The sequence below is a fragment of the Ciconia boyciana genome, chromosome 1, assembly GCF_034638445.1.
Source record: "Ciconia boyciana chromosome 1, ASM3463844v1, whole genome shotgun sequence".
Lineage (NCBI taxonomy): Eukaryota > Metazoa > Chordata > Aves > Ciconiiformes > Ciconiidae > Ciconia > Ciconia boyciana.
The window spans coordinates 45,100,754-45,389,111 of NC_132934.1; the positions used below are offsets into that span (position 1 = coordinate 45,100,754).

Genomic DNA, 288,358 nt, shown 5'->3' on the forward strand with positions numbered 1-288,358 from the left:
GCATATTAGGGTTTTGAGAATGACTGAATTAATGTATTTAAAAAATAGTGGGTTCAACTGAAACATTTTTGATCTTGCTGAAAAGTCTATCTTTTGTCCATTAAGCTGTTGTCAATGAATGGACTCCGATTACTCTGTAAATCACTGAGAAACACAATTACTGTGGTCTGTAAGTACCTGTAGTAAATCTCCAGAGCATATAGTAGAATCATAATAATGTCTTTCAACTTTTGACATTTATTTAATTTTGATATATATTATAAATATGAAGCATGACTAGGCAAAGGCTGAAGAGTTCAGGCTTTTGTGCCTTTATTAAAAATATCTAAAAGCTATTTCTCATATGAAGGATTATATTTTATATCAATTTTTCAGTTTTCACAAATAAGAAATTGGCTGTCTACTAGCTGTAGAATAAGATTCTATGTACATATATATTTATTAAAAAACTAGGATACTGCACATTTTAACTATTCATAAAGGGTTTCTTCCTTTCTTTTCCAGTTTGAAGATTTGTGTTCAGTATATTTTTATAAAATACGTAAATTTTTTTTTTAAATATTGAGATTTGGACTATTGACTGAATTTAGGATTCATAATTTTTGAGTCCAGGAAAAAAAATCCAGGTAAAATATACGTTTTGAAGGGCTTAGGTGAGCTACTGATGTTCAATCAGGCTGTGAATGTCCATGATTCACCACCTTAAGCTGAATATGCACCACCTTTTATTAAACATACTACAAAATCTTATCATCTTAAAAACTAAGGATACAATTTATGTTTGTTTTTAAAAGACTACTTTGCTTTATAAACTCACTGAATGAAAATGGTTTAAATGACGACAGTGGGAGTTTTGCCATTGACCTCAGTGTGGCCAGTAATTTCCTTATCATGGAAATTGTTTTGGAATTAAAATTCTTGTCTAAAAGTCTGAAAATTTTTTGACAAACAGTTTTTATTTCAAGCTGTCACCATTTAGTTACAAAAAGGTTGGATTATTACATTGGTTTATACAATGAAAAATAGGCAATATAAAATTTAAAAACCCTTAAAATCCAAGGCTATTTTGCTACTTTTGTGACAAATCTTTAAACTTTTGCTGTATTCAGTTTGATGGCTTATAAAGAAAAATAGCATATGCAGTGAAATCTGTCTTTACTAGCAAGACTGTAATCTACTCATCCATCTCCTTAAAAATAGTGACTTGGTTTAAAAATTAAAGAACAATCCATTTTATTATCAGTAAAATATTTAACCATTATAAAGAAATAGTGATCACCTAGCAATCAAAATAAAGTACTGTTTTGAGACTGTATCTGCTTCATTTGCACATTTTTATGATTTGTATGGCAGATATTTAAAGTTGTTACATACTAGGGCCTGGAACCAAACTATTCTCTGATATTGCTGTTGGAATTTGTGTACAGAAACTTTTAATGCGGGCCAGAAATGGAAATTAAATCATAATCATAGCCGTAAAGTTTGTGTACTCATACAGTAAATTAAAAGGACAATTTTTAAAAGAAAAATACATCCTTAGGGCCTTTTGATTTATTAACACAGAGATAGGAATCCTATATTTGCACCAAGAGAGTTTGGCCGAAAACTTCTTAATGTATTTAGCATTTGATAAATTACTTAAGGAAGCTCCTACAAGATAGCAGTTTTCCATATAATGACTGAACACTTGATGTGTTTTGATTGAACAGCTGTGCTTTTTATAAGCAATGTGCTTTTGTAAGATTTAGAACTGTATTTGTAATTAAAGAGAAATTAATAAACATTGTTTTGCAGAATGCTAATAAATCAGTGTTGATGCAATTAATTTACCCTGTGCCACTAAAGATGAACAATAATGCAAAATCTTAGACAAACCTGGAAATTAAAAGCAGTTATGGTTAAAATTAACTCCATGTTAACCTGTAATAGGAAAAATGCTATTAAAAGATCTTTTTCCCACTTACCCAATTTGGTTTTTTAAGTGCAACACTCAATAGGAACTGTGTCAGGATCCTCCCTGAAGCCTACAGCAAAATCTTACATCTTCAGTGGAGCTGGAAATGGTCTAAGATTGCCTTTCATTTGACAACTAAACTTCAAATTCAGACTGCTTTGGCCTGGTCAGAAAGTGAACATCTATTAAAACTTGTGAACCATTTTCTGGACAGCCATCCCACCCCCATTACCTCCATGAAGGTGACATTGGCATAATGTGGTATGTCTTATATAACGGGGACCAGCCCTCCTAAGCCTTGCAATGATAGAAGGTTTGAATGAGCCTGCAGTGTGGCAGGACTCTTCTGCTCCAAATATTTCCTCAGTCTGTAACTTAAATAAAAATGTAGATGCAGTTCATGGTTCTGTCTCGGTTCCTTCGTCTCTCTTCAGCTCTGCATTCCTGCCTCAGCCCCCAGCCTCGAATTGTGTGTAACCCTGTTTGTGCAGGCATCTCGTGAGCTGTTTTGGAAAGCTGATCCAACTCAAACCTAACCTAGTTAAATACCAAAATTAATTAGTTTGTTTATTATTGACTTTAAAAGCTTTAATACCCAGAGTGCCCTCCTTTCTACCCCCTCTGCAACTAAGACTCAAATAATTTTTACTCCCCTAAAAGAAAGGCTGGCAATGCATTCCTCTCTCAAACTCCCACGCTGCCACCAGAAAATGCAAGAAAACTGGAAAGATGTGTGCACGACCAAGTTTTGTGCATATGCCCTGCGCTGCAGTCCTGCCGTGCCCTGTCATTTCCCCCATTCGTAGCTGGTTGCACCTGCCCTTCATTCCTACATTTCCACTGCTCTGTTCTCCTACGTGTGCTTGAAAAGGAATTCCACAATATAAAGGCTTACCCATAAAACTATGCAGGTTTTTTTAGGGATTAATGTAAATATATTGCTATACTTAGATTGTACCTGAATATGCCTCTATTAAATACTAAGGCTTTGGCCATATGATTTATAATATTTGACTTTTGTAATTCCATTGCCTTATTACCATATAATTTGTTAAGACAAATTCTTGCCCCAATATGCAATTAGAATTTGAAGCACAGCTTTTAATATTGGGTTTACACTACTTACTGTGTGTTTTCATTAATAAAATCCAAGACCTAGAGTATAACTATACAGGCAGCTAATATTCCCATTTTTAGCTAGCCAAATCTGTATACTAAAAATTGAAAGTAAAACTTAATATATTTGCATGAGTTATGACATTTCCACATTGCAGGCAGACATCTTCCCAAATACATGCACCTGTGTACTGGTGAAAAAGCTATGTGCACTGAGGTCTTTGTTACTAGTTTCTTCTGAGAGCAGGATCAGGCCTGAAGTATGGTGTTTGAACACAGTTACAAGCCACAAAATATAGTAAAAGGTAGAGGCGTTTACAAGAACACACTCCAGGGTGACAAATCATCACTGTGCTGTTCACAGTGCTTAAGCAGTCACAAAATCCTGGTTCAGATGTGGCTTCTTTCCCCTTTCTTTTGAACTCCATTTATCCTGACACAAATTCAATTTTTTTCTCTTGACCTTCTGCACTGCTGATAAACTCAGCTAACAGAGCCTGGATAACTTTTTTTTTATTATGTTTTGGTTCTGTATAGCTCTTTCCATCTCTTTTTCTTCCATCTTTCCTTTTATAAGTATTTAAAGGACAAATACTACAGAGGTTCACCTTTGTGTAAAAACTTACTGCCAAATAAATGTGTAGGTACCGATCAGGAATACTGTGGCAGTGGGAAACATTGACTTGAACTAAATTTTTCAAGTTCTGTCCCATCAAATCCTTTTCCAGAAGTTACCTTGACGTTATGCTGCTGGTGTAATCATGTATACAGTCATAGACTGATTTAGGTTGGAGAAGACCTTTAAGATCATCGACTCCAAAAGGTGTACGTCCTATGGAAAAATCCCACAGATGTGTGCTCTAGTACAGGGGACAAAACATAAATGAGTTGTAACACATAACCATAGCAATATAGTGATCGTAGAGGGGCAGCACGAAGGCCAGAACACCAACAGAAAGTTTTTACAGTTACAGTGGGATGTTGGTACTGTATTCTTTATATTAGGTTGGACTTCACACTCCCAACCATTCTGGGGAATATATTTTCAAAAAACATTCATGATGTGAACGTAAATATCTTTTGAGGGATAGACTTCAGCACTTAACATTAATGCAAAAGAAAAAAAGGCTTTTACTGAGGGAAGGTAATGATGTAGAGAGTCTCGATGTAACATTGTGTACTAAATTTTCTGTTTCTCTAACCACTCTTTAAATACCAAGTGGAATGTGCAAGCTGCCTATAGAACAAGGAAACTTGAAAAATTATCTATCCATTATCATTAACAAGTCGCCACAGTTTAGGGGAGAAGGGCAGATTCAGAGCTGAAGAACAATGAACTCTAGCAACTGCAAATACGAGTCATTGACTAGTTCTTGGCAGCCACATACTGGCCATTTTAGAACTGCCTTTTTTGCCTATTTTGAAAAATAATTCCACATATAGACCAATGAGGCAGTCATATGCCTATAGAAATCATTGGTAAAAGATCCCCTAAGATCAAAGATTTGAGAACCTCAGTTGAAAGAGACAGTCTGAAAAAAATGTCTTATACATGTAGTTTCTACTTTCACAAGTAGTTTTTGTTTGAAGAATGGGTGGAACTTTAAAGAGCTTCTTCTGTACTGGTGTTGCATTCTGGAGAAGCCCAATAGTTAATGATGTTAAAACTTAATCACTAGAAATGCTGAATAAAAGGAAAGTGGTTATGTTTTGGGGAGTGTTCTTTCGATTAAGGTGGAATGTGCCACACATACTTAATTTAATGAGGTTAAAAAAGAGAGGGCTCCTGCTGTTGTCTTGAAAATCGCCCCATTAATAAAACCTCCCTTTGTGCTCGGTGATTACAAGTGCTCTGGGAAAAAAAAAAAAAAAAAATAGTATGTCCGTGTTGTAAAACAGCTGAATAGGCAGCAGCTAACTTGTGGCATTTATAGCTAAAATAGCATTCAGGTGATACACCCATGTACGCTCTGTGTGTGTGTTTCTCAGAGAGAGAGAGACTGACTCAGCGTTTTGCGATCAGGGGCTTCATTGCAGCAGCTTTTGATTTACTACATCTGTCTTTGAGCCTGGGTAACATAAAAGCTACAAAATTATCCTTTTCTGGTAAGATTAAGCCTGCCTTGCTTACTAGAGGTTCTAAATAAAGCTCCACTTAAAAATTGTATTCCTTATTTCACGATTCAAAGTTCAGTTGCATACAGGTTTGCAGAAAAATAAGGAACAACCCATCAAAGAACAATATACTATCTCAAGACAGACATAATATATTATGTGATTATAGCACCTAAGAAAATGCACAGCAAATAATATGTGTTGCTCATTTTTATGGTACATACATACAGTGGCACCAATTTTTATTTATTCTATAATTTGTCTGGAAATAATTGGTAAACAATTTTTATCAGCTTATTAAACTGATTTAATTTCAAAGAGCACAGCAGAGAATTAATTTTCTATTAGAATCATAGAATCATACAAACACAGAATGCTTTGGACTGGAAGGGACCTTTACAGGTCATCCCGTCCAACCCCCCTGCTAAAGCAGCAACACCTTCAACCAGATCAGGTTGCTCAGAGCCCCGTCCAGCCTGACCTGGAATGTTGCCAGGGATGGGGCCTCCACTGCCTCTCTGGGCAACCTGTTCCAGTGCCTCACCACCCTCATTGTGAAAAATTTCTTCCTTATATCTCGTCTGAATCTACCCTCTTTCAGTTTCACACCATGATCCCTTGTCCTATCGCAGCAGGCCCTGCTATAAAGTCTGCCCTTATCTTTCTTATAAGTCCCCTTTAAGTATTGAAAGACCTCAATAAGGTCTCCCCAGAGCCTCCTCTTCTCCAGGCTGAACAACCCCAACTCTCTCAGCCTTTCCTCATAGGAGAGGTGCTCCAGCCCTTGGATCATTTCTGTGGCCCTCCTCTGGACCCGCTCCAACAGCTCCATGTCCTCCTTGTGCTGAGGGCTCCAGAGCTGGATGCAGTACTGCAGGTGAGGTCTCACCAGAGCAGAGCAGAGGGGCAGAATCACCTCCCTCGACCTGCTGGTCACGCTGCTTTTGATGCAGCCCAGGATATGGTTGGCCTTCTGGGCTGCGAGCGCACATTGTTGGCTCATGTCCAGCTTTTCATCCACTAGTACCCCCAAGTCCTTCTCCGCAGGGCTGCTCTCAATGCCGTCATTCCCCTGTACTGATACCGGGGGTTGCCCTGAGCCATGTGCAGGACCCCATACTTGGCCTTGTTGAACCTCAGGAGGTTCACATGGCCCCACTTCTCCAGCTTGCCCAGGTCCCTCTGGATGGCATCCCGATCCCATCCCTCCGGTGTGTCAACCACACCACCCAGCTTGGTGTTGTCTGCAAACTTGCTGAGGGTGCACTCGATCCCACTGTCTGTGTCATTGATGAAGATATTAAAAAGTACTGGTCCCAGTACAGACCCCTGAGAGACACCACTCGTCACTGATCTCCATCTGGACATTGAGCTGTTGACCACTGCCCTCTGGATACGACCATCCGACCAATTCCTCATCCACTGAACAGTCCACCCATCAAATCCATATCTCTCCAATTTAGAGAGGAAGATGTTGTGGGGGACCGTGTCAAAGGCTTTAACTGAAGTCCAGACATGACATCCATTGCTTTTCCGTTGCCCACTGATGTGGTAACTCCATCATAGAAAGCCACTAGGTTGGTCAGGCAGGACTTGCCCTTGGTAAAGCCATGTTGGCTGTCTCGAATCACCTCCCTGTCCTCCACGTGCTCTAGCACAGCTTCTAGGAGGATCTGTTCCATGATCTTCCCAGGCACAGAGGTGAGGCTGACAGGTCGGTAGTTCCCAGGGTCCTCCTTTCTACCCTTTTTAAAAATGGGTGCAATGTTTCCCTTTTTCCAGTCACCAGGGACTTCATCTGATTGCCATGACTTTTCAAATATCATGATGGAGAGTGGCTTGGCGACTACATCAGCCAATTCCCTCAAGACTCTGGGATGCATCTCATCAGGTCCCATAGATTTAAGTATGTACAGGTTCCTGAAGTGGTCACGAACCTGATCTTACAGTGGGAGGAACTTTGCTCCCCCAGTCCACATCTTGTGGTCCATCCACTCGAGAGGTGTGGGAAGAGAGGCTGCCAGTGAAGACTGAGGCAAAAAAGTTGTTGAGTACCTCAGCCTTCTCCTCATTCGTTGTTACCAGTTTGCCAGTCTTGCTCATTGGGGGCGTACACTTTCTTTGACCTTCCTTTTCTGGCTGACATACCTGTATAAGCCCTTATTATTCTTTGCATCCCTTGCCAAGTTCAGCTCCAGCTGCACCTTGGCCTTCCTGACCCCATCCCTACACAACCGGGCAGCGTCCCTATACACTTCACAGGTTACCTGTCCCTGCTTCCACTACCTGTGCATTTCCTTCTTGCCCTTTAGTTTGACCAGCAGGTCTTGACTCATCCATGCTGGTCTCTTGCCTTCCTTTCCTGATTTCTTACACCTGGGTATTGAGAGCTCTTGCGCTCTATGGAAAGCATTCTTAAAGATCTGCCAGCTCTGTTCTGCTCCCTTGTCCCTGAGGGCAGTTTCCCAGGGGGCCCTATTGACTAACTCCTTGAAGAGCTGGAAGTTTGCTTTCCTAAAATTCAGGGTCCTGACTTTATTCTTCATCTGACCCATATACCTCAGGACTGTGAACTCCAGCAGTGCATGATCACTGCAGCCCAGGCTGCCTCCAATCTTGACGTGATTAGCTCACTTGCACTGGTGACCAACAGGTCCAGTATCGCATACCCTCTGGTAGGGCTGTCTATTACCTGGCTTAAGATGTTATCCTCAATGCATTCCAGGAGTTTTCTGGATTGCCTATAGCTTGCCATGCTACTTTTCCAGCAGATGTCGGGGTGGTTGAAGTCCCCCAGCAGAATGAGAGCCTACGAGTGCAATGCCTCCGGTAGCTAAAGTAAGAAGGCTTCGTCAATAGGCTCCCCTTGGTCGGGCAGCCTGTACTAGACACCAACCACAAGCTTCCCTTTGTTGCCTGGGTCTCTAATTCTTGCCCATAAGCTTTCAACCTGTTCGTGGCTACTCTTCAGAGACAGCTCTTCACACTTCATCCATTTCTTGATGTAGAGGGCAACCCCTCCGCCTCTCCTTCCTCGCCACTCCCTTCTGAACAGCCTGTAGCCATTGACAGCCACACTCCAGTCACAGGATTTGTCCCATCGAGTTTCAGTAACGGCAACTAGGTTGTAGCGTTCTAGCAGCACGGTGGCTTCCAACTCCTCCTGTTTGTTGCCCATGCTGCATGCATTGGTGTAGAGGCACTTCAGTTGGGTGGTCAGCCGTGTCACCTTCTTAGAGGAACACCCTTTAATTCCTTTGAGGTATTTCACTGTTTTTTCCCTGTTAGCTCCTATTATCTCAGGAGGCCCTGGCTCATGTCCCTAAGACTTCAAGTGTGCTGCAGTGTAGCCAGCACATCTCAGAGCAACAGGCGGAGGGCCATCGCTAGCACCCCGTCCCTCTAACCTTGGCGTGTCATCCCACAGCTTGTCACAGGCAAGCCTGATATTATCCCCCTCCCCCTTCAAGTCTAGTTTTAAAAAGGTTAATTTGGGGAAGGTTAGGGCACTGGCAATTATACTGAGATAAGTTTACCTCTGAATGCACTGCATGAAATCTGGCCAAAGGTGGATGTCACCCAAAGTTTTTGTCTGAGCTGAGTTCTTTTTCAGTAGCCTTTGGGAAATAAATCAGTGGCCCTACTGTTTTTATAGATGCTTGCGCTGGTAACTTTGTGTGGGACCTCTGTACAGAGGCCAACAACTTGATAAGGAGAATCAGAAATTCTGCCCCAAAGAGGTAAATGAGGATCTTTACAGTGACTCCAGCAGCAGGAAACTGGTGTAACACCAGGGAGCAGTTGTATGCATTCTGAAACCAACTTTATTTCTGAGACCAGCTTTATTCCTAAGCGGTCTGATTTAACCCTTTTCACGTAAAATCCTGAATGCAAAAATGTCTGTTAAGAGTCTAGATAGTTAAAACGATACAACGCAGTACTTTGTGCTAGTTGCTTTGATTGTATTTGTTACTAATACTTCCCACAGACGTACTCTGAACCTCTATAATGCTCAACTGGAAAGCATTTTCTCAAAGCAAATTAAAGCCAGTACTCCTGGGAGCAACTTTCATATTTTGCACACATTTATTTATAAAGCCCCAAAGACACAGCTATTACATGTAAAAAGAGTTGAAGAACATCTGCTTGTAGTGAACTTAAGATGGGTCCATAATCCAGTACAGTTGGGTAACAAAACACTGAAATCGGGTGTCGGAGCTGGTCAGATGGGGTTGCTGCATTACAAAGTGGAACAGCTCTTCACACAAACACTCTGCCTACCCCACCCCGCCCCTTAACACTCCATTTGCCTTCTAGTGTTTCAGCCTGGTAATTCTGCAGGAATAGTTCGTCTGTGACTTCCTATATACATATACATCTACCTTAGCATTCCCGCAGTTTTTAATTTTAACGAAGTCTTTGCGGTGCCGAGCTCCCGGCCGCTCCGCGGAGCGGCCTCACCGCGGGCGGCGGGAAGGCGCCAGGCCGCGCTGCGTCGCCGCCGCTTCCCCTCACGCCAGCCCGCCCCTCTGCCGGCGAAGACGTCCGCCTCGGGGCTGGCCTGGCGAGCCCCGGGGAGCGGAGCTGGTCCTCCTCAGGGAGCGGGAAATAAATGAGGAGCTTCGGGTTTGAACTCCCGCGACGGGCGTGAGGGGACCCGAGGGCCGGCAGCCGGGGCCCCGCCGCACGGCGCCGGCCGCAACCCAGCGGAACCCGCTCCTCGACCCTCCCGCCGCCGCCCGGCACCAGGGGAAAGGGCAGGAAAGGCCAGAACAAATGGGGGTGCAGCGTGGGGGCAGCGAAAGCGAGGAGGGGGAGAGGAAAGCGGCCGGAGCGAAGGGCCTGCCCGGCCGCAGCTCGGTGCCTGTGCAGCGGCAGCCGCCTCCCCCCGCCTCTGCTGCGGGGAAGGGCAGCGTCGTCTCCCCTCACGGGGAGGGCCCGTGGGGCGGCAGCAAGCGGCGGCAGCCGCTCCACTGCTGCCTGCTCGGCTCTGGGCTCCGCAGCCGAGCGCTGCCCCCAGCGCTCCCCCAGCGCCGCCCGGCGGGGGGGGCCATCGTCAGGGGGGGGTGCTGCCCCTGTCTGCCCGGCCGTCCTGCCGTGGGTCTGCCGCGGTGCGGAACTGGCTGGAGAAAGCGGCGGCCGTTCTTCGTTCTGCCGCTAACGCCCGGGTCTTCCTGGTGCTGTAAAGATTTCTCCCGGGACTTGCGTGCTGTAGTTACTAACTAGAAATTTAAGAAGTGCTCTAATAAATAGATGGTGTGCGCGTTAGGAGACGTATAGGCTCGGCTTTTATATTGAGAAGTAGGATTTTGTATTTTCCGTAAGGAATTTTAGACTTGCTCTTGAAGTTCCTGGTGCTATACTGGTGTGCACTTGTCTTTTGATGAGCAAATTTAACAGAAATTATCATAAGCTTACACTGTTTATATTTATTCCTCTTGGACACCCTAGCAAGACATATCAATGGGTTCTGCAGGTGCGCTTAGTAGTCCCGCAGAAAACTGTTTTAAGGCTTATTTTGAACACTAAGGGGCAACTTGCTAGAAATGTGTACTGTGGAAAATAACTGGAGTCTCTTGAAGAAAGTGCAAGGGCTTTCACTTATTTCAATGAATTTAAATACAGTAATCACTTGTAAAACTTAAAAAAACCCTTATGTTTTTTACACTGAGGGTTTTATTGTGGACTAATGAACAACAGGCACATCCATAGTTCAGTGAAGTTAAAGGATGGCCTTCCGCTGCTGTCGGGAAGCTTTATATGAGGCTTGGGAAGAGGCAGGGCCAGGGCGAAGACACAGATCTTGGGTACACCATTGGTTGCTGCTGTGCCTGTGTGAAGTATAAATACGTGTATTAGTTTTTCTCTTCTTATGTCTTAGAAATTTTAACACAATTTTGTTTTGAAGCTGTTGTGATTCAAACATAATAGACACTGGGACTAAACATTTCTTTCTCTATGGATCAAGCAATTCTTCTCCTGCTTTTATTAAAATATTTATTTAAGGTAAGAAAAATATTCCCTTTTTTGAGCGTGGATAGATAAGCTACTTAGCTTGTTGAAATGTTGAAAACTGATGGTTTGTGATTTGAACTGCTTTTTTGTCATTCTAGCAGTCACAGGGAGCTCTCAGTTATTGTTACTGAGCGTTCCCAATTTTCCTTCTGTTTAAATTGTTGGAAGCTCTCTTGAGATCCTTAATCTGCTTTATTGCCTGCTGCTTCTGGTTTAATGTTGTTCCCCAGAAGAAGAGATCCCGGCGTCTTTAATTCGTAAGCTAGCTCATATTGCCGTGTAAATTGTCACCTTTTGGACACTGCGGAGACATGCGCTGTGATGATGGAAATTCGATTGTTCTGGTACCCAGGGGTATACTCTGGCTATGCCTTTAGGAAGTGTACTTCTGCAAGAGGTATTTTGCTTTCTGATCCAAACCTGCCATTTGTGGATTAACCCTTTGGGTTTAATTTGAGTGTTATTAAAAGAACCACGTATGTAGGAACCATGTCTCTTTCTGCTTAATTTTATAATATGCTTTGCAATAGTGTAATCTATATTTATCTATATTTAGAGTTTGTATGTGTAGTCTTTATTTTACATTTAGCTTAACAAGCATTGCAGCAAAGGTGATTTCAAAGCTCTGGTACAAATACCAATTACTGGTACAAATACCACTCCCTTCTTTTGGAGAAGAGAGCTGTGTGTTTGGGGTGGTGAAATGTTGCTGCAGTACCCAACCTCCCAGTGTATTCCTTGAGAGTATCCAGATAGTGTCTGGTTGTGCTGGCCAATTTTGAGCTTGAGAACAAGTGGTTTTTGTGGAAGCCATAGTGCAGCAGTCTGTGATCTGCCTTAGTCAGGGAAGTCTCCTGACAGTTGCAGAGTACTTGAGAGTACCTGATTCTTAAGGAAGGTGGTATGGGGTGAAATAAAAACTTCAGCAAGTTCAGTATCATATCTCCAGCAGTGGCAAAAAGCAGATCCTTGGGGAGGACTGTAAGAACAGCCTAATATGTGAATTACCTATACTATGTTTGTTTCCCGCCATTTGCAGCTTAAGGATTTCTTGAGACAGATGTAGTTGCAGTGCGTTTTGTGAGCTTCAGTGTCGTTCTCTTCTGTGAACTTGTCCAGCTTCCTCTGAAGCCTATAGAAACTTTTAGTACTCATTTTAAGCTTTGTCAGATAAACCATTTATTTTGTGAAAAACTGCCTCTTTTCCTTTGCTTTGAATCTGGAGCATACCAGCTATGTTTCATCCTTCACAGTTCTTGTACTTGATCTCACTTACACTGAACTTATACACTGAACTTATAAAAAATCAATCTCTGCTCACTTCTTCTGGCTACTTAAGATTTTATTAACCTCTGTTATATTTCCCCTCAAGTGCCTCTTTTTCAGACTGAGAAGCTTACTTGAGTCGTATGTTGAGAAGTAGTTGATAGCAGAAGTCAATACGTGTTTGTTGTTTAGGTCTCCTAGCTGGTATGTAGCTAGCCTGAAGATAGATTTGAACCTTAGCTCTTTGGTCAATTTAATTGTTGTGGGTTTGGTTTTTTTTTAATTTCCTCAGTCTTTGGGTGAGGGCCTGAAAAGTACTGGCGAGGTGCTGGCAACAAAAAGGGACATTTTAAATCCCTCTCATCAGATGTAAGTATGGTAAAATTGCTGTGTACACTTGCAAATTTAGTTCTTGTTTTTAGGTCTAGGGGTATGTATTCATGTGCAGTAAAATGGCATACAATATTGCTGACAGTATAAAACTACTAAATTTTAAAATTCAATTATTGGCACATATACATGTTTTATTATCTTTAAAAGCAGGTTTTCCTACCCTTTGGAGTGTTTCAACTAGGTTGTTTTCAGGGAATGCAAGTCAGCTATACACCCATCAGTTAAAAGCCTGCTACTTTTCCTGGAAATGTCTAATATCCTTAAACACTTTCGTGTGTGTCATCAATTTTAGTTTAGTATGTCAGTTCAGGGGCTTCCAAGAGGTGGTATGTACCCTCTTATAAAGGGTTTATAGAGATTAAAGGGTTTATAAACTTTATAAAGTTTATACTTTAGAAAGTGTGATCTAAACTCTGAACATTAAGATCTTGACAGATTTATAGTTATGTTAGTTTGTCATTAGTTAAAGGAAGTTACCTTAAACTGAACTGAGTCCAAGAGTATGTTGTGTTAACAAATAGGAAAGAGCTGAGTGTTTTGTATTTTTATGTTTGTTTTTTTTATTTGGGTGGGTGTGTGTAGTAGATTGCTTTACAGGACAACACAATGCAATATAATAATAAAAATGCTAACTTTTATTTTAGTGTATTAGGGTACCTATTCATGCCCTGATTTTTGTTTTGTTTTTTTGAACTACATTTTGAGTTCATTGCTAAATGATGGCATTTATTTGTCATCCCAATTCATAAAGAAAATAAAAAAGGAATTTAAAACACAGAACTGCAATCTTTTAATAAATGTTATGTCATAAGGATTGGCATCACATGCCCCAGTTTCTCTGAATTTTAGAGGTGTGATTCAGGTTTATATCTTGTTAGATAGAAGCAACCTGTAAGTTTCTGGTTCCAAATGAAATCCAAACATAGAAGGAACCTGCTTCTCTAAACAGCTAAGCCAAAGTCCCTCAAAGACAGGTACAGTTATTAAAAAGGTAGTGTCAAAAATAGAGAAGACTTGTGTCTAGCAAGAGTTGACCTCTGTAAGAAGGTGGAACACTGAATGAAGTTTGTACTGCCATGTCTAAATTGGATTGGCAGGGAGATGTTTAGTACGTAGTTTAGTTTAGTAGTGCTGTTTCATATTCTGAGATACTTGGAAGTTGTGAAAGTGGTGCCACTAAAGTCTTCACCATGTAATGTGAGAATAGAACTGAGACCTCCAACTCCTGACTGACTGCTAACTGTGATTGCAGTATGGCATTGCAAGTGAAATCTCTGACCTCGTTTCTAAAATGATGGCAGATTTCTCTTTTCCTAGTAGGGCGTGTTTGGGTCAGCTGACATGGTTTGGCCACCTCTGGAGAGAGAAAGAAAAATAGAATCTGTACCTGCAGAACTTGTAAAAAGTTATGAAGCCTCTGTGTGTCACACAGTAGGGCTGGTAATACTGGTCCATATAAAAACTGTTGCTAGCTGACAAGTTCTAGGTAAAAGTAGTTAAAATTGACAGAATTTAGTTAATTAGTTAGGAGTAAATTTTCTGCATTTTCTACTGAGTTGCATTCATGTATGTTTCTGTTACAGGGTTCAGAGAGTCTAGACTGTGACCAAGTGAAAAAGCCTGCTGGAGTAGTTTTGATGGAGTGGACTGACTTGCCCAAAGGAGAGGATCCAGACTATTATATTGTAACATACCAGCACACAGATGCTTTCAGTCAAAAAGTAAATCGCATCAATCTAAGCGATAAGTACTTCCAAATGTATTTAAGCTGTAGATATCAGTAGTTAATAGCATTGTGTGTTTGTTTAAAAAAAAGTTAATCATGTAAAATAGCAAATAAAGAGAAAGTTTGGAAAAATTGTACTGAATTCTGTAATTCATGTAATTTATGTGCACTCTTACAGAGTCCTATTGAAGCCAGTGGGACTTAAAAGGCCCGTGGGTATCCTGGTTGAATAAGGATAGATAGGCATGTGTTCAAAGTTAAGAATATGCAAGTTCTTCAAGGTACTGTGGTTTGAAGAAGGAGTCTAACTTTTCCAGGAGAGGCACAGACACTACCCCCAGATCTCTGTGGGAGGGTGTTGTTCTTATTTTGAGCACAGGATGTTTCTGGAACTTAAAAGAAAATACAGGGATTTTAATATGTAGGTGTTTGTTAATAGTTTGATTTCTAAAACATTTTGTTTTAAATGCATTGGGTATTTTGCAGGTTAACTGCAGCCTTAAGTTTGATGTGCTGAAATATAAGCTACCCTTTTAAAAAATTCATAGATCATTTATGAATTGTATTTTTATTACTTTCACTATATCCAGGAATTCTTTTAACTTGCAGAATGTAAGAAACATTTCTAAAGTTGAACAGAAACCTGTCAGTACTACAATTCTGCTTGAGGAAAATAAGAAGTATGATATTACAATAGAATCCCTAAAAAATGGCCGAATCATAAGTGTAAAATCATTTAAGACACGTAAGTAGTGTAGCACAAAAATATTTTGTTATCATTATAGTTAGTCTAACACTGAAGATTAGAGAAATAGGGATTGAAATCTTGAGCTTACTCATGTATTTAGAAATTTTGCATCAATGTATGTTTTCAACCATGAAGAGTGGAAGGAATAATTTTATATAACTCGTTTGGTTAGTGTAACAATTCTGCAATATGGGACTGATGTAAAAGTTTGGGATATTTTTAAATGTTACAGACTTTGCTATACTACAGTAATTCTAGGAGAAGAGATTTATAGAAGAGAACCATTGAGAAAGTTACTTAAAGCCTGGCAATTTCATATCAACGTAGGGTTGCGATTGTTTGTCTTATATAAATTAAATATATTGGTTAAATATTAAATATTTTTGTTTCTGATTTATGACAGTCCCTCTTTAAAAAGGGTTAATGAGTCGCTTGAAGATCTTAGTTTTGTGACTAAATGGGGCAGACTTTTAGTATAAGAATTTGTGAGTCTAGCCACTGAACTTATAAAAACATCATTTATAGCTGTAAATCTGTTCAGGACCACAAGTCTCACCTACTACTAGAATGAAAGGGCTTTCTAATCTTAATTTTGTTAATTTAAAATAGTTTATAGCATTACCTTTGTACACATTACAAGCTCATAATAGCTTTGGGGTGCAGTCTAGGATCTGAATACAACCAACATCATTGGGAAAAAATCATAGTAAGTTGTAAACATTGCAGCAGCCATTGATTGCTGAAAGTTAGTATGTTTAGCAAGCTACAGGAAATAATTCATGGTTATGCTACTAATGTGTTACTGTATTTGACATCTATTACTTAACTGATATTCTAGCAAAGTATGTACTTTTACAGTTAAATACTCCTTAAACTATGCACATGACTTTTATTTCTGGTTGCTTCAGACATAGGTTTACATACCTTGATGATAAAAAAGAGCATGACTTTCTTAACTGCTCAGTAAGACATTTTATGTTTTCACACAAGCTTTCTTTCCCTACTGTGTGTATCCCTCACCGCTTCTTAAAAAAAAAAAAAAAAATGCAATAAAACTGTGAGCTAATTATTCTGCTGTGATAAAGACAGTATTTATTTTTTCTTGGTCTGCTAGGTGGGATTTCAGAAAATGACATCAAAACATTTGTGACAGCTACTACAGTGTCTTTTAATTGGAGCACAATGACTAAAGAATTTTCAGTTTCCGTTTCACTGAATGATACTTCTCAGATTGTTAAAAGCCCCAGTGGTGGATTCTTTGTATGGAGTAATTTGACACCTGCCACCTTATATACATTTAAGTTTATATTTGAACAATTACATCTGGAATTTATAAATGTGTCTCAATCACTGGATGTTCAAGCTGAAACAGGTATATATTAGAGTTTGTTGTAGTCACAGTGAATGCAAGGAAGCACTGCATATTTTCTAGAAGAGTTAAGAGTAAATTGTAAAAAGTCTGTATTCCATTTTACAATTTTTAATAGATGTGGACTGTTTCATTTCTAGAAAGCTGAAAGAAATTGAATGTTAAGTCTAATTAGTATTTCTTAGTATTTTTAGGGGCAAGAGTTCAAATTTGTATGTGCAAATATTTTAAGCTAACTACATTTTTTGCAGTCTAAAATAGAGTCAAGTGAATGTTGAGGTTTGGCGTTGTAATTATTTGAGTGTATGGATTGAATTTGCTATATAGTTTCAATGAAAAGGCAGGGAGAATCCTGAGTTTGGTAAGGATTTGAAACACTTTTTGCCAGCATTCATAGTGATGGGTTTGTACTGCTGAGTGGCTAACCTAGCTACGCTCTTTTGTTAGAAGTGCTTTGAAGGAGGCAGGATTCTGAGCATGTTATGGCTTGATTGTGTGACTTCATTCCTTTAAATGTGCTAGTCTGATGATGCAACTTAAAATCTTTAAAATTAGGAACACAAAAGAAGGGATGATATAGGCTCAAATTCAACAAAATAATTATTTTCCTAAACTCAGGAAACTATTAAAAACAAGCAATCTGTTAACTTCAATTTTAAAATTTAAAATTGAACCATCAGAAACTAAGCTTAAAGAATGAATTTTTTCCTAGAGTAGGATAAAAATTAATGGATCTTTTTTTTTTTGCTTCAGTGGGTTGTAGTTGGTACTCTTTTAATTCAGTCAATCAGATTTTTTAAGGTACTCAGGATTTTGAAGGAGGGTTGATTAATAATTACTGAATTTTGAGGGGTTTGCAGTCGTGAATTAATTAAATGCTATAATCATCAAAATGTCTGTGTAATCATAAAGAATCTAAAACTGTACCACTGCCATAAATGGTACAGAACATCTTTAAAATCCTGTCCTTGTTCACCTATAGGCACCTGTTCCCAAGGGTGGGTGGCATTCCAAAGCAGCTGCTATCGAATGGGTAAGGAGAGCAAGCCATGGAAGCTGGCACAAGAAGTCTGTGAAACGTCTTCACGAGGGGCGCATCTTCTTGACATAGGGAGTGAAGAAGAACATGGTTTTATTTTGTCTTATCTCCAGACAATTAGTCAAATAATCATGTTATGGACGGGTCTTAATGACCTAAAGGTCAGTCTATTTTATCTTCTTTGCTATTACATATATGGAAGCAAGAGAATTTTGAAATATAGAGCCCAATTCTTTGCAATAAAAAACGTTATGCAGTAAATTAGTTGTTTTTTTGTGTAGTTGTTAGTAGTTATAAGAGGAATCATTATTTCTTCCTACTTAGAAATACTGAAAATATTTAGCAGGCCATAGCTGGGAAAAAAAGACATAGTTTATACATAACCTGTTTATTTTTTCTTTTTTTGTGAGTACTTCATAGCGATATTATTGTGCCTGTAGGTGGTGCTGCATTACCAGATTTTAAATCTTATTCTATAGTATGTTACTTTGGATATCGAAGTCTGGGGTTGGCTTTCTCAGTTTTGATGCGGGTCTGAAATGTTGAGTGCTGAGCTTAGCAAGGTCTGTCCAGTATGGATGGATGCTGGATAGGCCAGTGGAAGAAGGGATTAGAGCAAGGTCTTTCTTGTAAAAAGTTTCCTCTTCCTCATATTTGGGATATGAGGGTTCTTAATGCCAGCTCTGCTGTTATTAAATGACTCACTGTGGTGTGGTGTGTGATTTGGGAACAGCTACAGAGATAAATAAAAGTTGGGAAAGCTCTCAGAAAGATGAAGGCACTCTGCCAGAAATGTGGGATCCCGTGTTCCAGTGATTAGCCTTAGTGAAAACTTCTTTCGTGGTAAGTATCAGAAAGTTGAGAGGAAGCCACTGTTTTTCGGTTTGGAAAGTCTACACTGAAATTTAATTTTAATATTGCTTTGGTCAAATTAATTTTAAAAAGAAATCCTGTGAAAAACAGTAAAAATGAAGTAAACTTGTTTGTAAGGGCAGGAAGGAAGTGATAAACATGTCATAGACAGAAAATTTCTTTTTTGCAGACTCTGTTAAATAACTTAATGGGGCTACAGAAACAAGTCAGAGTGGGATAACATGCAAACTGAGGAAACACAAACCTGTCTAGGTTTGTGGTTAGAGAAGCACTCTTAACCTTCCTGGTTAGTAAAGCACCAGTAATACATGCATTTTACATGTAATATTGTTTTATGCACGAGATTTTAGAATTCTATAATTTTTACACCATAGTGATATTAATCTTAACCAACATGGTGTTTTAGAAATAAAGTAGTATTTGTAAGAGGCTGCCAGAAATAGATGTCTCATGAAAGCATAATTTTTTTCAGATTGAAAGAATGCTAGAAAGGTGGTTTTTTTTCTTTTTTAAACTCTGATTAAACAGAAAAGAATTAATTGCCAGTTTGGAATTTGACGGTTAGCCACCTGTTTAATCATTACATGCATTTTTATGTTTGTGGGAGTCTAGTCAGTTAAATGAACTAGATGAGTACCTTGTTTTAAGAGTAGCAAGGGATAATAATAAAATGCTTGTTTTTCAAGCACTTCTTTCCTAAATATTTGTATTTAATTAGCATGTTCAAGTACTGTATGAACATGTTACAGTCCTTCTAAGCGTCATTGTTGTCATTTGCTCTCATCTTATGAGAACTCCAAATTGTACTTACACGAAATTGTACTTACCCCAGGAGTTCAAAGATCATGTGATATATGCTAGGAAATGCAGGACTTGCTTAAAATCAGAGATAAAAAATACAGATTCAACTATTTTTGCTTTCTCTTTTGTATTTGAACCGTTAGGGAGTTAAATTTCTGTTTTCAAGTTTTTTTCTCCCAGTACACATGGGACTTGAAATATTCTATGAAATTAAATGAAAGTTGAGACTATAACCTACTCAGAAAGTTTCAGCAGCCTTGGGAAAACTGCCAAGCACTGTGACACTGATAAAAATTAGCGACACTGTGAGCAGGATTAGTTATGTAGCATTTGTATTCTCACAGTTTCTCCTTCTTTAACGCTATTTGGATCTGTATTTGCATTCACACCCTTCCTGATGAGGGTGAGCGTTCTTGTGAAAGACAACAGGGACCCTGGAGATTTAGGCCAGTGTGCTGGGTAAGAATGAATGGAGTGCTTTGGTGATACCCTCATGTCTGTCCTGCCACTCTGTGCAGTTCTTCAGAGTTAGGAAGTGGAAAAGGTAGCCAAAGACTGTTTACTGAGGCTTCTCTTACAAGCCCTTCTGCAGAGGTTTGTATCATGGTAGTATCTTGTGGCTTCCTGTGTTTGTAGTTAACTCTGGTGCCCAGGAAGACCAGTATAAGAAAAAGATACGCATTGCTCTACATAGTATTTTTGAGACAGCAGGCTAGACACACAAGTTCTCCTGAAAGTCAAGTTGAATTATTTCATACCATTGAAAACCTTCTTCACTCTGTTGGGAAAATGAAAGACATCACAGTATTTTATTTGATTTTTTTCAATTCAACGGATGAATTGAAAAAAACAGGCTTAGTCTCAACAAACATGATTTTTTGTTGTCTTCTCAGAGAAATGGAAAAAATCTTTTTTCTCCTTCTCCTCCCCCCCTTTTGAATATCTTTAACAAAATGGAAAAGCAATGGAAGTCTTAAAATTATGGTGGTAGCTCAACTTTTCTCCTTTATAGTCCTTAAAGCATTTATTTAGATTGTAGGACCACAGACTTGCTATGCCTGAAAGCACTTATGCTTCTATACCTCCTGAGTGTGCTCCGATGTCATGCATAAACGTGTGGGGTTTTTATTAATCCCCTGTAGATGTTAGTATAGTGCAGACTGAAACCTGCCTCCCACTACAGGGGTCTGTATTGCAATGCTGTGAGCATGTTCTACAAGCATCTTTCCTTCAAAATACCATGTTGCCCCAGTCTAGTATTTGTAGGGTTGTGCTGGAGAAACTGAAAGTGCCTCAAAGGTTAGAAACTTGGACTCGGGTGTGAGTGAGCGTCCTAACCGCTGAGCTACTGGCCAATGGGAGAAAGGGGAAAAGAGAGCACTTCCGCATCTGATTGTGAATCTAGCCCTGGATTTTTTTTCAGCTAAACTAGTTTTGCTTTCAGGATGAATTTATGAATATTTGTGACTGAATGAATTTTTTTTGAGTAACATTTTTAGAAAAATTATCCATCTATGATTATTAGGTTATTTGATTAATAGTGATTTTTAAAGGTTTGTTTGTAATGATCAAATACTCCACATTAGCCTTATGTGGCTTATATTATATTATATAAATTACTACCTTGTAATCTGTTGTAATAGAAGAGATATAATTTTACACTGAAATACTTACTTCATTCAAAACTTTCCTATATAATTATTCTGTATAAATGAAGTATGTAAATTTTGGATGTTTAGGAGATATGCTTGCAATGACAAAAGTCTTAATAATTCATCAACATAATGTAAAAATACGTTGAGTTTTTATTCCATTTTTTTCAATGTAGGAGGAAGGTCAGCTCTTGTGGACAGATGGATCTCCTTATCTTCTAAAGGCCGGCATCTCAACTTTGTCAGTGATACCAGAAAATGAAACTGACTGCTATGCCCTTCAGAGAGATCCCACTGGTCCAAACTATTTCTTCACAGGATTTTTCTGCTATATACAGCTACCATATATTTGTGAATATGAATGTAACTATATTTCTTCCAATCTTTTGCATTTATTTTTAAAAGCCTTCCCCCAATTATGTTTATCTTTGAAGACACAAATATAAAAAGAAGAAGGTTTTCATGATTTTCAATGATTTTTTTCATTTTTGGTGTTCTTTTTCAGTACCTCTGGTACCAGGAAACTTCATGTTTAGTGTCCGTGATGTCAAGACGACTGAAGCTGTATTTATGTGGAGTGATATGGACATATGGCTTAAGTCAGGCTTTGCACTTATAATTAAGTATTATTTTGATCAGTGGAAGCCATACATTCTGAGCTTGCCTGTGAATACAACTCAAACAAAAATTGTGCATTTGTCTCCTGGCCTTTGCTATAGTTTTTTATTAGCAGCAAGGAACCCAGAAGGGGCACAGACTATCTTAAGTCCAATTCTGAAGGTAGAAACAAGTAAGTTACAAAAATAAATAGCAGTAATAACCAGATAATCATATACTTATTGTATTTTTCCTTTAATTATGCTATTCCTTTTGTTGATATTTTGTCTGAAAATACAAATAACTCTGAACATGAATTCTGAATCCAGGATTGATGAGTTGGTATAGTGGATTCCAACGTCTTCATTTTGCTTTTGTGCTAAAATGCTGTATTGGGATTGATGAGAAAAAACTCAGGAGTTTTCAGTAGCCACAAGCAGAAAGCCATCTACAAATTCTGTTTCTGTGAAGTATATTTTAAAAGCTTATTCTTACCATAATTTTACTCTCAGAATTCCTGCTGATGTCCAAAGGGAAAGCTGGATGTCACAGTAGCAGTAAGGTATTTTTTGTCCATGCTAATGAAATGCAGAAACATACATTCCAATCTGAAGTAAAAGATTTTGTTGGAATAAACAGAGATATCCATATATATCTACAGTAAAGATTAAGACAAGCTTCATGGTTTAAAAATACATTGTGTTTTGACCCACTGCATGATGCAGTATGGCATAAGAAAAATTCATGAACCAATTAACTTGTGTTCTAGTAAAATCTAGCTGAATGAAGCCAAATGAAACCTGACAGTTGGTAGAGATGTAAAATACCTTTGCATCTAAAGGTGATCAAATGGACATGTCCTCAAGGAAAAAATACTTCATGGACACTATTTTAGGTGCAGATTTTCTTCAGGTTCCTGTTCCTGTGGTATTGGGAAAATATTCAGATTTACACAAGTTAAAGAAAACACTGCCCCATTCTAATGTTTTTACCAATTCTGGCAAGGCAGTCCAAATATGAGACAGAGGTCTCAGAACAAAATACAGGTTTTTCTTTAGGGGAAAGAACTGATCCTTTTCTCCAGCAAGTACAGTTTGTACAGTTCGCTGCTTCTTTCCCTGGGCTGCTTTAGTGCACTTGAAAGTCCTCCCATCTCCTGTTCCTACCAGCTTCTCTGCTCCCTAATCTGATGGTTTGTTTTCTGTATATAAGACCTTGTAATGCAAGTTACCTCTATAAAGGAGGAAAGATATTTCTGCTTTCTCCTGTGAGAAGCAAATACGTGTTTTACCTCAGAAATCAGCTTTTCAGCAGCAACATTGCTATCTACAGAAACATGATTGTCCAGGCAAAGAAAAATACGACAATTTACTAATTGTTAGACTGGTGACTGAGTTGTTGGAAGAGGTGTAGGAGACATAATGAAGAACTATTTTAAAATGATTGATAAAAATAGTGTGCATTGAACACTTACACTTTCTGAAATTCAGTAGATTTTGCCATTTAATTCATTAGGACCAGGTTTTAACCAGCATGGCTAATTCATACCATTTGTCTTAGATTATGTTTCTGATCTGACTGAAGTACAAGAGAGAGGACCTAAGTGAGGAGACTGAGCTCTACATAAAGAGCTGGGTGATTCAGAAATCCTCAATTAGTGAGAATATTCCCCTACATATCAATATTAGATATAGAGTCAAAGTTGCTTTGTTTGATTTGTTCTAATACTATTTAGCATTTATGTAAGTAAGTGTGGACTGTTAGCTTTTCAAGCTGTATTTGAAAAAAAAGTTAGTTATTGGTAAAAGATATCAGAAGCTATTATCCTTTTTCTATTCCTAATCTTACTCAATAGGACCATTGCACTCCCAGAAGTTAGAGGCTACATATGTTTCATCTGCAGAAATTCATTTAAAGTGGAAGCCTCCACAGCATTCATCCAGTGCTTCTTTTCATTACTACCTCGTCAACATTTTGGATACTGAAACCAACATTTGGGAACAGTTACCAGTTGAAAAAAGCAAGACTTCAATAGTAATAGAAAATGTAAAACCTTATCATCAGTATCAGGTATATTTACAGAATGTAGCAGAAAAAGGAACTCTAAGCTGCCATGAAAAGCCTATATTAATCACAACAGGTGATGTATCCATTTTCTGGAGGTTTTATTTCACTAGACAGAGTTTAAATTGAAAATACAAGGCACAAAAGTATTTTTAAGGCCACGTACAGATTGCTGTTTGTTGGAATGTATTGGGGGGAAGTCGGGGGAATTCTTTTCTATATTCTCTGTTTACTGATTCTAACCTTCAGAACCTTCCAAAAGAGTGAAGGTACCTATCCCTTTATTTATTTATTCACTTACTTACAGCACATTAATATGTGCTAAAGAAGTGACATCCTATTTGACAAATATTTATGATTTGTATATTTAATTTTAGCAAAGTAAAAACATTACCATGATGTCTCAAATTATGTAGGTGAAGACAGACTAATTTTTTTTCTAATCATAGATACTGTGACTCAGATTGTGTCATCTTTGTTACTCTGTATATATTCAATGAATGGAATATGCTTGTAAAATAAGTCCCTATTTGTTATGAATAAACAGAAAGCAGAATCTGCCTGTAACAGGTAGTTGTCTACAAACCATTTTAAGAAATAATTAAATGAATTTGTAGTTTTAAAATAATGAAATTTTTAGAAGCAAAAATAAACCAAAAAGCATCACAGGGAAGTGATTGTAAATTGATAGTAAGTTTGATCTGTGATTTTATACTGACACCTTTTTCTTTGATCAAGCTGTCAGTCCACCTACAGCTGTTTATATTCACCCAGAGGATGTACAAGAAGAGAGTGTAATCCTTCACTGGAAGCTGCCACAAGAGGGTCAGGAATCCTACATTCAAGTGAAACCTAATGCAGACATAGGGGAAACGAAGAAGTTTTTGCTAAAGAATACAGAAGAAGTTAAGGTTGATCTCCTAATTCCTGGAATGGCTTATGAAATAGCAGTGGCAAGTGTGAATAATGGAAATATGAGTGAACTGAAGACCATTCAATGCACTTTAAGTAAGACATCTTTTAACAGTGGAAACTACAGACTATAATACACACAACATCAGTCTCATTATTGTTACCATCATCTAACTGATTTGGTAGATCAAGTTGATATGCTTAATAGCCAAGGGTCAGAACTAGAATATGAAATATACTGATCCAATCCCAATTGTTAACAGCAAAGTAGATGCTGTTAACTTCCAAAGAGGGTGCAGCCTTGGGAACCACATTGGTAGTACTGATAATTGCGATGAAGACCATAGTTGGGAATCCTGTTCCCACTGACAGAAGAAATTGGGCAAATCATTGACTTGCATTGAAATAGGAAAATATTGGAATGGTTGAAACTGATTATTTATTTTTGGACATGCATTAGTTGTTCTGTCAACTGTGAGAGAGAAATTACCCTACTATTTATGAGAGGGTGCTGGGAAAGGACTTTAAGAGTTAGAAGTAGTAGTAGCTGAAAAGTAAAAGCTTTACATTGTTTATCAAAAGGTCTTTCCTGTTAGTCTTAGTTTACCAAGATGTTGAAATGCTTTTGGCACAGTATAAATTTTTTGCATAGGTGAAAGGAATGGGCAGGATTCACTTATACGTGTGGTATGTAAAGGCTGCAGCTGTCAGGTTACAGATACATGAAATGCTGCGTTGTCTTTTTTTTCTAAATGATTACAGTATTTTAGAGGGTAGCAGGCTTAGTCTTTTTCAGAATTTTTTATATAGGATTAGATTTAATAGCTCATTCAAGACATAGATGACAGAAAATTCTAGATGGGATTTTTCTCAGCTGTCAGAGCCAGCTGTAAGGGAAGAAAACTAAACACATCAATATTGCATCCATCAAACATATCTCATTCTCTGTGTTCATCTCCCTGTGCACAAGTACATTTCTGTGTATTTTTTCAGCTATCCTGACTTACCTTCTTGGTGTGGTGGTAGTTGAAAAGGTAATTCATTGATACCTTTGGAAGCCTAACGTGCTTTGATTCATAAATCATTTGTCAAATGCTTCAGGATTCCAGTAATATCACCTAAAAAGATCAGGTTGTTTATTGTTTCTGAACCATGGCATGCTTTATTATGGTAGCTGTTCGTTTGCACTGGGCAAGCGTATTTCTCAGGGCAGTTGCTTCAGATTTATTGTGTGGTTTTCATTGAATTTATTTTCAACTGATTTAACATGTGGCAATTTTTTTTCTTCTTTTAGAGCCCAAGCCTGTTCAAATTGTAGTTCCTTATGTGCTTTATAGCAATGCTGTGGTATTATTTGTTCGCATGCCTGATATTGGAATATTTGATGGCATATATGTTACAAGTAAAGGAGGACCTAATGCGACATTCATTTTAAAAAGTGATGGTAAAATAAAAATTGAAAACCTTACTGCAGGAACAGAATATGATTTCTGTGTGTCCACAAAAAGTGGAAAAATGTTGAGCTCCTTTTACCGTGTATCTGGTGTAAAAACATGTGAGTATTTTAAGTTTATTACTATAAAATTGCACCATATTAAATTTTGATTTGTAAACTCTTTTAACTTTTTTTTATTTCAGTGCAGTAGAAAAGACAGGCTATTTAAAAATCACCTTGATACATCTGTGTAAGCAGTTAATACTTATACTAACTCTAGCTGTTTTTTAAACAAAACTATAATGATCTCTTATTATTTCTAAACTTTCTAAATTGTGTTTTTTATATCAAGTCTATAAAATGTCTAGCAAGTATTTCAGGAATTTAGGCTGTATTAAATTGTTGTCCTTGTGGGAAACAAGACACATTTTGACCATTTATTTTAGCCAAGAAGATGAGTATCAATGGAGTTGCTTCTGTGTCTTTAAATTAGTAAGTTTGTTCCTCCCAGTGCATCTTTAAGCAAATAATAAAAGCATTGAGATTCCCATTTTTCAAGATAATAAATTCAATAACAAAGACATTTAAAAAAGTATGGGAAAGGGAATCCTTCTAGCAAGGCTTTTTAAAAAGGAATTTTAATAAGAACTTTAAAACTGTTTTAAAATACCTGCTGAAATTCTATGTTTTGACTTTCCTATTTTTTATTATAATTATACTTCCAGAAGTTTTTCTTTTCCTGTTTTACCATTTTCCTTTGAAATTCTTTTCTGCTCTGTTTCTTTCAGAGTAGAAATGGTATAAAAGAAAAAATTAAGCTAGGATAAAAAGAAGCAAGGAAGAAAGAAGAGGAGAATGAAGGAAAGACAGAAAAATTCTTCCCCAAATAGTGAAAACCTTGAAAGCTGATTTTTCTTAAAATATAGTTTTAATAAAAACTTGGGGTTTGATCAATCTTATGAAAGCATTTCCTAAATTTAGCATGAAACTGCCTTAGAAAACCTAGTTTTGGTCTGTCTCTTCTGGGGCCCCAAAAACTTGGAAGAAAAAAAAAAACCATGACCCCTCACATGTATACAGGCTTTCTTAGAAAAAGTGTAAGTTTTGGTACATTCCAGCCAGAAACAGCTGCGGTGGGGATGAAAGAGATGCAGAGAAGAGTGGAAGCTCCTCTGTAATGCAATCTGAATTGTATCCTACAAGGCTATACTAATTAGGGATAAAGTGTATTTGTCTTGCCTGGCCTACCCAGTTTTGCTGAGCTGTTTGACAAAATTTAGGTACATCCTGAGCACCATGGTGGTACTATTGGAGGGATTAACTTAATTCTGGAGGACTTTCCTGCCTAGGAGTGTCAGTTCTATCCTCAGGGAGAAAGGCATGTCCAGCCCCATGTAATTTTAAGATAAGCAAGCAAGCAATTTTCATTAAATAGTGGCAATATTATCTCTTTGTTCTTTCTCCATTTTTCTGTTTTGGCATGTCTGTGTGTTTGCATGCCTGAGATCAGATTTTGCCCTCTATTTGTTTGAATCTGTTACTGATTGTCTTCACTTTTATGTCTCCATAGGAGATATAAAAAGTGTTGGATTGAACAAAGCCTTGGATTGAACAGTAATGTGTTTTATGTCCTTCTGTAGGTCTGGCAGCTCCACTCAATGTACGAGAAGGTAACGTTACAGACACTTCAATACAGATTGCTTGGGACCGTGCTGATGGAGATTTTCAGCAATATGAAGTTACATGTACAAATTGTGCGAGTGCTTTCAGGGTATGTTTTTTAAAAGACTACTTGTGTATGGGCAATGAAGTTATTTTTCAAAGTCTTCTATTAAGTAATCGGAGGTTAAATTAAAAGCTATATCTCCCATTAAAATAGGTGGAGGTACCATTTACATAGGATAAGCAAATTTTGCAAGCAGTTCTGTGAAAGCTGTATTTGGTTTTCTAGGTCCAGAAGGTCAAGCAAGAAACAGCAACGTTTTCCAGCCTTACTCCTGGTAAGCTGTACAACTTTACAATTCGAACAGAAAAGGAAGGTTTCAGAGACAGTATTTTTGTGACAAAGGAAATAGAGACAGGTGAGACCACAATGTTGTCAAATTCAGCATTTGTTTTACTCCATCTATTTGTCTTGCTTTCTTCTTGAATTTTGTTTTTGTCTCAAATAGAGAAAAATAATTCAATCATCTTCATAATTTTCTCCTTATTCTCTTTCATTGTTATTCTCCTCATTCTTTGACTGCTTGTGTCCTTTAAGAATTTGAAAATGATTACAGTGTACAATGAACTGCCAGTGTTAACTTCATAATCACTCAAGCAGGTGTACAGTCCAGTAACCGACACTTGCACACTGTCTCACTACCAACATTACAAAAACAAAATCTTTTTTCTTAGACTTCTCTTTAGTGTTTGATTTCTCACTTCAGTGCTGAGTTTGAATACACTTAGGTGTTCAGAATTAAATTAGTTTTATGATGTTCTCTCATTGGCCTCCCCTTACATCAGGACTAAATTTGGAGTTTTCTACATTTAGTTCTACTTTGGGTTAGGACATTTGATTCTCAGCAGCATAGTTCTGTTCTGTTCTAGTTCTTCTCCTAGCTGCTAGTGTCTTCCTTCCATTATACATTTAAAAACCCTTCTTTCATTGTTGCTTTTTTCCTTTCTAAATTAAGATCCCTTGAAGTCAAATTTTTCTGCTGCTTTTCTCACTCCAGCAAGTATATTCATTCTGAAGGGTCCTTTCATTTTTGGAATGATGTTTCTCCTCTCTGTCCATATCAAGCTTTCACTCATAACACAATTATGTCTATTCTTTTTGATGTCACTGTGAATAAGTCTATTCGGGTATCACCAGAAAGTAAGTACTCTGGCCAGTAACCTTCACATACTGTCTTGAGATAATAATTTCAGAGTCGTATCAGTTCACTGTTGCTGCTTCTTTCAATAAGCATGATGTTCTTATTCCAGTGAAACTACATTAAAAGAGAGTTCAAAGTCTCTGAGCTGCTCTCTGTTTCCAGTAGTACAGTGCCATAGATACTGAGATATCCTGCTCCAATGGAAAACAGTACCTTCATCTGGGGTATAGGAATTCATGGTGTGGAGAGAAAAGAGTTTTGGTCGTTAGCTCTAGATAAAACCTGGACCAAACTAGCAGTATCGCTATTCTTGGCTAGCAGAGTAACTCAGCAGTGGCTCTGAGGCTCTCTTCACTCTAGGGGTACATCCACTATCACATTGCTTTTTGGTTGTAAAGTTATAGCTAATAATAAACTACTTAGTATCTTATAGTTTAGAGGTAGAACAAGGAAGGATCTTACTAGTATAGGAAAAGTATGCCTCAGAAACACCTGTGGATTCTTTCAAGGAGTCATCAAACATGTGGTAAGGGAGATGCAATTGATATATGCTTTGTGGATTTCCAAAAACCTGTCGGTGAGATTACCTTACCATAGCTCTTAAAAAAGCAGCCAGTCTTTTAAATTGACCTAACAAGAGGGAATAGAAGATAAGAATAGTTTTCACAGTGGAGGGAGGTTGTCAGACAACTTCTGGGACCTGTTCTGTCCAAAACATTCATAAATGATCTAGAAGAGTGAGTAAACACAGAGGTGACAGAGTTTGCTGATGTAAAGTTACTCAGGATAGTAAGGATGAGAACTAGCAAAGAGTAACTGGAAAAGACTATATATGCCTCAGTGGCTGGATGTTGAAGTGTCAGATGCAATTCAGTTTTAATAACTGTAAAGTGATACATGAGGCAAAAATAACCCAAACTTCACAAATATATGGTCAGCTCTGAGCTGACTGTTACATCTCTGGAGCAACATCTTGAAAATATGATGGGTAGTTCCATGAAAAAATCAGCATGTAGCTCAGCAGCAAAGTAAAAAGCAGCTGGGATGTTAGAAGAGATTATAGGACAAAACAGAAAACATTGCTGTATTGTCTATAGGAATCGAGGTCCTCTTGCATACAGCATGCAGTTGTGGTCCTGTTAGGTTGTGTGATAAAAGTTCACCTGCACACCCACAAAGATGCCCAGAGGCAATGGCAAGAAGGGGAGCCCAAATAATACCCTGCCAGGCTACTCCCAGGCCCATCACAGGAGCCATCAACCCGTCAAAGGCCCATTTCCACAAGTCCGGAGAAACACAGTGGCAGGCAGGAATGCAAATTACAGACTCCTGAGGAACAAACACCCTGTCCAGGTCCTTCCCAGGGCTACTTCAGAAGAGCCTCAGCCCCCATGTCCAGGTGTGAAGCCCATCAAACCAGGTCATCGGGAGGAGCTCTCTGGGTCACCTTTTGGAGTAAGGGGGTTTACTGCCTCGGGGTGTAGGACATGTTATGGGATGCCAGGGAAAAGCAGTTTGGGATTGCACAGGATTTATTATGGGATGCTTAAGGGAGGAATCAAAGGCAGGAAAAGGGAGGGGATTAGGTGATTTGGGGAAGAACAAGTGTGGGAAAATAGAGGGCTAAGGGTATAAAAATGACTCATCACATGTAAATGATTTGCTTGTCTGACTGTGCCCTGCACCTGATTAGCACAATCTGTCCTATCTTATTAAATCCCTTTCTAACTCCTTCCTATTCTGTGTGCATGTGTGTCTGTACAGGAGCATGAGTGTAGCAACTGGAGTCAGACCATGAGTCAAAGAGCCCTTGCATCTGTGGTGCAGCATCTAAAGCAAGTGTGTGTGTGTGTGCGTGTGTGACTGCTAGTGAGATCCAGCTGGATGAGCTGGTGGGTAGGTCAAGTGGCCTGGGAGCAAGGCAGGGGGTGGGCCAGCTCTGGGTGTGAGACCATCTGTGTATCTCTAAGGGCAAGAGCACAGGGGGGTCACCTGTTGGGACCTGGGAAGTCCTGGCCAGCTCTGCGTGTGTGCCAGCAACTGAGGAGACTGGGATACTGGGGCATCTCCTGGGTGGACTGAGTGTCTGAGCCCAACTGATGGGGGGATCCACCTTGTAAATATGTATATAAGTATTCTCACTAATGGACCTCCATTCTCAGCTGGAGAGGGGAGCAGGATGAGGCTGTTGGTGCTGTCTGTGTTCGTGTGAGTGCTCTGCCTGTCTGTCTGTGATCTGTGTGGCCGTCCACATAGATGTGTATATATGTGGTGTATATGTGTGCTCTGTTTGTGTGTGCCTGCTGGGAATACAGCTTCAGCCTTGCTGCTGGTTGGACGTGGGGACATGGTCTCTCAGGCCATTGGATCTGGCATGTTATATTTTCCTCTAACAGGTCCCTAGTGTGAAAAAGTAAAGTATAGTAGATGCGATTGAAAAGGTTCATAGGAGGGCAGCAAGTGTGATCAAAGATATGTAATGTTTTGCATTTAAGGAACCACTGAGCTAAAACTGATACAGGAACAACGATGTAATGTAAAATCATTTGTGAGAGGATAAGTCACGGAGAGGTAATTATAGAGCCACTAAGAAATGATAATTCACTGACATTTCCTTTATAGGAACTAAGGACTTGAAACTAGAAGAAGGCAAGTAGAAAACAAGCAAAAGGAAATGGTTGTTTATTACATTTATAGATACGTTACAGAACTTCTGGCCACTTGATATTTTGTGTGATGATTGTGGTCATAGGTTGGAGTGGAGACTGAAGACATTCATAAAAGAGAAATCTGCTGAGGTTTACTAAATTCACAGAAATCACCTTTGGCTCAGGAAATCCTTGGGCTGCAAACTGCAGTCTGGGAGATTACTGAAGGGGATTATCACTCTATCCAAGCCTTGCTTTTCTGTAGACTTACGCTTTTGGCCACTGTTGAATACAAGATACTGTGCTAGTGGAGACTTTGGTCTCAGCCCAGTATGTTACCTCTTATACTGACATTTCTTTTCTTGAGGAATTGTCTGTTTTTGAAGAACTCCACATCAGTGATGTCAGAACCGCACTAAGTAGCATTACAGAGCAGCAAGTAGTTTGTCTCTGGATCTCGTGAGTAATGGAAGTCCCTATACATGTTACTGCAGTGGTATTAGTCTGTGTATCCTTGAGATAAGCAAAGACATGACATAATTTTTCTGGAGTTTTCATTGCACTCTGATGACATGAGTCCTGTCATAAAGTAATGTATTTAAAATGCTTTTTTTTGTTGTTGTCACACAGTACCAAGCGCAGTTAAATATCTGAACTATAGCAGAGACTCTGAATCAGTAACTGTTACCTGGCCACCAGCCCAAAATATGTTTGATGGATATGTTATTTCAATAAACAGTAAGGTCTTCAATGAGGAGAAAATGTTACCTTCTGGTGTAAGGTATGAGGATTACATTTAAAAAATAACTGACATGAACTCAAAACAGATGTTTCACTGTATATTTAAAATAAGTAGCCTGCAGCGTTACTTATATGTGATATATATTTGATGTTTTAGTTGATATACATTACTATACCCATGTGAAAAAAGATTATTTTAAGAATTGCATTTTTTAACAAATTACAAATCTCATATGATGTGTTTGTGCAAAGAACAAACAAAATACTGCACTGCAGTGAGCATCAGTAGAACCTGTGTGTCATTCTGGATGTTTAGTTTAATCTTTTAAGACTTTCTAGTACTTGAACTTGCTGTGAACCATAGTGTGATGCATCCTATTTAAGATTTAAGATTTTATCGTACTAAAATAGTTTTTACTGACAGCATATACACATGTATACACATATCATGCATAAATAATATCCATAATACTATAAAGAATTAACATATGAAGATACATGCATTTTTAAAATCCTAAAGAACACAGTCTATTTTTTTAATCTTTGTAGAATATACAAATTTGAGAGTCTTCTACCAGGCACTGATTTCTTAATCAGTATTTCGACAACCAATGGATTAAAAAGAAGTCAACCCACCATCCTCAAGATTAACACCTGTAGGTTCAATTTTTCATTATTTCAGATAATTAGGGTTGTTACATTTTAAGGTATTGTCTAAGAAAAGCTATTCCTTATTAAATCAATGCAGCTTAACAATGGCTGGATTAATGTATGTATGTCTCTTTTTTCAATCTAAACATCCTTGAAAGTTACCAAGTAAATAAAAGCTTTTAAAACAGAAAAAAGTTTCCTCTGTAGTTAATGAGATTCTGCCAGTAACTGAATCAGCAGTTGATACTAGAATGATACAACTTATCCATAAAAATTTACAAACATTGATTTTACTTCTGATTCTATTGCTAATATGTGGAAGTGAATTTAACTTATTTTATATTCTTCTTAAGTAAAAAATGAAATCTGTTACTACACTGAACTATAAAATAATGAATTACAGCAGTGTCTTCTGTAGATGTTAATTTCCTTCAAATTGATATAGATTATTTTGATATTAAATTTTGCATCCACTCCTGTCTTTACCTCAGATCCTGATCCCCCATCAGATTTACAGGTGTTTGGGCAAGAAGAAAATACAGTCTATTTTTCTTGGAAACCACCAAGAGGAGGATTTGATATGTTTCAGGTGAGATAAGAATGGGAAGAAACCAATGCAATCCTTTACTTTTTTTTTTTTTTAATTTCTCAATGAAATTACCATCCTGTATGTACTGCAAACCCAACAATAAATATTTGTCTTTATAACCCACATAAGTATGGGAGGAAATACTGCTGTGGGAGAAGATCAGCTAAATACATATTTCATACTACATAACAATTTTTTAAAAGATTATAAAATTATGCTTTTAAAAGCTTTCAAAACCTGACTTTTCAGCTAGTGTGCAATAAAAAAGATTACAGGTCAAGGGTTGAATGCAACTGCAATGTAATCTTTTTTTCTTAGCTTTCCAAATTTGTAATACAAATTAATTTCATTAAACTGCAAAATAAAAAATTCATTCTATATAGAAGGATCTAAATGTTTTATTTAGAAAGTTCCAGAATAAAACTTTTTTTTAAAATGTAGCAATCTCCAAGACAAAACTGCAAACATTTGATACCTCCCATACCCTCCTGGTCTTGGGCACGGAGTAGTTTAGGGACTTCCTAAAGTGGACATACATAAGAAAAACAGTGAATGTTTTTTTCTGAATCTGTTTAATCCTTTATACTTCACAATTTCATTATGCCCTGTTTGAAAGACTACACTTTTTTTTTATTTTAAACCTGGTATTCTTTCGGTTCTTAGAAAGAGGTAGTACTTCCCTATTCACCATACCCATACCTTTCATGATTTTATAAGCTTTAACTTCTCAGTTGTCTTTTGTGTAGCATTCTTATGTGGAAGCTGTTCTACATCTCTTATTATTTTTTTCTTTAATTTTTCTAAGCTTTTGATATCATTCTTGAGATTGGGTGTTCACCTGGGATGTGGGTGCATAATGCAGTTATCAAAAGGTTAATAGTGTTTTCTGTTTTGCTTCCTATTCCTTTCCTAGGCAATAACATGCTGTCTACCTTTCTGACTACTGTCAGACTTTTTAAAAAAAGCTCTTCTGTGGATATTTCAATTTGAGACAGCTCAATTTGACTCAAAATTCATAGTTCATTAATAATGATTCTGGTGTGGAAACATCCTTGACCATTGAAACAAATAATTCAGTTACTATTTCTCATATGGGCTTGTCTATACTGAGTGCTCCCTTTGTACTTTGGTCGGCTAGTGGCCTCCCCAACACCCAGATAAGCTTATTGTGTGTTTTTGTTAAATTATTATTTGTTAAATTATTGTTTTCATTAGCTGTTATACCATTTTCAATTTGCTTTTCAGTCTCCTTTGGCCTGCTTACCTGTGTTTGTGCTCTGCCCTGCTTCCCTGTGCTTCTTAGAATCATAGAATGGTTTGGGTTGGAAGGGACCTTAAAGATCATCTAGTTCCAACCCCCATGCCATGGGCAGGGACACCTTCCAGTAGACCAGGTTGCTCAAAGCTCCATCCAACCTGGCCTTAACACTTCCAGGGATGGGGCATCCACAACTTCTCTGGGTAACCTGTTCCAGTGCCTCACCACCCTCATAGTGAAGAATTTCTTCCTTATATCTAATCTAAATCTACCCTCTTGCAGTTTAAAGCCCTTACCCCTTGTCCTATCCCTACATGCCCTTGTAAAAAGTCCCTCTCCAGCTTTCTTGTAGGCCCCCTTCAGGTACTGGAAGGCTGCTATAAAGTCTTTTTGGAGCCTTCTCTTCTCCAGGCTAAACAACCCCAACTCTCTCAGCCTGTCTTCACAGGAGAGGTGCTCCAGCCCTCTGATTATCTTGGTGGCCCTCCTCTGGACTGACTTCAACAGCTCAATGTCCTTCTTATGCTGGGGGCCCCAGAGCTGAACGCAGTACTCCACGTGGGGTCTCACGAGACTGGAGTAAAGGGGCAGAATCACCTCCCTCAACCTGCTGGTCATGTTTCTTTTGATGCAGCCCAGGATACGGCTGGCTTTCTGGGCTGCAAGTGCACATTGCTGGGTCATGTTGAGCTTCTCATCAACCAACACCCCCAAGTCATTCTCCTCAGGGCTACTCTCAATCCATTCTCCGTCCAGCCCCTTTTTGTAATTGGGATTGCCCCGACCCATGTGCAGGACCTTGCACTTGGCCTTGTTGAGCTTCATGAGGTTCACACAGGCCCACTTGTCGAGCTTGTCCAGGTCCCTCTGGCTAGCATCCCGTCCCTCCGGCGTGTCGAGTGCACCACACAGCTTGGTGTCGTTTGCAAACTTGCTGAGGGTACACTCAATCCCACTGTCCTTGTCGCCAACAAAGATGTTAAACAGCACTGGTCCCAATACCGGCCCTTGAATGCTACTCATCACTGGTCTCCACTTGGACAGCAAGCCGTTGACTGCAACTCTTTGAGTGCAACCATCCAGCCAATTCCTTATCCACCAAGTGGTCCATCCATCAAATCCAAGTCTCTCCAATTTAGAGACAAGGATGTCATGCAGGACAGTGTCAAATGCTTTGCACGAGTCCGGGTAGATGATGTCAGTTGCTCTTCCCTTATCCACCAACACTGTAACTGCGTCATAGAAGGCCACCAAATTTGTCAGGCATGATTTGCCCTTAGTGAAGCCATGTTGGCTGTCACCAGTCACCTCCATATTTTCCATGTGCCTTAGCATAGTTTTCAGGAGGATCTGCTCCATGATCTTGCTGGGCATAGAGGTGAGACTGACTGGCCTGTAGTCCCCCGGGTCTTCCTTTTTTGCCTTTTTAAAAATGGGCGTTATGTTTCCCCTTTTCCAGTCAGTGGGAACTTCACCGGACTGCCACGACTTCTCAAATATGATGGATAGTGGCTTATCAGCTTCATCCAGCAGTTCCCTCAGGACCCGCAGATGCATCTCATCAGGTCCCATGGACTTGTGCACCTTCAGTTTTCCTTAGATGGTCTAAAACCTGATCTTCTCCTACAGTGGGTGGTTCTTCATTCTCCCAGTCCCTGCCTTTGTATTCTGCCACTTGGGTGGTGTGGCTTGAGCACTTGCTGGTGAAGACTGAGGCAAAAACGTCATTGAGTACCTCAGCCTTCTCTGTATCCTGGGTAACCAAGTCTCCCATTTCCTTCAGGAGAGGGCCCACATTTTCCCTAGTCTTCCTTTTATCACTGACGTACCTATAGAAGCTTTTCTTGGTGCCCTTGATGCCCCTGGCCAGATTTAATTCTATCTTAAGTTAGCTTGCATGAATTAGACAAGTTTATAGTTTTTATTTTTCTTGTTTTGACATGATGTCCAGTTTTTAAGGATATCTTTTCTTAAAGTAGTCCTCTTTACTGTTCAAATGGTCTTGCTATTTCTACATTCCCGCTACAAACTTTTCAAGTGGTGTATTATATATTAAGGTTGCATTTCAATGTTTTTCATACCATGACACTTTTGGATGCACCTCATAATTTCCTTTTAATTTGCTTGATCATTTTTAAGTATTTATCCTTTTCTAATTAAATGTCACTATGCTGGACTTTTTATTTTTATTCTTACAAAGAAGCTGAGTTCTAATATTTCATGATTGGTATTACAGAGTGGCTCTCCAGCATTTGTATTTTGAACCATATCCTTTGCAATGCTTAGCACAAATTCTAGAGTTATTTCTGTTCTTTCAATTCTCTAGTCAGAAACAATCCACTAGGACATCTAAATACTTTGTCTGTGGATCATGTTTCACTAGGACATTCAACCAGTCTCTCTTTTGTATCCTTCTTTTGCACTCTGTCTTGTATTATCCTTTGCATTTTGCAGTCACTGTATGAACACGGTCATGCAGTCAATAAGACTTTGCAACAGTAAACTGTTCTTTAAACATATCATTTGAATCAATAAAGATTTCAAGGTATAGTCTTGTATGGTTAACTTGACTAGAATATTCTTTGGTATATAGCATTACCATGAGACAAAGTACTTTGCTTTAATGCTCTTACACAGTTTATACAACAATATTACAGTATCCAATTATTTTCCTCCCCCTTCCCCATGACTTCGATTATATCCTTACCTAAAACTTGAAATCTGAGTATTCTTAGTCTAGTTTCTTGACACTTCTTCTCTCTTCATTAGTGTAAAGCTGCATTGATCTGAATGAATAAGAGTAGCCAGTTAACCTACCACAGCACAATTTGCTGATGTAGCCTGGAGCATTTTTACAAATTTTAAAATTAAATTCAATTCTCTCGTTCATGTTTTGAACCAGTTCAGATATACTTTTGTATGTGGTCAGGTTATTTTTTAGCATCCTGTGGAAAGTAATTGTCATCTGTAATATTGATCTTTATGGCACAGTATTATTGTTCGGCATCTCATAGAGCAAGCAGCCACATTAGAAAGTGCTTTGTCTGAATAAATGAACGTATCTTTAAATCTTTAATGAGAAGGGCTTCAGTAGACTGGTTGCTTAGTAAGGTGCACCTGCATAAAAGGGATCATTTTACTAATCATTTAAAATTAATTATCCCAGCTCACTAACTTTCTATGCAATATATTGTAGTTTGTAGAGTGAAGAGTGCACAAAAGGTACCTTCCTAACTTGTTTATACTAGATGTAAATCTTTAATCTATAGCTTTGCTTCTAGCATTTTGCAGTGCTGTAATTCTAATAAGGTGATGACAGTCTCCAAAATTTAGTGTGTATTAATAGGTACTGTGCTGGTAAAACATACAGAGAGGAATTAGATGTTCCTCCCCAGATGAATGGCAGCTGAACCAAAGTCCTTTCAGGTCACTGCCATGTGTAGAATATCCCATATGTTGGAGGAAATAACGGGTGGCAGGACAGGACACACTGGTGTGGGCACTTGCAAACCTTCTTGATCTCTTAGTACTAACTGCCATGCCTGAGAAACCCATGTGTGCCTGCTGGAGATGCTTGTCTAGAGCCCTCCTCTGCAGGGCAGACACAGTGTGCATCTTGCCTTTCACTAGCGCAGATATGAAACAGTCTGCAGTAACAGTTTTCTATGTCCACAGAAAGAACTATCACAGGAATTTGTTTTCTCACCTTAGAGTTGTCCGGGAGGTCAGAAGGAATCCTCAGAGCCTCTAGGAGTTAAGTGCCCAAATTTCAATTACTTAGTATCTCCAGCACATTTATTCTCTGCAGTGGTTCTAAACAAGTGAGTTTTCAAGGTATACCAGGGAGCAGAGTTGAGTGGCTGATTCCTTGGGTCTCTTTTCAGAATCTCAGCTCTGAACAGTGCATGGGTGTTTTTTTGTTGGTTGGTTGGTTTTGTTTGATTTTGTTTGGTTTTTTTTTTCCCAGAAAGGTACAGAGGTTTTGGAAGTGTCTCCATTTTAGAATACAAAAAATTTTATCTCATCCTGTTGATTAATCCTTAGGCTGCTCTTCTACCCCTTGGCTATTCTCATTCTTTCTATCTTGTAGTTAATTGTACAGCTCATCAGTACAGCTGTGTGACTGAGCAGTCAGGGTACGCTTTATTATCCTTCCTTCAAGAGCAAAAACCTGTCATCTGTAAGCCATGACTTAATGTCGCTTCCTCTGTCTACTTTTAAAGATTAAAGTCACTGCTTTCACCACTGGGCTTTTAAGGAATCTTAGAGTAAGTAGTGGATCAACCTTGTGGAACATAATACAAAACTTAAGCCATATTCTTGATTTTTTTGTCTTTAAAATGTGGGGGATATTGTAAATATTTTTATATAAACAGGTAGTTTGAATCTCTGAACATTAATTTTATGAAGTGAAATAGTCTGGTATAAGAAATTACTTTTCTTCCATAGCTTTCATATTGTCTAATGAATAACGAGAAGCTGCTTACCAGAACAGTTTATGACACCAGAGCTGTAGTGAAAAATCTGGTCCCTGGGACAGAATACTTGTTTCAGTTAAGGACAGTTAAAGGCTTGGATTCCTCTGTGGCTGTGGAGAAAAAAGTCATCACAAGTAAGGAAATACCTTATAACTTGTCTTTTTTTTCTTTTTGAAAAACAATAAATGTTCAGAGACATTTAAATCATTGTATGTAAGTGACTGAAAAGGGTCACACAGTTCAAAATGAAAATTGAACTTGAGGGAGCAAGTTCTGCTTCCTCTTGTGATAGTTGTTTAAACAGGAGCCTTGTACGTAACTCTCTGGGTTGAAGCTGAGAAATCTAGACATAGTTGCAGGTACCTGTTTGAAAAAGACGTGGACTCACAAAATTCTTCCAGCTCTAGCAAAATAAGATCTTGCCAGAATAGTACCCTATACTTGAAGAATTACCTCACATTTATTTTACAATTATTTCTGTGTCTCTTAAATTCTTGCAAGACCGTGGTCTAAGATTGGAGGATTGCTCCTGTACAAGGCCACAGAACACTTACAAGAGTGAGAAGAATTTCCAGTGCTCCTGTGATACAGCATAAAAAAAGGAGAGTTTGTTTATGGCAGAGATTTGAAGGAATAGATTTATATTTGATTCTGGACTGCCAAAGCAGATAAAAAACAGTTAAGTGTAATAAAAAAATAAATCATCTCCCAGGTTTATACACATGCATGTCACAGACCTCCTCCCTTCTTTGATGGATTTTCTGTGGCTTGTTTGGACTACAACTCCTTAACCTAGTCAAGGAGGCTCTGCACTTAGTTATTCAAAGATGAGTGAATCTCTGAAAAAAAACAGATCTAGTCCTATAGATTCTTGTTAATGAAAAGTGCAGCAGAATAATCATAATCACGGTCCTGAAGGTGCTTTTTATCCTCAAGCAAATATTTTCAAGAGTATTGTGGATTAGTCCAGTATATAGCTACATTATGGAGAGATTACTCGATAATTTTAATGGCAAACCTTTAGGATTTTTTTCATGCTGAATAATCCATCCCTTAATGGGATTATGCTAATTAGTATTTTTCAGGAAGTTTTAAGCAAGATAAATCAATAATCTGGAAGATTCATTTTTTAGGAGGACTGGAAACATTTTTCTTTTCTAACCGCAGCTGTGCTGCACAGATTAATGGAGGTGCTATTTGTAAATAATTATCTGTGATTTTAGGAATCTTAATATAACCAAAAGGAATATTTTAAAAGGAATATTTAAAAAGGAAAAAAGGGATAATCACTGAGACTATGCAATTTACTGTATCCTTAAGTGAACAGACGAACAGTTTTCTAAAATTATATGGCCTATGATGTATTTTAGAAAGCTTTTAACTGAATAAAATCTCTACTTCTGTTTACAAAGTGTTCAACTCTCATTCTGTTTCACCAGTGAGCAATGTTACTGTTCTTACAGAAGATCTGATAAGTCTGGAATTCTCTTCCATAAATTACATAGTGCACACAGGAGGTACATGCCCAGGTTTTATCCTGTGCAGCATAATTGCAGTGTTTACTATATATCCATACAAACATACTTCTGAAATTTGTATGAATATTTCATGATGCTGTAAACCCTCAAATCATTTAAATAAAAAATGTTTATTTTTAAAAGATGGTACTTTTCTTACATTTTAGGGACTATACATTAAATTTTTTTTTAATCTGAATAATTTTTACTGTAGAACCAGCTGGAATATGTGGTCTGGCATTAAAAATGGTAAATACTTCCTCTGCAACTTTAATGTGGAATCCAACCAAGACTAACTTCACTTCTTATAAAGCATCTTTATCAAACAACACCTTTATAAACAAGTTCAGGATTCCAGGAGCACTGACTGACTTCAGTGTTACAGACCTGACTGCTGGGGGCATTTATAATTTCACACTGCAAAGACTAAGAGGAAATATTGAAGGAGCTTCTGCTTTCATTGAAATTGTAACAGGTCTGTATGGTTTCTTGCTTTCCCTCCTTGCCAATGAATGGTAGCTGTCAATAACAGTGCACGTTTAGCTTTGTACATCTCACTTTGTAGAATAACATTGGAATTTCAAGAGATCTTGCATGTAATAGTTTGCTGTGGTTGTGGACATACATTACCTATACCCTATTCTACCTTCATCTGGTGATATGCTACGAAACATAATTTCTTTAGCTGTGCTGCATTTCTTTTGACCATTTTTAGTATTTTCATTATTTTTCAGGTCTTATCCTGTGAAGAGTTATGCACAAGCTGAGTTTTACCTTATCTGATTTCAGTAGGTTTTTTGCAGTGCGTGAAGTTAAAGAGGTTTACAAACGTTTGTAGAGTTAAGGCTTTAGATTGTAAACTACTCCATTCAAGGACTGTTTCTTATTAAATTTGTGATTAAAACTTAGTGGGGTAAAATCTCAATCTTGACACATGTGTCTGCAGTTTACTCTAATGTAATAATGTAAAATACAGATGAAATTTAAAGAGCAGAAAGATGCACCAGAACTACCTCAACCAATTTCTTTTACTACTTTCTTATACTACTTTTTATAGGATTTTTGTGGCAATGACATGGTGGTATGAGAGAGACCTGAGAAGTGTTGGAAGTTGTCATTGATTGACTACTTTGACCAAATGTCATGACATTTGTATGTCTGCTTTTGGGATCAGTGCTTGACAAACCGTTGGTTCTTCTGCCTTAGTCAGGGGGACTGAAGCAAGAGGTCAAAGAGAGCCTTTAAAATAAAGTGATGTAAATCCTTACATTTGTTTTGAGGTAATGTCCTGAGGGTAAAATTAATAAGAAAAAGTCTTGTATGTCTTTTAAAGTTTAAACTAGGACTGCAATGCTATAATACTTTAATTGCAATTAATATTTTTTTTTAAAGTCAGTTTGGTTGACCTAATTGTGCTTCCTTTTACTTAAATGTATTGAGATTACATTGAATGCTGAGCCTGCTGGTTTATAATGGTTAATTTTTGGAAAAATTAACATGTTGTTGTATTTTGCACTCCATATTCACTGATGTATCGACTCAACCTCAACTGATTTCCAATCCACTCACTTAGAATATATATTGCAGACATTTAGTAGTATTTTTGTAGGTGAAATTGTGAAATTTACAGCAAATTGTTCTGGCTATGCTTTACACAAATATACTGCCTATATGCTTTATACAAATATGCTGACCACTGCTGGTAAGAGTGTGTTTGCATGTGCATGAAACAGAGGAGGACTGCAGAAGAGCAAGTGCAATGAGGCTTGAGTGAACCACACTCAGATACGCATTCCCTGATGATGTGGTTAAATCTGCAGAAAGGTAGAACTGAGGCTTTTTTTCAGCATCAGTGGGAAGGGTAATTCTCAGTCATAGGATAATAGTAGGAAGAGCATTAGCTTCATGGGACTAAATTTCTCTTTCCATGGGGACATTTTTATGCTCTCTTCTACTGCTGAGTCAGAAGTAATTCAACTGGGGTAAAGAGATGACTTTAAGCATTGTGATAACTGCACACTCAGAGATTAATCATGGGTCTGTATAAAAAGACCTCTATAAGCATAGAATCCAGCCTTAAAGGAAGTTGAGATCCATGGAAATAATAGTACTGATGATAGCAGTAGGACTTAAAATTTGTAAAAGTGTACTAAAAGGAAGAAATTATGCTCTCAGTTACACTTGCGCACCTCCACATATATTATTATTTTTTGTTGTTGTTCTGTTAGTATTAAAATAAAGTATGATTAAATGATAAAATATCATTCATGTAAGATAAACACAGACTGAATATAAAATCTAAAGGTAATATTTGGATACATTAATATTTCAGATAGATTATCTGATGGCAAAACTGGAGTTTGAAATGATTCTGCAACTTTGGATAGTCAGTGTAAAGAGTTCATGAAAGATATATAGTCTAAGCAGATTTACAGTAAATAAGAAAGGAGTGGAGTTCTTTCAGGATGGAAGTGATATGATATTCAGACTGCACAGTAGGATATTAGAGTATAAACAGTACTAAAAGATTTAGTCTGAATTCTGAAGAACCATGTTAGTAAGGCAGACAAAGGACTGAGTGCAAGGGTAGTGGCAAATCTGAAATGTGATGAATAGCATCACTGACTGGGCTTGCTCTGGGAGATAAGCATAGGGATACCTGTTAGCTGTGCGTGCTTTCCAAAGTAGAAAGGAGACAGATGCACACGGCTATGGATTTCACAGGTGGATAAATTATACAATATTATAGGTAGATAATGTTTTAATGACCCATTGAAGAAGCTAAAATCTGGTTCATTATTAGGCTTAGAGCGCATGATACAGATTTAAAGGTGCATTTAAAGGCAGAAGAAAGTGAGATGGTGTGACAGGGGTAGGTGGAAACTTGGCTTTCAGAAAAGGAGTAAAACGTCCAAATTTTGTGGACTTAACACACTAGACTTCATGGAATTACTAGGATTTCAAATACATGAAAAGTATAAAAGAGTTAACAACCCTGTGGCTAGCAACAGAACAAGCACCAGCTATATCTTGCATTTCAATAGTAGCACTAGTTATGACAGTAGCAGTGCTAACTTTAAGGTTGAGGACAGCAGAAACACCAGGACTGTGCAGAGATTCTTTGTTAACTGAACACTGGGCAGAGACACTTGAGCTTGCTCTCTGCGAATGGGGATGTCTGCAGAGCATAGTTGGGAGATTATCAACTGAGACTCAGAGGTAGTATAGCAACTATAGTATAATTCAGTGCTGTATCCAGGCTCATTAGCAATTATGCTTCATGTAGCAGGTAAACTGTTCTTGGATGCTTTTATATTCACGTGTAACTACTAATATATTTGTAAAGGGGGTTATTTAAGTTAATGTCTTTTATTCCACAATTTTATTTCAGAACCTGCAAAGCCAGAAGGACTTAAATTCTTCAATGTTTCATCATATTCTTTTTCACTGTATTGGAGACTACCGTATGGACATGTAGACAGATTTCACGTGGATCTTATTCCTGATCATGGTTCTGTTGTTATCCTAGATCTTGGAGTTAGGGAGTATCAAGTATGTGCTTTTATTACAGGACTTGCATGGCCAGCTTTTCCTTATGCACTGTGCTGATGAGGAATTCAAGCTTGCCTCCTTAGCTATTTAATGCAAATATGAATATGAAAGTATTAAAGAAAAATTGGTGAAAGCAAATTTCAGCATCCAGAGTTTGTTACCTAACAACAGGTAGTGAATTTACTTTTTTTAAGTCTGCTAGAAGGATACAGCCAGTCATCCAAGGGTTCATGAATAGTTTAACAAAGGAAGGGCAGAGCTATTGAGTAATACAGACTCATTAATTGTGTACTTGCCAGGAAGATCTGTGCTTAAATCATTAATGCAGGCAACATTTCACTGCTAAGCCATCAAAAAGAAATAGGAGCACTTTTTGATTCTGCTGTCTGGAAAATATAATAATATTAACAGAAATAATGGTTGTGCTGGTTGTTTTGCTTTTGTTTTTTATCGGAACTGCAAAGATACAGGTATTTTATATAAATGCTTGCTAAAAAGTTGTTAATTATGTTTATTTCAAAAGATGGGTAGCTTAAGGGTCAAAAACTTGTAAGTTTTTCAGGCTGCTTTTGTGTTTATTCTTTCAAAAAGGAATTTTATAATGCTTCATATTTACTTTGATAATGATGATACAGAAAAACCTCTATAGATACACTGATAGGTGATTCTGTGATAAAATTAATAGTTAATTTTGTTGTTCTTTCATATTGAATGTTATACAAATTTTATGGAGGTAGTTAAATAAGATGGCAAAATACTGTACTGTAGCTAGCAGATGTAAGCTACTATTTTTACTGTTGTAAATACCGTTGTATTTCTAAAAGCTTATTAACAGATCACTTTCAGTAATGCAATGCTTAAACTTTGGGGTTTTGTTGGTTTTTTTTTTTTTTCATTTTCATGATTCTTGGTAAAAGACTTAAAGAAATCTATGTCCTATTTCAGGCTGATTTTTCTAATACCGTTCCTGGAACAACATACAATGTTACAGTTTCTGCAGTTTCTTCCTCACTGTACAGTTCACCTGCGAGTAGAACAGTGACAACAAACGTGACAAGTGAGTTAATAATGACTGATGAAATTTTGTTGATTTTTTTTAACTATGCTTTTTTGTATTTATTATATGCACAGTATCTGAGAAATTATAATCAGTTTTGAACAGTCATTAGAATTTTTCATCTTCTTTAACCATAAAAAAATACACTGAATCTGAGGTGTTCTATGAGAGCATGAGAGTTTCTCTGTCAGATATTTTTAAGAAGCAGCCCCGGATGTGAGTTGTAGTTGCAGTCATCCATTAGCTTGGCTATTTAAAAAAAAAAAAAAAAAAGAGGGGGCAGAAAAAAGCATAAAGGAGAACAATTTATAAGCTTTTGAAAAATTTGCTATTGTGTCATGTAGTAGTATCCATACCCCAATTTATATGTATAGTGCTAGACTTTGGAGACATTTCAAAAAAATATAGCCATATCAGGTGTGTTTTGTAAGAGTGCAGTTTGGTTTTGAATGGTTTTAGGGAAAGGAACTGAAATTAAGCATGCTAGAATATCTCAAATACTAAATTGCCTTTAAACTCTGTTTTGTCCATGAAGGTCTTGAGCATTACATTTTTTACATTCTTATAGAAGAATGTTCCTGGTGTTCCAAAATTTGTTTAATCATTTTTGTAACAGGACTCTAGCCATAAAAAAAGCTTTTTATTTAACAATACATTAGTTTTCAGTAGTTTTACTGGTTTATGCTGGCAGATGATTTAATTTCTTTAGAGAAGCTGTGAAGGTGTCTCCATTATCTGGAAACTTAATTAAAACCTGGTTTTTGTGTGTGTGTGTATGTGTGTGTGTAATAAAACAATTTTCTTTTTTTTTTAGATCCGGGGCCCCCTGTGTTCCTTGCAGGTGAAAGAGTGGGCTCTGCTGGGATTCTGCTGTCATGGAATACACCACTGCATCCAAATGGGAGAATTCTCTCCTATATTGTTAAATATAAAGAGGTCTGTCCATGGATGCAAACAGCTTATACACAGGTCACAACAAAGCCAGATAGTTTGGAAGTTCTTCTTACCAGTCTTAACCCTGGAACAACTTATGAAATTACGGTAAAAGCTTTACAAATGTCTTTTAGTATTTTGAATTCTGATTTATTGTAAATTGTGTGAGTTTGTGGTAGGTCCATAAAGTGTTTTCTGAAGGACCTTGCTAATTACTGTTGCCATATAACAAAATATCTTAGCCAGGTATTTGTTTACAGTAGTGGTTTTTAAATCTACTTTAAATAATTTCCAACCAAAATTGTACTAAAAGGTAGTTTCTTCTATTGATATTCTTATTGATGTATGGCATTATGTGGTAAAAAGTAAAAAGCAAAGGGTAGAATTTTCAAAAACATCTAAATCCTTCTTCATCTTCATTGAGATTTAATCTTTCAAATCACTGGTGCACTTTGGATATTACATGTAGATTTCTAAATCAGCTCAGCCAGATCCAGAAAACCATGTAGCTACATACTTCTTTCTTTGATTTTAAACTTAATTACTTTAAGAAGGATTTTTCTTGCCTGAATATCTGTTTAGATGTAAGCTGTAAACACTTTAGCCTGGTTTCCCTAAGCCTGGGAGTTTTACCTAGTGTTATCTCCTGAAATAAAAAATGTCATACTTTTCCATTCCCTTTCCATAGATTTTATTACCTAGATATTCACAGTGAATATCTACCGCCAAAATCCGTACATGTATTTTCATAACTTCTATATGTGGAATTTGTGTACATTGAGATTAGGCACTCCTGATCCATCTCTGAACTCTTCAACAGTAAATGACTTCAGGTGGACAGAAATGAACTGTTATCCTCTTGGCAATATTTGGCAAGCAGTTCTTTGCCTGACTTTCATAAGAACCTTGGAGAGGTGCTTCTGTTCAATATAAAGAATGAAATGAAATGATGTGTTTGATTTGCTTCTTTCCATATCATCTAAGTTCTTACAGTGCAAAGCTATAAAAAAACATTGAAGTTGACAAGACCAGGAATAGGGCTGTGCAGTGATTCTTTGTAAAGGTGGTGTGTGTTTGTGTAAGAAAGTAAAGATGTAATTATGGCTGCCATTGTGGTAAAGTTGCTCACTGTGAATCTAGTTGTGATGACCATGCTGATAAAAGCCAGTATATCCACAGCTGGAGAAATGTTTATCCTTTGATCTTCTGCCTCCAGTCATCTGTTAAAAAAAAAAAAAAGACACACACAAAAAAAGTTCAGCTACTATTTGAGAAAAGTATTATCACTTCGACTCCAAGCAGATTAATCTCCTCAGACAAATGAAGTTATTAAGAGAATTCCATTTGCAATTCTGAGTACCTTGGTATCACTTGTGTGGGGTTCACTATTAAAGGTTTTGCAAATTCCATTCTTTGCTCCATATATGAATCTTCCATGGGAAAACTGTGGGACATTTTAAATAATTTGTTTTACTTAGCAATAATTTGCCCTTTGTTCATATATATGGGAGGCAATCCTTCCCATTGCTGGTGCCTGAAACATTGATCTTAGAGCACAATTTGACTCAGGAAAGTGACTTGTGACCCAACAACCTCTGTCTAGAAGGGACCACACAGCTTTTCTCATGAGTGAATAAAAGTCTGTTGGCAAGCTATGGGCTGTTACGTTACCTGCTGCTTTGGTGGGTGCCCTGACCGCCTGACCTACGAGCAACCTCACAGATTCAATAACAACTCAGGTGGAAAGACTTTTTCTACCTCACAGATGTGGCCAAAAAGAAACATTACATGTTTTCCTTCTCTTGAGCAATTTCTTGTGGTTCTTTGGGTAATTTTTGGAGGCTGTTGTGTCATTTAAAAGTAGTTCTTGATTTTTGCATAGGTGAAAACTCTTTATTGTTTTAGGGTACCTGGCTTGGTCCTGTTGTGAAATTCTTTCTGGTAAATACTGTGACATTACAGTTCAACAAAGCTTATAAGCTTTGAATATGGGTTTCCAATCTGTTTGTAACAGTCCAGTCTTAATTTCTTTACATCTATGAAAAAAAATTTTTTTAAAGAAATAGCAGTAACAAGTGATAATTTTTTAAATGTTGGAGAGCTATGGATAATTTTGAACATCTGATCATGGATAATTTTGTAAAAATATGCACTCAAGATTTTTTTCTAAACTTAAATAATTAGTGGCAACATACTTCAAAGCATAAAAATTAATACTCCTTCCAAATGTGAACTGCAGCTACTTGAACTTTGGGTAGTACTTTGTTATCTGCATGGTAAACTTCTCCTTTTTACATGTTTCCAAGCTTTTTTCTATAATGGCTCTTTGTGGTAGTGATCTCTAGAAGCTAACTACATTATGTAAGCATTTATTTTGATTTATCTTCAAAGGTAATCAGTGTGTGTAGCTGACACCTTTACCACGCAAATTTTTGCATACTTACGTCAGAACTTTGACTTCTCTTGAAACTACACATATGAAATGGGAGTTTCCATGTCTGTCTTAATGCTACTTTTCCTTTCTGGGCCCTTTCTACAATACCTACTTTGATAACAAAAAAATCAGTGTTCAGGTGAGGACATACCTTTAGATTTATATAATGTAATTTTAATACTGTCAGAATTTTCTGATTGCCTGTCAGCTCCCTGAAGATCTTCAGCTAATTTCCTCAGCTATTGCAATTACTGTAGAATTCATCAATGCTTAAGGATGTTTCAGGTCGTTCTCTCTGTGACACAGAAGTAGGTGGGGTTGGCTTGAGTCATGAGGTGTACATGCAGGAGGAGGAGGTGTTTGTATGGCTTAGGAAGGAGCTGGCCAGCGATACAGATTTTCCTTCACCAAGCAGAGCACGTACTGCATTGGGAAGTGGTCATAGGCATATGCATCCCGTTACATCCTAGATTAAGTCTTCCATGTTACTTCGTATTTCTTTGCTGTGGTTTGTCTGCCGTGGCTTAGTGCTTTTGTTTAAATAGCTTTACAGTCTTCTGAAAGATGCACAGTTTAGTCCTGAGAAGTGATTAGAACAGTTTTCCTTTCTGATCTGCTGGCTCCTTCCACTCTTTGCCTCTCATTATCCCCTGCATGCTGTCTGTCACTTCTACCATGGTCCACACATAGTTTTGCACATCTGCCCCTTCTCACCCCACTTTCCTCCGAGTCTGCACTGTCAGCTCCCTCAGCACCACTGCCATACCTTTGTTACCTGACACTGGTGGGAGGGAATGACTGCCAACTTTAACTTTGCTGGAGAGCTTTTTGCTTTGCTGCTTCTTTCACACACCTCTCACCATCACTGTTGGAATTTTGCTCATGTTTTACCTTTCGTTGTCTCTGTCACTTCTTTTCAAAATAAGGAGTCAGACTTCATTCCTCTTTCTTTGTAAGTATTGCATGCCATGGCCCATCACCGAGTTGAATTGTCAGTAAGTCCTATATTGCAGAGCAAATAGCATCATTGTTGTGTTTATCTCCATAAATTCTACCAAAGTCTCAATGTACTGCCCTTCCATGGGAAGAGTGCTATGGTCGTGAGCATTGAGACACATCCACCATAAAGTGCACCCAAATTTCCCTGACCTGTTGTCTTTCTGCCAAAAGAGATGCTTTCCTTGGGTTTCTGCTCTGAGGGAGGTTGACCTGCTTTTGCTGTCCTTCAGGAGTTCAAGAAATAAAAGACAATCTATTTTCCTTTTTACTCTTTTAAGTTATAGAACAAATAAAATAGGAATGGGGAAGCTGATTTAAGTGAATTATAAGGAAAAGGAGCATGACTGATGTTATTCTTGCTGTTGACTTTAGCATAAAATAGGGACTCAGCACTTTTGAAGTGTGGCTATTCACATGTGGTTTTCTCAATTTCTTACACTGTTGTTTCCATTTTATTTTTTCACATTTAAATGTTGAGTATAAATTAAACAATACAGCTATAAAAGGCATGTTCATTTGTATATTTATATTTTAAACGCTAGAAGGTGAGTCTCTGTGTATCAAGGTTTTCATAGTCTCTGAAACTATATAACCTATAGATTCTCTAATGTGGCTTTTTTTTTTTCTGTAGGTTGCTGCTGAGAACAGTGCTGGTGTTGGAGTATTTAGCGATCCTTTTCTTTTTCAGACTGCAGAAAGTGGTAATTTTAATAAAGCTGCTAATTATTTTAATTAAAGCTGCTCTAATTCGTTCAAATAAAGTATCCATGGCACATTTTATACTTGAACAAATTCTGATGCATTTAGAACAAAATCCTAATTCTTTTCTTATTCTCTTGCTCAGTGGAAAAGGTGCATTTTGTCCTATTTGCTAGTAACAGCATTTAGGGTGTGCACATATGGGGGTTTCTTATATGGAGAGTCTGTTTCTGTTGGAGTTCTCCTATGCCAGTTTCTAGGTAGGCTGCTTCCAGAAAGCAAGGTCACAGGAGAGCAGAGCTACCTATCAAGTGGACCCATCTGCTGTTGCCTGCAGCAGTACTAGGAGACAGACTTTGTTGTGGGATCAGCTCTCGCATTGCCTACTTATGTCAAGCCATATTTGTTTAGTGCTGGAGTCGAGTGCCTTCTCTACAAAGCCCAGCACAGAATGTATTTTACTAAGTTTTTACTTCTTAATTCTGAAGCAAAAAAAAATAATTATAATACGTGGCTGAAATAAAAATTTGACTTGATGGTTTTGAAGATTAAAAAATTATAATTATAGTCTGAATTTGCATAATCTTTATTAATTTAGTGTTTGTAGTCTTGCTCACACTCCAGGAGCAGTTGAGCCTTGGCTGAAGAGCTGGTACCAGGCCAGTTACATTGGGGTGAACAAGTCTTAGTGGAATATAGAATTTGTGCTGCCATGGTGGTGACCATCCCTCTGTGTTTAGGACTCCTGATTTGTTTCTGTAGCTATGCAAACTGCAGAGTGCCACATCTCAGTTAATGGCAGGAAATCATCACTCTGCATCAGATTCTGCGATAACGCAATGCGTTATTAAACAAAATATGAGAAGAGGTAGTAAACTTGCCATGTGGAGCTATGCAAAATCATTGTTTTAAACTATTCTTTGTATGTAATTGTTGGTAGAAAAACTTATTTCTGTGCGTTTATTTACTCATGTTTGACAGAGGCATCAGCGTTTCTCCATATGAGAACATTAGCTTTTTACTTTTTGATGCATTTCTGCTCACATTTTATTAAAGCTAAAATTCCTTATTATAAATGTAATTGGAAGGTTTCTTCAAATTCTAGATGAGAGTTCTGTGTCACTGATATGACATTTATACTTTTACCTTCTCAACTTTTGTTTTTTTAACTCATGCTTTGATGGTTAAAGAAACCCCAACATCTTGATCAACATAAAGAGGTACAGTTTAAAGTAGGAAAGTTAGACAGAAGGTATAATTATTCAAATATAAAGGCTGTAGTGTGGGAGGAGGGGGAAGGGAGTGAAAGATCTGCAAAAGACTCAGCAAGACCTAAGCAAGAGCTGAATATGAGGCTTGGAGGATCTGTCTCAATTCAGCTGTGAAATATGTGTAATTGTGGACACTTGTATGTGTGCATATTTTTAAGGCAGCATAACCCTTTTCTCCTTAGTACTAAGGCTAGCTATCGCAGGAACTTCTACTGCTCATGCCATGCAGACAGGACTAAGAGAGAGCTACAGTGCTCTAATTCTCAGGAAAGTTCATATAGCTTGTAAAATCTCGTTTAGATGCTGCATCCCATTCCTTTGTGCTGTGGTTAATACAGATGCTCTTACAAAGGACTTGGAAACTGTCACTGATACAAAGAACACCATTTCTGTCGTAATAGTGAATATTCAAATCAAATTGAGCTATTCAAAGCTACCAAAAATCTATATCCAGCTGGGAAGATGACACAGGTAAAGTGAAATAAAACACCCAGTGCTGTCATATTCTCTTAAACAAAAGTGGGCAAAAATTTGCTACTTCTGACACAGTAGATGAGTTGCTTCTAGGAAGAATATTTTTAAGTTGACCAAATTAATTACATTATTATTATGAGACTGAAATAATTATATTTCTCACTTAAACTAGATCGGAAAAGAGCTGGTTGCATATCAGCTACTTTACATGTATTTGTGAAAGGTTGTTATTTATTTGCTTCAGGGTTTGGAAGCTAGAAATGGCATTACAAAAAAAAATGGGAATTTTTTTTTTCCAGTGCTGAGAATAAAAGTATGTCTCACTGCTTTTGTTTGTTTTGTTTTCAAGCTCCAGGTAAAGTAGTGAATCTCACAGTTGAAGCCCTAAATTATTCAGCTGTAAATCTGATCTGGTTTCTCCCTCGGCAACCAAATGGAAAGATAACTAGTTTCAAGATTAGTGTGAAACATGCAAGAAGTGGAATTGTAGTGAAAGATGTCTTGGTTAAAGTAGAGGACCTTCTGTCTGGGAGGTTACCAGAATGTAATGTAAGTGCTATAAACCTTTTAAATTAGAAATAGAGTCAAGCCGCAGAATATAGTTTTACATTTGAATTTTGAGATGTAAAAAATTTGGAGGCTTGCTTTTCAGAACAATCCCAAATACTTTACAAACTTAGGCCCAAGGCAGGATAGAATGGTTGAAGAAAGACCTTTCTGTCCAAAATTGTTTAAATGGAATACTTTTCCTTGAAAAGCTCAGTTTAGTCAAAGTAAAAATACTAAGAAAGGGTCAATTTGGTGTCCTTTTAACAGAAAATGATGAAATAGATAATTTTGAATTTTTTTCAGCTTTCATTGTTTTTTATTTTTGTTTTTTACAGCATTCAATTAGAACAGGCAAGAATTCTTTTTTTTTTTGGTCAGTGCAGACATACTGTAATGTTAATATCTTATTTTTTATATATAGTATGATAATGCTTTTTATATTTTAAACATATGCTTTATTCTGTGTATCACATTTCAGCATTATTTAAATACTTTTTATATCAAAATAAAAAGGCCCACTCTTAGCAGTAATTTTTAAAAAAAATGTTTGTAGTCTGAGTTGTTCTTAAAATAAGCACTCATGAAAAAGTTTCTGAATTTTGACTATTCATTGGATTCAGACCTGTAACCAATGTATGCCTTTCAGAATTTCTTGAAGAAAATTCTCTTTTCCAGTATTTATTCTCCTTTTCCTCTTTATTCTGAGCATAGTGTTCTGATTACTTGGATGTCAAGTTTCCTAATTTTTTTTTCCTTTTTTTTTTTTCTTTTTGTTTTTTTTTTCCCCCCCAGGATGCTAGGCTTAGTACTTTAATGAAAAGTGCAGTTTTAAATTATAAAAACTATTAGGACTTTGGTTTCAGATTTTATTTGGAAGATCATCTTAGGCATTGCGAAGGTTCCCAACATCAGGCTGATTTAATTCAGCACTGAGAAGAGAGACTGCCACCTACTGAATCATAAGCATTGGTTATTGTAATGTCTAGCAGTTTTTCAGAGGTATCTCCTGACAGTATGGATTAGGAAATCCCTGTCTGGTCTTATCCATTATATATGGATATATGTATGCTATATATGTATATACACATACATACATATAACATAAATGTGATGTAGAAGGACCTCACTAGGTGACTTTTTTTTAAGAGAGAGACTGAATGCTGAAAATGGAATCTGGAAATAATTAAATGAATCCTAGAGAGTTGCTTCTCTTCAGTCAGATTTGAGAACTTTTGGGATAAGGCAGCAAATTATAATACTCTCACTAACAGGATGTACTAGCAATGTCAGCTAATGAAATTATAGCCTAAATTTGGAGATTGAAGTATAAAAAGGAGAACCAATTTTGGATGATTTTGTTTCAAAGGTGGTCTGCCTTTTTTAATCTACATATATTTACAATTATAGGTTATAGATGCAGCTTATCATATGTCATATTTTGTCTTTATAGGATAATAGTGAATCATTTTTGTGGAGTACTACCACTCCTTCAACTACTTTTGGCAAATCCACAATTCCTTCACGGACTACAGTTACACCAAGTACAGAGGCACCGAGTCAAATGAGCTCTGTTTGGAATGAACCAATTAGTTTTGTTATAACTAACCTCAGGCCATATACCACCTATCTTTTTGAAGTCTCTGCAGTTACCACTGAAGCAGGTTACATTGACAGTGCGATTGTCCGGACACCAGAATCAGGTATATACTGCTTTCAAATTGAGATAAAGTTCTCAGATTTATATGAAAACTTCAAAATATCAGTTTGAAGTTATGTTGTAAGGTACTTCAGTCCGAATCTGTCTTTATCTGTGTCACGCTCTTGTATTTACATGATTACTTAATTTTACCTGATGGACTCAACTGAAAGTGTATATAACTATTAATGTATCTAATAATGTACAGTGAGTGGGAGTTCAGTTATTACTAAAAGTCAAAAATACCGAAGTATGCTCAGGACAGATCAAATTTTATGAAAAACTGAGGATAATTTAAGAACTGCAATTAATGGCACAATGGAAGGAGAATTAAAAATAAAGATGAAGAGAAAAGGTGTCAGGCATGGTATTCAAAAGTATGGGTATTGTATACATAGCAATGCACTTAAAGCTTCTTTGCCTTTGTGGAAAAATAAGCAGTATAAAGAAAACTCCTGTCCCATGGTTCCTCAATCTGGACCTACTGCAGAAAGTTGTTCAATGCTGAATAAACCTTTAAACACTAGGAAAGTTGATTTTAGATTACCTCCAATGCACTGAGAAGTTAGAATTGGAAACGAAGGTTGTTCAGGAGCAGGAGTTCTATAAAGGCTTAGGTAGTGGGCAACATTATTAATAGAGCCATACCAAACAGGTGTTCTAGAGGAATGTTATTCTGGTGCTCTTTCTTTTGCCTGACACAGGTGTTACTGGGTGCCGCTTTCATACATCCAGAATTCATAGCACTGCTCAGATGAAAAGAAATTTAATTCTCTCCTAGCACTGTTCATTTGAATTGCTTTGCTAGAATTGAAATATCCTTAGTTTGCTGTCCTGTCTAGGGTTAATGAAATTTTGGGTAGTTTCTGTTCTAATGATCTCAGGGCTAATTTCCAGTTTATTTTTCACCCTGTTAACATCCTAGGAGAGGTGCACTGTTAATAAGGCAGCCCTGGAAAGTGATGAAAAGCTTATGCAGTGCGGTTAAGTTCTGCCAAATACATAGAAAGATGTCAGCTGTTGGAAAGATAAGATCTTCAGTCCTTGCTTACCGGCTGCCTGTAACAGCCAGGGTTCATCCATTAAAGCATGGTCTGGGAAAAGGGAGGTTGTCTTATTGGTTGGTGTGGGTGGACGTGTACTGTGCCCAGAGCCGCAGGCACACCCGCAGTCAGCTCTCATGACCAAAGCTTCAGTAAATCCTTCCTCTCAGCAGCACACTGGCACACCCAAGCTTCTGGATCCACTTCTATTAGATCTTCACCTTATGAGCATTCAGGTGCTTGTTAAAGTGCTCCCCTGCGAGTCCTGCAGGCCTGTGTGCCAAGGAACCTGTTTGGAGGCTGGCCATGGACTTGGTTGGTGATTTGTTAGGGAAGGCATTATGAGTTAATAGACATTTTGCCTCATTATTTTTATTTTCTTACCTTTCATTTGCTTCAGTGGGAAAGATGTTTTTACATGCTAAAGTTTGTATTTATCTATATAGCCTATACAGTAAAATCATGATTTAGGAGTGTTGCTTTGCAATTATTGTAACATGTCCCCCCTCCAGTATCAAGCACCATCATCCAGTCTGTCTGTAATTTCTGAAATCCACTTCCCTTTTCCAAATGTCTTGGTTCTTACAAGAATCTCTTTAGTGTCACGCTAGCCACCCCCTCCAAGTTACCAGTTTCTCATATGGCCAAATCCTCACATATCAGTCCTCCCCTGGAGTGTCTGAGATGAGGCTTGAGGGAGAGGAACTGATAGATTATAGTTTGCGATAGCAGGTGGGAGGATGGAGAGCACATTTATTTTGAATATCACTTTCCTGCTCACACAGGAGCATGACACGGAGTTGTTGTCATGTCCATTTCACCACACAGAGGAAGGTGATATATGTCTCTACTGTATAGCTCATCGCTGTTCCATTTTAAAATGTTGAAAATTATTTCTGCCACTCCAACCAGAATTTTCTGAGCCATGCTGAAGCTCTCCTGTGTTCTTGACAAAGATGATATTTTTCTTGCTTTGATTTTTGAAAAAGAGGCTACTTCTTTAAAGCATTTTAAAATGCTTCATTATAAATATTTTTTGAAAACCCAGCATGCAAATATTTCGTTTGCTGGGATGGCTGTCAAGGGGAGGATACTTCTACAAAGAGAAAAAGATTTAAACCTTGAAAAAGAAAAAAGTGGACTCTTTAAGATGATACTTCAGAATTATGTGCAATGGTAGCTGATGCAATTTGCGTAACTAAGAATGATTAAGTAGTCACTACTGACCAATCTATAGCATGTCTTTTAGGAATGACAGGATTTTTGATTTCTTTCATTTGTACATTAGTTTTTACAAAAGACAATAGTACTTTTTATGAGTAGTATATTAGTTAACTTGCTTATTTGTTTACAGGATCAGTCTATATTTCCATATTGGCTTAAATCTTACACATGACATACTAAGACCTGATTTTCTTAGAAATTTATATCAAGCAGTTTCCATAAGTTTACTTGGGTATGCAGCATTTTTGAAAATCAGGTTTGTTTTTACTCTATATGGATGTAAAAAATTCCACCTCCTTTAGTTGTCTTTGGATTCAGATTTGGATTCTGCCTCCTTTAGTTGTCTTTGGATTCAGATTTTCATCTCAATAGTAATCTCTTATTAACTTATCAATACAATATGATATACTTTAGAAAGGACAGGGATCGGACTCCATAATCACGTGAGTATGGGATTAATTTAATTTATCTGAATAGTTCCATGAAAACAGAAAATTACTCAAGTATGCAATGTTTTTGCAAGCTTAATTGTTTCTAGGTTTATCTTTTTGGATAGTAATGTATACCATTAGCGCTGTCAGAAATCTTCAGTATGAAGTATTGTCTATATGAAAAAAGAACCTGTTCAAGGAAGAAAAAACGTACCTGATGTGAGCTCTGTATTGCTGAGCATCACAATCATATTTGAGCATCTTCTGTATGTAATCTATATCATGGTGAAGTCCATGCTAAACTTGGTAGAATCCCTGCCACTTTTGTCTCTTAAGGATTGTTTGCATACTACCAGCTCTCTTGATACCTTTTGCGAGCATTACCTTAAAAAAGAAATGAAATTAAAATAAGTCATTTTAATGAGATGTGCTTTAAATGTAGCTTCCCTTCAGAATATTTAATGTTTATGTTTAAAATGAATTGTCTGTTATGTGGTTCTTGGAAATCCTAATATAAATTATTTTATGTTCAAAGACTTTTTCCAATATTGTTTAAGTTCCAGAAGATCCACCACAAAATTTTGCCAAGAGCAACATTACAGCAAAGTCTTTCTCAGTGATGTGGGACCCACCAACCATAGTAACAGGAAAGTTTAGTTACAGAGTTGAGCTGTATGGACCATCTGGTAAGTCTGAATTGATGTTTTTATGTCTTTTTTGTGATTATTTCCATGCACTTCCATACTTAGTGTCCCTGCCAATCAAGAATGAATATTATTAGACTTTTAAATAGATTTTAGATTACTTCTAAGGGAAAAGTCTGTCCATCATGAGGAAGAGTATGCAATGAAGTTCACATCGTATATTCTTAAGTGTGGAGGAAACTAACTTTCCTCACTCTTTTAGAGAGATGACATGCTAAGCTCGCAGCTGAACTAGGGTGCTTGTACATCCAAATCATTCTGTATCTTACCTTTACTCTTTTATCTTTCTGTTAAAGATCTCTGGAGGATTTTCATTCCCATGTAGTATACAATCAACTGTATGAGTCTGTTTTGATGTTTTTGTAAGTTTTTAAAGTCAGACATGTATATATAAAGAAATTATATAACTGCCTGTAGTTAAGTGAGAAGATAATGAGCTGTATAATAATGTTTTTATGGGACCACACAGGAAAAGCAATAGGAATTTATTTATAAAGAAAAAATCCCCACCTCTTAAAACCCATATCTTCTTGAGACGGTTCTGGGTGATTTTTTCAGGCATTCAGTATTATTTCCAATGAGGTTAATGCCAAACTAGCTTTTTCACAAATAAATTTGGCTTTTCATGTTCATCGTCCTGGAAAGTAGCTATATTTACTATAAGCAAATAATGGACTGTTTTTATTTTTGAGCTAGAATCTCTTCATTTTTCATTCCAGGTCGTATTTTGGATAACAGCACAAAAGATCATAAATTTGTATTTAGTAACCTTGTGCCGTTTACAACATACACTGCGTACGTCGGTGCCGAGACAAGTGCTGGGGTGGGGCCAAAGACTAACCTTACAGTTTTCACTCCTGCAGATGGTACGTAAGCACAAAGAAGTGAAGTAAATGGGCTGTACATGATACCTGGTTTCAGTTTTCCCTTCAAAGCCTTTTAAGTACTTTGCAAAGGAAAGAATGGGTGTGTTATAGGAGTCTCACAAGAGAAGGATAATAAGCTAATTAAAGAAATTAGCTGAAAATTTATTATGAAGATTTCTCTATTTTTTTCGAGTTCATACACTGTCACTAAATTTACTTGCTATCAGAAGCCTTCAAAGATTGTGAAAGAAACGTAGTTTATGCCTGAATGAAAGTAGTTAATTTTTATATACGGTAATTAAGTTGCAGGTCCCCCACTTACCCGTTAGATGGCAGCAAGTGGAAGAGAAAGAACAGCGCAGGATTCCCCCCCCACCCGCCCGGATGGTTTGTTCAGCCCCGAATGTTTCCTATTAAACATCTCGTTTGACTTAATTTTTACCAAATCCAAGGCCCCATGCCAGTTTCTGATGGAGCCACCTTTACCAGGGACCATAACTCCGAGGCAGACCCAATATCGAGATCTTGTTTTGGGGCAATCAAGTGGTTAGTTCTGCCCCTGAGCCATCTAGTCTGTCCTTTGGGAGTTTTGGCTCCCAGTAGTCCGCTCATCAGGTGAGAGTCCTTTGGTCTATAGAAATGCAGTTTTATCTTACATGTGTGTGAGATTGTGCAGCATCATTGGTCTGCACCTGAAGATGGAACCAGAAAAATTTGAGAATCAGTGTGTAATGGGCAGGCAGTTTCAAGATGGTTATTTTTGTGTTGTGTTTCTGCCACACAGCACAAATTTAGGAAAACTCTCAATCAGTGACTGCTGCAATGCTTGCTGTCAAGGTGTAACAGCAGGAGGAACACCTATCCTTATTTATCGTATTCTTTCCTGAAGTATCCAAAGTATCTGCTTTTGTCAGCTCTCAGGGACAATTTCCAGAGATGGCCTGCCTCACTACAGCCATGCTTATCTTCTGTCTAAACTCACCATCAGAAGCCAAAGGGGATTTTGGTGGTGGTTTTTTTTTTTTTTTAGAATGACATAGAATGTCCCATTTTAATGACAAATCTATAAACCTTCATTATGCAAGTAATTTCAAGTTTGTCTTTTTCTGTGGTATATTAGGAAAAAAATATTTTTCATATCAAAACTGAATATCATTCTATTGAATGTAAAAGTTTCTGATCTCTGGCAGTCCTATGCAAAGTACAGCATCGTTATTACTGCATAGTTAAAGGAGAAACTGAATTAAAACATGTTATAAAAGTGAAATGAACAAGATGTATCATGTTCATTTTTTTTGCAGCTTTTTGCTTCATTCTTGTATGGTTTTGATGAATTTAGAATTAAGCTTTCATTTTCAATATACTTGAGGTTCCATATAGTAAGCTTAGCAAAGGTCTTCTTGCTTCCAGTGCACTGACTTCAGCAGAGCTATCCTGATTTACACCATCTTAGGATTTAACCATATTCGTATGTATGTCATACATGTCCAAAAACTGTGTGCATATTTTTAAAACTGTAACTTGTTTGCTAAAAAATATGTGAAGTAACTCTCTACCTGCACAGGAGCAACTCAAAAGATAAGGATGTGAAATTTGATTAAACGCCTATTGTACTTTGCACACTGAAAAAGCTTGTAATAATCAGAGGTGTTTGATTAAATCAAGTTTCTTCTTGAATATTTAGTCCCAGGTGCTGTATCAGATTTACATCTAGCAGAAGTGGAAGCCACATATATAAAAATTGTTTGGAGGAAGCCACAACAACCAAATGGAATCATTACCCAGTATAGAGTTAAAGTACATGTGCAGGAAACAAAGGTGACTCTGGAAAACACTATTCTCACAGGAAAAAATAAGGTATTTAGTTTTTTTTTAATATGGATTTCTTTGCTAGATTAAATTTGCTTCTCTGCCTTATCCAATAGGTATAGAATGTGGAATTAGCCACCACAGATGAGTTTTAAATGCTTTTAAAAGCCACCTTCCTCACCCCACCCTCTTTCTCTGGTTGCATTTTAAAGATTCTAATAATGCTGTTTCCACAACATGAAAACAATAAATAGTTCTGGTGAAAAGATCCAGAATTTCTTAGCTACTGAAGGCAGTAAGCCATAGCCCACAGTCTTACTATCCCTTCTAGCCCTTGAGTTCTTTGCAGCATAGGGTGACCTCACAGTAAGAGTACAGATTTAGGTGCCTAGATCGATACATAGCCACTCAGGCAAACTCCTAGAAGATGTGGGTATGAATCCTATGGAGAAGTGAATTCAACATAAGTCTCCCAAAGCTTTTCAAGTGCTCTGCTTGCAAGGCAAACACCCCTAGACTTTCTGCCCCCATTTGTATCCTTGAATTTACATGTCTGATACTACATGCTGAACTCGATGCTATGCTTGTATATTAAGGATATCTGCACACATCTACCATATCAAATCTTTTAGGAGGTTTATGCTGTCAGTCAGTCTAGCTTCTGGATTTTGGGTGCTGATGTGCTCTACGTGCTTAGACGGGGCAGCTTGGAGCATGCAGCACAGAACTGTAGATGCCTAGCAAACATTCAGCTCAGGATTGAGCACTTTCTGAGGTAGGGCTTTTTGGTATTAATTTTGAACATAGGTGCCCAAAGTTTGATTCTTTTTTTTTTTTTTTTTTTAGACAATGATGTCTTTCTCTAGATATGACACAGAATCTAAGTTTTTGATGTAGAGCTCAGTGAAGGAGTTTGCTTTCAAGTTGAAAGGTATACATTAAATAGAGCCCTGGAGCCAAACATTAAATAAGGAGTAAGGGGGGGGAAAAATGAGGATAAGGATCCATTCATTAAACCAAGCAGGCATCCTTGGAAAATGAAAGTATATAACTCTATAATTAAAGATTGTATCATAGTACAGACACAGAAAAAATGAAAGTTGTCTGCACAGATATGTTTTAATGATGGGATTTCCTAATTTTGAGTTCTTAGTTTAGCATCATTGCTGCTTTATTATAGTTTATTGAATGTAATTTTCTAATTAAAAACCAAAACAAACCATAGCAAACATTACTTTATTTAGAACTCCATTGACCCAAGCTTAGAACATCTCCAGGATTTGAACTGTCAGATCTACAGTGCTAGCAGTACTCGAAAACTAGTAGCAGTAAAAGGCTGTTATCTTATAAGTGGAAAATCCCCAGAGGCAAAAAGTATTTCCACATGGGTTACTATTTTGCTATAAAATGTTGGTGAAGATGAGTCATATGTAGCTTTTACCTGTTGGTACTTAGGTGAGATTGATGCTGTATCTCTGCCTATGGTTAATCCCCCTCTAGTTACAGCAGTAAAAAAGCTGCTTTGCCCTCTCTCCACCCAGAGTCTGTAGGGAGAGAGCTAACGTGTATTAGTTACATCACTGTAAAAGCATCTCTTTCTGGCAGTGAAGGGGGCCATATGTGTGAGTGGGGAGTGTTCACAGATGACAGCAGAACAATTTAGAGACACTGGAGTCCTGGATTCAGTCCCAGATTCTGAAGGGGCATAATGATCTAGTGCTTACACACCATTTTGTACCTATGCCCTAGGCTGTCTCTCTTTTCTCTTCTGCTTTTGTTGTTCCTCTCTTTGTAGTTCTTGCTCCCCTTATATCTACTGCCATGCCTTTCCAACATTTGTCTTTTGCCCCTTCTGTCCTGTGGACCTCTATATCCCTTACCTCCCTTTCACTCTCCCTTTTCACACATATACTCCCTTATTTGCCCTCTCCCCTTTATTTCATTAGCTTCTGTTTTTCTCCCTCTCCCCTTATTCCCTCTCAGCAATCTAGTCAACCTTTTATTCCTTTTCTTCAGCAGGGGCTTCTGAAGCCCTCTTGTTTTCAGTGCCTGCAACCCTGTTTCAGAACATGCTTAGTACAAATGGAATCTCCCAAACTCATGTATGTGTCTATTCGATATAACTCCAAAGATATAGCATTAAAGTTAAAGGCCTTGCTCTAAAATTGCCACTTTACTTTAAACCCCATATTTTAAGAAATTATAAAAAAAGAATGTGGTGTTTGTTTAAATGATAAAAATGAATAAAAGGTTGTAGGCTACTGTTAGCTGAGCTTTTTCTTGAGAAATATTGTATTTTGCAAAATTCATTATTGTTGTAATGAAAGATAATGTTTGTATGCCAACATTTATGTACTGTATGTGTGTGTATATATGCACAAATATACAAACACTATTTCTATATTATATATAAATTTAATTAAATAATTTAGTGATGATGAGGTTTGTGATTTATTTTTGTATTTCTAATTTTTAGTATTTGATTGATTCTTTGGAACCATACATGATAAATGAAAATGTCAAACCTTCTCCCACTTGGAATTCAATGGAAGCAGCCAATGAATTATATGAAGGTTCAGCTGAAATGTTTCCCAGCATTCAGACAGCTTCCCCAGTAATATTTACAAGTGTATCTGGTGATAATTTGCCTACTATAAATGGAGCTGCAGAATTACATTCTGCTTTGGGTAAGATATTTTAGGCTATTTTTCTATCTGCTCCTTTGTTCTGAAGGACCCCCATCACTGTTCCAGATATTATCTTTAGCACATGGTTCAGGCAAATTATGAATGGGTCATTTGCTGGAGTCGGATTTTTTTACTACCAAATAACCTTCTGAAGCAAATGGGAATGCCACACAGGCAGGAACTAGCCCCTTGTCACCCAGCTGACCTTCTTCCTAGTGAAAGGAGCACCCAAAAGCCATCAGCCAAGCTGCACAGACAATCAGTTATTACAGTTGCCAAAGCAGGTGTGATTGTCAGGGATTAACATATCTCCAAGCCCTTCAGAGACCTTGATTTCTCTAAGCCTTTTGACTAATAGGTTTTCAAATGTCAGTGAAGGTAAATAGGTCAAAAAGTTACAACTTTTCTATATGGGTGACAAACAGGTGGAGATGACCCCATGACATGGTGATGTCATTAGTGTGTACACTTGTTCTGTATTATCAATGGACCAGTGTTTCTTTACCAAGTATGGATATTTACAAATCATTAAGCAGGCCTCAGTTGACAGGCAGTGACTTAAAATAGCACTCTAAATTTTTACAGTGACTTTTGAACAATAGAGAGAAAGTCAAGTTTTTGTTTTTTTATTTATTAAAGTCACTGAATTCCTCCATATACACCAGTATCTAAAACCAGAATTTAATCCATTAGTTCAAACTACAGTGGATCTTTTCTGTACTATATTAATCCTGAAGAATCTTCTTTGTCATACAGAGAAATGAACAGTGCTTTAAATGTGAATCTTCTTTTTGTGGCCTCATTCCGCTTGAGGTATTGAGTTGCTAAAAGATGTCTGTGTTGCTGAAAAATTGGTTTCAGACAATGTCTGTTGTAATCTAGCATACAAGTAGTTATTTAGTAGTTTTATAGTAGTTATTATAGTAGTTAAAGCTGTTGACAGCCAAATTTTCAACAGGGGCTGCTGATTTTTAGATGCCTTCATTTTAATGCTGGTCTTGCAAAACTCTGAGCCTGATACTCAGATATGTGAAGCACCCACACTTTTTCATGTTGCAGTGGCATAATGGCTGCTTTATAACAGATGACTTTGACTAGCACAATTGGGTTTGGCTGACTTTGAGCTTTATTGCAGATGCACTAAAAACTCTTTTTGGGCGTGTATGACTTCTTCATTCTGCTGACCACAATTCTTCTGCTAAAAATACCAGTGTGAAGGGATCTATGAGGGGAGCCATTTCAAGTATACTTATTATAACACCTTTGGGAGGGCAAGGAAAAGGGAATCTGTCTTTCTTAATTAAAAAAAATTAAAAACAAAACTAAAAGCTCCATCAACCTAGGAGCCATGGTTGTGAAGTCACTGGAGACACTAGGCCATCTACAAGTATGCCTTTTCCTAGTTCCTAGGAGATTTCTCTCTAATTTTTTTGTAGGTAGCTGTCAGTATAAACTTCATGGGTTTAGTTCTTGCCCATTCATTCTTTCATCTAGACCAATCTATCTATTGTACATATGAAAATGGACCTATAATAGCCTCCCCTTGATTGAGTTGAGGCAGAGTGTAAACTTTTTTTTAATATTTTTGTAATTGCCGTGAACATTAATTCTTTTGTAATAAAATAGTTCCAGGTCACTGTGTCAAAGTGAGTTTAGAATGCAAAAGGAAAAAAAGAGTTATGAGTAAGTACCTATTTCTCTCCATTTAATCACAGATAATCAGTATACCATTAACATTTTGGCTGAAGAACTGTCATATGTTGTAAAGGGCCTCATACCTTTCACAGACTACACAATCAGTGTGTCTGCTTTCACTGCTGTTGGAGAAGGACCACCATCAGTTCTTACGGTCAGGACACGTGAACAAGGTAAAATGTTGTAACTCTGATATTGTCAAAGTTAACATACATTACTTCTTTCACTGAACATTTAAACATTTTTTAAATCATTTATTTGCTTACTGTTCTATTTTTCTGTTTTTGTTTAAGTTCCAGGCTCAGTACAAAATATATCTTACAAGAATATTAGCTCCTCCTCTGTTTTGCTGTATTGGGATCCTCCAGCAAATCCCAATGGGAAAATCATTCATTATACTGTTTATGCGATGGAACTGGATACAAAAAGAGCATTCCACACAACAACATCAAACAACAGCTTACTTATGACAGGTACAGTGTCATTTGATTTAAAAAAAAAAACCAATAAATTGCAAATACATTATACAAAATTATTTTTTCCAACCTTATATAATGTAGCCAATTGCAAGATAGGTGGACCAAATGTCCTCCCTCCACACACATCCACACACACACACCCCACTGAGTGTAAAAGCAAGGTTGGGACACTACTGACAGACTTGTCTCTGTGGAGGCGTATGTAGGGAATGTGAGATGGGAGGAGAGGACTAGGTAAGACGAGCAGTAATTTGTGAAATGTGCCAAGTAGTAATTTGTGAACTCTACTGAGTAGTAATTTGTGAAATGGATTTCTCCTTGGAATTTTTTCCTCAACCTCTTCTTTCTACATAGGAAAATATTCCTAAATTGTCAATTATTTTTCAGACTTTAATTTTTTTCACAGTATTTGTCTGACATTAATAATTTTCTTCTTTTAAGATGATAATTTTGATAGTAATTGAAGAAAATGCATTCCTCATGGGGTTTCAGGCATTTATTTATCCTAATCAGAGTAATGCATATAGAATAGAAACACATATTTGGATGTACACATACACATCCTTTGTTTTGACAAATAAATTCTTAAAGATATTTACAGGGTTGAAGCTGGCTGACTTATTTCAAAATCTCTTGATTTGACTGAGTGCTTATTTGTCTCTTCCCAAATAAATGGTATTATACATATTCTGTCTTTTAGGTGACAACTGTGTATCAAAAACTCTTAGAACAGTAACCATTTTTACAGTTTTATAAGTAGCTATGAGGAAAAAAATATGTTTAAGAAGTCAACAGTCAAGATTTTTTTACTTAATCTTTTTAGGTTTAAAAAAGTACACAAATTATAAAATGAGAGTCGCAGCCTCTACCACAATTGGAGAAAGTGCTTTGTCTGAAGAGAATGATGTTTTCGTGAGAACCCCTGAAGATGGTAAATACATCGTTTGCAATGATGATTTGATTTCTGTATTGAAGTTTGCGCTTCTTTAGAAGACTGGGCTCATATGTAAGGAGGGGAAGAAAGTGTACAAATAAAATCAATGTTTGTGGAAATTATTAATCTTCTATCAGTTAGTGACTTAATTCAGCCCATTTTAAAGTAAGTGGTAGAAATAATAATGAAAGCTGCAGCATGACCAGCAATCAACTAATTTCAACTCTGATAGACAAATGGGAAGAAAGCTGCAGAGCTGAGGTTCCGACACTGAAAACAGTGTGTCCCTAGACCCCATCTAAACCATAATCAATTATCTTTGGGAATCCAGCTTCTCTCTCTTTTTTTTTAATGTTATCATATGGAAATTAGGTTGGTTTTGAAGCATCTGGAAATGGCAGCTTTCAACAATTCGGAGACCATATTGCTGTCTATAAGCAGAGCTGTTGAAAAAGTGAGGTATTTTATACTGAATGATGTTATATGCAGTTGTTTTTGTACAGGTTTGGGGCTTTATTCATTTTAAGAGAGATCAGTAGTTTTAATGTAGGGTATAATACTGCCTTATAAAGATTTCTGGGTCTTCCTTGCTTGCTTACAAGGCAGTCTCCACCCATGAAGGCACAGGGGCAGTAGCTGGAGTTGCTATTGGCCTCTGCAAAGAGAACACAGGAATTTGATTTACAGAGTCAATTATTATTAAACCTTAATCTTTTCTCATTTGTATCAAGATTATATTTTCACTGGCTTCAGCAAAGTTATTTCCAGTTTTTATCAAAGTAATAAAGAAGGTAATTGACCAGTTGTCATTTATCTCTCTCATTGCCAAATATGCTACAATACAGGAAAAATAGTTAAGTGGGAATAAAAGAGAGCAAAGGATTACAGGATTAAAAATTATGGGGATTTATGAAGCTTAGATGTCTTGAATAACCAGTCAACCAAAATATCAAATTAAGCAGTGAAACTTAAAGTACTTGTAAATTTTTTTAAAGGTTGCATGCTTCTATGCTGTTAGTTTTTTGCAGAGGAAAAGCATATCACAAGAACAGAAAATTACCTATCTAAATATATTTTTCCCTGAAAGTTTACAATTCCTTGCCTTTGAGCATTACAGAAATTTGTTCAGAGTGGAGTTTCAGGCCAACAGTTCATCCATTGGTAAGAGATGCATGCAAGCCTTGAGGAAACTATTGAGAAAACCACCAATAATTCCTACCTTTTTATAAGGCTATGTGTAATTATTTTTGTCTTCTTCTTCTTGTTCTTTAGTTTTCCTGAGGGAATTCAGGTTGAGATTCATGTCTCCTAACTTTAGCCAACCTGGGAGTGACAACATGTTTGACTCTTGAAAACAGAAATACATCCAAATAAAAGATTCACTACATCTGTCTTAGATAAATTATGTTAGGATGGAAGGTACTAGGCTTTGCATTTAAATATTTTACCATGCCAGATAAATTGCAAAATGCATTTCAATTGAAAATTAAGCTTCTTCACATGGGAAATATCCATGTGGGCAGTCTTGTCATCCAGAGAGTAGTGATCTGTTACAGTTAACACTTTTCATTCACGGGCTCAGAAATCAGGAATGAAAGTGGTTTGTGAGACCTCTAGGACAAAAAAATTCATAATAAATTCTGAAATATCTGGTATTTGTATATAAACTGAACCACATAATCCTGGGTTCTTAGTACATTTTTTAAAAATTTTATAGACAGGTTATTTCAGGGGTGAAGTGATGAAGCCTTCAGAGGAATCAAGGTTGACATTCAGAGCTGATTTTATTCATAAGTGCAGCCCACTCACTCCTTCAAAACTTGCATGCATTACTAGCTCACTGGAGTCACATGAACTTATACATTGCCAGTAGATTTATCCAACACAGTACCCCGGAGCTGGATTTGTTTTGTTCATGACCTTCACACCAGCACGTGCGAGACTTACACTGGGGTCTTCATGGTCATCAATTAGCAGCTGTATCAGTAAACTAAAGGGAATTTAGTTACAGTGTGTACAGTCCCTTTCTTGGTTCAATGGTTGGTTGAGTCAAATAAGGTGGGTGGTTATTCAAGAAGAAAGCAATAGGATGGCATTCAGCTAAATTTAAAGAACTTGAATTTGAGGAAGACAGTGAGAGGATTTGAAGGATCAGTCTGCATGAGAGCAGTAGACAGAAGAGATTTTTTTCTTAATAAATGCAGTTTTGGATAGATTTATGAGTGGATGAGAAAATAAATTCCAGAAAAGCTAAAGAGTCTAGGATGCAAAAAGATGCCTGGTTTTATGAGTGGAAAAGAAGACATACAGAAATTAACTGAGAGAAAATGTGGTAAGGCTTTGAGAAGGAGAGTGAGTGAGTGAGTGAGTGTAGCCCTTTTTGGTACCGTTAGCTAATCTAAATGTTAGGATCGAATAGGTTTATGAGGTCCTATATTCAATTACTTGAAATTCTCAGTGTTTTTTTTTCTCTTTGATTTCTGTATTGCAGAACCAGACTCCCCACCCCAAAATGTAGAGTTAATAAATGTAACTGCAACAGAAATAAATCTGAGATGGTTACCACCTGAGCAGCCTAATGGTCTCATAACTCACTATGAAGTTCTGTACAGTGATTCCAATGATTTATTTATTAAAAATACTTCATCTACAAGTCTATCACTAAGCAAAATGAAGCCATATACTCTCTACAACATCTCTGTAAGGGCATTCACCAGACTTGGCCACGGGAATCAGTCATCTTTCCCACTTCTGGTGAGAACTTCTGAAACTGGTGAGTATATTTTTTTAAAAAAATTTAAATTTTCCACAATCAACTGCTTTACAGTGACCTTTGATGCCCAGGAGATCAGGTTAATTTTACAAGTATGTGTTTGCTTTGCAAAGCAGTAAGTTTGAACCTTGTTTTCTCTTTTATATACAAAGCAAAAGTAAGAAAATAGTAAGGAAGAATAAGAAGTAAAGAAAACAGTGGGAAGTTTTCTGCCTGATGGACTTCATATGTTTTACTGTTTGTCCTTGAAGATTCCTTGTGTCTTGCAGGAAAATAATTTTTTGTAGGAAAAGAGTGGTTTGAAAAAGTGAGTGCAATTTGGAATTCAAGTTATGAACTGAAATTTTATAAGAATTCAATCCTAATGGTTAAAAAAATCAGAATTTGCAGGTATGTGCTCTTTTGTAGCAGGCAAAATTGTTTATGTTACTAGAAATATTTTGGAGAAGAGAAAGATAAAACAAAATAGCAGAAGATTAGAGTAGATGAAGTTTTTCCAAGAAAGGAAAGTAAATTTAGAGGTGTGTATTGGGAAGGACGAACATTAAAGAGGTGTAACAAGGCATAGGAAGAGACTTGAAATAAATAAGTAGCTGTAAGGTGGGACAAGGTAGGAAAAGGAATATAATATGGACAGAGGGTCATTAAATTTTCAGTGGAGCTAAACAGGAGAAGTATTGGAGAAAATACTGAGGATAATGGTTTACATGGAGGTTTGGGTTGAGCTGTAGACTCAGGAATGAAGAGTGGCTGGGGAGACAGACATGCAGGTTATTTTCCTTTAGGACTCAGCCATACCCAGGTAGCACTGGTATGACGATCATCCTTTTTTGGGGCCTTTTGCCATCCTCACCAGTTTGCTACCTCAGACAACTTCCTACTTTATACCTAGAGCTAGGCCTGGAAGGAAGCATGCTCTGTTTATCATATTTTTCTCAGTAAGGAAAGACATGCACATACTGATGTTTCTCAGAAGGGGCAGGGAGATGCTCTGGCTCCTTGATTGTTAAGGCACAGTGGAATCACTATGAGCTCCTTCTCCTCCTTGTTTCTGAAATGAACTTTGATTTTTCCTGTGTGAAGTAGTTGTGGTGTAGCCCTGCCTAACAAGTCAAGCTCTTAAGGAATGGGGACATAAACACCTAGTTTTTAGATTGCATGAAACAGTAGTCATAATAGAAGCATCAAGCTACCTCTGCCAAGACATTGTGCTACTTTTGAGGATTTTTTTTGGTCGGACACCATAGGTATGTAGGCACCTGCCGAACTGATACAATGTCCTTAGACATAACCTGTTTTATTGCTCTCTTTAACTTAGACATCCATCTTTTGTCTAAGTTGTATTTTAAGGCAGTTAGTTCTTTCTCAGTTCCTAACTCCCCTGAGGCTCAGAACAAAAATTTGAATTCCAGCTGCCTGTGATAGAGATGAGAAGCTGCAAAAACATCTTCTGAGATGAGAAGAATAAAAACAAGGGAGGATCTGGAGGATGGAGCATTTTGAGTGAAACACAACCTATTAATGGGCTGGTGTGTTTGAAGAGCTCTTGGGAGTTCTCTGTTACTATTCTACCATGAAATTAGGCAGAATTGTGGGCTGATTTCACTGCTTCTCATGGCATTTATTCCCTTTCTGGATATTGCTTAAGCAGAAATTATTTATATTTTTGAATGTGGAATTTCATCAAATGTCAGTACATTTATAAGAATGTTTAGGGCATCCTAAAGCATACCCATGCCTTACTTGACCTTTTGGGCAAATTGTACTGTCATTGTATGATTATGATTTTCTGGAATAAGATATATTATGCTATCAGACCAATTTTAGATAATGGAAAACATACTTGTGTATTTGTTTAGGGACAGACAGACACACGCACACAAAATCCAATTGTCATGACACATTGAGGGCCAGATGCTCCATAAGGCATTGGGAGCCAAGAGCCAAGGGGGTCCCTGGGCCAGTGGGGCAGGGACCTCACTAGCCAGGACTTGTCCCACCATCCCCCTGTGAAGGCAGCAGCGCAGGTCTGGGGGTGGCAGCCAGGGCCAGCTCGGAGTCCAGACTGACAAACACTCCATGGTGACGAGGCAGGTCTGAGGTCGAGCCAGGAAAGTAAGTTAGCACAGTGACACTAACCAAGTCAGACACAGCCCAGGGACAGCTGGGCAGGTCTGTAGTGATGGGGCCACGCTGAGGTCAGGCTGTGACATCTGGCTGCAAGTCGGGGACTAGATCAGCGGGTCCATGGCCAAGCACAGACATGGCAGCGATGCAGCAGGAGATGTAGCTCAGACAGGGAGAAAGCACAAGAGCCCAGCTGAAAGCAGCTCTCAGAGGCCAGTGGTCAACCCTGGCTGCAGCCTCACTGCAGCGTTGCCTGGGAGCATGTCACCAGTGAGGAGTGACCCTCGGCTACGCTATTGCTAAGCTGGCCCTGAGCGCCAGCAGCCAAACCTCCAGGAGGGGGGATGCTCTCAGGGCCCTTACAACAATATGTTAGGCTCCCTTTGTTTTTTTCCTTTCATACAATACAAAAGTATTCATACAGTTTGTATAGAACACCCAGGGAAAAGGAAGAAAATGCAGGTTGCTGATACAAAGTGTAAATTACAGCAGTACAACATGGAAAATCTCCTAACGATAGCTAACTTGGAAGATTGCAGTGATAGTTATGAGGTCTTAGAAGGAAAGTTTAGCATCATGCTCCAGACTTTTTCATCTGGCATGTTAAGGTGATTTCCATCCATTTTCTTTTTTTTTTTAAAGAATGACCCATACCTTGTTACAGTGTGTGTCTGTCATGTGTTTTTGATCTTCCTATTCAGCCTCTTTTAAAATCTATTTTGTACAAAAAAATAGGATAAAAATAAAAATAAAAATGTTTACAATGTGTTTCATTTAAACCAGTTTAAGAAAATGCTTAACAAATCAATAAACTGACTGGAATCTTCTATGAGTCTAAATTTTGTCTTCTAGTTCCTGATTCTGCACCAGAAAACATAACCTATAGGAACATCTCATCCATGGAAATTGAATTATCATTTTTTCCACCATCCATTCCCAATGGAATCATACAGACCTACACAATATATCTCAAGAGGACTAATGGAACCGAACAAAGAGTCATAAACACTACTCTTCTGACACTACGTATTACAGGCCAGTATATAATGCTCTGGAACTTACAGCAACTGTAAATTGTTCTGAGAAGGGATCAGCAGACTGATGCAGATCAATTAGTTCATTGGTTGGACATGATCCTTCTTGTCCTTACATAAAGTTATATGCTACTTCTCCTGAGAAGTAGCCTGTTGTGTCCTGCAGTAATGTGGTGGAATGGGCCACAATCCATATAGAATCTAACATATATCTCATTGTATTTTAGATGTTTAAAGTACAAGGACCTTCAATAGATTTCTTTGCATATCTATCATCATAACAAAGTAAACACTGAAGTCACCTACGTATCTTTCTGATCTTATTCTGGATAGAAATAAATACTTCCCTTTCCACTCACCTTTGCATCTTTTTCTATGTTCTGTCATTATTACTGAGGCATGACACAGCAGTTAATGCTGGGAGTTCAGTACCTTAACCAGTAAATTTTCAGAGTACAGGAAAGGACAAACTGTAAAGCATTCTAGGAATATGAAGTATAAACTGGTAATTAGGCCTTTGCCTCTTCTTTTGTTCATGAAGAATACTTTATGTTCAAGTTTTCCTAATGCTTATTTCAGTCTAAAGACAGATCAGTGTCAGTGATGGGCCTATTCAGCACTTCAAAACTACTTATGGTCCATTAAAAAACCTAATTTGGCCCACCAAATGGTTGGTTTACTGAATTCTTCTTCTTTATTTAGATTTAAAGAAATATACAGAATATACTGTAGAAGTGTCTGCTAGTACTACAGTGGGGGAGGGCCTTCGTAGTGCACCTCTGCATATACTGACTGATGAAGATGGTAAGTCAGAACAGAAGTTGCAATGTATCATTGTCTGCCTGTAGTCTTAAACTAATCTTATGCTTCATATTTTTATATGTTTTATATACTTTTTTGCAATTATAGCTCTGTATTGATATCTGTGTCTATCTACACACAAACATATGCATCTATCTATCTATCTGTTATTTAATATATTTATCAGTACAAGCTATGTGAAATGGCACAATTGCTGTGCATGAACATTTGGTCTTACCAATGTCTTATGAATTTGAAGAATCTTAATTTACTAATATTGTTTTAATGTAATACACCACATGGTAGAATTAAATATTGTGTTTGGTTCTGCAGACATGTGAGAGCTGGAGAAAGGGAAAACCACCAAAAGGCAGCTTGAATGGTCCAGGGACATTTCTGGTTCTTTTGTTTGGAGATTTTTTGATTCTTCTAAACAGATACATGTACAGATACATATATATAGATGTAAAATTATTAATATTATGAAAATGATCGAAGTCCATCATCTGTAGTACTGGACTTCCAAATTGAGCAGGGGAGTGTTCTGCACTGCAGGCTGATAGAACACAGTCATTGCATGCTCTGCTAATTAGTACGGTAGGTCACAAATCAGCAGAGGAACCTTAAAATTATATTTGTACCAGTTTAGTAGTAGGAAGTTATCACTGGTCCCCTCTATAGTTTCTGGAGAGGAAATCCTGAAAAAAATTCAAAGCAGAATCTTAACTTAGGTGCTGTGAATCACGTTTTGGAGGAACCTGTGTGTGTCCCTCTCCATAGCTTAGGGAGGAAGTCTCTGGGAACCTGGACTAAAGCAGCATTGACACAAACATCCCACCAGCCATTCCCAAATTAAGTCTCTTTTCATGTTTTAGGGAGCACTGACTTGCCAAAGATCCAGCTTTTGATGATAATAGGTCTTTGCAAATCTCCAAGATGTTGATGGGCTTACATTCACACTGTCAGTAATAAACCTTTGCTCAAGAGTAATGTTGCTGGAGCACACTGGGAACAGCTCATTTGGATAAATACATCTTTTGCATAGAGTATTTTTATTTAGAGCAATGTAGATTCTATTCTTTAACAAAAAATATCCTCTGAATAAGAACTATAGAATGAACTAGACATGCCAAAAAGACATGATATTCACAGTATGACAGATCTTTTATTATATAGCACTGAGGATAATATAACAAGTAAAACACTAAATACAGCTGTCACCATTTTTCTCTAGTAAACACAGACATTCACTGAATTCAGTGAAGCTTTGTTCATGAAAAATATTTTTTTTCTTAAATGTAGAGTTCTAAAACCTTTATGCCAACTTTTGAGATAGTGAAAGAGGGAACAACAACTGAAAAACAACAATATTTATAATACACCACATGTTCTTTATTCACAGGAACACAGTGTTCCAAGGTTCAGACCAAATGTTTCATAGATTTGCTAATAGCTATGCTCATATTCTCAATTTTCATGCATGACTACAGCTATGACCTGAATTTTTAGTGCATGATGCTCTTTGGTTTAATTTGAGAAAAACAAAAGTAATTCTAATATTACTTCATAGTGATACATATATCCATGAATCAAGATGAAGAAGAAGATTTACTTCTCAATAACATGCTAATACAAAGCAGTATCACTTATGCATACATGGGTATATTTTTCCTCAGCAATATTTATATGAACTTTAGAATGAAATCAAACATGGTCTAACATTTTCATTTATTGACTTTGTTTCCCTACACAGTTGTGATATGGTGTCATGTAGAGTTCATCTTAAAATGAATTTTAAGGGTCTCAGTCAATGCCTATCTTTATATTTGCCCTTGTGACATGTTAAATGTATGAATGTGGTCCTTATTTGATGGAGTGAATAGATTTTACCGCTGCCTAGTATCCCACATTTTTATCATCTCTCAATGCCATGCTTATCCATTTTTCCACCTTTTGATGCTTTGTGTAATTCTTTACAGCATCTCTTTTTTCTCAGGGGAACTATTTTGCTATATTTTACATGTGTTCATACCTATAAAGCTCTTGCTTTTATTAGAAGGGGGGAAAAAAAATTACAGCAATGTACTTGGACAGTAGGTGAATCACTGTGACCTACCCGTTGCTCTGTTTTCTCATGAAGTACTTTTTCCATTGAATCACAGAAACAGATGTTCTAACACCACCATGCAAAATGTTCTTTTATCATCTGTCAGAAAAAGGAAAAGAAGCTGTGCCTTAACATTAGTTGATGGATACTGTACTCGTGTAGTACAAAGCTGACTCTCCATCACAAATAATTAAAAACCTATTTAAGGATGCTGCATATCCCATCGATCTTAGCTGTTTAACAAGATGTTGCGTCCTGTTCTCTCATTTTATAGCTCCGAGTTCTCCTCCAGAATCCCTCTCTGTAAAACAGTTGTTGGGTGTCACTGTGAAGTTGTCATGGAAACCTCCACTGGAGCCAAATGGAATTATCCTCTATTACACAGTTTACGTCTGGTAAGATTTTCTGGAAGTAGTTCTAAGGATAAATATTAATCTGTAACCTATCAGGAATGTTAGGTTTTTCTTACACAATGTGTTGATTACACATTTTTGGAGAACGAATATTCATCCAGCCTTTAAAATACTAGCCTTTTGTGTATACAAATTCAGATATAATGTAGTAGCTGAAAACTGGGGTATTAAATATTTTGTAAGCATTTTCAACATTTTTCTAAAGGTTATGTTATGGTAAATGAATTCAAATTTAAATTAGAGCATGGTGACTATTTTCATTATATTCTGGTTAGGCCTATTGTAAGGCAGGGCACAAGCCTATGCTAAATTGTCAGAGAGATCTGAAATAGGCTTAAAATAGAGAAATATTGCTTCCTTTTGTAGAAAGTGTGTAAGAGCAATGTTAAGAGTCTTTGTATGTGCTATCAGTTATGTCTACTGTTATATTTTGTATTTATTATATTCATAGCAAACGAGTATTTTTTAACAGATATTTTTCATTTACTGTGTTATTTTCTTTTCTTTCTATCCTTTCGTTTTCCCTAATTTTTTTTTTCCTGTCGTCCCTCCTGGGATCTTTTTTCACCTTTAAAAAGGAATTTTGCCACTTTAAAACTTGCAGCTTCTGTCCTATTCTCTGCATAACATAGTTTGGTCTAGTGATGTGGCATCTCTTCAAAGATCTATGTATAACTTCTACTGGGAGTGAAAAGATTTTGTTATTGATCACTTTTAATATATTGCATGTATGCAGCACCATTTTATTGCCACTACTAAGGTGCAGGAAGCAAATCCTAATGTGCACCTTGTAGGATGTGAACCAGATGTGCAAATCAGCTGTTATAAACACACTAGTATTGAGCTTACATTTATTATTTCAATGTTACTTGACAGTTTTGGGGTAGGACTTGGCCTCAGTTCCTACTGAATTTTTTTTTTAATTATAGCTTCTAGTTAAGTCAGTAATAAAGTGAACAGGAGTGAGCTCTTCTTTCCAGAAAAGTTAAATTTGGCTTGTCTTGTTACTTCTACTATATTGGCAAGGTCTGGTGCTCTTTAACCACAAAACCATTAAATTAAAGACTATCCTATAGTTAGGAAAGAGTTACTTCATGATAAGGATTATGATTTTGATACAGGCTGTGTTCAAAGACTTGAGGTTATACAACTTTTCATCCTTATATTGCCTTAAAACTTACTGCTTTTGTTATGACAAATGAGTTAGTAAGAATTATTTTTTAAAAACTGTTATTTGATCCATCTTTCTAAATATTTGAATTAAGCAACCACATAACTTTTTGCATTAAGCCTTGTCCTTTTTCTTTCCATATTCTCCTTGCTCTGTCTTATCTGTCCTTACTGTGCCATATCTAAAATTAGAGAGGCATTAGGTATCATCTTGAGGCAAGGACATTGGAGAAAAACTCCCGTTGCTTTCAAAGGGGCCACAACTTCACTCCTTCCTTGGAGGTTTGGGGTTTTTTGGGGGGTTGGGGAGGAAGGAGAGGAATTTTAAGTATTTAACAGAATTGTCTATACAATTTCATAAGAAGCATTGCAGGGTGAGATTTGACAAGGCAAACTGCCGTGCCATAGTTACTGCTTTTGGGAGGCATTCAATATATTTTTTGGGAGATTGTTAAACCCAGAGCTTCTCAATAAAGCAGAAAGAGGAAGGTTAATACAAATGTTAAATAAATGTTCCTTCTCTTAAATATATTGCAACAGCCATAGAGAATTTGGTAACCTTTCTTTAATGGATTGGGAACAAGAATCCACATCTACTAGAATAGAAAGGGTAATATCTGTAATGTTTTCCTTGTTGTTATCTTCATGGAATTTGTCACAGGACAAGGTGGTTTTGGGTGCTAGCAGGTAGCAAAGCAACTTTCTGCATGCCTTGAGTCTACAAACTCATACTCCCTGAGTTTGCAATTCTAGAGTATTAAAGGCATATTAACAAAATTGCTGAACTTTTATATAGCTATTGTCTTTTGGCATTATCCTGTTCAGCAAATTTTTGTGAGATAATTACTGACTAGACCTACTTTGAGGTACAGATTTTTAAGAAAATATGGTACTTGTCTTTGTCAAGTGAAAGTATGCAATTTCTTAGAACCTCTTTTGTCTGGGTTTCTGAAAGATCTCATTTAAAACTTAATATTATTGTTCTTAATTAAAATTCCTTGGCTTAGCTTATTCTGCTAGGTACTTTCTTTCTCATTGTCTGTGAAGACTGCACTCACTTTGATCAGTGTTTTCTTATTATTTTGATTGCAATCTCAGTTGTTTCTAAACAGAAAACCAACTTTTCTTTAAGCATCCCAAGCTGTTGTTCTTCTTCCTAACTATGCCTGATTGTGGAAATGTTTTTTGGCAAATAAGATGTTGTAAGAATGCAATTACTTAGAGTAGAAGTGTTTGCAGCACTAAGCTGTGGATTTTCTTCTTAGTGAAATTATAACCAGCTATGTTTTTCCATACTAAGAATATATCAGGCAAAGATCCAAGAAAAGATGTCTTTTCTATGTATAGAATTTGATAACTGCAGCTGCAACCTTTTGTATCTCTTTACTGACTATTCAAAATGTCAGAAGTTTGGGAAAAATGTAAATGTTGTTAACTTTCTCTGTTACCAAGAGCATTTCCCATGTCAAGAGACATTTAACTCAAAATCTGAAAAGGATAGGGAGAATTTACTTTTTTCATTCTCATACATTTTCTCATTCCAATTGTTTGTTAATGTAACTTTATTTCAGGAGTATCAGATGGTGATCTTTGCTAACGGACGTTCATTCATTTATCAAAGGATGAAAATCAGCCCATCTAATAATTTTGAATCAGCCTTTCCCTTTTTTTTAGAATTAGAACTCGTTCTCTTGTTTGTGAAGAGCTCCACGTGACTCCTGCAGCAAGATATTTGGGTTTACTTGTCAAATTATCATCCCTGTATGAAATTGCATTAAAGACACAGGGCACCCACTCATACAGAAATCTTTGCAGGAATGGAATATTAGCTAGCTCTTTTTCCTGCTATTTTTTTCATAAAAGATTAAATTAATTTAATGAGGAATAGCAAACTTTTTGAGTTCAAGTTAGTTATTTCTGTATCTTATTTTACTTTCTGATAATCATTTCATACCTATGCTAATACCAGTGTTTTATTAATGTTACATCTTACAGTCTTTCTAGGCGGGTTTTGACCTGACTAGAGTTCCATTCTGATCCCCTGCTACATTCCACCAGAATTAACTCAGCACCAGCTAATTCCTGTTCCATATCATCTTCTATTATTCCATTTATAACTTCAGCCTTCTGACCAATTTCACAGAGTCACAGTAGGGCATGCTCCCTGCTATAATCTTTTTATATTTCGCTATTCCTGTCCAGGGAGACAGTTTAGTTATGCCCTACTGTGTCCTTCCCAAGGGTACCACATAACCATTTGATAGCAGTTACTAGATGGACATGCTCCTCCTTGATATTCCATATAATCATTGTCTTTGCTGATGTAATTTACAAATATATTTATGTGGAGGGTTTTTTTAAAGCAAAATTAAGAGCCCTATTGCGATGCCACAGTACAAAAGTGAGCTTTTCGGCATAAAAGACAAAAGTTATCCCAGTCTTTTTTTAAAGCCTAAAATATTTGTGTTTACCACAATTTTGCATTTTTCAATTTTATATTGTATGCAACAGTTGTATACATACAGAAATGGTGTGTATATATAATTAATAACATACTTTTTCTTTAGGAATAAAATGTCAAAAAGGAGTGTTAATGTAACAGAAACATCATTGCAGTTCACAGACCTGGAAAATAACTATGAGTATAGTGCTTACCTAACAGCAAGTACAAGATTTGGAGATGGCAACATAAAAAGTGATACTATAACATTCATAACTTCTGAAGGAGGTAAGCTTATGTATAGTATGAATCTTAAATTTCATTCAGCCTTAAATTTCTGTCAGCCTTATTTAAGTTAATAAAGCTACTGAAGTAGAAGTGGCATTTGACTGGTCAAGAAGAGACATTCTAACTGTTTGTGTATGTCTCTGTGTGTGTACACATATCTATGGCTTTATAAAATTATGGTGGGTATTTCTGTTAGTTTACGGATCAAAACTTTGCATTTCCCTTCAAGACAGGTAAGATTAAAATAATTTAATTTTAAATTTTGAAATAAATCAAATTAATTTTATAATATATTTTAATAGCTCTGCTTTGTCTTGCTGTGGTATGACTTCTGATAGGGAAAATACTCTTTAGAGTCTCTCTCACAAGTCTAAAATGGTTTTAATTTGAAAATTAAATCTGTAAATGTACACTGATTTGTTTGTTGTTCTATATTAATGATTTTATACTTCCAACATGGTCGATCACTTTTATAAATGATCATACTATATACTGTGCTTTGAAAGTCATTCCGTTTAGTTATTGTTTCTGGTTTTCCCATCAATTATATTGCTACAATCTGTTCCAAAAGGGATAGTATGCAGGCCTATTTCAGAATCATCCCGCATAGATGAACTGACTTCCCAGCACACAATCACTGGCAGGATTAGCGTCTATCCAAGCCATCCCTCAAAAGACTGTCTAAATCATCAGGTTGTAGGTATTCCCAGTCTTTGCTATTGAAGCTGTTATGGAAACATGAACTGACCTTTTAGGGCAGGATTTTTAGGAACTGATCCTGGAGTTCCCCTTCCAATTAATACTTTAGTATTTTATACAAACTAGAACAGCACAAAGCAAGAGAGATAACTTACAGTGTTCACTACTTTACTGCATGTTGTGCAGAGCACTTTCTTGGATGGCAAGAAATATGGATTTAAATTCTCTTAAGCTGACTTAAGGAACTGAATTTGAGTCTCCTACATCATTGTACTACTGAGAAGGACCACATGCTGCTATTCTTTACAGGATAGGAGGACAGGCTAATTGAAGAAGACTTACAGAGTCCTTCCTGCATGTTTAATAGACTGAGGAAAGAGGAAAAAACAGAAATTATCATACTGTCCAAGCCTAAGTATCTGGTTTACTTACATGAGTTGGTAGCCTAAATTCTGTTTATAATCAGCAAAGAGAGAACAAGGCTTTTAATTTAGGTTTTCTAAAACAAATCCTTTTTTTTCCTATTAACTATATATGGAGCATAGAGGCCTAACTCGGTCAACTTCCATGTCTGCAAATTAGACTTTCCATGTGTCCAAACCGGTAAGTACAGGACAAATTCTATGAGAGTATCTGTTTGTAAATGCAGCTAAATACAAATGTGCCTGAAAAAATAGGGGTTTAAAAATTTATTTATATCTACTATTTTATTTCATCATTTCCAGAAACAGTTTTGATACTGTAATCAGAAATACATTTAATTTGACATAGGATGTTGTGGATGTTTCTCGGGCACTAAAATGTATAAAACCTTGAGTTAGGTATGCTAAAACTTAACATTTTTTCCAGCACCAAGTGATCCACCGAAAGCTGTTGTGTACAGAAACCTTACTTCCACATCAATAATGCTATTCTGGTCTCCTCCTCAAAAGCCTAATGGAAATATACTGTATTACTCAGTTTATTTCAAAAATAATTCAGGAATATTCATACAGGTAAGCTTATTTTTATATTCTTCTTTTGTAGAATTCAATAAAGTGTTCTAATAATCCATTAAAGATTAAATCAATTTTATAGTTATCAATATATTGTTTTTTCATATTTCCTTTATCACAAGGCAGTTTTTAAATTTACAAAGACAGAAGCATATCTTGTAATCATATGTGTTGCATTGTGCATCTCATTGGACATTCGTGTCATTAAGCATTAAAGCAAATAGGTTTTGTGTAATATTCCATATTGCAAAGTTTATATGTACATGTATATACACACGCATACATGTAATACATATATATGCACAACATATGTATTTAGATAAACACAAGACCCATTACATTCATTGCACATCCTTTAGACTATTTCTTTTAGTCTAATCTATTAATTTGAATACATTTCTGTAACAGTTCTGTTTTTATTTTTTAATGCATGTTTGTACAGTACTGAAAATAAGAAGATAATGTCAAAGTAGTGAATACATTATTATTTCATATTTTTGTTACTCTCAAAAGGAAATTACTGTTTAGTATATTGAAACAAAGATATTGAGATTCCTAAGTTATTTGTCATAAAAGACAAATAAAATGTTATTTATAATTTTTTTGTGATCCACACATTTTCATGTAGGGTTTTTTTGTTGCTACTTTAATCCTTAATTATGCACCACATTAATTTTATATATATTTTTTCTGTTCTCCTTTCTAAGAATATATTATGATACAGAAATATAATAAGAAGAAATAAGCTTCCTTTACAGGTTTTTGGTTACAAGCTTTACACATGTGGAAGAAAACAAAGAAATATAAATTCATGAAGAAACTAATGCATGAAAAATTACCTCTATGCATAACTTTATGCTCAAGATATGTCTAGTGCGAGGTATGCATGTGTTTGAGGATAACTAGAAAAAAATATTCACAAATTTTACAAATACCTGTGACTGAATAATTGCTGACATACTTCAGTGTATACACTTCTCTGACTTCTGTGAAGCTGTGCGGTTGCCAGGCTCTGTCTGCATAGTTTCAGATGCAAGCAGGATTGTGCCATGAATTCACATTCTGATGAGATTAAAATCAGGGCGACAGTTCAGAGCTGCAGCCTCTGCTTGCACACACTGCTTATACCAACAGCATTTTTCTTAGCCTAATAAATCCCTGGAGAAACTTTTACACCAGTGCATTACCTGAACTAGCCCATCCTATGAAGAGTGTCTACATTTATCTAGTTCTTGGACAACTCAAGCGATTTTAGAGGAGGACTACGGACTTGGGCTATTCCTGCCTTTAGGAAGGTGGAACTCTGAGGTGAATGAGTAAGGTGAAACTGATACACTGAGAGCTATAATCCCTCTGGATGTGCCCAGGACTCTGGAAATGAAGGAGCAAGATAGGGAAGATGGAGCACAGTAGCATTGGCCCAGCAAGGTGAGGGTCCAGTTTCATTATTGTGTGATGTAGTTGGGCAAGGACAGGATGGTGGCATGGGTGGAAGTTACCGCTACTGTGGCGTATTATGTGGTGTATGGCAGAAAAGCACTGACAGGAGCTCCACTTCTAGGTGTGGAAACTGCCATTTTTGCCCTTTCAGCTTTGATTTTTAACCCATCCCTCTGCAGAAAGCTATGAGAAGATAGGTTTCAGCTGCTGTTGCATCTGTCTCCTACTGGACATGGGAGATCACCATTAATCTCTCAAATAATGATCCACTCCTAATCTGCCTGCTTCCCTTAACTCCCTCTGCCCTTCACATGTCTCTCTGTTCACTATTTGGCATGGCAACTACCGTATCTACATTGCACTCCTATTCTGTACCTTGGCATTCCTGTAAGTGAAAGAGAGATTTCAAACAGGAGACAAAACCAACTCTCCTCTGCTCCCTTCTGTCAGATATTTTATATTACTCTTTTTACAACAGAGAAATGCATGTGTGAAAGCCAGCCTGTTATGTATATATATTACATATATTATATATATATATGACATATACAGACAGTTGTAAGCTGTATGAGTGTATGCACACATACAGCTTACAACTGTCTGTAACTTAAAAGTATAACCATATAGCCGCAGGGTCTGTTGGTAAGTTTTGTATTGCACGTATTTGTAAAGAAATAATCCTTGGTTAGATGCTTCTGCATCTACATCACCATTCTGCTTACGTTTATCCGAACTGTATTTTCAGTTTGGGAAATGATATAGGAGAACTAAAAAAGTAGACGAACTTTTCGCATTTCTAGGAACCCCACCTGCTCAGACACTCTGCTGTAGGCAGCCATTCTCTGCCAGTCTTTCATCTGCTTCTTTGTCAGGACATAACAACAGAGGTTCAAGTCTTAAAGTTTATCTTCTATATGCCTGAAAAACCGTCACAGCTGAAGTATCTCAAGCAAATTAACATCTTTCAATGCTGTCATAATCTGAAATAGATATAAAAGTCATACTAAAACTACTACTATTCTGTTGTCTCAAGTTCTCGCTTCTCCTCACATGTTCTCCAACTCCTCAGGCACATTAGAGCCCAATGAGTATAAAGCTCTGATTACAAACAGCAGTGTTAAAAAGAGGAAATCAGTAGCTGCAGCATAAAGCATTTTGTTTAGAGGAAAAAAGCAAAAGACCTGAGATAAACAATGCAGTTTACTCCTTGACATGATGCAGAAACTTGCAGGAAAAATAGTTTTCCTTTAAAAAGAAAAAAAAAGCTACATACCTTCATAGGGCCAAAAAATAATGTATAGTTTCTTTGTTTTGCAGGTCTACATGAAAAATCACACTGCGGCTGTCCAGTCAGAAGGCCTGCAATGCTCAGACCTAGGATTCAGAACCAGAACAGCAGAAGGAAAAATTTAGTGATGAAGATTAGATTGGAGGATTTTGGTAGATGAGCGAGCTGTTTCTATGGGGATGCTGACAGGTTGTAAAAGAAAAAGTGTCAGAGAGGGAGGAATGACTGGTAGCCAAACAGAAGAAACCATCACTTGCACTAGGCTAGGTTCAAGTCCAGCTTTATCTTTCATCTTCTGATGCCATAGGTTTAGGGAAAATGCTACTTTTTGGTTTATGTTCACTACTCTGCCCCAGTACAGTAAAGGTAGGACATATTCTGACCAAGAGCACTTCTTCTTGTTCACATCGCTTATCTGTGATGCTGCTGGATTCCTACAGTTCAAGCTTTCACTATTTGCAATAGCAGCTTTGCAAATTTTGCTCTGTGGTTTCCTTACATGATGCTTGAAACCATCATACTGCCCATGTTCTCAGTCTTAGCGAGGAAAGAAGTCAAAGAATCTATGGAATTAATTGTCTCATTGCTAAATACTGATCTATGAGATATCATTGACTTGAATAAACTTTTATTCAATCTGTCTATACTTGTGTTTTGATTAGCAAGAAAGTGGGAAAGTGGGTGCTAATTACAAATATAAATTTATGCTTGGATAAAGTTCTCAAGTGTAGGAACTTCAGTACAGATGAAAACTGTCCTGCTCTGCCAAACCAGTCAGGGGAACCAGGAGCTAAGTAGAGAAAAAAAGCCCACCGCCCTTCTAGAGACTGAACATTAGACCCCAAAGCATCCAACCCCTGTACTTCAAGCCAACCTAAGTGAACATGACTGGTTACAGTTCAGAGGGAAATTTGGCTTGGTCTGCCCTCAGGATGCAGACAAGGAATGCAAGCAATGTGCTATATTAACTTAACAATCAAACTTTTATTTCACCAGTATGACCAAAATAGGGATAAAAGGGGAACTTCCCTAAAATACACTGCAAATTTTTTAAAAGATGGCCTCAGAATGGTACAGTACACAAAAAGGAAATATCTTCACGTAGGCTGGTAGTGGAACAGTGTGTGTTATACTCCTTGAGGGATGGCTTGGATTAGCCCTCAGTGTAACCACTGTCACCTGATTGCCAGAGTCAAGTATGTGATACTCTAACTCAAACAACAGTGCAATACAATGAACCTAAAGAAGGAAACAGAACGGGGGAAAAAGGTTAACAGTGAAGAACAGCAGCACTGTATTGTCTGTATACAACTAATTACAGCTTTATGCCACTGGAAATTTCTGCCGCTTCCTGGGGTAAAGAAGATACTACTTTCTGCTGACACTTTCACGGCCTATGTGTATTGCTTACACTTAGCTGCTTTTAATAATCTGATACTTTGCTATGTCAAAACTTCTTTCATGTATGGATGAAGAAGAGGACAGAAGGAATAATTTCTTCAGCTGTAGCCAAAGATCCTAAGCTGTTCGCTTTCATCTGCAGCCACAGTTAATTGTAAAGCTTCCTATAGTGTTCTATCCCCAGGGTACAATTAGTGCAAGTTTCATCTTTTCTCAGTTTGTACCCACGCAGTTCTTCCTGCTCACCCTTACTCTTAATTATGTGTTCATTCTTTTCTAGTATTTTGTCATATCAGAAGTTTGAGGTAGTCCCCAGTCCTTGGGCTCCTCATAGTAAGGAGACTACCTCTTAAAACAGTTTTTGTAGAACCACCAAAAAGCCTGTTGTTATAGTGTTCACATTGGTTCACTGAGTCCTTAACTGCCAGACAGCTGACTAAATTGCAAAGGTATGCTTTTTAAACTAAGAGTTGGATTTTCAGCTGTTCATACCAATAAACTCTCATTAAATCTAGAATCAAAACTTGATGTGGTACCTTTGACATTTTTACCTTGAAAACTCAGAGAATTATTTAAGGTTCTTTTTTTGATCTTATTATTAGATATTATTATTATCAATTAAAATTATTATTAATTGCAATACCTAATAATAATAACAACAAGAGGGTAGTAGAATGATGCTTCTGTGTCAGAAGGTATTTTCTGTCATACTGTGCTTGAGCATCAGAAAGTTTAATTAAATACCTTAGAATTCAATCCTCTGTTTCCTGTATTTTACCCTACCCAAGCGTAAAGCAAAACTCTTCCCAGCCTTTTTCAGTTAGTTATGTGAAGATAGTATGAGCTTCCATCTACATTTAGAAGACAGTCATATATTAAGGTGGAATTTCTTAGTATTTTGACTGATGTTGACTTAACCTAATCTTTCAGACAAACCTAACAGTGTGCTTTAAGTCTTTTAATAGGAGTGGATGTAGAAATTTATGCCGCCAATTTGTGCAGCTTCTGTTCTGCATTCAAAACAAAGGCTTACATTTTTATTGTCAAACAAAGTGTTTACTTATTTATGTTACATGAGCACTAGTGACTGTAGGCAAAACTAGGTCTTCAGATACTGGTATAAAAATCTCAGGGAAATGAATGAGTGTGTCACCTATTATTTTCTGCAGAAATAAAATAGTTTTGCCTGTACAAAAAAATTGGTGAAGTGTTACATTAGATATATAAGTATAATAGATAATATATAAATTGATAATATAATATATAAATTGATATGTATGGGTGACAGACATCAAGATTGCATACTGAACTATCAATTTGCACAATACTGACTCAACTGTTTAGTCGAGCGTATCATAGTGACTTCTTTGGTAGGAAATTTCCTCAAGAGAAATATAACCCATTTTTCAGTACGCAGTTTTAATATGCCTGTGTCTATATGTGGTATTTCTGAATTTAAATATGCAAACATTACAGTCACCTTCCTCCTGCTTTAGTAAGTCTGCTATCACAGCCTCTGTTTTTTAGGAACACATTTAATTGAAAGCCAGCTTTGATTTTAAGGAGCTGGAGGGCGCGAATAAGATATAACGCCGAAAACTGTGGGCAGGCCAAATAACTGGAATGTGTACTAGGCAATTCATCAGGGGGTTGGGCAAAATCCAGCTCACCATGAAAATGTTGCTGTGTAGAAAACTTAGGAGGACTTCTTTGGTCCTGAGAAGTGCTGCCCATGCCATCTGCTCAACAGGGCAACGCAGCTGCTGGAGAGGAATGATACTGACTCTTCGAATCAGGAGCAAAGCTTTGACTTCCTACCCAATGCTGGACCTGAATATGCTTACGGGGTACATGACCTCTCAACAGTTTTCAAATAATGAACCAAACTGCTTTGGATCATATAAGTCAGGTTCCTGTGAAGCAGTGGGTGATTTGACACATCATTATGTGGTATAACTGACCTTACATAAATAATCTGATTTATTTTTTTTCTTTTCAGTTTCCAAAATGGTTCATTCCAAACAGGAATTGCCTCCTCAGAGGGGCTGATCTAGAGCACTAACCTATTGCAACAGTCACAGTTTTAGTGGAATTTTTTATGTAGGTCAAAAGAAAGTGGACTTGGTTCTGGTGCAATCCTTTTGTTAGCAAGTAACTGCACAAGGAAAAGAAATTCTGTTGGTTCCTTCAGTTTAACGCAATCCACTGGGTATAGATGTTTGCATTAGAAATAATGGCATGTTTTTAATGGAAAGGACAACTAACAAAAGGAACAGTTTATCAAGTGTTGCGGTGAGATCTCTGCCACTGAGAGTTTTAAATTCAAAATCAGACAATTTTCTGTAAGATCTACTCTCATAAAAATGACATAAAGTGAGAGGAGTCCTTTGATTTGGATCAGGCAAGGCAATCACATGTGTGATCATGTAATCTATAAACAATTAGGAGATGATACTTTTTTGTCATTTTCTTGATGCAATATGGATAAACACATTCCAATATTACAGATTTAATGTGTTTTAAAAAAGGTAGATTGGCATTCAACAACTACAGACAACAGGAGGACTCAATTTGGTACTCTGTGGTACTTACAAGGAGTAACAATAGACATAAAACAATAAATTACTTGAGTATTTCAGTAAAAATCAGGACTCGTTAGGAGGCAAAGTGTAGGTTTATATCTCCTGAACACTATGCTGAATCATATCTGTTGGTAGTGGTGATGGCTAAATGAGAAACTAGAAAGAGAAATCAATGAATAAATAACATTTTCAATGACAACACCTTTTTTTTCCTTCAGAATTTCACAAGTTATGGTAACGACAGCGATGTCAGTATGTCCCAGTCTGCAGTTCTGGATGACTTAGCAAAATACAGCCATTATACTCTATGGTTAACTGCAAGCACAGCTTTTGGAGATGGAAACAAAACCAGTGAAATAATAGATGTGTATACAGATCAGGATAGTAAGTTAATACTTTTTTAATGCTCAGTGTATATCAGTGCTTCCGTTTATTAAATACTCTCTAGCTTTAAAATTATTTTATTGTTATGATGGCAAAGTTTAAAAAAATCCAGTAAGTACTGTTTTCAACACTGCACTATTTTTCTTTGCAAGGAAGACATTTTGGTCTGAGTCTTTGCTTTGTAACACTAAGAGCGTAGTTCACAAGCTGCTTCTTTGGATACGAGCGATAAAAATATTTTCTTAAACCATCATTAAGACTCTTTTGTTAAACAAATTTAACATAGACAATTATTCATATAGGCCTTCAAAATATTTTGCTTTTGATAGTGAAACATAAATGATTTTTAAAATTTGTACAAAATATTACAAATGAGATTTACAGACTAATCATACTTTCAGCATTTATTTCTGTTTTGGTTTTGGATGCTTTATTAGTGTAATCCATGCATTTATTTTTTGCTTATTATCTCTCATAGTCCCAGATGGTTCTGTTGAAAATCTGGTCTATCAAAACATTTCCTCAACTTCTGTAAATGTAAGCTGGCTTCCACCATCCCAGCCAAATGGCTTAGTCTTCTTTCATGTTTCTCTAAGTTTATTGCAACTGGCAACCAATGAGATATTGTCTTTCCTTACTTACAACACAAGCATCATTTTTGACAATCTGGAGAAATATACTGATTACATTCTGAAAATCACACCAGCCACTGATAAAGGATCTTCTGAACTGCATGCTCTAAGTCTGCCTATAAGAACTGATGAAGATGGTAAGATACGTGTATTTTATTCATTGCTAAGGAAATGTAGAAAAAAAGCCAAATAGCTTTCTAAAAGAAAAAAAAGATGATTGTGTTTATTTTTCTCATGTTACGTAAAGCTTTTTTGTTATACAACGACACAAACAACTGCTACACATTTCTGTGTTGAGACCATGAAATAGAATTTTCTACTCAGAGCACAACTTTAACTGATAGCTAAAAGACATTTTTCATTGTAACTCATAGTTTTCTGAGGTTATCATTGTTTTTGTCTTTCTTATTTCTTCATGTAGTCCCAGAATCAGCACCTATAATCAAAACATTTTCAAATCTCTCAACTACCTCAGTTATGCTTTCATGGGACCCTCCTGTTAAGCCAAGTGGTATTATAATAAGTTATGATTTAAATTTATTTGGGCCAGAAAGGAATAAGTCATTCTCTACCACCAATAATTTTATCATCTTGGAAGACCTTCTGCCATTCACATTATACAGTATTTATGCAGCTGCAAGAACAATAAAAGGACTCGGTCCATCTGCTGTGCTTCAGTTCTACACAGATGAGTCAGGTGAGCAAATTCAATTGTAACCAACTTGAAATTTTGGCCCTATGTTATTGCATCCGTCTTTGAGCTGAACATCAGACCTGGAGGCAGTTGAAATGAAGGATTCATTTTCCATTGGTCTGTGCATGAAGAGCTTTCAGAAGAAGGAAACACTACAAGAGAAGTCTTTTCTGAGTTCTTCTCCCACCGCAGTGTGCAAGAGGAGGTCACATTCTGCATAGGGTTACAAAAATAACTCCAAGTACAAATGTCTTTTGCCTTTGGAATGTGTCAAGTGTCAGGGATTTTAAAGTAAGCAACAGTACCTGTCTTTTCATCCCCTCATATAATTGAAAAATGATAAAACATGGAAATATTTCTGACACATTCTTACAGGTTTCCTTTACATGGCCCTCCTCTCACCTGCATGGTAAATGACATATCTTGTAAATATATATTGAGTTGTGCTCAATATAAGATGTAGGAAGCGAAGTATATCGCATTCCAACAATATATGTGATATGACTTTTGTTAAATGCCTTAGTTCTGACAATGGGGGTGTTGAAGTAATGAATAGATTTCTTAGATCTCTGTGAAGATCCCTTGCTGACTAAACATGTATTCCCAATTAACTGAATTTGTTTCATGCCAAAAAGAAAGAAAAATATGTAAATAGCAATGAAGTACAGTTTTGATGAGTTCAGACACAAATGATAACAAGCATACATATGTTCTCCTCCTTCTCCAAAGTGTTTGGTTTTGCTTGGATTATTTGTAATTTGGAACTCAAGAGTATTTCTCTTTTGCAGTGCCATTAGCTCCACCCCAGAACTTGACCATTACCAACTACACTGCAAATTCTGTGTGGCTAAAATGGGATCCAAGTCCCCAGCCAAATGGTGTTATTATGAGATATAATTTTAAGATTTATCAAAACAACACTGAAAAACTATTTTATCAGGTATGTTTATAATTAACAGTGTTTAATTTTTTAAAATACTTTTTTCATGCTTTAAGAACAAAATATGTGACAAATACTTTAAATGTCTGTTATGCTCCTAGAATTATGAAGTTCCTCTAAATTCCTGTTTAAGACAGCTTATTTTCCCTTCCAACATGCCTGGAATTCAGTTTTTAAAATCAGATAGACAAAAAAGGTTAGATCCTAATTTGGTTTCTAATATTCATTAATGATAAGTTTTATTAATCTTTAGTGCGTATTTCAGTGTAAGTTTGACGTTAGAAAATTACAGAAGTGACTTGTTTTGTGGCTACTTTTGTTTAGGTATTTAGTATCTGTGGACTTTCAAGTTTCAAAAAGAAAAAAAGAAAGAAGGTTTGCATTTTTTTTATTTTTACAGAATAACTGAATAAATTTTAACTTAAATAGGTGCTATAAAATTATATATAGAAATTGATCAAGGCATTTATATCTGCTTTAATCTGGTTGCTTGGATGGCATCAAGAAATGTTCCATGAACTGTAAGGGCAGCAAGCTGAAGCCAGGATTGCATCTCAGGCTTAGAAACTATATAGCGAGGTCTGTTCACCCAAGACACCGAGACACTTGTAAAAGCTGCAGGGAAAAGGCATTGCTCAGTGAGCTATGAGTTTAAGACATGCAGTGTAAGGTGTGGGGCTGTGAGGAGCTTAATTACTTCAACTCCCTCAGCAGTACAGTCCTTATTGCAGAGACTTAGCTTGCAAGGAAAGTGCTTCTGCTGTTGTTAAGCATATGCATTGTGGAATTCAGTCCCCGTGAGGTGCCTACTGTGCTACCCCTTATGCAGTCTGCTGTTACTCCCCATTGTGGAATGAAATGCTGGCATCACCCCAGTTTCTTCCATGATCCTTGGAAGAAGGGGAGCACAATGCACATACAGAAGAGGAGCAGTGTTTTCTACAGCCAGCTGCCCTTGAAAACACGTTATTTGGGTGCTCATGGAGGCCACCAAAGATTATTCCCCACTGTCCATCTGAGGCAGACTCAAACTCAATTAGACTACAGAAACTGGCCAGAGCACTTGAATGCGTCTGCTATGCCCTACGTTTCTTCATGTTTTGTAATGTTATATGGGCAAGAAATTAGATTTAGGTTGTGGCAGCAAGACAGGCAGAGCAATTTATATAGAAATATTGTAGTTAGGCACCTATGTAGTTAGGCATCATAATTCTCTGATAACTTGGATCCCACAAAATCTTCACCAGGTTTTCTTGCTGAAATTCAGCTCTTTCCCTGCTGCTATTATAGTCCTCAACATTTGCACGAAATATGCCTTGCATGCTCCGTGTAAAACAGCTACCAGGAACTGAACTGTGCTTTTTAGCTTTTTTCAAAGCTCTTCATCAGTCTGTGTGTCTGGCTCAGGTAAAGTAAAAGAAATGAGAAGCTATGACCCATGACCTCTTCCACTGCAGAGGTGTAGTAAGGAAGTAGAAGGTGAGAGGGGGCTGATGTGGCAGTGTGCTGGTGGCAAGAGTTTACAGTATTGGTAAAAAAAGGCATATGTGGAGTTAATCTGTTCTAACAATGCTGTGGTAATTATACCATCCTTTGGCATATCTTCCTCACAAGCCACAGTGAAAGAGCAAGAGGAGAAAGGAAAGGAAGAATTTCACCCTGCATTCTTTTTTGTTGAGCTCAGGGACTACTTTCACTGAAAGCTACTCAGAGTAGAAAAGGCAAGACTATGGCTCTAAATCTTCTGTTCATGTCAGTGGGTTCAAGGTGAGGCCCACAATGTTTACACAGATTAATTGCATACTAATAATTTTTCCTTCCTTAAGAACATTTCAGGTTCAAACCATGAGGCAAACCTTGTTGGATTAGAACCATTCAGCCCCTATTTTATCAGTGTCTCTGCATTTACCAAGCTTGGGAATGGCAATCAGTTCAGTAATGCTGTCCAGTTTACAACAATGGAATCAGGTTAGACGTGACTTTTTCTAAGCTGCAGTTCTGTTTATGTATATTTTCCTTGTATGGCTGAACAACAGCCTTCCTCTTTTCTCCAAAGAAAACGTAACATAACACTATCTCATTGTCTTCTGCCTGTGTAACGCCGATTCACATTCCTATTGTACCGGATAGACTGGGTTTGAAGTTTGATGTCGGAAGTGTAGAATTAGAAATGTCCTCATCTGAAATGAGAGGCTTATATGGCTACTATAAATCTTTTAATAGCATCACAGATAAAGGGAGGAAAATTAGATAGATATCAGTCTTTGCAGATCAAAGCGATAATTCAGATCCCTGTGAAAATAACTGAAACTTTAGCAGTATCAAAAGCAGCTGGACAAATGATTGGCAAATGAACTGGAAATTGTATTAAACAAATACAAATTTTTAACATTTTTTATAATTTATTTTAGGAAGGGAAGCTAGCCACTAATTAAATACCCTCATTTGTTAGATCTTATTCTTCCCAACAACTGGGGATGACTACGCAATATAGCTGGCTGAATTAATTAATTATGTACAGTTTCGTCTTGTGCCTTCTACATGACTTTTGACATTGCATGTTGTTTCAAAATGAAAAATTGTATCACATGAAAGTGAATATTCAACATTCACTAACAAGAGCCTAGGAGCTCTGTGGGTTTGTGAAACTGGCCTTTGTGCAAAACTGGAGCTCCTTTGCCAGGTCAGAGCAACCCCCAGGCTCATGTACCTTATAAGGCCTGTCAGTGCCAGGGAACTAGCATGGGTTAGCGGGCTGTGTCTGAACTCCCAGGTTCCTTTATACTGACAGCAAAGGGAGCAGACAAGGTATCGAAAGATCCCATATGGTGACTACAGTTTTTCAAGACCGCATTTCCAGTGAAACATTCTTTCCAGAGCTGATAAAACAGTGGTTCTGGGAAAAATTATGCTGTTTATTATACCCAGCAGTTACAACATGATGAGAAATCTGGACCATCACTGAATTGGTTCAGGTTGGCTGTTGGATCCCTGCAGCTGGAGGTTGTCCTGCCCAAGAGCCATGGTCATCCATCAGTTGTCCCATTTCATCACTGACATTCCATACTCATGGATCTTTCTTCAGAATTGCTGGAGACACATTGCCCACAGGACCGTGGTCTAGTCATTTTACAGCTTTTTCTCAGATTTTATGCTCAGCCAGTTGCAGCATTGTTTCCTTTCCCTCCAACCCAGATTTTGGGCAATTGCTGGATCAATTCCTCATTAAGTTCATCTAAGGATTCTGTCTCTAGCCTTTATTAAAAGTGCCAGTTAATCTTTCTTCTGCAAATGCTGCTTTTAAAAAAAAAGTTTTCTTTGAACTCTGAAAAGAAAATTAGTCATTTTAAAGAGATTAATTTACCTCTGTGCACTGATAATTAACATGTTTCCCTCTATTTCTGGTACCTCACTGACAGTATTTTCACTATTTTATGGATTCCTGGACATGTTTCAATAGAGGAAGTAGGATGGGGCACCTTCACTGTGTATTCATTTTCTCTTAGCTGGTACAGCCAGCACTTTAGCCCTTTCTGAGATACTTTAATTCATTGTGCTATTTAGTCAATTGTTCACAGATAATTGCTCTGTTTTCAGCATGAGTATAATATTTGCTACCTTTTATTACATTTTTATGAGCATTTAAAAAATTTCTCCTGCTGGAACCAGCAAGGAGGTGGGGAACAGTAGCGTAATAGCATTGATATGACAGCTCTGAAACCTGCCCAGGTTTCAGACTTCTGTGCAGGTCATGCCTCTGCTGAAAGGACAGAGATATATGATACAGTGCCTAAAAGAAACAAAGCTAACAGATAAATAAGGAACTTCTGCTGTTGATACTGTTGTGGAATATGTATATGAGATGCACACTATTGTGTATGTTTTACTACACTTTGATTGAAAAAACATAGGGAAAATACAAGCAGGTGTGAAAATAAAATTGGACCACACAAGTAGGAAAAAGCCAGATAGATGGCCTCTTCTGTTTCAAGTACTACCATCAGTCATGTTCATAGTAGTTGGAAATGAACCATCTAATGAGGACAAAGATGTATTTTGTTCTCTCAATGTGTTTCTTTTACAGTATCAATTTTTCTGCTACTGGAATGTTTGACCCTCACTATGAACACTGGGTCTACTTCTCTGACTATATTGTTCTGTGATTACCATTTTAATTGTGTGGGAATGTTAATCTTTGGTGCATGTGTATCTTTTAAGTACCAGATGCAGTCCAGAATGTTCATTGTATTGCAATGAATTGGCAATCGATCCTAGTGCAGTGGGACCCTCCTGCTTCATCCAACGGTGTAATTACTCATTACATCATAACAGTTGAAGGAAATACTACCAATTTTGCATCTTATGATACGTTGCATACTTTTAGAAATCTGCTTTCCAACATTACTTATCAATTTAAAATAAAAGCTGCAACATCTGCTGGTGATGGTGAAGAACAGATATGCAATGCCAGTACGCTTCCAGAAGAAGGTAACAAATTATTCAAGTTAATTATTTTGTTTATTTTAAATGATGACTGTGAAACAAGCAGGCCTGAAATACCTCCTTTAGTGCAAGCAGCTAAATCCTGCATTGTTGGGAGCAAAATTTTTGTTGTTTTGTTTCTACCAGGGGCCAGTGCTATGACTTCATTGATTGACAATAAAGCTGTTCAGAATTTGTGCAATTAAGAAGCATTTAACTTCTTCAAGCAGACTTTGTCATAACTCTTGATGAATAGGACTTTTTAACAAGAAAGAAAATTGTGAGCTAAATCCAAAGAAGAATGTAGGCAGGTTTTTTGGCATGGGAGTAAAAAATTATAACCCGAAGTCTGTCTTACTTTCTCTCTCCATGCACACTTCACACTTCACCTAATACTGGCTTTCCTCTGGCACCTGAAACTTCCTTATGCATTCAGAGATTAAATTCTGTGCAAAATACAGCATTGCTTCTGTGTAAGTAGCTATGTGCCTAGCTTCTAAACTGGAAGTGGAGAGGAGCCCAACTCCCAATCCAGGAAGCAAATGCCTGTTTCAGTTCTCTTCCCTAGATAGGGATGATTTCTACTCTTGGGCTTATTTCTCTTGTTTTTTTCTTCTGCAGTGATAGTTTAACATAAAAATAAAAAATAATGTTCAGCAAGCAGGATCCAGAACAAGACTCCACCTTCCTACTGAATTACAGGAGCAATTACTGCATGTAGTTCCTTCATTTGTTTCCTCTTCAGTGACATCAGTTCATTCAGTGGAGTTGAGGAGCTCTCTAATTCAGAACAGCTGGATCATTAGGAAACATGGGGGTGGGATGGCGGGGCATGACTGTATCCCCTGATGCTTAGAAACCAAGCCTACCTTTTGTAATACTTCAGTTGCTAAGTTATTGAATAACTTAAAAGATGAGTTGCAGCACTCATTGTCATATAAATTTCAACTGATGGAGTGAGTTTTGCTCAGTTCTGCCAAATAATAGATTCAAGAGTCTGTGTCAGCAACAGGGTTTAGGTTCTGGATGACAAGTGCAGACTTGAATCAGACACCTAAACTTGGAGGAGATCAGACTTACCCTTATGCTTAGACTTCCTGTTGGTAGCTTCCTGAGCAGCATGCACCTCTTTAGGTTCAGCCTTTGGATCTCTCATATTCACAAAGCCTCAATGCCCCACTCTGAGCTTTGATTTCCACACTTCTTAAAATTAGACTTGTGGATGTGCATGTCTGAATGAATCTATACCACATCCATATCGTCAGCTGAACTACTACTGCTTTGGTTCCAAATCAAATGGCTGAGCTTCAAATGAGGACAAGCAAAGCAGACCCTTGCTGGCGTAACGCAGCCAACATTGTGAAAAGAGCCAGGGTTGTACTTTGATGACTGTCCCTCATCATAATGCGGCCCATCCCACTAAAGCCTGGCCGCATCCCCTATTTGAACAATGAGATGGCACATTCATACCTGTTTCTGGTAAAAATGTCCTCTCTGAATTGGCTTCCTGATCAACAACAGCACCCCTACAAATTCTGCCATTTTCTGATCCCTGTTGGTCCCCTCTGGTCTGGCTCCTTGATGATTTAAGACTTCTGCCTGGGTCATCCACCCTCTTGTTTGCTCGGAAACTTCTGTCCATCGGCAGGGTTAAAAATCCACTTCTAAGGAAGCAGTGTTTAGATATTAAGGATGAGCATACTCGTATCTTACAGTGTTGGCTGGAAATACTGTAGTGAGCTTAAATGCTGTGCTGAAAATGAATGCATCCAAGCACGCACCTAAGTATACTTCTCAACTGCAGTTGTAACTCTCCATCCTTTCTTTTAAATCAGGACTGGTGAACAGCCAGCCCTGACTCAGAGCTCGAGTAAAACTGAAACTGGGGATGGGTGTGCAGACAGGTGGGCCGATGCACAATTAAAACTGGACTTGTCCAAAACCCAAAGGTTTTGGAGACAGTCTTATAGGAGGCATGTTACCCTCTGGTACAGAGGAGACCAGGAGGCTTCCTAGGTACCTCACTTCTTGGAGGACGGGGGGAAAGACTTCTAGAAGTGTTAAAGAAGCCTGGCACCTGGAGAAGTTAATTGTTGGCATTTCTGAGAAATTTGGGGTTGTCTATTAATTAGTGCTTGAGGAAAGCCTGGAGAAGCTCTGGATGTGGTATTAAGCCTGGGTTTGAGAGACAGACTGCTAGTCTGTTGTGGTCTATGTTACATAGAGTTGTACTAGCAGGACGAAAAAAACAGACTTTATTTTGTAACAACATGTGGCTTATGTGTATTATCACTGGGAGTTTTCCTAAGTGAAGGAATACCTGTATTTTTTGCCACATACACTGCGCAAACCCTTTCTTGCTGTTTTAGCATTGGCTTACATGTTGTTGCTTAGTCATATTTACAACAAACTAGTTATTATTAGGACATTTCCTTAACTATGTGTTTGCATGAATTGTTTTGTGGTGACTGGGTACTAGGAATTGGAGATTAATGGTTGGGAATGGAAACAGTTTTATAGCTGTTGTCAGCTTCTTATTTATGGTGGTCTAAGATTAGTCACAGAATATGTAGCCAGCACTGAGTCACTGACAATGCATTTATTTCTGACATAAAGTGAAATCGAATTTGGCTCAGTGTCTCACTGCATAGTGTTTGACCTTTACATTCTTAGCAAGATTATTTGCCTTTTTTTTGAGGTAAATGTGTTTGTATCTGGGTACAATTAAACATGAATCATGAAGATTCAATTTATGAGGAGATTAGTAGTGTTTTGTGTCTAATCTAGCTCCATTGTCATGGTAAACCACTTCTGCCGGGTTGCAGTACGTTATAAAAATTGTTGACTTTGTAGTGGTAATATTACTTTGTGTTTAAATATATTATACACAGTATGAAAGATAATATAGCAAGTACACATGCATAAATGAGTTTGGATTTTATGACTGAATAGCAATCCTTGGATTATTTTCAAGAAAATACACATATTAAAATGAAATTTCATTAAGGTTGAGTGAGCTTTTAGAAGGGAGAAAGAGCCATTAAATGGTAGGAGACTTCTCCAAAAGGCACACTAAAGATTCAGTTAACTCACAAGTCTGGGACAAGTGTAATAGTCATTCAATTAAGAATAAAAATAAAACAATAAAATTAAAAAGCCACTTGGGGGTTTCAAAGCATGAATAATCAAAAGAAAACTGCTGCTGCTTTCAATATTTTTAAGTTAGATTTTTCTTCATAGACTTTTTATTCTTCTCTGAAAATATTAATTATATTGGTAATAGTATTAAGACATGCAGAGTAATTTTTCTCTCCTTACTGCTAGTCCTACTTAGTATTATAACTGAACACAGAGTCTTGGAACAGGTTGAGGTCCCCATTGTACTGGGGTGACAGTCCTTACCATTTGTTTTCTACTAAACAGAGATTCATTCATAACTTACATTTAAAAGAAATATGGCTAGGAATTTGTCCAGGAAACATTTTTTAATTTAATCTGTGCTTAATTTTGCTGGCTAATACTAACTTGTAGCTATACACAGAAATATGCCTTGTGCATGAAGGAGAGTAGTGCCTAAAAGGATTGGTTAATGGGAAAGTTTCTTAGGTCTTTTGGTGTGGAGGTGGCATTATCATTACCTGTTGTTACTTGTGCACAAAATGTCTTTACTCTCTGCACAGGGGAACCTTTAAAGATTCTGGGTTTGTACCTCCACAATGGAGGTGCCCCTTGGAAAATGTGGGCCTTTTTTTCATCCAGGTATGTGAGGAGCACAAAATGTAGCATGGGCTTAAAGCTTTCTTCATACCTAAGGAAATGCTCTGTTTCCTTCACCGTAAATCCTTTTCTTAGGATGTGGCAGCTCATGGCAGCTCTATGAGTTGGAGTTACATAAATTTCCTCATTAACTTGTGAAGAGAACTACAGATGACTGTAATGCACTGGAAGAAATATTTAAGTCTGTACCCTAAAGCAGTCCTTATGGCCCCAAGCATGACGTGCAGTGTGCAGTGCAGTGTGTTGGCCTGGTTATCCAGAGGAATCAACCTACCGCAGAGCCACAGCATTGGAAATGGAAGAGCTTCGGTGTACTTGTCACTACTACAGATAAGAGCAGCACGTTTCACATCTTCAGTCAATGCTGCAAGTTCATGTTTTCCAAACTGTATTAAAGTAAAAGCATCCAAAAATTGTGGAGTGAATCATGACTAAGAATCTTTGAAACACTTATTTCCAAGATGACTGAAACTGATTTTTTTTACCAGATTTCTATTTTCTTAATGTAGTGTGGATTTGTTTTTTAGATTTTCTGATTAGTTGGTATGCCCAAATGTCAGTTAATGGCTTTGATGTTTATGGCAAATCTTCACTAGACAAATGCAATGATCACTTCGTTGCTGCCAATGAAATTGCATTGATGTTATTTTTATAAGCAGGTAGATAAAAATAGAAGAATCATATAGTGTAGGATGAAAGAAATTTTTTTTTAAGGACTAGGTCAACTCTAGATTAATGTAAAAGAAATGGTGGTCACGTATACATACAAAGCTGACATTGAAAGCATTTACAGGTCAAATAAATTGTTTGCTGAAAAGTAGACAGTGGTCCCATTTGTTGGAAAGCTGAGCATTCTTATTTAATTTCAGACTGGAATACTAACAGCTTTCCACTACTTTTCTAAGCTTAGCTTCAAGGTGTGCATTTCTCCTTAGATTTGTAGGATTTGATTTTTCAGTGCTTAGATCCCATAGTTAGAATTTTCTAATGTGCTAAGGACTAAGAGACACAGTCCAAGGAGGCTTTTTTAAGACATGTTTTCAACTGTGCAATTTTCTTTAAAGCATGTCTGATAGTATCAGTCCCAAGTCATGGGAAAAATAGTCTAGAGTATTTTACATTTTTATGTTAGTAAAATCATTTGGGACCTATTTGTGATGTCCTTGTTCATACTGAGCAGGACTTTATATCATGATGAGTCCCCCTGAAATTAGCAGTCTATACTAGAGTACTATTTAGTATGATCAGGGATATCAGCTTAACCCAGGGAACTCCTTTGGGTAACTAAGCTTTCAAAAATTAATAGAGATAATAGAGAATATTTATTTTCTTTTCAGGTACCTCCATTTTCTGAAGACTCTTGTTGTGTCCCCACTGCTATCTGTTCTACTTTGTTCTTCACTTTCCTCCTATTGATGCTCTTAATACCACCCAACAGACTTCTAGGCTGCCGCTGTTCTTTTAATCCAAACTCCAGCTACAAGCAGCTGTTCTGTAGGCAGACTTTTTTTTATTAACTTCGTTAGGAACTATGCCATATCACATTACCGTCTTCTGTTCCCGGCCCGCGCAGCTGTAGTCATTGCTTTCCACAGAAGTCTTTACAGAAAGCCGTAACTTCTCTCTTTTCTCAGTAGATTTTTTTTGTGTGTGTCCTTTGCTGCCCTTAGGTTATCTTTGCATTGTGAGTAAGATTTTTTCTACCGAGTATTTCTGTTCATTTAAACCAGTTCCACTGGCCCAGTTCAACTTTATCTGAGTCTGCACAGTGCTGGTGCTTTTTCTACCAGGAATTTCCTTTAATTTAGGTTCTCAAATAAAAACTTAATCTCAGAGCAGTCCACCAGCTTTGGAAGGGCTGATTAGCATTGCAGCCAGACGAGCGTAGGGAACCAGGGCCAAGATCCATCAAAGTAACTTCTATTTAGGTGCTTAGCTTCCTGTCAACTTCAGTGGGAGTTCAGGCACGTAAATAGGTTTTAGGAGCTTAAAATCCCATGTGGATCTGGCTTCAGGCACTTTTCGTTGGAGTTTGGCCATCATGTGAACAATGGTGGATGAACCTGAAAATACCTCATTCCTCCTCCAGTCCAGAAACTGAATTCACCAGCATTTCATGGCCAGTCTCTCTGCCAGATCCCTGGCTGGCCTTCAGAAGCTGAATTAAAAGCTATTAAATGGAAAACGATAGAGTACCTTGCACCAAAAATTTCAGACTTTGAAAAACTCCCTACTCCCAGAGCTAGCTGAATTATAGCAAATGCAATATAATTCAATAGGGAAAGCCTGTCAGATGTATGATGATGAGACTTAAGGGGTCCTACCCGTGATTCCTGGGAAATTTAAATATGGGATTAGCACTAGAATGCCAGCTAGCTAATCAGAGCACAGTCCTAGACAATTAGTGTCCTACACCACCACAAACACAGCTTTTTTCATGCCTTTTCTTTAAGTGCACCTTTCTGGAAAGCAGGAATAATAATAAAGTTCCTGCTAGGCACGTAATAAAGCAGCAGTGTATAAGAGCAGATACAAAAGTCGTTGTTACAGTTCCAATTCAATCTGAAAGAATAATTGACAAAGATGCAATTTTGGGCTTTAATTGTTTTTAGTGTGAACAGTGATCACTTCATCATAGTTGAGTCATGTTTAGAAAATTTAAACAAGCTGCGTGATTACTCCAGGAAGCATGGAATGGTTTGTTCAAATCAGTACCATCTGTGGACAGAAAAAGTTGGGGGAATTTTAGTCATTCTTGAGGAATGGAAATCTGATTCTCCATGCTAGAGTAATTGTAATCCTCTTTGTATCTGTAACCCAATAGCATAGTTGTCTTGAAATTGTCTCATTGAACACAATCATCAAGTGCAAGAGACACTGTGCCACTGGGTGTCACTGCTCCTCACTGCAGCCCTTGGAGCAAACCTCTGATTTGCTCTGGATTCAGAGCACGTCTTTTCATTTGTTCTAATGAGGGATTACATTTAGATTTGATTTGTCTATGTAAACAATGAGATAAAACGGACTAGATTTTAAACTGACTAATGTTTAAGGCTCTGATTCCGTTTTAAAGATCTGTCTAGGCACTGACGGAGAAACTTTTCCTACATCTTCTGCCGACTGACCCTTTCTTTTGTAGGTTAGAAATATTTTTCGTATGTGGGGTTTAGTAAACTGGAAAAATTATGACATAAAATAGAAATAAAAGCTTTTGTAGGAAAGAAGTACTTGTCTAATCTATCTGTTATCCTGATACCTGCAAGTTTGTCTTTCGAAATGGTGGTTTTGATGTAGTATTACTCACCAGGATGATCACAGAGACTATCTTCAGCCTTGTGAGTGTAATTTGCATGGCTTCCCCCTGTAGTCAGCAGGAAAAAGGACACTTCTATACGAGACAGATGGAAAGAGAAACATCACTTTCCTGCACCCTGTTCTTTCCCCCGCTCTCTGGGAGTTTGTCTCTTTCCACCAAATACAAGGAGAGCTCATGGAGGCTGACTTTATTAGACTTTTGTTGTTCTGTGTGAGAGCCCACAAATCAGAGCCACTGTTATTTTTCCCGATATCATTTCTAGTTCTGAGAAACTGCCAAGCATCTTTTACTGCAACATCTTTACTGCAACATTGCTAGCTCTCAATTCTTTTGATGGCATCATCCATGTTGAAACTTGGGGAACAGGATACTCTCCTTGAGAAGAAAAGCCCACCATGCTGGCTAGAACATGGGCACTGCTCTTTCTGCCTGTGTCTAATCTCTTTAACCTGCCTTGGTTTACGTGCAGAGACTGCAGTAGTACCAGCCACGGCTCTACCAGCTGCACATTTGAGCAAGTGAAGGTATGTACTTCCACCTTCCTCTTGGGACCCAGCAAGCAACCAGTTACTATCTACTTTATTCCAAGCCCCTGTTTCAGTATTTGATCTAGTCTTTCATTTAAATTGGAGTATAGTCCAATAATCAGTTTTCAGCAGATGGAAGTTAGTAATGGTAGACTAAGAGGCATTAGAGCCAGTTGTTTCCATCTCCATGTTACATACTTTCACACTTTTATTCCAAACTTGCCAATGCTGGCTGTTCCTATCGCAGCAAGAGTTCCTGAAGTAGTGTGCCTGGGAAGGTGAGGTCATATTATGAGGTGAGGTCTCTTATCTAAAAAAGAGTAATCCCCTCTGAGTGAGAAGGAGGAGAATTGAATTTTCTTAAATTCTTTTAATTTTTATCTGTTCTGATGTCTTTGGAATTGCTGACTCTTAATATTTTAATTCCTGGAATATATAGTATTGGGTCTTAAAAATACTTTAATTCAAGTTCAAAGTGAGACTGGTGGTAACTTTTCTTTCACTCAAATAGTTTTATCCATTCTATCCCACATTTTGTCATCATCATAATTGAGTGTGTAAGATTCATATTCTTTGCAGTATCTTAACAGATATTAATAACTTATATTACCATAGAGTGGAGGATTTTTTAAGGAAAAATACAATTTTTTTATAGTAACCATTGAACATTTCTCTGCCTTTATTTTCCATTAATTAATGGTCAAACTAAGCCCTTTCTTGTAATTTACATGAGTAGCAAATACAGTTTGTAGAGCTATTACGAAAATATTGCAGTGTTTATTTTTTTGAAAGTGGACAAACTGAGTATTACATCTCTAAAACTGTGATCAAGCAAGAAGGTTACTGCCTGTTTTGTTTTTATTTACTACTTCCTGTACTTCTCCTCATGCTAACAACTACAGAGGAAAACAACTTTAATTTTGATAGTATGGAGTATGATGATGAAAGTTGTCTTTAGCAAAGATTTTTTTCTTAGATGGTTTGCTCTTGTTCTGTGTCTGCTTAGCGTGTAGCAGGGTGGGAGCATATGGGGCTGTTGCATGCTGCCATGTTGTGTACGCGTGCATGAGAGCTGAGCGGAAGGACATGGTTCCTGTGGCTGACTCCTCTCCTGAAGGTTCCACCTGCTTTGGGGTCATTTGAAGGGATTTGAATTTCTCAACCTTTTCATTGTCACAGCTTGGTTTGACTCAGAATTTACATTTCTTGTTAAATATTCATATTTAGTGGATAGGTTTTTTATATTAGGATGATTTTTATAAACAAATTGTTGCAGATGAAAGCAGAGATCAGATATTCCCAAAAGGCTGAAAAAAAAGGGACGGTTTTCTCTTTCTTCCCCAGTAACGTTGGTCTGGGATCCTTTTATTCTTTATGTAAGCCTTGGGGCTTCTTCAGTTTCAGTTTGAGGATGTATCATGTGTTTTTCTTTTACCAGCGATACTTCTTCCCCCAAAGACTCTAAAGCACTCTTTAAAACTAAGTGCACAAAATTATTTCTGAGCTGATTTCTCTGCACAGTTTTTGCCACGGAGAGTATTAGTATTATCTTACAGAGTCTTAGAGATAATATTAGCTTACTGTATGACTATGTGATATAGCACAAAACCATATGTTGCATCCAGTCTGTGAGAGTTGGGAGTACACTGCTGGCTTAATATAGATATGGATAAATGTGTGTGCATGTGTGTATATGTGTATATGTCTATGTATGTACATCCATGCACTGCTTTTGTCTCCATGCATATGAATATAACCTGTGTATACCCATGTATATGTATGTATATAAATAGATGGAAGCAAAGTTATGGGAAGTTTCTTTTTTTGCTTTGTATTGCCATATTATTTAGCTTTTCCTGTTGGCATTCTTTTAATTTGTTGTTTACTGAACAGCTTGTAAAGTAATTATATAAAGATAGACAAACGTATTGCATGTATTGATACTTTCCATTCAGAAGCTGAAACAGAACACTTATGAAACCTTGAAGTGTTGCTTGAGGATTGCATATGTTATCGAGAGAGAGGGAGACAAATGAGTATTTCTAAGTGAGAGGTGAGGAATCCCAGTTAGCAACAGCAGTAAAAGATGCTACGGGTAGGCCAAAAATAACTTTGCTTGATATTCCCTCCCCCAGCTCAGACATAGCCCCAAATGTAGCAACAGCAATGTCACACCTCTCAAAGCTGCCCCTGCATGCCACACCTAAAAGTATTTTTCTTTATTTCAAACTCTATAGTAAATGTACGCCACCTATATATGTACAGTGTGATTTACACCAATGGAATTACTCCTTATTAACCATATGAAGTTGAATCTTGGTCTTTAGACATGCTTATTAAAATATTTTTTTAACACTGGATAAAAGGGTTGTAGTTGCAATCACTTTTCATTCAAAAGAAGATAGCTTACAAGTGTTTTAATTTGTAGTTCCTAGTGCTCCCAGGGATATTGTTTTTTCCAACGTGCAATCAACAAGCGTGACCTTGAATTGGAGATCACCGAAATCTATCCTTGGCTACTTTCAAAACTACAAGATTACCACACAGCTACAGTCCATCCACTGCAGTGACTGGGAAACTAAAGAATGTATTGAATATGAGATGCATCAATATTTATATGAAAATGTGGTGGATGACCGGATAGAAGAGACAGTGTATGGACTGAAAAAATACAGATGGTACAGATTTGCAGTTGCTGCCAGTACGAATGTTGGTTATGGCAGTTCTTCACCTTGGATTTCTACACAAACACTTCCTGGCTGTAAGTAAGGATGTTTGCCATGTGTCATAATGCTTTAACAATGTGATGTTCACCTAAATAAGCAAGAACAGTTGGTAGAAATTATTTCTTCATAGATGTACAATATTGGTGAAGTTAATAAGGATTTATTGCAACTCTTCACGTATTAAATATCATGATATAAATCATGTGGTAGGTATGCATACTTGACACTACTTCAGATTTTAATGCCTTTTGGATGCTCTACTATATTTACTGCTTAGCCAACAGCAATTTCATTCCTCAGCCCTACTCCACATCTAGAATTGGTAAGTCTGAATTTTGGCTACTTTGGGTTGATACGCCATTTTCAATCCATCTCACATGGTGTGTGTGTCAATGAAAAGTAGTCCTTTTTTGATTCTTTGACTAGAAGTCTGTTCTCTAATGTCATAACACTTTCCTGAAATTCTGCTGTACGTTCCTGGAAATAGAATTTAAGCAATAGTTTCAGAGGAATTCAGATTTCTTTCCAATACCATGTCCACCTAAAGAGATTACAAATCTGAGTAACCATGTAACACCTACAGTACTGCCATGACACATATTAGGACTGTCACACCTCAGCTGAGGATTTGGTTTCCAAGTAAGAGAAGAGTTAGTTGTCACAGATAAGTCATCACGAGATATTTGAGAGAAGAGGACGTGAAACATAAATTATTTAGGAAGTTGTCATGTTGACATATGACCTTCCCTCCCAGTCCACAGCCAGCCTAGGTCAGAGCACATTTGAGATCCGGCCTCGGGCCCGTGTAGAACAAGTGAGAACCACCATGAGTGGCCTGACTAAATCACAGCTCCTTCACTCCTTTCCCCTTCCAAAGTAATCATAATAGAGATACCAAGGACTTAAACAGCTGTGTACCAAGGACTATTCAATGGCCCACATACTTATTTTGTTCCGTTCATGTTTTTACAATCATTAGATGTGAATCCAAGAGGCTTTTATATAATGCTCCTCATAGTATCTGTGCACTCTCTGTACAGTAATACAGCCATCTATCCTTAAATACCTCACAATTTTCCTACTAGGTAGGGAAATAATTGTCATCTTCATTTACAGATGAGAAATTGCAATAAAGAAATTCTAAGCCCCAAAGGGCAAAGAGATTTGGACACCATGATAGTGAACATCACAACAGACCATTTTTCACCTAAAGCACAGAAGCAGTCCTTTGGACTGAGAAGTACTGGAATCAGCTGCGGAGTCATTCTCATGTGCACTTACTTTCTTTGTCCAGTAGTTATTATGGAGATGCTATGCCTCTAAATTAATGCAATATTTTAAATGAAAGTGAAAAAAAAAAATCAAAAAACATATAACCCCAGAGGGAGCAGAAAATAGCTAACAGAATTTGTGCAACTCTTGAGCCAACAGCTCTGGGGCGATTTCTTACTATTAGATGGATAGATCTCAGCTGCTGACATATGCAAACACTTATCTTAAAAAAATTGTTGCTGAGTTTAGGAAAGTTAGGGATTTCATTTGGACAGAGGCACAGATAAGCAAAACATGTAATCACATAAAGTTAGGATCCTTTTTATGATTTCCTCTCTGGACAGTGATAATTTAGTTTAAGAGAGAACTAGTTTCCTACCAGTCCCACTGAGGAGATCGTAGTAAAAAGTATACAAATCTCATTAGACTGCACAAGCCCTTTCCATGCCAATACAGTGTCATTCTCAGCAGTAGGTCCTCTGTGTGCTGTATTAGCTAGTTTAACAAACAGTGGTGGGGTAGAAGTTAAAAAAGTTCCACCAGTTCTTCCAGCCCAAGTGTCTGGGGCTGCTGGCTTGTGTCTGTGGTGAGGGAAGTGGGCAGCAACAAATTTCCTGTGAGCTAAATCAGTGACACATCAAGAGACAAGCTGCCTATAAAACACACCGCCGGGGAGTCAAGGAAGCATGGGCACTATTCCAGATACCATGGCTGGGTGCTGGTCTTTTTCCTGGGGTAATGGCAGTCAGCTGAGGAGGACAAAAAGAGGAACGCGACACGCCACAGCTGGGTAGCCAGCTGGCAGCTCCGGCGTGCTTCAGCAGCACTAAGAGCCTCCCTGAGCAGCGGCTGATCTTTGGCAAGGGCGGGTCTCTAGCTACCTGACCTTATACTTTCCAAAGACTAGTCTTTAGAAATATTGTTAAACAGACTAAAAAACCTTAGTTCCCCTCTTTCTTTTGCAAAGGGCACTGCCTATAGCAGGGAAGGGAAATTCAGGATGCACAAAAAACTGAGCCGGCACTCTGGGCCGCCTTGTGGAGTGTATCCAGAGAACAGGTGTTGATCCCCCTCTCCTTTCCTTGGTGGACTGGGCCAAGCATCCTCTGGATTAGCCTGCTGGTACACAGCCAATATACATGGTCTGTTAGGGCTTAAGGGTGCTTAGCTGCTATGTAAAATAGCCTGAGTACTTAGCCCATAAAATCAATGGGAGTTGTGTTTGCAGATTTGAGGGCAGAAGTTAGCCACTGTTCCTGATTTTCAAGAAATGCCTCTGTAAGACATTGGTTCTGCCAAAAGGAAGGCTACCTTCGTTGTGAAATAATAGTCAAATAATTTTTCTTCAGAAATAATTGGGTTCTCAGAAATTTTTGTTTCTCTCAAACCTAAAGAAAATACTGTAGTTATTATATTCAGAAGTTAACTGCATTTAAGCTGAAAGCTGTTAGACTCAGTTCCCAGAATATAAAGAGATGAAACTTCAACAGCAAAAATTAGATAACAGAAACCCTAAGTATTCTTTACAATTGCTGAGGATTTGACTGTTGTGCTAAAGCAGAAATACCTCATAGTTCTGAATATCCAGTGACTAAGGTGAGGACCTTGGCTATTTATTTCAGTTGTTCATTATGAAGGTAAATTTAAGGTTACAGGAATTCTTTTTAAGATTCTTTAACTCATTTACAAGTTTCAAACAAAAAATAATGGCTGTGTTCTGTACTGAAAGTGGTTATAGCTTTACTCCATGGAAAATGTAATAGATTGTTCAGTACAGTCCAGTTCCCACATCACACAGATAAACTATTCAGCCTTCTCTCTTGCAGATTATCCTCACAGGAATTGTCCTACTGTCTCATAAAGTAGTTTGATGGCACTGTTATTATGTAGCTGATGGATTGCCCAACAGCCAAATCTACTCTGCAAGATGAAATATTTTCAACGTAACCTAGATTTATATAGTTACCAGTACATAAGATGACAGTGTTGTGTCACAGTAAGGGAAAGGGCAAGAAATGTTTTCCATAGCTAGGGAAACTTTGTTCCCTCACACCTGCAGTTACCCCACGTTTCACTTTTACATTTATAAGGAGAATAAGATTGGCCAACCTTGTGCTTTCTAAGAGAAAAATCACTTTGGAGGGTCAGTGTTAGGTGGAAAATGAATGGCAGTGAGATCACTGACCTCATTTTGGATCTTGTACAGTTACACAATGCAATGCTTTTTGGTAAAGTGCCAAGTCTCCTAATGCCAGGATATACTGAGATACAAAGGAAAATCCCAGATGTTCGAATGTCCCATGAAAGCTAGGACATAGACGCATGGGGCAGAGGGTTATGCTTCTCTTTTCAGCACCTTCTTTCCCAATCCCTGCTGATACCCAGTTTCTTGGTATTCTTAAATGAATATTTCTGTATGGTGAAAAGCAATAATATTCCATCTGTTGTTGGATGCCCTTTCTTCTGGCAAGTTTTGCCTGAGAGAGCTTGTTTTTCTTTGTTCCTTTCATTCTCTCAGAACTAAATATTGGAAAGTAAATATGGCCTAATATAAGATATAAATGTTTAAATATAGGTAAAAATAACCTAGGTGACCATAAAATGAAATAACTGAACCTCACACTTAATTTTTGTTGGGAAAAAGAAAAAAGGGATGGTCTTAACCAAACTGGCAAGCATGATTTTCTGTTAGAAGACTGGTGTATTCAGTCTTATTTTTGAGGATTATGCTAAGGATGGGCTATCCAGACTTATCTTCAAGCTGAACACTTAACTGCTGCCTTAGCATCAGGACACAGATGGATGGGAAAGATGACCCTGACCTCCATAAGACCCACATTCCTGTGCAAGGATAGAAGCATGATAATCAGGAAATGATGGTTATTAGTTACAGAAAATGCATTATTGTGAAAACCAGGAGAAAAGTGCTTATGAGAGGAAGTGATTGGATTATGGGGGAATGAGAGAAAAAGACTAGGTCATTTCAACTGAGTAAATTGCTGTGATTTATAAGAGAAAGGGTATAGTGATATCATGGCCTTGTATTGACTAGATTCATTTCACAAACAAACCTAAATCAGAACATGGCAGTTACCCACTGAAGCAAACACAGTTTTTAAAAAGATGGGTTTTGTAAGACATGAGACATGTTAGACACATTTCATTTTCTAGTTTTCTTTCTAATTATACCGATTATTTCAGAAAATATTCCTAAATTTCAGTATCATTCAGTTAATGTCTGATACTGTACTTTTCATGATGAAAATAAACCACGTATTAACGCTTAGATTTGTTTTACGTATCTTAAATACAGCATACTCAATTAGAATTTTCCTGCAAAGATCTAAAAATGTATCAAATATAAACTGCATATGGAAATTATCCATATAAATAACTTCAGGTTGGATAATTTGTAGATTAGATTATGCTTTTAAATTATTTCATGCCATCATTGTCTAATGCGTAAACCTAAATTGGTTTCTGAAAAAAAATATTGAGAGATTAAATGCTCCATTAATGCTATAAAAAAGTAATGGAAAATTGTCTTTGGAAACTTGGTTGGTTTGGAAACTAAGGCTCGAGAAGCTATATATATAATTTTATACTGTTTTTCAGAAATTTCAGCTGGCAATAAAAGTAATACCACTGCCAGAGTTACTGAAAGCGTTGTTCACACTAAAAGACACTGAGCAACAAGTCTGACACACATTACCTGCAAAATAAGCTTCATCTGCGCTAATTCTAGTTTTTAGGGAACATGTTTGCCCTTGCATTTTGTTGTATTGGTTCTAGCACCCCACTCAACAGCCAACCTTCTCTGAGCAGTCTTCTCTTTCACCACCCCTCATGTGCTTTCATAGTTCATTCAGTTACACTCTTCATTCAGTTGTTCCATGCTATTCAGTGTTTTTGGGGACTGCTTCCAATGGCTGAATTTGATCCTGCCTACAAAGTCTAGTATATTCCTGCTAATCCCAGTACAGCAATCTACCTCCTATATCCAACACCCTAAACTTCATAACACCTTATCAGCTCCCAAATCTTCCTGTTTTATTCTGCAACCATGGTGCAAAATTTTCACCTTCACAGTGCAAAATTTTATGATTTCTCCTAATTAATCTTTCACACATAATTTCAATAGCTACATACCTCCTTCCATGCTATTTTTCCTTTTCCTAACCGGTTTTCTACCTAACAAAGTAGCCTTGTTTACACTCCACTTTTCCTCATTAAGCCCTCTTACCTAATGATTAATGGTGAAAAAACACATATTCATGCATTAATCATGTTTGAGAAAAGAGACTACATCTTCTGATTAGGATAGATATGATCACTTTTATAATTTTTTATAACAGACTGTTCACTGATATGTGTTAATCGTAGTTGTATATTTTTGTGGTAGATTTAAAAAAAAGGCACCATGAAGCCAAGTTCTGGAAATATGTACGAATCTATTGTTGCTTCCATAACAGGCTGTTCACTGATACATATCACAGTTGTCTTTTTTTGTAGTAGACCCCAAAAAAAAGGCACCATGGAGCCAAGTTCATGGAGCCAAATTTTATTTTCCTGAAATTTACCATGGTTGTTATGAAAAAGTAATACCACTTGCTGAGAACTGCTGTGTTGTTATTATGATTTCATTAATTTCTTATTCCTGAATAAGAAATAACTAAATTCACATATCACCTTGACAAAAGGAAATTTTAGGAAAATCCCATTTCTTAATGAGAACATACTTGCCTGCTTACAATTCCGATCACTTTTTCGGGTGTGTTTTTCAGAGTTTCTCAACATGTTAAGAATAAGTTGAAATGAAACCTAGAAAATATTTTTTTTCTGTATAAAGTTATTCGTACTAGTACTTTCCAACATTGCTGGAAATGTTTACTAGCATGCAGAAGACCTTGTATTTTCACAATTTCTTGTTCTTTGAATGAGTCGTTTTAACATAAACAAATATATTGTACTTGTCTATTTCTCTAAATAGTTGTATATATTTTGCTTGTGTCATGTAAAATACATATAAGTAACTTGTAATTAAAAACCCTATCATTTCAATTTAAGATGAAGTTGTAGGCAGTTCATACTCTAGAAAAGGTGTAGTAATTGCAATGGAAGTTGTGTTTCTAAATCACACTGTATGCTTTACATATGAGAAAGAAAAAATGTTCTAATTATTTAAGCAGTGTATAATGGTAAATATGTGAAAATTTTTATTTTCAAATTGAAAAATAATCTCTACTGGCCACTAAAATTACTGGGTTATTTGTTGTGAACTTCTTTGGCCATGATTCACACACATATTTCTTTCTACAGCTCCAGATGGTCCTCCAGAAAATGTGACTGTTTTAGCTACATCTCCTCACAGTATTAATATCAGCTGGAGTGAACCTGTCATCATTACTGGACCAACATGCTACCTCATAGACATTACCTCAGTAATGCAACTCTGTTTTATTATTGGTAGTAATACAGATGTTTGGTGATATAAATACCACAGCAGATGTTCTTATAGAAATTACAGGCCAGTCATAAACTGGATTGAAAAACAATATGACTGTGTTTATTTCCACATAAACTCCACATAAGAATTAATTGTACATTTATAAATTTCTTAATGGGAGATAAATTAATTACTTGGTATTAAAAATGTGTACTAATAAGAGGTCTTGGAGAAAAAAATGTGTAGCTATAAATGTATACAAGAAAACAGTAGCTGAGCTTTGGGGAGGCGTACCTCCTTCAAACAATAATGATGCTGTTTACTAGTAAAAATAATAATTACTTTTTTTTTTCTTCAAAGGAAGGAAAAGTTCATTGTCATGATTTTACAGATTAGAGTGGAGAGCCCAGCAAAAGGAAGTGACTTGTACAAAGTTACACTGCATCAGAGGGCAAACTTTAAAGTCAAACTAGATTTCCCACTTGCCACTTGGTGCTCTGTCCATCAGATTAGCTGTATCTTGGTAGCACAGAAATAACACTTCTTTCTCCTTGATCTTTGTAAGCAAAAAAAGGCTGACATAAGAGAAAACCTCTAGTGGCCTTTCTCTTTTCATCCTCTACTACCCTTATAGTACTCCTTAAAACAACCATTAATAAACCTCATTTCCTGCCCTGTGGCAAGCTATGAAACTTTCTAAGTTCGAGCACATGAGAAGTTTTAAGTAGGAGATAGGTTCCCTGTTCTTCCAGAAATTATACAGAAAGGGCTATCAGTGAAAATGGGAAGCAGTTTACCAGACTTTACCCAGGAAAGCTTCAAAAGTCCTGAATCAGTCTGTTAGACAATAGGAAAAAAAAATTAAAGACTACTTCAAGCTATTTAAAGACTTTAAATAGAAAGTTCTTTCAATTTCCTGAGAAGAGAGTAAGACTATACTATGTGTATATTTTCAATGTTTCTGAATTGGTCATGAGAATTACAGATATGCTAAAATATTAATGCTGAGATTTTTGTGCAATCAAAATTTCTAAGATCAGTAAAGAAATACCAAATATTTTTAAGCTCCTCAGTAAAGGTACAAGAGACAGTAATGTGTAGTCATGCTATTTTCTCTTCCTCTAATTTCATTGTACAATATGTAGAGTACAATCTGTTCAGTTCTGAACACAGTAGTATGACAGGATGGAGGATGTACAATAACAAGGAGAATACTAACAGGGAAGGAATGGTTCCTTGCCTGTTGGGCAGGTCGCTACAAACCACATAACAATTTTTATTTCTCCTTTACTGAAGTTAGAGAAGACTTTTTCCTCGTGAAAAGTTCCTGTCACTTTTGACTAAACAGCATTATAGTGCATCAACAGAAAAAGAATTCTTTTCATTCTTTTGATAAAACTTCCAAATGCAATTTTCAAAGCTTGATTTTTTTGTGTGTAATATTTAATCAATTTGTATTTAAACAATTTCTCCTCTTTCTGATAGTTCCTAAATTATAAACAGGGTGTCATCTGATTCTACACTATGAAAATGTTATAAATACCTTACCAATATAAGTTACAGTAAAATTCCTAAAGTAAGATGAACTATGGAATGTTTCATGTGAGCCTGCCAGCATTTGAAAGGAACTTAAAAACCTGTTTTAAATGTTCCGTTTGGAGGACTTTGGTTTTGTTTTTACAAAGTGGGTTTTTTTCAAATATATTTCAGACATCTAGCTTTAGGGATTCCTTGTAATCAGATGTTGTCTGTCTAATGATCAGTAACTACAGGGGTCAGTTCTGTAGATAATCATCTTAGTAGACAAATCTATTCCTTCTTAAAGGCCAATAAAGCTGTCACAATCTTTTTCAGTGAAAACGTATGTATTTTATTGTCCCAGTGGGAAAATTCTTATGAAGACTCCAAATTCCACAAACTTCCTATATATATAACTTTACTCATTTTAGTTCTCAACTGAGTATCTTTAAGGATTTATAAAAATAGGCTCAGAACAGAATAATTTCAGATTTCTACTCTGTGATGTCTTTATTCTTAAAAGATAGTAATTAGTATTTATTAGTGAATGTATTAGGGTTCTATTTAACTTGCTAGGATGCTCCTTGCAGTTTTATAGATCACAAAAACTAAAAAGTACTCCCTCATTATTATTCCTCCAAGTCATATTTTAGTTTGTCTTGCTGCCCACTATAATTAGAAGTAGTCCTGAATAAAATATTACTGAAAATGAGTAAGGAAGATGGAACTGAACCATTAACCTTCAGGAAGAATAGAAATAAATTTAATGATGTAGTACTGTGATTGTATTTTAGCTCTTGTATAAATATTTATATGCCAGATTTTTGACAGTCAAATAGGACAAAGTGCTTCAGCTCTTCATGGCCATCCCAGGAAATGAATGTCTGTTTAGTCCATCAGAAAGTTTAGTTCAGGTTAATTCTCAGTGGGGGTAGATGCGTATCTGTCAAATAAAAGGTATGCTTGAACTATTCCAATGTTTTAGCAGCTGCATTTAATACAGATTTCATCCAGTGGGAAAACTACTGTACAGCTACCTAATCCTCTTTTCAAATTACACACTGAAGAAACAATAATGAAAACATCATTAACTGAAGTAGTGGGAATAGAAATAAAAAGAATTTTGTAAATGATCCTTGATCAAACACTAGACAAGCTCCTATTTTTTCCTTTTTCTCCTTTTTTAAGCTAACATCAGAATTGATTAATTGGATATAAAGCCCAACACTGTAGATTTTTCTATAGAACTACAGACTATGTGAGATTTAGGGATGATAGGGATCCCAAGAAATAATCCAGTCCATATCCTGCTCTAACACAGAAAAAAGTGTACCTAAAGTCTTCCTCACAAATGGTTCATTATCCTGGTCTCAAAAATGTCCAGTGCTGAAAATTGCTCAGCAACCCTCAATAAATTGTTCTAGTTCTTAACTAAACTTATTGTCATAGTTTTACTTACACATTTAGGTATATCATTGCAGTTTTTGTAATATTTAATTCTAATCTTTTTTTGGTGCAAATAAAATTTCTATTTGTGTTTTCATGAACATTAGAAACAATGGATTATCTTCAATTTAGTAACATCCTTTTTTATATTTTGTAGTTATTACTATGTCTTCCACCATCCTCCCTTTTCTAGATTGAACCGCAATTATTTCTACTTTCCAGCTTTTCTAGTGAGAGAGTTAGTCCCTCCCCACTGTCTTATAAGTAGTGCTTCTATTAATATACTCCAAGAGGAACTGCACTTTCTGCAGTCATATCAACATTATATATTGCTCCCCAATTTTCTTTTGGTTTTGTATTCCAAACAATTTTCTGCTATATGGCTGCTCATCTTCTGGATCTCTGCCTAGTTTGATTCCCATTTCAGGTCACTGCAGCTCCCCTGGCCCAGTGTCTACCAATCGGTTCATGTTTGCTTGGTGGAACACAGCACCAAGCAAACAGCCCGTTTCCTTAATCCCATACTACGTGACATGCTAAAGAGGCAACATATGGGTGAGATGGGAGTGTACTCCCCTGTGCAGCTTTCTAGTCTTGGTAGCTAGAGGCTTCTTGTGAACCCTTCTATGTAAATGGTTAGAAAAGTGGAAACATAAAAGTTAAATAAGGTGTTCAAATAATAATGTCCTGCTTTTGGCTGTTTCAAGTCTTGTAATCAGGGGGTTTTTATTATTATTATTTTACAGGTAGATAATGACAATTATAAAGCTCAATTTCTGAAGACAAATGTTGAGAGTAAAGTCTTAGAAATTTCTGATTTAAAAGCATTTACAAGGTATTCTGTAGTAATCATTGCCTTTACGGGGGATGTTAATGCTGCATTCATTGAAGGCAAGGCTAGTTCTCCGGTAATTGTCTCCACTTTTGAAGCAGGTTTGTATTTTTCTCTACTTTATATGGATCAAACTTTGCAGTTTTTCCTTCATCTGACAAATGAGAGTTTTGAACACATGGTGCACTTTTAATGCAGATTTGTTCTCACAATATTTTTTCTTTAATATTTAAAAAGGTGGCAGTCAACAAAAAAAGTGATGGTGATAAATACTAAGATTTACCTTTAGTAATGCAGAGATCTTAACTTGCTTCATGTAAAATATGGATGTGTGGAACGCAGCCATCTAGATTACTTCTTTAGTCAATGAAGAGAGGTCCTATCTATATTAGCATGTATACGTAAGATACCTATCTTAGGAAGGGATAACTCTCCGCTGTGGCGGTGCCTGTTTCCCTTAAGAGACTATTGAAAACTCTGTACAACATCCTTGGTCTTGATGCAAAATTTAAACATACAAAAATTAAGCGAAGTGAATTCTAACGTTTATAAAGGGTACCTGTACTGACTTGAGGACACAATCTGTGTATTCTGAGTGGAAGGAGGTTGCTAGTGAAGGCCCACAGGGATCTGTGCTTGAGTCAGCTGTTCCACAGAGTCAAAACAATCTGGAGAATGAGGTAGACACTAAGGTGACAAAAGTTGCTGATGCTATTAAGTTACTCGGAGAAATAAAACTGAGGGATGAGAGTGAGGAACTGTGTGAGGACCTCATGATACTGAGAGGCTATGTTACAGAAAACTAGATAGCATTTGCTTAGGAAAATATAAACAGATGTACATGGGGAAGATACAGTCCTAGCTTTACATACATAGCTCCTGGTTATGCTCTGTCTACTATCTTTGCTGGTTTTGAATTGTTCACTAAGGATATTTAAACAAACAAAACAACAAAAAAATCTTTTCTGAAAAGACATTGAAGTCTTGTTTCATTCAAGCTATTAACTTTGTATAAACTACAATTGCCTTATCTCTAGTAAGGTTAACTGCAGGTCAGCTTTCTTAGCTATATACTCAGGTTAATTTCAGATTTAGACATACTACACAGTGATTGTATTTACCATTTATCTTTCCTTTGATGTATGAAAATCAAATGTGCCTAATGATATGATATGATATGATATGATATGAATGTGTATATGTATATCTTTCTAATGCCTTTAATACATTAAATTCTAAGGTTTTCATGACCTGTTTATATTCCTGGAGGCTGATATGGTCTTTTACTGTGGAAAAATGAATGAAGATTAAATTAGGTGGTAGCTGGGTCTGTCCTGTGAGCTATCTTTTTTGGTAGCTCTTTCTCTTATGTAAAAATGTGATACATTAGGAGGTGCAATAACCTTAGAGAAGAACAGTTATTTTTTCCATCTCTCTTGTCTCATCTGGTTTGTGCAGTCTAGCATATGGCTGAGTAAGGACCAATTTACATGGACTTACTCCAGAGAAGCCTGAGTAAGCATTTGTTGGCTGGTGTAAAAAAACTGGAAGATATGACAACTGCATCTAAATCTTTGGCTGAGGGAATGTGTTTACCTTCAGTTGCTTGATTTCACTATTTAGAGGTCACGCTACATACTTGTCTGCTCAGGTAGAGCAATAAATATTTAGCTGCCTGGAAAGAATGTTATAGCCTTTCCTTTCAGATAGGGACATTGGGAAAATGATTTATACCTTTGCTGTCTTGGGAATAAGGTACTGGAATAAGCATTTGACAAAAAACTGTCTTTGGGAAAAATGCATGTTGTGTTTGTGTCTGGGAAGTGGCTAGTGGAGAGTTTTTTCCTAAAGAGTTACCTCTTTAGGGATAAAGCTTATCCCTCTGGGATAAGCAGAGACTCTTAGGAGCATGGTGGCTTGTTTATATGTTGAGAGGGAGCTTGCTGTTGACAGAGGGCTTTCAGAAAGGGATACTCAAGACTAACACTTGCTTCTTGCTTGTCAGCCCATGCAAGGATTTGTTTACCCCAGATGTATTTCAAGGTATAATGGTGCTCTCGGGCTTTCTGAGTAGAAAATCAGAAGAAACTTTTCTGAGTAGAAACTACTGAGGGTTATCTAATAATTATTTTTAATATTTGTAGCATTAAATGCTATCTTTAATAATAGTATTTCACTAAATATTTAACTTTTTATTGTCTCTATAAATATTTACATATGCAATAAGTATTTGAGATGTTTTTAGTAAAAACAGAAAATACCAATGAAATAATACTGATGTGCAAAAATACACTTTGTAATTTTTCAGGTTTTACTCTAATAGTAATAGTAGTAAACTGATTTAAGTGGATCATTGAAATATTTATTTCAGTGCCTGAAGACCCACCCAACAACATAACATTTCAGAAGATACCAGACGAAGTAACAAAGTTCCAAGTAACATTTGTGCCGCCATCTGAACCAAATGGAAATATTCAGGTGTATCAAGCTATGGTTTACAATGAAGATGACCCCGCTGCCATCCGCATCCACAACCTTAGTGTCATTGATAAAACAGATCAGTCAGTCACTGCCGTGATAGAAGGACTAAAAGGAGGACATACCTATAATGTCAGCGTAAGAACTGATACTTTTTCTTTGGATTTTTTCTTTGACATAAGTGAGAGATTGTCTAAACAGGGAACATAAACCTAGGCTGAATATGAGATTATCATGCCGAGAATGTTAGAAGAGAGGCAAGTCTGAGGAACGAGGGCAGCAATGAAAGGGTAGAGTGAGTGGGAGCAGGACACATCACTAGTGGTTAGCTTTGTACCGGGACCACCAGTTCATGTGCCAGCAAAGCAGCCTGTGACATGTCGTCACAGGTACAAGACTAAATCTCTCTCTTAATTCCACCACTTGCATTGCTCATTTGGCTCAGATGAAAGGTCCAGTTCTGCAAGGGGAGCTTGCCAGAAGTATGCGCATGAAGTCCTTTCAAATAATCAGAGACTAGGACATGAGAGGAGGCAGTTTAACTGTTTAAGTGGACTTGTTTTTCTCCTTTTTGTAAGAGCTACATTACAAGCGATAAAGTGTTACTGTGCTTAGGATTGTAAAGAAATAGGAAGTTCTAGCAAAGTGTGAATAACATAACAGGAGTGTTTCAGCATTCATTGTTGCTTCAAATATATCTAGATATGGCCAATTTGAAGCTATTACAAATACTCATTAAAACAAGTGTTTGGTTTTTTAAGGTGTATGCAATTAATGGTGCTGGTGCAGGGCCAAAAATTCAACTGAAAATAACCATGGATATCAAAGGTATGTCTCATAAAGTGCCCTTTAGTTGAAATCTCTATAAATGCTGAAGAAATTGCTGTTCTACCTGTGAGTACATAGCTGTGTGCCTTTGTCTATTATTTAGAGGATGCATAATGTAGGAGCAGGAACACATACCTGATAGCCTTGAATTGCAGTGCTCAATTTTGCTGCGTATCACTGATCATTTGCTATTCATATTTGAATGATACCATGTGCAGACTCAGTGAAGTAATCACACTGACGTCAGTATTTTAGTTACCATCAGTGAATGGCTTAGAAGAATATCACAGAGGTATAGCTAAGTATACAGTATCACAGTTGTGTAAATAAATACAATCATTGATTGAAATTCATTGAAAACTAAGACTCAGTCTTTTTATTGTTTTCTCTTTTAATTGAAAACTGATATGCAGAGGCATTTATCAGAATACAGTTTTTAGGGCTTAAGGCATTAAGTAGAACATTAAGTTGTCCCTGAAAATATGCTGAAGATTTGTCTTGCATAACACAGCTATGTGCCTGAACAAAGTACTTGTAGTGAAAACGTTTTAAAACAAAACTGTGGTATATCTTTGTTTAAAACCAGAACCACCACGGCCTAAAAAGAAACCAGCACCAGTTTATGATACCAATGGGGCATTACTTGTCACAGCTACAACAATTACGATCAGAATGCCAATATGTTATTACAGTGATGATCATGGCCCTATCAAGAAGATACAAGTTCTTGTTGTGGAAGCTGGAGGTAGAATTGTATAAGTTCTCTCGAAAATTGTTTTCAGGTTTTTTTATTTCTTTATTTTCAAGCTGTTTTTCTTTTCTCTTTTATTTCTTTTCTTGGGTCTCAGTAATTTCGTGTTAGAAAACAGCTAACAAAGTCACTTTAGCTGTGGCAAGAGTACTAAGAGCAAAGCATCTTTCGCAATACTTGTGGGCTGGGTATTAGATTTTGGGAACATTTGCCAACAAAGAGTCATCCATGCTGTTTGAAGTCACTAATATTATTCTGGCCCTATTATTATTATTATATTTTCTTTGTTTCCTACTTCCTTGAAAAAAAATACATTTGGCATTTGTGAAAGGTAAATAAATCTGAAACTTTTTTTGCAAGGTTTTTCTTCTGTTGCTATTAGTGTTCCCTGTAAGAGAATGCAGTCATGTGCAGTCGATATTTCCATTTCATAACGGGGGCAGAGGGATTTATATAAATCCCTTCTGTAGACTGTGGGTTAGAATGTGTATTCCCTTCTACGGACTGATGAACATTTACTCATGTGAACAGTGCCATGATACTCTTTTGAGTAATTGCCTACCATTGTGGGTGGGAGTTTCATGATAGGACATCATATGGTCAGGCTTACTTTACCTAAGAAGGACAAATTCTGGGTATTTAATTCCCTTGTTTTCCTTGCTTTCAAAGTATAGAATTGAAGCATTCACATTAAGTGAATTCACATTAAGTCTCTCACCTTTTTCTGAATTTTGCATTTTAGCACTAATCCTACAGACATTTACTTCATAGCTATTGCGGTGAAGATTCTCTTGAACTGATAGATATGCAAATACCACGTTAAGCAACATTTTGAAGATTTTTCTCCTGAGTTGCTGGGTATTGTCCACTTACGGAAATTTAGTAATTTCCTTTATGAAACAGTCTTTACTGTCTTTAGAGTAAACGTTTTTTACTGTCTTTGCTAGCCATGCTCAGTTTCAAAGTCAAGTGGCTTGCACGAGTTCCTCTACAGGCAGAGCTCATGTGCAAGACTGCCCCTGAAATTTTCTAGTTGTGATTCAGTTGACTTACTCTGAGTTAGCAAAATACAGATAGCCTGGATAATAAGGAAATTTGGGTTCAAGTGCAAAATACAGTTATAGACTTAGTTGTGTAAATGGCACCGTGTCATGGTTTAACTCAATTAAGCACCACACAGCCACTCGCTCACTCCCCTCACAGTGGGATGGGGGAGAGAATTGGAAGGGTAAAAGGGAGAAAACTCATGGGCTGAGATAAAGACAGTTTAATAGGTAAAGCAAAAGCCGTGCACACAAGCAAAGCAAAATAAGGAATTCATTCACTCCTTCCTATCGGTCGGCAGGTGTTCGGCCATCTGCAGGAAAGCAGGGCTCCATCACACATAACGGTTACTTGGGAAGACAAACGCCATCACTCCGAATATCCCCCCTTCCTTCTTCTTCCCCCAGCTTTATATGCTGAGCATGACGCCATATGGTGTGGGATATCGCTTTGGTCAGTTGGGGTCAGCTGTCCCAGCCGTGTCCCCTCCCAAGTTCTTGTGTACCCCCAGCCTACTCGCTGGCAGGGTGGAGTGAGAAGTCCTTGCTGCTGTAAGCACTGCTCAGCAGTAACTAAACCATCCCTGTGTTATCACCACTGTTTCCAGCACAAATCCAAAACACAGCCCCATACTAGCTACTATGGAAACAATTAACTCTGTCCCAGCCAAAACCAGCACACACTGATAGCATGCTAAGCTCTTAAAAAAATTAATTTCCTATTTAACTTTTTAAATTACAGTCTGGTTAGAATGTAAATTGTTTGTGATTATTTCTTTTCTTTACAATAGCGCAGCATGATGGGAATGTTACCAAGTGGTACGACGCCTACTTCAACAGACCAAGGCCGTATTTTACAAATGAAGGCTTTCCAAACCCACCATGTATAGAAGAAAAAGAAGATCTGAGTGGAAAAGAAGAGATATATGTCATAGGTGCTGATACTACATGTATGATACCAGGCAGTCAAGACAAAATATGCAATGGCCCACTAAAACCAAGAAAGCAGTACCTGTAAGTACATTTGTCTCTATGTTTGTCCAAGAGAAAGATTTAAGTAAATTACACATTTATACAAACATACAAAACGTGTAGTTCAATTATGAAAAGGTGGAGATTGACATGATCTTCTTGCGCCTCTAATTTTAAATTTTTTGGCTGAGCATAAATATGGGAGACAAATTTTTTCAAAATGTTTTAGGTAACAAAAGATGCTTACTGAGTTCTTAAATTAAATAAGCCCAAATTCAAGATAAGTAAATCATATAGTTTGATTATACATTTAATATATTGACACTGAGTCCTTGATGTCTGTCATAACATCACTTTAGCAGGTGAATAATGATTCCAGCTTATATTATACTAAAACTGAAAATTTGTTTTTAGTTGCTAAGTGAAATAATATTGAAGAGAATGCACATAAACTTTTATTTCATTAGTTTTCTTGGTTTTATTTTACAGATTTAAGTTCAGAGCAACTAACGTTAAAGGACAGTTTACAGATTCTGACTATTCTGACCCTGTCAAAACGTTAGGTAAGGAGAGTGTCATTTACTAAAGTATTTTTCTGTTTCCAAAGAATCTAGATGATTCCATGTTTCTTTTTAGGAGAGTGGTTTCCCTGAAGTAAATAATCTCTATTTTTGTTGGACCTAGCTTAACCGGAATGGCTGAGAAAACATATCTATTCCCTTGTATGCCCTTTTAAGGTTGTCAAGAGGTCTTACCTCAGCCTGGACTGTTAAATGAAGAAGCAGTATTGGCAAAGTTCATTAGCAGAGATTCAGTTATACCAATAAAAATGCCATTTTGCCAGGACAGCTCATCTTGCTTGGTGAACTGCCAGAAGCTATACTGTTTGTGCAGTTTCCCTCTGTGTTGGATGTAGAGCTATTTCAGTGAGCCTAGTGTAGGAAACCTCTTGGCTGAAGATCATTCCTTCTAGTGGCAGCTCATCTAAGGACATGACCCTTTAGCCTTTCATCCTTTAGATACAGACAAAGCTCCATATTAATTAATAAATTAATATTGTCTCATAGAATCCATCTGGTTCTGATGTTGCTGGCCAATAGGCCAGCTGTTATGGGCTCTTAAATCCAGCATAAATTCCTCCATGGCAGTGTTGATCTACCCCCGAAATTGGGAATGAAGACTCTCGTAGCAGATCGCAATAAGATCTGTAACTTCTTTTAATATATTGGTAAGCCAAAACTTACTTAGCTAAGCATTAGCCCTGACTTTCTGAAAAGGGATCCCAAGACAACTGGATGAGTACCCAGAAGAATTTTAGTGGGCACATATTTTTCATTTGGCATTCATCTTCTGTGATATGAGCTCCCTTATTCATCTAATCCATGTTAGAAATTTGTTACATGATCTGATACTGAAGATCCTGAAATGCTATTTCACTACCTGAATATTCTGAAAGGATCTGGCACTATTTCTCTAGCCCTGAATGTTTTGGAAAGTGCAACACAAAAGTTGTCTTTATATGTTCTGAGTTTAGAAGTTCTAAGCCAATGAAGCAAATAGTTTGCCCAGTAAGGGAAAGACAGTGGTCCAATCAGGGAAAACAAGTCTACTGGAAATGAATCCAACTGTATCCAGTCCTCTGGGCAACTTTCTCTTTTCTAACAGAAAAGTGTGCAGTGCTTAAAGAAGTCATGCTTTAGTGGCAGGCAGACAGTGTAATTCATTCATTTCTGTATTGTTACTGAAAACTTGTGACACATTCTCCTTTGGTGTAGATCATAAAGAAGCAAGATCTGTTTGTATGCTGAATAAAATGTAATAGGAAAAAAAATAGACCTGATAAATTCCTCAGATGTCCATGGCTCCTCACACCCATCCAGTGCCTTCTGTGCTAAAGTTTAACATCAAGCACTGCTTTTAAAGTGGGCACTACAGCAAACTTGTCTGGCCTTAACATCTAAATTTCAGAGCCTATCCAACAAGCAACAAAAATTAAGTGGAACAGATAATGAAAAGTTCCTTCTATGCTTTCCTACAAGTGTTGTGAAATCAATATCAAATTGATATATTACAAGTGATGCAGGTACTGCATTTGAGTGGCTTTGAAGATACAGCACCGGCAATGCCATTACCAATGCCATCTTAAGTGAATAAAGGAAGATAGATTTTTTTCAGACACATTTTCTCTTGTGACACATAACCTGAGGAACCTTGCCCAAGTGTTTCCTTATAGAAGATGCTTTGGTTATATGAACTTCAGACTTCCTCTGGAAACATAACCCAGAAAGCATACCAGAAAGATCAGTAGCTGTTAGGTATCTTTGTGACTGATGACTTCTATTCCACTTGTAACAACAGTATCTTTTCAGATGAAATTTATGCTGCCTGAGATCAGAATTGCAATTTCATTTTAAATTGATGATCTTCTTTTGTAATAACCATTGAAATTTGTGTTTTTCCAACATGACACTTTTATTTTAGTAGATAAAAGACTAATTTGAATTTTGGCAGAGGTATTTATGACTAGATTATTTTGGTTTCTGAATCTACGTATACAATAGGTAGGTCTTTGATCTGGGAAACCAGAAAGCTAACCTTGTATCTGTGCAATTTAATACTGCATGTTAAATATATTTGAAGCAGAAAAAAATATGGAAAACCTATGAAAGAGTTCTCTGTGACAGTCAGATGCTCTTGTTAAACAATAGGAATTTTGCTAGGGAGGAACATTGAAGCAGAAATTATTGGAATACACAGCTGCAATAATGATTTTTTAATTATAGTAAAGGATACATTTTAATAGGGTGCTCCCACTCAACCATACTTGGAGTACCACAACTCTCCTCTTGAGCTGGAGAAGTGGAGTTTCTTCCTCATAACCCATGACTGACATTGCAAAAGTAATGTCCATACTACAATGAAAGGTCAGGATTTTTCCATGAGATAATTAAGATGTGTGACAAATAGTGCTTAAACTTCTAATACATCAAGGCAGCTTATAACCTTTTCATAAACTCTGATAGCTAGTTCAGCAAATCATTGTGGGGCAGCTGGTAGGCCTCTGTAAGTGTAGGCTTTTTCCATGTGAAATACAAAGTTGATGAGACAGGAAATAACCAAAATGGGGTTTCCTGCCACTGCCTTTTGCACAGAAACCTACCTTATGATATTCTATTATTGTAGTTTGTTATCATCATGTATTGAGTGGCAGCTCCTCAGAATTATACAACATTATATCAGGACTGCATACTAGTTTTATAATACCTATTTTGCCTACTATGCCAAATCTTCTGTTTTGTCTCTTTCCTCTTGCCCACCATCATCTTGACAGACATGGAGTCCTTCCCTGTTGCAAAGAAGTAGGAGAAAATGTATTTTTTTATTCTTGGTGGGTATTCTGCCAGCACTGTTTTGTTTAATAACATTGGCAATACTTGGACTGGTTAACTGTAGGGTTTAACATAGACTTCACTGTTTGGTGGAAAATAGATAGAACTGTTGTAGAGGTTCCTCTGGAAATTCTTCTTCTTCCACACTACTAAGATTTGTGCCTTATCACAGAAATCAGTGAGCGGAAGGGACTTTTTCATTCCTTTTCTCTTTGCAACAGTTTTCTATATACTTGCTTTTCTTCTCTATTGTTTTCCCCTGGCCTAAATTGTTCTTACCTTGTAGTGTCCAGTGTTGCACCTGAGACTTTACTAATACAGCGGAAGAATTATTTCAGGTGTTTTGGAAACTGTGCTTAATTCTGTGTATCACAAGATTATGTCTATCATTTCATATAGGCATGATTAATTTTCATGTTGTTTGTGGTCTACAACAATCTCACACTTTCTTCTGACAAATTGCTACCTAACCTACTGTTTAATAAGCTGTATTATTATAGCTGATTATTCCTGCCTACGTGTAGAACCATGCACTTGATCTTACAAAATTGCATCCTACAGTTTTAAGACCATTTTTTCAGCTCAATCAGGATCATTTTGAATTTTAATCATGTTCTCCAATGTACATGCAGTACAGATCATCTGCAATATACTTTCTAATCCAAAAATCAGGGCCTTTTGAGAGAAATGAAGCCAAGACTTCAGTGTTTCCTGGTGTGTCCTTGTGAGGACACAGAGTTTCATATGGCAGGAAGCAGTACATTTTCTGTCCTTCCTGGAGGCTGGACAGGAGCTAGGTTTTCTACAGTGGATCAGAAAGTGGAGTTGAATACAGGCATATGTGAAGAATCCCAGCAGTAGTAATCCCTTGCTTTTCTATTTTCACTGTGTGCCTAAGGAAAAAGGAGGCTGAGATTTTTGACATAGGGATAGGATTACCAGGAAGGGTGGGAAATTAAATGAATCTCAGAAATTAGCACCAAAAAGGTTTGAAAAGAGGTCTAGAAACTACTAATCTAAATGGTTTATCAGTCTCTGAATGAGCCTTCATTTCACCTGGAAGGACTGATTAGAATACCAGCACCTTTACCTTTTTATCATAAAGGCCTTTATGATTACTTTTGACCTGCTGCTGGTTATTCCTAACAATATCACCAATTCCCACATAAATAAAGAGCATGAGTTAATGGTCAGTGAGGCAGATTAATCCAGAAAGTTCAGATCCAATCACTAGGTAGGTTCCTTCAGCACCCTGAGGAGAGTATCTCCAAAAATCATCTTTTATTTTATGCCTGTGAGTGATGGCTGCAAGCCTCATAGCTTTAGAGTTGTGGCGCTTCTTTTTCTACTTCTAGAGTTTTATTATTCCTAGCTGATAGAACAGTGTGTCTGTGGCTGCTCAGAGGCTGAAGCAGGAGCTCAGCTCAGGCTAGTGTTCAGACTGGTGTTACTGCAGTGTAGACCTACCTTAACCTGTTTATCAGGTAAAACTGAAAAGCACCAGGGGATGGCTGCACATATAGCTGTAGATATATACTAGTAGCATCATGTATTACACAGATCAGCAGTGCTTAGGAACCTTTAAATAAATTGTTTCTGGTTTTGTTATATTTTTCTTTCTTTTCTTCGACTGACACAAAACAGATGCAGTTGTACAACAGAAAAATGTCTGTCTCTCATTGCTGATTTCTGATTTCATGATTTCTGAAATCATTTCTGATTTCACCCTTTCAGAAATGCAAAAATTGTAATGAATCTATAAAATATTAGATTTCCACTTTCTGTTGCAGGTGAAGGACTGTCAGGAAGATCTGTAGAAGTTATCCTTGCTGTTACTTTGTGTATACTTTCAGTTGTTCTTTTGGTGGCTGCAGTATATGCTTTTGCAAGGTGAGATTTACGTATCCTTCCCATACCATGGTTGCAAGCACTCAAAAATGTTTTGAAGAAGAGTTGAAACAGTCCTATAAATGGAACCATTCTGTCATTTCAAAATGTATTGCATTTTCTTTTTGTTGGTTTGTTTGTTTTGTCTTTTATGTAGAAACTTAGGGAGGGACTCACAAAGGCTAGCTTTAATTTAGTGAGGGTAACCTCCATAGATGAAGAAGAAAACACAACTTCTCCAGAGGGTAAATCAGAGCAGTAGCCTATCTTACCCTTTCAGAGCCACTTCTCTATTGACTTGAGGATATGGATCAGAGTGTCAGCTGGCTGAAGTTAGCATGATGGCTAACCCTGTTGACAGCTTGATATGAAGAAAATATTCTAAATTCTGTTTTCTTTCTTACTAATACATTTATCAGTTAAATACATTGAAGTCTCACATGTGAAAGAGAATTCAACCTCTGAATTCAAATTGTGAACAAAATGCCCATGTAAAGAAGCAGACTGGGTACTGCATCAGAAGTTCTGCTCATTCATCAGAAGTTCTGTTCTTCCTCAGCTCATCATTCAGGCATTGCCAAAGAATTTATGTAGGAAAACTAAAATAATATACAGGCTAGATTCTCTCCGTATGAATTTTTGACAACACAACTGCTGGATTTGACTAAATTTCACTGTTGGAAGGGAGAGCAGAATGAAGGCCAAGGAAGGATTTCTGGCAACCATTTTTCAGTTTCAGCCTGTCTAATCAAAGTATTGACATATGTGTCTTTAAATCTTTTGCACGTTTATTTTTCAGTATTATTTTCTGTTTAGGATTCGGCAAAAGCAAAAAGAGGGAGGCACATACTCCCCACGAGATGCTGAAATTATTGACACTAAGTTCAAACTGGATCAGTTGATCACAGTGGCAGACCTGGAGCTGAAGGATGAGAGATTTACACGGTAAGCGTACTCCTTAGGCAAAACAGTAGTCCAAAGGGGCTGTAGCCATGACCCCTTTCTGACCTTTGCTTGTTTGGAAGTGTTTGTGGTGTTCTTATTTACACAGGTCACTGAGATCCTCTTTCAAAGAATGACCTCTATCCTCAAGACACTTCTCACTAGCTTTTAAAAAATCACTTAATCTTCAGCTCTTTTTACAACAAGATAAAGATCTAAGTGCAAATCACTGTTTAATTGTGTTAGCAAAAAAAGGGCTACATATTTTTAAACATGCAGAATTTCTGAGTTTTTTTGATGGCCGAGTGTTTTGTGTAGACTGCAAACCTACATAAGCATTTTGAAAGAGTGAAACTCCCAGAAGTCCTGGTCAACTAATTCAAGAACAAATCTGTCACTGTTTAATTGACATTTAGAAAGCATTTTTTTCACAAAGGGATTTGCATAATGTCTGTGTTTCCGTGGAGCTCAGCACACTGGCTATCCTGACATCTACTCCTTTAAGGTGTATGCAGCAATTCCAGGCTATTCATATTTTCTGTCCAACAAAGAATCTTGTCACAGATATTTATCAGAAGGAAAACTGCTCTTTCTGACTGCCAGAAATGCGGATATTATTCACCGAATAAATATAATGAGATTCTCAATAATATATGACATCCAGCTGAGTTAGAAATGTTTGGTGAACATTCTTTACCTGTCTGTATTTTCTCTACTGCGTCACAGATGAAACACTGTCGTAGGCAGTCTCCTTAAAGATGAGAAGCCTAAAACAGTTCTGCCCTACCAGGCAGGCATCCTACTGTTGCAGACTAGGAATAGGTGGAAGATGAAAGATTGTAGCTGTTGATCTGTTTTGTTTGAGTGTGTATATGTCATGTGTGTGGTACAGAGTAAGTTGATTGCATGTACAAACCTGTTCAAAATAGTGCACGCAGGAATGGCTGCTTGTAACAGATGAGAAAACATACTCTGAATCATCTGGAAATCATTGACGTAATGGATGCGGTATGTTCTGTGTGGGGCACATGTCATTCAGATAGCGTTGTTTAGTACCTGCTAATAACAGCGGAAAACTTTCTCTGAAGGCAGAACCATTGCCAATGCACTGTGATAACTGTGACTTGTATAAATGATCTTTATGGATCTTCAAAATGGCCTTGTTTCCAAACTGTTAGCTGAATAAGAATAGTACTAATTTTGTTTATATACTAAAGTGTTAATGGATTTTACTTCCAGATACTCTTCATTTTTCTTTAGACGCAAGGAGATATTTGTCATCCAGTAAGTTTTTGTATTATTGAAGCAACATGGTGTGTTTTCCATTCTGTTCTCTTAACCTGTGTGCTACCATACTATATTGAATGATATAGTTAATCAGAATGAAATGTCAATCTTTGCAGCTATACTAATGACAAACAGTGGTATTTGTCACCATGAAATCATGTTTATTTTTAGTCCCTAATGTTAAGGTACAACAGTTCCACAACTATTTTGAAATAAATCAGGGCAATTTTTACATGGAAATTATAACACATTATGACAATATAGCACTGATATATACAACCTATCCTTGAAGCAAATGTAGTGCAAATGTGACATAAGAAACATACTGTTTCTTTCCTTTGGCAGTTAGAATGTACGTACTTAAGACAAGTTCTCTTTTTTTCTCAACTGCCTTTTATACTCACTTATGCTGCAGCTGTTTTGTACTATGCCACTACAATCTCAGCAACATATCTGTGCAGTCAAATCCTTTATCAGTTTGCAGAGTACTATTCTGCCACTTTTCTGTCTAAATTATGTGTAGATTGGATTTGTACAGTCTCAGACTCTACAGGGTAATTGCAAACTATAATATTTCATACTTATGTGCACTTCGTTATGTGATTTATGCACAGCAAGGCCTTTACTGAACAGCGCTTCAGCAGTTTTAGTTACATCACCCCTATTTTAATGAGTCAGTCTCACATTTTGGTTTGCAGCTTGTTGTGTCCTTCCATCTGTATTTTTCTGTTTCCTCCTTCCCCACTCCTTTAGTGGCCAAAAGCAAAGACTCTGTTCTTCTGCCATTCTTGTAAGGTACATGATGCAGCTGCTAAATTTTGGATTATTATTTTTCAAACAGTAGCTGCACTGAAGCTACAGCAGGCTCCTCGCCCAGGTCCTTTGCTGGACATTACAACAAATTGTTGAAGTTTGAAGTGCAGGCACTAACTGAGAGTTCCTCAGGACAGGATTCATGCCATCTTTTCCACTGGAAGTCAGTAAATATACTGTGGGACCCTACTAGGTAACATACATATAATAATGAGGGGCAGGATATCCTTTATCTGCTCAAAACTTTTTAGTTTATTAAGGCTTTTTTTTTAAGCTTTAAAGAAAGTCTCAATATGTGCAAGATTCTGTTCTTGTAATGTCAGTGACCAAAAGAGACATTTCAGGTGTTTGTAATGCTGTCTTTCATATAGATACATCCTTCCTGGTAATGATGAGTTATATCAAGAAGCTGGCAGAAGTATAGCAGCATGCACCAAGGCAGCTTACTGGAAAACCTAATGTCTAAAATATTTCTGCTGCCTGTTTTCAGACTTCCACAGTTACATCATGAAAGAACTTTTGTACCTGTTGCCTTTGGGGAATAGCTATGTAGAAGTCAATCACAGTCCCAGTTCTTATGTTGTCCTTATCATTCTCATGATTTGTGGTTAAAGCAGTGACATGTTAACATGTTAAATTATTGTATTACATGTCGAGGACTGCAGTGTAACCTTCACAAATTTACCATGCATTTGCAATGGGACTGTGCATCACCATATCTGCATAACCTACTGCCATACATTGGCTGCATTTAGCCAGCTCTCTCAGCTGTGTTTGCAAAGTTTGCTGTGTTGCAGAATGCTGGTTTCAGCTCATGGCGTCTTGTAATGGTATGAGGAAAACATAGATGGGCAGACTTCTTTTCCAGGCTGGCTTGTTTGTATTTCTTGGATAGCGGTAAATCAGCTGAAATCTGGTCGAGCTAAGTATACTTTCTACCCTGAAAGGGTGATGGGGAGTTTGTGTGAAAATCTTAGGTGATAAAAGAGCAGTATAGATTTTTTCTGTACCTACTAATCATCCCATTCAGTGCTCATTTGAAGGTGATGCTTTGGAAACCAAGTGTTTTGTCATTTCTCAGCCAGTATATTATTTATCATGTTAGCTTCTATAAATAAGTAAAGGCATGGACTTGCAGCTGACACAGTTCATCCACAGAACCAAGATACTCTAGCCTGCTCCATGAGATCCTTCTTGTCTCTCTCATACATTGTCTCTTCAGACATTCTGTCATATTTAGTGGATCATGGCCTATGATCTTGGCTCAGAAAATTTGTGCAGCTGGTATCATGTGAGAAACAAAAAGAAGTAGAAAAAGGTTTTTCTGTTCTGTAAGAATATGACAGGGAATATTTTTTATCATTCTTAGCAGATCAAAAATTCAAAAGCTTGAAAAGTTTAATGAACCAGAACTCAGCAAATGTTCAGTACAGGTTAATCAAAACATTTTATTATTTCACACATTTTAATAACTTTTTTAGTATGAATTATTTGCATTACAAAAGTCAGTTTAATTAGAAAAAACATAAAATTTAAAAGTTCCAAGTATCCCATTTTGCCAGTTTTGAAACTTTTGGGGGGGTCAACATTTTTTTTCAAATCAGGAAATTTATGGCAAATCCCAGTTCCCAGTAGTAATTTTTTAACATAATGGTCATCAGAAAAAAATTTTACTTGAAAAACTTCAGTGTCTGAAAATTACTAATATTAGCTAATACATATACAGCATCTCTCATCAAGTCTTTGTTAGGCAATTATCAATGGGATGTAGTTTCAGAGGGCATGCAGGGAATTATGTCCTACTGAATTCAGTGGAAAATGAGATCTGCTTTATGAAGCCAAAATGCTAACTTTGAATGTTTGGGACATACATTGATCTCCATGATGGTGGAGATGCTATGAGCCAGGCAATAACAGAAAAAAACAACCCTTGTTTAAAACATATGTAGTCCATCAGTCTAAACTGGATTAAACATTGGCTCATTAAGCACATTGAATACACATATACTGGGGCCTCTCATCACTTACTTTTTGTAACATGACCATAGGGTTTGCCAGGTTACTTTTCAAAGCAGGCATTCATCTGCTGTAAATAGACTCTGTCAATAAATTTTCAGGGCACACCGGGTTTGGTGAGAGAGAAGTAACTTTTCCCTGTTCCAGATGCACACCTGGGCAAGAACTTCTTTGGCACCCTACTTTTGCAGTGATTTCTGCAGCAAGGATAAAGCCATGTAGGTCCCCATTTCTTAAAATCTTTTCTTGAGAAGTTACACCTTGTGGTGGATGCTTTGAGGCTTTTGTTTCATTCCATGTGAGACAGCTTGTCACACAAATGGGGCACAGATTCAGAAGAAATATTTCTGAATTACAGACACTGTAACCCTTGCAAATACCAGGCAATTAGAACTCTTTATGGAAAAGTATTGTATATAAAATTCTTGTCTGGTCTCAGCTTTCCTATATATTGTGCATTCAGTATGTTCAAGGTAACACTTCTGCACACACTACTTTCTCTAGACCAGCCTGTTTCTTCTTTCTTTGAGTGGGGATAGGCATGGCTCCTGCCTTGCCTTTTTCTTCAACAAGTATCCCTTTAGTAATCAACTATCAAAAATAGGCTTCCTGAGCTTTGTATCCCAGGAGTACACAGTTTATGAATGTACGTGTCCTGGTACAATGGAAGAAATGACCATGTGTTCTCTTTCCTTAGGCCTTTAATATTTAGGAAGGGTTAAGCTCCATATTGCTTTCAATTAACTTGCTAAAAATTAGTTTCTCTGTTGTTCCTAGGAAGTGTCAGTGGTGCTTATGAGTTAAGCCTTTTGCCTACATACTCATTTCTGTTGTTTTCTATTTGGACGAAGTTTTAATTCCCTGTGGATTTCAGATGATTGACCCAGAGAGAAAGCCGAGTCTGTGTGACAATATGGTCTTCAGTTACCACTGCCAACACAAATAAATGGCTTCTTTCTAGCTCTATCATAAGTAATCTGAGTGGGATTCAGATTTTTGATAGACTTCAAAAAAATCCCACTCATGAAACAATACACTGTTTTAAAAGAAAATCAGATTTAAGGCAATAAAGCATTCTTTATCTTAGAGAATGTTTTTCTTTCCTAGTTTCAAAGTCAGACAAGTGGGAATCTGGAATTTTCCAGCTGAAATAGGGAAATCTGCAACTTCATGGTTTGATTCTAAATTGTGCTCATCAAGAGCTAGTGATGTCTATATTCTTATGTTTTATACAAAAGACTGTGAAATGTGGAGAGCAAGATTACAGGTAGATGAGTATTTGTTCATTGATGAAATACTGTAAGATTATTATTACATATTCCAAGTCAAGAGACTTGGAAAAAATACTTATTTTTGAAGCCTGAGGATGCTGAAACTGAGCATAGCTGTAAGTCTATAGTGAGCATACAATATTCATCCCTTCTGAAGATTCTTACGCAACAAAGCCAGGGTCTTTGCCACAGTCCTCAAGTTAGACATTAATTCACATATAAGCATTTAAATTAAATAATCCTATTTTCTGAGCTGCCCAGCCACTGCAATGTGCACTTGCTACCAACAGAAGTGTGAGAGTTCAGTAGTTCTAAAACTTGATTTTTAATTCAATCTGTGGGCATTTAATTCACTTAAATGCCCACAGATAGGTTAAAGTGTCAAACTGTAGGTGCCTTCTTTAAAAATGTTTACTGCTTCTGAAAGGTAATATATAATTATGCCTTTAAAAAAATCACCTGTTATTAATATTAAAATGAACTAGAAAGCAACATATGTAACACTAAGTGTTTAGTTCATTTCCTGTGCTATTTCAGTGCTTTACTTCCCTGCTTTGAGTGAAAGTAAAAAAAGGAAATATTGGTCAATAAGATTGTTAATGGTGCTGTTTGTCTCCTATGTTCTTTGCTGTTGGCTCCACATACCTTCAGCACTGAAGAACTAAATTACATACCTAGGTTGCTTCTGTGCAGCATAGATGTAAATTTTATTCCCTAAAGACCAAACTACGGTGCAGTAATCCCCTTATTGCTATCAGTTTGGGAGGAAGAAAGCCAACAGTATTCAAAAAATTACTGGGATATCAACTGGGAGACAACTTGTTTTCTGTTGTTCTATGGTGAAGATAGGTGGATTCAAAGGAAAAACAAGTGTAATTTCTTTGCAGAGTGCTTATACTTTTGTCCTGAAAAAAGGCCTAAAAAAAGTTTACTTTCTGCTCAAAGACAAATCTATTCGCATGCAGTACATTGGCACAGCTATTAAGAATATTTTTTCTTCAGGAAACTTTAGCTCTGTGATGTTGCCAATAGTACTAGAAGGTAGTTTCATCTGCCACGTAATGCAAATAACATGATACAATAAGCACTAGCTAGATGTTTAAACATTCTGAATAAATAGAGTTGCATGCTTTGTTGTCTTACTGCCTTCTTGTTTTCTTTTTCATTCTAAAGCTCTCCTTCAGTTGTCCTAGTAAGCATTTTGAGTTTGAGCCTTTTTCTGTGAATTCTTACACTTCTTTTTACTCCAGTGAGACTGACCCAAGTCTTTCATAGCCAGTTTGCTTTGTTTGAAGACAACTGTCATAACAAAGTATGTACCACAAAGGCATCTTTAGTAGCTTTGAAATGAACTTCTCTGATGCTTAATAATAAATGTTTCAACAATTGTATTAATCTCATTTTATTATCTAATTTAAAATTTAAATATTTAAGAATAACTTCATAAACCAAAGTATTTTAAAGCAAATTGTTTTCTTTTTTACGAAAATTATGGCAGCAGTGGACATTTGTATTTGTATAATAGAATAGTTTTTGTAATATCTGTATGTAAGAATGTATGATTTTTGGAGAGACAGACACATAAAAGATATATTTAGAGCTTTTTTGAAGGGGCAAATTATTTTTTAAATTATATTGCTTCAATCTTTTTGGCTTGGTCTTTTAGAAAAGCTTTGTGAGTCTGAGTGCCCAAAGTTTGGCTTCTAAATCCATAATGCTGAGACATTCTTAAAATAGGTTCAGAGGCAATGATGATGACCAAGTTTCAAGGCCATCTGAAAGTCCCCTGAGTATAGATGCTCATATAACATCTTCATGAAACCTGCTGTGGGATCAAGTTAAAGATTTAATATGTAGCACAGTTCTTAAAATCACCACGCACCAGAAACAGCAGTGAACATGTAAAAATGAGAATGAAAACAGGCACTAATTTTTTAAATCTTTAGAAAAACGGTCATAGCTGTTTGGTTTCTGTAGAGGCACACCAATAGCATGATTCATCTGTGAGTTATTTTAGATATCTGCTTAAAATGAGATTAAATCACACCTATTTCTCTTCATTGATTATAAAAGGAATCTAGAGTGACTAGCTCAGAAATAGGTGTCTGTATTTGGTCAGATGAATTGTATCCTTATGTTCTGAAATGGCCCTTAGAAGAATGATATTGAGTACATAGTGTAAAATGAAGTCTGTCAATGTATATGAAGTGGTGTGCTGGAAGCATGGATTTCCCAGGGCCATATGAGCCCAGAGTACTGTAAAATGATCTGAAGAGAATGACAGGAACTGTAACTACCATATCCATATCTGCCAATACCTGAGATAAAAACTAAGCAAGACAATCACCCAAGATATCTGACATATAATAGTATTTGAATCCATGAGAGAAATAAATCTGGTTCTTTAGTTACTTGAGTATTTAATCTAAAACCTATTAACATGCACAGTATTGGTTAACTCTCCGCTTGCTACATTTAACAAAAATCTCTGTTGCAGGTTACTTAGTTATAGAAAATCCATCAAGTAAGTTGATTAAAGATTTTTATATTGTGGTCATTGGTGACTCTCAATGTGTGGTTCCCTCCTCTATGTTTATTAGAAAAAAACTCCAAGCTGCGTATAAATCATAAAAGCATGACTAATTGCATGGTAACTGGAGAAATGCTTTCTCTCTCTCTGGGGTGAAGCCTGCATGTCTGTGTTTTAGCTTGGGAAGTAATACAGGGATATTTAAACTCCTCGGGGTTTAAAAACCATGTCATTATAAGAATGAGGTCATTGCAATATTTTATATGTCTAAAACCTTACAATGTATAAAATGTTTTCTGTGTGACAAAGAAGTATTATGTACTTTTGAATGCAATGATAACTTTACAAATTTCCATTAATGTCAAAACTTCGCCTTGGAATGCTGTTACCTGTAAAAACAATCCTACCCAACAGTACTGTTAACATTAGCAACATTAAAAATTTGGTGAGGGGGAACAACAGGAGGAGAAAATGGTTCTATTTTAAGTGACTGAAAACAAACCAAATAAGCATGCTGTAAGCAATTTTCTGTCTATAAGTATCAGTTTCTATTGGACTTAAAAACATTATTAATGAATTGCAGTTAAATAAGAATAAAAAGAATGGCAAGAAATTCCCTATAGGTTTCTAATTCTTCTGTCATTACTTTCAGGCCAATAAGCAAGAAATCCTTCCTACAACATGTTGAAGAGCTTTGCACAAACAACAACCTAAAGTTTCAGGAAGAATTTTCGGTATGTTGCTAGCAGTTGTCACAACATCGCAAGACCTTCAGTCGTTTCATGTGTCACATTTCATGTCCATTTTAAGCAGGCAAGGCCGTGAAGGACTCTGGCCTTGATAATCAATACCCAATTACCAGGTTGATTGTTTAGAAAGTAATATTACACTGATTTGGATTCTGCAGTCTACACTGCAACCTGATCAGGATTATTCACCTAAGTGTCAGCAAAAGATGATCTTCTTTAGACTTGGATCTTTGCGAGAACACCATAATATTTATGCTTTTACATAAGTAGCAATGCATATGTAGTTTACCTGAGAACAGTTTATTGAGAAAGAGTTTTCTAACACATACACAGGTATATTTAACTGCTTTAAATAAGTTCATTTTCCTGAGCAATGGTGACCCCGAAAACTTAGCCGACATTTATTCTGTGAAATGTTCAGGCCCCAGTCATACTGCCATGGAACTCAGCAATGTTTTTCTTTCATAGGTTTCAGTGCAGAAAGTAAAAAGTTTGTGCATGGTACTTTGTTTTTTGCTCCTTTGAAAAGAATAGGTCATACTTGTCATGCTCTTGAGAATAGCCTCCATGTGAATAGTCTCCATCTCCTTAAGTGAGTAGGTGAACTCAGCAAGCCTGTCTTTCTTTCTGAAAAGAGACCAGCTTTCAAAATATACGTTACATATAATATAATGCATATATACTTTCAAATTTAAATCTCAAAGTTTTCATTATTTTCATTAAGTAACATTGTTACGGCTATCATATTTTTTTTCTCAACAATATCTTCTCTTCTTGTTATTTCAGAATCTTTATCATCTTTTGTAACACATACAGTCATTTGCCCTCACAAAAATAATTTGTCAGTCTCCAGTGACTTTATTATTTTGGATTTATAGATTTACCATGAATTGCTTACCAGTTGGATTAACAAAAATGAAGACCCAACAATTGGCTTTTCTTCTGCTAGATTATAATATTTCAGTCTCTGAGGGAAAACCAACAAAAGTGTGAAAAGATTAATGGTATTTCCTACAGCTTTTTTGTTATGCTCCTTAGGTAAAATTGGCCTGGATTTAATAATAAAAAGCACCATAAAATTCTCTGAGAAATAAAGTAAGGAGAACTTTTTTTCAAGACTATAAGTGTTATTTCACTTGAACAAGAGTGATTATAGTTATATTATGCATGACTGAACAGATGAAAAGTTTTACTAGCAATAACATTTTCACATATTAACGTTCATCACTGGAAAGTTTCTAGTATTACTTTCTTCAGGTGTGACCCATGTTGGGTAAGCCTTACAGCATTGTAATGCCTTAAAACTTAAACAATAGTGTTTTATCAAATCAAAATCTTGGCAATCCATTTCAAATTTAGAGAAATACAAGTAGCAGAGGCCTCATTCAACTAAATTATATAGTCAACTTATAATCAACATTTTATATGTCGTTTGGGCTTCCATTTGTTTTTCTCTCTGAGCTTCAGCTTCCATGTTTCAGATTATAGTGATATCTTCCCAGATGACTTCTCCAAGGGCAGGCAGAATTGCAGGGTAGGTCCAGTCCCTGATTGAGAGTATATCTGTAGTATCTGTAGCACCTGTCTTATCAGATGAGTAGGATTGACAATGCACTTGAAATGACATCAGAAATGGCAATGCACAGAAACAGGCAATGCACACAACAATCAAGCAGACCTCATGACCTGCATTGTTTCCATCCACATTCATCATTTTAGTTTCACGTAAATGACTCAAGTCTCCTGCAATGTGTGTAGGAGAGATGAGCTCAGATATAAACCCATGGACCATTATATCTGAAGCACATAACTAAAAGCATGGTGCTGAGCTTGCTTGGGCTCTCTGGCCACCTCTGTATTAGTAGATTCAAGTATACCAGGAACTGGACATGAGAATATGATAATTTACACTAATAAACTGTTAGTGTATTCCCTGCCTTGAATTTGGACTGTTTTCAGCTAGCAGTCTTCCTGGACAATTCCAAGATATGTTTTCGTAGGTAGTCTAGGGATCATTTAACAATAGGCAGTTTGTAGACAACAAACCCATTGTGGAGTTTTCTACCATAAATGTGGCTTTTTGCATTTCACTTGGTCTTGGAATCCAGGGACATTCCTGGTCTCATCTGATTTGCTGGACTGACCAAGCTGCTGTGCCTGGAGATCTCCAGGGTTCAGTCTCGGTCCACATGTGAACATGGCCTGTGTGTAAAAGTGATGAGAAGACAATCTGGACCTCAGAGTGGATCTGAATCCATGTCTTGTCAGAAAAGACAACTTTAAAGAAACCATAGGGAGCCACAGTAACTGATGGTGGGCACCACCTAGCTGATATGCAAACTTCCAGCTTTCCAGATGATTCATGTATCTCTCAATACCTTTGGGAAATCAAGTTTTTCTAGTAACTGGCAAATTACTGAAACAGAAATACTTCTGTAAGTGTTTTATGATAAGTTCTGTTCATGAATAAAAAAGTGAAATACCTCCAAATGTCACCATAGTACCATAAAAGTACTACAGTAAACAAAGTGCAAATTATTAATTTCAAAGTTTTATGAGTCTCAAAGAAATATGGTTTCTGTGACAAATTGTTATTGAATCTGGGAATCCAAATAGTCTTTCCCCAGTTCTGAAAATAATCATTTAAACTGAAATCCATACTGATGCAGAGAATTGGTATGAGGCTTTTGAGCACTTGTTCAGGTATGGAAGCATCATTACAAAAATAACATAACCTGCTTCTCTATTTCCTCTCTACTACAAAGTACTGTACAACAGCGCTACTTCTATACTAGTTAACTGGCAAGCTAAGACTCAGAGGAGCGAGGGGAATGAGGCAAGTTAAAGTTCATATGACTTGTACGTGATATGGGATCCCATGGCCCATAACACCTGCAAAATGCCATAGGCATTTTGTCTATGTTCTTCCTTCATGCAAAATTCAATGACAGAAGTTTGGTGGGAGAGTTTCAGCTTTCTGAATGAGAGGAATTTTAACATTTTCACCCTTAAGTGTGTTTTACTGTTCTTATCAAATCCTGACACGAATGCACAGCACTCTACTCTGAGAACAGGGATCTTTCTCTAGGTTCAGTTATAGGATTGGGGCTTTATTTCTCTAAGGGGTTATTGAGACAAAAGGCAAAGGCAACTGAATAGTAAAAGAAACGTACCTTGAGTATGGCAGAGGTTGATTCAAAGACAAGATTTTAAAATAATGAGTGCTTTTAAAGATATTTTTCTACAGTATGTTACAGTCCTTCATTTAGTTTTGTATTTATTTCATGTCTGTTAACCACGTTTTTTAATTCTTTAACATACAGCTATAAATGTGAAGTCAGCCATTCTTTATAAGGTGATTTTAAGTCAGAAACTTTCTTTTTAGAAAAGGCATAATCACAGACTTTTCATCCCTAGGAAACATAGATATTTAGAGAGATTTCAAAGGGCATGGGATGGGATCTAGTCCCTTGTTAATTTTTAAAGGGAGATGAGCATCTAGTTGTTCTCTGCAATTCTTCCCCTAATTCTTTCCCCAAGGAAATATGTGTCAGAGCTAGGAAGAGAAGTCAGGTCCCTTGTCTGAAAGTCCTTTGCTTTCATCATGAAACCATTTTTTCCCTCCTGTTCAGAAGCACCTGCAGTTATATTATCGAGGATATAATTATAGAAGTGAAGTAGCCCTCATGCTTCAGGCCAGAGGATTTTTGTCAGATGGTGAAAGAAACAAATTTCGCATGGGATAATATTGCATATAATACAGTTCAAGGGTTTTGAGCTCTCTTTTATATGTCAGACATTATCCATTGTACAAAATAGGATATCAGAATAGATGAATTATTGACTTGGTTGATTACATCAGTTTTTAAATTATCCCATTTTGCTAATGCTCATGTCAAATTATTCTTAATATCTGAACCCATCAAATAAGGCTGACAAAATATTTGAATTAGCAATGAAAGAAAAACACTGGAATAAAAAGCACTCCTGCTTTTTCCATTTTTCATTACCTCTTTCATTTATGTATTTATTTATTTATTTATTTGCTAATAGTTGCCCATTAAATTTTATTTATAGAAGACAAACTGTCTCAAATACCTGGACAAAAGAGCACTTGAAAATAATTAATGTTGAATCTGATAGCAGAGCTATCTGCCCCACTTTTGGAATTAGCCCATGTAGAGCGTAACTGTTAATATTGAAAGACAAATTTGAAGGAACTACTCAGCACAAGCGGCAAAATTTTGTACTGTAATCATTCAAAGCAATAGGTAGATCTCTTCATTTGTATCTTAGCTAGATGTTGAAACAGATTTGCATATAACATTTGTCAAACAAAGGGAAAATCTACTACAGTTAATATAGTCATTAGCTTAGAAATTCTGGCTACATTCTGGCTTTTCTAAGAGTTTTCTAGTCTCTTATCACCACTACGAGATCATCACATTAATACGTTTTCTCCATTAACAAGTTATGAAGTTGTCTCCATTCTTTTACTCAGCTTTGGAAATTATACCTATTTATGTACACAAACATCCCCATCAAATAAGTTCCTCGATGTGAATGATTTAGCCACCTCTGCCCTTCAGTGATAGAACTAATGACCAGTTATGAAACTGCAGTACAGCCCAAAATAACTCTTGCCACCCCTTTCACAAACAGTCCTGTGAACAATAGCTAATTGCCAGTTGTCTCAACTTAATTAAATTCTCATCAGTTCTCATGCTGTGGCAAGAACTCTCCCAAGCTACAGGAGTCAGGAAAAGGCATTATTGAAGAATAAGGCTAGGTCAGTAGGGCATGGTAACCAAGCATGTGACTTCAAGAAGAGACAGAAAAGAACTACAAAAGGTGATAGGCTGACTTTATCCAGACTTGTAAAGGTGAAAGTTCATGTAAGCTTTAATTGTTCAACTTGACAGCATTGTCTGCAGCGCTGTACCTAATGTTGCTGGTATAACTGGGGTTGACAGTGAGGTGGAATGCTCTGTAATGCTTCCAGCTGTTCTTAGACATGCACTCTGTTGCAGAACTGTAGAATTCTTCCTCTTACTGGAGTAATTTTTTATATTCACTGAAGGTGAAATGCAAAGGTTTGCCAACAAACGTTTATTCCTCTACAGGAACTTCCCAAGTTTCTTGAAGACCTTGCTTCAACTGATGCTGATCTGCCTTGGAACAGGTCTAAGAATCGTTTCCCAAACATAAAGCCATGTATGTGTGTTTACCGATCAACTCCTCCATTTTGCTCTCTACCTTCGATAGTGCAGCATATATTTGGAATGCAACTGTATTTTTGTTTGATCTGTCTTTGAAATGGCAGAACAATCATGTCCACATTATGAAATAATTTTCTGTCAAGTAATCTGTCTTTTCATTGTGTTTTTTTAAAGACAGTTTTATTTGCAAGTAGCTTTCAACTTGGTCTCACAAGCTTTAATATGCAGGTGCAAGAAACTGTAGCCTCAATAGTTTCTTAGCTTTGTAATTCAAACCATGTAGCAAACTCTTTAACATTCTTCCTTGGTTTTTTTCCCTTTAATGAGAACTAATTTTTTTAAACATATAAAATCCACATGTTTGTGCATTCAGCTACCTCAGGAGCCTGGGTCTGCTTTCTTGTGGATATGTGTACATGTGCTGCAAAGGTTCCACAGAAGATCAGAGTGACTGTATGATAACTTATAAGCCAAGGCTAGATTTTATCACAGGAGACAGGAGTCTGTCTCTCTGTACTCAACACTGCTTCATTTTTCAGTTAATAAGACAAGAAATGTCATTATTATTTTAGGCATTAGCTGTGATGTGAGATGGGGAGCATGGCATTCCTTGGTTAATAATGCTACATTCTGTGCTATTAACTTTTCAGAGCAGCTGTTCCTGTTATCTACTGCCTTGTTCAAGACATACTCTAAGTTACAGTTGCTAAAAATTGATGTTCATGACACACAATGAAATAGAAACAGATGAGTTTCATAAATCTTTAACTTTGTATTCTAAATTTTTTTACTAAGTTGAGGACCAAACATCAACATTTGGAATGTTTGGTTTCAGCATTTGCTTATTCACATATGACATCTTTCCTGGTTTTTGTCATTTCTGCATACACACTATGGGCCCAAATTGGAAATCCTCAGTCATTTTTTCTTTTCTATAATAATGAGCTTACCTTATGTAAAAGAAGTAAAAGTATATAAAAGTGCCAGGATCTGACTCAAATCTGTGACCTGGACAGCAAGTATATAGGAAAGACTGTCAGACCCCTGACCCTGCTGTCTGATTCACATGGAGGTTGTCTGTGCTAGAACAGCATGGCTTAAATTAAACCGGCTACCTTTAGGCAGAGTATCATCCCATACATACATCAAATTGGAGGTTTTGGCACATTCACCATTTTAATCAAAAAGTATTATATTAAAACATGTCTGGAACATTAAAGGACAACCACACAGTAATGGAAATTGATTAACTTCCCTTTGGAATTAGTATTCTACTATGTCAAGTATTGTTAGATTGGCAACAATAACAGTATTTTTGATTTCTTAGCACTCCAGGAACACTTATTACATGTGCCTATGGTTTTTGCACAAGTCTTTTAGTTAACTAGACTTTATTTCCATGATAGATAATAACAACAGAGTAAAGCTGATGCCTGATGCTGGTATTCCTGGATCTGACTACATTAATGCCAGCTACGTCTCTGTAAGTAGGAAGTCTCTCACATTTTTATTATATTTGTTCTCTGGTAGAAGAGAAAGTCAAAAAATAACTTGCAAGAAGAACAAGATTCTAATTTTTCTTTCATTCACTACAGCTACTGTTGCCATGGCATTGTTCAAGTGACTCCTGTGGCATTGAACATGACTAGTTAAAAATATAAATTAACCCATTTTCATTGCTAAGCAATGATCTTCAGTAATAATCAAAACTGTGTCCAGCAAATTACTTTCTATAAATTGTCTCATACCATTATCATTAAAGACAATACTGAAACTCCCACTGGGGTCAATTGTTTAGACAGGCATTATTTGGTCTCCTGGTTCAGGAGTTGGAGCTATTGTATATGAACAGGACAATGTAAAGATAACTGAACTGAAAAGTTTCATAGAAATGGCTAATAATTTTGGTGAGCGGGATTGGGATGCCCTTTATTATTTTGTGAAAGTTATGGTGGAGGAAAATGCAAATAGGCTTCTTGAAGAAGAAACTGAATTATATTTCTCATCCTCAGCTTTCTTCCTAGACCTTCCATTTTCTAATTGTGTTCTCAGTAAATTCTTCATCTATATGTTTCTCTCATTTTTGTCCTGTTGAAGCTCAAAGTGTGACTTATAATTATGCATTTAATTTGTAGTAGCAGTGGCTGGTGGTCTCACATGAGGTCAAGACTTGACTTGCACTAAGCACTATTCAAACACATAGCAAGACACACAGACTGTAGTCTAAACAGATGACACAATAGCAAGTAGAAATAGTTATTTCCCGGTAACTAAGGGACATTCACAGAGAATAAGCAATAGAGCTGAGAGCATCTTCCTCTCTCATTAGCAAAAGCTATTTATTCCTGTTACATGGAATGTCCTAGTTCTGACAGTTAGCAGATAGGAAGAGCCATGCCACGTTGTTACTTGATGCTGGGACTATACACAAAACCACTGAGAAGGAGACCAGACAGCTTGGAGCATGGCCTAGTCTTTACCCTTCCTGTCACTAACTGACATGCCAAGGCATAGGCAGGGAACACTAACAGCAACTTCCAAAAAGCTGCAGCAAAAGCCAACTGCAGAGAGTGTTCCCTGCTGAGATTCTGCTTATCTTTACTGCATACAGGCATCTCACTTTATGTCACCGTTCATCAGTGAATAGACAAATGTTACCATTTCTCAGGGCTAAAGCTTTGCCCTTTATATGCTCTCTTTCCATATTTGTGGATGCGTAAATATATAAATGCATATAGCTGTAAATATACAATAAGTGTGTGTGTGTATTTATATACCTATTTATCTAGGTGTATATACATATACATACATATAAAGAGAGGGAAAGAGAGGTCTTGTATATAGTTTTAACAAATGGGAACTTGGCTGCTACTTTTATTTTCATTGGTTAAACAAGAAAAAGTCAGTAACTGAACTGTGAGCTTTGCATCCCTGAATTATAGTTTCTCACCTCACTTAAACTAGGGAGGATTAACATAGTTTCTCACTGCCACCTGTTCTGTATATTATAGATGGAGTAAGTAACAGGCAGCTGTGAATTATAGGGCTATAATTCCAACAAGGAGCTTCAGTGGTGCTATAAACCACTGTGTCAGTTGTTTTGAGCAATAAGCAGAACTCTGCGATATTATAGACTGCTAGCTCTACAACATAAATTTATTGCTATTATTGCTATTGTTATTTTAGACTTTCTGTAGTACATAAGAGTTCCTGTAGGGTACGCTTAATTTCTTTAAGGAAACAGATCCATGAGAACCCATGCACAGACAGCATTTACACAGATTTATTTCAACAAACTTCCTTCTCCCCAAGTTTTACAACAATTTATAAATGAACTAAACAGCAGAAGCCAACACTAAAATAAAAGTCAACCCCTACAGTAGGTTTCTTGAAGACCTTTTATCAGAGATCATTTGTTTGAGTAAGCTCCATCCCTAAGTTACAGGAGATCCCTGACGATCACTGGAAGGACAAGGTCATCAGTGTGGTGTGTAGCTTGCACTAGCTCTCAGACCACTCCTTAGTTATTTCCCTGGCTCCACTGCTCCTTAGCCCTATTTAATTTACTTTGTTGGCCAGCTCCTGACACAGTTCTTGGTGGCCTTTGGCTGGATCTGCAGTAAGGCTAATATGAAGGCTCAGATATTTTAAAATGGGAATTACTGACCTGATGTCCCTGTAATTTCTCTGCTAAATGCATTTCTATTAGGATGGCATTTCTCAAACTTTATTAGAGCATTGGTTCATAACTGATCTGTGTGGTGAAAAAAATGCCATTACTTCCTTAGGCTTCCAAGGCCATCTGCCAAGGCACTGATTAGCCAGGCCTATGCCAATTCGTTTCGTTTGTCTGACAAGATTCTAGCCTTAGGCATGATGGCTCCAGGCACACCTATGAGTCACATGCAAACTCTTTTTTTCCTTGCCAACCATTATGTATTAAATAGTTTCTTTTTCTTAGGGTTATTTATGCCCAAATGAGTTTATTGCAACTCAAGGACCACTACCAGGAACAGTGGGCGATTTCTGGAGAATGGTGTGGGAGACAAGAGCAAAAACACTTGTGATGCTTACACAATGTTTTGAAAAAGGACGGGTAAGTTACCAGTGTACCAGTTAACAGCATTTGATACAATTGGAAATTCTGTATGTAGTTTCTGTCAAGATTATAATATGATCATTGTTAATTAGTAGTATCTCCCTGCAGATAAGATGTCATCAGTACTGGCCAGAAGATAATAAACCAGTTACTGTGTTTGGGGATATAGTGATTACTAAATTGATGGAAGATATTCAAATAGACTGGACCATGAGGGATCTAAAAATTGAAAGGGTAAGCCAGAACTGGAAGCTTATTTAATAAAACCCATCCAACACCTCAAAGAACATCAGATGTGCTCCATCGCACCCAACTATCCCTCAGTATTATTCTTTTACTCTTTTAATGCATATGCATTGTACCGCCTGGGTTTCCTGCATTCTGTTTTCATTCCTGGTTTGATTTTTTTCCCTGAGAATTTTCTCCAGTTTCTGTCACAAAGAGCTCAGATATGTGGCTGACATGCTATGAAGGGCCTATCAAGGTTACTGAACCTCTGGTCTGGTGGGAGGTGAAGTTTCTATTTGGACACCTCAGTTGTCTCTTCTAGAAAGCAGTAATCCTAACCATTCTGGGATCAGACAAATCCCTTTGAATGTATCCCTCTCAGATTAAAGGGCAAGATTCTCTGGTGCAGCGCAGCTGTTTTTCATTGTACCACCAGTTGTATTGGCCTCCACCCCCAGGAGATTCACCCAATATAAATGAGAATCATCAGTATTACTCCCACTCTTTGTGCTGGGAAGGGGGGTGGGAGGTACAGCATAGATGTTCATCTTTGTCATGATCCACAACTATAGTTTCCGCTCTTTGGAAAAATTAGCACCCAGCATTAAGTCAGACCAGCAGGTGGGCTCAGAAAGCAATCTGGGCATAATGACCCAAGATTAAGTCAGCCTTCTCTTGCACTCCCAACATTGACCTGTGTTGTATGCAGTGCAGCCAGATCCTAGGACCTGAACTCGGCTATCCAAATACATGCATTACCATCCTGTGGCATGTGCATGGGACAAAAGGAACACAGCAGTTAGGGGATTGTCTCAGTGGTCATCCCATAAGGATATGTTGTGCACATAGTACAGGACAATTCAACATTTTAAAATGAGTGAGAGAAAATAAACTTTTTTCAGCTAAAATAAGACATAAACAAGACTGGGAAAGGGACTATTTAGAGTAAAAATGCATGCCAGCAAAATGCAAAGTCACCTGTGTTAACCAGGGTGAGGCTGAAAAGAAAGGAGAATAAAACACAACCTGAATTGACTAAGTGATCCATTTACTATAGCTGAACTACCCTGCACAAGAAGCTATGTCCTTTATAAGCATGTCATCAAATGTGCCATCTTGCTGGCTTTAAGACTGTACTTCATCTTCCATTCACAAATGGATGGATTCTTGATGATCTTCCAGTGCATATAAAAAGCATATGTGAGGAAAATCATTCACAATTATTGCCATATTGCATCCAAAGTCACTTCTATTTTGTTTTTATGTTGATCAATTTTAAAAATATAGACCCAAAGTAGTTGTTATGCCTAATTGTTCACAATTGTTCAGTGTTTCTTGCAATATGAAAAGAGCAAGTGGATGGTTCAAAATAAATTTTAAAAAAAGGAACTGGTTTTACACATTACACAACAGTTGATTAAACTGTGGTACTCCTTGCTGCAAGATATTGTGAATACTAAAAACTTACAGGGCTTCACAAAATCTGGAGAAATTAGTAGAAGAAAATTCTGACAAGTACTTTTAAATTTCAAGATACCATCTCTGACTGAGGCAGTTCATAAGTAACAAACTATTAAGAATGGAAAGGATATTCTGTGGAACTATAAATACATTGTTGTCATGTTTTATAATTTTCCCTAAGATTTTTCCTTGACTACTGTTGGAAACAGGATATTGGTCTAGACAGGCCTTTGGCATGATCCTGTGCTTTTATTCTTGTGTCCTTCATAGTTCATTTAGATATCAGATCATAACCAGCTCTTTTCTTTGAGTTACTATTGCTGCTGCTCTGATAGAGAGGGCATAAAACACTTAGAAAATATATTTGTGTTTACCAATATTAGTGTGTTTGCCTTAACTAGATCAGCCTTAGATCAGTCTTAGAATGGTTGCTTTTCCCTAAATAAATTTGTCAGCCTAGTTCACTAAAATCCTAAATGAGCTATAGAAATTTCAACCTGTAATCTACAAATTACATTGATGTAGTGACTGAAGTCAAATGGAGAGTCACCACTGAAGTCATTAATACTTCCTGAAAGATGGACTTGATGCTATCTCCTGCCCTAAGATCTGTGCACAACAAATTATCCCTTGGCACAAGTACATCTTATAATTATTATGCTATTCTGCCTTTCTTTTTTAAATTAAATTGCTGAGAAGTTTACATGTAGCTTACTGGATCTTCTGTCACATTTCTTGTGCAAAAAATGCCTTATTTTATATTTTTCAGCATGGAGACTGCATGATGGTGCGGCAGTGTAACTTTACTTCTTGGCCGGAACACGGAGTCCCTGAAACTACTGCACCAATTATCCATTTTGTAAAACTTATCCGTGCAAGTCGAGCACATGATAATACGCCGATGGTGGTTCACTGCAGGTAAGCATATTCACCAAATCATTTTGTAGTATCTTATGATTTCAAGTGCATATTAATGCTCAGGGAAGTTGCCAGAAGAAGAACAATGAAACCTGAGTGCACAGGTATGGTTCTAGTATGGACAGCAGTAAAGGTTTCTCTAGCAGTGCTCCTTAGTCCTTTCTAGGAGGTAAAATGCCGCAGTGTCTGTCCCTCCATTCTTGGAAATCCCATTGAGGTGATGTCAGTGAAATAGTTACTTCAACAATTACCATAAGGTACTGCTGGATTTATCTCAATTTTCCTCTTTATTGTAAGAAGAGGAATAGCAACTGACATGTCGGTTTTAATTACTTCTGTTATAATTATAGCTATTCTTAAGATATAAGTATTAAAAATTGTATTTAAAACATACATGTCGCATATCAGGAGAAAAAAACTATTTGGGAGCCACAGAGAATGACAAATAGGAATAAGGGTTTGCGTAAGCCAGATTTCAAGCTTGGATGCTTGTAAACAGCTAAAATCTATATTTAGGCTCTTAAATAAATGGTCTGGTGGTTAGAGGTGTTCAGCTGTCATAGTTCCCATTGAATTCATGCTCAACACTCTTAAACAGCTATTTCAAATAGTAAGTGTGTGGGGAAGGCTAAGTCTTCAGGAAGGTGGTGAGTGTGTCTGCATTTTATATGCAAGTCAGTGTTCCCTCTAAATGAGTGGGCACAGTCCAAAATAGCGATCTGAACTCAGAAGTCTGCGATTGATTCTTTGCCTCATTCTCACTCAGTGTGAGTCTGTAAAGACATGGAAGGAAAAGCGGGGTTTGGTGCCACAAATCTCTTCCCTAACTGTCCAGTTATCATAAATGTGAGGTCTTTTTATTTGTCCTCAGTGTCGTACAGGTGCCACCCACAATGGGTGGTAAATCCTCATTTTATTTTATATCGTTATCATTGACAGTTTGACATTTCCCTCTACCGCAGAGGCCAGAGAGACTATTACAGGAGAGAACCACGCGGTCTTCATGTTTCGAGGACACTTTCGTGTTCTGGGGCCTCTCTGCAATGAATCCTATCCCCTTTTCACAACACAGACACATAAAGGGGCCAGCATGGGCCAAATACTCCATCTCTGCTCAAATTCCCAGTGTTATAAAGCAGCAGTATGTGTTCTCATATCCACAAAGCTTATTCATTACTTTCTGTTCATTAGATCTTGCAGGTTCGAGAGAGTTTTGCTATACGTTTCCTGATTATCTGCAGTGATATACTCTGCATTTATTGCACTAATTGCAGAGAAGTCTGATAGTGACTTTGAGAAAATCCTATTTGTTTTCAAACCTTGAAATAAAACAGCACTAGCTACCAGTGTGTCTTGCACACACATCCTCCTTTTAAAAGTATTTTCTTTAAAATGTTTTGCTAGATCCCATGTTGTTTTGTCTCAAATACCAAAAGCATCACAGAATCCAGGTGTGACTTCACAAAATCTTATGATTTTTTTTTTCTTTGAATTAGTGAGCTCTAGAAAATTCACAGAAAGGCTATAGGACCATTTTTCCACTTATACAAGTTTGGTTCAGTTATATCTCATTTGTCCAATGCAACCCCTTGTAAAATCAAAATCAGAACATGGCTTGAATCCAGATTTCACTTGATCCCATTCAGCAAGGAGACACACACACACACACACACAAGTAAATACTGAAAAAGATTTATTTTTTTCCAAAGTTTTCTATTCACAATAAACTTAATTTAACCAGAATATTCTAAGAAGATATTTTATATGAAAAAAATTAACATAGAAACTTTATTTTATCTTGTGTATTATGTTTGCAGTGCTGGTGTTGGAAGAACAGGTGTTTATATTGCACTTGACCATTTAACCCAACATGTAAATGACCATGATTTTGTAGATATCTATGGACTTGTAGCTGAGTTGAGAAGTGAAAGAATGTGTATGGTACAGAATCTGGTAAGATTTATATATTTATCTATTCTGTTTTCCTGTTGTTAAAAAGTTAGTCATCTGATCATCTGATCTCCTACAAAACAAGACTAGAAAGCTCATAACAATCAGTCGCCTAATACGTTTTCTACCAAATCCTGCTTCTATTTGGATTTCAAGCATTGTGCAAATATATTCTTGTTATCTATTTAAGTATATTTGGCCAGCAAAGTCTTGACAAGTGCTGAAAAGAGTGCTGAGATATTTAGGTTTTAGAACCTAAATCATAATTTCTCAGACTTTGAGAAAGTTCGTTTCAAGTTTTGGGTGAAGAACAGTTTTTAAATAAAAAATTGATTTGCTCATGCACTACTTAATTTGACTTTATTTTCTACTTAACTCTATTTTTTTGTGTATGTATATGTACCATAGTCCTCCAAACTTTTAAATATTCATTTACCTTTGACCTCATTAATGATTCCTTGATTCTTTTTAAATTGCTTCAAATAAAATAACACATATAGATAGAATTAAGCACAGACTTCAGAGTTTGCAAAATCAAGGCAAAGGTGGGGTTTGGGTCTAAAAAAGTGCATTTCTCGCAAATTTATTGAGTATGGATATAAGTTAGTGATGACCTGCTAGTAAGGAAGACCTCTGCTGTACCTGGAGATCTGGGTATTTGTAAAGGAGTAATAGCAGAATTTAAAGCTGATCCTAAACACCCAGTGGAATGGAAATCCAGCTGTATTTGCATAAGCCTTCTGGCCATAAGTCTCCTGCAGGCCAGATCTAACCCAAGGCTTCTGCCTGAAGCCTTTGAGTCTACAGCATGACTTACCAGCTTCTTAGTATGGGTGAGCAATTTCAGGATGAACTTCCATGTGACTGATGGATTTAAGCTGATTTTAATGTAAGGAGACTTGTTCCATTAGGAATGCAATTCTGCTGTTCTCTATCATGTCAGAATATAGAAAAAGTGTGTCAATATACAAAGAGAGGTTAATCTCTGTTCAGCAACTGCACTTCAGAAGATTTTGTGAGACCTTCTGGTGATAATGTGTCATGCTGTTTCTTGTAAGGTGCTGTCTCATTACCAATTGCTTTCAATTTTTCCTTTTGAAGTCTTGATGCAGCTAAACAATTCCCAGGACTTCCCTGTGATGATGAATTCTAGGAACGCTTTTTTTGGTTGTTGTTTTACACTTTTGACTAGAAATAGAATCATCTGAAAATAAAGCAAAGGCTGGAAGACAATTTAATGGGAGGCCCCCCAAAATAAAATCTAAGACATTTGATAAGATCAGTGTACATTTTTAAAATGTGTATTATTTTTGCGTACCTCTTCATTTGCATATTTTGGCAGAGGCTAGAAAAATATGCGCCAAAATGCAATAGAAGACAATGGTCTCACAGTTCTGATTTCCAAACAGATCAAGTATTGATCTATATGCTAGCTGCAAAATCCTGAGGCAGGTTTTTCTCTGTCCAGGCCATTTCTAGCCCATGTTTGCAAGACTACAAAATGCAGATCAGCACGAAAACTTGCCCAAAGGGAACCAAATCTTGTAAAGCTTTATGGCGGATTCAGTAATCAAGCTAGTCGGACACTTCTGATATAAAACACTGTTTAGTAGTCTATGATTCAGATTTCAGATACATGATCTATGATTTCAGATACATGATCAGCACAGAAGATATGCAGAGAGGAGCAATTCCTTCCCAGAACTCAGTTCAGAGATCCCTCAGTCAAATTGTCTGTAAGATCTATGAGTAAAATAAACAAAACCTGGTTGCTCTCAGACCTGGTTTTTGCTTGGTTATAGCTTAAAAATAGTTTTCCTTTTGCCAACAGAGTCACTTTCTGTTACTGTAGCCAATGGGCACAGAATGGCTCACATCTGTGCAATTAAACACGTCTGCAGTTACCACTCTCTTCACAAAAGATAGCTGCATCCAAGCTCTCTATAGGGACTGACCCACAGTCTGTAGGAACTCCTGAAACACACCTGGAAATTATTTGAGATAGTGCTGGTTCACACGGATCAAAACTATGTGAGGGACTATCCAAACAATTTGAAGTAGTTTGGAGGATCAGTTGCACCAGCTGCTGACGTACCCAGAAACTAATTCCCTAATGTAGATATAATTTCAATACCCTGGTACTCTGCCTGGTGGCCTATATGTTACCAAGGCCTGCCCTTGGACTGCAGGTAAAGTCCATAACCTAATCTTTAGTGAACTTTTTTATTCTCTCTCCCACTTCCAGCCATAAAAAGGCTTCCAAATAATTAAGAATGCCATTAACTGTATCTGGGAAAATAATTTGTCACACATGCATTCCCCAGGTATCCTGCTTCACTCTCCACTGGCAAACCCAGCAAGATTTTCATTGCCTACATGCTCACAAGTAGCTGGATGAATGCAAGAGATTATGAAACTTTCAGAGTCTGCCTTCTGAATTGGAGCAACCAATCTAAACTCCACTGAAACTTAAGACCTTCATTCTAGAAATCCATATTTGTCCAGTAGATCTGTTAAAGTTTATCATCTTGCCATGACAAGTACAAAGGCTAGTTTGAAGTAATGCCATGCTATTGCTTCAGTAAGCAAGCTATTGAAAAGTGTAATGGTGCCATGTACTTCAGGGGCCTGTGAAAGTCTGTTTTAATTACCCATGGCGCTGGAGCTGTGACCCTAAAATATATCTGTGTAAACAAATTTCTCGAATAAATCTGAGACACTTGAATTGAAAACTGATGGCAGTTCTGAAACAAAATAGCAATTATTGAGCAGAAGAAGTACACTAATGTATTTACCCCTGCAAAAGTCAAGGAAGTTAAAAGTTATTTTGGTCACCTCCATCTGTGGAGATGTTCAAAACCCCTCTGGACAAGGTCCTGGGCAACATGCTTTTGCTGACCCAGCTTGAGCAGTGGGAGTTGTACTAGGTGATCTCAAGAGGTCCCTTCCAACCTAAACGAATCTGTGATCTGGCTCTTTTTCTACATCTACATACACAGTACTTCTCCTATGTGAAGAGATGCTTAATGCATTTATTTTCTTTCTATCTGTTTTCATTCTTTTATTTCATTCCTTACTTCATTCTTACATTGCCTTTTTTAATTTTTTTTCTTTTCAGCAATCATTATCCAGACTTACTTTATGTCCTTGAAAGTGTCAGATTAACTTTCGTTGCCCACTCTTTGCATTATAGTCTGTTAAAAATGATGCTACAGTTCTAAGAAGTATCACTAAAATAATGTGGTTTTTTGCTCTTAGTAACGGTGCATGCTCCTAGAACATCTAGTTTTACTTGAACTTTTGCATTTGAGTGCACCCTGCTGGTTTTCTCTATGCTAGAAAGAGAAAAAATTATCTAAGTATTACATTCATGTAGTTCAGTTTCTTCAGTCTGAATCTAGTGGCAAAAAGTAATCAAACAACTTTTCGTAGAAGAAACCTTTACAGAAAATTGTGGAACAGCCTATTAGTCTCAGTTATGATTAGTCTAATTTCATATATCTTACTGGGCATAAGGAGTAACATGTTTTGACAAATTTTAACTCATTATGCCTCACAATGAATGAAATCTGATCAGGCATATATGATATCATTGAAGTATTGAGATTGCTGAGTTAAACTGCAGTTACTTTGAGAACATCTAAATGTTATATAAAAAATTAAAAAGTTTTTGGTATTATAAGTACATTTTTCTTCTAATCAAACATCTTTAAACTCACATCTTACAGGCACAATATATATTTTTGCATCAATGTGTACTGGATCTGTTGACAAGCAAGGGAATTAGTCAGCCCATATGTTTTGTAAATTACTCAGCACTGCAAAAGATGGACTCTCTGGATGCCATGGAAGGTAAGGAGATAGAGATTGTCTTAAATATTATTTTTTCATGGCAGGTGCATTGACTTGTCCAAGCTAAGATGCAGAAACAAATATTTTGACATGCATTTTTTGGCTTCAGAAGTGTAATTTTCTAGCATTTTGCTGCCCTTTAGTCTCCTTCATGGTAATAGTAATTGCTCAAGCTTTCCACTTTTTTCCCTGCAAGATCTTTTAAATTCAGCCAAACCAATTATGTGCCATTAGTTACTCTTTTTTTTACAAGGCAGGTTAATGTAATGTATCTGTTTGTTTCTTTTGTAGGTGATGTGGAGCTTGAATGGGAAGAAACTACCATGTAAATACTAAGACTAAATATTAAAGATATTGAGATTTTGAAAGTCAAAGTCATATTTTTCTAAGTACAGGGGCCAAAGTGAATTCCCCTATTTTGATGATTAAAACAAACACAGATGATTGAAACAGCTTTTCTTCTATCGATGTGCCTTCATAAATATGTTAAAGTATTTTATTCAGATCACTGAGCAACAATGATTTGGAGTACTTTTGCACAGACTGCACTTCTGGTGTTACATGAATGCTGCATTCAGTATGTATTTAAATAGAAAGTGTGTTTGAACATACTTCTTTTTTCCAGTTGTCTTTGTAAAGGAAGAAAAATGAGCCAAATATGATGTAAAAATTTCATATTCCCATTGAACTTATTTTGGTGTGTATTTGCTGTGTTCTTTGTGTTTTGGTTTTAAGTAAAAGCTACAATTCCTTGAATCATTCTTGCTAGATTGGCTTCAATGTTGTCAGCTCTTACAGATTAATTCCAATACCATCACAGTGATCTTTACCTAAATGTATGTTCTTGGGTTTTGAATCTTTTTTTACGAGTGGTAGCATATCAGCTCATGATCCTGAACAGCTGAAGAGTCACCTTCTGACATGGGGAGGATTATTCAGCTTTTACACAGCACACAGTAGCTCTTCAGGGACACTTGGGGCTATTTAAGCTATTTTATAATCAGTGGGTTGTTTTTTTAAATATACAATGGTGACTGCATATGTTCAGTGCTGAAGAAAGTATTTTACATTCCTGCTACTTTTTCAAGCAGATAAAACAAAGTAAAACTATAAATTTATTATATATTACAATGCATGTTAGATTGACTTGATTAATAGGATGTTTATAATTCATTCACATTTCTTGAATATAACACTGTTCAGTATTTTGGAAGGTTACACAAAATTTAATAACAATATATTTTATAACACAGAGTTGTCAAGTAAAAAAGTTGTTGCTCCTTTCTCAGGTTTGGCAAATCACTGAAAAGTGTGAGAACTAATATTTGGAGATTTAATAAAAGAAAACATCTTCCACTCTCACTGATTATCATTATTGGAAATAGATCTGAAACAGGAGTGACAGAAGCAGGAAGCTCTAATCTGAAAAATAAAGCAAAAACTGGTAGAGTAGGAAGACTATAGAGAGATAATTAAACTGTGTGCCCTGGTTTTACATGGAAGTGACAGTATTCAATTGACATTATTGGGGGGGCAGGTCGATTGCTGAGTTTTTTCTCTGTGTAAGAAATGTATCATTCTGAATAATACTAAAGCTGTGACCTTAATCTGAGATGCAAAACGTAACAGTAAAGAGACTTTGGAGTTGCCATCTTAATTCTGTTCAGACGTAAGAAATCCATAGCCTTGTTGAGGCATCAAGCTCAGGAAAGTCAGACAAACCTCTTCAGAACCTTGAAAGATGTACGCGTGTTTGTGTGCACACACTCTGAGCAGAACAGTAAATGAACAAAACTTTCCATCTTTTCACTGTAGCTACCAGACAGAAAATACTATACAATACATAACCTCATATTTTTTCATAAGTAAATGACGGTAGATGTTTGATGTCTTTTTAGAAGCTGGCAAGGATGGTGCAGTGAGGACCCTTTGTAATTTAGCAGAAAGTGCCAAATATCTAAAATGAAAATCAAAAGACAACATTAAGGAGATGGAAAATGGTCTACAGAGATATTTTGGGCAATCTGTCTTTCAGGAAGACTGACGGTATTGTAAACATCACCTGTCAAGCTAAAAGGAAAACAATGCCTTTTAAAGCTGGATAGAGGGAGAGAGAGGTGATGTCCACAGCTGTTCAAGTCTCTGGCAAAGCATTCGGTACAGCTCTAGTTTCATTTGGTTCCTATGAAACATGTGTTCTTCATTTATTATACATGTACTTTAAAGTATTCTGACAAATTGCTTATAGGGACTTACAGATGTTTTTCATGATTTGTATTTGTACTTGGTAGCAGTACATGCAGGACTGTGATAAATTGACATTATAGAGTCATAATCTTGTATAATCTTATATCCACAATGGTGGAATAACTGTGTGTGTGTCATTCCTCTTTCGATTGGAGGAAAAAACTAAGGAGCCTTATGCAACTTATAGATAAACTCCAGAAGTTCCAAATGTGCTTAAGTGTTTTCTATTTTATAAAATACTTAACAATGAAGATTCCTACCTCTTCCTTTAGGAGACCAGCCTGTGGTCAAACACTACATTCAGTAGCATGCTTGTCTGACAACTTAGTAAGATACTAGAAAATGTGACTCTCTTTTCTGTTGAGGCAAAGTGAAAAACTGAAAAGTAATTCAAGTAGTTTATTGTACAAATTGATGTAAGCAATCCGATACACACTACCTTGACACATTTTGCATTGTCTTTAGGGTAAAAGCCAATATTCAGTGTAAACTGGCCACAACTCATAAGATACGTGGTCAGGGAAAGAAATATCTCCAAGCAATTCTCTCCAAGAACTAGTTTTCAGTATAAATACAGCAGTAGTTCACTGACCTTCTCATGTGCCTGCCAATGATTTACAGGGATAGGGGAGCATCTACATCTACATAGCAGGAGATCTCCCAGACATCTGTTCAGTTGTGAAGAAAAAATTTCCACATGCTCTCTTGTCTTCCAGCCCTCCTACCCTTATGCAATGACACCTATGGTGGTGCTACTGACAGAGCTGGAGAGCCGGAGGCAAGCAGAATTGGTCCAATTGCTATTTTAAGAATATTTATATATATATATATAAAGCAGCACACCATTTTATTTTTTAATTTTCCCACTCCATTTTCTACAGATTCTTGGTGTAGCAAGAGTATACTCTATCAAAATTAGAAACTTAATGCATAAAAACTGGAGAAGAATACACAAATCCTATAGGATGATTACAATTTTATTGAAATTAGGCCATACTGTATTAAATTATTTGGGCAATTTCTATAGAGACTGATATATCTCCATACACAGAAGAAACAGTCTTTATATATATATTTATAGCCAGTTCTGTTGGATATCATTAGAAGAGGCTACTGTCAGTGCCCTCAAAAACCGATCTGTTCTATTTACCAAAGTAATAGAAAGACAGCAGAACATCATATTAATGTTGAAGTTAAAGCGCTTTTTTATACTGATAAAGTAGTTGATAAAAATAATTGTGCATTCAAACTTGTGCTTTTACTATATACATGGAGCTATTCAGTAATTTAATTTTGTAACATTGTGTGAAAGATTAAGAATGTGTATTAATCTGGGTAACACCATCTGTGTACTGCTGCAATACAAAGTATGTTCATATGGAGTTACTAAGACAAAGCAGCAAAGAGCAATGAATCGATCATATTTCATACTAAGGTAATATGACAGTGAGCTTCCCTGTTTGCATACAGAAATAATAAAGCCTCCTAGATGTGGACATGAATTTGCAGAGATTCAGGACATGAGATCTGTGGGCAGAAGGTATTTTTTCTGAAAATATTTTGACAGCAAGTTAGAATAAAACTTGAAAAGTACCTGTTTCAGAGTATGTATTACATGTATATTAAACATTACACAAGATCATTGTCTATCCATGCAAATAAAGAAATGATAAAAATAGACAGATCCAAATTAATTTTTGTTTTAAGAACTATGAAAAGTATCCAGTTAGCTCTCCGTTTTAGGGGATATACATATGGTAATAATGAATTCAGGGTTGCTTTATAATGAAGCTACATGCCCATGCAGTGCTGCAAAACCTGCAATGCATTGAGTGCAGTAGACTGTAACTGGAAACCATTGACACATAGTGTTGGACATATCTTTGTTGGTTTTGATTTTAAGGAACTGAGTCAGAGAAAATGTACTGAAAGGTGATCCACTGTCCCACCACTTTTGCATGACTGTTGTGTCACCACTCTATGTATGGTGCTGAAAAGACAAGTCCTCCCAACATTGTTCTTCATGTTTTGTTCTGTTTTCTAATGCTGTCTACATATTGCTTGTCTATATATTGCTTGACTATATATGACTATATTAGAAGGAATTGTAAGTAATAATATGGATCATCTGAATTCAAATACTGCAGGCATGATCTACAGGCATACATCATTCACAGGTAAGGTGTGTAGTGGTCTTACTTTAAACCTTCTCCCTATCCCTTTCCCTGTGAGTTGATTTGCAGATGACATCACGGAATATCAGCTGCATTTTTGCACTGGCTCCTGCCCAGAATTCATTTTCTGCCCTGTCCTCTATGTGGCTGTGGTTACGAGGTATGAGACAAGTGCAAACCTACTTTTGTGCTGATCTCAGAGCTGAACTGTGGTATCAGTTGCATGTCTTTGCAGCATAGGCACTATATACAATTGTAAGGATAAACTGGCTTCCTATCCAGAAGTTCCCCCTACCACTATAATAAATTCTGGTATAAATTTTAGCACTGGTCATTGTTCAGTGTCAGTTGAAGACAGCAAGATGGATCCAATGTTTGATATTTTGCATGGTGATTCTCTTTCCCAATAACTTTTCCCAAACAATGCTGAACTAATTACTTATTTTAATTATTTATTCTCACAGCTCCCTTACCATGTAGGCCCTTTCTCAGATTCCACCATGTAAAGAAAACTGAAAATCAATGGCTTTTCAGCACTGAATAACAATGTCTATGATACATTTCACAGATCCCACATCATCAGGCAAAGTTTGTGATGAAGTTGTGCCTCTGTATTTCAGTCAAAAGACAACATTTGAAGGTTTCAGTTATATTTGGATCATCTTACTCTGCTTGTTGATTGGTGTTACCAGGGTGATCTTTTTGTAGGATGACAGCTGCACCCAGCTAGCCACTGTAATCATGAATAAACCATTCCAGTACTCTTTACAGTCAATAATGAGCTGAAGGAAGTTTTACAAGGATGTTCCTGAAATATTTTGCAGGAGATGGAGTTCTGAGTGATATAAAAAGAATACTTGGATACTGGAAACCTGATATGCAACTAAAGCTCTACCATTCCCAGTTGCATTCCATGAAGCCTGCTGAGCAGGAAGTGTGTCCTAGAACACACAGAGCATATTTGGGACAACATAACACAACCTTGGAGCTGAGTACTGCAAGATACAGGGCACTCTTGCAGGAAGGCACTTAAAGAAGCTTTACTGTAAAATGTCCCTAGCTCACTTGAAAAACACAAACACAGGAAACACCTATTATGACAGCTGGTAACATCCTTTGCGTTCAAGTTAGTGCTAGGAACCAAAGGACTCTATTTAGTCAATTCTTTCACTTAAATATATATACACTTTCATCTTAAATATATAAACAAATATTCTGACACCACAAGTGTAGCACATGGGCAGCCAGCGTATAGACAGAGAAGAGGATTTTCTTCCACTAATGGAGGCATAAGTAGAAAAGTAATTAAACCTGTATGTCCCTCTCTCTGCATGTGCCCATCAGTTGGGGATAACTGCAGATAAATAAAATTTAGCCACTTTAAATTTGATTAATATATTGGTAATCCCTTTCTCAGAATCCAACATACAACAGTCACAGAACTGTGCCTTTTCATATATCAGTCTTCTGTTGGGATTCACAGGAGCTCCATTTAACTATTTTTCTTACAGAATTCTACTAATTCTCTGTCAGTATTACAGAGACAATACACATACCATGAATCTGGGCTTGCATATTGTGCACAGAATTCTTAAATGAGCTGCAATAACACAATACTGCACACCAGGCATGGGCAAGGAATTGGCCTGAGGAGACTGGCTGCCTAGCATGTAATCTTACTCCCTTTTGAGAACAGGATAGTTATCTGACAAGGCACTGTCCTAGTCAGGCAGTCCAGAAAATGTTCCCAAAGCTAGTCAGCTGACATTTACATGTAGGATTTTAATCTGAACCTTTCTCTGCTAAGGATAAACAAGAAAATTCAGAGCTAGCATTTTCATCGTTGTCAGCAAATGATCTTTGCTGCTAAGGTCACTAAGAAGCAAAACCTTTCATTTAACTGGTATTAATAGTGCCTTAAACTTACAAAGACGTACTGTCTTCTTCATGGTTTGCATTTAAGGTTTTGACACATTTATCTCCTTTATATCTTTTTTTTTCCTCTTTCAGAATGGGAATTTGGGAATATTGACTTTTGAATAGTTACAGGTTGTCTTAGGAAAATACTGAGCTGTCCTGATAAAACAGCCGCAAGGAGGATGCTTTGATAAAAAATGTTCTATAACAATAGCCATATTATTGCAATTCCTCTAAAATATGCCTACTTCCTGTGGGGTGGCCATTATTGTAAGAACATATCTACTAAATATACTGTACACTAAGAATGTGAATACTCAAGAAGGCAGATACATTTATCACTTCTTGATTTTCCCATTCTTTTTGCCCTTCCAATTCTTCTTATCCTTTACCGGCACTCCTAAGCAGGTTTTGGGGACATATCAGGTTGCCGGTTAATGGAGATTAATTGTGTCAGCTATACTAACTCCGTACAAAATTTAATGAGACAAACATTCCTCTCCTGCATACTCTCTGAAACGGGAAGGGATCCCGACATCACTCGCAGAGCCAACTGGCAGTCAGAAAAAGATGGTCCTGTGCTAATGTGGGAGCAAATCTGTGCTTCGTTCCAAGTTTTCACAAACTTTGCATGTCTGAAACGAATCACTTAATTTCTGTGTATATCAACTCCCTAAGCCAAAAAAAAAAACCCCAAAGAAAAGAAAAAGAAATTTGTATTAAACCTTTTTTCCTAACATTTATGTGTCCTATCTATATTTGGAAGCTCTGTGGGGAAAACAGTTTCTCCCAAAATGTCTTTGCACACCTCCTATCACAACTAACAATACTGTCAAAGTAATAAACTCTTTCTCCTATCAACATCATCCCAAAACAAACAAATGGCCAGCAAATTGTCAAGAGCCACTACGGACAGCATCACTGCCACACAGTGCTCCTGCTTTGCTTTGCCTTCATCATCCCTTCAGTTCTCTCATCTTGACAATAAAGAACTAGTGGTAGGCAGTGGCTCTCAATATGGAGGGCATTAGCTAAGAGAGCATTTGCAGAGAGCTAACCTCGTCTTTCTGGAAAGGTTCCAAATGAGCACCCCAGGAGCACAGGAGGTACTTGTCACAAAAGGCATCTCCATTCTTATTCAGTCTTTGGGCAAAAATCTCTTGGCTCTGTGTCTGGAATAATAGAAAAATGACAAGAATTAACTTAACATGCTGACATTTTTTCTAACTTGTGATCCCTGTTATGATATACCCCATCCACACATCCTTTATCACACATGCATGCGCAAGCAGATACTCAAGCTCTTGAAAGTAAAGGCACATCTAAATCAGTCACATCAGGTGCTACTATCTTGCTTCAGGTTAGCAAAGGGAAGCATGACTTGGATTAATAGTTGTCATGACCATTAAGTCTTTCTCTACAGAAGTAATCGATTCTGATTTAAAAAAAAAAAAAGAACTTGCAAGGGGTCAGATTGAAGCTCTCCTATTTTGAATGTGCACTGGAACAAGTGGCAAGTTGCTCTAATGGAGCTGTGAAATACTTTGGGCTGTCATAGTCTCTGGTTCTCCAAAACCAGGAAAAATGTTCAGCAGGGTCTTGTAAGGAGACTTTGTGAAATATAAAATTGCTACAACAGCTGAAAGAAGGAGAATGCTTCCATTGAGAGAAAACTAATGAACAAGTGTCAAAATGGACAGTTGGTGTCAGTTCCAGAAGGACTTAAAACTTAGACATGAGCTTGAAGAAACCATGTTAATAGAGCCAATATTGTATGAAAAGAACCTTGTACTTAACAAAAATCCATTGTGAACAACATGTTTGACACAGCATGTATTAAAATGCTTAGGAGAAAAGAATAGTGTCTTAATTAAATATAGAAATACTATGTTCCACTGATATTCAACATCATATGATGTGTTTTCCTTTTTCCTGAGAAAGAAATTCCAAACATAAGTCAGAGTTCAGTATTTTGATGAACTTTGGTAAAAAGTTCAAAAGTTCCAAAGAAGCGAATCTGTGAGAAAGCCCTTACGGTTTTATTTCTAAGTGATTACAAATCAAATGAAACAAGATTTTCTATTACTATTTTAAAATAATTCTTTATGATCTATGTAGAATATTTTCAATCACATTCAGGAAATCAAGAGAGTATATACTGTAGAAGAACTATGTATAGTTCTTCTTAGAGAAGGACTGCAAAAATAATTTTAGGCTTTATATTTCAGCAGAGGCTAGCCTTGCGTTGCGCACAGCTTACACACAATTCAAATAAAGTTTCCATGCCGAAGAGATATCATGTGACTGGCAATGAGGCTCTGCTGGCCTTGCTGGGTAATCCAAACCCCTGCCTCTGGGAGGAAGTGAGCCAGTGGAAGTTGTTGAGGCCAACATCATCAAAATAGCCCAGACACTCAGCTCAGTCCTGTTTCACAATGGAGCAGGGAGATCACAGGGCAATCAATGCCATCTCCTGCACGCGAGCCTTTCCAAATATGCTCTTCTCCTGCTTGTCTGTATACTAGAAACACTTGTGGCTCTCGGGCACAGGAAGTTTTCAGTATACAGACCAGACAGATTACAATCCACTCCATATTCCATGGAGCTCTTTTGTGTGTGAAGTTCTCTTTTTTCTCTTTTTTTCTCTTCTTTTTTTTTTTGTCTGAAGGTCAAAGAGCAGGCTATTGAGAAAGGAGTAATGGCATAAAATGGGAGTTGGCTTGTGCTAGAGAATTTCAAGGACATTTAAGTGTTACAGTGCTTAACTCTTGGACATCCTGCTGTTCAGCAGCATCCTTATCTCACAAGTAAGTGCCCAAACTCAAAGCATGTAGAAAAACAGCCACTTACGAAAGGCACTCTCAGAAATTATGAATGGGACTTAGGAGACAACGAGGACTGACAATGCAGATAAAAAGTGGCAAAGTGTACATGCCCACACAGCTCAATGATTGTCTCACCCTCTTGTTAGGGAATCATCATCTAATTATGATTGACTTGTAGTCTAATTCAACTGGAATTGCCAATGCTGATTTCCCCTTCTAAAAAGAATCCAGGAGTAAATCTCTAGGCTTGTATTTTAAGCACTCAAATAATACGTAGGAGACACTGATTTACTTTCACCCTCTGCTTGATTCAGAACAGGGATCTCTTTATCCTTGTTTATCACTTCTCAGGCAAATATGCTGATCCCTGGACAAAGGCTTCCGGGGAATCTCCTGTGCACTATCTGTCTTGCCCCAGTAGTGCCACTTTCAAGAATATTCAAATATCCATTCAGAAAGGGATGTAGCCTGAGGGGGGCAGGCTCTCACATGAAATGCGGAAGGCAGCTGTTCAAACACCCAAGTACACTATTAAAAAAAATTACAGGAGCCTGGCTGGATCTTCTCCCTCCCTGCAAGAGCTGATACCTAGACTGCCTTTCTTTTTCCGTCCTTAATTCTCCTCAGTTATCCCAAACAAAGTAGAATGCTTTCTAATAGGGAACAATTACAGCATCGTTGACAGCAAAATAAGGCAAAAAAGGAATCTTAGGAAGGCCCATAGTCTGTCATATTTTGCTTGAAGGCTACATCACTCCTGGCAGAGTTTTTTATAGCTGCTGCTCTGCAGCTAAGCCAGACTGGTGTTTTTCCTTCCATCAAGAGACTTACCTAAATCTGCCTTATTATAACTAATTGCGTATATTTTTTTCTATCCACATAATCACCAGCATCAGTTTACTCTGTTCCTCTTTGCAGCAATTGCTTACTGTTTGCTTGATCACTGCCAGCACTTTCTCTTGACTTTTCTATTCTCCATTCTATACCACCACATTCATTCAACATTTACTGAGACCATGTTTCTAAGCCTCCCATCATTCTTGTGAGTGTTCTCTGTTCTCTCTAGCTGTACCAGCTGTATCTGTTTTGAGATGCAGTGCAGTGCCTGAAAATGGGCACAGAATTACAGCTGACATCTTACCAGCCTAGAACAGGACAGAAGGACTCCCTCATGTGCCTCCTTCCAGTTTGTATGTCCTGCTGGAATGTGTGGGGTTTTTTCCTCAACAGCATGACATACATTTGTCTTACCATCAGGTTCTTTCTTTTGTAGAATTACCACCTACCTAGTTACTCAGTCTATATGTCTTCAGTGATCTGGCTTGCCTAAGTGCTCATTTGTGCCCTTGTCCTCATCAAATTGAAACATATTAAAGACGATATTTCCGATTCATCACAACCAGTTTGAAATCTAAGCATGTCCTCCAACAAGCTGACAATTAATACTATCTCTGTGATATCTGCAAACTTGATGAGTGTATTCTCTATTCCATCATCTGAGTTATTAATTAAAACATGAGTTCCCAGAGCAGAACCCTGGGAAGTCCCTCATTTGAGAGTTCTTCTTTGATGAGTTTCCAAGGAGTTGAATACCCATAGGATTTTTCAGTTTCCTAGTCTTCATATGAGGATGTCATGTCAAACGGTGTAAAAAAACTTCATTAAAATCAAGTAAGTGACTTCCGCTTATCCCATAACCACAAGAATTGTTCTCTTGTTATGGCAGGACAATAAGCTGATTTGGCACAACTTAGTCTTGAAAATTTTTTAACAGCAACAAGACTAATCTATGTTGGTATTATTGCCCCCTTTGTATTCTTCCAGGTGCACAAAAATATTGTCTCATTTTCCAGTATTTCCACAGAAACTTAGGTTGAACTTCCCATCTACAAGTCCCTCTTTCCTTCTGTTTAAGAATATGCATTACATTTGCCCATCTATACCCTTCTGCAATCTCACTCATCCCCCACAAGTTCTCAAAGATATCAGGAAATGGCACTGAGATCAGTTCAGCCAGTTCTCTAAGTATGCTGAGGCCAAACCAGTTTTAACACGTAAATTAATCTAATTATTTTACCTCTTGGTTTTCCTGTCCCGTCCTGACTCCTTCTGCTGTTGTTACTAGTGCTAATAATTTTGTTAAACCAGCTAAATGCACTTCATCTTTTAATTGTAATTTGAATTGACAGAGCATTAAGCACAGCATCATCTGTTAATAGCTTCCTTTCTGTTCAGGCTCCCTTAGTTCTCTTGCTATTGTGATACTTAATGAAAGCTTCTTCTTACTTTTTATGTCTTTTGATAGTGATTTATTGCTTTGTCCTGTGCCTTTCTGATTTTGTCCTAACATGTCTATGCTATCCTTTCTTTCCCAGCCTTAGTTCTTTTTTTTTCCTATCTTGTTCATGACTGCTCTTCCTCAGCTTTAGAACAGAATATTAGAATAATTTAGGCTGGAAAGGAGCTGTGGAGGTCATCTATCCCAGGGCCAACTTCAAAGTTTGATCAGGTTACTCAGGGTCTTGTTTGGTCAAGATCGCCATTTATCTTGTGGTTTCACTAAGAGGTAGTTACAGTCTCATCAAGAAGGACATTCTGGTAAGTCCTGAACTGCAACATAAAATGCCCCTGCCTAAGCTGTGTTGAAGGTCCAATCTAGAAAGTGTGTTCTGAGTCCGTCTGTTCTAGGTCCTGTCAATATATCAGGCAGGAGCACATCAAAAATAATGCACCGAGCTGCTCTGCTGTGCCAACAGTGAGGGATATCTGCATACGTCCAGAAGATGATGTTTAGATACCTCTGGAAATTTACTGAAGAAAAACGTGGCACATATACTTTTCAGACATCTCTAAAGTTTTGTAGCAAGGCCTGAAAATCTACATTGTGAATTTAGGCACCCAAAGTGGGGCGCAGGCACATAAGTCCCATGTGGAATCAGGCCCTTGATGGCATTACTGCTAACTGACATGTGTTAACCTACACATTTCCTGATGTCTCTTGACAGCTCTGAGCCCCTTCTCATGGTTAGTCCAAGAAGAATTATCTATCTAGGTTTCCCTTCGCTGGCCTGTCCTTTGGGACCTGATCCAGCAAGCACAATTACTTACACTATCAGATGTAAGTAATTACAAAAAATACTTTGGGAGGTGAGAGACTATTGGGATGCTCAGAAAAGGATTAGACAAATTCATGGGCAACATGTCTGTAAACAGATACTAACAGAACTAGGCAGGGATGTGCCCTATAACGTCCCTGATTAGACAGTTCTTGATACTGAGGAAGTACAAAGGGAATGGATGACCAGAAGTGGCCAGGCTCATACGCACTTTCTAAATAGTCAGAATATTCTACTAGGTGGACTACTGGGCTGACCCAGCAGGGAATTTCTCACATATTATATATTTCTTATATGGGGCTTATTTATTTTCCATTGTACCAAAAGTAGGAAGGGTCACTTGCACTAAGCCATTAACTACTTCAGTAAGCTTACTGTGTCAAAGAACAAGTATGTGGATGATGGACGTAGACTATATATAAGACAGGTCTGATGACTCTGATAAATGTTGAAGGAAGCCATTTGGTTCAGCTAATAGTTTCTATCACATATGAATTCTTATGGCAAAAAGGAACGTAAGGATGGCTGAGATTAATCCAATCTGTTCCTGCCAGTACTGCATTGCCTCAGGTATGACAGAGTTAAGATCATAAAGATCTGAACTAAGATGCCATCTTGCTGAACTGATGCTATTAAACTGGACAAGGAGTGCTACGCAGGACAATGAGAACTTGACAAGTCTTATCATGCAATCTCTTTCAAGAATATCTGTAGTGCATTTCGGGTTGTCTTCACCATAGTTCGGCATGACTGCTTGTGCAATGACAGCTCAAATGAAAAAGCTGTTGGTGTAACCTGGACTCATCAGACACAAATAAATTCTGTTGTCTGATACTGCTAAGTTGCAAACAAATGATGAAGAATTCATCTTACTACCTCAGATATTTGTGATGAAAATAATCTTAAGGTATTTCAAACCAAAAGCTATCACAGTCAGAAAGCTAATTCCTTGCAAGGGCCTGGTACAGTTGGTAAGACCATTCTAGATCATGGCTTACTTGGAAATTTTGGGGCTCTTGAAAAGTCACATTAAGTAGTTTGACTAACTTTAGTCTTATTTACAACTCTCTATATTCTGGTGTCAGTTTGAATTACAGGCATGACTGTTGGTCTGTGCATGCATGCATGCAGTTCTTGGATGTGCTGTGTGTAACTAAGATGACTCAGTGACTTTTTTCAGAAATAAAAACACAGTTACAATTTATTTTTTATTAGGTAGCTCACATTGGTGAGGAAAATTTTTTTTTATCACTTCAGGCAGTTTCTCTATTGATCATCAAATTCTCGCTTGAATTTCAGTTCACGGACACTGTATCTTCTGTCAGAGAATGTCATACATCTCAAGAAACTGACATTGCTTTTTTCCAGTCCTGTATTTTCTCCTCTTACTTCAGATACATGACTTTATAAGCAGCTTAAAACTTCCCCAAAACACTAAGCAAGTTCACTGCTAACTGAACCCATCATGAGGACATAATCACAGTACTGAACAGTTGGAATTCTGGAAAATAGTTTATGTGAAGTGTTACAAAATACCTGGCATCATGGAAACGTCAAATTTGAGATGCTTGACTGAGAAAGCTCCCCAATAAGAGGTGATAATCTGAGCATCTACAGACTCTTTATTGTTCATAAACTGTTGCTGCTGCCTGTGTAAAATTAACTTCTGCAAAGACACAGCCTCTACCTGGAAAAACAGCTAAATATAAGCAGCCACGAAGCATTGATGCTGGTTGAGTGTGCTCACACACTACCTTTCAGCCAGCATAACGAATAATACAGTCTGTAAAGATAGTGCCGACTGTGTCATCATTTAATAACTCCTTGTTCCATGAAATACTCAGGCCTAGCATCAGCTGACTCAAAAGACAGATAGATAGATAGATAGATAGATAGCAATCCTTTCTGTAAATTGACATGACTTTTGGATCCAAATGGAGCAACACTGATGATCCAGAACCTTCAGAGGGCTCTCTTCTCCAAAAGCAATTTCAATTAATTAGTTATTAATTAGTTGGCAATCTTTCGTGGTAATTCTTCACTAATAACACTGATATCTTGGATGCTGACTTCTAATTCTCTTGTAATAAGGAAAAGTGATTTCCTTGGAAAGAACTGTAGAAAGTTCATTTAAGGCTTCTCATAGCATCAGTTTATTTAACATAATGTCCTTGAAGGTTAGTAGATTGTGCAGGATGGACTTCACAGCTTGAAAGATGATAAAGAAAAGACTGAATCTTCAGGGGCAATCAGCATCAGAGACAACTTCTCTCTTACCCATGTCACTACTAATGATCATTCTTGTAAACGTTTCAGAGCCTTTATATTCTGCACTGTGTATCTTCCAAATATGACAAAGTTTCTTTATCCTGTTGTTAAATACTTGTTTGATACTTGCAGATGAGAAACTTTGTTAGGTGATTCTGTTTCATACTGTTGAGTGGGCTCAGCTGACCTTGTAGGAACACCACTCACAATCTTTAAATTGATACAAAACCCACTGATGCTGTCCTCCACAGCCAAAGCAGAAATCTGCATGATTTTGTATTGTCCACTGAATGTCAATGTGATTGAGTTTTCAGTGTTTGCACCAATGACTTTATCAGTGCTAGGCATATTCCTGATTATGATGACCAGTTCAGTTTGATTACTTCTTTTCCTGTAGTAGTTTGCAGACCGGTAATCAGTTCTGAAATGTAAGGTCCGTCTTGCCTATCTTTTACTTAATTCAACAGACCCTGATTCCTCAAAGCAAGACATGGTTCACTGATGACAGCAACATGAATGCAAGAAGAAAGCAATCTGCGATTGGACTTGTACCCTGAAGACTGCATCCCTGCTGTAAGCACAACTGCTCTCATTAGCTCTGCTCGCTATTCAGTTTGCAACTTGCTAATTAGCATGGCTGCAAGGAACCAATTCTGAAGGAAAAGAAAGATAAGGTGCACTTACGTGAACTGGTAAATGCCATGCTCTGAACTCATCTGGTTTTAACTCCTCCCTTTTCATATACCATCCGGTTTCAGAAACCACCTGCAGACATTACTGAAAAGCTAGTGCTGTTCCACTACGGCTGTCCCAAGCTGAAGGCATTAGTTCCTACATAAAGTTTTACAATTAATTGTATTCTCATAAAATGACATTTATAATCTATAATTAATCATCTCATTTAAACACCGAGCTTTTTAGAAGTCCAAAGCACTCAGCAGCTCCCATTGAACAGAACATGACTAGGCTACTATGTATGGACCCATCAAAATAAAATTAATTTATTATTTGTCATTTGGAGTTTATTTAGGAACTGCTGGTGCACAATTACTTCTGTCTGTTCTATTTTTCAGTTATTACAGTAATTATAATACTTCAAAGTAATAATTGTAATGCTTAACACTTCCAGACAAACATTTCTATTGTGCTGTAATACACAAATGTTGTTTACAAATAATGACACTGCAGGTCAACAGATTCTGTTATAAGCCAGCTGTTTCACACTTCACAACAAAAATATTTTCTCACTATTTTCTCGAAGTCTAAACATAGCTATATGTTGTCCAGTTACCAGTTTCAGAACACAGATCTAAGATTGCTCTTCCAGGGATTCTTTATCTAATCAGAACAGATTGTGTTTCTTTCTTCTAAACTTTTCCTCAATGTTTGATTATCAAATCATTTCCCCAAAAAACATAATTAGTACACTTTCTCCAAGAATCGAAGCACTTACATCAATTCAGTTGAAGCCTTATTTTTGATGATTTTTGCAGGCAGAGAGGGCACCTGGCAATCTTTTAGTCTACACAGTTTCTCTGAAATGTTCTGCAGAGTGGTCTGGTGAAAAATGAAATACAGGTATTTTTTAAGCATGCTTTTGTGAAGTCTGGCTAGAATGAGAAGGGTAAGACCCATTTTGTCACGCAGAATTTCTGAATACTATCCCCTTTTCATTCCTGACTTGTGTCCTATGTGCCAGATGAATTGCATGGGGCAGGAAGAGTGTCAGCCCCGTCAAGGTTCTTTCCATACCTTGAGAAATTTCATGTTCTGTTTTAGGATGACCATAAGACTCCTTTGTACTTTTGGAGCATCACAAGGGTGTTTTAACACAGTACAGAACTAGTGGTCAGAGCCATTTACTTGTTTCAAAAATCTCAAACAACAAATTTGCAGATTTCTTTGTGCCACATACCCATGCCATGTTCAAGAGACCATGTTACAACATCTAGATCCCAGTGCACTTCAAAGAACACATTTTTGAGCCTTCAGGAATCTCAAAGCAAGTGAAATCTTAGTATATAAACATGCAGAAGTTATTAAGTGAAATTATGTAAAATGAACAGGAGAGAGGTGAAGGGGTACAACATAGACTGCTGTATTTCGTGCACTGACCGATCACAGGTAACCAACCTTGTTTACAAGCTTGTACCTTAAATGACACACAGCTGAATAACAGAATGACCTTGACAGCCTAAAACAGTTTTGCAGCTATGCAACAGGTTCAGATAACAACATGATACAATGTATGTTGGATTCAAGGTCATTATTGCTATTTAATACAGAGCAAATTTCTTTCCGGAAGACTTTATCTCAATGGCTTCTATTTTCTAAAAGCAGCAGCAATTTTCCTTTTGAAAGCCCATGTAGATAAGATACCTGGGGATTCTGTATTAACATTTTCTCTAGTCCCAGATGCATTATACAGAATTTATTTTTTAAGTTTGAAGGTGATACAGGCTGTCATGTTTGAGGGCTCACACCACTGTAACTGAAGGGATTAGGAAGAAATTTCTCTGTTGAAACCTCTTCAGAGCATCCTGTATCTTCCACTGAAGCGTCTGATATTGTCCTTTCTCAGAAAATACAGATGACACATTTGGTGGACAGCAGTGTGGCACCTTGAGCACTTTATCCCTATATTTGATGGGAGATAAAACTTTAAGGACTTTTGAGGTATTTTCCAGGTGGATAACTGACTAGGCTATCACCAGGAACGGACAGAAGTACATTTGTCTTTCAATGATTAGAAGAAGCCAGCAGATGCAGGAGACTGTAAGTGATGCAAAAGGGCCCCAAAATACACCAACTAGTGTACCAGCCCAAATCAAGTGGAGGTGGTAAGAAGGAGTTAGAATGAATAATGAAAAAGTTTGATGATCAGTGTATTCTTAACGGATAAAGAAAGGTGGATCTGTGAAAACATTTTTTTCTTGCTACAACACAGAAAGAGAGGGAGAAAATAGGAAATGTTGTTAAGAATAAATATACAAACCCTTTTTTTTTTTTTTTGCATTAAAGCCCAGTAAAGCCCAAGGATTATGGATACACAGCAATCAAAAGACTTGTGAACAGCTACACAGAGAAAGGTATCTGACTGATGCTTGGAAAGGGAATGGCCACATAGTAGACCACCCAAAGTACATGTTGTGAACATTACGTTCAAATCAGTCAGGAACATATTTATGGAAATTAAGATGGTGCATACATGCTTGTCAAAGCTGAGGCTGACTCAGCAAAGCTAATCGTTGTACCTAAGGAAGAACTTGGAGGAGAACACATAGGACATAGCAATTATCTCTGCTAAAGCAGAAAATGTGACAGGACAGCAAAACCAACATTCTGTATTTACCATATACTGTAAAAGATTGATGGCATGCCACCCAAACAATCTCAAGCAAGTCATAACAAAGTACATGACACAAGCTTTATTTGTTCAATTAAGAGCAACGTAGGATGTGGAAAGCAAGAGGTAACGATGACACATGGAGAACAAAACCTTGAAGTACAAATCATGTAAAATGTACAAAGTACAAATTATAGTGAAATCAACATTTCTTCAAAATTATGAGCTAAATTGATTGTCCACGAAGGCAGAATAATACTGAAAATAAAATGGACACATTTTGAAATTATAGACAACAGAGAAAATATATAAAATCTCATGACGAACAGGGAATTCTCTAGGGCTATGACATGATTGCATTACTTTCAATATTGTAGTTACATTTTGGCAACAGTAATATCTCATGAGATTCCCATTTCAGTTATTTCTGCATTTTAAATCCACATGTGCATGGAATAATGGAGGACTGAATTAATGCAGCACCAGGAAATAGTCAAGACCAAGTAATGCCTGCATTTGACTACAGCTTATTAACTTCATCTTAATCATCCAATGCCATGTATCTATAATCAAACAGCTCATTAAACTGGCACGCCCATATGTCAGAGAGCTAACACCAAGAAACCAAAAGATTATTTGGCAATGGATGATGAAACAGTTGCATACAATTTATGTATAAAAAGCGATCACTTGGCATAATCATTTCACGGTTTTGTGATGTGCTGTTTTAAACAGTCCCTATGTTATTGCTGAGGATGGAGCTGTCTACATCCATTACCTTCACTGTATCTTCACAGCTTCCACTTCCAAGCCATTATCATCCCAGTTTTCCATGAAGATCCATGGCTCCGCAAAAATCCCTTGTGAGCCCCAGAAAAGTAAGCTGTCATTTTTCCACTGTCTGAGCACTAAGCTCTCTTTCTGTCCATAGACAGCAGGGATGTGATTAGCCCGAGTGTTGGATGCAGAAACTAGCTCTCTGCACACCCTTTCCTTCCTTTCACTTGCAGAATTAAAATGAATATTTATTTTAATTAGTAGTAGCAACTATGGTTTAACTATTGCCCTTTCAACTGAGATTAGGTTTAGATGTCACAGCCATCATGTTCTGAAACTACATAGTGTGAAACTGCACTCTATGCTTCCAACAGTTTGTAGCGTAAACAGACAAATAAGTATATGACTGTAAAAATGGCCTTTCATGTAATTACAAAAAATGTGATGGCAAAAATATGATTGTATAGCACATGATGTGTCTTGTACTCGTGTCACATTTCACGTCCCCCATTTTTTGCCTAATCACAAGTAGAGGACATCAGTCATTATTACTACCTTTCTTCCTACAAGGAAAGCCTGCTTGTGGATAGAACCATGGAAAATGCTTGTCCCAGCCAGCAACAGCGCAACGGGCCTCCGGTTTCTGATTGGCACTCCCTCCTCCCCGGGAAAACGTCTTGTAGTAAAATAAATGTGTTTGTGCAGTGGTGACTATTTGTCACTGTAGACCCTGACACAGGCATTAAAGCATCTGCCATTTAGAACTGTGTCTCATAACTGCCCAACATGAGAGCTGTAATGAAATCCTACCTTACCATATTGAACTAGAGAAGTCTGTTTAGTTAGCAAGGTTGCACCTCTCAGATACTAACAGGACTGTAACTGATATGAACACTAAAGTCCATATCCAATCAAAGGAAAACAGCAATAATTTGGAACAGCTATACAGCCAAGGCCTCTGTGAATAAGAATTTTAAAATCTTCCCCTACAAAGACCGTAAAATAATACAAAGTTGTCTTTTCCAGGTTTCTACTTTTCTGGCTTCCCAGCTCCAGAGCATATACTATACCATTCACTACTCCACTTGCCAAACTTGCATTTGAGGGATGGTTGCTCCCACATGCTTTTAAATTCTCTGAAATGGCACATACTTATACACAAGCACTGGCATGCACAGTACACACACTTCCTCTAGTCAGTTCCTAAATCTCCAGTGAGAGTGCATGTGACGATGTGGATATGCAAATAGTATCATTTCCTTGAACAAGCAGAATTTGAAAGGGTCAAGTAAACTACAGAATCTAGGTAAGCAAAAGTTGGCTGATAGTCTAACAACATATATAAATGAAAATCAAGAATTAAAGCTGGTCCGTGTTACCCCTGCAGACCTCTGTGAAATTCAAACATTTTAAGGCAAGAAGAGATAATGAAGTTCATCTGAGAAGTGCTCCTACATACCACAAGCCATGAAGTTCCATATGCTCTGTTCCACTAGCAGGAACTATGCTTCCATGAATGTCAGTAAAGTTCTTTTGCTTAAATTTCCCATAGGTCATTGTCAGCATAAGAAATGCTGGTCTCCCATAGAGCCTCCACTGCCCAGACTTTCAAGAAAACTCACGGAAAATCTCTAATCTCTGTTCACCAAACATTTCTGTAATAAGTTGTAGATTCAGGGATGGATAGATGTTCTTTACTAGATTACCTATCTTCTGTGCACCAACTTCCCCCTTACAGTTTCCACATCTCTCAGCCATTTCAAACATCTTTAAAAAGTAAAGATATCTCAATCCTTCCCATCTGCTTAAAATTTCCTTCTGAAGGGAAAGGAGACATGAAGTGTCTCATCCTCCTTAGCTTTTGCAATCCTTGGCATAATATACTATTTCAGCAGCAAATCCCATAGTGCAGCAACATGCCAAGGTTTTCGCAAGCTCTTCCCAATGAACTCTGACTATGAATACATTAGCAGATAATATAGGTGCATCAAGAGCAGATCTGTAGAAACCAGCAGTGCTGAAGACCTAGCATCCACTTCACATTTCAGGGTGCCTTCCAGCTTAAGTTTATCCTGAACAGAACCCAGCTGACACACTCTGAGAGCACCCTGTAACGAGCATCAAAAGTGCAGTAAGTGAGGGATATTAAGAGATTTGCTCCACAAGGGAATTCCTGACAAATTAAAATGAGAAAGTAAACACATCCTGGGTGAGTATTTGAGTGCACCTCTTGACACACCAGGAGGAATGGCAGACAATTAACCCTCTAATAGCTTAGACTGGTGTCCTATGTAACATACAGGTTACAAGAGACAACAAAACACGGATGTTAACACATATCCCCAGACATGCCACCTACCCTTACCTGAATACACTACCAAACTCAGGTGAGAAGGTCTTCTGTGAATTGGAATTGACGGAGAATGGGACAGGAGTAAATGCCTAGACTTTTTCTGTAGCAAAGAGGTTCTCTAAGTGGTTGCCTTGAGACTATAATGAGGACAGTGTATCATTTTTTTCTGTTAAGAAATTAGATGAAAAATGCTAAAATTTTAAAAGGAGGTGTTACTGTTCCTGTGAAAAAAGGACATGTTAGAAATATCAGTAGAAGATATCAAGTCAAATGTTAGAGAGATTTCAGAAACTTGGTGAAACACAAGTTTTTAAGAATATAAACTGTTTGAAAAAGACAGAAATAAAGGCAGAAGAACAGCATTGTGTATTAACAATAAAATATGTTGAAAGGGAAAGTTTCTGCTAAGAAAGATGCTGTTGAACAGGAGTGTAAAACGAAAAAAAGGAGACTGGGAATGTGAACAGAAAAATTGCCATATCTGAAGTGCAAAGAAACTCTGAGAACCCCAGTATGCCCACAGCTGGGCCTACGCTGACAACCTGCACTTCAGAAATCTGCAAGAAGCAACTTAAGAATAATTACCTGGTAGCCAAGGTATCTAACCATCTCTCAAATCAAGGGGGGTATTGTACGAGTAGAACAGGGCTACAATAAAGACAGGCTGAAAATTTCACCTTTGCCTAGGTGCCCTTTCAGAATGCCACGTAGGAGTGGATATGCCTGATCCCCACTCATTACTGATGCCACTGCAAAGAAGTGTCAAAGAGATCAAAGATTAAAAATACACAATACCTGTGGCTGGAAGAATCTTGAGGAGAGTGAAAGAGGAAAAGGAGTTTTTTGGAGTGGTTTGTGGTGCTATGTGGGTCCTAGATGACAAAATATTTCTCTATAATTCTGGACTGAACTTCTGCTTAAAACAGAAGGTGTCAGGAGTGACCTGGGCAGTTCCAGGCTCATTATTCAACCACAATTATCCAGAAAAGTTTATGTGGAAAAGTGAATTTGGAGGGATCAAAGTTCTGGAGATCAGCTGTGACTTCAAATGCAGTGCATCTTTCTTGGATTTGGGTCATCCTGACCACTTACTGAATTTACCACTCACTGACTTACTGAGATACTTCTTTGGTAGGATAACAGACCTTGTAGACCAGTGAAATACTGTACATCTCATATTTTACTTGTGTAAATGTACTGAAAGTACATTTTTGGTAGAGTACCACGGTATTCTGGTGGAAGTAGTAACAACTGAATAAAGAACTGGCTTCACAGACTGAGAGTGAGTTTTTCTGTAAGGGGCTATCAAGCAGACTGAAGTTACAAGCGGAGTTCAGCAGTGATCCTCCTTCCAACTCTATGGACAGTTGTTCTTATTTACGTGCTTTTACTTCCTCTTATGTCTTTGTGCTTATATCGAACATGATCTGGAATGCAAGGCATGAAAAGAAAAAAGACCAGCACCAACTTTTGGATCCTCTTCTTGATCCACTTTTGTAACGGGGAGCATCACTGAGAACATTTTCAAATACGCTAGAGTTGTTGGCTAGCTGTGTTACATTCACCAAGGAGCTGGAATGGGAGATGGGGTGTGATGGCTACAGCAAAATTCAAGTTGCTTATGTGATGGGGAAATTGGTCAACTTCATTCAAATTAAAATTCAGTTACAGTTGATGCAGTTTCGCTCAATAAAGGGCTAACTATGCTGTGCCCACGTTACTGTGAAGAACCAAATCTGTTTACTCTAGCACTAAGTGCTGGAAAGAAAGAACTTCTTATTTTGTTTCCTGTTTTTAAAAAAAGAAAAATCTGTTGACAGCAGAAGGAGCATCTGGCTCCTAAAGTGCCAGTTTCCCAACTCCTGAAGTCCAGTTAAAACTCTTGAAAGGCCAACAATAATTTGGTAATGATATTTCTCCCTTAAACTAAGTTTTCATTTGTGCACCCTACCAGTAGATTGATCTCATCTCTCTGTCTTCTTCCAAACATTCCCAGAGCAGTAGTGAAGAAACTAAAGATTAAAAGAAAAAATGACTGTAGTAAATGTGAAAATGTTTTAAATAATCCACAGACTTACGATTTTTCTTTTTTTTTTCATTACTACCATCACTAATGGTATGGGACAAACATCCCTGTGGGACTCCAAAGCATGTAACACCAAGGGGTGGCTCCTCCCTGGATAGTCAGCAAATTAAATGAGAAACACAAGGGATGGGTAAAGGTCAACATTATATCCCTTTTTAAAGGTAGAAAATTAAATCACAGGGAAATTAAGTGACTGGTCAAAGGTCAAACAGAAAGCAAGTTGCAGGGCATGGAAACTGAGAAACTGTGTCTTGTGTTCAGCTCCTTAACTGCAAGACTACCCTTTCTTTAATCTGAAGAGGAAAAAAACCTCAGTGCTGGAATATTAATATCAAAATTAGTTTCGCTGAGAACAGTCTGAATTTCTCTGTCTCATCCAAAACTGGATATTGTTCTGCCTCATTAAAGCAGAAATGAGATCCATTCCAACAACACTGATTTGGTCAAAACAAAATCACAACTACCCTTTAAGATTTTTGTACTCTGAAAAATTGGTTTGCAATCAGTTTTGGAGAAACAGTCAAGACAATGATCCATTTCATTGTAGCTTTTGAGACATGAACAAAAATGCCACAGTTCCCTTCAGAAAGAATGAAGTTAAAAGCTATATTTGAGAGATATTGTGATATTCCCAGGGCTTCATCCACTCTTCATATATTATTGTGAGTTTCTACGAAAAAGCATACACATATATGTGTGTATACACATGTATACACATGTGTACACATTGTATACACATGTATACACATATATATACACACAGAAATACACTTATCCACATAAATATACATACATACATGTGTGTGTCTATAGATACGGACACATATATATGCATATACACATATATATATTTTTACATAAGGAGAGAGAAATTACATGGGATTTAAGGGATACAGGGCAGTCCAGGAAAAGAGGCAAACAGGCCATTTTCCCATACCTTCTCTTTCTTGATGTAAGAGAAGCCTAGACATGATGTGGCATTACAATATACGCTAACAGACAGTGATCACAAGCTCCATTTCTGTTTCAGGGGCTAGGAAGTTGTATATACTTTGCCAGGCCTAAGGGATTAAACCAGATGCCTGAGCTTTGCTTGCCCTAAACACCATCAAGGACAGGGGCTGTCCGGAGAGCCCCATCAGACTGTAACCCAGTCACCTGGAATCACTCCTGTCACCTCATAGGCAACATGGGAAAGTTCAGATTAAAAGACTAAGCTGAGGTGCAATAACCGTGGGTGCTTCAGTACCGCAACAAGGCTCTGCCTTGGCAACCTTCCCCCCTGTGTGTAGAGGAACAGTGAGCTTGGCTCCTAACCTTGGGCTGGCCCGGGTGGCTTGGGTCACAGGAATGGCATGCTTCAAGGGAGGAGGCGGAGGGGGGGAGGGAATAGCAGGGGCTTCTTCTGAAAATATTAACCCGCCTATTTGGAGAGCGATGGCTGCCTTTGAAATCTCTCCTTATAGATCTATACTTAGCACCGGAGCAAGGAGTGTGCGCTGGGGTGTGTGAGGGGTGGGCTGGGGGAGGGCTCCCTCTGAAGCCCCGTGCCTTTGTCCTCCAGCCGTGCCCCCGCGGGCTCGGCAGCCGGGACAGGGCCGTCCGCCACGCCTGGACACAGCTCCCGAGCCCCCACCTTGCGTCCCTTCACTGCACCCCAAGCTTGTAGAATTTTGGGGGGGGAGAGGGGAAGTTGGGTAGTAATGTTATTTTTTGCTTGTTCCCCCCCCCCCTTTTTTTTTTTAATTTGCCTCCCTCCCCTCGTGCCCCCCCTCCCCCTTCTAAATAGGAGATGTTCTCAGGACAGCGCCCAGGAGACTGGCTGGAATCAGTTTTGGAGGGTGATGCACCGCGACAGCTAAAAGTTGGATAGGGTTTCAGCAGCTCCTATATAAAGCAGGGGGGGACTTATGTCACTGCACTAATTAAATTCCATCTGGGTTGTTCCTCGGGGTGTTTTCGAGCCTGCCACCCAACTCAAGCAGGCAGAGAGGCCGAGGGACAGCATGATGATGGACCTTTTTGAAACTGGCTCCTATTTCTTCTACTTGGACGGGGAGAATGGAGCCCTGCAGCAGCTGGAGATGGCAGAGGGATCCCCACTGTACCCAGGCAGCGATGGCACCTTGTCCCCCTGTCAGGACCAAATGCCGCCAGAGGCCGGCAGTGACAGCAGCGGAGAGGAGCATGTGCTGGCACCCCCGGGACTGCAGCCCCCTCACTGCCCCGGCCAGTGTTTGATCTGGGCTTGTAAAACTTGCAAGAGAAAGTCGGCCCCCACGGACAGACGGAAAGCAGCCACCCTGCGGGAGAGGAGGAGACTGAAGAAGATCAACGAAGCCTTCGAGGCTCTGAAAAGGCGGACTGTGGCGAACCCCAACCAGAGGCTGCCCAAGGTGGAGATCCTGAGGAGCGCCATCAGCTACATCGAGAGGCTGCAGGACCTCTTGCACAGGCTGGATCAGCAGGAGAAAATGCAAGAGATCGGGGGGGACGCCTTCAGCTTCAGCCCCAAGCAGGGAAACGTAAGCACTGCCGCTCGATTCCTCCCGCCGCCCTGGCATCCAGCTGCGACACCGCCGCGCCCGTCCCGTCCCCTCCCCTCCTCCTCGGCACGGCCTCTGCGGCGGCCCGGGCGGCCGGGCAGGCTGACGGGCGCGGAGGGGGCCCCCCCGAGGAACGTGCGAGCTCCCCGGGCCTCTAGCGGGCGGCCGGCCGGCCCGCCCCGGGGAGCCGCGGTCCACCTTACTAATACCCGTCCTCCCGCGTGTGTTCCCCTCCCGCCCCCGTCTGTGTGCCGCAGATCCCCAGTTCAGACTTCCTGAGCACCTGCAGCTCCGACTGGCAAAGCGTTTCTGACCATTCCCGAGCCCTAGGAGTCAGCCCCAAGGAAGGTAACTCGCACCGCGGCCGCCGTCCTCCGTGTGCGCGGCGGAGCGGCCCCCGCCGCCGGGCCGTGCTCGCCCGCCGCCCCCGCTGCCGCGCGCCCCTCCCTTGCCCCAACGGTCGCAGTCCCTAACGGTCGCGAACCCAACGGTCGCGGCCCACGCGGTCTCTCGGCCCCCGGGCTCTCCGCCTGCTGCGAGCCCTGCGCCGCAGGCCCGGCCAGGAGGAACGGTTTGCTCTTTAATCCCCTCTCTCTCGTTGAGCAGGAGGCTCCATCGTCGAGTCGTCGGCCTCCAGCAGCCTTCGCTGTCTCTCTTCCATAGTGGACAGTATTTCTTCCGACGAGCCCAAACTGCCCAGCGTGGAGGAAGTAGTGGAGAAATAAGTCCTGTTGCTCTGTTGGTATATGTAACGGAGATGGAGCCCCCACCCCCCTCCCTCTAAACTAAGTAATGAAGCAAATTAACACAGTGGAAAGCCCAGGCAGGGGCCTTGTTAAGGTCGAGTCAAGGTACACCTACCCCAGAGAAAATGGCTCTCACTGACTCGAGCCAAACAGACTTTCCCCCTTTTTCTTTCCTCCTTTTTTTCCGCTGAGTTTTGTTTTCTTTCAATTGTGTTGCATAGACCACCTCCTCCTCTTTTTTTTTTTTTTTTTTTAATTTAAGATACTTACCTGTGTACCGGTGATCCGCTTTGTCCGAGACTCGCCGGAAAGTTCATTCCTGTCCGAGTGAAGCTGTTGGTTGCATTTCGTGTTAGTCGTATTTAAAGAGTTCCCGCCTCGTTTCGTTCCTGTAAATAATTTTAGTACTGTCTTTTCTTTTGTAAACATAACAAATATCTATTTAAATGAGGGAATGTGATATTGTATATAAGAACAGACGGATTTCTTGGATTGTAAAATAAAGCTCTTTGTGTTACAGTGTTTCCCCCCCCGTAATTAAATAATAACCCGATCCCGGCGTTAAAACCCGCCACTGCCTTCACCGAGATCCAGCCCTGAGGAGTCAGACATATGTAGCCGAGACACGACCCGTGTGACCGGAGGCAGCACTCAGGACGGACTCTTCCTTCGTTTTCTCCTCTAAGGAGCGTCTCTCCTTATCTGGGACCGCAGCCGCGGTGTGAATTACCTGCCTCCCCCGTTCGCTCCCAGGGGACGCCGGGCAGGCAGGGGTGGGTGCCCGGGCAGGGCCCCGCAGCCCGCCCGGCCGCCCGCCGCGCTCCGCGGCCCCTTTCCTCGCTGTGCTGGCGGAACGCGCGGCCGCCCCGGGACAGCGGTGCTGCTCCCCGAAAATGTCCGGCAGTGCCGCTCGCGAAGCTCGCCAGGCAGGGACGCGTCTTCGGCCTTGTCCGGCACATGGTGGGTGAGCTCAGAAAGGGGAAGCGCAAAGAGCCCCCCCGGTCCTTGAGAAGAGAGAGGCTCAGCGCCTCTCGCCTTTCCCTCTCGGCACCGGAGGATTTGAACCTTGTCTGCGGCAAAATCGGTGGGCCTGCTACCCTAAAGGGGCAGCAAAAGGCTGCGACAGGACCCCGCTCCCCTGGGGGCTGGGGAGCTGTGATTTCTTCCCAGGAAAGGTAACTCCCCTTGACTTCTTTGAGCCTGAGGGAGAAGAGAATGGGGTCCCTCAGGGAGGAAAGAGTTAAGCGGCCGAAAAGGGGCTGGGGGGGGGGAGTAACAACATACGAAGCCTTTCACTCAGTGATGTAAAAAAACACAGCCTCTCTGAGGATGGTGGAGCGGGGCTGCTCACAGTCAGCGCGTTACGGTTTGTAACGGATTGTTTATTCCCCGGGAAGGGGCGACCACCAGGAAACGGCACGCTGCCCTGCACGCACGGTGCTCGCCGGAGGGCTGGCAGCAGCAAAGGGACGCGACTTCGACTCTGCCCGCGGGCGCTCTCCTCGCCAGCTTTAACCCTTGATTTATTTTTTGTTTTTGTTTTTTGAAAGGTCACAGCCACGTTTCTGGAAGGTCTCCCCCTTCTCCGGCCGGCACTGGCACGGGTACGTCCGTCTGAAGGGGAAGCTCTTGAGAGAGACTGCCCTGAGGGCCGGCTCCCATCGCGGTGCCCTCCTTTCTCCCTTCTTGTGCCGCCGTGGCCAGCCTGGTTTTTAAAACGGCTAAGTACTCGCTCTAATTGCTCTCTGTTGTAAGGAGTAATTGCGGCGGCGCAGCGTGCTGGGCACGTAGCGATGCGACAGTTTCCCCCTTTTTCTCGTTTCAAATAAACCCCTTTGCCCCCGGGAGCTGCCGGGCGCTTCAGAAAGCGGCGCTTCGGGGACCGCGGGTTCTTGCACGCCATCCCTGCGTTTTAGCGAGAGCGCGAAGATGTTGCAGCGTGCTTCTGTAGCGAAGGGACTTGACGAGCAACAGAGCGTTTCAGACGGGGTTGGCAGCTCGTCGCCTTCCTTCACAATTTGTTCCGATCCCCGCCGGGTCAGAGAGAAGGGCTACACGCAGCTCGCTACGCCTGATGCAGCACCGGCCGCACCAAGCCCCGCAGGACCCGCCTCCCGCAGCGGGGCAGGAGCGGTGCTGAAGCACCCCCAGTGTCACGCCAACACCCCGCCAGCCTACTGTCGGGTTTGCCCGCGGCCCAGCATTAACCTCCGCGAACTGGCCCGTCCGCCCGGCAGGACCCCCACGGCAGGGTCTCCTCCAGCGGCAGGGTAACTTGAGCGATTGTTTGGAGTAAGTTTGCTTAAAGGAAGGGTTTTTTCATTAAATAAAGAAAATACCTCCCGAAGAGACTCTCCGTGACCCCCGCGGCTGCGGCTGACATGCTGGGCTTCCCAGTGAAGGTCCTCAGTGTGTTTGCAATTAAAATGTTTGCGTTTGATATTAATAACGATAATCTTTACCTAAGTCCCCAGCCAAAGCAAACAGGGCGCTGGAATCACAAAATCAAAGGGTAATAACGGGGTAAGGACAAAAGGTTTGTGATTTAATCAAGTCTTTTTCCGGAGGGGCCACGCACAAAGTCATCGCAGGTTTTACCCAAACGCAAGTGTCCCTCCCGCTCCCTCCTTCCCGCTGCGGTTTATTTCACCCGAGAGAGGCGGGCTGGGGCGCTGCTCCAGGAAAGCCCACGCTGGGCACCGGCCTCCCTCGCCTCTACCTGCCCCGCTCCGCCAGGACCCACCTGCTCGCTCCCCGAGGAGAGCAGGGGTGCGGCAGCACCGGCGGCCCGCCGTGAGGGGCGGCCGCCGCAGCCGTGCGGGGGGGCCCGGCCCGGCAGCGCACGGCCGCCCGCCCCGGCGGCCTGCGGAGCCGGGAGCGTCCCGCTCTGCCGGCTGCAGAGGGGCAGCGATGGCTGGGGGGAGACGGGGCGTCTGCAGTGCCGCTGCCTCGTCACCGCTCTCCTCCGGAGTGCTTAAAGCCTGTATTTTTATTGTGCATCTTCATCTTCCTCCGTAAACCGCCCGCAACCCGGAGAGGGAGGCGGGCAGCCGGCAGCGGGCTTTATTTTCTGAGGTGGAAGGCGAGGCGGGCAGGCGTCGACCCAGCAGCTATTTCCACGGGGAAAACGCCTGCGTGGATCGCCGCTGCCTTGGGGACCCCGTACGATTTTTCCAGAGTTTCCACCTTTCTGTGGAGAACGAGCTGGGGAATGGGAGCGGGGGGCAGGGGAGGGAGGAGGTTGAATAACTGAACCATGTGCTCGCTGGGACGTCCCTCCGATAGCAGGAACTAGCAACTTTTCCCAGTCTCAAGGCTGCCAAAAGCCCCCTCGTGTCCCTTTGATCTCTCTTGGGAGTCCCAGAGTGCCAGCAGAGGCCAATGCCTTCTTCAGCTGTCTTCTATACAAATCCCTCTGGCAGGTACTAATGTGTTTACTTAGGTGCGCACGGTTCCCAGCGCTGGGGGGAACCAAACGTTTCTCACACGGCTGGAAGCGCCCGGCCACAACCGCCCAACTGGGAAACAGTTTTGCTGGCGGGGCGGCGCGGAGGAGCCCTCGCCGCCGGCACCGGCACCCACCGGCCGCGGGAGGGGAGAGGCGGGGGGCGAAGGCGGCACGGAGGGACGCGCCTGCGGCTTCCCTCGCGTCGGCCGTCGCCGTCCCCGCACGTACCATTAAGTAAAATACACCCCTAAATAACGCTCTGGCTGCCGGTTGCTGTCTTGCACCGGGGCCCGGGCGTTCCCCCCGGCGAGGCCGGCGGTCTGCGGGGAAGCCGCGCAGTGCTTCGCGGAGGTGCGGGCGCTGGCTGCGGGCGTCCCGCAGGGCCGGGGGCGGGCACGACGGGGCGCGCTCGGGTGGGTCCCAAGCGCCTCTCACTCCCTGGGCCGGGGACTTATAGTTTCGGTCGGGTTTTCTTTGCTTAAATAGAAAGGCATGGGGCTTGGGAAAGGATTGCACACTCTGCAAATGGTCCCCGCGTGGGATTGAATCCCTCCAGAAACAGGCGCGGCACGGCAATTGCTGCGGAGTGGGCAGGGTTGGGGTGAGGAAACACCATTTAAAGACGTCCCGACACGTTCACCATTTTGTCCCTGCCAGTCCACGGGAGGAGGCAGCGGCGCTCAGGCTGTTCCCGCTTTCCCGACTTGAGCCTCCCGTCTCCTGAAATGCAGCACTCTTCCCCCCCCCGCCCGCCCCAGCAGCTTCATTAGCCAGCCTTGTAGTTTGTGTTTTCTCTCCCCTTTCTTCAGTTCCACTCGCCTACTGCACTTCTGCAAATTTGTTTTGAGATCACTTTACCAGAGGAGCCGGGGGCTCTTAAGGGATACTAATTACAGATTTTTTTCTTCCTGAGTGACAGGGTCTTCCATCCTTTCTTCCCCTTCCCCCAAAATGTTCAAGGAAAAAGGAAACAAATTTTCCTAGCTCCTCAAATACTTTGGGGGAAAGGCACGTTCCCTAACAACCCCAGCCCCGCTGGATTAGGAGTTAAAGCTGGGAGCTACAGCTCTGCACGCCGGGAGAGCGGGACCCAGGGGGTTGGCATTGCGCACCGGGAGATCCACGGTGCGTGCTTGGAGATAACCCCCTGAAAGGTGATCAGAACTGCAACCGGCACTTTAAAGATCAAGTTTATTTGTGCACAAAGCATAGATCTGTAAACAGGTCTATTTTAGCCAGCGCAAACGTGGTAAATCAATGTGTGTGTGTGTGTGTGTGTGCACGCCACAGCCCAGTGAGGAGTTCAAGTTACTGCCGAGCAGAACCCCTCCTGACGGACGGATTCTTAGGAAAACAATAGGGAACTGCCGTGTTTCGGCTGTGGCCCAACCAAACAGCAACCTGCACCTCGGAGCGGCAGAAGCCTGAAATTCGGAGCTTTCCCCTTTCTGTAACTTTACTCCTTTATCAACTCTCTGCTTTTCCTACAGTATTCATTTCAAAGGGGGCTCCCCCCGTTTATTGCCCCAAATAAACCGAAGCAGTGCAGATGTAGCCTGCACCAACCTTTAGATAATTATGCGTCTGCTCGTAGGAAGAAGGGTGTGTACGTGTCAGGGTTTTTTTTTTTTAGGAAAAGTTTTCGCCTAAGAGTAGAAATCCACCTTTTGGGGGTTTGGGGTGGGGGCAAGCAGCAGAGGGGTCTCTCTCGCCCCAGCCGCGGCTCCGGGCCGCTGCCCGCCTGGCCCGGGCGGCCGGGAAGGCTTTCCAGCGGTGTGCCTACGGTGTGCCTACGGTTTCCCTACGGAGGTGTTCCCGCCCGCCTTGCCCACTTGAAGAGCGGCTCCTTGAGACAACCGGATCGCCATGCCCTCGGCATTACCTCTTCCTGAAGAGAGGCTACCTGGAGACGCCTTTTCCCTGGGCACACAGAGCGGCTCCGTAGCGTTGGAACCGCTGCTGGGTCACTCGCTCTCCGTTTGAGTTAGCCTGGGTCACGTCATTTTATGCCCAGGTAGGGAAGGTTTCCTTTGCCTTCTCATAAGTTTCCTCAACTACAAAAGCCACCTGGATGAAAACAAAGGATTCCTGCGCGTTAGCGAACGCCTGTTAAATGGCTTCATTACCACTCTAATGACCCTTGCACCGCTCCGCTCAGCTACTGCTGCGGCCGGAGCTCTGCAAAGCTTTTGTCCCTGGCTTGTGTAAAGTTACTTAGGGATTGTGGGGTTAGAAATTTTACACTTCCAGGAGGGGTTTGTTGCACTGGCAGCTGGGACGCATCTGTAACGGTACAAGTTTGCCTGAAAGCAGAAAATTAGCAAGCCCAAGGACTGTTGTGTCTCTAGCAGCGCCAGGTCACACGAGTAGGAGAAAGAATGGGAAAGGGATTTGTCTCGGAGCAAACACGTCCACTTTTCTTTTGTGCGTACCTTTCCCTGTGACCCGATCCGACAGCACTAACATCTGGGTTTTCCCCCTCCTCGTCTCTCCTGGCCACACGTAGCCGTGCATTTTTGTCCCCCGGTTGGTAAATTTAAAAGGTTGGTGATGCAGCTTTAATTGCAGGACAAAGCCCTCCTCGGGATAAATGAACAAATCTTAGGTCTGAAAAGAGGGGTAAATTGTTTCAGGTTAGACCTAGACCACGGGCTGTGGGGAATAAAGATACGCAAGTAGACGCTGTAGGTGCTGGGGGGTGGGGGGGGCCTCTACGTTAATTCCCCCGTGGGGAGAGCCGGTGTCCCTCCTGCTGCAGCGTGCGATGGGAGATGGGAACACAGGGACGAGGAACGGCTCTGTAGGAAATGTCAGCGGTTCGTGCGCGTCCGCTGCCCCTCTTTCTCTTTCCATACCAAAACTGCAAATTCCCAGGCTCGGTTTAAACTTTGGAGAGGTCGCAACCAGTTCTGGGGAGGTCGTTGATTAGAGAAGCGCCCAGCTCACCGCTCTCCAAAGGAGCGGTGCGGAGCAAATTGTCTCCTGGGGACTGGAGGGGGCTTGCCCAGACAGCCCCCGGCAGGGGATGTGGTGGGATATGCTAATAAAGCCTGGCCGCCGCGGACCAGCCTCCCTTTACATGTATATATAAGGGCCCCCCGCATCAGCCACAGGACACTTCGTCTCAGGTCGCTAATTACTGAGGGAATTGCCCCAGCGCGCTGCAGAGCCCCTCGCCGAGAGCCGCTGGCTGCCGCCCCACACTGCCGCCTCCGCTGCAGGGATGGAGGTGATGGACAGCTGCCAGTTCTCCCCGTCCGAGCTCTTCTATGACAGCTCCTGCCTCTCCTCCCCGGAGGGCGAGTTCCCCGAGGATTTCGAGCCCAGGGACCTGCCTCCCTTCGGCGCCCACGAGCCCCCCGAGCCCGCCTGCTCCGAGGAAGAGGAGCATGTCCGAGCTCCCACCGGCCACCACCAGGCCGGCCACTGCCTCATGTGGGCTTGCAAAGCCTGCAAGAGAAAATCCACCACAATGGACCGGCGGAAGGCGGCCACCATGAGGGAGAGGAGGAGGCTGAAGAAAGTGAACCAGGCTTTTGAGACCCTGAAGAGGTGCACCACTGCCAACCCCAACCAAAGACTCCCCAAAGTAGAGATCCTGAGAAACGCCATCAGGTACATCGAGAGCCTCCAGGAGCTCTTGAGGGAACAGGTAGAAAACTACTATCACCTGCCGGGACAGAGCTGCTCCGAACCGACCAGCCCCACTTCCAGCTGCTCCGATGGCATGGTAAGAGAGGGGCAGGAGCCACGGGGCTGCGGGGACCCCAGGAAGGCCCGCGGGCAGGTCCCCCTCGGCCTAGCGGCGTGGCCCCGGTCCCAGAGGTCTGGGACGGGCCGAGCGCAGCCGGACGTCAGGAAAAGGCGGACGGTTTGGGTTAAAACAGGCCACTTCTCAGATTTAACGCTGAGCATGCACACGGGCTTTCCGGGAATGCACGGGGGGACGGTAGCGCTGCCAGAGGGCACCCAGCAAGCGCCCCGGCCCCGGGGGCTCGTCTTTGTGTCCCGTCCCCCCCAGCTTAGCGCGGCGCAGCAGAGGGGTAAGGCGCGGGGCGGGGGGGGGACGGGGAAGGCGCTGCCCGGGGAGCCGCTGCCCGCTCCCCCGCGGGCGCCGGGGCTCCCTCCCCGCCGGCCTTGAAGGCGCTTTCCCCCGGGGGAGCTCCCCGCCGGGCGCGGGGTGGGGGCGGCCGGGCCGGCACTCGCCCCTCGCTGTCTTGCAGGCCGACTGCGGCAGCCCCGTCTGGTCGGCGAGAGGCAGCAGCTTCGAGGCCGTCTACTGCTCCGAGATGGCCCAGGGTAAGCCCGACCCGCCGGCAGCCGCGGACGCGGGGGGTGGAGGCGGGGGCCGGGGGGCCGCCCCGCTCCCCGCGGCACTGGGGGAGGGCGGCGCGGGACCCCGCTGTAACGCGCTGCCCTTCGCCCCCCGGCCGCAGGGTACGCCGCCGAGCAGAGCAGCGCCCTGTCCAGCCTGGACTGCCTCTCCAGCATCGTGGACCGCCTCTCCCCGGCGGAGGAGCCGGGGCTGCCCCTCCGCGACGCCGACTCCCTCTCGCCCAGCGCCAGCATCGACTCGGGGCCGGGGACGCCCGGGACGCCGCCGCCCCGACGGACCTACCAGGCGCTATGAGGGGCCCGGGGGGGCCGGCACCCCGCGCCTGCCGCCGCCTCCGGGGCCGCTGCCCTCCCCCCGGGGCCGCCCCCCTCGCCCAGCCGCGTCCCTCAAACGCTTGTGGGGCGAGAGGGGCAGCCCCAGCGCCGCTTGGCCCGCCGCCTCCCTCCGGGATGGGGCCAAAGCGCCCCGCCGGGCCCCGGCCCGGGGTCCCCCCGGGGCAGACAGACCCCGGGGCTCGGGACACACGCGCTACCCTGGAAACCCCGCTGCAAATAAAACGTGCTGTAAGAGAGCTGTCTGGCCTGCTGGTTCTTTCAGTGCATTCCCTGGTATTGGGGAGGGCAGCGAGACCCGGCCGCGGGGTGCCCGCCAGCATCCGTGTTCGGCCCCAGCCCGGACTCCGTCACCCCCGGCTCCTGCCTGCATGGAGACCTGCCCTGTCACGACGGTCCTGGGCCGGGAGGTGTAGCGTCTTGTCGGGCTGGGGCCTGGGAGCTTGCTTCTCCCATCACCAGTGGGTATTATTCTGAGATGGCTCATGGAGGAACAAGAATGTGGAGGGTCAAATTCTCCCTCCATTCCTGTCCTGCTATGGGCAGAGTTTCCTTTATTTTCTGCAAGAGTAAAAGTAGTATTTCATAGTCGTCTTCCTTTTTTTTTTCTTTCCTTTTCCCCCGCCTGGCAAGCCCTTGTTTCTTTCCCTGGGTATGAAGACTGAACACGTATTCCAGGATTTGGCCCTCAAATTGCATGGTGACTCTCCTCTGTAAAACAACTGTGTGATCCAGCTCTGATACCCTGTCGGGGAATTTTACTCTCGGTCACTCTCAGAGCTCTTGCAGAGACAAATTTAGTAGAGTTAGTAAGAACAAACCACAAGTATCTCTTTCACAATCCACAAGGTACATTTCACAATATTCAGAAAGCAATATAGAACTATTTGCTCCTAGCGCCTTTGGTCCCACCAGCCAGGATGAAAACTCATGACTCTATTTGCATGGGTCTAGAAATAGCCAGATCAAGTCCTAATGAGTTTCCGAGTTAACAACTATTTCCTTCCAGGCACTAAATCTAACTCTTTCTACCATGAAAAATTTTCAGCCCTTTGCACTTCTTTAGTTGTAATCCTAAACTTTTCTAGCCCCCCCCAAAAAGACAGAGATGAGATGGAGAAAGGGACTCCTTCAGTGCATCCAGAAATGTCTCCTCTGATAAACACTCTGAGTGGAAAGGGATATACACCTCACTAGCGTGGGATAAGGATGTATTTGCCATTTGTGTTTATGTTGTTAGCACTGGGTGGCCAAGGGGCCTGGAAGTGGTATTTCACCTCTGATAAATCTTTCACTTGAACCCAGCCCAGCTTAGTCATGTCACCAAGTTACCACCTGACTGCTCTTTGGCAGCATCTCTGAACGGAGGATGAAGGAAGCCTAGCTTAGGGATGGCCCTCTCCTTGCTGCACACCGAGGGGCCGTGTCCCCCCCAAAGGGCTACAGAGAAAGTGAGGTGGCACCTACCTGCTTGAGCCACTCGGCTGGGCAGCAGGCAGCTGTGCTTCTAACACAGGGCAAGGCCAGCCTGCCCCCTCCTGCGCGGCTTCCCTCAGAATCACTTTCTGCTCTCGTTGTGTAACCTTGAGGTAAGTGTTTTCTTTCCCGTAGAGTAATTCAGGAGGAGCCTTTTCCAGAATGGGCTTTCTGTGTATATAGATAGGTCCCAAGTAATCATCGAGTAGAAAAAGTGGTTTGAAAACCCTGGATTGAGGTCGTGCAGGGGTACAAACATGGTATTGGTGCACTCTTGTCGTTACAGATGCTTCAGGAGTATGCAAGTGCCTTAACTCAAACACAATCTTTCTTGGTTACGGGCGATCACTTCCTGAGCCTTCTGTTCATAGAAATCCTTGTGCAAGACTGTGAATGCCACTGGTTTTATTCACGATTTCTCACACATTGCTGCAGTGCTGCAGTGCTCGCTCCTCTCAACCAAAATACCGTCCCAAGGATACTGCTTATGGCCACGATTTAATACAGTGAAGATCATTTTAAATGATGGTTTAAAATGAGCTAAGCTGGAGAACTTTCAGCATTTAATTCTGCACTGTGCTGACCTTGGCAAGCGATTGCCTGTGAAGTATGCAGAGTAACGCTAGCAAATCACATGTTGGTAATGTACACCTCTCTTTGGCTGGCAGACATTTTAAGAGTTGCAAAAAGGTCAATACTTCTGAGAAGTAGCTTTTCAGAGAGTGAGAAGTATCCCGTCTGTGGGATGTTTGTCCACAGCCTCCTCAGTCCTACTAGACTAGATTACAGTCTGAGGGTTTTGTTATACACACCAAGAAAACAAACTCTGAATTACCGGACATCTATAAGCAAAGCTCCTATGAGCCGAAATGTGCTCCTCGGAAGGAGTGGAAGCCACTGTGAAACCACCTTTAGCCTGTGGATTGGCAAGAACAAGGTGTAAAAGGCCACTGTCTTGGGAGATACGCTGTTCTGGTCAGATTTTGCATATTCAATAATAATAATAAGTGTAACTGAAAAGAAAGATTTGTATTCTATGTGAATCACATTAGTTTAAGGAAGGCTATGCCCACAAATACATGAGAAGATGATGGTCTAGAAAACCTGAGCTCCACCTCTCTCGACTCCTACTACTTGGCTGAGTGCTGCAGGCTCTGTAAGGGCACGCAGTGATCTCGCAGGCAGGCAGGCAGGCGGAGGGATGCCTCATAGTGTCAGAATAATGTAACACAGAAGCTGCAAGTTTTCTGACTATCACTCACTGCAATGAAGGGTATAATTCTGTCCAATTTTAAAAACAAAATCATGCTTTCTTGGACTATATTCTGACTGAGGGAGGCAGCTGTGCTTTTTTGTGTGTGTGTGCGTGAAGAGCTTCTTCTATCTTTCATCTTTTGTTAAGAAACCAAGCAGAGATCTTCAGTGAAATACATATTTTAATCTCAGATCAAAAGGCCCACGGTACATTACAAAACTAACATAGGAACCTAGCAAAGATATCTTAAATACAATATCGGGACAAAAATCCTGCTTGCTCTGTGTTTGTATTTCTGAGTTGCTTGTGCGGAAAAACACTCATTTTCCCTGTAGGAAAAGATCAACCTCTTTCTTCTCCTGTGGTAAGGCTTGAAAGTAATAAACTTTTAGTAATTAGTTCTTGGAGGATGAAGGGGTCTTAATTCGCACTGTTTGTCAAAATATGCCTAGGAACACCCCAAATTCATGGCTGCATTTCATGGGAAATTCAGCATCTTCACCTTCCCAGCTCAGCCTGCTTGTCAGGAGCAGTCAGCTTAACCACAGCAGGCAGCTGACTTCTCCCACCCCAGACCTGCTCTCTCCCCTCCTCCTCCTCCTCCTCTGCAGAGCCCTTGACTCGCTCATCACTTCTCTTACTCCTCTCAGCTGGACCTTGGGGTCCCGCAGGAGGACCTGCAGCTGGCCAGCTGATGACTGCTGACCTTTGGCAGGCTCTGCACAGGGTATCAGCCTTACAGCTGGCCACAACTGCCTTCCTGGCAACTAAAGACCTAATGAGCTTGGCCAGCTGGAGGCTGGGCTGTGATCCTGCTGGCTAATTTGACCCTGTGTGAGGGATGGACGAGTTCACCCCCAAATGTGGAGGGGGCAAGCAGTGCATCTGCCCGCACGTTGCCCCGGGGCATCAGGGCCAGGCTCCTCCTGCACCCAACAGGATTAGTGGAATGAGTAAAAAAGAGACCGCTGAGCTGTTTTTCTTGTGCTTTATTTGAGTTTTCTGTTGAGTATTCACTAGTGGCCTTTGCCCTTACTACATCTCATGCTGTCCTTTCCATTCAGTCCAACAGAGAGACCCATCCACCAGACCAGGGCTGGACTGAGGGAGTTATTCCCCTTCCCAAACACAGTGTGATACATTTTCTTTTCATTTGGCAGGTGTCCCGCTTGCCTTCCTGCAGGAGGTTATGCATCCTGGATGCTCACGGACCTCATGCCAAATCCACTGTACTGCAGAGTCCAGCTACTTTCCCAAAGGTCTTCTGCTTTCTGCTCCCCAGCCCAGCTGATAGGCACCATCCAGTCCTGGAGTCTGGTTTCATTCTGAGCATTAGTAACAGTTATGGACTGCCTGGCAATCTGCTGGAAGATGTTGGTGGCTATGATGCCAAAGGCATTGCTCAGCAGTGCTTGAAGAAGGTGATAGTGTGCATGATATATGAGGGTCAGCAAGCCCAGTGAGAGATCAGAAAGGTAGTTCAGTGCCTGCATTAAATCAACTGCATTTGAACCTGATACTCTCTGAGAGGCCTTCAAAGCTGGAATAGCAGCAGAGGAATAAATGTCTGGGCTTTCTCTTTATTTCTCTGATCTTCTATGAATATATGCTTTTGAACTGATAGTATTTTCTGTTTTAAAAATCCATATTACATGTGTGCTAAGCAAAAATTAAATCCTATAAAGAAGCCCTAAAAGCTTTAGTTCTGATTTTTTTTAAAGTGCCAAATCCTACTGCTTGCAGTGGGACTCAGCTACCTAGCAGGGACTCAGGAACCCAGCAAAGGTCTGGCTGGAATATAAAACTCAAGCTGGTGTGCCTGTTATATGTTATAGAGAGCCAAAATGTGGATTAAATCAAGTGTGAATTTAGCCCATTGCCTTTGATTGATTGATTAAATTAATAAATCACTAACTCCTTAATTAATGGTGAGCAAACAATGACTATAACTTCAATTACACCTGTGTATAGCTCAGTGCAAAGACCTCATTAGCAAATGTACCACTGCTCCAGTAAGAGGTTCATCTTTTTGTAAATGGAAGTATTTGAATCTGCTGAAAAACAGTTCTGTTCCCCTCATTTCCACGTTTTAAGTAACCATATACGCAAAATGTCGTGGGCTGCTTTTTTTTTTTTTTTTAACTAGCATGAGAAAATACAAGTTTTTTTTTTTTCCTGTCCACTTTGTAATGCTTTGAAGAAGAAGAAAGACAAACAGTATTTCCATTTTGAAAGGTATTTATTTCTACAATTGCTGTTTTGGAGCATCTTCAAATTGAGCTAATAGTGCAATTCTGAAACTTGCTGCCTGAGTGCTTTGAAAAGCAGAGGAGGAAATGTCTCTGCTGGCCATGATGAAGATGTATCCGAAATATGTACCTGAAATCCCTTCCCCAAAGTTAAGGCTTACGTGTAGACTTGTGGTAAACACCTTTTTAGACAACAGATAGCACAGCAAAAATTCTTTCTTAGATTTAACTGAGTTATCTCAGTGACTTGAAAAAGTAGCTTTAAAAACATTAAAACCCCTCAGAGGTGGCTGGAGTAGAGTCAGTCAGGCATCTGGGAGGTGGGTGCCTTTGCTCTGGTCCTCACTGTTGCTATTCTCTCTTCGTTGGATAGTGTCAACTTGTTATTAGGAGCGGACCATCAAACTCCCTTCTCACCTGTGTGTATGCCCATCAGAGGCTGTTGTTCTGGCCCTATGACTCCTATGTTTCATTAAAGTTGTGTCCAAAACAAGCAGCTGGGAGTCCTTTGGGCCTTTTCTTCTCAGGTATATATAATGCTGTGAGCTCCCAAATGTGTAGGTGAATTGCTTAAAATAGCTGCAAAGCTTCTGCAAGTGGATGAGCACCCTCCTCCTGGGCACCTGTGGGACCTCAGTAGTGAAGACTTCAGAGCACCTAAAATAATAAGATTTGAGCTCATAATCCCTGCATGATTAAATGGGGATTTTTTGGGCTCTCATCCTGAGTTTAAGCATCCACTTTCATCTTCCTTGCAAACTCTATAAGACTGTCTACCTGGTCACAGGGTACTGTAGGAGTTCGTTCCTGTCATGCGACCGGCCAAGGAAGACATGTGCCATGCAGGTCTCTCATGCGGTGGGAAAGGGGACACCTTGGTAGTCTGAAGCTGTTTGATTGCTGGAAATGTGGGTGGCTTAACACCCAGTCCTGGGAAAAGTGGCTGTCTCATAAATTGAGAATTCCCTTTGGAAGATGAACCTGGTGACAGGAAAAAGGGCTCCTGCTGAAGCTGGAAAGGTAAGCACTGAAAGCTGGGAGGGCAGTTGCTGTCACACGGTTGTATATGTGGACACTCGGTATGGAGAAAAAGGATGGTGACTCTGGGCAACTGTGAAAAAGTTTAATAACTCTAAAATCCCCCATGCCGGGCATGAAGTAGAGGAGAAACCAAGTAAACAAGGGCCGAGACAGCTGTATCCTACCAGTGCACATTTTTCACAGGGTACAAATTTCTCACATGTTTATCGCCTGGGTGAAATACAAAAATGACTGAACTTTGAAATGTGAAACTTGTTATTTCTAAACTTCCTAATAAGCAGGACAGTGAAAGCTCCTTTTAGAAAAGTGCTTGTGAAACTAGTCTTCTCAAGCAGAAGTGGCCTGCTCTGAGGGGTCTCCTGACCATGTCTGCCTCCCACAACCCATGTCCCCACCTCTCTCTTTTCTGTGGAAGATAAGGACTATAGAAAAAGATGTATGTATTTTGGTGTATAGTCTTGCTTTAATACATCATTTCAGCAATACCATACTTCCTTACGTTCCTATTTATAAAACGAATAGTCCTATTTTTATTACTGCTTTTTATTCTCCATTTTTTCCATCTATAAAAAGTTTTATTGTTTATAAACAATGGACTTGGTTACATGAATAAGTTTGAATGCCATTTTGGTTTAATATGTATGGAAACAAACCTTTATCTTCATGTAAACTCTCTTTTAATCAGAAATAGTGTATTATAAAGTACAGCTAGACAGCTAAGTTTATTCTTGCCACGACTCCACTGAAACCCCTCGAGTTTCACCAGGAACAGATTTGGGCCAGAAGGCCTAGAATATAGTTACAATATATTCATTTTCTCATGCCTCAGAAATGGACTGTTTATGCGCCAAGCTGTAAAGTGATATTCATGATGACTGAAGCCTGAACAACATTAAAATATCCAGATCCTCTCCTCCAAATCCTCTGGTATCCGAAACTGTTCCTTTCCTTTCAAAAGGAGGGGGCTACTGCTGCTGAGGGTAAACAAGGGCAGGGGCACGGCTTTAGTACTCAAGCTTAAATAAGGACTAGCCTAGCTAATACTGAGGCTTAACTGCAGCGAGCCTGGGTCTAAGGTGCTGCCCCAGCCCTGAAGGCTGCCCAGCATCCTCCCCACCAGCTCTGCCTTGCTGCTCCTACAGCAGAAGCTTCATGGGTTGACCCTTTCAGCTCAGCAATCCTTGGGAGATTTGTTGCGCCGCCCCCCAAAAACCTCTTTTCAGAGGAATTTGTCTTTAAATGAAAAGTGCTGTGGAAAATTGCTTTTTATTGCAATTATAATGGATATAGCGGTTCACACAGCTTGCAGCATGCTTGAGCGCCAGGGCCCACACTCTGTTCACACACTATGGAATATCAAGTACAATCATGTTTTCTGTTTTGTTTGGCCGTGATTTCCACAAGTAGGAGCTTGAAATTACACTCACAATAACTGCAGCGATTTTTTTACGGTCTTGAATGCCAACCAGCTCTTACTGAACACCAGGGTAGGTAGTTAAGTGCACAGAATTCTTGAAGATCTCTTGCTCTGGAGCCTAGTGGTTTTTTTTTTAAAACTTTGCCCATCTGTATATTTAAAAATAGAGTATAGTCAGAGAGAAAGTTTTGCTGAACATATGATAAAACCATTCACTCTTTAAAAACAAATTTTAGAATCATTAAAAAGAAAGCACTGTGTATAAGATCTTAGAGTAAGATGCAACTAAGTTTTTTTTATATCTTTTTGAACCAGTGGAAATACCTATGCACAGGCGTACTTACATATACAAGTTTTATCAAGTTCAAGGCTTAAAAATAGAGGCAAGGAGTTCCTTCTTTATGATTATAGTGATTTGGGGGAAGGAAGAGAAACAGTATATAAGTATTACCAGATTATTTTTGTAAGCTGACATAGGACAACTTTGTCTGGAGATTGGTCATCCTATGCTTGACTAACTCTTCAACCCCCAATTAATTTTTATTATAAATAATCCTGGCATGTTGGGTGTGAATGTCCATAGTGCCTCTGGCAAAGCCTTCCCACAGTAACTTTATTATCATAAAACAGTTGCAGGCAACTGTTTTGGAAAGCTCAGGAGCTTCACTAGAGAACTTAGAGGCTCATGGCAGACAGTAGCTCTGCAAGGGTGAGGTTCTGCATGTTTTATGGCTGTGAAGAGCTCTGCTCGATTCTGATCTTGAAAGTCGCTTGGTCAAAAGTTGTGAGCAACACCTACAACTTTTCTTCCTCTAATTCCAGAAAGAAATGTGCCTGGAAAATATTTTGTGTTTTATGGATGTTTTAAGGTTCCTGTTTCTTGTTTCCTTTAGAGAAGGAGAAAAGCAGTGTATAACCTGGTTGAAAACATGGGTTATCTGAGAGCTGCCTGCATTGTAAAAATTAGAGCAGCAAACAAGCATTGCTCCAACATTGAACAGTTGGCTGAGCCTTCCATCACCTTTAGTCCACCATCTAATCCAATTCCCCTGCAATGAGCTGGGACATCTTCAACCAGATCAGGTTGCTCAGAGCCCCGTCCAACCTGACCTTGAATATTTCCAGGGCTGGGGCATCTACCGCCTCTCTGGGCAACCTGTTCCAGTGCCTCACCACCCTCATTGTAAAAAATGTATTCCTTAAATCCCATGGGTCAGTGCAGTCCCAAGCTGGTGGGCTCTGCTCCAAGGACTACATGCAGTGGGGTTTTCTGCCCGGATAATTCCAAATTTTCTGATGACATGCATGCTCAGGCAGGACTTGGACAGGTCCTGATCTGACATCGGTGCTGTTCTGCATGGCAGACCTGGGCTCTACTTTAGAGCTGGAAGTGGGGAGAAGAGCTTCTTGGTTAACTTTGACACTTACAGTTCTCCCACTGCAATTAAACGAAATGAAGCAATTGGTAAGAGAACGGAAAAAAAAAATCCAATCCATATTGAAAGCATATGCTGTACATCCCAGCCAAATGTGACTCAAATAGCTGTAGCTTGAAAATTGGAATTTATAAGCACAACACTGAACCAGCAGAAAGTATAACACACCACTGTTTATCAAATTAGAAATAATTCAGCAGCACTCAGACATAAGAGTGCTATGATCTATTTCTTTCGGTTGGGATAGAAGTGCCTACCTTCAAGTGATGCCCTACACGTGTGTGAGGTTTCACTCCCTCTGGCTTGTCCAGAGGAGGCTGCTGCAGCTGAGGCCCTTTCGGGTGCAGGAATTCAAAGCTGAAGAATCCTTTTTCCAGTGGGATTATTCTTTTTATAAAGCTCTGTGTGTGTGCTGGAAAAGCAATTTATTTTGTCACTAACATGGGATAAAACATCATTATGCTACTCAGGTGTCACTGGGGAGTATTTGGAAACGGTAAATCTATTTTGGGCCCAGTAGTAGTTCTAATCATGGCAAAAATCTTTCTAGTCTGAATAAAAAAAATAGGAAGTACAGGATGAGGTCTGATTTCCCCCCCTCTCCCCCCCGAAAGTTCTGAAATTTAAGGGACAGATTTTCTAAAGAATGTAGGATTTAAAAAAAAAAAATCCTGTTTCTCTAAAATGTTGCAGTGCAGAATTTTAAATATACAACTTTTAAAAAAATCAACTGTACTATTTAAAGCATTGAAACCTATAGGAGTTAAGCTCTTTTCAAAATCCTACGTCAGGCAAAGGCTCAAATTCTCCAGTGGGATTAGCTGTTTAAATATATTTGAGAATCAGACTCCAGAGCCACAAGGGGGGGTTAGGGATCCCCAGTGCCCAGCGCGTTGCCTAACTTTACAGAACGCGGTAAGTACAGGAGATGCACATCGTACAGAGAGGCACCTGGGTCCCAGTGTAAAGTCTGGGAATACGTTATGTGAAGCAGGGCTCTGCTTAAATAGCAAGAAGAACTTGAAGAACACGTCTTACTTAAATGTCTTAATCTGGATTGGAATATAGTGTCTTCCCCTAGTCAAGATTTTTCTTTCCTTCATGTGTCTGAGCCCTGCATTTCATGGTCTAAGCAGGAAAAACCACTTCATTTATAAAGTAGGAGGGGGCTGTGAAGTTGTTCGCTTTTATTTAATAGGTTATCACTTACAGCACTCACTGATGATGAGTGAAGACGAGTCAGTGCCCTTTTCTGCCAGTATCGAAGGGAGCGCTTTGATTAGGAGAGAAGAGGGTGTTTTGGGGCATGGTGTTTTCAGTGCGTATTTGAGCTGCTCCACTGCACGGGCTAAACCAGGTTGTCCTTCCTGCAGCTCGCAGGATGACTTTGGCTTCTCAGACATTTAATTTGTCCCTAAATCAGCTTCCTACTTCCCTTTTCCCCAGGTTGTGGGGTGGATGAATTGTGTGGCATATGATCCCCTTTTTCCGAAGGGCTCTGTGGGATCTTTTTGGTCATGTGGCTGGAAGCACAGCTAGTACATGGCTAAACTGCCGGTGTTCTCCATCCTGCAATGAGAGCACATTCAGTCCTGTGAAAAGACCACTTGCGTATGCTCGGGCATGTGGTGGGAGCAATCTGCTCATCCTGACTTTCATGTGTGTCCCTTGTGTGATGAGACATGAATTTTGGTCACAAAGGAGGCATCCTTCCCATTGTGCAGAATAGGCAGGGTTAGGACTTGCAGCCCTTGAAAGCCTCCTCACCAGGCTGCGTGGATATCCCGGACCAAGAGCTTTGCAACCACTGGGCTGCTGCAGGAGGTGGATCTTTGCTCAGATGCTGGTCTGCGAACTGGAGCCCCTGCGGTGGGAATGGCCATTGACTCTGCTGTGGCCTGGGAAGGAGTAGGAGCAGTAGTAACAGGGAGGTCTTAATCCACCACAACTGTTTGCTGAGTGACTCGGGTAAATATTTCTAGACCTTCTTGCTTTCTAGAGGAGGTCTTCTTGCCAAACTTGATCCTCTTGGGGCAAGCTGGAGCTGCAGGATGATTGCAGCAAGGCTTCTGATAAATATCAGGTGTACATACTGGAATGGCAATGTATAATAACTTATTCTCTGCCTTTGTCAAGTATTGGAGGAGGTCTCTTTCCAATGGTGACCATGTACTTTGAATAGTCATGTCCAAGAAAGATGAACAGGTTTGCTTATTACACATAGTAGCTGCTGCAGCAACCCAGACCATCAAATGAGAAACGGAGAAAGATAAATCTGTGTTACCTACAGGTAATTGGAATCTCTGTTGTTGAATTGAACGATGACTATATGGGAAGCAGGTTAATGAACTGAGGATGAAATGGCATCAGCAGTTAGCTCAGGCACCCATGCTGGAGCATGTTGTTGTGTTATGTCTGTTATATTACTGAGAAAATTCAGCCGCAAAGCACAGCGTTGCTGGGACACGCTGTAAGGACTGGGGAGCGCCCTGGGATCCTGCAGCAGAGCACAGCATGTAGTGGCCTTTTTTCCAATGCTCAACTAATTGCTGGCTTGAATACCCTCAGAATGAATGTGTGTGTGGGCAGCCACTCATGGGGTAATGCTGAAGGATACAGCAATGTCCAGGCAGATTTTTTTTGTCCTCTCTCTGCACCATCGGCAGTATAATTTGGCATGATTCCCTACATGCCTGTACTTTTCTGGCACCTGCATTTGTCAATTTTATTTTTTTTTTTAGCCTGTATCCTTTAAAATGCTGTGATGAAGTGATGAAGTGACTTAAAGTGGTGGCAGTCACCCATGTCAGATTCCTGGGATTTTGCACGTTTAAGGATGCTAAAGCAGCAAGGTCCATCTTGCAATACACAGGATGCTTCTAACTGCTTATCCTGCTTGTACCTGCTTATCTCTTCCCCCAAAGGAAAAACTGTTTGAAAAGTGTACATTGCCTTAATAAATCCATCTGCTATTACTAATGCATGACAAAGAGCCAGGCTGCTGCTTATACTTTTCAGAAGTTGTTGTGATGTGGAGTAGCAGCAAAATGCACAAAACAATTTTCCATCTGAGTCACTGGGGAAATGGATTAATGAATGTGGATGCTGTCCTCAGGCATTTAAACTGAGGCTTTTTTTCTGCTGCTTCCCAATCTTCTCAATTATAAATAATGCTAATACACCAAATGGTACCATCTCTCCAAATTATGGTTCCCTCCACAGTCCTACTTTGAAATTGTGGACTTAATCTGATTAAACTGTCCTTTAATCTCATTCTCACATTTTCCAGGACTTTGTTCTGCAAGTATTAGGAATTACGTTGGAGTAAAGATAGGCAGAGCAAAGTTCGTTACATGGCTCCACTCTAGCTAGGAAATGTCTGCATCTACAAAGAACTTACCAGTCAAAATCAACCCCACAAATTATAGGAATATTGGAAACAAAACCCCCTCAAACCTGTCTGTTTAGATTGTATTTTAAAACTGCAAACAGGAAATCAGTTAATAAGGGACATTTTTTGGGCAACTACAGAAAGGCACAGAAATCTTTTTAAAAGTGGCAAATTAAAGGGCATAGAGTGTCAAACCCCACCCGTGGAGATGACCCAGACTGTCCTGACCACTTGGCTTGCTGCAGCCTGTTAAATTGTAATTTATCAATTTAAGAATTCATATTTGTAACTTGATTCATGGCATTGATAAAGCTGTGGTCAGCCCTCCTGAAATTCTCCTCCCCAACCTGACTTTGCACCCAAACTTTCATCAGCTGCCTGTTCCCATCCCCTTTGCATTTACTGATTGCATGCCGGGCTGTTAAACAAGCATCTTTGTAACATATGGAGCAGTTGTCCACAGCAGAAATGCGTAACTAGGAGGAGTTGTTTGATCCAACCATCCATTTGCTGGGCTGTGTAATAGTAGTACGTGGTAAATCACGCCACATCTGCAACTCTAGTCACACAAGGGGTAAAGGGCCACACAAAGTGGGTATGAACACCGGACTGCAGTGGCCACTTGCCTCTTTTGGGGAAGTGGGTGATGTGGGAGCTTCTCTGGTTGGGATTCAGGGTCACCAGGGAGGGTGAAACAAGGTGAGATGAGAAAGGGCGCTGTCAAGAAGAGCAGGCTTCCAGAAACATCCTCGTGGAAACTGAGGTGCTGGTAAATGTTGGTACCCTCAGGGTTATTGATATCTGAGGGGTTATGCTGAAAAAATCTCATTTTTTATCTTAAATGGTTAAAAGGAAGGATTTTCCTAGCTCCCGTGATGCCTTTGGGATCTAGTCCTTGGATCTAGCCTCTACTTATGGGCACCTGAATATCTTAGAAAAGCTGTCTGTAAGATCTCAATTCAATAAGCTATTTCTGTGCATGGCCAGCTTATGATGGCATGGACTCCCTGGTGAAGCCAGGGGCATGCATTATAAATTCAGGTGTGTGGTTGTGTACCTTGGGCTATAGATGGCAATAATTTCTTCTATTTTTGAGTACCATACATTGCAATGAAGTTTTGATCTGTGATTGTACCTTTAAGAGATAATCAGTACCTAATAAATAATAGCACCTTAAAAGTGCTAAAAAAGCACAGTTAGTCATATGCTGATTGCATAAGTGTAATTTTGTCACCTTTTTTTATAGTATCTTAAAATCTGTACATGAAGAGTTTCTGTGATAATTTGCTATTGTATCCAGTTTTATACTGGTAAACTTTCTGCAGAATGATTTATGATGTTATGTGCCATCTGCTACAAATTTTGGTAAAATTAATTTATCCTGCCTAGATATGGTTAACATTTTCAGGATGAAGTTGGTTTCTGGCGTGTTTTCTTTTAGCAAGAGGCAGGTGGTGCTTCAAACACTCAGGGAATGGATCTCAGACAGAGTTTGGATTCGTCTTTTTAGAGGATTTGGGGATCTAGTTGTAAAATACAGCATTGGATTGCCATTTCATGAGCAAATAGTTCTCCAGACACAGATCCTACTTGCTTGCTTTTAATTTTCTTTGAAGCATCACAAATTCTTTAGCTTAAAGATATAAAATAGAGTGACTGCAGCTCTATGGGAAAACCGGCAGTGTGTGGCCTCAGGGCAAGTATACGGGATAGAAGGGAGGATTAAACGCTGTACGGACATCGTAGCCATATAGGGCAGCACATATGTACGTGCAGTAAGGAAGTGTGTGTGCAGCAAGCGGAGCATCTCCAGAAGCAGGGCTGCTGCAGGGGCTCAGCAGAGGCAGGAGGACAACTCCTGGGGGAGCGTGGCGTGCCCGAGGGTGGTCCCTAACCACCAGGTGACAATGGCGAATGGGAAATAATGTGCCCGCCGGGCTGAGGAGCCACCGGGCCCAGGAGCAGGTTGCTAACAGTATGTTATGGTCTTATGCGGTAAATGTGGTGGTGGTGGTTTTTTGCCATTCCTGTTAGTTCTTCTCAAAGCAATTGTTAGAAGGCAGCAGGCAAGTGGTTAAAGTAAATTAAGTCTTTTTTTGGCAATATAAACATTTGTTTTGCTCCAGTTTTAATGAAATAATGTTTTCGTTCTTTTGGCCATATGTCTCTCTCGGTCTGTTAGTAAGACTAAGCTCTGCTTGTTGGGGTTTTGTTGTTAGTGTTGCTTTGTAAATAAAAAAAGAGGGAAATGCCCATTACACAAAGCAAAAGGTATGTATAATACAGGGAGCTATTTTGTTTACTACATCATTTGCCTTTCTTTTTTTTTTTTAAACAAATCTTCCTTTCCATATTGCTTTCTATATATGCATGCCCAGAAGAAAATCTTGAGAGGTATAAGTAGCAACAGCCTTGAGTAGATCATCTGAACCCCCTCTACCAGCAGCTCTCAAATTTGAGAGGGGATGTGAAACTTCTCTGGAGGAGGGAAGAGGTAAAATAAAAAAACCCAAACAACTTCGTATATAAAACCTGAAATTCTACTACAGTTGGAAATTGCTCTTCAGCAATTTAAGATAATTGAATAAATAGCTTAAAAAGAGAGAACACTTTTAAAAAGTAATGAAAATTGTATAGGAATCCTGTCATTCCTTTTGCTTGGATAAATAATTGGAGAAAAGTTAGAAAAGAGGAGGTTGAAGTAAAAGGTTAGTTTCCACCACAGAGTCACTAGTGAAGTCCTGCAGGGATCTGCACCATATAACATATTTGTAAGTGACCTGGAAAAGATGTGACTGGCAAGGAGAAAAAGTTTATTGATGTTAATAAATCAGGGTAGTAAATAATAAATAATAAATCAGAACTATCTGTAAGGACTGCAGAATGTCTTCATGGGACTCAGTGACTGGCTGTTAAAATGGCAGATGAAAGTCAGTTTTGATAAATGTAAAATGATGCACACAGGGAAAAACACTGCTAACTTCATGTATAAAATTGTGGGTTGTCTTACCAATTGCCACTCAGGAAAGAGATCTGAGAGTTATAACAAATGGTATTAGGTGTTACAGAGAAAGAGATAATGAGCAATCAGAAAATATCACGATGCTATTACACAAATCTCAGTGTGCTCTCAGACTATACAGGCTCCTCTAGTACTCCCATCTGAAGACTTATGCAGCAGAATAGGAAAAGATTCATAGTAAGGCAACAAATGTGACCAAAGATTCCCAAACAGCTTCTCTACAAGGAATGTAGGTTGCAGAGTAACCTAGGACTTCTGGTTTATTTTTAATTCTTACCATTTATCCAACATCAGAAGACTGATGACTCAAGGAAGATGCAGTTCTATATTAAAAGACCTAGAGAGAAGATAAGGGCATGATAAAAGCCCATGAGTGGCATGGGAAGGCAGGGAGGGAATGATTGTTTAATGCCTGTGCCAGCAGAGCAATTAGAGGACACCAAATTAATAAAAAAATAAAAGTCATTTCAAAACAAAAGGAAATGGTTCTTTGCACCATGTGTAAGTAAACTGTGAAACTCTGCTGCAGGATGGGTGGTTGCTGAAAACACTGGCTTCAAAAAGCCCCTAGAAAAATTCATGTAAGAGACATTCATCAAGGGCTACTAAATACAATGACACCCATTTTTGGTTCAAGAAGCTTCCGAGGAAGCTCCAGGTTGCTGGAAGCCAGTTGTCGGGGGGAGCTCACTGCAACGCTTGCCCACTTTCTGCTCTTCGGAGCTGGATTACGAGGCTCCTAGCCCTGGTTTCAGCCAGTGTGATCCCTCTGATCTTTAATGTTCTGTTCTCTTGAAACCAACAAAATACGTATCACCAGATGGTTTTATAGCCAGGTAGCATGCAATTTCCTAGCATTACACCCTAGCAGTTGATGATTCAATACCATCTGTATGCTACAGACAACGTGCAGACATAGTTCTTTGTCTCAGTTATTGCCCATTCACTTCATACAGTCAGTTTGCTTGGTGCTTGCTTCTGTGCACTAATCTTTGCTAGTTGCTGTCCCAGCGGTAAATGTTTTCATGCTCGTCAGCTAGATTGCTGCATTATGTAGCATATAAAATTTAGGCTTCCTATCTGATCTATTCATCTAGGTTCCCTCTGTAGTGAATGAAGAAAAAGAGGCATTTCCCATTAACAATATTTTGAGATAGGAGAGATATAATTACCCAGTATACTTTCTTCAGTGACAAGTTGGGAATAGGATGTTCCTACAGACAAACCAAGAAACCACAGTACTTTCCATGGGGAAGGCGAGAGAAAGGTTTTATGCGGCTTCAATGGATGAAGCAGAAACCTGTTAAAGCTGGGGTGGGAATAAAGACTGGCAATGCAGAGGGGAGAGGGATGGAGAAGGGTGATTAGAAAATTCTTTCACTGTCTTCACTGGAAAAAAAAGTATTATATTGTGTCAGTAACTGTTACACAGATGAGGTGAATCACCCCTTGGAGATAATTGTTTGCTCCATTAACCGCAGAGACTAATGCTTGGCTTAGACCAGAAACCTCTATTTTAGAGAGATGTTAGCTGCAATTAATCACACCTTCACTGACACTGGCCTCTGAAAAAAATAATGTCAGGTGTTCTGACTGACTCTGAGTCACTTCAGCCACTTCACCAGTTACTTTTACAGTCAGAGAAATCTGTCAAATCTTCATCTGATTTGACATTTGGAAGTATTCTTTTTTTCCTCCTATTTTTTCTTCCAGCTTTGAAGATCGTCATTCTTCGACTCTTGGCTTGCAGAACAAATTTGCTTTAAGATTGCACTCATCTCCTTGGTAAGCCAGATCAGTATTACTCCTGAGCAGCTGAGCTAAATAATTTACCAAAGGCAAGATGACTGCTTCTAAATCATGCTTTGGAGGTGTACTAATTGTTATGCAGATAGCTGCCAAGGGTTCATTAGTTCAGCAAAGAATCTGGCTGGAAACTCTTCAGTGTCTCATGAAAATCACTTGCAGTTCCATTAGAGCCAATTTCTCACATCCTTGCTCCATTCAGATTTAAGCTAATCATCCTAGATTTAGCCAGGGACACGGGGAAGAAACCAGTCTCAGCTGCACCAGCCTCAGTACAAGACTTGTTTACAGATGTCAGGAGATTATTATTTAACGCTTTCAAGCAATCAACATACATTTTGTCAAAATATATTTTTGGCCTTACTTAGCCTTAAAGTCTTTGACTTTAAATTTGGGAAACAGTAATGTAGTTGCACTGGCCAATTCCAGCATGAGGATAGGTCTCATTTTACCCCTCTTTGTCCAGGATTGTAACCCTTATCAGAGTAAGTGGCTTTCTAACAGAACTGGAGAATTTGGGCTGCTGTTAAGCCCCATACTCAGAACATGAAGACCAAACAGGAGATCTGGCCCTTGCCTCCCTCCCAGGTGCTGTCTTTGCACCTTACATTTAATGGAAAAAACCGTGAAGGCTGTCGGTGCCTGGACTTTGCGACTGGAGCTTGCCAAAGGTAGGACTGTTTTATCATCCTGGCTGCCTTCCTCTGACGATGTCCTTTTCTCTTTCAAACACTGGTGCCAGTTTTCTGAGGCTTCCTGTATTTGTCAAGCTGGTGCTTCTTGGAGATTGCCTTCTCCCAGGTCTTTTGGAGAGGAAGCTGCCGGAGAAGATAAGCTGTGGTGTACAAACTGTAGCTGCTAGTTTGTTTTCCCTACTGAAAAAAAGGAAAACTTTCAAATACCTGCATACTTAAGCTAAATATCAAAGCCTTGGCTAGAGTTTGGGGAGAAAGAGGAAAAAATTACATAGTGTCTAGAAGGGGAAAAATAAAATGCCTCTACAGCTAGTCCATAGATACACCCAGATCTAATGATCTGGGACTGCATTTGGGTGCTACTCTGAGGAAGGTAGTGCCAGGCAGTGGTACAGACTGCTAGCATCTTGGAGAAAATCACAGCTACAAAGGAAACCCAATTTGATGACTGTCTTTGGCAAGTTCCCCCCTGAACGCAGAGCAGCTGCTGCAGTGTGAGATTCATGACTTGCACCAAGTTGTTACTGCACCTGGTTCACATGGCTCCCTTCAGCAAGGCACAAAGACATGTGCTTCATGTTTCATTTACTTCAGTGCGGGTGATACACTTGCCTGATGGTGCTTTGTGTAATTTTTTCATCAGCACATGTATAATCTTCAGCAGCAGCAACAGCAGGTGTAGTATGACCAGACCCTGACTGTGTGCAGGCCACTAATCATATTAAGCAATATTTACATTAACTGTAGAATTCTTACCCAGCTAAGAATATTGATTTTATTGCTGTTATCCTATTGCTATTTGCCATTTTAGCACACAGAGTATTCACGCATGTGGCATTATTGCACATGGGAAACGGAGCCTTTTTTGAACTGTCCGTTCACAGTGAAATGTGTGGAAATATGCTGAATGAATGTTGCGGCCAGCTCTGCGTGTCTGCTTTTTAATGCTAGTAGAAAAAGAACTTCGCAGCGATGGTACTGGAATGAGCAGCTAATGATGCTGTGAACGTTGTTTTACACTAGGCGTCTCCCTTAGCGTATTTATTTGACGGAGAGCTGTGCAGTGCCACTGCCCAGCTGAACATACTCAAATGCAGGTAAGGACAGATAAATATATTTGTTCATTGGAGCTGTAAACTTGCTATGTATACAGAGGAAACTAATCTAACATGTTTTAGAACAAGTGATTGAAATTGTATATTCAGTGCAATACAAAACAGTGGAGACAAATATTGCTACAAAAGACCTAGTAGGCACCTGCATTTTAGTCCGAGTTAATTGTTGCTTAAGCGCCCTTCCTGTAAGCAGTCAAGTTTATGTTTTCCTTTAGGGGTACTAAGACCCAATGATAAATAGTTTAACTTCTTTCAACACTACAGACAAGATAAGCACAGACATGCACAAAACCGAGGCTTGAAAGGTGGTGTTGGCGTAAGTTCTGCACCTGAAGCATGAAGTTAGAGAAATTAATAGTCCTCTGCATGTTTGGTCCTTAAGAGTTTAAGAAAGGTTCTTGGTTTCTCATTGCTTATTGTTGAAAACTTACTTTGAAATAGAATTTTGAAACAAATGAAGCATTGGTTCCTGGGTGTCTTTTTATAACACAAACATTTCCAGACCGGATGGCTGAAGGCTCTAACTCTATGTTAGGATATTGCCAGGGGTTGGTTCCACATTTCCATCTCCAAAATCCCAGACAGACATGGGTCTGCGTGCCAGACATGCTGAATCTTCTTCACCTGTACAACTCACACGGTCAGCGTGCGCACAGTAACTCTGACCTACGGCACGTGTGTGAATTCACTGTGCAGTGCCTTCAAGCAGCTCTAGATGTCCACCGGTTCCAGGCAAGGAGCTGTTGTTTCAGCCAGAGGAGACTGTATGACTCTTCCACAATCAGTGTCATTGCATATAGTGCTTTGTCAGCAGGGGACTAAATGAAGGTGAAAATCATCACCTGCTGAAAAGGAGCTGACTCAGGAAAGAGGGGACATTCTCAGTATACCCTGACAAAATTTTTTTCAAGATTTATCTGCCATTTTTCTACCCCCTCAACGCAATTTTTTCCTCTGTATTCCTCACGGGTGGTCAAATTATTTTGTGTGGGGGAAGCAAGACAGCTGACTATGGTGGCCATGAGAGGGCAGCTAATGGATAGGGAATGCAGATGAAGTAGCGGAGCACTCCAGGAGGTAGACCGGGCAAAGCCTAAGTGCCACAGCTGGCCGAGGAGATTGCATGTGGTCAAGAAGTGTCACTGCTCAGCTAAGAGAAAACTCAAATGAAAGAAGGGGAGGGGAATACTGCAGTGGGAGAGTTGGATAGCTTTGTGGTGATACTTGGGCTCTAGTCAAAGGGAATTTGGGGGGGCAAAAAAGTGGGGGGATTAGATACCAGTAGACTTGGGATAGAAGAGAGATCAGTGGGAGAAGTATCTCTGAGCTACTCTCATCTGAGGTGGACCCACCCTTACCCACCAAATTGTTCATGGCTACCTTAACATACCCAGGATTCTTCCCACGCTGTTTCCCATTTTAGCTAGGCATTTTGCCTTATTCTTACCAAAACGTGCTACTAGAGAAGTGGCTTTGTCCTCCCAACATAGAAAAGTAACTTTTTTAGAGAAAAATAATATTCTATATTCCTGGAGAAGTTTTCACACATGAGAAAAAACATATTTTCCCCTTTCTGTAGCTCTGCACTGGTGGCCTTCTGTACTTCAGAAGTTATACTTTGTGTTTGTCTTCTACATTTCTTTCATTTCAACAGAAATGCTAGAGAGGTGACTCCTGGGATACAGTTTTTAATTGGACCAGTTTACAAGCTAATCCCAAGCTCCCAGGTGGATTATTACAAGTGCAAGAGTTGGTCTGGTTTGGGACATCAAAATGAAAATGTTGGGCAAGCTTCAGGTTTAACATCGAAATAAACACGAATTTGTGGGTCTATAAAACATGCCCGCTTTGAGGAAACACACTGAGAATTGCTGGTGGGGAGGAACTTTAATATGACTAGTGAAGAAACTCTGTAGCACTGGGATGTGTTTGGGTGTCACCTTTTTGCAGACAGAACCCAGCTTCATCCAAGCCTCAGAGAGAGGAAGGAAGGGAAGAGGTATTCATCTACCCTATCAGCTCTTTATGGGTTTGATAAAAGTAAGTGCAATTGCTGAATCATATGCTTCCCTTTTGGTCAGATGAGTTGATAAGAGTGAAACTAACTATAAGAAAGTAAATTAAAAGCAGATTGGAGATTAAATCCCTATGGGATTTTTTAGCTTGGATTTTGGCTGCTCCTTAGACATCTGCTTTTGTAATGTTTTTACTTAATCCTAGATAGCTGCAGGCTTCTAGATTTCAGAACTGGTCAAGTTTTGCTGTGACTCTTGGTATCACAGATTCCTACGTTAGAAGTTTGATGGCTTTCCTTTTTGTGCATCTCTGTTTGTAACCAAAAATCAAAAGCAATTGTTCATCTTTTTGGCTGCAGGTATTGTAAAATGCACACACGCTAGCCCAGCGTTACATGTGGCAGCACAGGCTTCTGCTATTAGCCTTCACAGACTGAAGCTTATTGTAGTCTGGCCCTGTATATACCACAACCAAAGCATTTTGCTAATGATACCTGCGCTGAGCTCTTAAATTTCTTAGAATGTTTTAGAACAGACATCTGGAGCAACAAGAACCTCCTTACAAAACAAATCACATGTAAGGCCTATTGGTCATCTGAGCTATGCGTGTAGAGGTTTTAGATAGGAAATTCAAACACTGGTGGCTGGATATTTATTTATTTATTAGGAAGCTGTGTATGAGTGAAGCAGCAAAAAACCCCAAAAGACATTACTTACTTCAAGCTTGTAATTTAGGCTGTTTAGTCAGTGCCTCTGCTTATAAATCCTTTTACGGGATGCCTTATCCTGTTTTAAGATAGATGTCAGAGACAGGTGGAATGAATCGCATTTGAGGGATGCCTCTAACTCTCTGTTGCCCATGGAAACAATCAGCGTAAGCTCCGCAGCTTGCTTTTAGACAGCTGAAGGTAGAGGCAATGAATCCATCAAACATATATCTAAATCTTTTTGCTGGTTCAGAGCACAAGACTGAATTTGCTTCATGGAGAAGCAGGGTGAGCTTGGGTCTGCTTGCAAGACTGTTGGAACACATCCCTAATTCGTCCTGACCTTCTCATGGACAAGCATAATGGGCTGTATTTCTCATCAGACATGTATCGCAGCAGGTGGCACATTCTTGCAAATTGTCCCAGAATACTCTCTGGGTTTGAAACTTGTTTTGTTTTATTGAATGCTGGATACGGAAATGGTCTCACTAATGCTTATCCAGGGACAGTATGAATTCTAGCTGATAATCCTCTGCTGATACACAGAAGGATCCCCTTAGCCCTTCTAGACATCGTTCTGCATTAGGAGATTGTTTGGTCAGTTTTCTTTTCTTATCCCATTTCCAGAAAGATTCAGAAAGAATTGCTACTTTCTGAAACAGTCTCTCATCCTGTAAGAAAATACAACTTCTATGAACATAACTATTTTAAAATCTGAAATTATGCTTAAAATCCTGTATTCTTTCAAACACAGGCAAAGCCACCCTTCTTGTTTAGCATTTATTTTTATTCTAGGAACATTGTTTGCTCATGAGATCTTAATTTCACTTAGAACTCTGAAATCCCTGAATTTAGTAGATGAAGGAACAGTTTCTTCTCCTGCAAATGTGGCATATAATTTTGTGCCTTCTGCAACAGTTCCCGAAGGTTCCTAAATCAGATTGGCTGTGATAAATACATACAAAAGGTACAATGTATAGGACTGAGGTCTGCAGTATTATTCACCAGGGAACTGCAGGTAGATTTTTATGTAATTTCTTCCACTCATGGGCATTCATTGACCTTTCGTCTATGATTTGTCACTGTAGAAGGAAAAGAGGAAAATGCAACCTGGTGAGCTTTTTGCTTTATCAAGGGCTATGAAATCCTTCAATCCCCTGTAAAGTGTCAGTTGGATCAGATGTCACAAACAGAAAAACTACAGCTAGCACAGCAGATTCATCAACTTCAGTAAGTAAATGTTGCCAACCCTGAATCTCTATTATTGTTATTAGATCTTACATCTGGATCTTTCGCGTAAGTGAACATGATGCAAGAGCTTGTAAAAATCACATGGTACCCCTTTGGTTATTGTAATAAAGAGACAGAAAAGACTTGTTGGATCTCCTACCTCAGTTTGTTGCCAGTGCAGAGAAACATGAGGGAGCCCCAAGGGTAAATGTGAGCAATAAAACTCATGAAGCTGACTGAAGGAATATCAATTCAGTGTAGTGAAACAGCAAATGCCAGGAGACTAATCAGTTAAAAGACGATGCACAAGTACCTGCAGACCTGCATGTGGAAAGTGTTCTTCTCCCTGCACTACTTCTAGGTCCTAATTCAACAATGCATGTGTGGAAGTGCCTTACTGCATCAGGACCAAAGACGTTTAAATCACAAATGAAAAGACTGTCTAGAACTAAAGGCAGCTGATAGGTTTAGGGACACAGATTATTCTGTGATTAAGCAGCTGTGTGTTTTATTGATCAGTAAGGGGCATGAAAAGTGACCCTTAAAGTTATTTCTTCCTGCTTCCACTTCAAATTCATTGACAGTTGTATTTTACTTATTTTTCTTTCATCTTATTGTTAAATCTTGGCAAAGACTAGGATGTTAATTTTAGTGTGTATAAATAATTTATTGAATAATAATATATGAAAATGAATTTGATATGCTTCTCTATATGAATGACATTCTATTATTGAAAATCATTAATCAGCACATTCCACTCCATCAAACCTAAATTTTTTGAGGAAGAGGAGGGGAGGAGGTGGAGAAGCGGTTTGGAAAAATGCAGTGCAGTGGGCTGACTAAATCTGAATACTTGGTCTCTGAAAATGCAGGTATCGGTGTAATTCAAATCATACTGATGGATACAGAACAGTTATATGCAGTCATAATAACAATTTATATACCGTCAATATTAATAGCAGTGTCTGTTTGAGAATACAGTTTTAAAATAGGTACGTACAATTTTATTAAGTATAAAAAGACACCGTGCAGAACACAATAGAATATATTTCATCTTTACTTCTGGTAGTTCTCAAACTCCACTGTCTTAATTGATATTGTCAGCAACGACCACTGGATAGAATTACTTCTCTGTATAAAATGACGCTTCTCTGGATGAATTCATGCTGTTTGGTTTTAAAAATACAGTAATTTCCTTTCAATGGCTACTTACACTAATCAAACACTGTCACGACTGTTGGCTAGCCTGCATTTGGTTTCTAACATATGCTACAATAATGCCATTTTCCCCTGTTTTGCTTTGCCTCTCTCTGTTTGAGAATAGATCCTTCAAAATATTAATTGTTTCTGACTTTGTTCCAAGTTCGCAACCAGAACGCTGGTTCAGACCATTTCTACATTCCTCGCGTTACTAAACTTTCACTGACATCAGCTGGAGTTTTCAACATGCAAGAACTGTAGGGTTCTCCCTTAAGCCCCTTTTCTCCCCCAGTCTTTTCTAATGAAGGATAGAAAGCATGCTGAAAATGATTATATTTTAGAATCTGAGGGTTTCATTTTCCTATGTTCTTGAAAGTAGACGACACTTATAGCCTTCCAGCTTCGATTATTTTCTTTGGAAAAGCAGACATGTAAACTTAAGAACTTAGTTATATATTTTGTTTCCATGTTCCAATTTGGTTTGCTTAAAAAAAAAAAAAGTCAGAACTCTAACTTCAAATTGATTTAAACCATAATGTGCAAGTCTTAAAAGAAACAACTTACACTTCCTTCTCTCTAAAATATATTAACATTAGACTGGAAAATAAATTAAAGAATAAAGAAAAGCTGAGATTATGCTATCACAGTAATATCTGCCAAACAAAGCTTGGTCTTTTGCTAACATTAGCTTACTATATTTGCAATACATGCTAAGCAAAGACCCTACTTCTCTAACAGGTACATTCAGACAATATATATTTTATGGAATAAATATATAATATATCCAGTTATAGATTTCTGAATAGTAACTATAATAGATACAAGCAATACCTACGTTTAAAAATACAGTTCTAGGATTCCCTAACTTTACTACTAATAAAATTAAAATTGACCTAAAACTTTCTCACTCTGTTGATGCATAATAAAATATATGGAAACACCAAGAGTAAAAAGCCAATTGCTTCTACAAATGGAATACTTTATAAATATAGTAAATTGCTATTTCCAGAGGGAAAATTGAAAATTATAAACAGGAAGTTAGGTTAAAACAGCTCTACAATATATAGTACAAAGTGGCTATGAAGCGCGATGTATGAGTTTGATGTCTGCGGCAAAATTTTGAACTGATGTAGTTGTTCATTTCTGGAGATAACTGTAGAGAAAGATTCTGTCCCCAAAAGCAGCCAATCATGATCTCCTTAAAACAAAACTTTCAGTGGCTAGGGAAGCCAATGGGCCAATTTGACAGAGTAAGGAGTGCAAGATTAGATCAAACAGAATTATTTGGAAGCCCTGGACTTCTCTGTTTCATAGGGTTTACCTATCATGCTGTTCTCATTAGGAATAGAAGTACTTTGTGTCTGTGACTGCCGTGTGCTGAAAAGCCTTATCATGAAGGTACCCTCCCTATGGCTGTCTTAACTACATTATTCTCATACTGCACATTCTCCAGATGAATTCTGTTTTGTGTTCCTGTAGTTGTTTCCTTTTGCTGGAATACTGAAGTACAGCTCTGGTTGCTTGATTAGTGAACTCTTGATCGAGGCTTTTTTTTCCTTGAGAATAACCTAGAATTAAAGAAACACATTTCTTAGAGCAAGCACAAAGAATGGAGGAATAAAGTTGCTGGCTGTTTCTGCCTGCCTTTCTTCCCTTTCAGTTTAAAGAAAAATTTCAAATCAGTAAAAATACCTTACTTGCTAATGAAAAGATTTAGGTAACTGAAAAAATGAAAAACTTCCTGTGAGACTGTGCCATTTGTATGTTCGTCTCTTGCAGTGGACTTATTTTACACAGAAATCCAAAACTTACTTCGTGAAATACTACTGTTTATACCTCCTGCCTGAGTTGAGGCCCTGAGGTGGGATTCAAATCCCACTTGGATCATTTGTTTGCATCAACAAAGCTGGAATTCTGGTGGTCGCAGAACAGGGGCTTCTACAAGGTGGGTTTTTTTTCCCCTAAGTATCAACAGAGGTCAGTGTCAATATTAATAACGATGAAACCATCACTGGGAGCTTCAGTTTCTGACCATTTGGGGACTTTGAGTCATTTGTAGACTCTTACTGCTACAAACATCCTGTTTTGGGAACACCTGGTATGAGATGTGTAGGTTTAGGATGTAAGTCATTGCGACATGCTTCCTACTTGATTTCATTTGGGCAAATGGAGCACACGTATAAATGTATTCATGTCACCAACTCTCACCGATTTCAGAAAAACTGCGCATATGGAGAATCTCTGTACCTCATATCCCATGTGTTTTGACTACACTGAGAAACTTGCAAGCCTCCTGGAAGCTATTGTAATATTGAATGTCAGTCAAGAGTGAATGAAATACTTCCTATCAAACTGGAGATGAGAAGTAAGCACTTGTGGGTTCCCTGCAGAGGAACCACAGAGTGAAGTTTGGGTTCCCTGTAGCAGGGAAGGGACTAGGAAGGCTTTTCTTCATGCACCAGCAGCAAATCTTGATGCTCTGTTGCAGAGTGGTAACAGACTATTTGAAAATACATGAAACTGTGTCTAAATCTGGCAGCATATTTTTACTTGTCACAAATGCTCTGGTTTTTAATTAAAAAATGTTCCCAGGAACTACAGACTTCTCACGCAGTCTTGCTTGCAGGTAAGCCAGAGCTGCGTAGTGGCTATTGATCTCGGGGTTATTAGTTGGAAATTGGGTCCAGAATTTGTTAGGGCCTTCTACCTATTTTCAAAATGCATTTTTACTGGGACAGAAGAATGAGTTCTGATCATCTTCCCGGCAGTATGTGCTTGCCGGGGCCCTGAGGACACTGCCAGCCCTGACTGTCTCTGACCCCTCCCTGGGCTCCCCCACCCTGTCCCTGGCCCAGAACCCCATGTCAGCCCCCCAGGGCTCCCACCACCCACCCACAGCCCAGGACCCCATGTCAGCCCCCCAGGGCCATCAGCCCCCACCCCAGTGATACCGCAGCAGGGCTGGTCTCTAGCTCCCTACAGCCCTGCCCTGCCTGGCCGAGGGCCCCACTAAGCCGGGCCCACCTGCGGGCCCGGCGTGGCCTCAGCCGGTTGCCATCCCCAGGGAGGTGCCCGATGCCCAGGGCTGGGGTTGCCAGGGTTGGTGCTTGGACAGGCCCCAGCGCCAGGCCCTGCCCTGATGGACCCCTGGACCCCGGGAGCTGCTGGCCCAGGAAGGGTGCTGTCAGTGGGCTTTAGGGAAGACCACTGAATCCTCTCACCTACGACATATGGTTTTGCTGTGTAGTTTGCTGCTGTTGCTGCTGCTGAATGAGCAATTGCTGCTGTTGCCGGCGCCGGGCTGTTCGCAGTTTTTCAAAGCGAGCCTCCATCTCCTCGAGCACCTTGGGAGTGTAGCGTACCACCAGCTTGACACTGTCCTTAGCTGCCTTCAGCAGCTCCACCGCCTTCTCGTGGTGTTCTCCTTCCACGCTCTGGGAGCAGGGAAAACAGATTTAATAACAAAAATGTTGCTTTGATCTAGAGCTCTGTCCTCTTTTTCATACGGAAAGGCTGTTGGGGTTTTAGGAAGTTTCCACACCTTACATTTGTCAAGGGACCATTAAGGGAAAGTGTTAAGTAAGATTTATGCACTGCTGGGAATGTATTCATTTTCATACTTTAAATAACCCAAATCTGTTTTAGGTTGCATTACAAACCTAATTTCTGATCTGTGCGAAAAGGAGGGGAAATACTCAACAAGCTTTATGCAAACAAAAATAGTGTTTAAAAAAAACCAAAACCCTGCAGTAAAAACCCAGTCTGTTTGCAAGGTACAAAAATAAATAAATGTTGGTAAGAAATGAAGAAATTACAAGTTTGAAATCACAATTCCTTTCTTACACCCTGGCCCTGTTCGGATCCCGCAGGGAATGACATGTGGTGATTAAGCAGTCACTGAGCTGCCGGCGAAGGAGCGTGCCTGCTGCTCCCCGGGACAAGCCGCGTCTTCGTCAATGGCACTGCTCACATGTTTAACGTTCATGTGATATGGGCTCTCTATTGGAGATAAACTAATCTTTATCCAGTTAGTTGTAAACAATCAAACACTAACAACTGAAACACTGCAAATACTTGCTGAAGGAATATATATTTTCCCTCCCTTTCTGGAAAATGGTTTACAGTAAGATGATATCTGCTGTGAAATCAGAAGTATTCCCAGAGGGGCTCAAGCTCTGATTTCTATGCTAACATTGTTTGAAACAGTACATTTCCAAAAGGGGGAGGTGACTCAGCTGTGAAAAGAGTGTTTAATTTCTATCATTAAGTGGACTGACCGGGGTGCTTTTCAGGCATGTGGATTGTTCCACGCCTTACGAGAAAGGGAGAAATTTTCTAATGATGTATGATTGCTCATGTGTGTTGTGGGATATATTCCAACAAACAAAAGTATCTCTGCACAGAAAAAAAGAGACTGCACAACTGAGATCTTCACATGGATTTTAGACCATTTAAAAAATAACTCATTTTCTTCCCACGTAAAATAAATCAAAGTTTTACTACATGCTGTGTTTTAAAACTCTCATGTATACCATGCTATTTAAAATGAAAGTATACCCATAGGCCTCCAAAGAGAAGCAGCAGCATTCAAAATATTTGAAGTTCAATTCATGCTAAAAGAATAACTTAGCATCGTTATAGCAACTGTCAGAAGAAAATTCTTTCTATTTTCATCTCTCCTATTTGACTGAGTAGCATTATGCAAGAACAGTGAATAAGAATTACTTCTGCTGTGGCACACTACAAGTGAGAAATAATGACTTAAAAGTTTCAAAAAGCAGACACAATACACTTCTACATAAGTAATACAAACAACACAATTCAAGCTTATTGCTTTGCGATGTATCTTTCTTCTCCTGTTAAATATCCTTCAACATATTAATTCAAATAATTATTTCATGTATCAACTGACTGGACTGAGGAGTTTCTACAGAAATGTTAAGATGCTTTGAAAATATTAATGGAACTTAGAGAAATAATGAATGTCATTTCAGGTACTGAAATGATTACCAGAAACAGAGAAAACCTTGAAGTAAATAGACATTTGATTGTTGAAATAAATGACTTCATGTTTTGAACTGTATGTTCATGAAATTCCTCCAGTGGGTCTCCTATTCAAAGATCTTCAAGGAAATTCATGATCTGTGATGACCAGATTTATTAGAAATTGTGATTGGGATAAATCTGCTGAACAAGCACTGCTACCCAAACGTAATTTGGAGAAAAAAGTTTCCTTACAAATATTTGAAAAAGAGTAAATTGTTGTTGCATTAGAAACAGTGAATGTATCTAATGCTCCAAAGAGAGCTAAAATAAAAAGCTATAGATGCACAGGGTGTTTTGTGAAATTGCTTTAATGAACAAGTCACAGATACAAATTAAAGCCTCTTCCCCACGTTCCCTACCCCATAACTGCTCGATGTTAAAGAGGCGATCATAACTAACACATACTGTAACTAGCTATCTTTTATAACTCATTGCTTTGTGACTGGCTTTGATACTGGCTTTTGTAAACACAGTTCTCACCTTAAGAGGAACTGTGTAAAATTTGGCATTGTTTTAGATTTCATTTTTTGCTTGTGAATCGTGGTCAGTATGATGTGGCATGGACATTCAGAGGAAACGACAGTGTACTCAGTGTTGTGATCAGTTTTGCTGTGGAACAGTATGAACTTAGAAAAGGCTATGAACAAGAATTGTAAGCTCCCAAGCTACATGAAGTAGCTAAAATATTCATTTGCTTTCAAAGAGTTCGATGGTTCTAACAGACATCAATAAGCAATTGTGATTGTATCTGTTCTGTAGGGGAATAACAAGATGGTGTACTTTAATACTTCATACAACTTAGTAAACTGTATTTAATTCATGATTGCCTGTTTTCTTTCCCATTTGCCTCTGTCCTTGTTCTTGCAGTTTACAGCCAGTATTTTCTAATTAGAAACGATGGGTTTGACTTTGTTGCTATCCAGGTCAATGGAAAACTCCCATTGACTTGAATAGTAATGATACAGAATTAAGCCTAAAGCTCTGAACCATAACCAAAGAGGGGAAAATAACAAAGGCAAAGTAAAAGATAGTGCTGCCAAATACGAATCCTACTCTCCAAACATACCTAACTCAGGTCTTAACAACTACAGTTTTCAGCTGCTATTAGTATGATTGCTGTACTTGCTCTTAACGTTTTCACTGCTGCTTGCACTCGTATTTCCAAGGCATTACAAATGCTTCACCTGCATAGCGGTAGCTGCACGACTTAAATAGCAGAGCCCCTTGGAGTAGGGAAAGGAGCTTATACCAGCAAAGGAAGTTGTTTTGCTGTTTGAATTCTTTCGCCTGTGCAAACCTCTGAGGCTGTGCTGGCAAAGGACTCCTGCTGGTATTGGTCATGCCTGTACAAAGGATTTTGCTGACTGGATTACACTGGATGGGGACATTGCAAGGATCCGACACTCATGTTACTTTAGAACCACCCACCAAACATGGGATTTAACAAATTTGTTTCAGAATGTATATCTTTATTTAATAAGTAATTTTTGATTACATCTATTTATATATACTTACGTCTGTATTTCCCTTATTGCATTGGCAGATTGCATCAAAAAAAGGGATGCAAAATATGGTAGAGACAAGAACAGCTGAAAGAACTGCAGATATGGTGTGGGGAAACACCAACCACTACTGTATGCAGGCTCACAGACTTGTCAAAAATACAAGAGAAAAAATCCCACTCTCTTGCAGACAAAAAAGAGAATCTGATTGTTACCACACAAGCTGAGAAACTGAGAAGAATATTTCTATTAGATATCTGTAAGCAAATGCTTGGGTGAGAAATTAGCCATTATAAACCTATTTTGTATCCCTTTCTGTATCTGACTCACACCAGGTATCTGACAAATGCAGAAACTTTGCCAGATATGAACAGCCACCAGCAAGTGCCTTTGCTGAGCCATCTGCAGGGCTTACTGCTTTCAATTTCCTTTCTTTTAGGGGGTGTGGGACAAAAGTATGTAACAAAATCCCCAGCATAACGAGAAAACACTTTTTTTAACATCCGGTGAAACAGCTCAAGGAACAGTCATCCCAGTCATGCTGGGATAACAAATCTGGATTCTGAACACACAGCTCTAATTTTATGTTGATAATTATAAAGTTGGATAACCACCAACTTCTGAGCACAAACAAGTTACAGATATTTCATTTTCATTTCATGTTCCACTGCTGAGCCGTCTGTTGTATTGTACATACTGTATATTATTTGCTTTTCTCCAGCTAAATTGAGAGAAGCACAGAGTGAACTAGTCCCAGTAAACAATGTTAAATTTAGACCTTTTTCCTCCTGTCTCAAGCTGTCTGCAAACAAATTACCACTTCTATAATTTTTGCCTTTTTACAAATTATATTGTATGGGCTTAATTCAGCCCAAGATTGGTGTCTGAACAGTTGCTCAGGCATTATTTCAAGTATGCAACTGCAATTCAAACTTCAAATTCTGTTGTTTAGACTCTGAACGGAAAAATATTTCTGTTGCATCTCAGAATCAACTTTCTCATGTGCCTACATGCAATTGGGACTTTTATATTGTATTTTTTTGCTACATTAGCTTAATATATATTCTAGAGCACATTCAGGAATTTTTTGAACAGAGAATCATGAAATAGAGGTGACAACAGTCAAATTCAATATATCTTGACAACTGAAGGTTCACCACTTTCCTCCCCAGTATTTGCCCAGACGCTGTTGACAGTAAAAGGATTTTTCAAGAACCATCCATTAATTAGTGAATATAAATGCTTTTTATCTGTCTTTTTATTCACCTATTGAAAGAAGTGCTGAACAACAACAAAATTACTTGATTTACTTCCAATCAGTGAAGTTCAGGCAATTTACTTATTAAATGTTCAGCTGATTTCTTTTTCCCTGCGACTAAATAACCTTTTCAGTGGGTTTTCGTTTTTTTTAAATATCTTTTCTTTCTCATTGTGTACAGGGGCAAGTAAGCTTCCAGACCTATTATTTCTCTTTTGAGAACATGACGGTTGATAGAAACAGTGGTAAAAAGTCTGTCTGAAGATTTGCACTGAAACTTTGTTTCAAGAGAAAGGGAATAGCTATTGTTGAGAGAAACAGATGACAACATGAAAGCATGTAGAAAACAGCATTTTTTTCATTCTTTATGGGCTTGCAACAAAGAGGAAATTTAAGTTGGAAAGTCTTATATTTATGACTGGATTCAGGAATCGCTCCTACGTGCCTTTGGTGTATTTAGATACGAGGTTTAGATGGAGGTTTTGCATGAAAAAGGATTATGTTTTCATTAAGAGAAGTGTAGGGTTATATGAATGAGTATGCTTACCCTTTCAGTACTTTATATTCCCTTGTAAAAGGGAACAAAAAGCAAAATGAAAGGCAGAATTTGACCCATATCATGTAGTCAGAGCCTTACTTTTCCTCTCTATTCCAAGAGCCCTTTTATTTTTACCTCCATATTGACATTCACAGTGAAACTACTACAAAACACTCCACCCTAAAGTATTGACTTACATGAAAAATGACTGTGTAAAAAAAGTACCTTTTTACTGAAAATACATGCTCCCTGTTTGTGTGTGTTTGTACAGCTGATTTCTCTGACAAAGATATCACAGATGGATGAATGTCACTGGAAGAACTCTGGAATGTACCTTCCATTGCAAATCAGCACCAAGTGTGCTTACCAAACTCCTTTTGATTTTATGTGTTCAAATGCTCTGAAGGTCACAAGGCTCCAGAAGTGCCACTGAGGCATCACTGTGCTTGGAAAGTGCTGTGTGCCTCGGAGGCTACAAAGTGCAAGAATGACAAAGCCTGTTATTACGCTTTTACTGCAAAAGGAATTTGCAGAATTATCAATTAAGAAAGACATAGCTTCCTTGTAAATTAAGCATGTGGTGTGGATTTAAAATGAAGCTCTTCAGGCACCCTCCATTACAACAGAAATTGTAGTGGCACAAAGTTGTCGATGCAGCTTTGCCTCACTGCACCACAAATGCACACTGAAGGTCTCTCACAGAGCTAATTCTTTCCGTTTCATACGGCTGCATTTTAAATCACGGTATTAGAACAGCTGTGAAAAATGAAAATCCAGATGAAAATGAAAGCTCTATCAAATTTCCACATACCACTCCATTAACCGAAAGCAGCTGGTCCCCCCGTTTGAGCCCTCCGTGCCTTTCTGCCACTCCTCCAGGAATGATGCGAGAAATATAAATAGGTGAATTTTGTTCCTTTCCTCCCATGACATTAAAGCCCAGGCCTTCATCAGTCTTTGGCAGCTCCACCACTCGCGGGTGTGAATGGCCTTCACTTGCAGCAAAAGCAGCAACTGTTGCCTGGAAGAAAAAAATGAGTGATTTGGCTATGTAGGGAGAACACTGATATACACTCTGTTGTTCATTTGCAGGAAGAATTAATTCCTGTGAAAACATTTCAGTATCTTACTCTGACTTTTCCTGATTATCTGAAAGCATTTTAAAAATATTAAGTTCCATGCCAATACTTTTGAAATAAAGGAATAAGCAGAGGAATAGAGAGTTTAGGTGATTTGTCAAAGGTAACACAGAAAGTTAGCAGCAGAGCCAGAAGTAGGCACTGGGAAGCCTGACTGCATGGTGGTGAACATTTATGATCACTAGTGCATTTCTTCTTTATCTTTTCACAGGCAGAAAATTTATTACTGTGGGATAAGATACTGTGACCTCTACTGTGTTCCTAGTTGAAATAAAGTTGGACTGAATTGTTAACTCTCTGCTCTGCTTTCAGAGGTACAGAATTATTTATTTTATTATTTGGGCACAGAAAAAAATCCTAAAAGGATATTCTTATTTTAAAAAGTTTAATTTATAATCTTTATGAAATCTTGCAAACTAAATAACTCCTGGAACAGGAATATGTATTTTTATAATATAATTGGATCAAAACTTTTATTGAAAAATTGAATCTTAAGACAATGGATTTATAAATCAATTAGAAAAATCCTAGATTGTTAATCTTACTCTAGCAAAAAACCCCCACATAACAAACTGTAAAGCTTACATCCAGAAAAATATTACATCTTATACTTCATTTTTCACGACAAGTATTTTCCTACTTATAGATCTTAGTAAATCATTAAATAAACATTAACAAAATCTTTTATCCTTTTCAACGTGTGTTTGTAGTCCAAACTGCTTGGACAATTCTGCATTATGTTAATGTTTTTTGAGCATCCTAATGCTGCTTATGCTTAACAGAAGCTAGTGGATGACGTGACATAATGGATCATTCTCAGTTACATGTTTTTGCACATGCAGACCTTGTCATCATGCATACATTTTATGTCAGACATGAATGCGCTAGGAGAATGCAATGCAGACAGCCCAGAAATAACCAGGAAATATTGCGCTATTGAAACATTGCTCTGTAACCCTGCTGTTCTATATGAATAAGAAATGAGAATGGCAAACGCTAATTGGATTTCTCCCATTTACTATACAACATAGCAATAATTTCTATGTTTACCTGCAGTGTAGACAAATAGGGATTTCATATGCACATTCCTCTATATAGAACCATAAACCTTACAAATTTACATTGTCCATTAACTTTCAATTAGAAGAAGGTTAAAATCAGAAGAACAGCCTACAGAAAATACTGTTCTATTTATTAAGGAAAATACACTGCAATTTAGTGTATATTAAGTTATTTGCTGGCTGCTATACAGCTTGCTTCTCTAAAATACTGTAGAAATAATTTTGTAACACACTCCCAACCTTCATCTTCTGATACAGCTTTAGATTAAAATCTCTTAACATAAATACACAACGGTAAGATCTTAGTTCCACTTGGATTTCAGGGAGTTTTGTCACTAACTTCACAGGAGTGGGACCATAAAGAAATATCTCTAAAAAAGATTTATGGCTTTTGCAGGTTTACCTGTTTTGTATAGTATCTGCTATACCACCCAGAAGATAGTGTTGAGTACAAAATGATAATGGGAAAAAGAAAGCCATGGTGGATCTCCCTGTTTGGAAGCATCTATCTTCGTGCATGTTATGAAAATACAGAGCATATTTCATACTGGCACATAGAATGGGTTCTTTCATGGTTGTGTGAATTCCCTGAGAAAATTATTATTTTAGTAGTACCATTAATGTAGCTGTCATGGTCTAACCATATGAGAAAGGCAGGTCCACATGGACAAAGAGACAATATATTTTATTAAAACAGGTAATGCATCAGAAAAAATGGGCTTGCATTTGGCTGTGGAGTCTCTTGATCAGGCCATTTTTGTCACTGTTCCTCCTTACCGCTTGCTCAGTACCTACAGCTCCCATTAGTTAAAAGTGGAATTTTGACTGTTTAGTTTCTATCTCCCAAATCATTGTGTCCTCTCTGGATGAGCTGCATGGGAAAATAGTCCGTTAAAATATTGGTTGTTGCAGGCAGACTTCTACAGAATGAACCAGTAGATTTGCTTTTGCAAAGCAACTTTTCAAAAAGCATCAAATTCCATAAAATCATTCTCTTTTCTTAAGCTACAGAAGCAGCATAAAGGTTGAAATTTTCCATTATGATTGTTACCTGGGAAGTAGCACTGGTTCTAGACTCTGGGCTGCCACTGATGTCTAAATTTTCTTACAGTGTACACACGAATACCTGAAACACACACGCGCACAGTCAATTACTAGGTCACTTCGGTAACACATATTTAAACAGTTGCACGTATCCTACCTTTGCAGTGGCCCTGGCTCGGAATTCGGGGCAGCCATTAACAGTTATGGTTTCATGCATGTATTGATACACCTAAAATGTTCATGAAAATAAAATGAAATTAATTATAGAAGCAAAACAAGGACTTTATATTAACCCAGAGAGGACAGTCCCTTTCCCTCATAAGACTATGTTTCATTTATGCTGTATTCATGCAATCACGTAGTCAAGTGTCTGCTAAACTTGTGCATGCTTAGGTTTACAGAGAACATCAATCTCTGTTTCTCATGACACTTTGCAAACTTAACGATACATCTCGCAACATGATTCCCTTCCCATCTCTAGCACGTCATTTCCCCAAACCAGGACAGTTAGGTTCTATGTTATCAAAAATTGGTGTCTCCAGGCAACTGATTTGAATGCAAATGATGTGAACTGATTTGAGCGATGTCTTAGCCTCCAACAATGGCTTCTTTGTTCTCTGAACTTTCCTATGAACTCAAGATTTAGGACGCCGATGTTAAAAAAATATGTAGGTTGCTTAGCATACAGATGCTGAAGAATGGAAGTGAAAATTAAATTTTGGAGAAAGATCACAGTACTGGTTTCTGTCAACCATAGCTAGGAATGGCGAAAAGGGCTGTCAGTCTGGTAGGACAGACATGGACAATGGATAAGATTATCCTTTAGAAAGGAATTGTACATTCACATAAATGGTATAAAATCAACGTTGCCAATATGTACAACTTTCTGTCTGTTGTTTTTTTCTGGTATACACTCTTGGCCCACTTTCTCTGGTCCTTAACTCTCCCTTTTAAACATCTTCAGTAAGGAGAAAGGAAAAGGCGCTCTCACACTGCCTTTATTCTCTAGATTTGTCACACTCTTAGATGAAAAATATCAAAAAATGCCTTGATACTAGCCAGTTATTTTGAACGCAAACTTAAAAAATAAAAATATTTATATATAACATGGAATTTTTTTTTCAAAGACAAAGGTGAATTCAAACAAACAAAACATTTTATTTAATTTTCTTATAAACCCACCAAACCTAAAAAAACGTTCCTATATGCCACTGATTCACTCTGGGCATTTTCTTGACCTACTTCATCAGGAATTTTGTCTTTTCATGTGCTGTGTGTCTCAGGCTGCATTCCTCAGAGAGAACCTTTGCTGGTAAGGTATGTTAGCTTTTACAGCAATCTCTTTCTTAGGGTCCTTGAGGAGTGCAGATTCAATAGTGCTTTCCAAAATATATTTACCTTTCACTGATTTGGTGATACTTTAGCAGGAGTGCCAAAACTCCCCTCTTTGGTAATGTAAATATTATTTTGGCAGAGAAGGTGTCAGATCCTGTAATTTGTTGACCTATGAACAACGGTTTGTCTCATTGATAGGTAAAACTTCCCCATCCCCCTGTCCTGATGACTTGTTATGCAGTATCATAATGATGTATCTCTCCCCACTGAGCCTGTTATTATAAAACTTACACACTCATGAACATATTGCTACAAACACCTAAATGGAATTAAGATGTGTGTCTCACTTCTGATCTCAGTGGACAGACATAGTGGTAATCAAACACTCCTGAGTAGTAAAATGTTTAGGATGACTGATCCACAAACCTCTTTTAAGGGATATCATACACAAGGGAAAGGCAAAAAAGGAAAGGAGGTAATAAATGCAACCCATTTTAGAGATCTAAAATATGCTAAACACTTTCAAAGTACAGCAGAAAGATTATTTGTCCTGACTATTGTCAGCACGTAAGTCATTCTAGGACTTAATTCAGAAAAACTTGGGCCAGTGAAGAAAACTGAGACAAGGGGAGCACGCTGAAAAGCTTCCTGCTTCCTCCATTTGAAATGAAGTGTTGCTTCCATAGGTAAAACTGACATTTACCTCAGTAGAGGCCAGGATTTTGCCCTTAATTTTAAAGATATGGAAGAAGAAAGCTCTTTTATAGCCCGTAAAGGATCTTTGGTTTGTTCTATCTTTGTACTGAATGCTGCCATCATAAAAATGGGTTGAGTCTACATACTCAGCATTATCCTGCACAGATCAGTTCAATGCTTATTGTATTATGTTGTAGGACATACTCTTATATAAGAACAACTACTACATTATATAAGAATACTGTGTAATTGCTGTAATGAATCATTACATACTTGTTACTTCAGAACCCATGCTGTATTGAACCATTGATAATGCTGTATTTTCTTGATATCTGCAGGTTCCCCTTCATCTTAAAGCATGAGAGCAGATTGTACATATCGGTTTTACTTGCACAGCTATAAATGCTGTGGCTGCCTATAATGTCTAAAAGCATGTATTTGATTATTGAACTATTATGACATTAAATTGTTTTGAAAACAGGTCACAATAGTTCAGATATAGGAACAGTTACTAAGAAGTTCTTTAAAATATTCGTTACTAAGGTAGAATATCACAAAGAAGAGCTGATAATGATACATTCATGTGATTATTTGCTAGGTTTGATGTCATATAACTCCATATCATCTGCATCCTACCAGTACCTAGCTGGTAGGCTTCATAATATCCAATGTCCTGGTAACTAATTTGTATACTGGTGAAAGAACAAACTCACTAGTGTGTGATTAAACTAGTATTTCACAGAATCACAAAAACATATAGGTTGGAAAAGACCTTTAAGATCATCAAGTCCAACCGTAAACCTCACACTTCCAAGACCACCACTAAACCATGTCCCTAAGCACCATGTCTACACGTCTTTTAAATACTTCCAGGGATGACGACTCAGCCACTTCCCTGGGCAGCTGTTCCAATGCTTGATAACCCTTTCAGTGAAGTAAAATTTCCTAATATCCAGTCTAAACCTCCCCTGGCGCAACTTGAGGCCATTTCCTCTTGTCCTATCACTTGTTACCTGGGAGAAGAGACTGACCCCCACCTCACTACAACCTCCTTTCAGGTAGTTGTAGAGAGCAATAAGATCTACCCTCAGCCTCCTTTTCTCCAGGCTAAACAACCCCAGTTCCCTCAGCTGCTCCTCATAGGACTTGTGCTCTAGACCCTTCACCAGCTTCGTTGCCCTTCTCTGGACACGCTCCAGCACCTCAATGTCTCTCTTGTAGTGAGGGGCCCACTAGTATTCGAGGTGCGGCCTCACCAGTGCTGAGTACAGGGGCACGATCACTTCCCTAGTCCTGCTGGCCACACTATTCCTGATACAAGCCAGGATGCCGTCGGCTTTCTTGGCCACCTGGGCACACTGCCGGCTTGTGTTCAGCCGGCTGTCAACTGACACCCCCAGGTCCTTTTCTGCCAGGCAGCTTTCCAGCCACTCTTCCCCAAGTCTGCAGTGTTGCATGGGGTTGTTGTGGCCCAAGTGCAAGACCTTGCAATATGTTAAAAAAGAATCAACTGACTCAAAAACTTGTGAAAAATAAAATATGATCAATAATGTCATATAATCCTTGGCTTCATTTGTAAATTCTCAATGATAACAGATTTAAAACGGTGTTCTGTGAAGAGTTACCGGTGATCATAATATCTATAGCACAGTTCTTAGGAAAAGAAGTCTTGCATGTCAAATCTCACTCTCTATAAGCAACGGATGTGACCAGACTTGAATATCTGCTTGAGGCATTTGTAAATCTAATTCTCCTATTTGACTGTTACATAATGTTTAATGTAATTTGAGTTCAAGAAGGATAAAACATACACCTACATAACTCTCTTATTATTAAGAGAGTTTAACAACCAAACACAGATTAACTGTACCTGTTCCACCAAGCCCCTTAAACTCGTTGTAGGGTTCAGATCTAATCATTGCTCATTCTAGCAATGCACAAAAAACACACTGAAGTCCATAAACAATCATTGTTTGCCTGTAGCCACACTAACCCCTTTATCTACACTGTTCTCAGCACCACCTTAGCCGTGATTTGTGCACAACGAATCCATTCTGCTGCCTCTTGTATGTACACAGAACAGATAAACTGAAAATCTCTTTGTTCTCAAAGTAAATAAGGTGGCATTTAAATCCTCCTGGAGTGGAATATAGCTTCTTGTTCAATCCATTGTACATGGCAAGTAATTGAAACGGTTTTATAAAATCTTTCCTTTCAGTGCCTACTATTATCTGTACATCTGATTACATTTTTAACATACAGCAATTCTCCTTAATCTAACAATGCCATCCTTAAGATGTCCTTCTAAGATCTTCTGTAGATTTCCTTATTTGGACAAAATGTCACTCAGTACAGAAGATGACAAAGGTGCAGAGTTTAATTACAAGTATTTGAAAAGCTCCTTTAGGATATTTACTAAGGAAATCTTTTAAAACAGTGACCTTTGTTGACCATGACAGATGAATCATTTTGAAAGACATCATTGTGTAATACGAATGAGTTGAAGAAAGACAATTAACATATCACAGAATCACAGACTGGTTGAGGTTGGAATGGACCACTGGAGGTCATCTCGTCCAACCACCTTGCTCAAGCAGGGCCACCTAGAGCTGGTTGCCCAGGACAGTATCTAGTTGGTTACTATAGGTTACTAATTTGAAAAAGAGGTGCATATCTATTTTTGTATGTACAGCTATTTCTTTTCAGAGTGTCTAAAGATTACATGGATGTTCAGTAATATTATTTGCTGACAGACTCCATACACAGTCTGATGGTCTAGTGCCTAGGGAAAAGAGTTTCCACAATTCATTAATAATAGAGATTAAATTACAGGTGAAACGTCAATGTTTCAAGATGCAAAGCTGCAGCTGTAAGGTAAATGGTAATGTTTCAGATAATTTTCCCCCACAGCGCTTTCTGCCAAGATTGTCAGTGTCTGTACACTGAACGCTCATCGGGTAAAAGCATGCTGCAGACAGGGGTTTGTTCACACAGCTCTCATTTGTGCTGTGGAGCTAGATGTACTTGCCTTTGTTTTCTCTTTCCTGTGGTGCAGAGAATACAACACTCCAATCAAGAAATACTCCTGAAAGCACAAATATAGATCTCAGACTTTTTCAGCTTCTGCAGGTAGCTCCTCAGACACCATAGTCTGAAGTTATTCTCCCACAATACCCAAAAAATACAAAAAGAGTGAGGGAGGAAAATTACAACTAGAAAATCCAAACATGGAAGTGAATCCTTATACTGTGGCAGCTCTTGCTGGCACAGAGGAATGTACATTTTATTACTTCTCCCAGCAGGAGCTGTAGTGAGTCAGATGCAGCAGGTATTATTATGACGATAGTCCTCACCCCCACGCATTCAGCTGGGAGGCAAAGCAGCTGGTTTAGCATTACTGAAGCACGGGAAGAGGGACTGCCTTACAGGTACTTTAGGAGCTAGCTTCTTAACAAAAATTACTCCATATGGACTCGTAACAAAGCAGCATGTACTGGGATGGCCTATTTAAGTCAATGCGAAGCTCTAGGAGGAGGTCCAGGAATAACAGTGCACTTAGCAGCCTGTTTTATAAAGGTGGCTAGAAGCAGCATTCTGTTTACAACTGGAATGATGCAGCATCTTTTCTGCTCAACTCTCGAAGTTACAATTTAATTAAACAGATTTTGTTCCATTAACTTCTGTAAGATGTATTCAATGCCTCCTCCCCTGATTAAATACTATGTAATTCTAGGTGCAACTGTACCTACAATAATGATGCTCAATTGACTTCAGGACAACTTGGTCTGAACATCAGAAGGGAAGAGGCATGAGGCAGAAATAATTTTACAGCAACCAACAAGTGTTCAAAAAACCCCACAAACAAAACACAAGACAGAGTACATTGCAATTCAGACCTGTGAAGTAGCAGGCCCAGATAGATACATTTCTCTGAGATTTGTAAGTGAGGAAGTAACCTTTCTGAAAATGTTGGGGGTTTCTTAGCACATGAGATAACATACGTAAGAAGTAGTAATCAGCTGTGTTTCCACAGTGCCTGCAGTATGGTAATATATAAAAAGACATAAAACTCTTCCTTCAAGAAGTCACAACCTAAGTAAGTGCCATAGGTAAGCAGGTTAAAGTGTGGAATGAAGAAACAACCTGCACAGGGATTGATAAGCGATGTTTAACACATACATTGGCATCATCCACGTTTTGTTTCTTTAGTTTGTCTGCCATATTTTTTATTGCTTCAATGTAGAAGAGAATTGTGTATCTATTTTTGGAAGAAGTCTTTCAAGGAAGGGAAGACAGGAGTCTGACAGACCGTACAGAGGGGAGAGTTAGCGTGAGAATAACCAGTGCAAGGAAGACATAATTGGTTTCATTGCATTTATGTAGTCATGTCAATGGAACAGTATACATGTGTGCATCCTTGCAGAACTGAGGCTAAGCTATAAAAGAGAAATTGTTATTTACTTACAACTCAGTATGATGCTTGTGCCATCAACTACGCTGAATCCCTGTCTTCCTAATTGCCTTCATATGTTGGAAAGGATGAAGTAAATATTTCTCCCTTCTAAGATGTCAAGTGGAAAGGAATATCTCAATCAGCCTTTTACCATGGTGAGAAGAGCTCATGTCTGTGTGTGTGTGCTTTATGCAGCATAGCTTCTGGCCTCTCTCCTCCCCTCTTCCCAAAATCTGCAGCTGATTCTTAGACCTTCAGCCTCCTTCTGACATAAGAAGTGAGACTCTATAGACCCACATATCATCTCATTTGGTGTGCGTGCACAAGTCCTTGGGGCAGGAGGATGCCTCCTCATGATAGGGAGAAGTTACAGTGCAAAGGTGCACTGGAGAGCTGCTAACCTCCACTGCGGTGCCTGTGAATGCCTTGTTTCTGAGGGTAAACTTCCACCTGCAGCACGAACCAGCTGTCTTTTTTCCCCCTCTGTTTTCATCATTTTTACATCTTCACATTCTGTTTGGCATTTTTTCCTTCCCCACAACCTCTTGCCTGTATTTTCCATTCTTAATCCAATACATTTATGTCTGTGGAGGGGAATGCATTAATTTGTATGCCTGGACAGATCCCTCCAGAGCTGTACTTCAGCACTCAATTCAGATCATACTTCTACCACATCAGTGGGCAAGGATGTTTTAAATGCTACAAAGATCAGGAGGGACTCTGGTCACCTTTAATCTCTTGTACACCATCAACCATGGAATCTCATCTGGTAATTTCTACACCAATCATAATTTTTGCTTGAACTACAAAGTTTTTAGAAAGGTCTGTGAATTTCAAGCCCCCAGCTTGTTTAGGAAATTGGTCAACTGGTTAACAGCATTTTCATTAAAAATGGATTATTTCTAAAGTAAATTTGTAAGCTAAATTTGTCCAATTTCAAGTTATAACTGTTGGATGTAATTGGGTCTTTTTAATCTCTTTTGGTAATCTTTCCTTCTTCTCCATTGGAAGTATTTGTAGGTCTTTGTCTCATTTTGGATATATATGCCCTTTATGATAGGTTTGTCGAGATTTCAAACATTATTTGCTTTTCTAGAAAATAACCCACAAACCAATCTGATCATCCATTTAAGATGACACCTGAGCAGATGAGGACGTAAAAGAAGGAAAACAAGTCAAACACAACCAAAAGCATACTGTACATCATCTTCATTCTGTCCCTGAGAGCAAGCTGACAAAAGGTCTTCTTTTGTCAATATCAAAAGGACAACTTGATGGATGCCTGTGAGTACAGTGAGGTTGAAATGGTTGAAAAGTACCTTTGAGAGGAAGGCATGTGATATATTATAGGGCTTACTGGAAGTACCAAAAAGCCCGTATTACATAAGTTATTTCCTGCAGCTACTGAATTTGGACAACTTGTAGAAAAAGCTGCTTTGTGACAAGTAGTCTGTATTAATGAGCTATTTATATCTGACAGAATGTGGTCATTCAAGGTTGCTGGCATTCTGAATATTTTTACATTATAAGCTTTCATTAGCCTGTGAGCAGTTACATGTTTGCATCAGGAAAACTGTTGGTGTCTATTTTCAAAATCAAACATCTGTATCATTTTCACAATTGTCATAACAATCCCTTTCCATGAAGTAACACTGCACAGATGTTGCCACATGCAGTAGGGATGCTAACCCATGAAAAACCTCAAACCTGTAAATGAAACTCAGGCTCGTTTAACAACCTGAGGAGATGAGACAGTTTTAATTTCAGAACGTGTGGAAGAAATATTATGAATGTTGGCTTTTACATTTTCATAGAGGATATTTTATTTAAGAGTTTCCTTCTTTGGGGGGTGGGGGTTATGGAGGAAACTAGGTCAGTTTTACCAAAGTGAAAAAACCTATCTGAATCTTCATGCATTATTAAGCTGTCCTTAGGCAGTAGGAAAAAACAGCACAGGCCTGAAACATTGTTAAAAATAAATGAAGTATAATCACCGTAAGGGTATAATATTGTAATTTAGGGTGGAATACTTTATGGAGGCTCCAGTTAAAATGCCAAAATATTACTTGCTCCAGCATTTCTTCATTTTTTATGTGGGAAAGGGTGGTGCTCACTCTGCTCTGACAGTATGTGTGTTGCTGTCTGAAAGCTGAACCAAGTTTTGGTCCCTGAGTTCTTGCCATATGAGGCTGCGCCTGTCCAAGAAACAACCCAACAGGGGTTACAGGCTGGGGCCAGAATCTCCTTCCTTCCTTCTGCACGAGCAGAAGAACATAGCAGATGTACCAGGAAATGCATGCTGTCACATCCTCTGCACATATTGGATGAGTCAGTTGAAACACTCCTGGTGTTGCTGTTAGGACACACAAGACCTCTGTGTGCCCTCTTCTTCCCTCCAATGTCGATTCTGTCTGGAAACATCATTCTGACACTGTAAAGTGAATAGGAAGTTGCTTGTCACCCTCTTAAGAATAATGAAAAATAGACTTTTATTTGCAAATAAAAATTGCTTATATGAGAGGCAATAAAAATATGACTGGGTCATTTAGTTTATTTCATCTCCCTTATACACTGTTCTATACTCTGCTGTAAGTCAATGGCAACTGTGATCTGGTGTCTTTGGAGACATTATAGGTGTCTCAGAAATTGTATGCTTTGCAGTCACTGAACTTCAGCAAAATACTGTCCTGAAAGTCTTGTTTGCTACTTCTACTGCAATATACTGGGATCAAAATAAATAGCAACATGTGTGATTAGTTAATTCCCGTAAGACCACTTGGAATTCATAGCTCATAATTTAAAACTCTCTCTTAGACCTCACTGCCAGTTACTTTTGAGTTCAAAAATATGCCAAGCATTAAAAAACACTAATTTCCTCCACTTTATCAGTAAGCCTGTATATATGCTGTTGGGGCTGCCATAGGCAAGAGCCATTTTCCAAACATTAACAGAATTGTCAAAACCTTTGGCAGCACCTGGATGAAACACGACATAACCTGAGCCTGTCATGCAAGTTCATCTCAAGTGTTCCTATTGAGCTGAGAAGGCAGGGAGAAGGAAGGAAACTGCTGATGTTTCTTGTTTTAAATACCAACAAAAAATGTAGCTAAAATGGAGTTTTAAAACAGTTTTACAATTTCTTTTCTTTTCTGAAGGCACAATTAAAAACTCCTGAGCAGTGTTTCTCAGGAGTCTCATCAGTGGCATCAGTTAAGCAGAAGCAGGGCGGTACTGAGGCTCCATCAAGGCAGAAACAGTGGTGCAGTGGCTTCCAACAACCTGTCAGCATAAACATTCCTCAGTAGTTCACCTTGCTGCTGATTTCTCTCAAGAGGAAGAAGCAGGTTTGAGATGAATAGCAGATGAATAGCAGAGGCTATTCTGTTTACTCTTAAGAGTTTTATGTAATCAAATATGATACTGCAACAATAAACTAAAATTATAATGGGAGGAAAACAAAAAAGATGCTGAGATGCATCACCCATGTTCCACTGGAGTCACCTTCTGCAACACACGCAACTGCAGCCATGCGCAGAACTAAGAACATCACCTGAGCACCACTCACCAGAGAGTTTTAGTAAATATGGTACAGCAATCCAGATAAACTGGAACATGAACAAGAGATGTCATTGCTTTGATTCTATACATTGCAGGACTCTTGCAGCACTAAAATATTTATCTTTTGTGAAAGGCACAACTGTGCAAGCAGAGCACAAATATGAGTAGATATATAGCCATCAGCTGACTCTGAAAATTGATCTTTAATCAAAAACAATGGGAGAAAGCACTGATTAAAGACCAGTGATACAGTCTGGCCCCAGACTCTGGGGTACTACATCTGTGAAATCAATGTATTTAGCTTTAGGCAGCTAAAAAAAAGTGACAACAGCAGCTGTTTTAAATCTCCTGCAGTGAAGTCATGGAAGTTGTAGGGACTTAGTAATTGCACAGAGGCTTAACAATGCCTTCTCTCAGATAATGCTTGGGCAGCTTAGTAAATTCATATAATTGCCATTAATGAAGGCCATCTGCTGAGTGACAAGGTAATCATTCCAAAAGTTCTCATTCATGCCATCCAGGGCTTGCAAGCAACAGAGTAATGCTTCCATCATTTATGGTAAAGTGGCAAATGAAACTTCATTGTATTTCAAAATTTGCATAATTTCTGGTTACGTTCACTCTAAAAAATAGCACATATTTGAACACAGTAGGGTAATTTAAAAAAAAATTTTCCGTGTTTACTACTAACTTAAGCTTTTTGCTGAACTCTCCAAATGCCTAATACAGCATGGTGGCAAGACAAAAAGCAGGCAGCCCATCTTTTGAAATATGATTTTTTTTCTGCCCTAATTTACATACGTTACAAATCCTTCTCTCAACTCATCATTATAGATACAGTACTTGTAACCAGGAGAGGGAAAGTAAAACTCTGTAAAACATGAAAACATTACTTTGCCATACTGTCACCTTTGAATGAAGCTAAGTAATGCCCTTTCCAAACAGTGATGGAGGTACTCACTTAGTGGAAATTTTTATCATTATTTTATGTCGCTTTTCATTGCTGGGACACTGGTAATGGAAAAGGGATGGAAAGGTACAGTAAAAGATTCTTGCAAATGCTACACAGCCCCAGAATTCAGGTAAGCTGGACTGGTTCAGCTGACATCATAATCCACCCCAGTATCTAAAAAAAGATAAAATGCTGAAACTTTACAATTAGCATCCAGGAATGCAAATTTTAATTAAAAGGTACAAATCAATCCATGCATAAGCATGTGAAAATCTGACTGAATTTGGTCAATTTGCACAATTTCATATTTGCTACTGCATGAGTGCTACTGCTAAATTAATGGTGCAGTAATTCTGAGTAAACTACCTGGAATACTAGAACAAGGTCTAACAAGGTATCAGATTAGCCTAAGGAGAACTTTGCTTCCCAGTCAGTCTAATGGGACATCATGCTAATATAACCATACTGCTTTTATGACCTGAATTACAAATATGAGCTGATAAATCTCGCTCGCTTTACTCATATGAGTTGTCCTATTGCCCTTTAGTTTACTAATTGCCTTATTAGGAAGTCCAACATACCACTTTTGCTTAATCCTGACCAACACCTCCATTTGCATGGGTAAATGTGACAGTAGGGGCTTTAGATGACTTTAGATGTCAGGCTTCCTACTGAGCCTTAATCACAGCTCTGTGCTGTGAATTAGAGCAGTAAGTCTTCTCGATACATAATATATTTTTTTTTCCAAAGTTGCATCTTATAATTTAAAAACTTCAAAAGCTGGGCTTGCCCTGTGGAGATGAGAGACTGGCTGGAATTGTATTTCTCATCCTGTAACAAATATTCAGCTCCCAGTGAAAAGAAAGAGTAATGCAGGGCAGGATTTGAACCTTGTGGCTGCCCTTGGTGCCAATCAAGAGAGTTTGGCCTGGTGAACTTCTATTGTTACAGGGAATGGGATTCATCAGGCAGAAAACAGTGGAACTCTGCTTTCAGGGGCTAGGTCTGGAAGGTGGAGGAACAGCATTATATTGCAAACGAAACAAACAAATCTTGAGATTCTTAAAACACAACGAAACCAGGACTTTAAATGACTCCTACATTAAAATCCTAAATGAATGATTTTAATAAAAGAATTAATGAGAAGTTTCACCTGAGTCCAGCTAATATCCAGATTGTTGTATTTAGTACAGCCCTTTAAAATGGAGTACACGACCATACTGGGATATCTGAAGTGAACAGCTAAGGGTTCCAGCCAGCCTCCTGCTGTCACACACTGCATCACAGTAAAGTAATGTGCACAGTATCACCAGACTCAGCTTTCACCAGCCAGTGGCCTTCTTCTGGTTCCCTAATATTTGCAAAGACATATATCAGGTTAAAAAGAAAAAGCGCAGGTAGGCAGCTTGAGGAAATGACCGAATAACACATTGCATATCAGCAGCACTGGGATTCCAGGCATTCAGATTGCTAAGGCACGACAATGAAAATTATTAATTAAAGGAAATCATTCCAATATACCAACTAGGTTTGTAGAACTATCCTAACTAGCATATAGTGAAACTATGTTTTTATTATAGAACATAATCAAATGTATCTCTAAAGTAACTGGGGGGCATCCAGACCTCATCAGAAATGGGTCAATGTTCTGCCACTGCCATTTTTTTGCCTGTAAGTCACTAGTGGTCTTTAAATGTCCAGGATGATCTTGTCCACAAGATAATTTTATAGTAAGTTTAAAAGTTTTAAACTACTGAAGTAGAAACTGAACTTTCTGCAAAGACAACATGCTGTTCCACAGACTAATTTAATACAAAACACACAACAGTAGAGTTTTTTGTGTTGACTGCTCCTCCTTGTGTCAGTGACCCAGTCCTGCAAAAGTGCTCTTCTGCAATGACCTGATATTTTGGTGGGAGTCATAAGATAACAGAATGAAATAATGGTTATTTTTGTGTGTCTGGCTGCCACACCATTTTTATAAAGACTTTCTGATCTGATTACTTTTGGTATTTATAAATGTTTCACCATATGTATTTACCAGTCAGATTTTCTTTTAAATAATATCCATACAGAAAAACATTAGATTTAATTTTGAAAGGGAAAATGCAGTAGCAAAGGAAGGCTGGGAAGAAAGTGAGATATACTTGAATTTTACATATTTAACAGACAGAAATAGAAACTTGAGAATCAACCTGAAGGAAAACCGCTCATCAGGAGATGCATAGGTTTATCAAGCTGTATCGTTACTCTCCTGGCACTTCAGTACCTATTACCAGATGTTAACAGTAAATGAAATTCCCATAATCTGCTAAGGTATGCCACATTTTCTTGTTGATGATACACTGTGTTTTGCTCAACTGTTTATTCTATCTTCTGTGTCTACAGCTCTTTAAGGTTTCTTGCCAGACAGGAAGTTCACCTTACCTTACAGTTTTCATAACTTCCTTTTTCCTGACTAACAACAATTAAAGTCACTTTATTAATTCAGGTTGCCTAGTTTTATGCTGCACGTGAATATACCTTCTCAGTAGTTCAATTATGCATTCACTTTCACAGCCTTGCCCTTCATCTATTCCAGTAACCCCCCTGGAATCAGAAGACTATAACATAGCAACAGCTTTTAATAAACAGCAAAAACACACAGAAGGGTAAAGGACTTAATGGTATAATGGACAAGATTCATGCACCTTTTGCCAGGTGACAAGGCTATAGAAGGCTAATTAATCTTCATGTAGCCAGGAAGCTTTTGAAACGAGTAATTCTGAAATACAATTAATTTTTTTTTTTTTTCAAAACTCAATTTTAATGTGTTCAGACTTCAATTAACTTGTTTTTTGGTCTAGGGGTGTTCAGGTGAAAAGAAAATACTGAGGCCATTACATACTTCAATTATTTCCATTATTTTCAGAGCTAATACGTATTCTTGCCTAGTGCCAGACAGAATATTTCAGTTGGTGGTACTTATATTTAGCTAAGTGAGAACCATTAATCACTGTTTCCTGACATAGCATCCTAGAAAAATGCCAAAGTACTTCTATTTAAATTTCATTCTCTCAGTCACTTTAAAAAGATTTTATTTCTATGGGATATTAGTTTGGGGATTTGAACTGGTGGGTTGATTGACTAAATAAGTTCCCATAAATACAATTCATTACAGCCATTTAATAGATTCCTACACATTAGATTGGAATGTATGTAATCTAATAAAATATCTCATACTTTTAAAGGCTAATTGATCATAAAAGTGACCTCCTGCTTCTGTAGTTAAAGAATTCCTACTTGTGGAAGGGACAAGTCACATTCAATCAATACTCTGTGGACTACATCTTATCTTTGATGCTTTCACCTGCATTCAGCCCAATACTGAGTTTCTCTGGGACATAATTTAACAATCAAACTCACTGGATAGTTAAGTGTCCATAATTTCTTAGACTGGAAAATAAAATGTTTATTTTCCAAAGCTCCTCCATTATGGAGTTTATAGGACTACAGGAGTCAGCCTTAACCTCTTTTACTAGATTTTTTGATGAAAGTTAAGTTAGGTGCAGATCTTGCATTATACAATGAACACACTACACTGCAGATCTGAACCTCTGCATATATATAATAAGCAGCCTCTTCTAGAATTTGCATACTAATACAAAGCCTGCCACTGCTCCTCATCCCATTTCGATTACTCCTACCTACTGCTCACACCCAGTCTGATTCACTGCGTTCTCCAGGAAGGATCCTGTGTTCCAAACAACTCCCACTTTTCTCATTACTTCCAACTGACTGTCATGCCTTCTCTTGTAAGGTCAACAACTTTTCTCCTCTAGTCTATGTAGGTGCTAATAGAGGGAATTAAAAGCTAGTCACCACACTCTCATGTCTTGCACTCAGGATAAGAGAAGATAAACAATGGGAGGGAGCATTTGCAAGGAGATTTCTGTCTAACCTCAGCTATCTCAAGCTCAAATACGCTCTGAAAAGACTGTGCTGTTCAATAAAGTAGCTATCAGTCTTTCATAAACTCCAGTGTACATGAAGGACATGAAAGAAGGGCATCCCTGATTAATGGCAAGACCCAGCTCAGATATCCTCCAAGCCCTTGCTGCAGTGCTTGGAGATGTCTAACAATGTAACATGGCCAAAATATTCCATGCTTGTCTTACTAGTGTTTTTAAAAAACGGAAGAAATTATTTTGTGCAGTTTTCCAACAACTCTTCAACTGGTGGAAAAAAATATTATATATTAAATTATATAAAATATATAAAAAATATAATATTATATATTAAATATGTAAAACAAAATAAATGTTTTTGTTTATGAAGTTGGTAGAACTGATCTAACTGCTCATTCATCGTCACTCAATTGTGTAACAACTAGCTCCAGGCTTCTTAGAATGACTATTATTTGGTTGTAAGAATCTAACAGTAATTAGATAGTCTGTCATGTGCAGGTTGTCTTTACACAACACTCTATAAAGACCTTTTGTGCCACTGAGATGATTTTGTCAAAATCTGCTTTCAGTTCACTGAACTGAGAGTGCATTTGTCTAAGCCATTTTCCTACTTCCGAGGCTCTGTACCTGTTTCAACAAGCTTTGTGTTTGCTTCTGCTGAGACTGTTTTCCAGAGATGAATATAAATTTGGTAAGAATTCACTGATGATGCTGCAAAGACTGAAAGTTGCCTTTAACATTTGGAGTACCAGGCTCTGCTGTCTGAAAAAAAACAACAACCAACCCCACAACTTTTCAATGTTCTGTGGTCAATTAAAGAAGCATTTAGTTGGTTAAATGAAAGGACTAGTCAGAGTATCAGCTTTTCATGGTACATAGTGCCATTATTTATTGTCATGGAACACTATTCCCTTTAAAAAACCTTGAAAACTGCCATTTAATTAAGTGGAAACCTCTCTCTGTTTCTCGCATTGAAGAATATATTCCATAAAACAAAGAGTGTGTTGCATTTTCCTTATTAAACTAATGTCTGTTCCTCTCTTTCTTCCTTCCAGACACCCAGCAGTCCACTCAATCAATGCGCTGCTGTTGCCTAGTTATCAGGAGTTCAATCCTGCTACCGTCGAGGGAACATTAGATTCCCCATTGATTTCAGTGAGGAAGGATTAGTTCCAGGCAGTAGACAGATAAACTGAAACTGAAGTTCTGACAGATTTTCTGCTGAAAAGATGTTGCCTTCATTAGGGCATTTAGAGCTGCTTCTGTCTGGCAGGCTAACAGAACTCAGTTTAGTAGGTAAGAAGTCTGACACAATGTATTAACTCACGGTTTCTGTCTAAGAAACTTCTAACAGAAGTATTTGTAATTTAACTGCTTTAAAGATACTGCTTGTATGCATGTAGGAAGTTTCTTCTCTAGCTTGACTAGAAGAAAACAATCATCATTTATCTACTGTTGGGCAGAGCTTAGGAAGGTCCCTGACCATGGCTGGCAGGGTAATGATCACAGTTCTTAGCAATCTGACAAGGATTTCTGACACGTGGAGCAAGGCCCACTGGGACCCGACCACTGACTTCAACAGCAAGATTCCTGTTGGCTTCAGTTAACTTCAGTACTTGCACCGTTTGTCTCTCACAGCATTCTGATTTTATCAGCACATCCCTATCACACACAGCTCAAAGGAGAGGCATTTAAGCTTGCACTGACCTAACTTGGCATGTCCCCATATCCCAGCACAGTGCTGTACAGGTTAGCGCAGACCCTGAAACAGCATGAGCAGAATACTAAAGTACTAATTAATCACACTTTCTCCTTAGCAAGGCTAATTGCCTCAGGCTTGATGCCTTGCTGACACAACTGTTCTGTGTCTGCTTTTCAGTAACTTCAGCATTCTGTATGGTAGCAGGCAGCTACAGACACCTCTCACATCCATCATCCTTTATACACGGTACTCCTGCTTCTCCAGCACTGAAAGGCAAATATACTTTTCTTTTCAGGAGAGGGATGTTATTCTGAGAAATAACTAAAAATCTCAATTTCATACCTCTCTGATAGCTGTACAAAACTCACTCTGCAGCACCTTCTTTAGGGATTGTAGCTTGTGTACTGGTACTTCTCCAGATTCTTGAAGTTTCTCCAGTAACTCAATTGCTCTTGCAACATCTGAGTGGGGAAAAAAAAGGAATACAGATCAGTATAAACAGTGACTAGTAAGTGACTAAAAGGGGAACACTGATGGTTATTTTAAATTTAAAATCAGCTTTACCAACACATACTGTATTAATCTTGTGTTATACCAGCCTCAGCTAGGCAACAACACTGCTGTTCAGAGATCCAAATCCCAAAGTATGGACAAACTGCGCCTGTACACGTGCAACATACACACACAGAGGTTCAGTCTTAGTTGCAAACATTCTTTGGAACAAAGCTACCAGTTCAAAGCGGCTAATCCATATTAGCAGACCTAAAATATTTCTTACTTTCTGCATAAGAGAAAGTAGCACAGGAACAGTATGGGGCCTATTTCAGAAAGCCTGAAAGAACGAAGCTGAGTCCTTATGTAAGTACCCTCAGGATGACAACACCTAAGAAAAATATTTTATCTTCTCATAAATCTAAATCTAAATATCAACAGATAAAGAAAGTCTTCTAGAGACAAGTAAAGTCTGCTAGGGAAGAATGGGAAGTCTGATAGAGAAGAGTAAATGTGTAAGCCTCTTGTCTAGGTCTCCAAAGACCTGATCTGCCACACGAAACCTGTATGACCCACAGAAATACATGGAATAATATTTTTGGTGGCCTGAATGCTCCTTAAGCACCTGTGTGTTATCAAGGGAAAGATCAAAGTGTCTCTGAAGAGACATCCAAAGGGCTTAAGTGAGTAGCCATTTTGAGTGGTGAGCGGGAATCTGTTCCAGTTGAACACAGTCCATACATACTCTCACTCGCACAATATTTTTCCTCTTTAATAACTAGTTCCTAATTTACACAGTTATTACTAAGACACATACAAAAAAGACCCAACCCATGAGATGCCCAATGATCCTTTATGGCTGGGGACACAGAAGCACAAGAAAATAGTGGCTGGTCTCATGGAGGCTAGCCTAGTCAAGCAAGGGACACACTGACTTGCACACAGGAGTGAAATAAGTGATATACATCCCGGCCAGTCTTCAGGATGGTACAGCTTAACAGAGGGTTTTCTCCTGCTGTGTCATTTAATGCTATCTTTCAGCTCTTATAAATTTGTTCATTGAACATGGCAATGCTGTTGTCTTGACTGTGTGGCCATTCTCACATCTTCTAGTGTCTTTTGCATAGCTACCAGAGCCACTACTGGTCAGTTACACCACTCTACTAAAAATAGGTCTGTATCTTAGTGATGAAATGAATGCATAGTACTAAATGATAAAGTAATATTTGAGGCATTTTAATTCTGTGCTTTCACTACACTAAAAAGAAACAAACACCCTCCCCCCAACCACACAATTCCAAAATGACTACAATGGCTAGAAGCAACCTTATATAATTCTCCTTTCCGATGACAAAGATTGTACTGTTTGTGACTGGGAGATTATGCCAATTGAAACAGTTCTTACTATCCTTGGCTTGTAGCTGAGCTATACTGACCAGATGTCTTATACAAAAAAGACATGAGAATTTTTCTGGAAATAGAAAAGAGATGACAATAGATGAGCTGCAATAGGAATAAAATCATAATCATATATTTGCATTTGTAAGAAAATAATTATTATCCAGTGGCATCAGTGTTAGGAAAAGAGAAGATGACACCTCAAAGAATTTACAATTTAATTAAGAGAGTTCAGCATGATAGGTTGTGCCATAGTAGATTAACACCCAAACAATTCTCAGGCTTTTTTATATGCATCTGTCAAAAGACAGCTCTAAGTAGGAGAGGAAACATGGCAGAAAGCACGCAGTGTTTCTTTCAGAAGGATATTTCGACTTACTGGGCTGTAGTTTGCATCGCAGAGCAGTCTTGGAGCTCATGAACTTTCAGATGAAACTGACCCTAATCCCGTGTTCAAAGACTACACCTGTGCTTTTGCTCCAAGCAGTGCTTCAACTGCTAATGGGCATCCAGTCCATGTTACTGGATCATAGCTAGTCTGAAAAAACCTCTCTGCACAATGCACACAATGCGGGTGTGAGGTCCTCAGCACCACCTCTTTTGCTTTGCTGATCTGTTTCTCCACTCCACACTATCTGCTGGTAGAGATGTAGCCAATATCATTCCAAAGGGACCATCTGAGAGACAGAGACCTTGGTGTGATGGGAAAGAGAAGATCTGGATTAATGAAGCAGGTTTGTGAGCTGCATGCACAGACAGCAGTTGAAGCTGTATTTGCAAATAAAGAGAAGAAATGATGTGGAGCTGTACCAAGAAAGATCCCTCTAAAGCACTTACTGAACTGATGATCAGAAAGCTAAGAGGAGATATGGGAAATAAGGCAGCCATGGAAACCAAGAAAAAATGAGATTCTAGAAAGAAGAATGTGACTGATGGCAGCTAATACATCAAAGTGGATGGTTTTGAGATTTAAGAAGAGGTAAGTACACTCTTTAGCAAGAACCATTTCAATGGAGTACAAAAGAACGGCAATGCATTAAATAAAATATGATGCAACAGACAAACATGATATTTAATGTTCTCAGTAATAGTAATGTCACAATGATTTTCTAACAAAACTATCGAATCATTTACCTTGGAATTTTTCTTTTAAAGTATGTATCTGCTACCCAAGACTTGCAGTTAGCTAAATACTAAACTCATACTCCCCAGTTATTAGTACCAGTTGGCGCAAACTGGTATGTCAGACAGCACAAAGCAATTAGACAATTTATTCTGAAGAAGCTGCAACAGCCTACCATAATAGATCAGATAAGGCCTCTGAAATTCATGTGACACACAACAGGTATTGAGATATTCTAAATCAAACTGGGGTCTTTTACAGTGCCAGTTCAGGTAAGTTTCGAACTGTCTTTCTCTCTCACCAGCTATACTTGTAGAAGGTCAGCGCCACAGATGATGGATTGGTTGCTATTTTGCAGCTGCTTAGAAGCTTCATCACCACAACTGAAAATTCTGTGAATCACCCCACATTAGCTCTGGTCCCGAACTAAATGATATTAAATGAAAAATTTGTACTGATTGAGAAATCTGTTCTGATCCAGAAGGAAACATAAATAGCTTTAGGTACCTTAATCAATCTAAAAGAGTTAAGTACAGGTCTACACATTTCCCTAGGGCATGGACCAGACTCTAGATGATAATTAATCACTTCTAAAGTGATGAGTGTTACAATACAAATGATAAATTCATATTCTGGTTGAAAAGTTTGGCATGGGTGTTTAGTATGTAGTCTCATAGGCAAAACTGGGCACTAAGTTGTCATTTGCCTATACTAGATTACTTAACTTTGTAATTAAGAACTGGTTGGGGGTAACAAAAAGCAGAATATCCCAAGAGCATCCTGATTTTCCACACTTCCAAATTCATCCAACATGCTAAAATACATGAATGCTGTTGCCCAAGTTCTTGCTTTGATTTATTATTCACCTATCATATCTGTTAACAATAAGCAGTCTTCTTTCTCTTGTCACAACTAGGTCCATAGCTTGCTCAATTTGGCAATGACTCGTGGGATATTGCTCACGGTAGAGAGAACATAGAATAATGAAGAGCTTCATGGGATAAAATTACAGAATGAAAATGAGGCATGTGTTCAGGGCCAAAGCTGTTTTTTACCAGCTGATGCTTTGTCAGGAGCAAAACATAACAGTTGGTACAAAACAAGATTTTGAGCAGACTAAAAATGTATAAACATGAGTGTATAAAATATGACCTCATGAAATAGGCTTTATTTCCTTCCATTAATAACTCTGAAGGGGAGATTTGAACAAATAATTGCTTTAGGACAGGTTAAAAAGTGAAATTTATCAGTGCACGGGAACTTAAGGATGCATAGGCTTTTTGCTGATGGTTCATTCAAGCTCAGTTCCAGCTAAAACTAAAGGAAGTGCTTGCTCAAAGAAGTGATATGACTGGCAAAGAGGAAGATTTCAAAGTTACATTGAAAAAAAAAGCATACAGCAGGGAATCCACCCCTGTTGAAGTCAATTAGAGTATTGTAATATGTTTGAGAAGGACTGGTATTCCTCTGCTGGGATACTTTTCTTGTCCCCAATCCTCCTTTGATTACAAATGTAACTAGCTTTGCTTGTAAACGTTATCACCAAGGACTTGTTCTTAGATACCATTTTCTTATATACTTGTGGAAAGTGCAAACTGATAAAAAGAGTGTGTGTGTGTATTTATATAGATATATGTAAAAAAAAATCCTGGAATTATGTTAAAAACAGTTATGTTCTATGTAAATAAAATAACCCTGCTTTTTATTTCAGATTTGTCATTCCTTTAAGCAAAGATATTTTTTAAACACAACTTCTGAAAAGGATTGTTTTGCCTGCTCTCAAACATTTTCCAAAATATGAACTCCATTATACTAACATTAAACTCACGCTAACATCACTGAAATCTACCCTCATCTCCCACATTCATATCCCACAGAAATCAGTGGGAATTTTGAGTAACGATGTGGGTAGAATTATTTCTCTGTATGCTATGATGCATACACTCTGAAAGGAATATGCACTTATTTCCTCCCTTATTATATCCAACTCTAACCACACCTTTTCTTTTTTTACACCTTTTTTTCTGATTTCCTCATACATATGCACAATTCCTTTCTCTCATTCTTTTTAACATTCACTTCCCTTTTTGTCTTCTCATCATCATGCTTGCCTACAGCCTTTCAGGAAATAATACTGTTTCAGTGTGGTAGGTCACGTTATCAGTGAAACACAGAGAAGGCAGGGGGCTGTGGGTGGGCGGAACGCATTTTATCAAGTGCACTCATCAAAAGAAAAGCATGACTCTCAGAAAAAAATCTCATTTCAAGTGTTCTTTCTGTATCTTCATTTGAATGAAGTTTCATTTGCATTGCTAGTAGGACACAAGCAGGAGGTTACTATACAAACCCTAAGAAAGAGAGGAATCACTGGAACATAGAACTAGCAAGATACCATACTGTGATACAAGTGGAACATTCCCATGCTATACTAAACGAAGTTGAATCATGTATACATAGCCATATAGCATAGTGCAGTTGAAAAAAAGGTCATCTGGCTTAGTTATCACTTTGTTCTGTTATATATTGTTTTCACTTGCTGATTTTTGTTCAAATAGCTAGCAATGCACAATATAGACTGATCTGTGTAATTTGCTGGATGTTTTGAAAAGTAAATGCTATTTCCAATACTTTGCAATTCAACTTTTACAACTCAAAAGCAAATTATGACTTCACAGAAAGAATTCTGCCTGGTCTGAACTTGGTTGCTCTTTCACATTACTGTTAAAATCAGGTAGACCAGGCTCCAGCATTCTGTGAAAGTTGTCCAGTCTGGGGTTTCACTCCGGTAGATTTTGTGCAGGGCTTATGTTTGTTTCAGTTTAGTCAGATAGGTTGAAAATTATTAGGAAAAATGTAGCAAATTATTTTAGCATGCTAAATGTGTCCCATTTAATACCAGAGTGAGCCTTGAAAAAGAACGTATTTGCATGCTTTATACTGCAAAATGTGAAAACTGTTGTATATCTATCTTCCCCTCTTGTGCTAGTCTATGAGTGAGTTGGTCTGCAGTCCTTAAAATAAATATATTATCCTCTGAGTTAAGAGACTGTTAGGCAGTTAAATAGTAGCTACAATGCTGTGTAATATTAGTTTGGGTTCAAAAAGTAATTGCTCAGAAACATAGTATTTCTTTACTCTGATAACTACTCTAGAATCATGGCGTTGGGCTGCTGCCAAAGCCAAAATACGGTGATCACTTGTTTATTAACAAGATATTAGAGAACTTCTCTAACAGAACTTAGGCTTCTCATCTTCTTGAGGTCTTTCTATGCCTCATTCCTGTTAATTCTGGAGACCTTCACTGCATTAGTATGCCGGTTACTAGGAAAAGTAAATGTGCTGCATAAACACCACCCTTTGGTACCTCAAAGAGGTGGAACATCACTACAAAGTGACAGCAAGGATACTCAGTAAGTCTCTGAAATATTCACTAGCTTCACCATGGCATTACAGAATAATAATCCTGGCAATTTTCAAGATCTGTGCCGTCGTGCTTGAAGACCTTTAATCAGTCTGAAGGTGAAGAATTTGCATGACATAACAGGCCCTTACAACTGTCAGTAGTTTTTCATTCCTCCAATACTTTCATTCAGGTTTAGTTATTCCTTTAAGCTCATGAGAATACATTCCAGAATTCTTAACTTTTTGTCAACTTTTTGTCATAATGCCCAAAGCCTACATGGGATGCTTTATTATATTTAGCAATCTTCTCCAAATACTATCAAATGACAGCAGGTAATCAATGGTTGGACAATCAGAATTCCATGGTGATTAGCAAAGTTCATTCGTAATTCATAGCCAGGAGCCTTATTACATTGTATGAAGCTATTTATGTGACTTCATGGTTAAGGCATCAGCTTTGGAAAATTTTCAGTGTGTATCTTTTGAAAATTTTCTGTATTACCAGAGCTCTGCTGTCAGATGCTGTGTTGTACAATATGGCGACTCTTACTCTGGTGTCAAATACCAGACTGCCCACTATACTTCCATTCACCTCTCTGGTTCCTTACTTCCAGCACGGTGCTCTCCTGAAATACAATAGCTCTTCCATTAATTTAATATATGTATTTAATTTCATCTGGAGAGTTCAGAAAAATCGGGGCAAAGAGCAGCCTTTTTTGCCCACTTAAGTCAGTACGTTTGTCTTGCCCAAAATTTCATGCTAATCAGCAAGCATAAAGGTGTACTTCACCATGGTAAATCAGACTCGATGTGCAGGGAGCAATGAGCTAAGCTGTTAGAATACAGAAATATTATTCAACACTTTATAGTGTGTATCTATGAGGTCTATTCAAATTAATTACAACAAGAATAATAATACCAGTGCTTTCATACTCTAGTTTAGATGATATAAGTAGTAGTTATAGATTTACTGCAGTGTCACTTTACACTCCTGTGGTTAAACATTACTATGAATGCACAAATAAATATAACAAAGCACACCCATACAGAGCTCTCATGATTCATCTTGTGCTGAGGGTTTCAACTCTCCACACTTCTGATGTAGACATCGACAGCTCAGCGACTCACCCTAGGCTGCCATTACAGTCAATGAGGAAAAACAGACACTTTGAGGCTACAATTCATCTGACCTATTTTAGATGAGATGAATCATACTCTGGGAGTGCCTGTTCCCTTTGTTGACTATAAAGGGAGACTAGATGATTAGCTCAGATGTAAATGCCTGCATCCTACATATTAGACATCTACATCAGTATGATGAAACCCACTCTTACTGTCCAGATATATAATGAATGACTCATGCAAATTTACTTCCATGTGGTCCAGGAGACACCGTATTTCAGAACAGTTACATCTGACAAGTACAGCGCTGTTAGCAGGCAGGCCAATGCATTTTTTAGTTAAAGCTTCTAAAAATGCCTTAACCAAAGATTTTATGGATTTTTTTCTTCTTAACATATGAGAAAAATCAACCATGAAATATGATTGAGTATATTTCTGTCTCATTTTGCCTGATGTGAAACGACTGTTCCCAATGACATTAGTGGCATATCCCCATGGGTTTCTACATACATTCCCTCACTGCCTGGGGCAGGCTCATTTTCTTTGGCTACTCATCGAACCATGTTTTGGGCTATATGTTTGAGCTGCACCCAGGTTCTGTCTGTCTCTAGCTTCTCAGGCACACCACAGGCATCCAAGTCCTCTGCTTCACTCCATTTCTCAGACACAGAGCCTGTGACCCAGCTGTTGCACACCCCAAGGCAGTGTTATATACCATGAGTTTTCACAGCAGGTTTGGCAGGAACACCTGAATATGACAGCAAAGGTCCGAGACGTTTTGCAAAATTACTTATAGAAAGGACACAGTTTATTTGCAGGGAAAGCAGTGCCACCTGTGATCCAAATACAGACAGCGAACGGCGTGGAGACCCCTCCATCCAGCATCCTCAACACCACAAAAGCCCTTCAGGGCTCTCTTCAGCAATTTCAGTCACTTTTGCTGTTTCAGACATTCTGCCTGAAATACTGAAATACTGCCATTTCAGGCATGCTGCTCCTGAATACTCTGCTTAGCTTGTTCAAATGCAACATTCAAAAGGTTCCCTTAAATGAAAAAAAAATGCTCCTCTATGTTCTCTGAACCTCACAATGTCTACAATGTCTTGAGTAATCCCCCCCATTCCCACTCTCCTAAGTTTTAACTACTGATTTCTGTTCTTCTCCTCAGCTAGGGATTTTTGTAGCCTTAACCCACCATGAAGGCCCACTGGGAGAACTGGATTTGCTTTACTTTGGTCAATCTTCTTAGCATATTCATTACTCTACATAGATAGAGCCAGTTCTCAATTTTTTCCTTCAAGCCTTCACATAACTGATGTAAGTAAGTCACAGGAGCATCTTTGTCAGCAGTTTTCAGATTTTGTTCGCTTTTTGTGTGTGTGCGTGAGATCAATCTATAGAGTTCCTAAAACTATTAAGAGTTCATCAGATACTTAGAGAAAGTGGCTTGGTACTGTCTCATTTCCATTGTTGCTTTTTAAAGGAATAACAATAAATCACAAAACAGTAAAGACTGAATTAATGGGTAATTCAGGATCGTTTCAATATGATGAGTTTCATTGGCTTAATTCGAGGTCTGAAGAGCAATAATGCAATTCAGAATTTTCAAAGATGGGCATTTAAAATTAACCTTAAAACCTAATCATTTTTAAACACTGATATCATTTTTGTTCTTCCAAATTATTAGTTTCATTGCAATTTCTAAAGCAATCAGGATGAGGAGGTGCATAAATATCAGTTCAAAAATTTTCACCAGCAGATTTTGCCATCTGTGAGAAATCAAGAAATTACAGATACACCAACCCTTTACATTTGACAGCACCCACTGCTTTTGTATAGAAGGCATCAAACATAGCATTATTGTGAAAACAAGTTACCAAATTATCCTTTAAGAGAAAAGATTAAAAAGTAAAGCCGAAAATGCAAAGAATAGAAGAGCATTGAAAACTATGGGATTTTCTAACACAGTACTTAAAACAGAATATCATGATTTTTCCCCTGCATTAGCTGTAGAGAAAAGGGAAGGGAAGGTAAAATTCCTTTTTTTTCCCTTTGTATATAGTTTTGACTTTATATTGCTTCATCATACCTGCTCTTTGTGATCATAACTATGATTTATAGCTAGCCACTCACTGCTGAATAGAACAGATGAGACATGATTCTGGTCCGTTTTTTGACTAGGGACAGTTGGCTGCAAATACGATACAAAAAGACAACAGTTTTTTAAAAGTCTGGTTTGTATTCAAATAAATATATATTATATATATAATAAATATATAAGTATACATTAATTCCTGAAATAAAAAAATCAATGCTTGTTTCCTGCAGGAAGCAGGATATTTTGTAGTTTCAGACTTTGTGTTATTTATTTTAATTCTCAGCCTTTCTGTAAGTCTTTTTTTTTAAAAAGAAGAGATCTCAGGTGTTTAAAGCAGTTATTTACCTACACAAGACATGTAAAATGGTGTTCTGTCTGACTTCCTGAAACTATGAAATGACAAAAAGAAAATCCTTTGAAGCAAAGTTGTAACTCCCTGAGAAATTCAGTATGGTGAATAGACCTGGCCTTAATTAATTAAGTTCCTACAAGCTGAACTACGTGAAAGCAAGGAAGCTGTCTACTGCCTCCTGGAGCCATAGATACCTTGTAAAGAGATGCCTTGATAACTCTCCACCAGCCTCACCTGTCCCCTGATTACAACATCACTTGATCTTGTAGGATCAGTTCCGCCTCAGCAGACACTGCTCACCATGCTGGAGTGGAGCTGCTTTAAACACTAGACAAAAGCACACTGGACATCTTGCTGAAACTGCAAACGTAAACACTTTAGAGGTTCTGATCCCAGATTAAAAGCAAAAAAAGGCTGATACATTAACATACCCCAAGGACCCTACTTAACAGAATACTTGCTTTCGTGTTTTAAACCACAAGCATATAGAGAAAAACATTAAAATCAGCGAAAGAATTAAAAATTTTGACTAAGCTAGAGGAGCAGAAACCAGAAATAAGCTTGCCTGAACAAAGAAAAACAGGATGAAAAACAACACACTTTTCTCTTAGCTGAAATCCATTCTCTCGCGGCCCTGCCTAAGCAAAAGCAAGTATTTATGCGTCCGATGTGCACATCACAAAACAAAAGTATTGGCCATATGGGCAACCTCATGCCTTTCCCACACTGATACTTTCAACGTGTGTTTTTAGTTTGCATCAGAGATTTCTGTTGGCAGGGAAGAAGACAGGAAGAGAGAAAAAAAGGCCCCAACAGGTGTCTCACAAAGGGAGGTAAGGTTAACTTAGGGATGCTAATTCTCCTTCACAACAGGCATCGTGTTTGAGCCAAAGCAGTAACTCTCACTGTCTTCTCTGCTCATATGTCATTACTAGAGTCTCCTGCTGCCTCTTCTCAGTTCTTCTCTCTCCAGCTAATCTTAGTCTTAATCTTTTTCTGTTATTACCAGAAAGACAAGAAAGATGGCTGTGGGCTACTGCCAATTGTACATAGTAACAACACAAATTGTCACTTGAAGTCTAGCATCACGATTTTATCTTCTGTTTTTCTAGGTGGTTTGAAACTCTGGTGAGACAACAATGAAAAGATGGCATTTGTGCAATACAATGGATGCGACTCAGTCATTACGTACACATACCTAACACGACTTTATCTGTAGGCTCAGGTAACAAGAGAATTAATATTCTCTCTTCAATTTTAGTGGGTTTAAAGATATTGCTTTTTGCAGATTGAATCCCTCTGGTAGCTGGCTACATACGAGTCATTTCTCAGGAAAAGAAAAAAGCCTGTTCTTTGAAAGTGTGTATGTGAAAAGCTGCAACAGCAAGAAGAAAGCAATATAAATAAAATCCTTTGTTAGTAAATCCCTGCAAAACTAGGTGGTACAGATATGCTGCTGGTAGATGTCAACAACTGACCACTCTTAACTTTCAACTTTGAAACAAATATGACTGTAGAAGAAAGCCATGACTATCCTGAATTGGTGCTGCAAGTTACAAACAAAACTTTGAAACAGAAAATACCTGTGAGAAACAGAGAGCTCGCTGTTACCTTTGCAGTGCTGTTGCTTGGTGTCCTATGTGTTGAACAATGCTGAGAATAGGAGCAGGAGAACTGGAACTCATCTCGGGTTGCAGCCTGATTTCACAAGGTATCTACCTAAGATACGAGGAGCATACCTGGCATACTTTGACACGGTTGCACTCTTAAGAAGCAAAATGTACTGTATAAATTAGTAGAAACTCCAGAGCTATTACTATTGGGTTACAAGACTACCAGGCTACAGCAAAGATCTGACATACAACCACCTCTTTTTCCAAAGACTGCTTCATAGATTTTAAAGCCATCATGCCCTCTTTAAGTTTCTCTGGTCTGGCTCTGTGTAACAAAGAACAGCTGTATTATCCTTTTGCTCCTGTGCTGGTTCAGTAAATAGCATTTGACAAAAACACTGCTGCCAAATCTATTGAAAAGTGAAGAGATGATGGTAAATAAATTTCTGAGGGCTAAGATTGCTGCTGATGGCCACAGTCATCCACCTAATCGATTTCAAGTACATTCTTCCTCAATGCTTAACTGTTTGTAGAGGGATTGATACCTTAAGGTCTAGGAGATTAACTCTTTTTCAGAAAACACGGTTGAAAAAGAAAATTAAAGAGTTAGTGGATGTGAAGGATTAGTGATTAAACAAGGGCTTCTATTGAAAAGAACCAGTAAAAATGTCATTTTTGTTCAGAAGAAATAAATTAAAAGCCTATTTTGGGCAACACTCTTCCTTATAAAATTATCCATGTTTATACAGAAACAATTAAAATCAATGCTTTGATGCTCTGTGTATTCATGGATATTTCATTGTTCCATCTTTTAAATAATAAAGAACAATCCTCCTCCAATCTCTTCTGGAAACACAGTTTTCTAATCAAAATTTTTTCTCTCTTTTTTTAGGATTATTAGTAAAGTAGCACTAAGGTAACAACTAATTATGAGAAACTGTATGCATTTCCTGGTAACTTAGTGGAATTACATTTGAGAAATTTCGGATTTATTTAACCACTCTATTTTGGACCCTGGTGACACAAGTTCTCAAATATGTACATACACCTACCTCTGTATTTAACATATCTAAGATCTGAGCTTGTGGTTTAAATACTCAGGAAAACATTGTTAGTATGTAAATGTACATTTCTGAACCAAATCTCATCTGAATAGAGAATTAACAGTTGAATGTTTCTCATTCAGAGGCTGACTCTCCAGCAAATATCTCAAAAGAAGATTAAGCTGACTGAGATTAACTTTGAAAATGCCTGGATTTATACATACATGTACAGTTTACAGCACGTTAGTAAGTATTATTTTTAAAATGTCAAAAATGCATCATGTGAAACAAATTAACTGTGTGTGATGGAAGGCAGACTTACAAATTTACAGTTACGTGCTTCTCAAAACACTATCTACCTGCCTTTGCTTGGTTTCCTCTTAAATCCTCAACTTCTCATTATTTGTGCTTCTAATGAGTAACTAAAATCAATAGTTTTACATAATCCATATTTCAAATTCTATTGCATTATCTACAAGAACATTATTTTGTATCTGAATAACACAGGTCAGCCAAAAGCTTGTATTTATATCTTTTTGCACTTGCATGAGTGTCACCTATGTTAAGGAGAGATGTGCATGTACGTGTCCTGAAACAGGGAACTCAAAGGACAAATTATCCCCTGCACAAAGCTGATGACTTCAGTAATTTGTCACATTTTTTAAAAAAGTTGCTGTCTGATAACATAATCAGAGGGGTCCAACTCAAGCGATAGGATGGAACTAAGCAAATTTTTTACTTGCAATTACATTAGGAGGTTAATCCTTTTTTCTGTAGTTACACAAATGTCTCTCAGACATCAATGTGAAACTGAAGTTTGTAGGATCCAGCATAGAGTTGTTATTTATAAAGATTATTTATAAAATCTTTCTTTTTCAACATTATCTGTAGAGACTATACATTTACTACATACAAAAATAGCATCCTTTGTCTTTTCTAATCATTAACACTCTTGCAACTTTTGCAAATGGTGAATCCCGCACCTGTGCAGGGGCTTGTCAAAGCCTCCATCCACTTGACCCAGCTGCAGGAGCAGGTCCCCTTTGAAGGATCAGAAGCAGGACACATAGAGGCAGGCTCAGCTTACCACTTTGCTCTACACAGGATAAATTCAGATAGACTAAAACGATTACTTCACTGCTACCATGTCTAAAGAATATTTTCAGCCTGACAGAGCAGAAGGAACACAAGGTCCCTTGCACAGGCATTGGTCGACCATGAGTCTGGTTGCGCTCTCAAAGGTGCCTCACAAACATTTCCTGACCACATGTCCAGCTTCTGCAGATACGCCTTATTATCAGATACGTGTTTCTGAAGAAAACATGACTGGAAATTTAAGATATTCCCCCTCTACACTCCACAAAGGTGACTTAATGTTAAAAGATGCCACGAGTTTTGTAGAAGACATTTCCATGTGTCTGTGTACAGGTGCAGCTCTCTGACCAGCAGTGCCAGGGTCCCGCAGCACCTGCTGCACACTGAAGACGATACAATGAACTTTCATTCATTTCCACCTGCTGTGCCCTGACAAAACTCAATTTCCACATCACTGTGAGTCACTGTGGGCCAGAGGACAGGGCCCTCTCCGGGAGGGTGAGGCCGGCCGAAGAGGTGTGCTCCCACGGGCACCTGGCCCACCTCAGGCACGTCCAGCCTGGCACAGAGCTCCCATGCCGCCATGTTCCCCAGCACCTCTTTAGGTCAGGCCCGTACTGCCAAAGACATTTAAGCTGGACATGTGCATTTAACTTTTCACACCATGTATTTTTACACCGCTCATGAAAACCAGAGAGGACATTTAGTTAGGTACTTGCTCCTACTCCAGCTCCAGCACTGCAGGCGGCACAGCTGAACTGCGCACTTAACTAACCAACACTTCAAATGCACGGTTCCTCACAAAACGTCCCCAGTCATCACCCATAAATCAACAGCTCAATCCGCTTACCTTAATCCATCCCTTCATAAAAATACATTAAAGAAAAAAAATATGTTGACACACTGATATAAAAAAAACCCAAACATTTCAGTCTGTGACCAGAATTATCACTCTTTTTCTGTTCCTACAAACAATAGGCCTTTTTTTTCTTGGAAGAATGAATTTGGTAATTTACATGTCCTCAGCTGGCATACCAGAGAAATGTTGGACTTAAAGCATGTGGTACTTGCAGAAGTATTTTTCCATTTTAGCACGTCAGGCTGAAGAGCAAGAGACGACATCCCCGTGACAGACAGGGAGCCAGGCGGGGAGCAGCACATCGCTTAGCACTGCTCCACAGGGCTTCACCCCATGCGAGAGGGATCTGGCCTTACGCTGCATCTCTGTCAATGACTGTATTTCACACTTTATGAATTTGATTTTCTCTTCCTGATGAGTAGGTTATATATTTTTTTCCCAAGATAATATACATTATACTAATATATGCACAGTCTACCGCAACTTATGTTCAATACAATTTGTATTACATACATATATGGGCACAGACGGGGAAAAATCCCCATTTATGTAGGCTATGAGAAGGTAATGAGAAGAAAACTGACAAGAAGAGGAGAGGAGGAAGGAAGGAGGAGTACTCTAGCAAATAACAATGAATATTAATGGTCAGGTGCCATCCAGTACCACATCTGATAAGAGTTTATCTACCACCTCTAACAGTCGATGGCGATTCCAAGCCCATTCGTATTCTTATTTATTGTCACTGAACATCGTACTTTATAAAGGATCTTCAGGAAGTTTTAGGACCTCCACTCCACTAGAAAAATATTTGTTTGAATTCATAAAAAAACAACAGAGCTGTTACGTGTTACAGCTCAATAGCAAGAAGTCTTTCCAGTTTCCAAGGATATATTTCAAAGCGAGAGAAATTTGGTTGTCAATAGCCAATAGCTATGACCTTGTTATGAAACTTCACAGGGATTAAAATATCAGCACTGTATATTCAGTCTATTCAAATTTCTTCTTTTATCCTCAGTCACATGAAGAAGTAAAACCATCAGTGACATGAATAGTAACTATATAAGGAAAAACATAATAGGACATGGATTATTAACAGAAGAGAGCTGAAAGTCCCCCTCCACATGAAAAGATATTCCCTTGCTCTTAATCATGAGATGGTCTTTGCACAGGCTAATTGTATAATATCTTCAAAATCAAGAAGAACTTTTGAAAAGTGCCCTTTTTAAAGCTGCCACTTTCATCGTCCTATGCAGAGAGCAACAGGGACTGAGATTTTGCAGCAATCTGAGCAAATACACAGTCAGTTTTCTTTCAGAGCAGTTTTTCATCTTGGAGGGAAGAGCACAAGTAAAATTCTAAGTAAAATAAGCTTTATAAAAAATTTGCCAGACATTTAGCAAGATGAAGAAGTTCAGATAAGAGTGGAACATCCATTATGCATAGCTAGAAAGACGTCTGCTTCAATTTGCAGGCCTCCATATGACCCCTCCTAAAATGAGTGCCAAGGGAAGCCCAGAAATCTTCCCTCCCAACATATTTCTGGGAGTGTAATGGTACTTGCAGACAATGCTTTCATCAGACTGCACTAACGCACCCTTTAAGTGATCCCACCCACAACAAGCTTCCTTTAATTTCTAAGTGCTCACAATGTGTACCTGCGGCACACAGGAACTCACAGGAGGTCCTCGGAGAACCGTGAGGAGGCTAATCTGGCTGGGGGAGATGACACGGCACATGGAGAAAAGCAGAACATTGCCACTGGATGTGTATGCAGAATTTGAGACAACGTCAAGCTGGTGAGGTGCCGACGGTCATGGGAGAGCAGAAGAATAGAGGATTAGAAGAGGAAATTGGGTTGCTGAACAGTGAAAATGGGTAAGGGTTACAGGCAATGCAGAGAGCAATGGAGTTAACTGCACTGAGGCTTTGAGAAGAGCAAGGCACCAGAAGATGGCATGCAGAGAACCAGAGACATAGGGCTCTGGATAATAAAGGGGAAGGTAGCAACTGCTGGTCATGGGGCAGGCTGAGGCAATGCCTCTGTAGAAGACAAAGGACATTGAGAGGAGAGGCAAAGGCAGCACTGCCCATCCCCACGTAGAGAAGGACGACATGCAAGATGTGACGAGTGGTATGCCAATACATATAAATACTGTTGGAAAATGCCAACTAACTGCAACCAGAGCTCTCTGTAACCAAAATCAGTGTCAACCAAGTTCTTACTAAAGACATACATGTGAAAGAAGTAAAAAATAATTGTATGGGTGTTTTTAAACATTTCCCTTTTGGTTTGGAGTGACCGCTTTGGGTTTTTTAATGGAGGTAAATTAATCTGGGAACATACTTAAAAATCCATAAGCTTGAACATAAAATGAAAAAAGAAAAAAAAATCCCAACCTTACTTTTTTTGCTTGCATTTTATGAAAGATAGCACTGCAACTTTCCGTCTCAACCTGGAACAAGGTATAGTTCCCTACACCTTCAGGGTTTAAGCTTTGAATTGGCCTAAAAAATGCCCCCAGTTAGCTCTGATGGACACTGGGGATTACTGATGGTGTGGTATCGATTCCGGATGTAAGACATTTGCAATAAAGGTAGGAAGGGTGCACATTTTTACAGAGGAGACTTACTTGGCTGTTGGAAGATGCCCGGCAGGCAGGCTCTTCCCCTCCCAAAGCTCCCAAACACTGAGGCCACCCTCCTTAAGCTCCCTAAGTGGTACCCACACGTAGCTCCACTGCTTTACATTTCCTCCCTGAAACGCTTGCTGATTCCTTCCCCTCCTCCCAGCAGAGCACCACGCAAAGGTCAGGCAAAAGCCTTTGAGATTAAATTGTTAGTGATTAAAATTTCCATTATTTTGTGAACTTGTTCCCCATATTAAAGAGCCCTAATGGAACTTGCACACATTTGCGCAGGTAGAAAGGCACATGATGACAAGAATTAAGGAAATTAATTCCTGTGCTTTGGACTGAAGTAATCTTCCAGAATGTAATTGGCTTTCAATCATTCATACACAACATGCCCTTCACCTTTAAATGGTAATTCATTTTACCATACAGGTTTTGAATTCCATTTACATCAGGCTTTAAGAAAGCTCCCATCTCCATATACACTAGAATACAGTGTATATGTTTTGTCCAGGAGGAGACCATGTCAGAGTGTAATTCAGATTTCTGATGTATGTATCTATACGATGTTTTACTGTTTTGGTGACTCTTAGCAGGGGGAAACACAGAACACCTCCTGGCCAGAGATCAAGCAGGAGTTCCCTCAGCAATGCAAGGTTATTACTGCTGCCTCTCCTGAAATGCTTGCTATTTTCTCACTACGCTGAGCTCTCTGTGGGACATGGCAAAGTGGATATGAGTGTACAAGACTTTTCAGGGCTGCGCCTAGATCACAACAGAGCTGTGCAAAGCATAGTGACAGTAAACATAGCTGCGTCTGCTTTAGAAAAAGCAACAGAAATCTGGAAAATCTCACCATATAGCACTTTCCTTCTTCCATGGCTGTGAAAGAAAGACTACAGAGGAAGTATCTGGAAGCACTGGGCTTGGTCTAGTTGCTTCTGGGGTTGCTTCAGCCCACCCTCTTCAGTTGACGTAGCAGCAACATGTTATAGGTGACGAAGTGTATCCCTCTGACAAAATGGCCATCTGCAGGCCAGGTGCAGCATTTAAATCTATTTCTTCTTGTCTGTATTTTCCTTTTGCACGTCATGTCCTATCATTCTGTGATGTTTTATCTCCCTCGCACTAATATCAGCCCTGGCTGACAACCAGGGAGATTGTAATGTTGGCACCGCTGCCAAATGGTTAAGCATATCCTGGACACAGACAACAGATGCTTATATTTAAATTGGGACTAATTTGCATTTTTGCATATTGTGGATTTTTTAAAGCATAGTTTTAGTAATGAAAAGGAATGTGTAATTCTGAAATAGTAATACTTTCCTTTGAAAAGCCAGGTTTGCTAATGGATTGCCATCTGTTCAACCCTTTGCCAGGAAATAGATTTGCCCTGCTTACTGAAAACAGTATTAGGGTGAAACTGTAGATTACACAGTGGATTTCTGAGCAGTGCTTTAATTTAAAGCGCATACTAGCACTTTGTTATTTCAGTAAAAATAACTTTAGATTCTTCTTTTCTACTAATGTTGAACTTAAGCCATCCAGTAAACTGTATTTAGAGTACTTTGTGGGCTGTTCTGCTCTCAGTTGGGTTCCAGAAAAGGTGCCTACCTCTCCTTTATCATTTTGAAACTGAGTTCATCAAGTTTCTTTTGCATAGGATTTACAGCAAGAAGCTCTCTATCTCACTTGGAAAGCCCATCTTAATCCTCTGGAAAAAACATTTAAAAAACCAAGGTGCTGGCCTCAATCATGCTTTCAAGAGTAAAAGATTTATACGTGCTGGGAGCCCCTGGGAGCTGCCGGACGCAAGTTAGGAAGAAGGACACCCTGGCAATTCAGGATGCTGTATCGGGAGCTGTTGGCCCTCTCTAACCGATGGAGCCGAAGGAGCAAAACAAATCAGAACGGTAAGTTACTCTCCTCTGTAACCCACAGAAATCTAATAATGTTTCTGCTGAGCCCTATTAGGGGCACAAATGCACTGCGAGGGAGAGTGCAATTTTTACAGCCTGGAGGTAAAAGCTGAATTTTAACATAACTTTCAGCACCCTCTTACATTACTTCAAGATTTCAGCACCCTCTTACATTACCTCGGTAAGGCTACTGACACAGTCTCAGGGCTAGCCAACCGCTCACCAACCGCTCTCCCTACCCGGACCCAGTAGTTGTCTACAGGAATACGCAGATGCGCCGTTTTGTAGGGTAACATCATTAACGCAGCGAACAGAGAAGTTGCGGTCCCTGATCCCTTCCCCGCACCCGCCCCCCCGGCAGCCCCCCAAAACGCCGCATTTTGCCAACAAACGACTGTCTCCTCGGGAGGTGCGAGCTCCCAACTCGCTGCCGGGAACGGCCGGCCGGAGCCGCTGCCGCCGCCACGGAGCATCCCCCGCCGAGCCACCTGCGGGGGCGGCGGCGCGAGGGCCCTCGGCGCCGAGCCACGGGGACGGGCGCCCACGGGGGAGCCCCGCAGGGCGGAGGCGGCGGAGCGGCACCGAGGAGCGGCACCGAGGAGCGTCCCCGGCGCCCGGTGGAGCGGCGCGGAGCGGAGCGCTGGCCGCGGAGCCACATCCCGCGCCTGCGGCACCGCCACGCTCCCGGCGGCGGGATGCCAGCGCTACCCCTTCCCCCCTGCCCGGACAAAGTTTTATTTCCTCCATTTCAGCCCTTCTCCTGCCGCCCACCTGAGCCCCGCGGGGAGGCGCCTCCCCACCGCCCGTCGCGCTGGGGCTGCGGGGGAAGACCCCGCGCTCCGCCGCGGCGGCCCCCCGGGCAGAGCGCGGGGAGCCGAGGCGGCTGGGGCGGCGCGGGCGGGGAGCGGCGGCAGCCGCGCTTACCTCTGTCCAGCGTGAGCGGCTGGACCGCCGTCAGTGTCGCCATGTCTGCGGCGGGGCTGGAGCCCGAGTGACGCGCGGCTCCGGCACCGGCGTGGAGTGCGGGGAAGGGCGGGGAGGAGGCTGGCAAGGAGAGGGGGCGGAGGAGGAGGGTGGCTCCGTGGGAGGAGGAGGCGAGCGAGGCGGAGAGGGTGCCCAGGGGAGGGCGGCTCGCCACAGACGGGGCGCCGCGATGCTGCGGGCGCAGGGCGGCCCGGCGCGGCCCGGCGCGGGCTGCCGGCATCGCTGCGGCGCCGAGGTCGGGCCTGGCGGGAGGCCCCTGCCTCACCGCGCTCGCCTCAGGGCGGAGTCCCGGGGCCCGCAGGGGCCGGGGCGGCCCGGGCCGTGCGCGGGGGTGGGGGGCGGGTCGCCGCCGGTCCCGCCGCCCCGGGTATGCCGCAGCGCCCGGCGCAGGGAGAGAGAGGGGTGAGGGCGGGGAGCTCCGCAGCGCCGCGGGGCGGGGAGGACGGGGGGGCCGGATCCGGCGGCCCGGCCTCGCCTGGGCCGGGCGCGGCGGGGCGGGCCGTGCCGCCCGGTCCCCGGGCTGGGGGCTTGGTCAGCGGGAAGGGGGGACGGTGTTCCTGGGTGAGGCACTCCCCGACTGGCCGCAGGGGATGAAAATCCGCGTGCGAAGCCGGGAGAGGAGGTACCTGGCCCCTGTGCAGGGCCTCGGCCACAGGGACGTGTCCCGTAGCAGCCCTTTTGGACGGCCCAAACTGTCGGCCTCACCATCAGTCTGACCATCGCGTCTTTTCTAACTGCTGGGTGCGGCCCGGCCATCCTCAAGAAACCCAACGTCCTCTCATAAAGCACACCCAACACATCTCCACAGCGTGGAGCTGAGTCCTGGCATTTGCAGAGCGAGAGGTTGGTCACGGACTCTTGCGGATCAGCTGCAGCTTTGTGTGAGCTTGGAGGCCTTTGCAGAAGACCATCCATGAAGGTGGAATGTCACACTGGAGCTCTGCCGGCAGCCCTCTGGTTGTCTACTCTCGTCGTTCACATGAAGTCAAAGGAAGCTGGTCAGCTGCCTTCTGAGAAAGGTGTGGCAGTGTGGCAGAGTCCTGCTGCCTTCCCTATGGTGGACAACGGTGTAGAGGAATGACTGAGTGAAGAATGGCATCCTCTTTAACTACTGCCCTGTGTAGTACCTGCGGTCTTGTGTTTGCCCAAGGAGCGCTGGGATGGGGAGGAGCGTTACTCCAAAAGGGAAGATAGCACTCTTCTCCTCACCCACCGGGATCTGACAAACCATAGGGGACTTGAAAGCACAGCAGTTCAAGGCTGCACATCAGTAAAAGCTTTCAACTGCAAGGGTATTTAAGCACTAGTATAGATAATTAGGGAAGCTGTGGAAATTTTGCCATTAAAAGTTTTCAGAGCAGATTAAAAGTACATTCGGCTGTTTTAAAATTAGAGAAATTTAAATAATACATATGAACCACCCACTTCTTCTGATAAACTGAATTCAGCACAAATTTCTCTAATTAATAAACAATAAACAGTAGCACATTTGGGTATCTTGACAAGAGGATGTTTCAATTGGCTAAAATATCAAAGTCGAGAAATCAGTTCCTGGCAAGCAGTCAGTTTTTAAAATCAAAATTAACATAAGGATTTTTATTATGCAGATTTTATGTACTTGCATAGCAGCTGGATTGACATAAAGTGTAACAGCTCCTCTTAAGTAGTCACATTACTGTATATTGAATGCATAGTCCTGAACAGAGAAGAAGTACACATTTGGAGCTATAACAACCTAATGTGACAAATCTCAAACTGTTATGACACTTGAAAAAAATCTATTACAGATATAAAAGTGTGTTTAAATAATATTAAAAGGAAGGTGCCAAGTTAATTAGCCAACCAAGTTGCTTTCCATATAGGACTTCATAACCCTCAGACTTGCTCTTTTAAACTGCCATCTTGCGAACAGGTATTTTGAAGCAAAATACAGTTATAACAGTAACTTTTCTATCAATAGATATGTAGCGTTCATGACAAATATATACATTTTTAGAAACATATAACTTTAGAAAAATCAATGTTTGGGCCTGAGCAGGGTGCCTGTGGAAAGCAATAAGCTTATTCTGGGTCTATCCTTTTTTATCTACCTCTGGTCAGATTGCATGTGCTTTGCCACAGGGGCTAATTGGCACTTGGATGAGAGACTTGAATGGGAGTATTAGCTGCACTCAAGGAAGATGAAAAGCAGCATTTGCTGAAATTAAACATTTCTTAATCAGCATAGCTGCATAGTTAATGCTCAAGTATGTTAAAGACCTAGCTGACAAATACTTTAAGAGGCTGAACTGGGAAAATTGCAGAAGTTGTCCAGCTGAATTCAGGAACTGGAGAAAGGGGGTGGAATGAGGCAGGGAGCTGTGCAGTAGCTCTTGCTTTGCCAACTCCCAGGAGAAATAGTGGACTCTAATAGGAAAAGTTAGCAATCAGAAAGAATGAGTGCCAGCCAGCCTGCTGTCTTGGAAGGTGGATCTTTTTAGACAAGCAACTGGTCTGACTCTCGGTCTTCTTGTTGATTCCTTGGGCTGTACTGGAGCTTTTAATTCACTATCACATGATGTTTACCAAACCAATGAAACTAGACTATATTAACAGATTTTATATCGAATGGACTGGAAACTGGCTTACTGACACATCTTGAACATGTAGCCAGTGGTCAGGTGCCAGTGAACAAGGCTATTGCTAATAAGATGCCTGTAGACTTTTTCTGGCTAAATTTTTAAACAAAATTTAGTATTTTGTTCAAAGATCTAAAATGTAGATATAAAGGCTTCAGTGGCTACGCTTTTAGATAACACAGGTTATAAAAAGAAAAAAAAAATCACCATGAAAGTGGGTAAACCTTGAAAGATGTTGTCCAGAGAGGCGGTGAAATCTCCATCCTTCAAGATTTTCAAACCTGACTGGGAAAGGACCTGGGCAACCTGCTCTTACTGTGAAGTTAGCCTGACTTTGAGCAAGAGGTTGGACTGGATATTTTTCAGGTCCTTTTCAACCTAAATTATTCTGTGGTTCTGCAAGAAACTGTCCAAATTACTGGTAAGAATTATCTGAATAGCTGGATTAAATTGTTACATTTAGGAAATAATGTGTTTTATGCTGCTGCAAACAAGTGACGAAGAACGCAATGGTTACTTCCAGGACTGGAGATTATTTTGGGGAGAGGTGTTCTTATATAGCAGGCTCAGTGTAAGTTCTTGGTGCAATGTTGCTAAAAGAGCTAATGCAATCCTTGAATATATATTCAAGGCAAATGGCAAATACAACTAGGGAAATGATCTTTCTTGTGTACTTAGCATCCATAAAACAACTGACTGGAATACTGTGTCCTGATCTGGTGTTTGCCTTTCAAGAGGGAAAATCAGCTTTGACGTGAGGTTTAAGGACCTCAGCCAAAGCTTATCAAAGAAAAAGGTAAGAAGGAACTGAATCACTGTGTGTAGTCCATGCAGATGGAAGAGGCGTAAGAGTGGAGGGAATTATAGTGTTTAAATTTATAGTCTTATGACACAAGGTGATCCCATGACTGGAAGTTTAACAAATTCAACCTTGAGTAAGATGTACTATTCTAGCAATAAGGATAACATAGGGACCAATTACTCACTGTTGCTTGAAATCTTAACAAAAATCAGAGGTCTTTCTAAAAGGGTGGCTTTGATCTAACTCTAAAGAAAGATAGAATGGCCGAGGTATTCAGGAGGTTAGATGAGATAATGATTGTGATCTATTACTCTCATGACTTTTATGATCCTTTGGCTTCCCTCAAGAATTGGTGGTACAAGGGCCAGAGAATTATTTCTACATAGCACAGTGGAATGCAATGTGGGAAAACCCAGCACTACTCTGAATGCACTCGTCGGCTGCCAGAGTAGCACATCTCTCCTTGTACTAAGCTTTGCGTGGGATAATTAATTAAGATGCTGCCCCATGACTGGTATACTGTGGTAAATGCAGCTATTCGCTTCAGTACCAGAGCCACCCCTACCAGAGGTGGAAGCCCTGTTTATTGTGGCTACAGAGGTGTGTGGCAAGAGGCCATACCACAGTGGCACAGCTAAATCTGCGTTTGGGTTACACAGCACTGTTTTATGCCTTTTAGCCATATTCTGGATCTTAGTCATTGGACTAAATGTCTTGTCAGGGCTAAATTTCACCTTGGGTACTTACATTTGGGTTCCTACCTATGTTTCCTGTGAAATTTCAGTTTGCTGCAGGAATTTTCACATCCAGCTTTACATTGGAAGGTTTGTTGGGCAGCTGCTTTATTTCATCCCGAGGCTACAAAATAGATATTTTTTATTATATGATGTAGTTATATCTTGTTTATGCCCCCTTTTGTTAAATGCGACGTGTTATTCCACTGTTCTTTTATTGACTTGATGGCTCTGGGGAATGCCACACACTTAATTTGCAGGACTATCAGCTGTATCTATCATTCCCCCATTAAACATAGTTTGGCTATGTTTGCACATTGCGTGAAACTCCAGGTTATTTCACAGAAGATTCCAGGTACAGAGAACTTTCAAGACCCTAGATCACTTCTTGGTACTGATTGAGAACATACATTCAGCCTTTTCTCTTTTTTGTGCTTCACTTGTGCCTTGCACTTCAGCACAACTAAAAGCGGAGATTGCAGTAGTGTTGTAATACAGGCTGTGAATTCTCAGAATACTGAGGATTTTTGTCATCATTCAGATTTGCTTTTTGAGTGGCATTTTGCATCTACAGGGGAAAGAATCCTTCCTTTTTTGAAACCCATTGGTTATTTCTATGCAGTTTCCATGGCAGAACTTGCTATTTGAGAAATCTAATGGTTTAACAGCAGTTTGTTTATTGGGCAAAGAACTGCATCAGTTACCCATAAGAAATGTGATTTAGTGCTTTCTGAGAACTATATGCATTACTCACAAGTACAGTTCATTTTGTCCCAAGAGAGCCATGCCATCTCAAATAATATTTCAGGTGAGATGGAAAGTCCTACTATGGGTGTATAGCTGTGTATAGTTCAGTATTTTTCCCCTGTACTACCCTGTACCACAGGACCATACTTTCCTACAGGACTCATTCTAATATCATGTAATGGATTACTTTTTGTAGATAGTGCAATTACTGTTTTCCCAAACACTGAAACCAATTTGGCCTTTAAAAATACTTCCTTTTTTCTGGTTTTGTTAAAGATTCAACTGCAGTTGACAACAGGGAGAACAGGATCGAGCTTTGCTGAAATTCTCCTTGGGTTACATTGAAATTCAGGTGGAGGGTCTACTCAGTCCAGTGAGTTTCTACCTATAGTCTATAGAAGCCTGTAAGTCTATGTAGTGTCTTTAAAAATAACTAGTGCAAAAGCTAAGAAAATCAAACCTGTTGCTGGTAGGCTTATATTTGCTGTTTGGGGAAGTAGGCTGTGCCTTGGTGGGCAGGGTCCACCCTTTCTTTTAGGCAGGGAGGCAGTTTAAAAGCAGTTACAAATCAGACCTTCAATCCATGATCACCTTTGGATACCCTTGAAATCTGAAACTTGAATCTATTTCCCTTTGTTAACATGGCTGTCTGACTTTGACTGTTTTAAGGATTGGATCTCAACTTAAAGTTTGTCAGTACTGAGGACCTTTGGGAAGAGGGTAAATTATCCTCTGTGAGGCCACAGACATCTTCAGTTAGCTAGTTTAATGCCAGTTCAGGCTTCATCTGCAAGCACTGTACCTGTAGGCTTAACATACCCATTATGCATGAATTCACAGTGTTTTTAGTTATTTGAACAACTGAACAAAAGCATTGATTTGCTCTCCTCATAGACCTGCATAATGAATTATCCACCTACCTTCTTTGTCAAAAAAAAAAAAAGTACACTTGTCCATGGGAATATGATCATTGATTGTGCTTCACTGGGTTTCTCATTTTTTCCATCAAAACATCCCAATACAGAATGATGACAGAGAAACAATATGTGGTCGTGAAATAGATACTTACCTTTAAAGGAATTTAAACCAGTAGAACATATAATTTTAAATAGTTTTAGAATTATCAGTGGTGAACTAATAGTGATAGTTACAAGGAGGTGCATAGTCAAGTATGTAGGTGTAGGGAAAAAAAAGAAGTGCAAGGACAAACCACAATTCTGTAAAATTGCCACAGATAATTAATTTGGGAGTGTGAACAGTGCAACAGATAACACTGGCTATCAGCCGTGTATTTCCTGAAACTGTTAGTCCTGTGTTAATTTTCATATGAGATCAGTGACATTATGATATGCATCTGAAAATGGGTGGGACCTTGATTGCAAGGAGTTATTGTAATTAACTCTGATTTTAGTATACTCTGTAAGTACCTTTTTGAGCCATAAAAATGAAAATATGATTAAAAAGCCCTTTTGGGATCTAGAGTGCATTTTCAGATTTTAATTGGGAAGTGAAGAAAAGCAAGCTGCTTGCAAAGCTGATGTGTTTATAGATATATGAGGTTTAAGTTAAGCTTAAGTATTATCTGAAATCATCGATTTCCTGATTAAGCTACACAGATAACCAGGTTTGTCAATCTGAGGATTAAAAAGCACAAACAAACCAGTGAAGAATAAAAACCTGACAACTTGGAGAAAAAGTGTTGCGACTAAAATGAAACTCAGCAGTATTTCTGTTTCAGTCCTGCTTTTTCTTAAAAAAGGAAAAGATTAATTTTATTTTAGCTTTCAGAAGACAGATAATGACTGTACTGAAGCTTTTCTCTGCTTTTTTAGTGACATGCTCACAAGAGATGACAGTATTAAAGTACTGCTGTGGACCAGATGTCAGGGCTACTGATGACTGTTGTTGAGAATAATACTTTGTCTTCAGAAGGAAAGAGAGCCAAGGGGAAATATGATGAAGTTGTCTTGGTCTAAGCAGCAGTTTAATGGTCATCTCCACCTCTCCAGTCAACATCACTTCAGAGCTGATCTGTGTGACATTGTGAACAATTAAATCACATCTGGTCACTGCAATGCAGTCACGCTCACTTGCCAAGTTATTCTATTTCCTTGTGCATCCCAGAGGCAAAACCAGCTTCAGGGCATGTGTGGGTTTTAGATGCGTACAGATGCTGATATGACTGTATGTAGTCCCAGTATTTTAGTAAACTTGTTTGTCTAGAGGCAGTTTGAAGTCTTAGCTCCTGAGCCGGAAAGTCTGCAAGACTAATCCTGCAAACATCTCGGCATACTCTGTCTTTGCTCTCAAGGCAAACTTACTTGCTTCAGTGCAGTTAACTAATGTGAGAACATGTGCCTAAGTCAGTTCAGAATCTAATTAAATGACATATACAATATTTTCCTCATGGAAGGCCTTCAGGGAAGCCTGACGTACACATTTAGGGTTCTTGGCTGATTTTTTTGATAACTTATTTTTAATATTCAGGGGAACATTTCCTCTTGGCACTATACTAACCATATTCTCCAACACATGCTGTTGTCCATCTGCTCAGAGCCCTCAGATGACACCATTCTGGTAAATTTGCTCTTCATTCACATTCAAAGCCATCAAATTTGCCTTCAAGTTGACCCATGTTCCGTTCCAGGCCAGAGAACAAATTCCCAATTTTTTCCACTCTAATGGCTGCAGCACTGTCAACAGTTTATATCTAACTTCTTAAAGAAAAACTATTTAAGGAAATAGACAAATACTGCTGGGATTAACACTGGGGTCTTCTGCCCTGCTTTCTCCACAGCCACTGATGATGAACAAGGCCCACTGTAGCGGCACTCCTGTCACATCAACAGCTCTCATCAAACAATGAGCCTCCATTTTTTCTCCAGGTCTGTCGTAGTCGCTGCAGCAATTATCAGAACCATCTCACCTAGTCAGTGGCTGCAATGAGCCTCTAAGTGCTTCGTACTGAAGCTCTGCTTGATGGTACCGTCTCCCTGCATTGGCACAAGAAGCCACCTTTTGTTGTTGCATCTCTTTGCCTAGTCAAGCAAATTCCCCTCATGGACGTATAGTTAATTGTGCCCTACGAGCAGCCCTTGGAGGCAGTGGCTCTGAGCATAGTGACCGCTGGACAGCTGCCAACTTGTTCCTGATGATAATTCATGGGAGGGCATCCCAGGCTGCACACTGTTTGTGTCTCCCCTGAGAACATGCTCAGTCTGGCAGTGATTCACAGGTCTTTTTAGCATCTTTCAGTAATGCCCTTCTGCTGTGACCTACTGTGAAACTCTAGATTCCTCACACTACCTATATTGAGACATAGGAGACAAGGCAGTCACTCCTAAGTAAGTTGGTGAGGGTTATGTGGGTTGAGGAATTGTACTGGACTCAAGCGTGGGCACCGGGACCAATTTAGCTTTACCCTGTGGTCTGTTCCCTGCAGTAGCACAGGAAAGTAAGAGTATCCCTAACCAAGGCCGCCTGCTTTGCCAGAGAGTGAGGTGGCAGGGTGGGGGAGAGAAATTATCAGAGAGAAATCATGTCCTGGCTTGATTCTGCTCTGCTTATTTTTTCTGAATCCATGTTTGTCCTTTGACTTAAGTAATACTTTTTTTTTTATAATGCCCTCCTGTACCTTTACTGTGGCCAGTATATGCACTTCATGTACTGAATTGCCCTAGATACGTTGAGGATCTGCCCTAAGTGGCTGATTACACATTACATTACACAAAGATAGCTGAGTCTACTTCTGCTGGTCCGGCCATGAAGCTAATAAAATTAGCTAATAAAATCAGCAAAGGAACAGCACTGATTATATGGTCAGGGAATGAATCCTCACAATCCTTGAAAGGATTTGTCTGAGGAAAAGCAGAAGTGCTGCTGATCTTTATTGTCACCTTTTCTTTACCTGGAAAATTTCATACCCTGAGAGCAAGCCTTTCATATCTATCTCTTGTCCAGCACCCTTGCTGCAGTTACACTTGCATTTCACTCATCTGCATCAGTGGAACAAATTTAGTTTCCCTGTCCAGGATCCTCTCCACTAGATACACCCATTGACCTCATCTGCTATCTGCCAGTGAGTTCTGGAGGTGCACCGCTGAAAACGTGGCAGGATGAGGCCCCATATGCAATGACATGCAGCTACAGCCCAGCCTAATACTGTTACTGTAGCCTATTACTGCAGTTCCTCCTATTGTCATGTGAGCTGCTCTTTTTATCACTTGATGATATCTCACATGCTAGGAGAGAGGGAAGAACTTGGTAAGTCTGGGTCTAGCAGCTCTACCTCCTGTCTCCAGATCCAGTTCAGCCGTGCCAGCTGGGGAATATCCCCTGACCTTTCCTACCATTCTGAGTTACTAACCAGAATGGAGCATGAGACCTGTACGATGTCTGTCGTTCACTAAGACTGACCTAAATAAGCTTTGCTGAACCCAAGAGGACTTCACAGTGTTGAACATCTCTGTGTTGCACTCTCCAGTGCTGTGTGTGAAACCTGCATGGGTAGTCAGGGTTTGACTTGGTTATGCATCACTAAGGCAATGTCAGTTGATTTCAGATAGGGAGAACGGGGTATCAGAACACCAGACAGCCCAGAAACCAAGCGAGGACAATAGCAAGAGAAGGGCACTGCTATCAGCAGGCTGTGGGATGGGAATTTGCTAGACTTGTCATTTTTTCTTTTGCGCTCTGCCTGCAAAAGGTCTCAGTTTCGCAGTTTATTCATTTTTTTCCTCTTCCCGAAGTGAGACTGAACAGACTATTTTGGGCTTGAGTTCTCTGGAAGCAAGAAGAGAAACTCTTTATCTCACAGATGGGCCAGTGAGGGATTTAAAGTCTGTTTTCTTTTTTCCCTCCAGAGATACCTGTGGATTCTTAGTATCCATGCAAAAGAAAAGCTTGTGAGGGATTTCGGAACTGTCTTTATGTAAAACTGCTGAACCTGGCTGTACTCCAGGGTATTTCCAAGAGAACACGACTGTTATTATGAACAGATAACAATTTCAGAAGAGCAGGGGATTTCAGGATCTTGATTCAGATTCATCTTCTGGTGTGGGATTAGAGCCATAAGGTGTGGAGCTGGAAGGATTTTCCCCTCTGTATCCAGACCTTGCAACACCATCCCCCATCAGTTACGTGTGCTTTACATTTTCACTCTGTGTAGCTGTTGAAGGAGAAGCTTTTCCCACAACACACTGCTCATCTTCCAGGCCAATAATGTAGAAGCAGAGCCAGCTTCAAGCATAACCAACTTGGGCAACAAAATAAAGCAAGCAGCACACAGCATATCCCTGCCCTATGGCTGCCTTCCTGAACCCCACGGTCATGCCGAAGATGAGTGGTCCCTGCTTGCGGGGAACACTGCTGAGCAGTGAGAGACAGCAGTCCTGACGGGGCTCTGACAGTCCCTGTGTTATATGACAAAATGCTGTCTGCTGGTAGATCCTTCCTTCATTTAGTAGAAGAAAGTGTGGGACCTCATCAGCTACCCACAGCCCCTGGAAGCATTCCTGGCCACTTGGACCTGCACTGGCCCCCTCCACTTCTGTGGCTGTTGCTCTGCTAGTGCTGTAAAACTGAATACTGTTGCAACGCTGAGGGCTGGAGACACCAAAATTAATTTTCTTTCAGCTGTGAGCAAGCTCTGCATTGAAGGAAATGGCTTGATGCAGCGTAACATGGTAGCCAGGATATGGTCATACCGAAAGGCTGTATACACAAGTGGGCAGAGCTGAGCTGTGGTGGGACCCCTTGCTTTTGGTTCTCATTAGGAACATCCTAAAATTAAAGAAGAATGTCCCTAAACAATTTGGGAAAGTCTGCAGGAGTAATGAAGCAAGCTAAATGCTGTGTCACAGATCACAGAGCCTACTCAGCTGGTCCTGGCTGAGGAGCCCAAAAAGCAGTAATATCGTCTTTGGTCTACGAGATGACAGCTTTTCACTTCCTGAGACCATGCTGCTCAAAATTCATGTGCTGACTGGCCTTCCCCTTTGAAGGGGTTTCCCATCAGAAAGGAAGAAGGCTATTAGCTATCTCCTCCTCTTTCTGCTGATCCATGTTTCTGGGCTGAGGAGTAGGATGGTCTACAGCTGGTCTGGGCATTTGATACAACGATTGATAAAACAGGTACGTGTTAAACCTTGAAACATTTTGCAGGTTGGAAAGTGGCTATGGTGCAAAAGTCCTGGCAACAAGTGAGCTTAAAAACAAAAGCTTTCTTATAAAGAAGTCAATTTTTAATCTGTTTTGGTGTCACAATAAATATCCCTTGGCTAGCTCTGTCAGGTCTGACGACTTGATGCAGTAAGACTGTCTCTCTGGAGACAGACTGTGAAAGTTTGATCCCCCCCCCAGTTTCTTTAATCTTCATGCTATTATTCCTTGCTCCCCCCACTTCAGTTAAAATACTATGTTTGATATACCTAGAGGTCCCAATGCTACCGTTCTTAATGCCTGTGCCAGTATTTCTGATAAAAGCTAAAGGCTATTTACATCCATAAATCTACTATAGTGTATTCAATAAAGTATTTAAGTGGATTTTGTGCTGTGAGACTGGCCTGCTAAGGGACTTTGTTAATACGAAGTGCAGAAAATGCTTTTTAACTGTGTGTCTATGGCATTCAACCCCTGAGAAATGAAGTCTAAAACCACTTTCAGTGATACATGCAGGAACTGAGTCTCTGTGTACATGTATACTCAACAAATGAATTGCAGTGAGGCGTGAAGGATATTTTAGGATCCAGTGCTGCAAGATATTGAGCTGTGCTAATTCCCTGGAAAGCCGAGTAGGGGAATGCTTCCGGGGAGAACTCTTGGGCTGTTGAACTTGTATTATTCAAAGCCACTCCTCCTGTTCCCCCATGCAAGTTCCCCCATACAAATACAAATTACATGGAGCGCAGCTAAAGAAAATACAACGGCCATTATTTTACAGGCTAGCTAAACAAAACAGCATTGTGGACAAGCGAAGAACAGTTAGCCTTTATGCTGAGCATAGCAAGTACTATTTGAGACATAATTTATCAACTGCATTCATTATAGGGTTGATGTTATTAGTAATGGATTAGATTATTAGCATCCAAAGAACAGAAGAAGAACTGAAGAAATCCAAGAGACTAGGCAAAGCAAAGATTTGTTTTGCCCATCAGTGGGTTGGTAAATATTTCAATACAGAGATGGTCAATACTCTACTGCAAAGCAGAACTGCAGGTGTTGAGAATCTCCTGGATGAGGCTTCCATCACCAGCTGTTAGGCATTTTAAAGGCATTACTTCATTTTTCACTAACCCCAAAACAAAATGTGGCTGGCACTGGAAGGCATTTTAGCTTTGCATCACTGAGAATTAAAAAAAGAGAAAAATGATTGTTTTGTTCAGACCAAAATGAATGTTGTGGAGCCTGTTTAAGCCAAGCTTCAATTATCTCAAAAATGGGAATTTAAATATTTCTACCAGTCCAATGTCAGGCATTAAACGATATTCATTAGGGACTTGGTTTCAGTCATATAGAACAGCATAAACAAAGATGGGCACATGCCAGATGTTAGCTGTAGCAATTTAAAAGGGAAAGGGTTCCCACCCGTATTTTTATTAAGACTACTTTCCTAATATGAAGTAATTTCAGGGAGTGGGATTATGAATCAGCTACAAAGCTGACCTTGTTGCTTAGACATGCGCAGAATATAAATATTGTAAAGCTTTAGAGAACAGATGGCCAGAGATTTCAGAAATGATAAACTTCAGCTTTCTGCTTTGGACTGGTCAGTGTTAGGCCTAGAGGTCACATTCAAGCTGCTCTGAGTTTTCCTGCAATATTTGGATCTAGCATGACTCTTGAGTCTCACAGGGCTTCCTGTAAGGATCCATCCGTGGTCATTCAGCAATCCGACAGAGTGCCATGACTATCTAGTTACAGGAAAGCGTTGCTGCAGAGGGCTCCAGCACATCACCAGCAAAGGAATGAGACAGCTGTACTGAGATGAATTTTGCTTACTTTGGGCCTTTGTTTTTATCTGTGTTGCAGGGATGAGGCTTGGTTATCTTGACTGTTGGCATCACTGTGTCAATGATAGATCACACTTGATTACAACGTTCTGATTACTCACACTTTTTTTTTTTTTCCTGACTGATATTTGGGGATCAAGAAACACTGAATGAATCCAAAAGGATTTTTTGGGTGCAAACAGACTTAAAATATGACAGGAGAGATCATCAATAGTGGAGGATGTTTCAAAGGAAGCAAATCTTCAAACTATTTCTTCTTCTTTTACTCCTCTCTGAACACAGTGGAGCTTCAGCTTTAGCCAACTGCTGGAACATTTGAGACTGTCAGACTTTGGAATGTATCAAGAAACATGAATTATACTGCTGTCTTCACATAGCTTATGGGAAGCAAGGAGTGTCTATGTGAACTGCTATGTATTTCATCCTGTCAGCAGTCCGACAAGGTTCCAAAAATGTGGGACTGGTTGGGGAAAAGTTGAGCAAAGACTTAAGAAACTGCATGGATGAGAGCTTTGGAAGTGAAGGGATCACTCAGGGTTCATTCTGAAAGGATCTGAATAATTTCTGAAGTCTCCCAGAGAAAAAAAAGAGAAGTATCTTGTCACCTGTTACAGCAAAAATTGCAAGAAAATGCTTGTGGGGCTTTCTGTAATTATCTTTGGAGTGTCTATTAGCAACACACATATGTTCACAATCTCAGGCAATAGCAGACTGATTGGGTATACGCACCTTTAAAGCATATTTTGTGTTTGTAGCCTTTTAGCACTGGATAAGGTCATCTTACATGCGGCTTGTGACAGCAGCTACCTAAATTGGTGTGTTTTCTTTCATGCTCTGATCTGTTTTCCACAGGCAAAAGAGATTCATCATAATTAGAAATTTAAGTCACTACTTTCACTAACCACTCACAGGATTAGAAAAGACAACAACAAAGACATCAATTATTTAACCATAACTTACCTTATTGTGTCCAGAATAGCTAACTACAAAGAAAATGCCATTTATTTTTCAGTAACACACAGAATAATTTGTGCATTGCATTTGAAGTATGTGAACTGCAGTGATAAGTTAAACTTTTTGCTCTTACCTTTCACTGCCTGTAATCAGTTCTCCTTGCTGGATGACTGCTGCTATTCTCGGTGATTGGCAGAGCAGGCTGTGAGGCTGGCTGTCAGCAAAATGACACAAATTATATTATCACCTCTCCCTTTCTTACAGACCCCTTCGTCATTTATATTTTAGTTTTGAATGTTGTTATTAGGCCCGATGTTTTTCTCTTCTCCAGATCTTGAAGAAAAGGGTACTTGTTACTTTGGCACATTGTATAATCTTCCCCCTTAATATAGGCATATATATATAAAATTTTCTTTAAAATATATTTATGTAAGCAATAAAAGTTATTTCTGTAAGTTTGACAGTGGCAGCTACACTTTTCTTCCTTTTAATCTGTGATGGTGCATTGATGCAATTTATCTTTCTTCCAGCCATTCACCCCTTTGCAATCTCAAACTGCCTCAATCTGTTCCCAATCTGTTGCATCTGAGTTACAGAATAGATGCTTGAAGTCCCACCAACTTGTTACACGCAAAATCTTGTTATGGGAAAAAGGGAGGACCTCACAGGCAAAGCCAAGAAGAACTTATTGTTCATCTAATTGAAGTCTTAACAGTCTAATCAGCAAGGTATCAGCATCCCAGGTCTTTTCGTAGGATGAGTATGATGCTGACGTTAATGGCTTCTTTCTCCTCACTCCTGGGCTCATTTTCATGTGTTTGCTAACACATGCTACACCTTGCTTTTTCTTCATTAATCTGCAGTGTGGCATTACATCTCGGTTTGCAATATATGTTGTGGTTTACATATGCTGGATATGCATAAATTTTATTAAGCCTAACGCCGGTTTTGAACAGCTCCCAAGGTTGCATTCCTTCAACAACCAGTAGTTGACTGCTGGTGAGTTGTTTATAGCCCCGGGGCCTCCAGTATCATCCTGTGCCCACCCTTTCAAGGTCCCTGCTGTCATCTCATACTTGTACTCCTCCATACTACATTATTTTAGTATAAAAAGTAGTTCAACCCCTACAGTAACTATTTGTTATTATCATCTGTTAGCTACAGAAATATATGAGAAATATATGAGAGTATTTCACCACACAAATGTACAGTTGTTGCGCCCGGGGAGGTTTAGTTTGCATATTAGGAAAAATGTCTTCACCGAATGGGTTGTCAGGCATTGGAACAGGCTGCCCAGGGAAGTGGTTGAGTCACCATCCCTGGAGATATTTAAAAGACGGGTAGACGTAGCACTTAGGGACATGGTTTAGTGGTGGACTTGGCAGTGCTAGGTTAACGGTTGGACTCAATGATCTTAAAGGTCTTTTCCAACCAAAATGATTCTATGATTCTATGAAATCTTAGCAAAAACTAAAAGAATAGTAGTCACCTAGTAGTCACCAGTTCAATAATTGCTGTTATGGCTAAACAAACTAAAACATGGCTCCAGACAGTCCAGGACAAAGCCTCACAGGACCTGAGGTCTGTGTCAGTAGCTTAGCATGATGACTGTGGTCTACAAGCAGGGGGAATCCCATACTTCATGGACTACAAGGCTGCAGATCTGCTCCCAGAAGTTGAGAATAGAGCCATAAGGAAATTTCATGCTACTCCAGGAAGGTACAAGTGGTATTCGGGCATCATGAAATGCTTAAAGTCCCAGCTCCGTTGAACCTTTCAGGTGCCCAAGCCTCTGCTAGTTATCCTGAACATGGCTATATGTGTGCTGGTGCTGCCTGACTGCTCAGAACACATCTGAGACCTGAGAGGATCTCAGATCAGGTGTGGGTCAACCTCTCACTTTCCCAGGTCCAGTTCTGCATGTGTGTTTTGAGAATATCTACCAGATTGGGTGTCAACCCAAAGACAGCTGAGAAAATCCAGTTCAGGATGTGGGGAGGATTGACTGGATAGTGCTCTCTGTATGTTACAGGATTGCATATGTGTACCTGATTCCTGCATGGTTTTAAGTCCCATTTAATCTGCCATTTGTAAACTTTTTCCCTGATTGTAGAAGTCTTTTATAACAAAGATCACAGCTATTCTAAAATGCCTGGATCATAAAATAACTGGATCTCTTGCACAGTGTATTGGGGTATTATTTCATAGTGTAAGATGGATCTTGCATGAGGTTTAAACTAGAAGTTCAATGGTACATTGGTAGTGGTTGTGCAGGTTAATGTTTCTTTCTCAAGTGGTAAAGCAAAGTACAGAAGACTGGAATTGGTTCTAATTTTCTTCCAAATATAATTTTTTAATTAATATATATTTATTAAAATTAATAACATATTTCATTTTTACTGCTTGCTAACTTTTCCTCAGCTTTCAATATGACTTACTTTTAGGATCAAAGTTACTGTTTTTCCTTTTCTTGTCAATTTTGGAAATAGAAGTTTGGTAGCTTTACCTTTTCTGTATTCATTGAGTATAGGTCCGTCTAAGTCCTGACTGGCAATTCAGTTCTTGTTATGAGGGAGCAAAATGTCATTTCCTTATTGGTCCTATTTACATTATTTCCTCATAACAAGTAGTTGTATTAATTATTGTGGTGTTTTTAATCTTGGGTATTTCAGATGAATGCTTCGTTGAACTATTCCATTACCAAAGTATTGAATTTTTAAAAGTAAAGGAACTTGTAATATAAAATCGCTGTATGCTGTCTCTGTTTAACATTCAGATCTTGCCTGATCATTTCCTGGCAGAATTTATTATAATATTAAAAATGAGTGGTTTTTAAAGTTATTTTATTAATATAATCAAAGCAAAGTAGCAAACATCTGAAGGAAAACCTTCTGATATCACGGAATTTTCTGATAAGAGGATGAGTCCTATGTATGTTTCCATGGCCCTGAAATCAATATGAATAAATTGCTAGTAAGCTTATCTCTTGAATATATCCAAATTTTGTGTTCCATCCAACATTTATCTCATATAGAACTGATGTAATAAAGAACATCCGTTCACCACAGACAGGTTGATGCAGTATGTATTTAAACATAAAACAGACAGATGTAATCTGAAATATATAAAATTCCATTTTATGCACTGCTATATTTAGTGACACATCGCTGATAAAGTTTTATCTTGGTGATCTAAATGGGATAAAAATCAGCAAAGCATTTTTGAGAGTTCTGAAGGTACCTGTCAACTTAAGTGTTTGCAGATGGCAGGAGGATATTGAAACACTGATGCATCATTTGAGGATGGTTACGTTTAAGTGCATATCATGACCATTTGCCTAGGCACTTATTAAATGACATAGATGCCTGACAACAGTCCTCAAAGAAAAAAGTCCCAGTGTTGTTTGTTTTTCAGATCACTTACTTCCTCAGAATTGCCTAACACTCACAGGGCTTCCTTTGGTGGGTGGTTGTGGAAAGGGTTAAACTTTCTTTGTACACAAGACATATATTATTTTACTTGTTTGTTTACATGTTAATCTTGCAACCCTTTTTAAATTGTGTCCAAGAATTACTGAGAGACCTCTGCTGGGCTGTGCAAGTGTGAAAGAGAAGATATTCAAACTCAAGTAAGTACATGGTTTTATGGATCAGCAGAAAAAACAATCTTGCAGGTCTCTCATAGACCATTCCTTGAAGTTCAAGAAGCATGGTTAAATAGAAACAGCTGCTGGAGAATGTATATACCTGAAGATGATTTAAGTAGTTACTGGCATGAATCTTCCCTAAAATTAAGAAATCCAGGAGGTAAATGTCAGGAAAAATGTCTTTACAGAAGGAGAGACAAGGGAAATTATATGCATGGTTGGCATGAGCACTGGGTAAGAAAATAAAATTACTTCTCCAGATAAGAAGAGAGTTACAAGGACCATAGCTGTCTGTCAGATGAGAATCTAATAGCAGCATAAATGAAAATTCCAACAGTGAAAAGTATAGTGTTGAATTATTCAACAAAGACTTAAACCCTATGGTAACATAGAGCAAGCTGAGACTCTGCATAAAATGACACTAAATTCAGCATAACTGGGGTCTTCTGAATATCTCTTTCCTGTATGAAATATAGATGTGTACATACACACAGTTACACACAATAGGTGAATATACCACACAGTTTGTTTTATTAAAATAATTGCTGTCAGTGTATCTAGTACAGTAATTGAAAAAGAAATTTAGAAATACTGGTCCTGAGACCTGGAAGTACCAAAACAACCTCAGAAAGTGCTGGTATATGTTTGAAGTGTGAAGTACTGTATAGTGGCGCATTTCTCTACTCAGTACTGGTGAGGCCATACCTGGAGTATTGTGTCCAGTTCTGGGCTTCCCAGTACAAAGGAGACAGGGACATACTGGAGAGAGTCCAGTGAAGGGCCACTAAGATGATTAAGGGACTGGAGCATCTCTCCTATAAAGGAAAGGCTGAGGCTGTTCAGCCTGGAGAAAAGGCGGCTCAGGGGGATCTCATCACAATGGGAGGGTGTAAAGGAGATGGAGCCAGGCTCTTTTCAGTGATGCCTGATGACAGGACCAGAGGCAAATGGAAACACAGGAAGCTCCCTCTCAGGAAACACTTTTTTACTGTGAAAGTGATGGAGTGCTGGCACAGGCTGCATCCTTGGAGATATTCAAAAGCCACCTGGGCATGGTCCTGGGCAACTGGCTCCAGGTGGCCTTGCTTGAGCAGAGGGGGTTGAGCCAGATCCCTTCCAGAGGTCCCTTCCAATCTCAACCAGTCTGTGATTCTACCAGTTAAGCATAGGTATAGGTGCATATCTGTTCATGAATTTGCATATATTCCCCTGCAGACTATGTTAATAGTACTGATAATGCCAATTTTACTAGTTTTGCACTGTTGAAGACACAAAAAGCATTCAAAGGAAGACCTTGGTAGTCATGAATTATGAAGAGGATGCTGTGTAATTTATTACATACACTAGGAGTGTTTTGCAGGACATTTATATGTGATTATGTGAGAGAACAAGTAAGAGGAGAGATGTCTGATATTTTTTACTTTCTAAACAAGGCAAAACAAGAAATTCTATTAGAAGATGATAATAAAATCATTGCATTAGAATCCATCCATTTGAAAAAAAATATTCTTCATACAGCCAACTGTCTCACTGATTTGTCATCTAACCTTTAAATAACTAGATTATGGTATATTCAGCAGTAGGCTTCTGAAGTCCATGAGGCTCTCAGAAACCATGGTAATTTTCCTGAACTCCGAAAGAGACACACCTACCTGTCTTTGTTATTAATAGGCATTTGCATGTTTAATCTGTCTTGCATTGTGCTGAGATTTCACTCTACTGGAGTGGCAAAGTGTAAACACTAACTGTATTTTGGAAGAAAGATTCTAAGGTTGGTCTGGCAACTAAACTAAATTCTTTCAGCTTCTGAGTAATAGGCTCAGCCTGATCCCAAAGGCTGCATTTCAATCTTTTGATTAGCAGAGCCTGAGAGCACTTCTTGGCTGGCAAATTAAGCCACCATGGAGCAAACTTTGCATTCTGACTCATAAAGGCTCTTTGCAAATATCATTAACAGGCTTTGGAATAAATCCTGCCTTCATTCTTTTGTTGCATTTTTTTAACCCCAAAAAGGATTTAACATAGCAAGATGTTTTGTACACATTATTAGTTGTTTTATGTGGATAATTTCTTATGGGATAGAACTATCATGCTATATCCAGTCAACTCTTTTGAATAAATGTCTAAATTTAGAAAAATTGTGTGCACTAGAAAGGTGAGTTTTCAACGTCTTTTTTGCATTTATGGTACAGGACAACTGCAAATCTGCTGACCCGAGTACTGCAGGGAGACCTGAATATTGCACGGGGGACCTGTGCCATGGGCAACACTATTTACAGCATATACTAAGTTTAGAAACCTAACAGTATTGAACACAATCAAACTATATAATGAAGACAATTAAAGGTGAATGCTATAGGACTGACAGATTGGTAGACTTAATTAAATATATGCAGATTCCTGCCTGCTTCATTATGTTTTATACAACTGTTAAGTCATATGGAAAAATACAATTCTGCTTAAAAGCGCTCCTCTTCATTGCAAATCCAAGGATAACTTTGCAAATTCTGGGTAATAGAGAATGAAGCACTTGTATAGATAAACACTGTAATTAATATTTATTTAATGGAGAAAGAGTAAAGTAGTAAATGAAAAAAGCTACTCTTGAAAATAAAGCAGTAGTTTTGTGCTGGGAGTTACGAATTTCATTAATTTCCTGTCAGGATTTTATTTTTGTAGTACTCATTTTTACTCATGAGTGGGTGGCTCTTAAGATGAACAGCTGAAACAATTTAACTGAGAACCTTGAGCTCGAAATTTCAAGTGTAAACTATAAAAGAGGTTGATAGGGAGCAAGAGTTCACCAGAGGTGCTGCTTTGACACACAACCCCTTTGAATTCAGGGTAGTCAAGTTTTTTATCTGTGGTGAGTGGCTTGTTTTGTTTCTAAAGGAAAAACTAGAAAAAAAAAATCCCATGGAGATGGTAGTTAAGTACAGGCTAGGCCTCTAGCTGCTTTTGACACTGTAACTATTCATGCAAATTGTCTTTGCTAACCTGTGCGCTTAGGAAGATAGGGTTACAGTCTACGGTGAGTAGTACTGTGAACCATCATGTTATGCGCTCAGGTTGGGTGACTGTAGTAGGAAAATGGCTGTCCTGACCAGTAGCCGAAGGAAAACAAAAAATAAAACACATGGGCAAAAAAGGGTGACATATACTTCCACTTATCTTCCTGTTTGGAAGGCTTGGAGCAGCTTAATCTTCCTGTTTGGAAGGCTGGAATGGCCTTTTAATAGTAGTAATGTTAGGTGGACAGATGCCAATAATAAGACCCTAGACCACCCCAGTCATACTGGACGTACTGGTCTGCTGCCAAACTAAATAAAACAGAGCAGGAAAGCAGCCTGGTTTCCTAGGCTTCCAGGAGAAAGACAGAGGAGTTTCCCGTAATGTGCTCAGGGGTTCTCCTGTCTTCATTTCATCTTGCTTGTATTCAACCTCTCTTTTTATGGGTTTCTACTTCCAAATCACAATATTTTTAAAATCTAGCTGACTATTTAAAAATCCTCATCATGGAAAAAATCCACATAAAATTATTTTGTTTACTTTTTATTTTTTCTTGAAATTCAGCATCTGTAATGTGTTTCTTGTCTCTTCTTTATCAGAGTATCACTTATGCTTTTGTTTTGTATTGTCTCAAACCTATTTATTGTTCACTGCAATAGTAATCAAGGTCTGACTGCATTTGTATTGACATGGAACAGGTAAGAAAGAGAGAATTTAGTATATGATCTGCTCATCACACTAAATGCTGTTACCTTGTCTGTCCATAGAAAATGCTGTTTCCTTACAGCCTTTCTTACTGTCATTCCCCCTGTCCTTCACATCCTCGGTAAATGGGAGAGCAGAGGCTTCTGTTTCACTACTAGAAATGCATTCTGGTGATGCTCAGACATAGCAATGGCCTTTGTGTCCACTCAATCCCCATGTTACTGTATATGTTACACGGGTTATAATGCTGAGCTCTCCTTTATATGTTGGTTTCATGTTCCTCTCTAAGAATTTCAGTGGAGAAGCTGAGTAAGAATTTTTTTTGTCAGTACTATGCTACTTGTAACAACTTTCTAAGAGATGCTTTCACAGATACTATATTGACCTTTCTCGGTTTGCAGAATCTGATGAGAAAGACCCACTGAGGGGGTTCTCTGATGAGAAAGGCCCATAGGCTAGTATGATGCGCAAAGTAGGCAAAGTTGGCCTTTTGCAATGGGCAATGTTCCTTTCATATGCCATGCCTAGACTAGAACTCAACCCCTTAAAAGTGTGAAAGTGAAGTGAATATTTCATCTCAGTGCAGATCTGGTTCTGAGGTAAAGAAGGTGTATACATCACTTGCTATTCTGCAGTAGCCATTTTGGTTTTGGTGCTTCTTGAGTATAAATGTAACAACACTGGGTTACAGTGTTTTCTCAATGAATAGAGATATTCCTGCTGTAATGTATGTGATCACTAAAATAAAACTGGCTAAATCATCTGGAACTGCTGTAGACATGTCACACCCAAGATTTTAGGTTACAAGACTCAAAACAGCACTCAGTAATATGGGAGAGCCAGAAAATGAAAAGCAAAAAGAATTACAGGTTTCTAAGATATGATAAACAATGGGTGTGATTTCTGACTTAATGCAAATAGGGGAAACCTCTGGCACAAAATTCTTATTGAAGTCCAAACTAAGATCTAAAAACAGAGAGAAGAAATGCATTATTTGAAAAATAATCCTCTCTTTGCACTCAAGGAATACAGCAAATCTGTGCTTACTGGACACTTTTGCAATAGAATGCATGAAATCATTTGAAAGATTGATAGGTTGACATACAGATAACTTTGCACTGATACAGAATTTTAAAGTAGTTCCATATTCGCAGTCATAGGAATAAAGTGAAAGCCATTATATATGGTTCTCAGAAGAAGTGAAAAGTAAAATAGAGAGCATTTTCTGATTGTAATTTGGGCATTTTTGAACTCACAGAATGAGTACTAGTAACTGAATTAAAAACAAAGTTGTAATTGCTGTCCTTGATAATGGCCCCAAACAGATACTTGAAGCACAAGAGTAAGATACATTGTCACTACCTGAGGCAAATTCTGGCATGTAACACACCTTCATGCCCTTTCATCTTTATGAATGAAGAGTTTTCTAATTAGAAATGAAGTCATGAAGGTTATTGCAGTGGAAGAAGAAATTTCATGCAGAATTTTAAATTTCCTGCATTTATACATTTTCGTAGCCTCATATTGAGTTTATGATCTGTTGTGCTCCATCATTGGAAACTGCCAGACCCAGAAGTAAGGAAATACTATCTCTGAATAAAGCAACTTTTAGTATTTCAAGGACCTGTGCAAGATGATTATTCTTTTGGAGCTTTTCACTCTGAAACAATGTTCAGAAATCCTAGAAATTAAATAACTTGATGTATTCAGATCATTAAAGGGAGTTATGGTGCGGATAGAAGCACCCAGCTGTTGATCTGGAGCTGAAAAAATCTGCCTGTGTCATCATAGATTTGTCTAGACGAATGGATGAGTAAGCATTTGGTGTGAGGTACTGAGTTACCTAGCACTTTTCAGCAGCAGTGCAACTTCTCCCTTTAACACGTTAACAAGGAATATTACTTTTTGTTCATCATGAATATACTTCCTATCTAGGCTGACATCATAACTGTAGCCTAGATTGAAAATGTTCCCTGAACAGTTGGAGAAAGGTACGCTTTGCTGCCCTGAATAGGCACCGCTTAAAATGTTTCTCTTCCACACGCAGGCTGAGGAACAGGCACAATTGAGCTTGATGAGAGTCTTTCCATGAGTATACTCTGCCAGCTGAAAAAAGGTATGTAATGGAAATTTTAGGAACTAGTATGCACTTTGCCCAGTGGCCTCCTTGAACCTTCCTTTTCATCTTTCCATCACCTACACACTTCCATTTTCCTTTCTTTTTTCAGTGAGAGAACAGAAGGGTCTTGATTGAGTTATAAAATCTTGCAGCTTTACATCTGTGTGGCAGGGCTTGAGTGCTTTAAAAGGTGACTTGATGTCAGTTCTAGGTGCTTGAAGTGGAAATACCAATCTTTAGGGAGAAATGGTTTCATTTTCTTTTAATTTCAAAACAAATGAATGTCATTTAGTCAGTCCCCTTTCAACATTTCTTATATCATTACTACATCATATTGCCTTCTGTGAAAGGATTGAAATTATTTTTGATGTGTATTGTGGTGTTTGAAATTATTTCTTTCAGTGAGTGAATGAAAATTGAGTACTTTCCTGTTTGTTTTGCAGAAACTTGCTTTCCTGATAGTCTTCTAGTACAATGCCAGAAATTACCTAAATGTTATCTTAGCACTGTAAAAATATTTAAGAGGTTCAGGTGTTTGAGTATTAGTAAGATAAACTGACTGAATATAGAAACAGCAGTATGAAGTAACTCAACTTACTGTGGTTTTGCTTGAAAGATATTATCCTGTGCTTGAATTTTATTATTAAAAGTACCTAGTCTGTATGAGTCTGTCACTTTTGCATAAATCCCACAGAACAGTGATAACAGCAAATACATTAGACTGCCATTTCAGCCTACACCCCACATTAGCCACCAAAATCCTTTCATGGGTCTGTGCTACTGCTCCTGTCTAAATGTTCTCTTTCATTCACTCTGTATTTGATACCTATATGCTCAAATAGAACTAAAGCTGTTCATGGAAAGCCTCCACAATGAAACATAAATAGGTTTTGAGGGAGAAAATCTATGTTACAATTCCATTTTCTCTTCTTCCAGCTGAGAACATCTATAAGCAATACTGTCATTGGTGCTATTACAGATATCTAGGTTCAAAACAACCTATCTTGCTTGTCCTGCCTTTCTCCCTTATGCTTTTGATTTTCATAACTTGTATTCCTGCATGGGCAATAGTGATACTGAGGTTGCAAAATGTTTTCTGCTTTAAAACCTGATTTCAAATAATGATTTTGTGACTCATTAGGTCTTGGGTTGTAATTTTCTATTTCTGGTTTCTAGGCAAAGAAGAATCTTGTCAGTCTGCATTGAAGCAGCTCAATTATTTTTGAGTCGAGACCATGTATAGAAAAATACAGTCCCAAAATATAAACATCCTTCTAGTCTTCAACAGGTGCAACCTGGGGAGACTAATGTACTATCACAGTGTGAATATGATAACTGTATGAAGCTCTGCTGAAAATACAGAAATGAGCTTTCTTTGGGGGTTCCTTTTTTTCAATTCTTTAACAAAACCGGAGGTGTCCACCTGAAGAGTGTTATGGTTGAGAGGAATGTGAAGCAAGGTGAACAATGAAATACCTGGTCCTCAGGCCAGCCTTAATTTGATCATGCTGCTCTACAGAATTGGATGAAAGGGCTCCTTGTGCTGTTACTGTTGCTTGCCACAGAAAGAGCTCTCAGATCAGGTGCAGTGGGCAGCCCTTTTACTGCTAAATTTTTCATTGCAGTCATGGAGCTAATGGTGGTGTGTAGGTGTGTGGATGGGCAGAACTGAGACAGAGTATGAAAAAACTGGCAAAACAGATATATCTGAGGACTTTTTTCATCCTGGAAAATTGTTCTTATGAAGGGGTGAGAATGAAATGGATCCTTAATAAGATAGGTGTTTTCTTTCATTTTCAACACCTATTACCTACTCTGAGAGTGTACATAGGAGCATCTAAGTAACCTTCTTACACTATCCATTCTCTTCTATACTTCTAACAATTTTCTTTCTTTTCTTTCTCTTTGAATTCTACAATTCCCATCTTTTTAGTATTACATCATATGGCACTCTGCATTCATTTCTAGTATCTTTTGATGTTGCTGATATTGCAGGTGAAGGTGTATGTTTTAATTTATATAATGCCATTTCATTCTTAGTATTTTCTTTAATATTTTCTAAGTATTTTTATACATGGTAGTACAATACATGCTGACCTTGTTTCCTGATTCTACTAAGTCTATGTTGAGACTTAAGCTGGAGGACCCTTGCCACTAGACTCAAGCAACCAAAAACAAGAAAAAAAAGAGTGCTATTCCATTCCTTATTTCACCTTGCAATTGATTAAAGAATCACACATGCTACTTCTCCATTTTCTGTTTGTGTAAGTTTTCTGACATCTTTTTCAACAGCAGAAGTTCAATAGCTAATACACAAATCTACACCCAAGAAGAACAAACTTTGAGCCTGTTTCTAGAATGCTTATCCTCTCAGCCATACTACAGAATTTGCTGGACAAATCCACATTTCCTCTGTTTGACATAAAGATCATCCTTGTATTTTGCAAAATTGCAGAGATGTCATTTCTTATGAATTTTTGTTGCAGTACCTGACAATCTCTAAGTACTAAACTAAACAGAGAACCCATATTCTGAACTTTAAAAATAATGTTTGCAATTCTATTACCAGGACGACTGATTACTTTTACCTGGATCTCTACCCATTCTTAGACCTCTGAAAGGGCATAAACTTAATGGAGCTCAAGATGTTAAGAGAGCAAGTGAATTCTTTCTTAGTCCAGCTGAATACTTACTTTGATTTCTTTTTTGTCCCTACAAAGCAAAAAGAAAAAATGCACGCATTTCTGAATCCTTCACCCTACCACAGTAAAAACACTGGGCAAAAGTGATAAATAAGAAAGTGGATTTTCTGATTTTTCTCTACAGGCAGGGAAGACCATCCCATGTATGTGTTTGATGAGATAAAAGCATTGTGGATAAAGGTGATGACAAGCTCTTTCCTAGGAGATGCTTCAGGAGGTCTATTATGCTTACTCACCTAGGTGAATGAATGAGAGCATTATGAATGGGAGGCCATGGCAGCTTCTGAAAAGTTGGCTTGGGTGCTCACATAGTGTTATTTTGATAAAACTAGAGAAATGGTCTGAAATCAACAGTGCAAAATTGAGTGTCCTTCGTTATATTGGGAGCCTTGCAGAAGACATTGTATTTGAGGAGTTAGTGACCTTGACCAGGCCATGTCTGCTCTGTGCTAAAGGCTGGAGCAGCCCTTACGTGAGCATGAGCAGCTGCTGTAAGGAAATCTGCTGGAGTGCCCCATACCGGCCCGTCCTGCACACTGGTGGATGTTATGACAGAGGTAACAGTCCAGCCAGTCAGGACAAGATGCATGGTTTTGCTTGTTACACAAAATCAAAGGCACTGCAGCATGGGAGGGAGGAGGAACCTATCCACGGACGGGATCTGTGCAGCGTGCTGGGGGAAAACCCATCTGCAGTCTGTCTGATGCTGTGCAAAAGTGGGTTTCCCAGCATCTGATGGGATGCAAGATCTACTCACTATCTATACTCCTCTTTTTATTCTATCTTATTA

General features: G+C 39.1%; 4 protein-coding genes across 5 annotated transcripts; 3 read left to right on the top strand and 1 right to left on the bottom strand.

The window, feature by feature from the left end:
* Window positions 1-10,251: 10,251 nt before the first annotated feature.
* On the top strand, window positions 10,252-155,274 carry PTPRQ (protein tyrosine phosphatase receptor type Q). The gene is made up of 62 exons (XM_072864388.1): window positions 10,252-11,191; window positions 14,443-14,580; window positions 15,195-15,330; window positions 16,448-16,705; window positions 17,685-17,902; window positions 21,244-21,430; window positions 21,573-21,857; window positions 23,520-23,804; window positions 24,467-24,736; window positions 25,935-26,195; window positions 27,716-27,846; window positions 28,027-28,156; window positions 32,218-32,368; window positions 32,878-32,984; window positions 33,471-33,568; window positions 39,276-39,438; window positions 41,036-41,296; window positions 44,213-44,373; window positions 45,319-45,430; window positions 46,245-46,471; window positions 50,428-50,497; window positions 52,590-52,789; window positions 54,240-54,489; window positions 57,741-57,869; window positions 58,607-58,753; window positions 60,438-60,610; window positions 63,039-63,249; window positions 64,965-65,117; window positions 65,238-65,417; window positions 66,247-66,354; window positions 68,849-69,130; window positions 72,110-72,292; window positions 72,994-73,095; window positions 75,474-75,594; window positions 79,350-79,510; window positions 81,059-81,204; window positions 88,134-88,299; window positions 88,778-89,068; window positions 89,353-89,628; window positions 90,414-90,565; window positions 92,392-92,533; window positions 94,784-95,053; window positions 105,096-105,428; window positions 111,985-112,106; window positions 115,822-116,008; window positions 118,279-118,523; window positions 119,147-119,213; window positions 119,800-119,958; window positions 121,799-122,021; window positions 122,469-122,542; window positions 127,159-127,258; window positions 128,072-128,200; window positions 136,082-136,108; window positions 136,767-136,848; window positions 141,987-142,077; window positions 143,489-143,565; window positions 146,044-146,178; window positions 146,290-146,415; window positions 148,640-148,788; window positions 150,606-150,741; window positions 154,467-154,590; window positions 154,882-155,274. The coding sequence occupies exons 1-62, from the start codon at window positions 11,144-11,146 to the stop codon at window positions 154,917-154,919; spliced, it is 10,164 nt and encodes a 3,387-aa protein (XP_072720489.1). The 5' UTR covers window positions 10,252-11,143; the 3' UTR covers window positions 154,920-155,274.
* Window positions 155,275-179,705: 24,431 nt separating this feature from the next.
* On the top strand, window positions 179,706-180,970 carry MYF6 (myogenic factor 6). The gene is made up of 3 exons (XM_072881210.1): window positions 179,706-180,224; window positions 180,503-180,593; window positions 180,852-180,970. The coding sequence occupies exons 1-3, from the start codon at window positions 179,706-179,708 to the stop codon at window positions 180,968-180,970; spliced, it is 729 nt and encodes a 242-aa protein (XP_072737311.1).
* Window positions 180,971-187,662: 6,692 nt separating this feature from the next.
* Window positions 187,663-189,331, top strand: MYF5 (myogenic factor 5). Its single transcript, XM_072881334.1, has 3 exons — window positions 187,663-188,169; window positions 188,663-188,738; window positions 188,876-189,331. Exons 1-3 carry the CDS (start codon window positions 187,663-187,665, stop codon window positions 189,067-189,069), a joined length of 777 nt encoding a protein of 258 aa, XP_072737435.1. The 3' UTR covers window positions 189,070-189,331.
* Window positions 189,332-212,605: 23,274 nt separating this feature from the next.
* Window positions 212,606-261,898, bottom strand: LIN7A (lin-7 homolog A, crumbs cell polarity complex component). 2 transcript variants are annotated; one of them, XM_072864399.1, is made up of 7 exons: window positions 261,464-261,898; window positions 241,736-241,854; window positions 229,810-229,866; window positions 224,908-224,979; window positions 222,318-222,527; window positions 216,384-216,596; window positions 212,606-214,730 (listed from the first exon to the last, which is right to left on the bottom strand). In XM_072864399.1, the coding sequence occupies exons 1-6, from the start codon at window positions 261,741-261,743 to the stop codon at window positions 216,384-216,386; spliced, it is 951 nt and encodes a 316-aa protein (XP_072720500.1). In that variant the 5' UTR covers window positions 261,744-261,898; the 3' UTR covers window positions 212,606-214,730. The 2 variants fall into 2 exon arrangements, with proteins under 2 accessions (XP_072720500.1, XP_072720507.1); XM_072864406.1 differs by lacking the exon at window positions 229,810-229,866.
* Window positions 261,899-288,358: the final 26,460 nt, after the last annotated feature.

What these genes read in the sequence shown, in the direction of transcription:
- MYF6 (XM_072881210.1), top strand. Translation starts at nt 179,706, where the DNA reads ATGATGATGGACCTTTTTGAAACTGGCTCCTATTTCTTCTACTTGGAC. An exon ending in TCAGCCCCAAGCAGGGAAAC is followed by an intron (nt 180,225 to 180,502) that starts GTAAGCACTGCC and finishes TGTGTGCCGCAG; the next exon opens with ATCCCCAGTTCAGACTTCCT. An exon ending in AGGAGTCAGCCCCAAGGAAG is followed by an intron (nt 180,594 to 180,851) that starts GTAACTCGCACC and finishes CTCGTTGAGCAG; the next exon opens with GAGGCTCCATCGTCGAGTCG.
- PTPRQ (XM_072864388.1), top strand. Translation starts at nt 11,144, where the DNA reads ATGGATCAAGCAATTCTTCTCCTGCTTTTATTAAAATATTTATTTAAG. An exon ending in GGTGAGAACTTCTGAAACTG is followed by an intron (nt 69,131 to 72,109) that starts GTGAGTATATTT and finishes TTTGTCTTCTAG; the next exon opens with TTCCTGATTCTGCACCAGAA. An exon ending in GCAGTATATGCTTTTGCAAG is followed by an intron (nt 127,259 to 128,071) that starts GTGAGATTTACG and finishes TTTTCTGTTTAG; the next exon opens with GATTCGGCAAAAGCAAAAAG.
- LIN7A (XM_072864399.1), bottom strand. Translation starts at nt 261,743, where the DNA reads ATGCCGGCAGCCCGCGCCGGGCCGCGCCGGGCCGCCCTGCGCCCGCAG. An exon ending in GCCGCTCACGCTGGACAGAG is followed by an intron (nt 241,855 to 261,463) that starts GTAAGCGCGGCT and finishes TTCCCCACTCAG; the next exon opens with ATGTTGCAAGAGCAATTGAG. An exon ending in GAGCCAGGGCCACTGCAAAG is followed by an intron (nt 222,528 to 224,907) that starts GTAGGATACGTG and finishes TTTTTCTTCCAG; the next exon opens with GCAACAGTTGCTGCTTTTGC.
- MYF5 (XM_072881334.1), top strand. Translation starts at nt 187,663, where the DNA reads ATGGAGGTGATGGACAGCTGCCAGTTCTCCCCGTCCGAGCTCTTCTAT. An exon ending in CCAGCTGCTCCGATGGCATG is followed by an intron (nt 188,170 to 188,662) that starts GTAAGAGAGGGG and finishes GCTGTCTTGCAG; the next exon opens with GCCGACTGCGGCAGCCCCGT. An exon ending in CTGCTCCGAGATGGCCCAGG is followed by an intron (nt 188,739 to 188,875) that starts GTAAGCCCGACC and finishes CCCCGGCCGCAG; the next exon opens with GGTACGCCGCCGAGCAGAGC.